The sequence below is a fragment of the Barbus barbus genome, assembly GCF_936440315.1.
Source record: "Barbus barbus genome assembly, chromosome: 40".
In the NCBI taxonomy this organism is placed as follows: Eukaryota; Metazoa; Chordata; class Actinopteri; order Cypriniformes; family Cyprinidae; genus Barbus; species Barbus barbus.
In genome coordinates this window covers 11,449,486-11,737,843 of record NC_136718.1, presented here as the reverse complement: position 1 = coordinate 11,737,843, position 288,358 = coordinate 11,449,486, and the positions used below count along the sequence as shown (strand labels likewise).

The 288,358-nt window shown below is 38.0% G+C and overlaps 16 protein-coding genes across 32 annotated transcripts in view; 12 read left to right on the top strand and 4 right to left on the bottom strand.

Moving 5' to 3' along the window:
* Positions 1 to 13,717, top strand: part of LOC306859749 (partitioning defective 6 homolog beta-like) — a 25,254-nt gene extending 11,537 nt beyond the window's left edge. Inside the window, exon 3 of the mRNA XM_079400989.1 lies at positions 8,838 to 13,717. Coding sequence (XP_079257115.1) covers positions 8,838 to 9,697 — 860 coding nt within the window. The 3' untranslated portion in view covers positions 9,698 to 13,717. The remainder of the gene's footprint in view (positions 1 to 8,837) is intronic.
* Positions 13,718 to 18,883: 5,166 nt separating this feature from the next.
* On the top strand, positions 18,884 to 60,320 carry LOC306859923 (brefeldin A-inhibited guanine nucleotide-exchange protein 2-like). The gene is made up of 39 exons (XM_079401336.1): positions 18,884 to 19,214; positions 21,823 to 21,853; positions 26,570 to 26,693; positions 27,263 to 27,409; positions 37,927 to 38,106; positions 38,481 to 38,796; positions 38,927 to 39,082; positions 39,166 to 39,284; positions 39,684 to 39,817; positions 40,084 to 40,318; positions 40,531 to 40,630; positions 40,749 to 40,888; positions 41,414 to 41,522; positions 41,599 to 41,779; positions 41,858 to 41,969; positions 42,045 to 42,250; positions 42,338 to 42,422; positions 42,645 to 42,816; positions 42,912 to 43,063; positions 43,308 to 43,436; positions 43,526 to 43,684; positions 45,386 to 45,533; positions 45,666 to 45,762; positions 45,857 to 45,897; positions 49,991 to 50,160; positions 50,298 to 50,449; positions 51,301 to 51,473; positions 51,571 to 51,731; positions 51,814 to 51,944; positions 52,023 to 52,152; positions 53,580 to 53,715; positions 53,954 to 54,092; positions 54,421 to 54,478; positions 54,684 to 54,798; positions 55,641 to 55,780; positions 55,940 to 56,111; positions 56,213 to 56,351; positions 56,728 to 56,845; positions 58,737 to 60,320. The coding sequence occupies exons 1-39, from the start codon at positions 19,049 to 19,051 to the stop codon at positions 58,902 to 58,904; spliced, it is 5,541 nt and encodes a 1,846-aa protein (XP_079257462.1). The 5' UTR covers positions 18,884 to 19,048; the 3' UTR covers positions 58,905 to 60,320.
* Positions 60,321 to 60,867: 547 nt separating this feature from the next.
* Positions 60,868 to 83,121, top strand: bcl2l1 (BCL2 like 1). Of its 2 annotated transcripts, none has more exons than XM_079400631.1 (3): positions 60,868 to 61,122; positions 63,444 to 64,148; positions 80,080 to 83,121. In XM_079400631.1, exons 2-3 carry the CDS (start codon positions 63,573 to 63,575, stop codon positions 80,221 to 80,223), a joined length of 720 nt encoding a protein of 239 aa, XP_079256757.1. In that variant the 5' UTR covers positions 60,868 to 61,122; positions 63,444 to 63,572; the 3' UTR covers positions 80,224 to 83,121. The 2 variants fall into 2 exon arrangements, with proteins under 2 accessions (XP_079256757.1, XP_079256758.1); XM_079400632.1 differs by lacking the exon at positions 60,868 to 61,122 and adding an exon at positions 61,561 to 62,018.
* On the bottom strand, positions 83,000 to 86,465 carry cox4i2 (cytochrome c oxidase subunit 4I2). Of its 2 annotated transcripts, none has more exons than XM_079400634.1 (5): positions 86,257 to 86,465; positions 84,634 to 84,733; positions 84,249 to 84,416; positions 83,634 to 83,765; positions 83,000 to 83,536 (listed from the first exon to the last, which is right to left on the bottom strand). In XM_079400634.1, the coding sequence occupies exons 2-5, from the start codon at positions 84,731 to 84,733 to the stop codon at positions 83,403 to 83,405; spliced, it is 534 nt and encodes a 177-aa protein (XP_079256760.1). In that variant the 5' UTR covers positions 86,257 to 86,465; the 3' UTR covers positions 83,000 to 83,402. The 2 variants fall into 2 exon arrangements, with proteins under 2 accessions (XP_079256760.1, XP_079256759.1); XM_079400633.1 differs by having other exon boundaries at positions 83,186 to 83,536; positions 86,333 to 86,390.
* A 15,540-nt stretch (positions 86,466 to 102,005) lies between these two features.
* Positions 102,006 to 121,515, top strand: LOC306859612 (protein FAM110A). Of its 2 annotated transcripts, XM_079400728.1 has the most exons (4): positions 102,006 to 102,156; positions 106,772 to 106,984; positions 107,080 to 107,183; positions 118,017 to 121,515. In XM_079400728.1, exon 4 carries the CDS (start codon positions 118,520 to 118,522, stop codon positions 119,873 to 119,875), a length of 1,356 nt encoding a protein of 451 aa, XP_079256854.1. In that variant the 5' UTR covers positions 102,006 to 102,156; positions 106,772 to 106,984; positions 107,080 to 107,183; positions 118,017 to 118,519; the 3' UTR covers positions 119,876 to 121,515. The 2 variants fall into 2 exon arrangements, with proteins under 2 accessions (XP_079256854.1, XP_079256853.1); XM_079400727.1 differs by lacking the exons at positions 102,006 to 102,156; positions 106,772 to 106,984; positions 107,080 to 107,183 and adding an exon at positions 109,797 to 109,910.
* Positions 121,516 to 146,852: 25,337 nt separating this feature from the next.
* On the top strand, positions 146,853 to 152,167 carry LOC306859856 (NSFL1 cofactor p47-like). Of its 6 annotated transcripts, none has more exons than XM_079401222.1 (10): positions 146,853 to 146,988; positions 147,501 to 147,598; positions 147,677 to 147,751; positions 149,081 to 149,249; positions 149,371 to 149,466; positions 149,545 to 149,654; positions 149,930 to 150,067; positions 150,989 to 151,156; positions 151,237 to 151,402; positions 151,511 to 152,167. In XM_079401222.1, exons 1-9 carry the CDS (start codon positions 146,887 to 146,889, stop codon positions 151,397 to 151,399), a joined length of 1,119 nt encoding a protein of 372 aa, XP_079257348.1. In that variant the 5' UTR covers positions 146,853 to 146,886; the 3' UTR covers positions 151,400 to 151,402; positions 151,511 to 152,167. The 6 variants fall into 6 exon arrangements, with proteins under 6 accessions (XP_079257348.1, XP_079257349.1, XP_079257346.1 ...); XM_079401223.1 differs by having other exon boundaries at positions 151,487 to 152,167; XM_079401220.1 differs by having other exon boundaries at positions 149,542 to 149,654.
* A 291-nt stretch (positions 152,168 to 152,458) lies between these two features.
* emp3b (epithelial membrane protein 3b (MAM blood group)) lies at positions 152,459 to 155,682 on the bottom strand. Of its 3 annotated transcripts, none has more exons than XM_079401211.1 (6): positions 155,497 to 155,682; positions 154,390 to 154,791; positions 153,566 to 153,658; positions 153,365 to 153,467; positions 153,109 to 153,249; positions 152,459 to 152,989 (listed from the first exon to the last, which is right to left on the bottom strand). In XM_079401211.1, exons 3-6 carry the CDS (start codon positions 153,641 to 153,643, stop codon positions 152,814 to 152,816), a joined length of 498 nt encoding a protein of 165 aa, XP_079257337.1. In that variant the 5' UTR covers positions 153,644 to 153,658; positions 154,390 to 154,791; positions 155,497 to 155,682; the 3' UTR covers positions 152,459 to 152,813. The 3 variants fall into 3 exon arrangements, with proteins under 3 accessions (XP_079257337.1, XP_079257338.1, XP_079257339.1); XM_079401212.1 differs by having other exon boundaries at positions 153,566 to 153,679; positions 155,497 to 155,669; XM_079401213.1 differs by lacking the exon at positions 155,497 to 155,682 and having other exon boundaries at positions 153,566 to 153,668; positions 154,390 to 154,653.
* Positions 155,683 to 159,218: 3,536 nt separating this feature from the next.
* Positions 159,219 to 167,410, top strand: LOC306859751 (short transient receptor potential channel 4-associated protein-like). Its single transcript, XM_079400991.1, has 19 exons — positions 159,219 to 159,538; positions 159,797 to 159,925; positions 160,028 to 160,144; positions 161,212 to 161,269; positions 161,399 to 161,454; positions 161,556 to 161,684; positions 162,205 to 162,406; positions 162,490 to 162,675; positions 162,761 to 162,903; positions 163,480 to 163,608; positions 163,707 to 163,765; positions 163,852 to 163,953; positions 164,057 to 164,140; positions 164,251 to 164,341; positions 165,301 to 165,441; positions 165,531 to 165,642; positions 165,729 to 165,841; positions 166,351 to 166,557; positions 166,648 to 167,410. Exons 1-19 carry the CDS (start codon positions 159,416 to 159,418, stop codon positions 166,783 to 166,785), a joined length of 2,319 nt encoding a protein of 772 aa, XP_079257117.1. The 5' UTR covers positions 159,219 to 159,415; the 3' UTR covers positions 166,786 to 167,410.
* A 1,304-nt stretch (positions 167,411 to 168,714) lies between these two features.
* On the bottom strand, positions 168,715 to 184,956 carry LOC306860005 (myosin-7-like). The gene is made up of 43 exons (XM_079401515.1): positions 184,822 to 184,956; positions 184,471 to 184,607; positions 183,980 to 184,083; positions 183,076 to 183,219; positions 182,754 to 182,910; positions 182,568 to 182,595; positions 182,256 to 182,352; positions 181,662 to 181,754; positions 181,511 to 181,574; positions 181,319 to 181,417; positions 181,080 to 181,183; positions 180,823 to 180,961; positions 180,620 to 180,738; positions 180,380 to 180,529; positions 179,473 to 179,643; positions 179,188 to 179,367; positions 178,802 to 178,934; positions 178,644 to 178,714; positions 178,273 to 178,360; positions 178,041 to 178,158; positions 177,821 to 177,944; positions 177,583 to 177,719; positions 175,854 to 176,109; positions 175,472 to 175,714; positions 175,204 to 175,380; positions 174,901 to 175,046; positions 174,701 to 174,791; positions 174,228 to 174,617; positions 173,982 to 174,108; positions 173,684 to 173,802; positions 172,878 to 173,074; positions 172,593 to 172,776; positions 172,343 to 172,508; positions 172,084 to 172,208; positions 171,875 to 171,990; positions 171,603 to 171,795; positions 170,811 to 171,014; positions 170,479 to 170,604; positions 170,184 to 170,354; positions 169,982 to 170,086; positions 169,809 to 169,904; positions 169,498 to 169,635; positions 168,715 to 169,215 (listed from the first exon to the last, which is right to left on the bottom strand). Exons 2-43 carry the CDS (start codon positions 184,568 to 184,570, stop codon positions 169,204 to 169,206), a joined length of 5,802 nt encoding a protein of 1,933 aa, XP_079257641.1. The 5' UTR covers positions 184,571 to 184,607; positions 184,822 to 184,956; the 3' UTR covers positions 168,715 to 169,203.
* Positions 184,957 to 190,412: 5,456 nt separating this feature from the next.
* On the top strand, positions 190,413 to 192,663 carry LOC306859595 (U8 snoRNA-decapping enzyme-like). Its single transcript, XM_079400705.1, has 4 exons — positions 190,413 to 190,669; positions 190,795 to 190,835; positions 190,942 to 191,167; positions 191,249 to 192,663. The coding sequence occupies exons 1-4, from the start codon at positions 190,541 to 190,543 to the stop codon at positions 191,453 to 191,455; spliced, it is 603 nt and encodes a 200-aa protein (XP_079256831.1). The 5' UTR covers positions 190,413 to 190,540; the 3' UTR covers positions 191,456 to 192,663.
* Positions 192,664 to 196,426: 3,763 nt separating this feature from the next.
* LOC306859837 (SLIT-ROBO Rho GTPase-activating protein 3-like) lies at positions 196,427 to 241,140 on the top strand. 6 transcript variants are annotated; one of them, XR_013783333.1, is made up of 25 exons: positions 196,427 to 196,712; positions 209,936 to 210,409; positions 213,505 to 213,676; positions 214,126 to 214,288; positions 214,419 to 214,481; positions 215,425 to 215,598; positions 215,733 to 215,861; positions 216,487 to 216,708; positions 217,580 to 217,681; positions 217,840 to 218,025; positions 218,619 to 218,703; positions 218,939 to 218,966; positions 219,342 to 219,438; positions 223,980 to 224,040; positions 224,180 to 224,257; positions 225,140 to 225,268; positions 226,075 to 226,180; positions 226,280 to 226,510; positions 227,495 to 227,550; positions 227,776 to 227,947; positions 229,171 to 229,266; positions 229,363 to 229,542; positions 229,816 to 229,897; positions 231,182 to 231,841; positions 241,112 to 241,140. XR_013783333.1 is itself a non-coding variant. In XM_079401170.1 (24 exons), the coding sequence occupies exons 2-24, from the start codon at positions 210,343 to 210,345 to the stop codon at positions 231,386 to 231,388; spliced, it is 2,841 nt and encodes a 946-aa protein (XP_079257296.1). In that variant the 5' UTR covers positions 196,427 to 196,712; positions 209,936 to 210,342; the 3' UTR covers positions 231,389 to 232,490. The 6 variants fall into 6 exon arrangements, 4 of the variants coding, with proteins under 4 accessions (XP_079257296.1, XP_079257298.1, XP_079257297.1 ...); XR_013783334.1 differs by having other exon boundaries at positions 196,437 to 196,712; positions 227,821 to 227,947; XM_079401170.1 differs by lacking the exon at positions 241,112 to 241,140 and having other exon boundaries at positions 227,821 to 227,947; positions 231,182 to 232,490.
* Positions 234,583 to 235,820, top strand: cav4b (caveolin 4b; the record flags this gene model as incomplete). The annotated part of the gene is made up of 3 exons (XM_079400768.1): positions 234,583 to 234,753; positions 235,397 to 235,584; positions 235,670 to 235,820. The coding sequence occupies 3 exons, from the start codon at positions 234,583 to 234,585 to the stop codon at positions 235,818 to 235,820; spliced, it is 510 nt and encodes a 169-aa protein (XP_079256894.1).
* ikbkg (inhibitor of nuclear factor kappa B kinase regulatory subunit gamma) lies at positions 236,872 to 246,529 on the top strand. Of its 2 annotated transcripts, none has more exons than XM_079401174.1 (14): positions 236,872 to 237,131; positions 238,401 to 238,588; positions 238,673 to 238,965; positions 239,052 to 239,123; positions 239,335 to 239,514; positions 240,099 to 240,160; positions 242,806 to 242,908; positions 243,027 to 243,142; positions 243,226 to 243,378; positions 243,483 to 243,573; positions 244,125 to 244,268; positions 244,380 to 244,516; positions 245,577 to 245,650; positions 245,828 to 246,504. In XM_079401174.1, exons 2-14 carry the CDS (start codon positions 238,405 to 238,407, stop codon positions 245,989 to 245,991), a joined length of 1,773 nt encoding a protein of 590 aa, XP_079257300.1. In that variant the 5' UTR covers positions 236,872 to 237,131; positions 238,401 to 238,404; the 3' UTR covers positions 245,992 to 246,504. The 2 variants fall into 2 exon arrangements, with proteins under 2 accessions (XP_079257300.1, XP_079257299.1); XM_079401173.1 differs by having other exon boundaries at positions 236,887 to 237,162; positions 245,828 to 246,529.
* Positions 246,530 to 247,500: 971 nt separating this feature from the next.
* ssr4 (signal sequence receptor, delta) lies at positions 247,501 to 249,682 on the top strand. The gene is made up of 6 exons (XM_079400966.1): positions 247,501 to 247,665; positions 247,883 to 248,001; positions 248,075 to 248,149; positions 248,525 to 248,614; positions 248,949 to 249,014; positions 249,208 to 249,682. Exons 1-6 carry the CDS (start codon positions 247,614 to 247,616, stop codon positions 249,310 to 249,312), a joined length of 507 nt encoding a protein of 168 aa, XP_079257092.1. The 5' UTR covers positions 247,501 to 247,613; the 3' UTR covers positions 249,313 to 249,682.
* An 856-nt stretch (positions 249,683 to 250,538) lies between these two features.
* sephs3 (selenophosphate synthetase 3) lies at positions 250,539 to 257,126 on the top strand. The gene is made up of 8 exons (XM_079400500.1): positions 250,539 to 250,942; positions 252,219 to 252,322; positions 252,401 to 252,508; positions 252,660 to 252,814; positions 252,980 to 253,070; positions 253,248 to 253,347; positions 254,039 to 254,251; positions 254,773 to 257,126. Exons 1-8 carry the CDS (start codon positions 250,660 to 250,662, stop codon positions 255,045 to 255,047), a joined length of 1,329 nt encoding a protein of 442 aa, XP_079256626.1. The 5' UTR covers positions 250,539 to 250,659; the 3' UTR covers positions 255,048 to 257,126.
* A 7,932-nt stretch (positions 257,127 to 265,058) lies between these two features.
* Positions 265,059 to 279,828, bottom strand: avpr2ab (arginine vasopressin receptor 2a, duplicate b). Its single transcript, XM_079400499.1, has 6 exons — positions 279,509 to 279,828; positions 271,170 to 271,556; positions 269,957 to 270,202; positions 269,728 to 269,874; positions 268,052 to 268,682; positions 265,059 to 266,533 (listed from the first exon to the last, which is right to left on the bottom strand). The coding sequence occupies exons 2-6, from the start codon at positions 271,551 to 271,553 to the stop codon at positions 266,331 to 266,333; spliced, it is 1,611 nt and encodes a 536-aa protein (XP_079256625.1). The 5' UTR covers positions 271,554 to 271,556; positions 279,509 to 279,828; the 3' UTR covers positions 265,059 to 266,330.
* Between the last annotated feature and the right edge of the window lie 8,530 nt (positions 279,829 to 288,358).

Genomic DNA, 288,358 nt, shown 5'->3' with positions numbered 1-288,358 from the left:
TTAGTCCTGTTTTGGATAAAAGGACAAGTCATTCACAAACACACTGTTTGTTGTTAATCTGTGTTGAGATGTTCTTGTGCTTCATAGAAATTTGTAGATGAGGTGCCAATATCATCATATATTAAGGTTTATCACAGTGTTGTATAGAAACATTAGATCCTTGTATCAATATACACTAGGGTTGTAACGGTATGAGATTTTCACGGTATGATGATTGTCTCAGAAAATATCACGGTTTCACAGTATATATTAAACAATAATTATTATCAGTAACAATGACTCTTAAAAGAATAAGAACAAGTTATTTGAGTGAACAAATCCTTTATTGCAACAAACATGAAATTATTTTAATGAAAGTAAGCCTCCCTTATGAGGAAAAAAAGAAAGACAAAATAAAGCCATAAGCCTTATATATAATCTATATCACTCTATATTTTAATGTTTTAAAATGTTATCAAATGAAAATGTAACTTTTATTTTTGGCAAAGTGCTGCACAACAGAGGTATTCTAAGTTAAAACATGGACAAACATGATATTCCTTAAAAATAATGTTTAAATTAATTATTATAAAGAATATTATTATTGTTGTCATAACTTTTAAGTATATTGTACAATGCTAATTTATTTCTGTCAGGACTTCAAGTTAAATTGAACTTTATTTTGACGGGTTGTAGCAGACCTTTGAGTTTAGTGTATTTGACAATGGTTTTTCTCAAATAAAACTGGTTTTCTCTCAGAGCAGATCTGCTGATGTTCATGTTTATATAGACGCCTAAAACACCATTAGTGTCATCCATGCATACTTCAGTATGTAGTGGATAAAACGGCGCCACTCATATCTACTTTTGATTTATCCATCCATCAGATTGCGCATTTTAAGTTAATCCGTCCGTCAGATTGCGCATTATTCTGTAAATCCCATGTTCACGACTGCACCGGGATTCCCACTGCATCACGGAATTTATACGGCCTTATAACTTGTTATAAATGCGACATACCTTTATCTGCACGGAGGGATGATGTCCGCGAATATGAGCGAACATGTTGTATGTATTGCCTGCTTTTGCAGCCACTTTGCGTCCACATATTTTGCAAATTGGATTCGTCCTCAAGGACAACCCCACGTACGCGTTTTTTTTTTTTTTTTTTTTTTTTTTTTAATATCCAAAGTATTCCTATACTGCAAATTTAAACTTTTTTTTGGCGGGGGATGGAGACTAGATACAATCTCTGTCTCTGTCATTTCAGCAGAGTGAATCAGCCAAAATAAATTGTATATGCGCGGGTGAGATTATTATATATATATATATTTTTTTTTTTCATTAATTTTTTTTAAAATCGTAGATATGCAAATGTTTACGGTTTGATAACTGTGTACGTTCAAACCGCGATAGACCGTCATACCGGTATATCGTTACAACCCTAATATACACTGTTCAAAAGTTTGGGGTCAGTACGATTTTTAAAATGTTTTTGAAGGAAGTCTTTCATGCATTTCAAAATACAGTAAACAATATTATTTTAAAATATTATTGCAATTAAAAAAAAATGATCACTCCACTCCTCAATGTCACAAGATCTTTTAGAAATCGTTCTAATATGTTGATTTGATTCTGAAGAAACATTTCTTATAATCAAACAATTGTGCTGCTTAATATTTTTGTGGAAACTGTGAAACTTTTATTTTTTTCAGGATTTTACATGCATTGTCTTTATTGTCACTTTTGATCAATTTAATGCATCCTTGCTGAATACAAATATTAATTTCATTTTTAAAAATCATACTGACCCCAAACTTCTGAACATTACTGTATGTTATGTGTTCGTTCATATAACTTTTTTAGTTCAATTATAAGTAGCAGGTTGTCTAAGCAACAACTCAGAAACCAGCTTTTTTGGAGTAGATAACTAGATAAAACACAACCAAATGCAGCGTTTTGAGACACTCATATTTTTTTTTATTTTACTGCCATACGTTTTAAATGCTGATGACTTTAGTGTTTTATGATTCCGCTGTGTATGATTAACCTCAGAGCAGTAAAACACCTTCCAAACTAAACTTTGGCCTTTACCAGTGCACTTTACATTCCTCACAGAGTCAAAGGCAGGAGAAGGTGCAGGTTATCAGGAAGGTCCTCACTGTGGAAACTGAGTGACAGCATGTCCCAACTAAAATTGAGTGCAGGAAGTCTCCACACCACCATTCCATCTAATATAACATGGAAAAAGAGTGTATGTGTTTGTAGACTGATCAGATTTTCTATCCATTTAAAAGTGAAACTACCAGTTATTTAACTGTTGAACCTGTGAAACCAGGGCTGGCCCAAACACAGGCCTATGGAAACAAGCCTAGCCCATCTGAAGTAACACAGCAGTCACAATCACTCCCTGAGAGACAGGGACTGTTAGAAAGAGAGAGAGAGAGAGAAGGATAAAGATGATGATACATTGAAGGAAGAGAGTGGGAGAGAGAAGAATGAGCAGTGTCAGCATGAATTAAGCTGAAGGCAGCAGTAGTTACACGACATGGAGTCGTTCTAATTTGTTCAAAATTTATCCTTAACCATATCCTTCTCAGAACTCTAGCATTATAAAGGGACAATATATATATATATATATGTATATGAAGCTGTCCTGTGCTATGCAACATTATAAATACTAAATTAAATACATTCTGCGGTAATCAACAATATTCCACAGGTGCTGTTAATTACTACAGATTTTTTTTTTTTCCAAATGTAAAATAAAAGACCAAATTTCACCAAGCTTTGGGTTATTCAGTCTCAAATGGTACAATAAGTGTAAAAATTGAAATAATAGGAAAATTAAAAATGGTCAAGCAACCTCCATTGAACCACTTGAAAAGAAATGATCCATACCATTACTTTTTCAGAGACGCACCGTAATTAGATTTTTGTGTTTTGCACTCACCAGTCAGTCTGTTTCTCATTTACCTGCCCCTCAACAACACACAAAAATTTATAAAATATACAAATATAAAAATGATTTGTTGTTGGTCACTTAACATATCAGTGACATAATCTCTTCCTGTTTAATTGGGTGGCTTCTGGCCAGAATAAGTTAAGTAAATTTGATATGTTGATTGTCATCAGTCAGGCTTTCTGCACATAACACTCAAAGGGGACATCTGATGCCCATTTTCCACCAGTTGGTATGAATCTGTAGGGTCTTATAAAGACTTTAACCAACTTAACATACTTTGTCTATAACATACTTTGGTTAAATTTCTCAATTGTAGTGTAAAACAACACACTTTTTACCTTGTCAAAAACAGCTCTGTTCACGGCGACCCATTTCGGTGCATGTCCCATTAAATGCTAATGAGCTTCTACTTATCTCGCCCCTTTCTTCTGTGGGGTGACGATCAGTTCTCTGATGCTAACTAGCACATTATTAGGAAAGGTGATTTGCAAAAGTTGACTAAAGCGTACTACTGTAGGTGAAGCTGGATCACGAATTATTTGCTCAAACATAGACGCATTTAGTTAAATCGAGGAGTGCATTCGCTTCGAAAACAAAAGTAATCCACTGCATCCTCAGTGGCTCAGATGTTGGGAGTAAATGATGACTGCTATGTTCATTATTACATGCAAAAATAAAACACCTCAATCGCTTAGGAGATGTTGTCTACACCTGCTATGGTGTCAAAACAATGGCAGACTGTTGACAGCTCACTCAGGGAGGGTCTGTGCTAAAAGGCCAGTGTTCATCATTAGTCGTGGGAGGGACCTTAGCCTGTGTGACATCACTCTGCCATGAATCTGTGAACAGCTTGATCTGAGACAGTGCTCATGATTTTTTTGACATTTAAAAAAAAAGGGGATTTTTATCTGATGTCCCCTTTAAGAGCTAAAGTTTGACACCAGGCCTCATCTGAAGTCACATACTTCCTAATATTTAGTAAGTGAAAAACAGTATCTGAAAAGAGTAGTATGTTCGAATCCACCGTATTCATAAAACAGTAAGTGATAAATACCCAGGTGACCTTGTACTTTCAGGAAGACTTGAAGTGCTCATCCAATGCATATTTTACTATGGATATTTTGTCCCACGAGTCCACATGAGAGGATTTGTCAATGGCATTAAATTGATGCAACTGGCGCTAGTTGGTCACATGACAGTGACAACATGGCGAATGTAGTACATCAAAATTAACTTTGTGCTACATGCATTCACCCTGTATAGAACATAATTTTTAAAAAACAAGTAGCCTGCCTATTTAGAGAGTATGTGTTTTCGGACAATCCAGGTCTACTGCTGTTTCACAGTTCACAGGAAATGTATGACGATGATGATGCGTTGGCAGCTCAAGGTTGTTTACACATAATAGCCAATTTGATTGACTTGTCATTTTTGCTTAAATTAGAAACTGCTGTAATGATTCCTATACACAGAGTGAGTTTCATACACCGTGCACCATTTTCCCATATTTTCTTTAAGTATCTTGTTCTTAAGGGCTTTCCCCATTTTTCGTGGCTCGCAGGCTTCGCATTTTTCTGCTGTTATCAGAAGTGGTCTCACTTTATCTTAGCTGTGTCACAGAAGTATGTACTCAGCGAGCCCAGAATAGCAGCACCTTATAAAGATTCTGTATTGAAAAGTTTTTTACACATCAAGCCTCTTTCATTCTCGTTCTCTCTCCCTAGCCTAATAAGTGCTCATTACAGCCCACTCTCCACTCTCTCTTCTCCCCTCTCCTCTATCATGCCGTGTCTGGAACGGGATGGCACACACTCCCAATGTGGGAGACGTCCGGACTTAACCTTAAAGAAGCAGAAATGTTTCCACAAATGCTGTCGTGCGGTCAGCGGCTGCTCGTCTGAATAATCTGCGTGCTAGATTCTTTGCAAGCAGCTTTGTGGAGCAAGACCGTAAACAGAAAGTAGCACAGTGGCCACATGCAAAAAAACCTGAATGAGACATTCACAAAAGTGAAACATGAGCCATCACGGCCTTCATAAGGCCTGCTGAATATTGGATGAGATGAGTCCATCACTCTCAGTTTGCGGTGAGCAGAGACACGGTGTGACATCTCTATTGTTTTCACACTCCTGCACCTCTGAACTGACCATGAATACTTAATTATAAATAATGTATAATCAAACTAGTTGTCATGTAGACAAATGCTCATGAGTTTCACATTTCAGTCTGGTTCTTGAACAATCTTATTTTCTTTATTTATTCTGTTGGAACATTTTTTTAAGTGACCCAAGGTGCACCAATTTATTTTTACACTTGGTTTTATATCTACAGACACAGTCCTGTAATATCAGTGGCCTAGAAAAAGCTATTGTATTCAATATAAAGGATGCATAATCATTATATTACAATTTTTTTTTTTTTCAGTTTTGGCAGATACTGGATATTTAATTGTTCATGCTCCTTTCCCCTAATTTTTACATTTAATAACTTAAATGTAACCTTTAGCAAATCTCTAAATTAATATCCATTTATCATGCTGTACGTTATAATGCCTCACTTGTAGCATTTAAAATGTCTGATATTTGTTTTCAGTGTTTATTTTTTATTTATTTAGACAAAATAGTATTTTTAATTTTAGTGTCAGCATTAATCAGTTACTTGAAAACACAGAAGAGTTAAGAATACACAAACAGTCATGCACCTGACCTTGGGCAGACTAGAAGACCCTGTGTAATACTGTCCCAGTCCCATACTGATCATCTAAGCAAAGGAGGGACAGCATTTCACTAAGCTCACACACACACATACATATACGACTCTCACCGGTGTGCTGATCACACAGACTGCATTCTGGAGTCCTTTGACAGGAAGTGAGGTGCTTCCACTGCCACGGTCAATGGTGACCACAGTATCAGATAAAGCCAGTGTCACATTTCTGCTGCCATATTAACACACAACAGAGAAATCCACACTACTTTACTGCCAAACCAAACTGAAATCATATATATATATATATATAGAGAGAGAGAGAGAGAGAGAGAGAGAGGAAGAGAGGGAGACAGAGTTTGGTGTCTAAGATTTTTTTGAAGATTTTTTTTTTTTTCAAATGTTTTTGAAAGAAGTCTCTAATGCTCACCACGCATTTAAATTTTTAATCAGAAATACAGAAAAACTGTAATATTGTGAAATATTATTACAATTTAAAATAATGATTTCTATTTGAATATATTTTTACATTTAATTTATTCCTATGATTACTCCAGTCTTCAGTGCCTCATGATCCTTCAGAAATCATTATAATATGCTGATTTACTGCACAAGAAACTTTTTTTATTGTCAGTGTTGAAAACTGATGTGCTGCTTAATATTTTGTGTGTGTGTGTGTTTGTGTGTGTGTGTATTTAAATGTATATTGTGTGTGTGTGTGTGTGTGTGTGTGTGTATTGAAATACATAATGTGTGTGTATTATTTGAAATAATAGAAATTATACTTTAATTATGAATGACATAAGTCATGTATCAATAAATGATAGACTAATCATCTATCTTTCATGATTTTTTTATGATTATATTGTATTGCTCCAGGCCATAATTCAGAAATAACTCCTCATATCCCCTGGTCTGCCTGGTATGATTGTAAGGAGCCCAATGCATGATAGGGGTGTAAAGAGGCCTGAATGCTTGTGTGTGGACCTTCTCCAGCATGTTTGTAATGAGCCATTACAACTGGACTGGTTTCTGTAGCGTCAGGTTTCACAAAGAGCCAGCTGTCCTGCATTCAGGAAGTGAGATGATGTAGGTTTGTGTGTCCGTTAACATGATGCGGTTTACCTATATCTTAAGCTGCTTTTTGCATCCTCTCACTTTTTCTCCTCTCGATCTCTGAGCCAACAGAAAATCTAGTTTGTGCCTGTTTGAGTGGCCCTCAGGGACTTCCCATGCTGCCCTTCAACACTGACTATGAAGCCATTGTTAGGCTTTAATATGGAAGAGTGGAGCAGATAAGGAAGGAAGAGAGGAGAAGAACGCTGGAGGAGATGAAGAGACCTCCATACATGCTCGACCTCTCCAGCCAACCTTGCATAGCTGAGACTTGCATGTGCATGCTGCGTGTTTGTGAATAAACCTCAGCTCTATTAGGTCATAAAGACATTTTTATGATGAAGGCAAGTTGCCAAATTATTGTTAAAATTTTAACACAGCCTGCATATTCATGTTGAAACTAAACACAAGGACAATCCAAGTAGTTTTCTGGTGGGAACTGGCTGTGGGGACCTTTGCTATCACCGAACAATCGATCTTGTGTGTGTGAGTGTGTTTTGACTATATTTGGGCTGATGTGAAATCTATTCGCATGCTAGATCACACAGACTCCTCCCTGCTAGCATGTTCCTGGTTAAACAAACACACTGGAGGGAGATACTTTTCGTTTTAGAGGTACAATTCAGGTTTATGGCATAAAAACATCACAACCCTTGATACAAAAGATCAGTAAATAACATAATTGAGATGTTAGTTATAATCTTATAACATGGTGGTTTTTGTTAATAATTACATCTCTCAGGTTAACCATTGTTCATTCGGGTTAATGGGAGTTCAGAAAAACACATGGTACCGCTTTGAACTCTCTCAGACATTTCCAGTCTTCATGCACATGCATTTATATCCTCTCTCCCTTTCTACTCTATTCTCCTTTTTGATCTTGAGTATGAATGTCTTGCAGGTGAAAGTCCAGGCTGTGATTAAGCCTCTGAGGAATTCATAAATGGCAGCTGAGAAAAAAAGAGAGAGAGGTTGAAAGGAGGCTTGGGTTTACAGTAGATTACACATTAGCTGAGGGGCGGAGGGAAACTAACAAGCAGGCATTCTCTGCCATGGTATCCCCTGCAGGTCTCTTCTTACAAAGCTGTGGGAATAGTCCAACAAGAGCAAAAAAAACATGCATAATTTCAACATGTGATTAAATAATAATGAACGTGCACAGATCATATGTTTACAAGCACAAAATTGCATTGACTGAGCCACTAAAAAGTGTCCAGACACTTTTAGTTATTGCCCTATATTACCCATTTTGTTTGTTTTGTTGCCCTATATTACCCATTTTGTTTTTTGTTTTGTTGCCCTATATTACACATTTAGTTTTTTGTTTTGTTGCCCTATATTACCCATTTTATTTACTTATTTATTAATTTTTTATATTTAAAGCTGCAGTCCGTAACTTTTGGCACTCTAGCGATTAATAAACAGAACTGCGTGCATCTTGCGGAAGAACATTGTAGCCGGAACTACTTCTCTCTGTTTATGTCTATGACGAATCAGGCAGGTACTGGGCTACTCCAAAGCGGTTCCACCAGTACCAGTCTGAATGTAAAAACTTATTATAGGTGTACCTTAGTGATTCAGAATAAACCAAAAACACGGTTTGGAAAATGGATTCATGATGTACTCGCTTATATTAATTTTGCACTTTTGCAGCTTTAAGGAAAAGCAAAACAAAAAAGTGGTTTACATTATTTTCATTTATTATTTAAATTAAACACGAGTTGATGAAAGTGGTTGTTCACATTAACAACAATATGCTGATATTGTACTGCATTTATTTATAAAACTACTGAAAAGTGTTAATGCCCACATTTTTAGTTGTTGTACTATATTACCCATTTAATTCCCATTTTTTCCCCCCTGTTTTTTGTTTGTTTTTCTTTGTTTATACTTTATTTTAAAAACAAGCAAAAATTGAATATAAAAATAGTTTGTTTAATTTGTGGTTGTTGTTTATGACTTGACCATCGTAACCCATCACTAAATAAACTAAACACAATATTCCTTTAAGTTGCAATGTCTAACACAAGCGTTACATATTTACATTCTCTTTCTTCTTCCTGTTGTGCAGAGGAGGCGGATTACTCTGCATTCGGCACGGATACTGTGACCCGTAAGAAGACCCCAGCGGCGCTCGCAGCAGTCCTCCTTCGACCGGACGCCAACAAGAAGAAGCCTCCTATCATCATCAGTCTGCCCAAAGATTTCCGGCCAGTGTCCTCCATCATCGACGTGGACATCCTCCCAGAGACGCACCGCCGAGTACGCCTCTACAAACACGGTCAGGAGAAACCACTGGGCTTCTACATCCGTGACGGTTCCAGCGTGCGCGTTACACCCCAAGGCCTGGAAAAGGTGCCGGGCATCTTCATCTCCCGCATGGTCCTCGGAGGCCTGGCAGAGAGCACAGGACTGCTGGCTGTCAATGACGAGGTGCTCGAAGTCAACGGCATCGAGGTGAGCGGAAAGTCTTTGGACCAAGTAACAGACATGATGATCGCTAACAGCCACAACCTCATTATAACCGTCAAACCGGCCAATCAGCGCAATAACGTGGTACGCAGCAGTGGAGGCGGCAGCTCAGGACGATCTTCTGACAGCAGCACCAGTTTTTATGGTTACTCAACACCGGGTTCAATGGCGATGACCCCATCGCATATTATCCAGAACTATGAACCCGACGAGGAGAGCGAGGAGGAGGAGGATCTGGTGATCGAGGCGGACAGAGGGGCTAAACTTATTTCGCAGGCAGGGGCACGGGCAACAGCCAGCACCAGCATGCCCGCCCTGCCCAGATACGAGCCCCACCTCGACCTCCGCCCCTCAAATGGTACCAGGGCAAGCAGCGCGAGTGTGGGGTCGCTGAATGCCTGTGACAGGGGCTTAGAAGGGCGAAATTTAGAGGAGGAGGGCACAGTCATTACACTGTAAAGACACACACATGCCAATACATTCTCTTGTGTGCCATAGGACTGAAAATGCATGTCCAGGACCAAAAGAGAAGGCCAGTCACCACGGCACCTTACAGCACTTCTCTATAACAACAGGACCAGGTAGTTCTCATCATCAAAGCAGCACAGCACCAAAAATAGCTGCTTCTTGAGTAATAATGAACTTCCTGAGTCAGTGCGATTGATTGAATGAATGCAGACGGCACCGTATGAGACATGACAATCTTTTTTTACTTTGACAACCACTCCCTTCAGAGCCACGAGGCTCTAGCGTTATCAGAGAACAAAGTACAGTGGGTTTTACCCAGCTTCTGCGTTACCATGGTAACTGAGTCTCAGCTACAGAACTTCGGAAGGAACTGAAATGTGCTCTTCATCCATTCCCGTCTGTAACACTAACACTCTCAGCTTACCGATTCTTTGTGGTATTCAAGGGAATCGTGAACCTTTGTGGGGCTTGAGTGAATATTTAGGAAATATTTTCATGTGAGTGGACAGTTGTAGACTGCTGCCTCGGTTAAGATACAGATGTCTTTTATTATCTCAGAAGTTTTTAATCATAGCCAAAAAGACAAATTATTAATGTCATTTTTCATACTGATATGTTTTATTGGTATCACTTATGTTGCTTTCTGACAAGGGCTATCATCCTGCTCTTTGCTACCCGTAGTTTATTTTACCCATTGATCTTTACTTGATAACCCTGTCTGGGGTTTTGGAATACATAATTATCAATAATGTTTCAGGGGAGCGCTCTGATGTGGACACTTGGTTGTTTCATTTATGAAGAGCGTCTCTACCGTGACACTTTTCACTAAGGTTCAGCTGGTTAACATTAGATAGATCAGCCAAAAATGACAATTCTGTCAACATTTACTCAGATCATGTCATTTTTATAACTTTCTTTCTTCTGTGGAGCATAAAAGCAGATATTTCCATATTTCCACATTTAAAGTTGTTTAAACAAACATTAGATAATGTATCATTAGTCATGAACAATAGTATATGTATGAATCAACATTAACCAGGATTAATAAAAGCTGTAAAAATGGTTCCTGACACACAACGCATTATATAATGTTAACAAATTGAACCTTATTTTAAAGTGTTACCTCTAACAATAAGTGTTGCAGTCGAATTATGGAGGAAACAACCCTTAATTTGTAGTGAATTACTATGAATATTGAATATATACCAACATATTCAGTATCTTTTCCTCTTTGTATGTAAAAGTTTTTAATTTCTTTCTTTTTTGTGCATGTCAGCAGAGTACCAGCCAAACCCTTTAGAAAGTATGTAACAGTTGGGTTTGTTTCATCATTTCTATAGGACAGAAATGATTTCTTCACCTGGATCAATAATTTTTTTTTTAATTCAACTGGTTGAAATCTGTTGTGAAGTCTTGTCAAAAATGCACAATTAATTGTATTGTCATCTAACTTCCATACCCTCACAAACCCTTCACTCTCTGTGTGGTAAAGTGAGGTCTTCCTACTTGAGTGATAATTATGATTTCTAAAAACGACCTCTTATACGAATGACTGGACAAATGAACAAATGTTATGCTCTTACTTTGAAATCATTCCTTTAAGTTCAAATGACTGTAGGTACATTTCTCCCCTTTTCGTCCTTATACATACATACATACATATCATAATGATATGCATGATGTCACAGCTGTAAGCTTCAATACGAACTTCTGAGATCTCAAAGTGCGTGTCAGTGGATACACTGGAAGAGACTGACAGGAGACAGATGTGCCTACGCTCTTAAAGTTAGGACCTGCTGTTGGAGATTTAGCCGAAGTAGCCTTTCATTAGCACCCATTTTTCTCGCTTTATAATTGCTGATGAGAATCGCTTTTCATAGCACTTACATTACCAAACCTGCTTGGAGTAGCACACGCACTATAGCTGTGATCATACACACCACTTCATCCTGATCATTCTTTTTTATGGTACAAATGACATATTGAATGGAGTCTTTAGCTGTGTTAATTTATTTTTATATTAATCACTACATACAATTTGGGATTGTAACCACAGGAGTTTTATTTATTTTAAAATAGACTATGTATTTTTACTTTCTTTGTTTTAGCTGACGTAAAAACCTCAGCATTTTGATTCTTTTTTTCATCTCTACAAAATGGTGTTCTAATTTTTTCCACTAGCATCTTTGGTGGAACTTAATGCTCAGACCATTAGGGGGTTAATAGAAATATGAAGAATAGCTTGCTATTTTCCAAACTGTGAATATCTTTGCATTTCTAAAGGAGACCATATATCTATGAGCACCTGCTTTGAGAGACATAGAAATGGGCTTTTAAGCATTATCATTCATGTGTCAATTTCTCTTTTTGATAATGAGCTTGCCAGATAAATCTTAAGGTATAGATTTGTACTGAAATTGTCAGTATTTTCTTATTAGTACTACATGTAAATTTGTTTCACATAATGAAACTTTTAAAAGGATAAATACTATATTAAGACATAGATGCACATGTATTATAGTCAAATCTTGGATGAAATAAACTAATATGTAGAAAATCACTGATTCTGTTCCTTGCTTGGTGTTTTGGTCATGAAGAATTATTTTTATCTGTGATAACCAATGTGTGTCAGTGTGAAATATATGCTGAAAGATCAGCATTACTACCTGCATTCCGGAAATGTTGGATTTTTTAAATTTGTGTAAAATTAAAACTTTCAAATCACATGAGCCAATATTTTATTTACAATGGAACATAGAGAAAATAAATATTTATACATTTTGAAAAGATTCAGCTGGGAGAACAACTAATTAAGCAACTAATTAAGTTAATTGACATCAGGTCTGTAACATGATTAGCTATAAAGGGATGTCTTAGAGAGGCAGAGTCTCTCAGAAGTAAAGATGGGCAGAGGCTGTCCAATCTTTGAAAGAGTGGATCATGGAATACTTTAAAAACAACGTTCCTCAACGTCAAATTGCAAAGGTTTTTCAAATCTCATCATCTACAGTGCATAAAATCATCAAAAGATTCCGAGAAACTGGAGAAATCTCTGTGCATAAGGAAGAACTTTGCTGGATGTTTGTGGTCTTCAGGCCCTCAGACGACACTGCATCACTCATCGGCATGATTCTGTCATTGACATTACTAAATGGGCCCAGGAATACTTCCAGAAACCACGTCAGTAAACACAATCCGCGTGCCATCTGCAGATTCCAACTAAAGCTCTATCATGCAAAAAGGAATCCATATGTGAACATGGTCCAGAAGCGCCGTCGTGTCCTGTGGGACAAGGCTCATTTAAAATGGACTGTTTCAAAGTGGAAAAGTGTTCTATGGTCAGACGAGTGCAAATTTTACATTCTTGTTGGAAATCACGGTCGTCGTATCCTCCGGGCTAAAGAGCAGGGAGACCTTCCAGTGTGTTATCAGCGTTCAGTTCAAAAGCCAGCATCTCTGATGGTATGGGGGTGCATAAGTGCATACGGTATGGGCATCTTGCATGTTGTGGAAGGCACTATGAATGCTGAAAGGTGTATATAAAGGTTTTAGAGCAACATATGCTCCCCTCCAGATGACATCTATTTCAGGCTTACTGCAGCAACAGCATGGCTTCGTAGTAGAAGAGTCTGGGTGCTGAATTGGCCTGCCTGCAATCCAGATCTTTCACCTATAGAGAACATTTGGCGCATCATTAAATGAAAAATACATCAAAGACGCCCACAAACTCTTCAGCAGCTGGAAACATATATCAGGCAAGAATGGGACCAAATTCCAACACCAAAACTCCAGAAACTCATAACCTCAATGCCCAGACGTCTTCAAACTGTTTTGAAAAGAAGAGGAGATGCTACACCGTGATAAACATGCCCCCCGTCCCAACTATTTGGAGACCTGTAGCAGGCATCAAATTTGAAATTAGCTCCTTTAGTGTATAAGTGTAAAATGTCTCAGTTTAAACATTTGTTATCTATGTTCTATTGTGAATAAAATATTGGCTCATGTGGTTTGAAATTCTATTGATTTTCATTTTATTCAAATTTAAAAAATGTCCCAACATTTCCGGAATTTGGGTTGTAATATGATCAGTCAAGTTTCTGTAAAGAGCTTTTTACGATACATACAAAGCCGCTTTGTTTTTAAGCCTAGTGAACTGCTTTAAAGAAAACATGCTTTAAAATAACAAGAGGAAATATAGCTGCGAGCAGCGATGACGGGCCCAAGCCGTCAGCATACGCCACCCCGGTGGCATCGATAAAACGGTGCCCAGCGAGCACAAGCATCACAGTAACCCTCTGGCAGTTTGGTTTTAAGGGATACGGCAATTAAAGGGTTAATCCAAACCATCAACTCTGTGAAACACACACACACAGAACATATAAAACTTTAAATTCTGTGAAAATATATTTTTCATTGGTAGTTGAAGTTAGTTAATGCATTTACTAATGCTAACAAATGAGAAATTATTATAGTTACCAAAGCTTTTAATGATTTATAAGCATTTTTTAATGATTTATTTTTCCATTAACTAACATGAATAATTTTTTCTAACACAAATTAATAAAGTAAAAAATATATTGTTAATATTTAATGTTATTTGTGAATTAACCAATGTTAAAAAACAACATTATTTAACTGTTGTTAATTTACATCATTAATAAATATATACCATTTAATGTTGATCAAAATCAATTCCAAAATGTGTTAATATATTATTAAATTTTAAAGTTTTATCTTTTGAACATGACTATTTTTCTAATATAAAAAATATTTTGTTCATTGTTAGTTCATTGTAAGTTCATACTATCAATGAAGAATTAACATACTGTAAAATATATATTTCATTGTTAGTTCATGTTAATTAATGCATTCCCTACTGTTAACAAATGAGACTTAATTATAAAGTGTTATCAAAACCTTTAATGCTTTATAAGCATTTTTTAAGGATTTTATTGAGAAGTTTAAACAGACCCTCTCTCTCTCTCCCTCTCTCTCTCCCCCTCCACACTCACTGAACTCACACAGTCAGTCACCCACCCAGTCACCTACCGCAAACATTAGAAGCACAGAGACAGGAGAACTCTGATAGTTTTTAAATTTTCTCCTCCGCATAGTGTATTGTAAATTCATGAAATTAATCACATATCCTCAGACTGTATTGTTCTGAGTATGTAATTTTTTATGAAGTGTTTGGAAGCTGCTCTTAAAAGAAAAAAAAGAAAAGAAAAGTTTTCTCTTTTTTACTGTAACTTTAATAAATTGCCATTAAATCATCGTTCAAGATATCCTAAATCCGTCCGCAATTTAGCATCTTCAGTATTTTGGCATCATAAGAAAAAATGTTTGGTGTGATTTACGTGTTTCTGTTTGGAGGAGTATGAATTTGTTTACAGCCTGTTTAAAAACAAAACCCACATTAAAATAAATATAGCCGACTTCCTGTTGGTCGTAGCTAATGACTGTAAATTAGAAAGTTGTCCGGATTAATAAGAACAATTTATGTACCGAGTTTGGTGTCTGTAGCTATCATTATATATATATAAACATTAATAATTATATACCATTTAATGTTGATCAATATTAATTCCAAAATGTGTTAATATATTATTACATTTTAAAGTTTATCTTTTGAACATGACTATTTTTCTAACATTAAAAAGATTAATAAATGCTTTAAAAAAATTGTTCTTTGTTAGTTCATACTATCATGGAAGAATTAACATGCTGTAAAAATATATTTTTCATTGTTAGTTCACGTTAATTAATGCATTTCCTAATGTTAAGAATTGAGACCTTATTATAAAGTGTTATCAAAATCTTTTAAAGATTTTAAAAAACAGACCCTCTCTCTCTTTCTCTCTCTCACCCACTGCCTCAATCCACACAGTCACTCACACAGTCACTCACACCCCACCCCACCCCACCCCCACCCCTCACTCAGCTGCAGACTGGCAGGGAGCTCTCACTCAGCAGTCTAAGAGCTCTCTGATAGTTTTTAAATTTTCTCCTAAGCATAGTGTATTGTAAATTCATGAAATTAATCACATATCCTCAGACTGTATTGTTCTGTGTATGTAATTTTTTATGAAGTGTTTGGAAGCTGCTCTTAAAAGATAAAAAAAAAAAAAAAATTATATTTTTTACTGTAACTTTAATAAATTGCCATTAAATCATCGTTCAAGATATCCTAAATCCGTCCGCAATTTAGCATCTTCAGTATTTTGGCATCATGATAAAAAATGTTTGGTGTGATTTCCGTGTTTCTGCTTGGAGGAGTATTAATTTGTTTACAGCCCGTTTTTAAAAAAAACCCACATTAAAATAAATATAGCCGACTTCCTGTTGGTCGTAGCTAATGACTGTAAATTAGAAAGTTGTCCGGATTAATTAGAACAATTTATGTACCGAGTTTGGTGTCTGTAGCTAAAACTAACCCCCTCATTTTTGACAAAAGGTGGCGCTATAGAGTGTCTCTTCCACGCCCGTTTATGAGCTTTTTCCAGTGTCTAACTATCATTAATACTGATATGTGTGTTGAGTTTCATGACATTCTAAACATGTTATCTGCCTCAAAATCACCAGAAACGAATTTTCAACTTTGACACGTTGCCATGGCAACATAATTTTAGATATCAATATTCCCTTCACAGTTTTACATCGGCCGTGTTTTGACATTATTCTGGTGAAGTTTGAAGCAAATCGAGGTAAAAGAAGATGCTGAATTCAAAGCATTTTGAAAACGACACACTTCCTGCAGCCAGTTGGTGGCGCTATAACTTTCAGTCATAATAGTCACATCTATCCGATCGGCATCATACAACGAACAAATCACTGAAGTTTGATCTACATCATACAATGTATGTGGACGTTATTAGGCATTTCCTGGGTCTCATTTTTCGCCATAACTTCATCGCCTCGCCACGGGCAAACCGTTCGACATATCAAAAATATCTTCGCAATTTAGCGTCCCCAATGTCTTGAGATCATGTTCACCTAGTTTGGTGGCAATCGTATGGAAATCCTCAGAGGAGTATATCAAATTCCAGAGCATGCGCTTTTTAAACAGCCCTGAATAGCCGACTTCCTGTTGGGCGGAGCCTAAGACATGCTGTGCGGAAGTTGTTCAGCTCAATGAGTTCTATATGTGTACCGAGTTTCATATGAATACGTGCAAGTATGTGTGAGCTATACATCAAGTTTTCTGACAATTTTCCAGGGGGCGCCGTAGAGCCCCTGTGCCACGCCCGGGTCCCAGCCTCAGCGGCGTCCTAATGGCCGCAGGTTCCAATGTGCGTGCCAATTTTCGAGAGTTTTCGGGCACGTTAAGGCCCCCAAAAGTGCCCGGATGATTGAAATAAAAAAAAAAAAAAAAAAAAAAAAAAAAAAATAATAATCCTTAGAAGAACAATAGGGCCCTGCGCCTTACTGGCTTGGGCCCTAATGAAGTAGGATGGGTTTAAACGTCTGATGCAACTTCTGCCTTTGCTAAATTATTGGAATTAGACATGCTGTATTCATGGGTATGTTTTTGATTAGATTTTTAGAGTAATTGAACAAGAACTTTTGTCCAAAAGAACAACTATTTAGCCTCATATTACAACATCATTATTGATAAAAAAAAAAAGCGATGACTTGACATTAAAGGCTGTTTCAGTGACACTTTAAAAACATTTAAACAACTGGAAACTTTTTATAACATGAATTTTATCCTTATAAATTGTACATTATATGTCAAGTTACCCCATAGTACTGAGAGGTGTAGGGCAGTAAAACTCTGATGTCAGGAGACCACCCTGTGGTTAAAGCATGTAACAACATCCAGGCTTCTGCTTTGAATTGATTGATTTGATTTTCTACCTTTCGACCTTTGCAGTATTGTGCTGTAAATACTGTACAGTTTGTATAAACTGTTTCAACACCTGAATTCAGTTTATGAAATAATATTCTACTTTACACCATTATTTAGAGATTCTTTATTTGGATTTGTCTGACATGGCACCTGTCTTTACAAAGCTGATTAAAGACGATTTTAATAAATAATGGTTTTGTACACTAACAAAATAAGCAAAAAAGCAATAACAAAATCAAATATACCACACCTATTTGAGCTATTCATATCTGTTATTGTAAATATACTCATAATAGCACAGATGATACAAGGAAGGCCACATGAGGATTTATTACTAATGCAGTTAACATAATATACAGTATATGTTTGTTTGAAGCTTTTGTAATGGTTGAGTGTGAGTCCCTCAGCTGTCATCAGTGTGACAAGATGGATCTCTCAGAATCATACAGTCACTGCTGGAAAGGGTTCAAATATGCAAAAGATGCTGGAAAACAGAACCAGTTTGTGGGAACTGAAGGATTTATCTGAAGGGTAGTTTAACTGTTCAGGAAAAACAAGGGACCCATGAACAGCCATCACCAAACAAGTCATGGATCAGCTCGGTAACAACACCGTATTAAGAATCAAGCGTATATCACATTTTGAACTGGGCCATTTTTATAAATTCAGCTATAATTTTGTCTTGTTGCCACATGTAAACATCTTTTATGTAAAATATCTTATTCAGGACAGTACTAAATATAAACTTGAAATTTGTATGATCCCTCATATTTTGATAAGATACTTAAGAATTTGCAGATTCTGCAAGGTGTATGTAAACTTTTGACCTTAATTCCCTCCAGCATCTGTGGCCCAATACGTTCAACTTGAAGACAGAGCGCACATAACACTAAAATAATGCAGTAAAATAATAAAAGTATATTCAGCCTATATATTGTTAGTTAATGTTCTGTAATCTTTTTTAAAATGTGTTATCTTTTTAAAATATACGTTTATGCTACATAATTAACAATTATCAATATGTTATGATTATTGGGCTACTGAGTTTGTAGCTATATGATTTCAAATGACTATTTATAGACACCTAGAACCAAGTATAATCACACTTTTTTATAATAATCAGTTATTGAAAAGTTTTTCACTATGACTTAAATAAATTATATATTGGTTATCACACTGTTTAAAATGTCTTAAAATTGCGTGCCAGCACATATTTTTTCTACCTGAGACCAAACTGTTCACTAAACATGCCCCATTCATTTGCACCGCAGCCAAACCGAGCTCGTGCTCTGAATGTACACATCAGTGTAAGCGCCCGCGGGTCACGTGATGTGACGTGCGGCCAACATGGCGACGCAGTGCTGAGATAGCAGCGTCCAACCAAACTAGCGACAACATCGGCCCGCTCCTGGCACCCTCACACCCCTGCCAAACCGCAGGGAACGGGCCAGGAATGACGGCCTGACGGACTACTTTAACACGTCGACTGAGAGATGAAAGAACAGAAACAGCTGGAAACCCATCGACGGCATACGCAGACAGAAAGCCTGAGCACTAAGAGCATGTTTCTGTCTCGGGCGCTGGAGAAAATCCTCGCGGATAAGGAGGTGAAGCGGAGCCAACACAGCCAGCTGCGCAAGGCCTGTCAAGTGGCGCTGGGTGAGTTTCTTTTATTCATTACCTGTCAGGCCTCAAACACACCCCTGAGATCCCCTCTGCCCCCTGATATCCTAAATTAACGTTAAAGTCTGGTTAGCGGGCTAATCCAGCACGCGTCTGTGTGTCAAGACACCATTGTTTCATTTTGCCTTAAGTTGACATTGTCATGCTTTCCATCGGCTATATAATGTTACATTATTATGAATGAGATGTTAGCAGCAGAGTAAATGGCATGTCTGGGAGTCCAGCACCTCTTGCTGTGGTGATCTCGAGCTGTTAGCATGTATTAGCTGGAATCAACTGCTATCCGACACGTTACAGATCTTGTTGCTGTTTTATCGACTTTGACAGATTGGTGATTTATTGGTCCCTTATTGATTTAAAGACCACTCACTGATTTACAGAATCGATCCGTATTGTGAGTAACATCTTAAAGGAACAGTTCACTCTAAAAATTAAGATGGTTTCTTTTACTCACGTTCAAAGATCAGTCACCATTGATTTTTATTACATCTTTCAATGACATTAAATGATGTCTTGAGGCTTTCTGTCTCTGGCTTCGGGCCTATTTTACTGCTGTTATTAAACTCTGATCCAGAAATTAAAATTCTCATAATTTTCTCACTTGACTTGTGTCATTCCAAACATGTCATTTTGTTCTGTTGTACAAAAAGATGAAGAATGTTGGTAGCCAAATTATTTTGGTCAGCACTGACTTCCATTGTATGGACATAAATTGGGGATAAGCAAATGATGACAGAGTTTCCAAGAACTATCCTTTTAATTTGATGATTTTTCTAGTGACATATGTGATTGGCATTAGCTGCTCACTCAGTGTTCCCATTTTTATTCAATAACTTCCTGCAATATCCATTCCTCTTTTTATGTGTAAGCTGGATATGCAGGTTAGACTCATTTGACTCGTACCGCCTGCGCTGCATTACTTATTTACAAAGTTAATGAGGATCTAGTTTCTTAGTGTGTTTTCCGATCTCTAACCTTTGTTCTGAAGTGTCAATCTAAAAATAGTTCAATCTGAACAAAAAATCTCCATGTATTTTAGTGTAAACTTCTGTTGTTTTGTCTTTTGGTATGTTTGAGGTTTGATCCTGAAAGTCTGTAGTGTTGTTCAGCCATTTGTCTGTTAATGTAATGCAACTTCCTAGTGGGTTTGTTTGAATGCTCTCAGAAGAACGTCATTCAAACAGACACTCCCTCGTTACCCTGTCATGTGAGGGAATGAGGCTGATTAACATACAGACCTATTTACACAGTCCACTGGTCACCCGGATACCCTGCTAGGCAATGGTTTAGTTTGCTGTGCTGCCTGGATACATAGTTCATAAAATGCACGTCTTATGAAATGTGTTGTTGCTTAACATCAGTTTCCTGTACCTTCTTGTGAAGAGATAGCTGTCTGATAATGAATAAGGATTCATTTGTAGATTGTTCTTGAATATCAGATATTTATTTTAAAGTAATAGTTCTCCCAGAAAGTGAGCTGAACTCGAGAACTAGATCTGTCTGATTCATGAATGAATCATTCAGACCTGTCTTGTGAACCATATCGACCGATTCATTGAAACGGCACAGCATAAAGAAAAATTTAATCACAAAATTGGATTTAGGATGGGCTGGGATTGTTTATCATCTATTTAACAATCAACTTGTTGAATTAGTGATGTTGACAAGGTGTATTTAAAGGATTCTTTATAGAGCCGATTCAAGACATTCACTGTCAGAATGTAAATTGCCTGCTGTGAACAGATGAAATGGGATATTTTCATTGTTATTCTCAATTTGCAGGTGCATTTGTACAGAGATTAAAGTATAGTATTTATCTGCAGTCTTAGGTGTCGGTCAGAATGCAGAAACTGTTTCAAGAATCATTGGCTTTTATACTCACAGGCACATATTCAGTATTTCTAACTTTTATGCAGTGCAAGTCAGATGGACACTTGGGATACTTTTATGGTTCTTTTGGGAGCTTGAAAGGTCCAGTTCCCATTAATTGTGATTGCATAAAAATAGAGCAATCAGCACATTTTTCCAAAATTGCTCCTTTTGTGTTTCACATAAATAAAAGCTTTACAGGTTGCATGAGATTGAGTAGATGACAGAATGTTCATTTCTGGGTGAATTATTGCTTTAATTTAAGTTTACTTTGAGCACTTCAGCTATAAATGTGCATACCACTCTATAGATAAACTTTTCCTACAAATAGTCTCATTAATACCTTTAATGGAAATTTCAGATAAGCACAACCAGGACTGGATCATTGCTGTATCTTGCTGAATAGTCACTATTTTTTATTAGGGGTAGTGTGTGCATTTTTTGCTTTGGCAGTATTAGGGTACATATCCCTGCTGCTGCACTGTATATGTAATTTCCTCCCCATCGTCCGGATCACTTTGTTGTCCTACTGAATTCATAATCAGAATACTTGAAAAACCTAGAGTCCAGACAGCCTAATACTCTAATGTAAATGTAAATACCAAGACACTGTTGTAGTAGTTTCCTGAATTAGCACTTACTGCGTTTTGTGACAAATAGACGTGTGTTGATGTGTTAATTTGTCTCTCTTTCTCTCTCTGTTTTCTTTTTTTAGATGAAATCAAGTATGAACTGGAAAAGCAGAAGTAAGTTTACATCTCCAACATGCACCATCCATGCAAATGTTTCCTGTGATCTACATTGATGTAGCATTATGGGGGACATCGGATGCCCATTTTTCCACACATTGATATAATTTTTTTATAGCCTTCATGAAATGTCAGCAAAATAGTTTGGTTAAAGGTGCAATGTTTAATATTTAGGATGATCAGCGTTATGACATAAAAGTACCGCAAGAGCGATTCGAAAGCTTGAGGAGCGTCTGTTATCTAGCTCTCGCGATGCTTTGGTGTCATACAGCGATCGCTCTGTGTGCGCCGTGCCGCTGCATTAGATGACGTCATATACGTTTAAAGCTGGCGCGAGAAAGCAAAACCATGACAGAGGCAGAGGATCAAACCTCTTCCAGAATTGTTTCTGCACCTTCTCGTTTTGAATCCCAACTGCCAGGAAAACATAACTAAAGATGACTAAAATGGTATGCATAAGTAAGTAACATAGCACTTTATTTTATTTCAGAAAGTATTTTCTTTCTGCTCATTTTGTTGAACATTTGACTATTATATTCATGTGTAAGTTCAGGGTTTTGGTACTTTAAAGTTTCATGGTTCAAGGTGCTTTAAATATACACTGTGTATGTGTATGCTCCTGAAATAAAAGCTTAGAGAGATGTGATGCATTGTTTTTGTTAATATGACTCATCATATACAGTGTCTTTTAAGGGTATAATCAACTATTTTCCATTGTCTAGTCTTTAATAAGCAAACAAAAATCACAATAAATTGTAATGTCGAATCGCGATAGTGACTGCTAAGATGTGTTTTTTTTTATTGTGACAGTCTGTATATTAAGTGTATCATTCAACTTTTTCCCATGGTCTAGAGTTAAAAACAAAAAACAAAAATCACAACGCATAGCAATACTGAATCGCAATACTTGTAGAATCAAAATTCTATAAAAAATCGCAATACATATCGTATCGGCACCCAATTATCATGATAGTATCGAATCGGGAGGTAGGTGTATCGTCCCATCCCTAATAACTACGTTTTCAGAGGAGTATAAAGACCTTTCATAATAAACCGTTATGTTTTATTACCTTAGAATGAGCAATTTCTATCTACATACACTGCAGGTCCCCTCACATGGAAGTCGCCATCTTGTTTCTACAGTACCCCTAAATGGACAAACTGCTCTACAGAGCGCGTTTCGTCACTGTTGTTCTTACAAAAAACATTGACATGATGAAGTAACGCTATCAGAATCCGAATCAGAATGAGCTTTATTGGCCAAGTATGTTTACACATAGAAGGAATTTGTTGTAGTGACAGGAGCTCCACAGTCCAACAAAGACAGCAACAGGACAGGACACAGATAATAAAAGAATAATATCCAAATAGGCAATGTACAAAGCAGCAAAAACACAATATATAATATAGACAACTATGTATGTACAGGTCAAGTATGTGCAAATTAGAAATGAGAAAATAAAATAAGTGAGTGTGGTGAATGGATAATGTATTATAGTAGTGTGTTCATGAGATGGATTGCCTGAGGGAAGAAACTGTTCCTGTGTCTGGTCGTTCTGGTGCTCAGAGCTCTGTAGCGTCAACCAGACGGTAACAGTTCAAAGAGGGAGTGTGCTGGATGTGAGGGGTCCAGAGTGATTTTACCAGCCCTTTTGCTCACTCTGGATAAGTACAGTTCTTGGAGAGTGGGGAGGGTTGTACCAATGATTCGCTCAGCAGGACTACCCTCCATAGTCTTCTGAGGTCAGATTTGGTAGCTGAGCTGAACCAGACAGTTATTGAGGTGCAGAGGATGGATTCAATGATGGCGGAGTAGAACTGTTTCAGGAGCTCCTGTGGCAAGTTGAACTTCCTCAGCTGGCGAAGAAAGTACAACCTCTGTTGGGCCTTTCTGACAATGGAGCCTATGTGAATATCCCACTTCAGGTCCTGAGAGATGGTTGTGCCCAGGAATCTGAATGACTCCACTGCAGTCACAGTGCTGTTCATGATGGTGAGTAGGGGGAGAGCAGGGTGGTTTCTCCTGAAGTCCACAATCATCTCCACAGTTTTGAGCGTGTTAAGCTCCAGGTTGTTGAGACTGCACCAGACAGCCAGCTCCTTAACCACAGACTCATCACCGTCCTGGATGAGGCCAATCAGTGTGGTGTCGTCTGCGAACTTCAGGAGCTTGACAGAGGGGTCTTTAGAGGTGCAGTCATTGGTGTAGAGGGAGAAGAGCAGTGGGGAGAGAACGCAGCCCTGAGAAGCTCCAGTGCTGATGGTACGAGTGCTGGATGTGAATTTACCAAACTTTACTAACTGCTGTCTGTCTGTCAGGAAGCTGATGATCCACTGACAGACAGAGGTGGTGACGGAGAGCTGGGTTAGTTTATTCTGAAGGGTTTCCGTGATGATGGTGTTAAAAGCGGAGCTGAATTCCACAAACAGATCCTCACATAAGTTCCTGGTCTGTCCAGATGCTTCAGGGTGAAGTGCAGTCCCATGTTGACTGCATCATCCACAGACCTGTTTGCTCTGTAGGCAAACTGCAGGGGGTCCAGTAAGGGACCAGTGATGTCCTTCAGATAAGCCAAAACCAGTCTTTCAAATGATTTCATGGCTACAAACGTTAGAGCCACAGGTCTGTAGTCATTAAGTCCAGTAATTTTGGGTTTCTTTGGGACGGGGATGATGGTGGAGCTTTTGAAGCATGAGGGAACTTCATACAGCTCCAGTGATCTGTTGAAGATCTGTGTGAAGATGGGGGCCAGCTGGTCAGCACAGATTTTTAGGCAGGCTGGTGACACACTGTCTGGGCCTAGTGCTTTCCCTCTTTTGTTCTTTCTGAAGACCTGGCACGCATATTCTTCGCTGATTTGAATTGTAGGTATGCGGTAGAGGAGGGTTGCTGGAGGTGTTAATGGTTGTGTGGAGAGGTGTTCAGGGCGGGTGTGGGGTGATTTTTCAAAAAGACAATAGAACTCATTCAAGTCGTCTGCCCGTTGTTGATTCTCCAGAGTGCTGGGGGATGGTGTCTTGTAACTTGATATCTTTCATACCTTTCCACACTGAAGCAGGATCACTGGAAGATAATTTTTTTCTTAGCTTGTCAGAATAATTCCTCTTTGCCACTCTGATCTCCTTTACCAGTGTGTATTTGGCCTGTTTGTACAAGACAGTAATATTCACAGTAACATTATTTTATTGAATAATTAAGTAAATCTAATTCCTTAATTTACCTTTGTAAAGAAACCTCGTTGCTCTCTGCTGTCTCAGAAGATGGCATCTTATGGTGCTTTTCCACTGCATGGTACGGCACGGTACAGTTAGGTACTTTTGGGGGGTTTTCCACTGGGTACAGTACCTGGTACTTTTTTCAGTACCACCTCAGTTGAGGTTCCAAGCGTACCGTACCGTTACCAAAACGTGACACGTAAACTCTGCTGATCACTGATTGGCTGGAGAAAATCATCACTGACTGCGTCACTGAACTTGCAGCACAAGGCACCACAGACCCGCTAGATTTAAATCAGCACAGCCAGCGAAGGGTCAAACGCAACTGTTTTGAATAAGCGCACCTTTTTTTTAACAACCAAAAAAATGTCTGTTTCGTTGTCAGTTGAAAAAGTACAGACGTTCCTCTTTGTTGATAGCAGAGGAGCGGATCCAGCGAGAGCTTGATGGAGCGATGCGGAATGAAAAAGTTTTTCAGCAATCACGGCAGTAGAGGCGGCACAACTATAATAACACGTGAATAATAGCGCCCACTCTAAAGCGATACTAAACTGCAGTGGAAACGCAAATGAACCGAGCCGTGCTGTGCCTTACTGAGCCGTGCCAAGTCATACAACGCAGTGGAAAAACGCCATTAGTCCTGTGTCGGCCACTGTAGCTTCTCTAAAGGGAGGGGTGAGTGATCGACTGAGCCGTTGGTTGTAATTCATAACCTCACCGCTAGATCTTGTTAAAATCTACACATTGCACCTTTAAAATTCCGCAATGGTTGTGTAAATAACACAATTTTGTTTCTTGTCAGAAACAGCTCTGTTCACAAGGTTCGATGTCCCTTTAATGCTAATGAGCTACTGCATTCGATGGCGCATTACCATCAAAAACAAAACTAATCCTCTGCATCCTCAGTGGCTCTAATGTTGGGAGAAAATGAAGATTTGTTCACTTTTACATACAACTACAAAACACCTGCATTGCTTGAGCATGGAGAATATGCCATACAACGTTGCATAAATATGCTAATATGGCACTGTTTTTAAGCGGTCGTGGGCAGGGCCTGAGCAGTATGATGTCGTAATGCTCAGAAAATCAAAACGGCTTGATAATTGAGACTTTAGGTTTTTTGGGGATAAAAAAAGGATTTTTATCATTGTAGGGGGGTTATGTCCACCCACTGCCAAGACACATTTAAATGCGAACACCATGAATTCTGCATTCGATGTCCCCTTTAAAAGAATTCTTATTGTGTTTTTATGAAACTTCTCTCTGGAGCTTAATCCACTTCATTCTGAACCATCATGGTTATGTAATAAGTTCAGATACTGGTCACATTCATGTCCATAAAAACCCATAATGCTTAAGGGCTACTGACATGATGATTTTAAATGTTCTAAATGTTTGTTTGTTGCTGTGTAATATTCAGTGAATGAAGTATGTTTCAGTGCTGCATGGTTATTCTTTTGGTTTACTGACCTGTGCTGTGAATCTTGTGTGTGCCAGGGATGGCACTGTTGTTCCTCCCAGAGCCAATTATATTGAGGCTGACAAGTACGTCCTGCCTTTCGAGCTGGCATGTCAGTCCAAGTGTCCACGTATTGTCAGTACGTCTCTCGATTGCTTACAGGTATGCAGAGTTCTCATTTACTTCAATCTACTGCAGTGCTTCATTATACTCAACATTAATGCATTTAAAACACCTGTTTTTTTTAGTTTAGTTTTTAATTATTGTAAAAAGGAGTTTTTTTACATGTGACTTAAATGTATTTGTTTATGGTTTGCACAGGAAAACTGATTGTGAAATCCCTAAGATTATTAAGCTTATACAAACCTGAGTTATGACTATTGAATGAATTCAAACACACTGTATGAATTAATTTGTTACACTGTAATACCTCCATTGTGTATGTTGTCTCACGCTGCTCTCAGTCATTGCAGAAGGGCATCTCTGGCAAACGTCCCATTATTACTATAGCAGATGATGTAGATATTTCAGCTATTGACTACACTGTATGAACAACTAGATCTGTTTCTGTTTGTTCAGACAGTGATCATGGATGCTGGATTTCATTACTTGAAACATTAGGTCTAGTTCATTCTACTTATGTAAATAGCAGTTCAATAGTTTTAATATTTCCATTAATTTAATCATTCCACTCATACATTTTCTCACTGACTTTCTTTTATTCATCAAAGAAACTCATTGCGTATGGGCATATCACGGGGAACGCCCCTGACAGCGGAGCTCCAGGAAAACGGCTGATTGACCGGCTGCTGGAGACCATCTGTAACTGCTTCCAGGGACCCCAGACTGATGAGGGGGTGCAGCTACAGATCATTAAGGTAAAACAACTCTCCATCATACCTTTTTGCATTTTTTGAGACAGGCACTTCTTGATATTGAAATTCATGTTTGATGGGCGATGTAATGCAAATATGTGTAATACAATATATTACATACACTACTGTTCAGAATTTTGGGGTAAGTTTATTTTTTTTTTATTTTTTTAATGAATATTTATGTTCAGCAAGGATATTAGCACATGATGCTTTAAATTGGTGACGCTATAAAGACATTTATTATGTTACATTACAACGTAACAAATGTTATGTTATATGCATTTATAATCAGTGTTGGGGAAAGTTACTTTTAAACGTAACGCATTACAATATTGTGTTACTCCCTAAAAAAGTAACTAATTACATTACTTCGTTGCTTTTTATGGAAAGTAATACATTACTTATTTGAAAAAGTAACTCAAATATTTCCTTCTAAATTAAAAATGTTACTTTACTACTGTAGTTACTTACAAAAAAGTAATCTATGTAGGATATCAGAGACTGAATCAGACCATTTTAAGATTTTAAGATCAGAACACTGAAACATGAGAAGCTGGAATGCAGAGAGGCCTTAAGGAACAGGACGTCATAAATCTAGTTTGGGGCAAGCAACTCCCAACTAGCAAGCCTTTTTCACCAAACAACTTACAACACTGAGAAAAAAAGAAACACTTATTGATAATTCCAATTCAAGAAGGAGACTGTCAAATTGGTTGCAAGTAATCAAGACTGATGTTCACACGTAAACCTGTGATAGAAAATCATTAGCTACAGACTCTTTCGGGCGTGTCTCCACACATAAAAGACCTTCCAAACCAACATTCCTTCTCTAAAGAACATGCCTCGTTCTCCATAGAACCACATAAAGACTTTCATTTTCAATTTTAATGAAACTAATAATTTCTATGCATAACTGCATATTGTGTATGTAACCCATTTGAATATCCTTGTTTTAATAACTCAATATGTCTTGCTTTTAATGAGTATTGAATGGCTCGAGCCTTAAAGAGACCTATTGCATGTTTAGTATCTATGAGTTTGAGAATTCATGCTTGAAATGTTTCTTCCAATCAATCCTTTGTCAAATGCATCATAGTCGTATTATGAAATCATGTTCAAAAGGTATATTTTGCCAAAGCCTCTAAAATTCGGACCATGTGACTGATAACAGGCTGATTTATGATGTGAAGAACACACCCTAGCTAAGCAAGGACAATACCTAATTGGTCAATACGTCCAGATGGGACGGTCCAGAAGCTGAGTTTAAAACCTCAGGACATCCTCCATTCTATCTCTTATCTCTTTTATCTCTTGCCTTTTTACTCTCTCCAACTCTCGTCCCTCTCACCGCGTGCGTGCTGCTCTTTGAGCATGCTCTGGCCCACGTGCCATAATGAGAAGGAAAACAACTTAGTCTCATTACATCATTTTATTCTTTTACTTTAGTTTATTTTCTTTCCGTGGAGTTTCGTGTTAATGTAAGTTGATACAAGTCCAGCGTCGACTGCACTTCTTCAAACGTCCAGCAAGCCAACGCCAAGAGACATCACTTCAAAGACTACTGAACTTCCAGCTAATCAGACACTTCGGGGAACCACCCCTGTCTGCAACGAGGACACAACCCCGTTACACAGGCAAAACCAGCAACACACCTCCAGATTCTAACAGGTTCTAATTGGTGTATTTAATATAAATTTTAGCCTCATTGAGAAACTCAAAGCGAGGGTTAAATAAGTGATTGATGGTTGTTCAGGTCTATGCAATAGAACATATTGCTGTAAACTTGGGATTTCACGTTTCCATTCTCTTAAACTCATCCTTTCCTCACTCTCTCTCTTTCTGCAACGTGTGAATGTGTGAATGCTTGTGTTCATGTGTTAGATTAGTTTATGTCTTAGGTTTATATAAATAAAATCTGATTTATATTTTAAAAGAGAAGTATCTTGTGTTTTCTGCTCACAAGTTAATGCCTTAATCTGTCGATTTCGTTACTGTGCTATTTAATAGTGTTTTCACTATAGTTTGGATTTTAATATCCAGTGCAGAGTTTGTCATACGGCTCGTTCAGTGAATCGCCGTAACACTGATTCTGTTCAAATCCCTATAAAATCATAAATGATTCCCTTTGAGCTAAATTAAACTATTTGTTTAAATTACGTATTAATATTATAATGTAATTAACCCTACATTTTATTGGTGGAGAATGCTTGGGCAGATTAATCTAAATTGTGAGCATAAACCGAAGTATTTAATATTTTTCCATTGCCGCGGATGAGAGACGAGACTTGTGTGTGTGCGCGTGCGCGTGAGTGACGTCAGCTGCGCGCGCCCCGCTTGAATGAATGAGAGACGCGTCTGAGCAGAGACTAGTGTGTGTGTGTGTGTGCGTCAGCTGCGCGCGCCCCTCTTGAACAACACAGAGAAGGCTGTAACTGAGCAAAAGAGAAATTGAGCGTGTTCCTCTCTTTCTGTAATGCCTTTTATTTATAGCTGAAGTGATGTCCTGCGGGTTCCAGGTCAGTCAGTAGCTATTCTCCTAAATCTCAGTCTGTTAGCAGAACGAGGCTAAACTGCAGTGATTCAAAGGGAAATAAATCGGTGGATAAAGAATAGTTTTGAGCGTGTTCCTCAATCCTATTTATCAGAGCCATTATTATTCATAGTTTGATTAGCAGTGCGTGTTCCATTGTTAAATCATCTATGACTCCCTCAGTTAAACATTAGACAATAACGCTCGTATGTTTGTGTAACTGTTCACTAAGTGAAGTTAATCTCGCTCAACACTGCGTGTGTCCGGGAGATTTTAATGGGAGTTTTTAAAAGCTTTATCAAGTAAAGTTTAACTTTGAATCAACAGCGAAGAAAACCTGTTGTGTTTGTGTCCAGATAAACTGGCACGGCTTCTGATACACCAGCACTGTTTCCCTGCAGCACCAAGCTGCTATTTTAATAAGTTTAACTCTGAACGAACTGAGAGTTTAAGCGCCACATCGCAGAACAACTAAAAGCGGTGTTGTTTATTTGTACAGTGTTGAAATGCGCTGACATTTCATGTAACATGCTTAACTGTACTGGAATGCAACAATTCATGTGCTAATCCACTAGAGTTTGTTTTGGTTTCCACAGTTACGATCGTGACATGGAAGTCTTAACCTACTTCCGGAGCAACTTTGTACTGCGCACGCGCAGCACATCGATGCTGATGTAAACAAACTCATGCTGTTGCGAAGCTAACGAAACGGTTGTTTACATTGAAGTCTATGCTAAAGATTAGCCTCAAAGGTTAGCAGTTAGCATTAACCTCCGGTGGTTTAATACAGTGTGTGTGTTTGGAAAGCTAAAGTGATTTAACCCTTTAAACACCTCTCAACTAATAGACTTGTTGGTCTTTCTATTTCTTATTTCTCTAAATTCTCACTTCTTACCACTTATTTGCATTTTACTAGAAAGGGAAATACTAGTTCACAATTATTAATTGTGCCAAATTAAAAAATTTAATTAAAACATTAAATTTATTTGGAATCATTCAAATTTCCCTCAGATCATTTCATATGATCAATACTTCTATTATTCTCTTCTGGGCCTAATCATTTTAGATACAAATAAGTCTTGAACTTGGAAAGTTTAAGTAAACTTATTCTATCTAATTGATTTATTACCCATATTAATAGATTCTATTCAGACTTATACTCCCTCATTACATTATTGCGTTTTATTCCCTCATTCTTCCTGTTTTGGTTATAGACTTAGCCACTATTTTGATTTACTGATTTCCTCCTTTAATTTAAATTTTTGTTTATTTTTGACATTTATTAATTTTCATTTCACTTTGTCTCACCTGAGCCTTAATAGGAGACAGGGTTATCCGTCACTACGAGTTCAAATAAATTTAAGAGACAAATCTCTTGCACCCAAAATTTTATTTTTGTTGATTAGTTGTGGAGCAACTGACAACAACTCGTAGTCGGCATAACTGCTTGCTAGTGGACCCAATCCACTCAATTTACTGTCTCTTTCTCTTCTCTCCTGTTCTCTCCTGCTTTCTTTCATCTTCACTTTTCACATTTGTGGGGACCTGTAAGAACCATCAATCAATTCTAAGTGAATGAGATACACAATCTTGTCAAAAGGACTAATCATCTTTACGAATTTGATTGTAACCGTTCTTCCTAACCTCCCTACATTAAAAACGCAATCAAAATTTTAACATCTCATGCAACGCTGAGATCAAAAATAGAGAAGTTTTGAGCAACCGTTGCCTTCGCAGCCTCCCTGGTGAGCGATCCAACTGTAAGGTGTACGTTGTCAATCCTGTCAGACTAAAAGAGATATCAGAATTATTATTATATTCATCTGTCGAGAACAGAGATTTAATAATATTGTTTGCCTCTTGATAACATTTAATTGAAAGAAAAAAAAATTAATAAATAATTTCTCATTTGAAAAAAAAAGGGAATTGTTTATTTTAATTGAATTTGCTTTTCACCTGTTTCTCTCTTTCCCCTCTTCCTCATTAGAGTGACGAAGTCTTCACATCTTTAGTCTACCACCTAGACACTCTGCGACCAACAAAGTCATCACCACACTACATTAGTGGTTCAAAATCACTGACACAACACTTAGTTGCCTCACCCACACCTAGGCTTTTACTCCACACAGATCTGTGTCAGTCTCTCTTCTCCCTTGCGTGCCAACATGCCGCAGACTGCAAACCCCTTTGCACAAGGGGAAGATGGGAACACTTGGCTGAGAGCCACGACAGACAGCCTCACCCCCAAGACCCTTGAACTGTTATTATTTTTAATAATAATCCTAATCCTGAGAAGATTCCTGACACAAGATTCAAGCCAGAACAACAACCACGAGGAGCTAGTCAAAATCTCCAGCTCTCTAAGCTATGCCTTCGCAACCCAGCTGAAACTGAGCGACAAGCACGTCACCCACCTTCAAGAGGAGCTGGCACGTGTTCAACGCCGCATAGACAAGCTGGAAGTGAAAGTTCAAGATCAACACAAAGCACCCAACGAAAGGGAGCAGGAATCAACGGAACAAGTTAAGGAGCTCCAAGCAGCCCTGACAGCAGCTCAGCTCGACCAACAACATGCAAAGGCTGCCCAGAAAGACCTGGTAAACAGACTCCAGTATGCTGAACAGCTCCTAGAGAAAGCCAAGCATGACATCAGCGACAAGAATGCTGAAATCGGTGCCTTGAAAGACCACCTTGAAAGGTACAGCTCTAAAATAGACACTCTGACCCAACAACTAGACGATACCAACGATCAGCTCTACATGGTCAGAAAAGAACTTAAACATGCTGATGAGCAGAAACAAGAGCCAAGGCGAGAGAAACAGCTCTCAGCCTCACCTCTGCTGAGCAGAGCAGAGTCCCACATCCAAGAACTGGTATACAGCGAAAGAAGCGAAGAGCCACAACCCAAAACCTCACCTGCCTTCGCCACAGAACTCTTTCCTGTCCACGAAAGAAAACCTCCCATCCAAGCAGACCTCGGAGCTGCACATGGGATGACCATCAAAGACCTCGACAAGCTGTCTAAAAACATCAGCAAGTTCAACCCGAACTCCACAGAGGGCCACACCATTCAGGCCCATCTTCAAGATATCGACTTCTATCTGGAAATGAGACCTCATGTGACTGACAGAGACAGGTTGTACCTCCTTAGAGCCACGTCCAGTACCGAGGTACGAAACTTTCTAGATCGACAGCCCAGTCGAACGAAGTCAGACTACCAGCTACTTCGTGAAGTCCTGATTAAAGAATTTACAGACTCTGAATCTGAACATGGACTGTTAACTGCCTTAGAAACCAAACAAGGTCGACAAGAGGCTCCACAAGCTTACTACACCCGACTCCGACAAGCCTACTTCGGTGCACACAACGAACCTGACCTTGAAGAGGATGTGAACTTCAAAAGCCTCTTCCTAAGAAATCTGCACCCTGGAGTCAGCCACCATCTAGGCGTCATGGCCTGTCCAGGCTCCATGACCATCCAACAGTTGCGTGACCTAACACAGAAGGCCCACAACAAGCAGAAGATGGCCTCAAAGAAAGGTAACACAACCTCCACACTCTTGAACTCTGTCAACAAAGACTCAAGCTTTGCACTGGACGACACCCAGTTGCATCACAACACCAGAGTCCTCTATCAAGAGCACAGAGAACGTGACCCCCATGTCCACGACAGCTATCAGCCCAACCGCTGGAAAAATCCATGGGACCAGCCACGCTTCTCAAGAAACCACAACAACTGGAAACCTAACCAGACATCCAAAGGTAATCGCCTGACTCATCCAAGAGCGACTCGTGTGGGTAAGCGACAACGAAACCCACCTCAGCACCACTCAGACATGCACAGTGCTGAGTATGCACGAGAACAAGACAGCTTACCATCAGAAGACATGGAACAAGTCATGAAACAACTGAAAGAGTTCCTTCAAGATAAGCTGAACACAGATGACTACAAAACTGAGTCATGCTCGCTGTGACCAGCGACAGAACGGAAGGCCGGTGATCACATGGTACAACACCATATCAGAGATGACAAGCACCTGTTCAACAACCACCCAGAATGAACAAGTCTCTCACGGCCAACCGTTGATGAAAACTGAGGTACCAGAGAACATCACCTCAGTCACCCATCACTCACTAGCAAACTGCTAAATGAACTAAAACTTCAAGAACCACATTCACGTCTGTGCAACAGCAACCACCAAAGCACAGAAGGTCAGAAAGTCTGCCACATCCAGAAGGCAGCACAAGAGGAATGCAACATAGGAGACGAAGTTTGCATCCCAGCTTCACACAGCCATGCCAAACTACCTCCGACTGTCTGCTAAAGAACTTCCTGCCTTGCTGGACTGACTCCCATTAGATCATGGACACGCCCTCATCCACGTCAAGGATGCAGAGAGCCAGTCTCCACTGACATACCCGAAAAGGGGGGAGACAACACAGACTGAAACAGATCTGACCACACCTACACTACACCACTAACACACATAACATTACCTATACCCAGAGGTAACCACATCTACTGATAACACATTCCACAAACATATTCTTCTCACAAGTAGAATATACAAATTGGAGCATAACAATGTTACATACACCACCGTGAAGAAACATGCAGCTATCCTCACAATAGGTAGAGCACCTGACACTAAGTTAAGGTACATGACTCCCTAGCTGCACATGACATCCTAGCTCAACAGAAGTTGCAAACCACGCTAGGAAAACCCACAGCAGCTTTGTTTTGTTTTGTTCTTCTTTCACCTATACTTTTCCTTCCCCTCTTTCTTTAGTAGGTGAAAAACCTAGACACCCTGCAAGGGTCAAAGGTCTGATATTAGGATTGACTCGTCACACCTAAATATCCGCAAGCCACTCTAAACTGAATGGAAGCCAAAGAGCTCCATGCACGATAGGTCAATTCATTTTACCACAAATGATGCCACCAGAAACTAAAGGTGAACATTCTTAAGTTAAGACAACTTAGAAGGAACAAACAAATTTAATCACAAAACTTGATCGAAGAATCAAAGTATTCAACCGAATTAGAACAACAATTTCCAAATTGAGTTGTTCAATTTACTAAACCATATTGACTAATTGAATATAACCGTCTGTACCTCAAATAACCTGAGGACCTGCACCAATACAGTAACTGTTATGGAGGTGTTGTCTTGTTGTTTGCTGTGTTCTTGTCTGCTTCTTCTGCCTTTGTGTTTTCAGCGCTCGACGACGTCTTCAACTAAACACCTCGCCGATCGAAAGGGGGAGATGTAGGATATCAGAGACTGAATCAGACCATTTTAAGATTTTAAGATCAGAACACTGAAACATGAGAAGCTGGAATGCAGAGAGGCCTTAAGGAACAGGACGTCATAAATCTAGTTTGGGGCAAGCAACTCCCAACTAGCAAGCCTTTTTCACCAAACAACTTACAACACTGAGAAAAAAAGAAACACTTATTGATAATTCCAATTCAAGAAGGAGACTGTCAAATTGGTTGCAAGTAATCAAGACTGATGTTCACACGTAAACCTGTGATAGAAAATCATTAGCTACAGACTCTTTCGGGCGTGTCTCCACACATAAAAGACCTTCCAAACCAACATTCCTTCTCTAAAGAACATGCCTCGTTCTCCATAGAACCACATAAAGACTTTCATTTTCAATTTTAATGAAACTAATAATTTCTATGCATAACTGCATATTGTGTATGTAACCCATTTGAATATCCTTGTTTTAATAACTCAATATGTCTTGCTTTTAATGAGTATTGAATGGCTCGAGCCTTAAAGAGACCTATTGCATGTTTAGTATCTATGAGTTTGAGAATTCATGCTTGAAATGTTTCTTCCAATCAATCCTTTGTCAAATGCATCATAGTCGTATTATGAAATCATGTTCAAAAAGGTATATTTTGCCAAAGCCTCTAAAATTCGGACCATGTGACTGATAACAGGCTGATTTATGATGTGAAGAACACACCCTAGCTAAGCAAGGACAATACCTAATTGGTCAATACGTCCAGATGGGACGGTCCAGAAGCTGAGTTTAAAACCTCAGGACATCCTCCATTCTATCTCTTATCTCTTTTATCTCTTGCCTTTTTACTCTCTCCAACTCTCGTCCCTCTCACCGCGTGCGTGCTGCTCTTTGAGCATGCTCTGGCCCACGTGCCATAATGAGAAGGAAAACAACTTAGTCTCATTACATCATTTTATTCTTTTACTTTAGTTTATTTTCTTTCCGTGGAGTTTCGTGTTAATGTAAGTTGATACAAGTCCAGCGTCGACTGCACTTCTTCAAACGTCCAGCAAGCCAACGCCAAGAGACATCACTTCAAAGACTACTGAACTTCCAGCTAATCAGACACTTCGGGGAACCACCCCTGTCTGCAACGAGGACACAACCCCGTTACACAGGCAAAACCAGCAACACACCTCCAGATTCTAACAGGTTCTAATTGGTGTATTTAATATAAATTTTAGCCTCATTGAGAAACTCAAAGCGAGGGTTAAATAAGTGATTGATGGTTGTTCAGGTCTATGCAATAGAACATATTGCTGTAAACTTGGGATTTCACGTTTCCATTCTCTTAAACTCATCCTTTCCTCACTCTCTCTCTTTCTGCAACGTGTGAATGTGTGAATGCTTGTGTTCATGTGTTAGATTAGTTTATGTCTTAGGTTTATATAAATAAAATCTGATTTATATTTTAAAAGAGAAGTATCTTGTGTTTTCTGCTCACAAGTTAATGCCTTAATCTGTCGATTTCGTTACTGTGCTATTTAATAGTGTTTTCACTATAGTTTGGATTTTAATATCCAGTGCAGAGTTTGTCATACGGCTCGTTCAGTGAATCGCCGTAACACTGATTCTGTTCAAATCCCTATAAAATCATAAATGATTCCCTTTGAGCTAAATTAAACTATTTGTTTAAATTACGTATTAATATTATAATGTAATTAACCCTACATCTAATTACGTAACTCGCGTAACTTGTAATGCATTACCCCCACCACACTGTTTATAATGTTACAAAAAAATCCTATTTTAAATAAATGCTGTTTTTTGTTCATCAAAAAAATCCACAAAAATATTAACAAAGTCCCTTTCAAGGAAAGTCTGTTCACTCGGCGATGAACAGAACATTAATAATAACTTTACATTTTTCTTGAGCAGTTCAACTTTGCCATTACAAGAATACATTGTAGAATATAATAAAAACAAAAACAATATTACTGTTTTTACTGTGTTTCAGATTAAATAAATGCAGCATTGGTGAGCATCAGAGAGTTCTTTCAAAAACAGTACAATATATTAAATTATTTTAACCAAGGTTTACTGTTTACTTAGAGAAACTTTTCATTGGTTTTAATTAATCAAAATATTTTGTGAAGAAAAGCTAAAATATAGTATCAATTCATAGTTTTATCATTCATAATACAAATCGGTTTGACCTTGCAGTAATTTCACCTGGGCAATGCGGTGAAGCTCATGCCAAAGTAATCAAAGCTTCTTCTGTATTCAGCCCCTACCTCAACAAACTTGAGTCATACAAGACACTGTGGGTGAAACTTAGTTAACAGACGATCATATAAGTTGAGAAAACCATGATTACCTTACAACATTTGCAACACAAGCTGAACATTAAAGTACAAAGTCTTTTTTTTGATCCAAGCCTAACTCTTATCAATTTAGATAAGCATGCAGTGTGAAAGATTTTCTTGTATTCTATTCTCTATAAATGGAGAGTAAGCAGTAGAGAGTAGCAGTTTCCACAAAGAGGTTGGGCAGTTTTACCACCAAGATGTGTACTTAAGATCACATGATTATCTGAGAGGGCCACCCATTAAAGATCTCGTTTTCTTCAGTGTCATTATTTACCTGCATAATGCTTCAAGCCATAAGCTTGTCATTGCATAAATTGGCTTAAATTTAAAGATTTATTGCATAAATCTGTGATTTCTTCATGCATTGTGTTACTCTATAGGCTCTGCTGACTGCTGTAACATCACCACACATAGAGATCCACGAGGGAACGATTCTCCTCACTGTCCGCACTTGCTACAACATCTACCTGGCCAGCCGCAACCTGATCAACCAGACCACGGCCAAGGCCACTCTCACACAGATGCTCAATGTCATCTTCACCCGTATGGAGAACCAGGCGGTTAGTAACAACTCTGTTTAGATGTGAGGTGTCACCCTAGTGGAACTATGGGCGCCATTATAGTTTGACTAAAACTGGGAAACTAGGTTTGAATTTCTAATGGCTCTCTTGTAATTGCCTCTGGCTTGCTCAGTTGGGGACACTTCATTTCTAGCGATTATCGTCAATTTGATTTCAAAGATACTATTTAAACTAAACTGAGCTAGACAATGACATCTCTGAATTCAATAATGAAATGCCTTTAACTGATTGAGCGTTTAATCTTATTATTATACATTACTGACACTCTATCCTCCAGTTTGATACTGTTAAGTGCTTTGACACAATCTGTATTGTTAAAAGCGTTATATAAATAAATTTGACTTGACTTGTAGGCTCTGGAAGCTCAGGAAGCAGAGAAGGAAAGACAACGTCTGCAGCTGCGCAATCCTTCTCCAGTATCCAGTAACCCTTCACCTGTGGCTCAGAACCCTTCCCCAACTCCTGGTCGGGGGTCTGGATCGCCATGGCTCGGACGAGCCCTCTCAGAACAGAACGGACCCCCATCCCCCTCTCTCAGCCCCCCTGGGGTCCCCTCCACTCCTTCCACCCCCCAGGACTCATCCTCCATCAATGGCCAGCCAGAAGAGTCAAAGTCAGAGGAGGAGTTTGCCACAGATAAACAGAGCACGAAGGAAATTGTACACCCAGGTACGGGGAATCACTGGTGTCGGGATATATGAGAAATGACTCCAAATTATAAGGCTCTGGCAATTTCCTGTTATCTTTCAGAAAGCAGTTTTGATGCATTTTATTTTATTTTATTTTACTGTTTTTAAAGATGAAGAGATTCAGGAGTCAGACCAGACGACTTCATCAGTGGCAGGAGGTGTTGAGGGACAGGAGCCCCATCCGCAGCCTGAGACAGAAGCAGGCACTGAGGTTCAGGAAGAGACTGAGCCAGACAGTGGACTGGGAGATAGCTCTGTGGAAGGAGGTATGTCGCACTGGAAATAGTTGACTGTAGCTTTATGTGAACATATGACATAGTAGTCACTCCTGCATCTGTTTCTACCACAGGCTTAGATCAACATTCTGACTCAGAAACCAAAGTGCCGCCCCCTGTTGTTCGAGTCGATACACAGCAGATGAATGGCATGGTGGACGACCGTGGCTCAGAGTCCTCCACAGATATTCTGGTGTGTTTCTTACTTTACAGTTTTCTAATGGAGGGCAAGTGAATACACTTTAATTTGTTTTTCATTTGTTTAATAAGACATACATGACCGTTCAAAAGTGGGGTCAGTAATTGTTTCTAAAGTAATACTCTTGGTCAGCTAATTAAAATGATTAAATTGAGCAAAAGTGACAGTTAAGACATTAAATGCTATTCTTTCAAACTTTCTGTCGATCAAACAAATACTGAAAAGAAAGTATCAAGATTTTCAGAAAATTATTAAGCAGTAAAAAAATATAAAAAATATACATACACGCATGTATAGAGAGAGAGAGAGCAGATATATAAATATAGATATATGCAACTAAACTATAACTTTTTACTTGTGCTCTAAGTGGTATTTTGTTTCTTTTCTGAACAGGATGCAGAAACCATTCAGGGCAGTCAGACAGCTGCTCGTTTTTCGCACATCCTACAGAAAGACGCCTTTCTCGTGTTCCGCTCCCTCTGCAAGCTTTCCATGAAGCCCCTGGCTGATGGACCACCTGACCCAAAGTAAGGACCTGGAGAGGAAATTTATTTGCAGTAGATGAAATATTAGATGACAAATCAGTCAAGCAAATATTTTTCAACTTATTTTATGTGAAAGACAAGTAAATGATGAATCATGTCAGTAGCGTGATCATAAAAACTGAGAGGTTGCTGGAGGAGATCTGAGTGCTCTGCTTCGACAATGGACACTCCCTATTGAAAGATTTGGAATTAATTTGCCATTATTTGGAAATGTTCAGTTTCATGCTGCTGTCATTTTTCACTTTCAGGTCCCATGAGTTGCGCTCTAAGGTGGTTTCCCTGCAGCTCTTGCTGTCAGTGCTGCAGGGAGCTGGACCTGTTTTCCGAACCCATGAGATGTTTGTGAACGCCATCAAACAGTACCTATGTGTGGCGCTCTCCAAAAACGGGGTCTCCTCTGTGCCTGAAGTATTTGAACTGTCTCTTGCCATCTTCCTTACCCTGCTCTCCCACTTCAAAGTGCACCTCAAGATGCAGATTGAGGTAAAAAAAAAAATCAGATGCTCAGATACACGGGCTGATACGTCAGGCTGTTTGTACACACTTGACTAAATTGTTTCTCATGATCTTCAAAACATGTGCTTGAATGTATTAAATTTGTTTTACAGACAAATATAGATTGTTCCTACATGATTTTTAAACTAAAATATTATTTCTTATTTCCATTTCTTCTTTTTTTGTCTCTTTTCTTTCAGGTATTCTTTAGGGAGATCTTTCTAACAATCCTGGAGACGTCATCCAGCTCCTTCGAACACAAGTGGATGGTCATTCAGACTCTAACTCGAATATGTGCAGGTTGGCGCACCTCAGTGTGCACTTGCACACAACATAAACACACACACACAAACTTCTCACACATTATAGGCTCAATTATCAAACTGAATGGTGAATGAGTCTGCTGCTTTTCTCACAGATGCACAATGTGTGGTGGACATTTATGTGAACTATGACTGTGATCTCAACGCTGCCAATATTTTTGAACGTCTGGTAAATGACCTGTCTAAAATCGCCCAGGGAAGGAGTGGACAGGAGCTCGGCATGACTCCACTACAGGTAGTAGTCATCATGTTTGAACCATAACATTAGCGTACTTTACATGACATAGTATTCATTTTAATTGTACATAATACAGCATATGCCATAAAATTTAGATCATTTAGCATATTCTTTGATCTGAAACAACCTAAATGAGGTAAAAATGTCAACACAAGTAATTAATCATGAAAAACAACATTAACAGTGGCAAAAAAAACATTTCAAAAGAGTACAAACATCTCTACTAAAAACAGGTGGCATGTTATTTGATATCACAGTATGTCATATAATGTAGATTTAAAGCAGATGCTTTAATCTAATTACTCAAAATGTGGTAAAAATATATATAAAAAGATGATGTGATTAATCATAAGTGGCATTGCCAACAATATTAGCAATGCCACAATACTGCATTTTAAAAAACAATTATAGAACAGTACAAAAAAACAAGTGCATGATTCACTGGAGTGAAAATCTTCCCCAACCACACTGTTAGTGTGTAATAATTAATTCAGAGTGGATCGGTCAATGATTCATTTGCAGGAGCTGAGTTTGAGAAAGAAAGGGCTGGAGTGTCTGGTGTCAATTTTGAAGTGCATGGTGGAATGGAGCAGAGACATGTATGTCAACCCCAACCTGCAGGCCAACCTTGGTAAGAACACTGAGATCTGTTTTAATCGTCTTTATATCATCAGAATTTTCTAAGTCTAAACTGTGTTGCGCTGCAGGTCAGGAACGTCCAGCAGAGGGAGACAGTGCGGATGGGAAGCTCCATGAGAATCTTTCCTCTCGTAGAGATAGTTTGAGCTCTCTGGACTCCACTGTGTCTTCTGGAGTTCAGCTGGATCACCCCGAGCAGTATGAGGTCATCAAGCAACAGAAAGAGATCATCGAGCATGGCATTGAGCTGTAAGGTGTCTTTTTTTTTAAGTGTCTTTTATTTTTTCTTTCCATATTTTTCTTTGACCATTTCTGTGTTTCTTAAAGGTTTAACAAGAAACCAAAAAGGGGATTGCAGTACCTGCAGGAGCAAGGCATGCTGGGCACCACTCCAGAGGACATCGCACAGTTCCTGCAACAGGAGGAGCGATTGGATACTGTAAGTTCTTGCTTGTTTTCAGACATGGATAAATTAGTGCACCAAGACTTAGGTTCTACTGTGTCATGTGATCAGACTCAGGTTGGCGAGTTCCTGGGAGAGAATGTGAAGTTTAATAAAGAAGTGATGTATTGCTATGTGGACCGGCTGGACTTTTGTGGCAAAGACTTTGTGTCAGCGCTCCGTGCCTTCCTGGAAGGCTTCAGGCTTCCAGGTGAAGCCCAGAAAATCGATAGGCTCATGGAGAAGTTTGCCGCCCGATACCTGGAGTGCAATCAGGGGTAAGTTCTGTAGTCTGAGGAAGAGTTGTATATTTGTAAGGCTTGCTGGGGTTTGTGTTTATGCTGACTCTGTCTGTTGTTCTGTAGGCAGACTCTGTTTGCCAGCGCAGACACAGCTTACGTTTTGGCCTACTCCATCATCATGTTAACCACCGACCTGCACAGTCCACAGGTAAGATTACTTTTTTTTTTTTTTTTCTCTCACTTATCTCCCTTCTCTCCTTTTGCTTTGCTTTGTATTTGCTAAGAGACCTTGGCAATTAATCAGAACCTTGGTAACAGCAAAACCACAGTCTTGCAACCATACAGCATTTAGGAACATTCTAAAAAAAGCTATGTTTTTATTTCCATGAAATGTAAAAATCTAGTTTTGTTTTTTTTCTCTTCTTTTCAGGTGAAGAACAAAATGACGAAGGAGCAGTACATAAAAATGAACCGTGGCATAAATGACAGTAAGGACCTGCCCGAGGAGTATCTCTCCTCCATCTACGACGAAATTGCAGGAAAGAAGATTGCTTTGAAGGAGAGCAAGGAACACTCCATCACTCCCAAATCCAGCAAACCGAGTAAGAGCCTCTCATCAAAATGCATGTAATTTCCTTTGATGGAATTGAATAAAACCCTGTTGAATGCCGACGTGAGCTGTTTGTCTTCCTGTTAGATGTAGCCAATGAGAAGCAGAGAAGGCTGCTGTATAACATGGAGATGGAGCAGATGGCCAAAACAGCTAAAGCTCTGATGGAGGCTGTAAGTCACGCTCAAGCTCCCTTCTTCAGTGCTACTCACCTAGAGCACGTCCGGCCCATGTTCAAGGTAATGGCACACGTCCAATAAACCACAGTTCAATGTCAGCTGAGTACTGTAACAGAAAGTCATTGTTAGGTCAAAAGGATCATGAGCAGGTCATGGAGGAGACATGATCTGATATTGTTCCAGGATGTTGTGATTTCACACATCAGTCTGTAAAGGTTGAAAGGAAGTTAAACTTTGAAAGTATGTTATCTGTGGGTTAATTTCTCAGTATGTATGTCTCTGTGTTTTGATGTATGTAAAACAGCTGGCCTGGACTCCTCTGTTGGCGGCGTTCAGCGTAGGACTCCAGGATTGTGACGATCAGGACGTGGCGTCTCTTTGTCTGGAGGGGATCCGATGTGCAATCAGGATCGCCTGCATCTTCAACATGCAGGTTTGTGTTTTTACACTTTTCATGTGACAAATCATACTCGAGCCTTTTTTTATTTAGGCTAGTTCTTACTTTTTTTTTCTGTTTCACAGTTGGAGAGAGATGCCTACATCCAGGCCTTGGCCCGGTTTACACTGCTCACCGCTAGCTCAAGTATCACAGAGATGAAGCAGAAGAACATTGACACCATAAAGACTCTCATCATGGTCGCCCACACCGATGGAAACTACTTGGGAAACTCCTGGCATGAGGTGGGCATCAGAGCGTGTGAATGGAGTTCAGCATAGTGTCAGCAATAGGGGCTTTCGTACCGCGTAGTTCTAGGAACTAAGTTCTGGAACTAGCCAGCAGGGTCGTTCCTAGAGAACCAGTTTCTCCCTCGGGCCGTTTTTCTGGTTGCATTCGCACCGGCAGCAGGAACTCTGAAGCAGCTGACAGCGATCTTTTTGCGTGGCATTAACAAACGTCAAAAACCTGTGAGTGGAGGATGCTGTGATCAGAGCTGTTTTTGTTGTGTGTTGTGGGTTTCATGATAACGGAGATGGAATGTCAACGCACAATATACGATTGCAAGAGCAAAAAGTTGGGCTAAGAGACCAAATTCTTTGACAACTTGCAGTGTTGCATATCAAAGCTGAGAAAAGAACACAACACTGCAGACAACAGGTAAATGCTGTTATTGTTGTTTTCCATGTTTGTGGAGTAAATATGTTTACATGGCTTTTTAAAAATGCCGGGTAGCCGGCCTTTCGCATGCGTTTGGCCAATCAGCGTACACTTACGTCACTGATAGTTCCTAGAACTGATTTAGACCCTACTCTGAAGTAGGAGCTAATTTAGTTCCTCCAAACGGAGCTCCTGGAACTAAAACCGTTCGTAGTTCCTGCAGTAGTTCCACAATTAGTTTGGGTACTATGAAAAGGTTCCCGCGGTGCGAAAGGCCTCAAAGTGTTCTGTAATTACCCCAAATCGATTCCTGGTTTTCCATTAAAGGTTTAGTTCACTCCTGAATGAAAATTTCCTGAAAATTTACTCACCCCATGTCATCCAAGATGTTCATGTTTTTCTTTCTTCAGTCAAAAAAGAAATGAAGGTTTTTGAGGGAAACGTTTCAGGATTTTTCTCTATATAGTGGACTTCAATGGGGATCAACAGCTTGAAGGTCCACATTGCAGTTTCAATGCAGCTTCAAAGGGCTCTACACGATCCCAGTCGAGAAGGGTCTTATATAGCGAAATTGTTAAAATTTATATACTTTTTAACCACAAATGCTCATCTTGCACTAGCTCTGCGATGCGTGTCCATGACTTCGCGCATTACGTAATCACGTTGAAAAAGTTCTAAGTTAGTTCTTAGTCTTTGTACTCTGGTTCAAAAAGTTAAGAAAAACTCAATTGAATTTTCTCCTCTAATTTGTTTTACCATTTTTTTTGTAAAGGGCGTTTGACTTTCTTTGCATGTTCCCTTTGTAAACACTAGGTCGGTACTTCCGACAACTTTCCAACGTTATTACGTAATGTGTGATGTCGTGCTAGTGCAAGATGAGCATTTGTGGTTAAAAAGTATATACATTTTATTTATTTTTAGAAAATGACCAATCGGTTCACTAGATAAGACCCTTATTCCTCCCCTGGGATTGTGTAGAGCTCTTTGAAGCTGCATTGAAACTGCAATTTGGACCTTCAACCCGTTGGTCCCATTGAAGTCCACTATACGGAGAAAAATGCTGGAATATTTTCCTTCAAAAAAAGAAGATCTAATCCTTTAAAAGAAATGTAGAATACATAATAGAAAACTGACCTAAAACACTTTCACACTCATCCCAGACCAGCAGGTCATCCAGGTCATTTTGTTGAGCCCGCTGCTGGGCATAAACCCCTGCTCTCCTCCAAAACTATTGATTTGCTATAGTTTCTTTTTAGCCTCTACACATCTGCCTGCTCTTTGTTTAGATTCTGAGGTGTATCAGTCAGCTGGAGTTGGCCCAGTTGATTGGGACAGGGGTGAAGACACGTTATATCTCCGGTGTGGTCCGGGACCAGGGAGGCAGCATAAAGGGCTTCCCATCAGGGGGAGAGGAATTCATGCCCCTCGGCTTAGGTAGGCCATTGTACGACTGCAGTTAATAGCTCATGGTTGCGGCTGAAGTGTTCAGTCTGTTTATTGTTTGTTTATTGGTGTGTGTGGACGATGTTCCTTATGAAGCAAAACAATATTATTGGTCTCCTGCAGGTACTCTGGTCGGAGGTCCAGACAAGCGTCAGATGGCTCATATCCAGGAGTCAGTGGGGGAGACCAGCTCTCAGAGTGTTGTGGTGGCTGTGGACAGGTGCATTGAAATCACAGGACAATACAAACATACAGTGTTGCTCTAACTGTTTATGCTTCCTTGTCTGACCTTGCGTCTCGCTTTTGTGTGCCAGAATCTTCACTGGATCCACCAGGCTTGATGGAAATGCAATTGGTAAGGTTTTTGTTTTAATGTAACAACATTAGCGGTCTTTTTTTTTTTTTTTAAGGGGGAAATATATTTTAAACACATACATTACCATTCAAAAGTATGTGGTTGGTGAGTAGTTGTTTTTTATATTGTGGAAAGAAATCTCTTATACTCACTTAAAGGAACACTCCACTTTTTTTGGAAATAGGCTCTTTTTACAACTCCCCAAGAGTTAAACAGTTGAGTTTTATAGTTTTTGAATCCATGCAGCCGATCTCTGGGTCTGGCGGTAGCACTTTTAGCTTAGCTTAGCATAGATCATTGAATCGGATTAGACCATTAACATCTCGCTCAAAAATGACTAAAGAGTTTCGATAATTTTCCTATTTAAAGCTTGACTCTTCTGTAATTACATCGTGTACTAAGAGTGACGGAAAATGAAAAGTTTTTATTATTATTTTTTTTTTATATCTTACAGACGCCAAACATCTGAACGATAGTGTAACTATGTGGTGATATAATTAATTACAGCACTATTTTTCAATGAGGGTCTGAATTAGCTACAGGATGTGACATCACAAACTTGAACAAATAAATTGACATTTATTTAAATGCTGTAATTTCATTCGAAAACATGGTGATGAATGTGCCCCTATGCTGCAGATGCTAGGGGTTTGATACATAGAGCGGTTCAGTTTGTAGATGTAAAACATGAAAAATAATTAGCATGGATTCCCCCAGGCATAATATGGTTTTTAATTAGCAGTTGTGAGTTTATGTGGAGAATAAGGTCAATATTTAACATTATATGAAAACTTCTTGTTCAACAGCATTAATTACATAGAGTAAAACTTTGAATATGAATTTTGAAGTAGTTGTGTTGCTAAATAAGGACTACTGCTACTACAAGGATGCGAGTTTGCACACGTCACACTACACTATTACTCACTGGAAAAAAAAAATAGCTTGTTACTGGAAAAGCAACACTATTTTAAAACAGTCAAGCTGCTGTTACGCTACTGAGAAGTGTAGGTTATTAATGTAGTAAGTTAATCCCCAACGTGCATATCTGTGTGGGTTGATTATGTGGAAAACGATACATTTAATTTTACTTGGGTAAACTTGAGTCAGTGGGTTGTGAGTTTTGGTTGTACTTACCAAGAAATTAACAGGAATGGCTGCATTCTTAAAATATCATTAGTTCCATGAGCAATGGAAAATCAGGTTTATGTTTTTAGTGTGTAATAAGTGGGCGTCCATGCTATTATCCTTTTCACCATAGCTTGGGTTTGTTCTAATGGTCTGAGATTCATTCATTAGGTCCATTACATCATAAGGAAGTGACATAAAAGGTGTGGGATTGTTCTGTCTGTATTGCTTCTGGATCTCTGTTAAACAGGGTTGCCAAGTCCACAGTGTTTTTTTTTTTTTTTGTGAAATGGTTGCATTTATTTTATATTCAACCAATAATAAAACTTTGCTAGATAATGGGTTTTTGAGGGAGGTCCTCTGGTTTAGCTCCTTTATGAAAACAGATGTGTGTTTGACTAGTGTATATAGTGATTTTTGAAGTAAAAATTGTGTATGATGTATAACAATGACTAAAGTATGCATTGTAGGTACGGGAGTGGCATATTTTAAGTTTTGATATGATTTTGATATATGTGATAGGGTCTAGTTCTGGGATTGGGATTGTTTTGATTGGCCATAGGGCTAGTTATACCACACTGATAGGAAAACTGAGATAAAATACAACCATCAATATATTTCAAAATTGTTACTTTATTGTAACATATCATAAAATGATTATAAAAGTATTACACCATCAATATTTTAACTTATTTGTAACATTTGAACTTTTAATTTAGTGTAGTATTTTGTGATTGCAACATTTTAGTTCAGTTTTCACTAGCAACTACAGCTGAATTTATATGTATACCTAAATTCACTGTTATCCCACCAGTCACAATTGTGACCATCAGCATGTTTACTGATTCTATGATAACTCAACAATTTAATAATTGTGAATTCATATATGCTCCCCTCCAAAAGTATTGAGACAGTGAGGCCAATTCCTTTATTTTCGCTGTAGACTGAAAACATTTGGGTTTGACATCAAAAAATGAATTTTGGCATCTTTTGTTTGAACCCACCCATTGCTCATGTGACCAAAAGTATTGGAACAGATTGACTTAAACTAGATTAAAGTGAATAAGACTTAATATTTAGTTGCAAATCCTTTGCTTGCAACAACTGACATCACCAAACTTTTGCATTCTTCTTTTGGGATGCTTTTGCTGGCTTTTACCACAGCCTCTTTCAGTTTGGGGGGGTTACTCCCTTCAGTCTCTTTAGCTGCTAAAAATGCATATTCTATAGGGTTTAAGTCTGGAGATTGACTTGGCCAGTCTCAAACCTTCCACTTCTTGCCCCTGATTAACTCCTTTGTTGCTTTGGCACTATGTTTTGGGTCATTATCTTGCTGCATGATGAAGGATCTCCCGATCAGTTTGGTTGCATCTTTCTGTAAACTGGCAGACAAAATGTTTCTGTAGACTTCTTAGTTAATTTTGCTGTTGCCGTCATGTTACATCATCAATTAAGATTAATGAGCCTGTCCCAGAAGCAGCGATGCAAGCCCAAGCCATGACATTACCTCCACTGTGTTTCACAGATGAGCTTGTATGTTTGGGATCATGAGCAGATCCTTTTTTCTCCAAACTTTATCCTTTCCATCACTTTGGTAAAGCTTAATCTTTGTCTCATTAGTCCATAAAACTTTGTCCTAGAATTTCTGAGGCTTGCTTCCTATTCTTGCTAATGAGTGGTTTGGATCTTCTGGTGTAGCCTCTGTACTTTTGTTCATGAAGTCTTCTGCGATACCTTCACTCCTGCCCTCTGGAGGTTGTTGCTCATGTCACTAACAGTTGTTTTAGGGTCTTTCTTTACAACTGTCATAATGTTTCTGTCGTCAACTGCTGATGTTTTACTTGGTCTACCGGTTCGAAGTCTGTTACTTAGTACACCATGTGGTTTCTTTCTTCTTCAGGACATTCCAAATGGTTGTACTGGCTATGGCCATTGTTTGTGCAATGGCTCTTTCCATCTTCTCTCAGCTTCACAATTGCTTGTTTTTCACCCAGCTCTCTGGTTTTCATGTTGGTTACACCTCTAACTATAAATGTAGTCTGCACAGGCAAAACCCAAATCTGAAATTTAGCGCAGACATTCAGTGCTATTTATTGTTTGAATAATCAATGTAATAGGACACACCAGGGCAACAAAACACACCTGTCAGTCACATGATCCAATACTTTTGGTCACATGAGCAATGGGTGGGTTCAAACAAAGTGCTAAGTTGTGTATCAGATCCAGATGAAAGCTGAAATGTTGATCTCTTGTCTCATATTTAACTTTTGATGTCACACCCAAATGTTTTCAGTCTACAGCAAAAATAAAGGAATTGGCCTCACTGTTCCAGGGAGTGTATATTTTATACTAGACACCTTAAAGATAATGTGGACCAAAACTCTTTGTCATATCTTTGTTAACATACTTTACTAGCCTTTTGTTTTGGAGCTTTGATGCAGTCATCATCTTCTCATGGTGCAAACCGGATGTAAACTGCTCTGGTCATGTGACAATTTGCATTAAACATGTGAAACTGCATGTTTAACTGAGACACTTTATTTTTTCCATATTTGCAGGAAATGCACTAAAACATCAGTTAGTAAGATTTTTAGAGCTTTATAAATGAAAACCTTCTTTACGGTCATTGTGACTGGTGGGATTAAATTGGTTAAAGACTTTTTTGTAATATTTCTATAATAACTGCTACATGTTTTGGTTGTAGGTGTATGAATTTTTCTGAAAATCTTTTTCAGACTGTATGGGTGGACGCAGTTTATTTGGTCATTTTATGTATTCTAACCATTAGACGAATGGCTCTCTGGACTGACTCATTCTTCCAACCCACGTTGATTTACTTTCACACAGATACTCCGTTCTGTTCAAAACAAATGTGTTTTGCCAGTAGACAGTGGATGTGTAGATAGTATATTTGGGGGCAAAATGTCTCAGAGATTTGTATTAATTGTTAACTCTGTTCCATCTCCAGTGGACTTTGTGCGTTGGCTCTGTGCGGTGTCCATGGACGAGCTGGCTTCTGCTCACCAGCCACGCATGTTCAGTCTGCAGAAGATTGTGGAGATCTCCTACTACAACATGAATCGCATCCGTTTGCAGTGGTCACGCATTTGGCAGGTCATCGGAGATCACTTCAACAAGGTCTGTAGCCTTGCCTAAAGGTGCAGTCAAATTTTGCTAACGTGACCGCACCTTCAAGCTGCCGGTGAAATGCTTTTTCTGGATTTAATAAATCAGTAAAACAGCTGTCTGAGTGTGTATGATTTCTCATTTGGCAGGTGGGTTGTAATCCTAATGAGGATGTGGCCATCTTTGCTGTGGACTCCCTGAGACAACTCTCTATGAAGTTTCTGGAGAAAGGAGAACTGGCCAATTTCCGCTTCCAGAAGGACTTTTTAAGGCCTTTTGAACACATCATGAAGAAGAACAGGTGAGGAGTTGGAGAATGGTTGGAGAGCTAAAGAAATGATGCAATCTGATGCATCATGATGAAACCTGTGAACTTTAAACACTTAAGGTGAAACGTGTAATATTCAGAGGTGAAATATTTTGTTATCCCTGCTTATTTGCAACAAGAACTATAAGTAGGCCATTTGCAGGTTGTTTTCCCAAAAAACACTCACTGGAGCTGCATGATTTGGGGGGAAAAATCTTATTGCTAACTGCGAATCTCAAAAATAAAAAATAAAAGTCGAGATTGTGATTTTAAAATGCAGTTTAAAAAAAAAGACCGTTTGCTGTTTGTAAATGAAAACATGAATATTTAAGAAATATAATTATTACAGTATTACATTAACATTAAAACTATTGTGAAATTACTATTATTTGATGTTCATTTTTAAAATGAATTTTATGAACTTAAAAAAAATGAATATTAAATATTCAAAAAATATTTAATATTCACTTTTTAAAATTCATTTTCAAATGTTAAACCATCAAACTTTTATTTAGATGGAAAACCGTAGACCGCCCTAACACAGTGCATATATTTATTTAAATAAATCACAGCCCTTGCCTTTCAAATAAAAGCGCCTTTTAAATAAATTTATGATTTCAGTTTTATTTTGATTAATCATGCAACCCTACCACTGGCTTTGTGGTGCCATCAAAACCAGCAACATTAGTTCATTTAACAGCAAGTTTGGGGCATAACTATCAGTTTGTCTGATGGGTGAAGGATTCAGGAAACCTATCGGAAGTTATTATTTTAGCGCATTTTTTATTTTTTATTTTAAGCCATGCATTTCAGTTACTTCTATAATAACTTTATCTATTTTAAAGGTCGCCCACTATCCGGGACATGGTGATACGATGTGTGGCCCAGATGGTGAACTCCCAGGCTGCTAATATTCGCTCCGGCTGGAAGAACATCTTCTCTGTGTTCCATCAAGCAGCATCAGATCATGAGGAGAATATTGTGGACCTCGCATTTCAAACCACAGGACACATTGTTAGTAAGTACCGTAAAATTCACGCTATTTTAAAACCTTCATCTTGAATATTTAAAAACAAAACATCATTCTCATGTCTATCCTTTCTGTTTCCTCACAGTGAATACATTTCAGCAGCATTTTGCCGCAGCCATCCACTCTTTCCAGGACGCAGTCAAGTGTTTGTCAGAGTTTGTGTGTAACGCTGCATTTCCTGACACCAGTATGGAAGCCATTCGGCTGATCCGCCACTGTGCTAAATACGTGTCTGACAGGCCGCAGGTGAGTGCTATCACCTCAACCTCTGTTACCCATGATGTCTGAGCTTCAAAAATGACATTTTAGTCACTCTTCCCCTTTCCAGGCACTGAGGGAATACACAAGTGATGACATGAATGTGGCCCCTGGTGACCGCGTTTGGGTGCGAGGCTGGTTCCCCATTTTGTTTGAGCTTTCCTGCATCATCAACCGCTGCAAACTAGACGTCAGGACCAGGTGGGTCCACATCTTCACTTCCATACAAAGACATTATGTGGATGTTTGGAACTTATTCTGAGGGTTTGTGTCATGCAGGGGTCTGACTGTCATGTTTGAGATCATGAAGAGTTACGGACACACCTTTGAAAAGCACTGGTGGCATGACCTCTTTCGGATCATCTTCCGAATATTCAACAACATGAAGCTGCCTGAGCAGCAAACTGAAGTGAGTATCAATCACAACTTTAATTCTACCAACTTTAGCAACACTCCTAACCTATCTACATTTTCAATAATGTGGTAGTAGCTCAACTGTAAAATACTTCAGCTTGTCCAATAACAGGCCATTTTTTCCCACTAGTAGCAGAACAAAGTGTTACAGCACTGATATTGTCACATTATTTTGGGAATGCAACCTTCAAACTGAGCGATCTGAAGTAATAAGCAAAATGCTTCACTAACATACCTACTAAAGTAGTAGCAAATGAAGTCTGATTCATTTCAAATCCAGTGTGTTCATTTTAATTAACAAAAATGGTTCATTCATTCAATTGAATAATTAATTTGGAACGCTTTCTTCCTAGTTATCTTATAAATTAGATCAGAACTATATCTAAATAAATACTGATATTTTCAACTGATTCATATAATCTGATCTAATTTATAAGATACTTGATCCTTATATAACTTGAATGTAGCTAGCTGATTTTTATTAGCTTTAAGTTGTATCAACCTTATTTTTAATGTAGGAGTAGGGATGTAACGATTTACTCAACTCACGATACTAATTTCACGATACGATTTTCTAAATTTTTTGAACAAAATGACATTTAAAACAAATTATGAAAGATATCCTTTAATTATTTCAAAATGCTGCACATTTCTTTGTGAAATTGAAATATGCCAAATTAAAATCTAAATTGAAATTTTAAAACAAATCCCAAATCAAATAAATACATAATACAACTGAAAGAAATCTCTCTGAAATCTTAAGCCAAGGCTTTGCCTGTGCTCTTTCTGTTTAAAATTAGAGGCAACCACTGTGTTTTAATCACAATCCAAACAAAGATGCTACATACATGCAACGTGAGCATTTTTCAGATTGGATCATTTCAAAATTTGAAGTAAAAACAGAATGGTCTGACTTTAGCTTTGTAAAATTGTTACATAAAACAGCAGACGGGTTGAACTAGGACGCAGATTAACTCTCTGACAGCAGGTGGCGCTTATGGAACAGCCGAGATGCAGTGTTTCCTTGGTTACTGCTTTAAACAAAACAGCACTGTTCTTATGAACACTACTTTAATATGCATTACACAGAGGCAAGATGAAAAGAAAACGCCATATAACCTTTCTGAAGACGGTCATTTCTTTTCAGAAACACATTCATATAAAACCTCACCCACAAATGTTTCGCGATTCATTTAACATCTCGACCAACTTAAATAATCTTACATTTTTAGTGATTTTCAACCGGCTCAGGGTACATCGTTACATCCCTATGTAAGAGTAGATGCAGTCACTTGTAGCTTCTAGCTTTATTCTTCTAGCTATAGAGGCTATTAAATCGGAAGGCTTGCACATTGATAGAAAATATCTTCCAAATTGTAAAATAAAATGGATGCATCGCATACATGCCTTTTCTTTTCATAGAAAACCGAGTGGATGACAACGACATGTAACCACGCCCTCTACGCTATCTGCGACGTGTTCACGCAATTCTACGAGCCTCTCAGCGAGGTGCTGCTGGCGGATATTTTTGCACAGCTGCAGTGGTGTGTGAAACAAGGTGGGGGATTTCGCTCATCTGTTGCGCTAATCATGAGGGAGAGTTTAGGAATTTTAAGACATTGCCCTGCTACTTGCTGTACTTCATTCCAGATGGACATTTCAAATGTGACGCCTACACATGTCACATTTGGAGAAACATATTGGCCCTGTGGGTGGTAGTGTTTTAAATCAGCAGGGTGTGGTAATACAGGGAAAGTGTTAGTATGTTACACTCACAACTCCGCCTCTGTTCTCAGATAATGAGCAGCTGGCACGGTCAGGCACAAACTGTCTGGAGAACCTGGTGATCCTGAACGGAGAGAAGTTCAGTCTGGAGGTGTGGGACGTCACCTGCGCCTGCATGCTGGATATCTTCCAGACCACCAGCCCTCATGCGTATGACAATCTTGCACATCACCATCTGTTTCAATGACACTTAACGGCCTTCCGTCTGAATGTGTTTTGATGAGTTGTCGATGGATCTCTAAAAATATCAAATAGACAAAAACAATCCAAAAATTTACAAGATATGCTAATTAATCTAAATAAATTCAAATCACACTTCAGAATTTTTTTTATTTTCTGGCTAAATCTAAAAAGTACTTTTTTATATGATATATTTCAAATGACCGCTGATATTGAAATCGGAGAGTGTTTGAACAGGCTGTTCAGGCTCTGCTTATGAAATGCTCTCTCAGTTTGGTTCTGACTTTGCCCTTAACAGCTTGCTGACATGGCGACCAGCTGGACAGGAAGAGGAGGTGGGAGAAGGGAAACACATGGTGAGATCACAATAACATACATAAATATTGCAAATACACACACGCATAATAAGCCACAATCAAGCACCTTTATTCTGTCATACATTGTGTCCTACTCTCTGCTAACTCTAAGACACACCCACCATGCTTTGCTTGCTATTTATAGTGGACTTTTGCATATTAGGCTTTGATTTTCATACGCATGTGTGTGTTTGTCTGTTTTTAGGACGTTGAGGTTGATTCTCAGTCGCAGAGCAGCTTTGAGAGGACTCTTTCAGAGAGAGGACACAGTCAGATGTCCACTGCAAGTGATGAAACATGGAAAGGAAAATCCCAAACCAGTACGTACAGCTGCAATGCAAAAGTGACAGTTAAGACTGTTACAAAAGACTTCTACTTCAAATAAATTATTTTTTATTGTTTAATTCCACAAATATTAAGCAGCACAACTGTTTTCAATATTAATGTTGAAATGTTTAGTTCTTTTAAAATGTTGTACATTTTTACAATGTTACTGCATTTACTGTTTAACCAAATAAATGCAGCCTTGGTGAGCATAAAATACTTACTAAAAAATATTCAAAAACATTGTAAAAAGGATTACCGACCCCAAACTTTTGAATGGTAGTGTTTAAAACAGTTCGATTTGACTAAAGAAAATGAAGTCTCCATTTCCCTGTTACCACAATGCAAAAAAATATATTACAGAACAAAAAAAATCCCTTTGAAGTTTCAATAGGATTTACTCTTGTACTGAGAGTTTCAAACCTAACCTCATGCCACACAGCTTGCTTGCTTTGTCCAAAATATAAAGAAGTTTTGTAAGCTGCTGAAGCCACATAAGTTTAGAGTTTCCGCCAACAGCCACATTCTCTTTGAACAATATGACCTCTTCCTCTTTTAAAGTCTGCATGAAACGGAAAACTCGACCAACTTTTGTTCCCTATTGTTGACATTTATCCATGTGAAACTACTCATTGAATAAGCACAAATTATATGGATTTGATTTTGTCCATTGAGAATGTACTGGAACAAAGAAATTGCAGATTGAATGGAAGCTGATCTGTAAGTGAAATAAAACAACACTGGACAACCTCGTTGCCCAATCCTCGTACCACTTTACACATCACCTTTCTGAGTTCTGCTGTGACTTTTAACATGTTACTCTCTTACCCTGATCTAGGGGTCTCAGACCACAGGCTGTTTGCAGGGCTGCTTATAAAGTGTGTCGTACAGCTGGAGTTGATTCAGACCATAGACAACATTGTATTCTACCCGACTACCAGCAAGAGGGAGGATGCTGAGAACATGGCCGCTGCTCAGGTGTGTTCACATAACCTCTGTTTGAAAGTAAACTCCATAAAACCTTATGAATTACAACTAATAACTGTGAGAATGCAGCCTGTGTGAACAGCCACTTATGGTGTTGATACCATGGCTTAGTTATAGCATGCTAAATTTAAGTGTATTGTTTCTCAATAGCGAGATGCACTTGAGCAAGCAGAAGAGGGAGAGACAGAGGCCGATCAGGGCATGTACAGACACCTGTCATCACAGCACCTCTTCAAACTGCTTGACTGCCTCCTTGAGTCCCACAGGTTTGCCAAGGACTTCAACTCCAACAATGAGCAGAGGACAGCACTCTGGAGAGCAGGTCCGCACTCTTTTATTTCCTCGTCTGGGTTGTGGTAATGCTGTAATTTATAGGAGACTCTTTTTTTTATGGTGTGTGTCTTTTATTAATCTTGCATGTAGGCTTTAAGGGGAAGTCAAAACCGAATCTCCTGAAGCAAGAGACCAGCAGTCTGGCCTGCAGTCTGAGGATCCTCTTTCGCATGTACTCCGACACGCAGCTGCAAGACTCCTGGCCAGACATCCAGACACGCCTGCTGCAGTGAGTGCCTCATTCATTAATCACGCTCGCTCACCAAGCTCAACACAAAGACAGCTACTTTGATACAATACAATCTGTACTACGTGTTCAGATGCACCTATTGTTGTAAGAAATTGCTCTCGAGTTGATTCATTATTGTTTTGTATTATTACTGACATTAGGAACTTGCTTTGAAAGCACTAAAATACAGGTGCTGCACTTATTACTGGATGTGTAATAATCAGATCAGTTGTATGACTCTTATTAAAAAAAAAAAAAAAGCAGTAGGAACTGTTTTATGTAAAACATTAAGGGATGAGTCACATAATCAAGTTCTGATTTACATATGCTGTACGGCAAGGTATTAGGACAGTAACAATATGTGTGTTTGATTTAGGGTGTGTAGTGAAGCCCTGGCTTACTTCATCAGTCTTACCTCAGAGAGCCACCGGGAAGCCTGGACAAGTCTCCTGCTGCTGCTCCTCACCCGGACACTCAGACTGCCTGATGACAAAGTAATAACATACATAAAAAAACACACCCTCTCACTGAACCAGAACATGAGATGCAGGGCCCATAATGAACTTTTTGTCTCAACAGCCAATAAATATTTCTTACCAGCCATGGTTTTATATTGTAAAATATTGACATGTTCCACATAAGAGCAAGAAAAACAGAAGGCAAAAATAGTGTCCTTAACCATACAGGTGAGTCTGATAATTAGCCAATGGGTGTTATTTCCTGTAGGAGAGACTTGTTTTGGATATCTCTGTTATCCTTCAGGGGTCTGAATTAAGGCTTTTATTACAGGAAGCACCCTGCTGAAACGCCAGCTTGTCAGTGTGATGACCTTTATATGTAAAAGAGACCTGCGCTATTACGCAGACAATCTACTGGCAGCCCTGAGGATTTTCCTTGTCCATAACTAAAATACAATTTTCCATTCATCACTGTTCTGATAATATCAGATTTTTCCAGAGGCATTCCACTCCAGATTGACACTCTGATAAAAGGTCTTTAAGGGAAGCCTCTAACTGAAAAGACAAAGGAATAATTCACCCAAAAATAAAAATTACCCTACGATTTGCTCACACTCAATCCATCCTAGGTGTATATGACTTTCTTCTTTTAGACAAACACAGTCAGAGTTATATTAAAAAATGTGCTGGCTCTTCCAAGCTTTATAATGACAGTGAATGGTGGTCAAAATTTTAGAGCCCAAAAAAGTGCTTTACACAGCTCCTGGGGGTTAATAATGGCCTCCTGAAGCTAATTGATGTGTTTTTATATCCATGTTTAAAACTTCATAAACCGTAATCTCTTGCTTTCGCTAACTGTCATACTTGTGTTCATGAGAGAGTGGTGTTACAGCGGATGACGTAGGATGTAGCAGAAGTGCAGAGAAGAGAGCAAAACAAAACACCGGTCGAGAATTCGAAATACAAAACGAAGATTTGCAAAGAAAAATGTGGGAGGATTTCAATATAAGCCAAGAGAAGACTGAATTTCCTTTGTGTAAACAAAACTTGCTTCTCGCGATCATATTCTCACCAGAGTTTACGCTATGCCTACGTCATCTGCTGGAACACCACTCTCTCGAGAACACCAAACGACAGTGAGCGGAAGCTAGACATTATGGTTTATAAAGGTTTAGTCTCAGCCTAGTTTTGTTCAGACCGTTGGCTGAACTTCTGATGCATATTGAGTTTCAAAGTCATCACCAGATTGGTTGAATTATACAGGATTTCCGGGAGACGTGTGTCTTTAACATTCTTGGAAACAAAGACGCCGTGGCACCAAACCCCCTCATAGAAGAAGAAAGCCGTCGTGTTTCCAACAGTGACGATGAGCACTTTTTAGGATCAACTACAAGCTGGATTTTCAAAAGTATGTGAAATATCTAAAGTTTGCGGCATAGAATGTTTAAAATATGCCCAAGAGTTTTACACACTGGTCTGTTACTGTGGGGACATTTCCATGCCCATAAACATGACGTGGCAAATAAATAAAAAACATTATTGGTTGCTTTAGCTGTCAGTCATATGACCTCTTGGGTGGGCCTTGGCCATTCAAAGCAGCCAAGGTTCCCAGACCTTCTGCCATCAGTCTGAAGGTCTGGCTACACGAGGTTTAAATATGGATATTTTTATTACACAAACGCATCGATTCACTTCAGAAGGCCTTGGTTAACCGTGCGTGCTTAACTCCAGCGTGTGGAGTATTTTATGATGGAAGGATGCACTTTTTTGGGCTTCAAAATCTCAACCACCATTCACTGCCATATAAAGCTTGGAAGAGCCAGGACATTTTTTAATGTAACTCTGATTGTATTTGTCTGAAAGAAGAAAGTCTCATAGGGGGTGGCTTGAGGGACATGAATGTCTAACATTGTCATCTTTCTTTCAGTTCAAGCCTCATGCCTCCTGCTACTACCACCATCTGTGTGAGATGATGCAGTTCGACCTCATTCCGGAGCTTCGCGCTGCTTTGCGGCGATTTTTCCTTCGCATCGGTTCCGTCTTCCACATCGCCGCTCCTGAACTGAGCAGAGTGCAGCCTTCACCATCATCATAACGCGGATCAGAACTGGGAACACAGCTCCGAGATGAACTGGGAAAAAAGCGGGGCTGTAAAGTGGATGGATGGTCTGCGTGTATAAGCCTCTGCTGTGATTTGAAGGACTGTACAGGAACGCAGAATGACTGTGTGTGACTGTCCCATACTTTCCCTGCCAGTCCTGACTCATCGCCGTCAGTCGCTCCCCTATGAGAGAACAGCACTGTGACCCAGCTGGGTGGCGCTTCTGCTGTGTCATTCGTCTGTGTTGTTGAGAGTCATGAGTCATATTTGTTTATTTTTATTTTGACTTTCTTCTGGATGGCTCCAAAAATAATTTATTACCAGTACTGCTGTATGTCTGGTTTCTGATCGTCTGTTGATTTCATTGTTTTGGCTTTTGTCATATCTGTAAATTGTTGTCTGTTTTAAAGGCTGAAGAAAGATAGACATACAGAAATGAGATCATCCCCTGTTATTAAGAGCTTGTAAAAGACACCCGATGTGCAGTGAGTTTGCACCAGTGAATAATGGTATATTTGTTAATGATTAAGGTCCAACAATGGCTCATTATCATCCTTTTATTGTTTCATCATACAATTAAACAATCATCTCTGAGTTAAATTCATTCAAGCAACCCACAGAAGTTTTTGCATTTAAATGCTTTTAGTTTGGGATAAAAGACTCATTTGGTTTAAATGTGTTCACACTAAACTCCAAATTGTCCTAAGAATGTAACGGTTGCTTTCAAAGCATTTGGTGTTTTATTTTGTCAAAATTTACGCTTGCTAATCCAGGCCGACACTACCATTTCTTACATGCCACACATGCTCATTTGGGTTTTTTCTTTTTATTTATATATATATATATATATATATCATTGAAATCTTAAGACTTCTAATGAATATACAATTTTTCTGCCCTAAAGTTTGCTTAATAGATTTTTTTTATATATACACATTTCATTTTTGCTAGTGCTGTTCGCTATTGATTTGGAGTTGGACTGAATCAACAAGTTTACGTGATGGATGCCAGTCACATTATCATAAAACAATTGAAGTGGGGGAAATACAGGAATACAAATGTACCGTATAATCCAGGCATATCTTCATTAAACCCCAGCAGCATATGACTTACTAGTGTATTACCAATGCAAATTCAACTCCCAATTCATTTCCATTATGTATTTCATTCTTGAAGTGCATTTTAAATATTTTCTGAAAAGCATTCCTTCCCTTGCAACTATGGATGTCTACTTTGCCTCCCTTGAGACTGGGAAATATAAATATATATAGTATATGAAGAAATACAATGTGTAAAGTTTTCATGTAAAATATACAGAATAATGTTCGACTCTATACATATTGTGATGTAATCTTACAAGCATTTGGTGAAGTAATCAATAAAGTTTGAATTCTGAACCATTGAATTTTCAATGTACGTTTCTTCCATATTAAGATTTTCAATGAGGGGAACTGAGTTTTCTTATATTTTTATGATATTTACCTTAGCGAATGTCTAACGACCTAATATGCATATTTAAAGTAGTAATGTTTGTTCTTTTATAATAGGGGTCTCTTGTTTGACAGAGTCTTGGATGAAAGCTCCCCGAGTCTGAGCCTGAAAACAACACCAGCATATGAAATTAAGCATTTAATTTTTAATTAATAAAGCGAAGATTTATACTCGATTGAATGCGCCACGGGGTGTCGCTGTCACAGACGCATCACGCGCGTTTTGGGGTAACAAAGGTTACCATAGTAATCCTGCCACTCTTTGTTTAGTGAGCTCAAACCGTTTACGGTTATTTAAAATGTACATTCATAACACCAGTTGAGCATACATATCCAAATATTTGTAGTTAGATAAAGAAAACTACTAATTTAAGGCCACATAATGAGTAAGATTTAGTCATCAGTATTAGTAGCGGTCACACTGAATGGCGCGTCTCAGCGTTTTAAAACATAATTGATTTAATGTTGTTTTTTAAATGATAATAGGCTTTAATTGACGACTTTGGAGTGAGTAAAGTAGTTACTCCATACACCAGCATACTCAGTCCACATCTGATGTATGTGCTGTAATATATGAATATGCCGTTAAGAGCAGCTCTGAAGGGGCGGAACTGAGCCAGCGCTGCTGACAGCGGCTCTACACCGACTGCGCTCTGGTCGAGGAGAAACACGCCGACATCGATCATGCGGGAGATCAGGAATTTGCCTTTCCAAATACCCAAGTAAGTACCAAAGGTCTGCGATGCGTTTTGAAATGGGAGCTTTATCTTTACACCCGCTTCCAAATGATAACGTTTCCCTGTAATGTTACAGCCAGTCCATCTTCCATGACGCTAGCTACACGGCTAACTTAACTAGCCGAAGGGGGAAAGATTGACGTAGCTGGCTTGGATTTGACAGGAAATGCATTCTTGGTTAGCAAGAACCATCAATTATATAGGGCTTGTTATTCATTTGCTCTCTTGCTTGCATATGGTGTTTCTCATCACGACTTAAATGCGTGCAGAAATGCATTAAGTGTATTGCATTCATTCGTAAAAAAATAAAACATAAAGGGGTGTTAGATTTTACTTGCATGCGTAAATCACCTATGCTAGTTGTACGAGGACCTATAAAAGATTAAGAAATGCTATAATAATCTACATCCAGTGTTTCTCCTCAGCATAGACAGGGCGACATTTGGAGAGCTCTCACCCTCTGCTTGTGCTCAGCGGAAATATATGGCTAATAATTATTAATTTGGTCCTTTTATGTTCGTTTTCTCGGACTGAAGTGATTCTGTGCGATCGCTTCTCTGAAAGTGATATGTCTTGCCCAGCAGAACTGACTGGTTGTTTCCGCAGTGGGCCTAGAACTCAGCCTTTATTACGTAATGGTTGGGTAGACAGCGTGAGCGTCATTTAGGTGATCATATCCTATCACAGAGAGGGGAGGTCTGCTTTAAAGAGAAATATCTAGCATTGGCTCGTTTTTTACCTCGCACACAGTATTACTTTTGATCTGCCGCAGTTTCTATTTGATACTGCCGCTTAATCTATAACTAACATTCACATAAACTCTCTGGAGCTGTTTGCTTGGTTGACCTAATCTGCGAGAGGAGTGAGCTGACTGTGTTATGGTAAGATGAATGCTCTTTAACTCTCCGTGTTGTCATTATCTTACGTTGTCAATAAGCACGATAACGTGAGATGAAGTAGAAAAATGTTGACGTTAGACTTTGTTTTAGGTCATTTCTAACACGTCGGTCGATAAAAGCTGTCAAATCTGTATTGTAGCCACTAGCAGCTACTGCATGTAGACTTTCCTTTAAGAAAAATGTTGTTTTTTGAGAAGACTAATATAAAACACTGAATAGCGTTGTCAGGGATCATGTAAGTTATTCATACACGCTCGCTGTGAGTTGACATTGTGTTTGTAAACACCGCGTGCCTCCTTACTAGAATCTTAAATAATTCACTCCTTGGAAGTGTCTGCTGATCAATCCAAGTGCGACCACATCATGTACTATATATTTAAATGTTATGTATATTGCATTCGGAATAACGGATGTGACTCGTATTTTAGATAATGACAATATGCGTCATATTCGGACAGAGAATTAGTAATTTCTTAAGTAACATAATTCATGCTTTTTTGGGGGTAATTTTTCCGCGACAAAAGAGCAGCCTCAGAAATGGCCATGTGTTGTGCTCGGAGCCTCGTTGTTGTCAGCACGTGTTTGGCTGATCCAGTGTTTCCTGAGAACTCTCGCGCTTTTCCCAGGAGCGATCAGATAATAACACCCCGCGCTCGTGATGTCGTCAAAAAGACGAAATCAGCAACAACGACAACAAAAAATCACTTAATCTATTTATTTAATAATACATTTATTTAAAAATCTCTTTACTAGTTCTATCTATCTATTGTATCCAGATTTATTTAGATTTATTCTCAGAATGATTGATTCTCTTGATCAGACGTTATAATTCCAAAACATTGTATAGATTTGATCTGTAATAAAATATATAAATGAATGCACAGATTAATAAATGTATTAATTTCAGTCTATTCTTTTTTAGCAAAGATTATCTAAATACATTAAGATTATACTTGAGTTGTCAAAACATTTTAAAACCGCCATGAAGCACTTGGATATCTTTTGTCTGCGACTCTTGACTGGATCTTCTGGCACCACAATTGAGTTCCGTTATAGATTTGTTGAAATGAGGGAATCATAATTCTAGCCACGCCAGCTGTTCTTGCCCCCTGCTGCTTAAAATTCACTCATGTCAAGGTCAGTGTACATTTAGCTATGTCTTGGACAGGGGGAGAGAGAGGACATTGTCCATGTTTTTCATAGGAGGCAGGTGATGAGAGGCTACCATCTGTTCCTTTGATCAAGCCTCTCCTTTAAGTAAGAAGGCTTTAGAGGGTGAAAAAAAACTGTTTATCTTCAGTGCCCCTTAACCTCTTCCAAAGTTTCACCCTGACCCCCTCCTCTCCCTGTTTGTGAAAATGATTGCGTATTTACGGATCAATTCATTGCACTGTTGTCTTACCACAGGGTATGAGCCATTGCACCATCCCTGAGCGTCGGCAGAAGCCTGAGAAGGACGCAAGGGTGTGCACTGTGTTATAAGAACGAGCAAGTGGATATCCAGACATCGGAGAACGACTAGCAACAACGTGAATTATGTCTTACTATAACCGAGAACTGGTGGTGTTTTTTATTAAATATAAACTCTCACAGAGGAACTACCCCTACAATCACATTGAATTTACAGAAGACACAAATCGGACTGATGCGGCGGAAGGGAACGATGGGGAGGAGGCAGCAGGAACGACGACCCTCGTTAATGGCTCCCTGAACGGAACAAGTACTGGTTCCACTGGGACCCCACCAAGGTCCCCCGCTTCAACGCCCCAGCGTCAAACGAACGGGACTGGGGGTCTGGACGCGGTAAAGGAGGCGCTTCGTGATTCTGCCAATGAGTTTGAGCTGCGTTATTCCCAAGCATTCAACGACCTGTCCTCGCAGCTCCACATCACGCCTGCCACGGCGTACCAGAGCTTCGAGAGCGTGATGGATGAGGTGTTCCGCGACGGCGTCAACTGGGGCCGCATCGTTGGACTCTTTGCATTCGGAGGGGCTCTGTGTGTTGAGTGCGTGGAGAAGGAGATGAGCCCACTGGTGGGAAGCATCGCGGATTGGATGACCGTCTACCTAGACAACAAAATTCAGCCCTGGATCCAGAGCCAAGGAGGATGGGTGAGTGGAAAGTTACTTGTATTTTTTTTTTTCTACCATGTTAGTTTTCTTCAGTTTGATTGCAAGCAGCCTCTATGTATGTAACCTGTTCAGGTGTATAGTTTTGAATTATTTCCATCTAAAATCGTCCTGTTGGATCAGAAGATATCTATTCATTGCATTTAAACCACCCTTGGCCAATCTTTAGAAAAACTCTCTTTAAAAGACTCAACAAAGAGATGAAAATTCTGTCATTGACTAACCATCATGTTGTTCCAAAATCTGTAAGACTTTGGTTAATCTTCAAAACACTAATGAGGATACATTTAATGAAATCTGAGTGGTTTCTGTGCCTCCATTCAAACTCCAGGTAACCAAAAGCTAGCTAGAGCATCCAAAAAGGTCATAAAGCTGTTATAAATCGAATCCACATGAATCCCAAAGATCAAGGATCTTCTAAATTTTAGTTGCCAGTACTTTCAGTGGAGGTACTGAAAACTCTCAGGTTTCATTAAAAATATCTTATTTTTAGTTTCGAAGATTAAGTCCTATGGGTTTGGAACAACATTTGGGTTAGTAAATGACAGAAATTTAAATTTTTGGGTTGTCTATCCTGTTAAGAATTCTGTTGCCATTTGAGATTCAAATACTTTATGAAGCTTTTAACAGACTGTAAAAGTCCAGGAAAAGTGGATGTTATTGATGAAAGAGCGTGTTTTGCATGGCCAAATCTGCTGGCTCCCTTGGGTCCAGACGGGGCTGTTTTTAGCGCCTGCCCTCTCTTGGGCCTGGGTGGGGATGCTGAAACTCTGTGGAGGGGAAAGGAATGGGAGATAAGATAGCAGAACCACAACTACTGGTCACCTGATTATTGATTTCTATCTTAATTCCCAATTGAAACTACAGAACGGAGTGAAGATAAGAGCGTGTGGGAGATGAACACACATGGTTGGGAATGGACAGTTCATTGTTTTCCCTTTCATCTTTTGTCTTTTTATTGTTTTCACTTTTTTTTTCTCTGTTATTTCCCCTCGGTCAGCTGTCCAGTGATGAAAGGCGTGCATGAGTAAAGTCATGTGAAAACCCTTTGTGCTGGTTCTCTTCTTTATGTAGGTTGGACGAGTGGCAGGTAATGGAGCGGTCCTGGCCAAGTCAGCTTTTTTTCTCTTTGTGATCAGGGCTGCAATCTGATTGGGTGAGGGTGAGATATGGAAGTGGATTGTAAAGGTCATTTTTAACAAGGCTGGTTTATTGAATGGTGCAGAGAACAGACTCTGATTGGCAGATTGGTTTTGTTAATGTTGTTTTTCGTAGTTTAGATGCTTATTTTAATTTGTCAATGTGTTATTTATAAAATCATGTTTTGTTTTTTGTTCTAGAGCTTGCTTTTTTTTTTTTTTTTCCTTGATGTTCCTGTTTTCTATCTTGTGATTGTCTTGATTGCACAAAGAATCTGGAACTGTGTAGAAAGTAAAAGTCAACATCTTTTTATCTATAAATTTGGATCTTGAATTTCTAATCATGTGACCTTAGGAATGAGAGTCACACAAGAGTCACAACAATTCTTAAATGTGTAATTTAAAAAAAAAAAAGTTTTCAAACAATCTCGCTGTCTTCATTGTTCGGATAAGCAGAAAGAACCTCCAGTTTTGTTTTAGTTTTTTTGAAAATTCGGTCAATATTTCATGTCATTTAATTTGATCGTTCATCTCATTTTTGTCTACAAAAATAACATTTAAATTAAAAGTGTGCAAATAAACCAAATATTTAAACTCACACACACACACACACACACACATATATATGTGTGGAAGTGTTGGGCGATTTATTATGCTGCGTTTGAAGAGTTGAATGGCACTACAATAGGCTAATGAATGAATTCTTGAGGCTTCACATCCTGAGGCACCCAGCTGCAGTTTTGGTTCATCTTGAGCACAAATTGTGGGAGTGTGCTCTTCATGTCACTTCCTCAGTGGGAAAGGAAAATGAGGTCTGCGTGTCTGACATACAAAAGACAGACGTGTATGTGTTACGTGAATGTAGGCCGCCTTTTTGCAGACTCCCACTCAACCCTCTTCATCTCCATCACATTCGGCATCAATTTCAGTCTGAACTTATGCAGCGGGATGCTCTGTCTCAATCAGGCCAGTGGTGTGGCGACGGGAGGCACGCATAATCACACATGCACGCTCAATTTCACGGTTGAACTCTCTCTAGTGAGCATTTTACACACATCAACCCATTTTGATGGTGGGGGTGGGGGGGGGGGGTTCTCGTGCTGTTTATTCATCTCAGTTTCTGCTTTGTAGTGAGATTTAAAAACAGCTGACGCAAAAACCGAAGGGTGCCAGCAGTTGTTGTTCTATGCACTGGGACATCCCCTTGCTGGGGGAGAAGCTGGGAATGCCCATTTCAAGTGTCACTCTCACTCACACTCTTCTCGTATATTCAAGATTATTTAGTGCGTGCTTGTTTTCCCCTCCCACACAGCCACAGTTTCAACTACCTTTTTGTATCACTACCTTTTACTTTGCCTACGCAGTTGCTGGCAGCTGTATGATGCAGGTGTATTGCAGTGCCTGCACGTCAGGCTGTGTTATTCTCTCTCCTGCTCTGGGGAGATCTGCAGTGATACAGTAATAATGCCCAGAGGTGCGGTCACATCAGGTCTTTTTCCTTGTGCATAATCATCATGATGGTTTGGGTTAAAAATCATGAATCATTTATTAACTGTTTGCATCTACAGAAGAATGCATGAGCATGTCATTCAGTTCTAGTGTTTTTAAAGAATTGTTGTTTCCTGTTCAATAGAGGGACTGGGAAAGGGAATGACTGACGTGAATGAGTCGCCACTACAGGAGTCCTGTGCCTGAGGGGGTGGGGATATTACCAATTAGGCTTGAATTATATGTGAATGTGCATAACTGCCTTTGTTCGGATGGGCTTGTACAGGATAAATTATTTGCAGTCAATGAGAGTTGGAGGGCAAAATATCAATACAGTGGGAGGGGGGATCCATACTTTTTCACTCTTATTACACCTGCTTTGTTCATTACTCCTATTTTAGTGTCTGTGTGTGTTGTGGTAGTCCCTCTGAAACCCTCATTAGCGTCCAGCGAGGTTCCTTCACTATCACTCTGCTCCTAACTAGAACAGTGACTTCCAAACACAACCAATCATTAATTACATGCCTCACACACACCTAGTAGTGATGCGCTCATGCATGCTGATAAACAAAAGCCCGCCTTTAGCACGTTTTAATCACTGTCACCACAACAGAAGACTTTGTGTGACGTATGGCTGTTACCGAGAGTTTCATCAAATGTATACGCTTGCGAAAACAAACACACACATACCGTATACACACACGCCCTCATCCCATTGTCTATCATGTTTGCACAAGGAACAACCACGGGACCACCCCCTACTCCCCATCCTCCATCACTTTTACTTTTACTCCCGCCTTCATCTCGTGTCCTTCCCTCCTTCCTTCCTTCCTTCCTTCCTTTCTTTCGATTCTGTTTCTTTCTTTCGGTCTATCTCCCCCGCCTTTCCCTCGCTCTCACGTGGGTGGACGTTGTTGCAGATCAGACATGCAACAACATGCCCGCGTCACCGCCGTTAGTGTCCCCGTTCACTCCTTCATTCTGTCTCGTTTGTTCTGCGTTTGTCCGTCCATCCATCATCCTTCCACCTTACTGGTCATCTCTATCGATTTGGCAGGCGCGATGGCTATGCATGTTTGCGGCCCACCCCGCAATCATTCGTCAAGCTCCGATACATCAGCGCCGCCCACTCTGCGCCTGTGTGTCGCATGACAGACTATACGTCTGCTTTTGTGCTCCTGGTCAATTGTGTCTGGGTTTGGATCGTGCGTGTCGCATTTTAAATGCAATATGTGCATTATTGTTCCATTTCATGCGTGTTTACACACACGAGCCTCTCATTTGCGCGATTATTTCAAGGTATAGCACACGCTGAGCATGTGATTACCTTAAACAAAGGAGCTGCGGGTGCACACACACATGCACGCCTGCAGTGTCCAGGTGAGGAGTTTGGCTGTAAACACACTGTGACAGGAGCGGAGATGCTGATCCAGATGTGATGTTGTCCTCCATAGACACTGGAACTGATCTCATTGCCATTTCATGCTTAAGCTTCAGCAAATGTTTATTTGTTGCTTTTGGAAGTGGTGCTGAACATTGCTATTCTCAAGGTCATAGTTCAGCCCTGACCTTTTGACTCATCAGGTTCATCGCCACATTTGAAATGTTCTCTTTTTATATTTAACAAGGTGACTTAATTTTTGAACTATATCGTGCACATGCCTTTATGTGTGTGCTTGGTTTGTGTGTGGCTGACTGAGTGAAAATGGCAGTAAACAGATGGTGTGATTCAGTCTGTTCCAGAAGCCTTGTCACCAGCGAGTGAGAGAGAAAGAGGGGGAAGAGAGATGGAGAAAACGACTAACGCTATGCTAGTGTACTCCTCTTATGTCACAGGCAGGGGGGAGACGGGGTTCTGGCCTCACCTTCAAGGAAGGTTGGACTGATCCATTCTTCCAGGGTCACGGGGGGGGGGGGAATGGAGCATCCCAAATACGGAAAGAATTGTTTTGGTGCATGTAGCTGGAATGGTAGAGGTTGGAAATGTAGATTTTTTTACAGATTTTGAAAAGGTTTTTCACCTAAAAAAAAAATTAAAGTTTGTCATTTACTTGTTACAAACCCATGTGACTCTCACCAATCGAGCAGCATCAACATTCTTCAAAATTTCTTCTCTTTTCCTCCATTGAGGAAAGTCAGAATTTAAAATAATATAAGGTTGTGTAAATTACAGGATTTTCTTTTTTTTTTTTTTTTTTGGGTGAAACATCCTTTAAAAGCATGCACATATCCACAACTAAAGCACATTTTTGTCTGTTAGCAGTGATGTCGCTAGTTTCTCTCACCTAAGTGTTTGTGAATACACCTAGTGTATTTTTAGCTAACTTTTTCCCACGTTTTTTCGTGTTGTTGCAGTGTTTTTGTACACATGCGTGATGTTCAACTCCAGTGGGTTTAGCTTCTTAGCTGAAGCTCCTCTTTGCTAATTAAAAATTTCCACACACGCACTTCTCTGTGTTGGTCAATGTTGTGGAAGTGTGACCTGCACCTTTAAGCCCAGCTCTCCTAATGCACTTTAGCCAAGATTATCCAGCATCATTGAACCGCACTGCAATTAGCCCCTAATAACACAAATAACGGCCCACTGAAAGGACCAGCTAACCTTTTAGCTGCTCTGTCACCGTTCCACAGAGCAGTGGATGACATTAAGCTCCTTGTCCATTTAACAGAATTACGACTTTAAAAAAACAAATGTGCTTTTGTTTTTTTCATAAAGGCTCATCTGCGCTACACTTTTGCTCCTAATGTGCTGTGTTGAACAGTCTCTAGCTATGCAGAGTGCAGGGGGATTTTTTTGGTGTATGTGTTTTATTATTGTACATCATTTTTCAGATGTAAATCAACTATTTAAGCGCTACTTATATAAGTGTGTTTGTACTTTTGAAATGAGGTCATAAAGAGATGGTGTCATTCAAAACCAGAGCTCAACACGGTTTTTCCAGAGCAGTACTTTCTCAGGTAGGACTAATAAAGTGGCCTGACTCAGAATGTAAGCTCAGTCTGAGTGTATGACGCCTGGCTAACACCAGATTAGAAACGGGGTAGAGATCAGATCTGCTTCTCGCCTGTGCCGCTCTGGACATAACATGACTGTTGCTCTGCTTCAACAGAACTGGCTTATGCTGGAAAATCAGGTCATGAGCAATTTCCCCCTCTCTCTCTTTCTCACTCATTATTCATCCTGTATGTTTTATATTCTGTTTGCCCTTTCAGTAAAGCCCCTCTTTTTCTATGTAGCTTTCCCTCATTCCCGTATAGCTTCTAGTTAAAATCAGATTATGGAGAAAAATCTGAGGCCCCATCTGTAGGATTAGAATCAGCCATGAATAAAAGGCTATGATGATGGAGTCGCAGTGATTGATAAAGTGTGTTGATATCATCTCTGAGTGTCATCAGTCATATTGTTATTAGTCTCTTTCTAGGTTCCACCTTGTTCTCCTCCTCAGAAATATATTTTCTCCTCCACTAACATCACCAAATGGAATTTCAAAAATAATGAAGGATTCTTGAACTCTTTCACCTGCAAGTGGTCGACAAATCAGATGAAAATTGGTTGTTTTGGGCAGGTTAGGTTGCTGCCAACACAGTTCATTATATTTTTGAGAAGATGTTGAGCATTTGTGATTTTAAAAAAACCTGACTATATCTTGGCATCACACGTACTTGCATGCATGCATGCATGCTCTGTTTCAGCAACATCCAATATGCATAAGTCTTACAGTTTGTTTCTTGACAAATATCCCCAGAGGCTGTGTCTGCCTGTAAGAGCAGGTTTAGGTCAGAGGCTGGTAAATCTGGCTGCATATCTGTGTCCAGATATCTGTATGTATATGGACGTATGTAGTCTGCTTGTGTCCTGGCTCGTTGGGATTTGGCTGACAGAATGGGAGCTGATGGTGATGTCTCCCCGGTGAGATGCGGAACAGATTGGAGTCTGAGCCCCACTCTCCTGACTCATTAATCTTCTCTTTAATTCATTTACGGAACTCACAAACATGTCCACATTGCCAGGCAAGCACAAAGGACACCTCCCACAAACAGATCCTCCAGATATACGACCTAAAATAAAACGGGGAGGTTTGCCGCTCGGATTACTTTGCATACTGTGCTCTGATTGGATGTTTGTGGTCTAAATTTCATTTGGGCTGTGGGTTTAGTGGAGTCTGTTTTGTTGCTCTAATTGTCAGCTAAATTTGAGGAGTGGGGCTTCAGACCAGTGTTATGTTTCAGGTGTCTTTACCTCTAAACAGTTACATAATGAAACACTAATGATGTTTCAGGGCAAAGACTGAAGTAATTGGGAAAATTAGATGTAGGTGAATAGTTAATAAACTGAGAACAGTTAGTGCGGTTACTGCGAATGAGGCAACAGAGTTGATGGAAAAATCATCTGTCCAGGGCAGTGTTGCTGTGGTTTCAAGGTGACTGTACTTTCTGTGCTTGGGAAACTGATGTTTGGTTTTCATCAAGGGCGCTGCTTCCTGTATTTGGATTACTGAAACGTTAAACATTTAGAGAACCTTTCCACTGGTGTCCGTTTTGCACAAACTATAAGTGTTTAGAAGTGGCTATTAGTGTTTTTATATTATTATAAATTTATTGGTCAATATTATATATTTTATTTTGCTTTGTCACGATTTTACATTTTACACCATTTTAATAACACTGTTAAATGTAATCTTCTTTAACTCTGCGTTATAATACGATGCCTAAATTCACATGTAACATTTTAAAACTTGAGATTTTAGATTATAGTGATTTCATTGTTGATTTATTCAGTTAAAAATAATATATAATTTTAATATCAGCCTTAACATAAAAATAATTATCTTATCATATCAGCTGAAATTTTAAAATGGGTAGATCCATATTTAGAACTTGATCTTTTGGGCTTAAAAAATGTAAGGTTTGGGTCATTTGAACTAAATAATTATGCAATTTATGATTGGTTGTCTGTCAATAAACTCACTCCACTATATTAGTAGCATTATTTCACATTGTACATCAGGCAACACAATTTAGAATTGGCACTTCAAAATCAAATTTGAAAGGGGTGATTTAACTTCAGAATTTCAAGTGTGGAAAAAAATATATATATCTCTTAACCCAGGGATAAATATATAATTTTAATGATATTTAAGGTGCATAGGAAGCTGGCAATATAATTGTGTCTGTACTATTAAGGAGGTGACTCAGAATGAGCTACTCTAACTGTGAACCACTAAAACCACAGACCATAAACCAGAAAGAGATTCTTGCTCTCTATAAAAATTGAGAGGCTCTCTATAATAAATGTTTGCCTGGCCTGTAGGTGTGTGCTGATGTCATTGACAGCTAAAATGGTAAATACCAGGCTGACATTAGGGCTGAACGATATGGACAAAATTTCATATCTCGATTTTCATGCCAGATATCTCTATCGATACGATACGATATGACTACGGGTTCGGTGAAAACCAAGCATTTCTCAGAAAACTAAAAACATCATAATACAAAAAAATTTGGAAAGTGTAGTTTTATTTTTAAGAACTCACTGGTGGACGTCGACTCGTACGGCGTAAAGGCCCTTTCACACAGGACGCGGCATGTGCTGCGCTGCGCTGCGCTATGAAACCCATTCATTTCAATGGCTTGCGCTGCGCGAGGGCGGTTAGTTGCTGCGCCGACCAAAGCGCACACGCAGCGGAGCGCACCAGGGGCGAGCTTGCGTGCGCGCCGCGGTCAAAGTTCAAAATAGTTCAACTTTTGCCGCTGCGCTCTGTGACGTTTCCCCGCGCGGCCAATAGAAACGGGGCATCCAAACAAGCGCCGAACTCAAAATGGATGAACAGCTGATTCTCTGTGTGTCTGAATTTCCAGAGCTATACCATACAAGTTTGCGGTCGAATAGGGACCTCAGCGGTGCATTCAAGGGCACTCGTAAAACTGATGTTCGTTGTGTGACTGCCAGAGTTGTATGCAGGGCGGGGCGAGCGCGGAGAGGGGAAATCTATATCGTCTATATCGTTGCTTTTTTCGATAGTAATATCTTGAAAGTTCATATCTCGATATAGATACGATAACGATATATCGTTCAGCCCTAGCTGACATCAGAAATCCCATTTGCTGTAAAACGCCTTCACAACATCACCCTCTTAGAGTAAATGAGATCACATTGTTGACCCGAACTGAAGAGATGATGACCATCAGTTTGATCAGAAATTAAGTAACTGTGGCAAACCCAGTCTTTGGCCCTGTTGTTTATTTTGACCCTAAAAATGTTGCAATGCAATTTCACCTTCTTTAAAACAAACTGACATCCTGTTTGTTTTGCAACATTCGTGTAATTCTCAAATGGCCGTGGCTGTCACATATCCCGCCTTGTGATGGTTTGGGTGGGATTGTTTTGCTTCAGTCCTCTTTTTACCTCTTTTTTTTTTTTTTTTTTTTTTTTTTTTTTTTTTTTTCTTTCTTACTCTCTCCACCATCTCTGCAGTTGTGGACTGGAAATTTGAAGTCTGAGTGACTCAGCAGAGATTGAGTGAGAAACAGCTAGGCCGGTTGTTGATGCCGCACAGTTGGAATTGAATTTTTTTCCTCCCTCGAAGCACGTTTCCTATCAGCTGATTTCCACACAGGAATGAGGGTGTCCAGCATTCCTCAGCGATTGTGAGGAAATCCTGCCCTTCCGGCCTCTCTATAATTGTTCTGCTCTGTGCAGGCTTCACAACAGAAAAGAATCCCACTGGTCTCACCACTCAGGCTCAACGCATTTTAAAGAGGCGTGGCGGTATCTCTGAGCAAGAGCCTATTTTGTTTTGCTAGGAAACCTCTTTAACATTCCAGGGTGTTGGAGATGGTCCTCACTGCAGAACACAAGATCCAGGGGGTGTGGTTGGATCTAGATCCAACTCCTCCCACCTTACATATACCTAAACCTAACCGTCTCCACCCCCTGATCCCTAAACCCACCCATCCCCACCCCTAAAACTACCATCTCCACCCCCTGGATCTTTGTTCTGCAGTGAGGGGCTACTGGGTTGTTGTCTCATCTGCTGGGAACTCGGCTGCTTTGTTTGGTTGGCAGCCTCGGGCTGTAGATATCCAGGATGAGCTCTTTGGTGCTACCTCTAGGAATCGTTATTACTATTGCTTAGGGTTAGAGATTTGAACAAACCCATAATCCTAAGGATTACTGTGTAACTCAACCTGCATTGTTTATGCTTTGGACATCAATGATACCTCAAATGTGGTTTGTTGAGGAGACTATTATTAATGCTACTATTTTTGTAAGTGGTCAGACGATTTACATTATTAAATTTGGGGGAAAAGTCCCTTAGAGTTTTACGCTGGCCAAGAGATGGGAGTCATATTGAGGAACCAGTATATCATAGGGAATTGGTTGTGGGGTCTTTTGACTTTGGAAGAGACCAGGGCTCCGTCTGAATTTGCTTACTTCCTACAATATAAAAAAAAAAACAGTATGTCTGAATTCACAGTATTCATAAAACAGATGCCAAAAAGTACCTGAATGACCTACTACTTCGGGAAAGATTCTGAAGTGTGCATGCAATGTACACTTTACAATCCCATGAGGCCATTGGAGAGGAGTTGTGAATGGCAGTGAAGCAACTTAACTGACGTCTGTAGGTCACATTACAATGATAACATCACAAACGTATTATGTCTGGATTACATTTATGCTATATGGAACAAAGTTCTTATTCAAAAGGAATACCTAGTCAGGGAGGTGCAGCCCAGGAGTGGGATATATAGAAGTTGTAACATGTATATCTATAACATGTGTCCATATTAACTGGACCAGGCTACAAAAGATTTTTAATGTGATTTGAGCTAAAGATGCATTTATGAGGCAAGTTAAAACACATAATTTAAATGTAGTTTTGAGTGACAGATATTTTGAGTAATGTTCTATTCAAATGTATTAAAAGTACAGCTTCTGTAATCCAAAATGATTATAGCTGTCTGGGAACTTTTCCAAAATGGCCAATAAACAACCATACAGAACCACCCTAGCATGGAGGCTTGCATGGATATTTTCTTGAGGATATGTACAGATGTAGTTTTTTCTCAGAGGATTCCCATTGGTCAACCAAGCGAGAAAAGGCTGAAACAGAAGTATTGATAAGAAAGGTGATGGAGGATGGTGTACCATCACACCCATTCCTCACTAGCTTCTGTACAGACACACCAGTGTTCTCTAATCAGTACAGAAGAGCGGCCACGCTGTGTTTCTGTGAACCGTGTTATGTTCTAAGTGTGTGCATCATCAATCATCTGACTGAAAACAGAACAAGCTGTTCTGGAAAGCAAGTGACTGGCTTCACAAACGCCATGGTAAGGGTTAAAGGGTCAGGATGGTGTAACAGAGGAGAAACCCAGTGCTCTTGACTCAACCAAACTGAACTCCCTGTATGATACTCTCATAATCTCCCAAACACACACACACACACACTCTTTTTCATGAACAAATGGCTCCTCTTCTAACAGGATGAGGCTGGGCTTGATGTAATACACTGATGTCAACAGAGTAGCTCAGTAGCTGTATTGTAACTGTAGCAATATAGTGGTGAGGATGACTTTGTGTTTCTGTGGTCTCATCTGTGCCAGTTTATATATCTCTCTAGTACCTCTCCTTCACCGTGTTCCTTTCAGAAACCGAATCGGCCCCTTTCTTGGCCTCTATTTGGATATTAGCCTATGCTAACTAACACAACGCAGGCACCTTGCACCTGGTTTCACTCTCTCCTGTAGGGCCTGGTTTGTATGTGCTCTTTGTTCAGATGGGGCTATGGAACACGCCTGGCAGTCACCACTGCCTAGCAGCCGGTATCTCTTGGGATAGTTCGCACAACCTCAGCGCTGTTTGGAGCCAGTAAAAATCAGGTTTTCTTGACAGATTGGGTTTGTGAACAAATACTTTCTAAGCCCTATTCGTACGGGATTAGTTTTACATGGAGAGGTGGGGTAAAGTGATTTTCCAGAGCTTCTCAGTTATTTTTGTCCCGTCCGAATGTACCATTTTAGTAATCATTACAGACAATGTCAGTAAAGATTACGGCGACTTTTACCTTCTGTAAAAAGTTCAGTTGAAAATACCTCAGGTAATACTAATCCCGTGCAAATAGACCAGCTGTAAAAATATACGTAAATATTCTGTCATTTTCCGCGGTTTTTCAAATATGGAGGCGCTTGAAGAAGCTTTCAGTTGCGTTCTAGGCAGAGGGATAAGTCAGTGGCAAACCTCAACTTTTCAACATAAAACGATGCAGGATTAGTAAAACAATACCAGCTACGCTTCCTCGCTCTCTGACAGTGAGTTCATATCACACACAGCAGTTCTACATAGTCACGCCTCCTGTCAATCACTCAGCGCATCACTCGTCTTGTCTAAACCACTTCAAGCATTTTTACTGTTACAGAACGATGAAGAGCACTTACATTCAGTAAGTAACATACGTGACGACAGGCAGGTGACGGCGGTGCGTAAATCGAGTTATCCCTCCCACTTCTTTTACTGAGATTTCTAATCCCGTGCGAATCGGCCATTAATATTACAGACGTCCTGTGGTAAAATTACATTACCCCATCTACCCCCTGTAAAACTAATCCCGTCCGAATAGGGTAGTGCATCATTAGGAGTTTGGGAGTGGATTTTTTTTTTAAGGTGTTGTTGCAAGATATACAAAGAGTCACTATGGTTAATGATCTCTTTAAAAAGCGAGTCACAAATGCTGTCATGATGGTCAGGCATATTACACTGTGTTGTTAGAGACATGTCAGGGCATGTGCTGTACCAGGCTTGGTGGGTTTGGGATTCTTAAACCCCTACATTTTGTTAAAGGGTTAGTTCACCCAAAAATGAAAGTTCTGTCATCACTGAATTTATAGTTGCTCGTTGTTTGCCGTTTAGCACAAAATGAAGAAGATGCATTGAACAGAAGAAATACATTTAATTGCTTGACACAGAAGTTTATTAGTGGTGTTTACTAAGGCAAGCGTTACTATTGCTTATTTTGGAGATTAAAACAAAGCCTTGTCATTTTTAAGCTGATGATTAGTTCATTAAAGCTTATTATGCATGACACACAGATATTTTGCTTACTCACTTCAGCATGAAAGATGTTAGCACAAAAGGTTAGGTAACACCTCCATATCTGCCCCTCCTGGATCCACCCATCACATGTCGATTGCACATATAACACAAAACGCTGTAGGATGTGTGTTGCACCATAATCTTAATGCCAACAAGCATGCCTTAACATGTCTTAGATTTATGACATTCTTGTCATACCTACATTGTTCTCACCTTGTTCTCACGGTTTTACGGACTGATACTCATTAATGCATGTGTGCATTAGGCTTGGTTCTGCTTTCAGGTCGTACTGTTAGCATTCCTGCAGGGGTTACTCATGTACCTGTTAAAGGGTGATGCAAATTCATGCTATCTGACTGCATTGACAGCAGCATGCCCTCTCTGTTCACCATTCATGATGAGGACCGCGTGAGTCATGTTGACAAAGGCGTACCTGTGGAAGTGCATGAGAGAAATTATATTTAGTCTTCACTGTGCATTGACACAGTAGTTCACTTTTATAGTAGATTGTTTGTAAACATTCTGTGGGATGCACAGAACAGTGTTGGGTTACTAGGAGTTTTGCTCAACTTGAGCATGACTGTCGTATTGCTGTTGAGTTTTTTTCCCACTGTTATAGATATGAATCAAACATCAAATTATGTGGTTTGTATGCAGTTATTTTTATAAGCAGTCATTTTTAAATCATTATTTTATTTTTATTTTTTTTTAGAATCACTTTTTACAGAATTGTCTAGTTTTTAGATATATAATTAATAATAAAGCAATATAACTATTGGAGAAATTGTTGTTGTTGTTGTTGTTGTTGTTATTATTATTATTATTATTATTATTATTATTATTATTATTAATGATGTTGTTGTTGTTTATCATTTGTGCGCATATGAGGTGTTTTTGGGATATCTGTGTCAACCTTAAGTGAAAGTGAGTTGAGGTCTCGGCTTGTGATGTCGTGCTGCGTCACTGTTTGTGATAACCCCTCTGCTCTGGAACTGCTGGTCTGTTATCAGCCTCCGCCACGCCCATCACCCCTCCCTCACACTTGCGAAATCAATTCCTATGAATTTCATCTTGTTCCTATGTAAATCACTCTGCTTTTTTACTTCATTGCACACTTCTTTGCAAAGAACATCTCCTTGACTACACCAGTCACACATTTCATACCCAAACACTCTCCACCTACTTGACTGTCTCTTACTTCCTTCTTCTCATCCAGCTCTTTGTCAGTTAAAACAAAGTACCTGTCAGTAAATTTGACAGCCCCACCCCAGATTATATAACCAAAGTTTATCAGTTGTATTTAGATTGTCCATTGTCCTTCCATCAGACACCCATATGACATCTCCTAGCTGCTCCTTTTTTTGTATTATTGCACATAATATTTTTAGTGCATTGATGTAAAGATATTTGTAATGATTAAGAATTCACAATCTATCTCAGATTCTATGAAACATGAGTTTAGTATAGTTGCTTGAATAGATTATGATGAGTATTAATATGCAGAAATATGGTGACAAAGCACTGGAGCTGTGGCCTAGTGGTTAGTTCATCCAAAAATGAAAATTCTATCATTAATTACTCACCCTCATGTCGTTCCAAACCCATAAGACTTTCGTTCATTTTCAGAACACAAATTAAGATATTTTTGATGAAATCCAAGAGCTCTCAGATCCTGCATAGACAGCAATGCAACTGAAATGGTCCCAGGCCCAGAAACGTAGTAAGGACCGGTAAAATAGACCATGTGACATGTGGTTCAACCGTAATTTTTAAGAAGCAGTGAGAATGCTTTTTGTGCGCAGAAAACAACATGAGGGTGAATAATTAATGACAGAATTTTCATATTGGGTGAACTAACCATTTAACACCTGAACTGCTATGCATATGAAACTATATGCAGAGTTTGAGTCAAGCCTGTGTCACAAGACTCGCAACTCAATCCCATTTCGTCTTCTCCCCCCATCATTTCTTTTCCATCTCCTGATTGTGCTTTTTTTAATGAGCGACAGCTGATAATTGGTTAATATATTTGGTCTGCTTAGCCATATACCAAAGTTTGTTCTGGGTGTTTTATATTAATTTTAACTTGTATAATAGTATCACATAGACTAACACAAATCAGTATTACACCAGCCATCAGCCACCTGCTTTTTATTCTGAAAAATCCTAATTAAATAAACGGTCAAATAAATTTCTTCCTGACACATGCTGTGACATCTCCTCCAGTTTTGTTTCATTGTAAAGAGAAATGCTGATAAATGACTGATAAGTGTTGCAACAGTGCATGTTTTGAATGCTTCGGATGGTTTCGTTTAAGTCCTCCACATTCTTCTTCCCATATTTTCAAGCTTGTGTAGATAACTAGGGCAAAGGGAAGGACTGGAGGATGACATCAGTCTTCTTGAGTGGAAACGGGTGGGCGTCTGAGGGCTGTGTGTGTGTGTGTGTTGTAATCAGCTACATGCACAGAATATTTTTGGCTTGATCACTGCATTGCTCTAATACCTTTGACAAAAATGCGATACCAGTGAAACAAATCGTATTGTCCCTGAATCTGAAGATCCAACTGAGAAAACGTTGAAGAAAAAAATGCTTCTGTCCTCAGAAATTGTCTGTTATATGAACGCATGTTTATGAGTCATATTAGCTTTTACTGCAGTGCTTCGGTTGTTATTTCAGCCTCCGTCTGGAGTTGGTGTGCTCTACTTCTGTGTATTTTCCCCGAAGAAACAGGCTACGTTATAAAGCCTGAAATCCACTTTCAGCTTTTCAGATAAAATTGGGCTTGCTACAGAATCCTGCTGAGAAATGAGGTCTTAGAAACAGGCATGGTAAATCTCGCCCCCTGGTGGTCATGGTATGAACACGGGATTATTGGAAGGCATGAGGGGGAGGGGCACTGAAGGAGTTCAGCGGTTGGCTGAAATGAGCTTGTGAGTTATTGGATGGTTGAGCATGGTAATATTTTCCTCCTATGAATAGCTTGTGACAATATTTGTTACAGTGCTTGAATGTTACCTTCATTGTACTACTGATGGGGCTGTGGTAATTGTTTATTTCACGTAATTATGATTTATGAAGTGTTCATTCATATTAATAACTCTTTTATATGTGTTTTCATAATTGACTGGTTTATGAGTCTGATCCTATAGAAATAAATCATTCTAAGCTGTTTTGTGTGTGTTTGCAGGAGCGCTTCGCAGAGATCTTTGGAAAAGATACAGCGGCAGAGAGCAGAAAATCACAAGAAAACTTCAAGAAGTGGCTGCTGGCGGGAATGACCTTGCTGACGGGTGTCGTGGTCGGGTCACTCATTGCACAGAAACGCCTGTGAGGATCAGGATAACTGAAGATCCAAATTCACCCTCTGCTTCATTTAGACCTGCTAACATGAAGGAACTTAAATACATTTGTTTCGGATTGATTTGTTTCCCTTTATTGCCAAGAAATTTAATGTTTACATCCCACATCCCACCGTGTGGAGCGCATCTGTGATGTAATGTCACATGATCCAGACAGCATGAGGGTGCTTTGCTTTTTAGCTGATTAGGATCAAGCTAACCCACGTCTCCTTAAACCCTGTTTAACAAAATGAGAAAAAAAAAAAGTCTAGGAAAAGTCACTAAAAAAGAAGAACGTTTGACCAAACCTTCATTCTTTGTGTCTGTAATTATTATTTTTTTGTTGTTATAAATAATTATTTTCAGCTTTATCATAAGTCTTTTTAAGTATCCTTATTATTCTCTCATTTTCAAAGAGACTGGCAAAACTGACAAGGATACAAACATTTTATCTTTTGAATCTAATTTAAGCTGATTTGTGATTCTTGAGTTTAATGACCCAATGAGAGAGAAGTTGAATCCAAACTGAATCAGAAGCATTCAGTAATTGTTGCTGTCTGGAGAGCCAGATATCAGCTCGAGAACAGAGAGGCACCTTTCGGGCCCGGCACTACATTTGAGGGCCTGCTTCCTCTGTGATCTCTCTATCATTAGAGAACATTGTGGAGAACAGATGAAACATGCCTCTGTGTGTGTGTGTGTGTGTGTGTGTTCTCCCAATTATTGTTCTGTTCTTTTTTCCCATGCAAATTTGTTGAGGGTTAAATGTGTGACTACCTGCATGGACAGGTTTGAAATCCTCTGGAGCATCTAAATTAAAGGACCAACAGTTATGATAACTTGTTTTGTTGTGAAAGAAAGTTCTGTATGTTCATTGCAGTTTGATGTTTGATTCATTAAACCTAACTTCGGCTTCAGATGAAACTCTTTATACCTTTGAGATTGTTGTAACTAGAGCTAGAGGAGACACAGATACACAATGAGTGAGCAGGTCACTCCTGATGTATGTGTGGCTACCTTTCACTGTGTACACAGAAAATTTAACAGAAAACGGCAGAAAGAAATTAGATTAAACCATATTGCCACAAGAGCGCTCGGTGTCTTGTATGGTCTTGGGAATGAGGATATAACTAGAATACTGGTCTAGCAGTTGTGACAAGCTTTTTGTTTCACTTTGGTATGAAATGGCATTTGCAGTTCTTTTGATGGTAAGCAGAAGATTAAGACTGGCAGCACACTTAACTTTACAGAGCCAAGCTAAAATGCTAATCTCAGTTTTAGTCCCTTAGCATTCACATTTCCAAGTGTAAATGTTACTTCAATGCAGATATTTGAGCATTCTTGGATTTGTTGAGTTGACCCTTACCGTGTAATGGTCCACAATGTTTTGAATCCTGGCTGACAGACATGTATTGGGTCAGATAACATCATGGTGCTGCCACGAAAAAAACTAATCCCTTCGTGTTTGACTGAACTTATTTTTTGTAACACTTAAATTTAGGATACATAGTTTTTTTTCCCCTTCAAATTCCAAGTCTTAATGTTTTTGAAAGCAAACCTTAGAATAGTTGGGATAAACCTCTCCATCTTCTCTGTCTCCTCACAGCTCCTGATTCCCGCCAAATCTCATTTTAAACACTTTGCTGTCAGAGCTGTTAAGCGCGTGTCAATCCGTGTGCGCACCTGCTGCTTTACGCTCGGCTCGTGTCAAACTCGTTAAAGCGCCCGGAGATGTGGAGAAATGATCTTTAGGCTTTAAACCATCAATTCAAATAGGACGTCAAGTTGAATATTCTTCGCCTTTTCTAAGTTGTAATGATTGACGTGTGGGTTAATTCAAACAGAAGCGATGAAAGCTATGGTGGTACAGGTGTGTTTCAAGCCTTGAACCCCGGTTGGAGATCTCGTGGGGAAGCTGAGATCTTTTGATGTGTCACTCAAAACATACCAATCATAAGCGTAGCGTCCTTTGAGACCTAACCCAGAAAAGTGTTCCGCGGATTAAGCAAGTCTGGAATAAAGATTTTTAGCTACTCCCTGATACATTCTCAAGCACTATTAAATGAAATTCCCAGAGCTCAAGTGTACATTCAATACATTTGAAAGTCGTTACAGAACGCGTTACTGTCACGATTCCAAGTTTCATTCAGAGGTAGGCCTACATCACATTAATATAGGTTGCAAATTTAGTTTCATGTTGACTTCAAGTTTGAAATGAAGAAATTGTACATTTTGACATTCCAGTCCAATAGCTCCCTTTTAAACTTTGAAGTTGCGAGTGAAGTGTTCAATAACAATGTACAAATTATAGTTGGTGAGTCTCAGCAGATTCAAATTGCCGACATTTACACTTTTTGCTGCTCTGTAGACACTGATTTCTCAGAATACATTCCGTGTTATGAAATTTGCTGCTTGCATGCTTAGTCCGTGTCTGTTTGTCATGTTGCAGAATGTGTGTGTGTGTGTGTGTGTGTTTGAGAGATGCTGTATGTTGCCGAGTTTGACGGTATGCTTAAGAGTGAAATGTACCAGCATTGGCACGACACTATGTAAACTAGTTAACTTAAATGACAATTAGACTAGCTCATCATAGCTTAGTGAAAATATTTAAGGCGTTTGATGATTTGAAAATATTATTTATATTTGGTGTAAACGCATATTTTTCCTTCCTATGGCCTTAAACTCTTGTGATTTTTGACATTTGTTTCTTATTGTGTTTATATTTAGCCAACTTAACCTAAACGAGGACAAAAAGAAAACTATTTTTTTAAGGTTTTGGGTTTATTTAAACAGCTTTACCCCTGAATAGTTGTTTTATGTCTTAGGACTTTTTTTTTTTTTTTTAAATGTCTGATATCATTTAAATTAAATAAAAACCCATCTGAATTCACAAGACATCTCTTGTAGTTATTATGCGTGTTGAATGAATACAATGATACACAATGTTATTTCTTTCAAGTTTTACTTCAGTCAGTCAAGAGGAAACGCTTGTGATTCCTTCGGTGTTGTGGACATTTTCTCACTTGTTCAAATTTTACATGGTTGCCGATTGGATAATACTCAAATGTTCACACAAAAAGGACAGCATAGTAATTAATGAAGACTGCCAAAGGAGAATGGCAGATAAGTAGCAAGGCTTTGACATGTTGCTTACAGCTGCATTTCCTTTCATCTATTTCCACTGGCCCTTCTCGTAGTCCCATTTGGCTGAAAAACCCTCCACAGGGTTCACCCGCATGTCCAGCATCCGCTTCACCTGCATAGCCTGCCATTCGTCATCAAGGGTACGAGGATGAGGGGGATACACTGACAGAGAGAGAGAGAGAGCACAAGAGTCACCTATTTTAAATTCAGATATAAATCATTGAAGGAAAAAAAAAAAAAGGGGGGGGGGGTCCCTTACCATAGTACCTTTGCCAGAGAACAATCAGGCCAGTCAACCCAATGAAGAAAAAGATGCCGCCCATCACGGTCTTCCACTCACCAGTTGGTTTCTTCATCTCAGCGTACGTCTCATTAAACATAATCCTGTACACTGCCATCAGAGTCACAGCAAATAAAGATTGCAACATACAGCATTTTAGTTTTTTCCCCCCATGATTTTGTCTGTGCTTCGCCGTGTCAGATATAAATCCTGTCCAATTGTTGACCATTCTTGAAGTTGGGGGTCGGACAAATCATAGGGATTGTCCTTTTTTTATTTAAATTAGCCAATAATAATTTACTTGTTATTGCTAGTCAGAGGTAGATGGTATGAAGGGGAGTATCTTCATTTAGATTGCATTTAACTGAATATTAATTTGGACAAACCTATTAATGCAATGAGACATTAATATTTTTATCCATTTTCTCATAAGAAAGGGTAGATTTTAAATGTCAATACCTGCTAAAAGTGAATGCCAACTTTTAGCACTAGAATATAAAAGCCACAGAACTCTTTAATTTGACTGTATTGTTCATATAAATATATTTGGACTCTCTACTGAATAAAAGAGACACAAGAGCATTAAGTACTAACAGGCAAGTTTCTCCTCTTTGGAAAGGCTGTTCCAGGGTCCTTTCTCCTTCTGCTTCAGGCTCTTGTCTGCAGCACTGAGTGTGTCTTTGTACGGTCTGTCAGGCAGAGGAGTGTCCAGACGGTCCCAGTACAGGGGTACAGACATGTCTGTCTGTTCTGTCACCCCACCTGTGAGAACAAGAGGAAATGATCAATTGACTAATGAGAGAAAAATACAAGCATGAAATAGAAAATGCAGGATCACAAAAAAAAAATATTCTAATAAATTTATAAAAACATATTGCTATAATACTGATTTAATGCTGCTCATTGGTCATCCAAGTTTACATAGTCAAAATATTTAATTTAATTTTATGCTGTTCTTTAAAATAACATTTAACATTACCATGCCCATGACTGGCCATCTTGACACCGCTGGAGCTGAAAGCAGCTACTCCCCGCCTGGAGAAAAGCCCCGCTATACGTCCAGCTGTCAAGTGCAGCATCTGATCCACAAAAGAAAGAGAAAGTAAAAAAAACACTTAAAACCTCTCAGAAAGAACACAATACCTGGCAGACTAAGGTGAAATACAGTCAAACCAAAATTCAACATTTCTCACATTATCACAGTTTATTCACTAGAAATTAGAAAACGGTAATAAAATATGACAAGAACTCAGAGTTAAACTGTGTCAGAAAAATTCCTCTTATGTCAGATAACTTTGATAGAAAGGTATGTAATGAATTAAATTGAATAGCTGTCAGCTGCCAGTTGTTCAATTTAAGTACACAATTAGATAATACCAATTTAGGTCAACCAATTACCAAGCAATATTTAATTCTGTTCAGTCTGTTGTGTTAGCATTTAAAGAAAAAACACTTAAGCAAAACATGGTCAGGTCAAAGTGTCTGAATAACTTTTGGTCCCAAATTTTTTATTTAGTCCGCTGAATGAAGAATTTGGGGGTATAATATGTCACAGTTTACTTTATTTTGCTGTCCTCCCTTACATAAATTAACTATAGTTCCCTGCACCCACTAGTAAAAAAATATCAAAAATTATATCTGGTGTCTGAATAATTTAAGTTTTTAACTATATGCAATCTACACTATGGAAACTGTTATGTTCCTAAAGCCAAGTTGAACGCCCTCCTCTTAATGTAAGTATCTTCATATGTTTGTGTATTATACATTCAGTTCTAGTGTAGTTTAATACTAAGTGATTACCAAGTAAAAAGGGAAAAACCTTGACTTGAGGATTTTTTGCAATTTTACTACGCATGTATACATGAAGGTACATAAACCTCCTGATGCTTTAGTTCCTTCTGTTTGGGTCAAATCCAAATCCCTGCTTGTTTAGTCTAGTCACATAATCATATTTTGCTGTTAATTACAGTAAGTCTCCACCATCCACAGGTTGTGTCTATGGTACAAAGACCTGGGAAATTTAGTGTTGTATTGAACAAAACCCCATTAAAATATTTAAGTATTTTTATTTTTTACAAAGCAAATGGACATTTGCTGTCATAAGACATTCTTTACTTATCTGTGCAAAGCACTTTCTGCACCCTCCATGTGCAGCAAGAGAGAGACAAAAATACTGTAATTAAAATGGACGAAACTGGCAAAAGCCCAAACCAAGAGTTCACAATGACCCCTGTACCCTCTCCAACTCTCCAACAAATTTACAAGTGATTTTTTTAATATGGCTAGCTACATTCTTATTCTACTGTAATGATCATGTAAGTAAAAGCAAAGAAGTCATTATGTAAATGTATTAAACTCATGCGTATGCTTATCAGTTTTGCGACACTGTTAAATGCTGACCAATTCCTCCATTTCCCTCTAGCATAAAGATTATGCTGGATCTCTTTCTCTGAAATGTTTAAACATTTCACATTCGGAACTATTTAAAGTATTTTATCAAATGTGCTTTTAAGTGCACAGATGCATTGTCTTTCAGTTTTTAGTCCATGCTTACTATCCTTCTCCCCCTGCTACTTCTAGAAAGTTCCCTCATCGTACTTACAGCTTTCCTGAGAGACAAGATGATAAGGATGACAAAATCAAAAATAACAAAAGAAAAGAAAAAAGTGCACACTTGCTTTGTTTTATGCGTATGTCCCTACTTGGGCTGTTGGCACTAACTGACCATGAAAACACAGGGGTGGGTGGAGAAAGGAAGGAGAGAGAGAGAGATAGTGGGAGGTATTGGCTTTAGAAGGGATTTTAAACTGTGAGAGACTGTGCAAGTAAACATCTGAGACAACCATGTGACTTCACTGTTCACTGGGACGTCTGTACTGAAGTTTAACTCTTCACATATCAAATGCTCAGTGCTGTTTTTGTTGTTTATTTTTATGGCAGTTTTTCCCCTTCTTTTTCATATTTAGTTTTGATCCCACAATGACTTGTTTTTGAATTCGCAGATCTTTTTATTTATTTTTACAGTTCTTGGAAGCAAACTTTCAGAGAACAGAGGAAATGGAAGCAATCATAAAGAAAACACCAGAAAAAAATGGGTAAAAGAGGAGGGGGAGAGAGGCGTGGAGTTTATCTGGATCATCTCCAGTCCTGATCTGGGTTTAGTCCAATGCAACCTGAACTAAAGTCTGCCTCAGAAGTCTGGCAGTGAGTCTGCATGTGGGAATATGTTTCACCGCTCAACCAGAAGTGAAAAACTGAGAACTATCGCGGAATACCCAGTGTCAAAGGTCAAATAAGGACAACCCTGCTGTGAAATATTCCAGCTGCTCCAGCATAACGTGTCAGATATACCTAAAGAAAGATCAGACAATCATACATTGTTAAATCATGTAATTTCTTCAAATTCTCAGTTCTCTCTGCTTTACTGTAACTAAGTGCTTTAGAAAAGTGAGAATTTCTCAACAATAACTGGTGTCATGCTCTTCTTTATCAACATTGCCACACATTTTAATTCATATCGCAGTGGTTTTCAATCCTGGTCCTGGGGACCCACTGCTCTGCACATTTTGTATGTCTCCCTTATCTGACACACTCAATTATGTTTATGGATCTCTCTCCTAACGAGCTGATGATTTGAATCAGGTGTGTTAAATCAGGGAGACATACAAAATGTGCAGAGCAGTGGATCCCGAAGACCAGGATGAAAACAAAAATTATAAAATTAAAATCCCTATTTAAAATATTAGTGACACTAAAATAACACTAAAAGAAATGACAGTCCACTTAAGAAATGAGAATATTACACTACAGTAAGTTGATTTAACCTAAAATGTTGCTTTAACAGGGCTTGGCTTATAGACATACAGGACTAGTCTACATTTCATGACCATTCTGTGTTAGATACAAGAACCTGAAGGGCAACTTTACACATTAACTCTAATGTACCCAGAATGACCTGCTCAGTGCTTATCTTTTCCCATAAGCATTTGTGTATACAACTGAATTTTATCTGTTTTCATCAGCCATTCAATCATGCTAAAACAGGACTACATGTGTAGATGACAACACCTTCAGTTGTCACTGTCACTTTTTTCCTCCAACTAAAAAAAAAAAAAAAAATGCAGGACAAGTTGGGACAGATTTCTTTGGATGCAACTCAAACTAAAGCTGTCACACCAGCTGTAAACAAGGCCTAAACTGGACTAAACGATCTAAACAAACTCTCACTGGTTGTGTATCAGTGAATAAATGAAAAAGAACAGGACATAAATGTCTTTTTGAAAAGCAGCAGCAAGAGCTGAGCTCATTAGTGTGAATATACAAACCTTCAGAAGCCTATAGATGGCAGCATTTAGCCTCACAAGGTGCCAAAAACAGGTCTTCAATCACTCTTACAGTTTATACAGGGGGCAGCAGTGAGTCTGACCAAGCTGCACATTTCACAAGCTCAACCAAAGATAGGCTTTTCTTGGTGATGTGCATATGAAGGCTTGCTCTGCTTTAAAACAGGAATAAAGGACAGCATCACAAATTGTACCTCTGAGCTGTTGATGTCAATCTATAGGCCAGACTGGAAGTCTAATTCATCAAATGTTCTCTGGAATTCACAATGGGTTTTTAGAATAGATATTTCTGAGGAAAATAAGGTGGTGAACTTCTTGAAGATACATTTTGTTCTACAACATAACACAATGTCAAATGTGAATTTTAAAACTGTTATAGTGGTGCTGTTTGTGTTAAGTTACTATAAAATGACTACACTGGTTGTCTGAGCATATATAGCCTATACTGACATCGATGTGGTAATTACTTAGCAACTTACTTTTTTTAATAATAGCAAAATTCACACTTGAGGTATAACTGCCTAATTTTTGTTACAGTTAAACTCTCTTCAAGTAATGATAACAACAGAGCTTATTTCACTCATAAATCAAAAGTGCTGTTCTAAAAACGCATAGGAAATTCTTGAGGAAAATGCTAACACTTCATGGTTTTATGACTGCAAACTGAACAGCTCTATACGATCTATATGATCCCACCATTTCATGGAAAGTGTGTGTGTGTGTGTAAAACTGCCACTTACTAAGTCCTAAACTCCTCTTTTGCTTCCCATTTAATTATAAAACACTGTTAAACATTTAACAACTTTTATAGTTTACTATTATATCTAACAGCACGAAAGCCTATTATCCTACAGCAAATGCTACATTTAGGTCATTATGTAGTGAAGTGAAAAACTCCAGATGATGCTTCTTTTCTCAGTTACTACATTGTAATCTCTGTTTGAATGAGTGCTGGAGAGAGCAGAAGGAAAATGGATCCTGTCTTACACAACTATTTGCTAGCAAAGTACATTTCTTGGGTAAAGGCTAGACGGGATACGTATGGCGCTACTGGGCATGCGCACATCAATACAGCGTAATTTTTGTCACACTGTACAACATTAGTTACTATTTTTTCATTCCTGTAAGGGGTAGGTTTAGGGTTGGGGTAGGTATTAATAAAACACAATCTAATAGGTATACAATTAATTTCATTGTTCATTTGTGGTCGGAGCTGTATCCCCTCTAGCCACAACCCATTTCTTGTGACCTGTCTTGTGAAGTTTATAATATAAATGTATTTGCATGCAAGATGAATAATCAGCACCACAAATCTTTGGCATCACTATCGCCATCTGTGTTTGAAATATAAAATTGCAAGTTACATGCACAGCAGTTTTGAATAACGGTTTCTTTTTGTTTGTACAATAGCTACCAAAAGTTTGGAATAATTAAGACTTTTTCATGTTTTTTAAAGTCTCTTATTCTCACCAAGGCTGCAAAAATACAGTAAAACAGTACAGTACAGTAACATTGTGAAATATTATCATTATTATTAATACAATAACTGTTTTCTACCGGAATATATTTTCAAATGTAATTTATTCTTCTAATGGCAAAGCTGAATTTTCTGCATCATTACTCCAGTCTTCAGTGTCAAATGATCCTTTAGGAATCAACAACCTAGCTCAATAATGGAGTTTCATTCTTTTTTTTTTTTCTTCAGCTATAATAAAACATTTATGTCTGATCTTTTTTCAGTTTAAAGCCTCACTATTTCAACATCGATCCACCCCTCCCTATCAGAGAACTGTGTTAGTGAGTATTAAGGTGGTGTCTGTCCCACTGATTGTCAAGTGTTGACCGTGACACCAACAGCTGGCAGAACAAAGCAAAGGGCCGGATCGGGCACCACTGGCTGTGCTCCCTCAATTCTATCCTTTCCCCTCCCACCAAGAGTGACACGTGTCCCTGCCCACCCCCAACTAAACACAGCTTAAACTGAGCGTACACAACCCCCTGCTTCTGTCGTTACACCCATTGTTATCTCCTAGACCCCTTCCTCCAGCTCAGTCCTATTATATGCTTACATTTTGCATTTTTGCTCTCTAGAGGAAACTCATATGCCATTTGTCTTCGCCCTCCCCGCCCCAGGCTTCTTGCTTTGTCTTGTCCCTTCACAAAGCCACAAAAATCCAGAGATGAAGACTGAAGTAGAAATGACCCTTCTGACCATTAACTTGAAGTCAGTCTGGTCCCCAATGCAATTCGTCTATGTCCACATTCAAACATACGCAACTCGATAATAGTTTATCTGCAAACCATGAGACGCCCACTTCACTTCAAGCACACATGCATGTCAGTTAATTCATAAATCTAATGAGTATTCAAGAAACTGACACACACATGCATGCATACTGGTTTCCATGTTTTATGGGGACATTCGTATATAGGCGTAATGGTTTTTACTGTTCAAAGTTTATCCTATCCTAAACCTACCTTACACATGAAACTTTCTGCTATTTTTGATTTTCAAATAAGATCATTATGTATAATTATAAGCTTGTTTCTTCGTGGGATATATATATATATATATATATATATATATTATTTTTATTTAATTTAAACTCAAATTCTTAAAATTAATTGAGGTTTGTGCAATGAGTCTGTTATAAAAATAATTTTGAGCAAGTGAATCTGACTGCAAAATAAGTTTATTAACAGAATATTTATATATTTAATATCTATATAAATTAGAATATTTAAAAATAGCTAAATAAATGCATGTAAAACAAATGAAACTGAGGTTTTAAATACAGTACTTGACATTAATTTCCACAGTTTACTGATAGTTTGTAGATTTCAAAACAATAATTTCTAGCAGATAAACTTAGCATATATACATACACACACACACATATCTATATATATATATATATATATATATACACATACACATACATACACCCACACCCACACCCACACACATATATATATATATATATATATATATATATATATATATGTGCAAACAAGTTTTCTGTAAGGGGATAGAAAATCGTGTGGTCAGTATAAATTAACAGAAGTCCATGGAAAGTCCCCACAGTTCACAGAAACAAACGTGTGTGTGTTGTTTGTATAGTAAGTTACATATAGTATGTTAAAGCCGAAAGTGTTACTCTCTCATCCCTTATTATAACTGCAAGATAACCACATACATCACCATGCTGAAAGATGCACCTGACATTGAGATATTTCTGTCACATAAGTAACATGTAAAGAGATGTTTCATTATCTGCCTGTGTGTGGTTCATTTATCCTTGTAGGGAAATACCTTCTCATGCCAAAATCTGCATTACTTTAGCACTACTTTAGTGATATTATATCATTCACTCTCTTTACTCTAATACTTGAAGGGCCATAAATATGAGGGTGAACATAAGACCTAAGAAGCCCTGACCTCAAAAATATGTCCAAGGGCGGATGTCATGCACACAGTGCCAGCTTTAACCTAAACTTTCTTCTGCCAGTGTCCTGGTTTATTTTGCCACCTCTGTCGCTCTCCCTTTCCTTCCTCCATTCACACCCAACCTACTTTGCATACTGGCACCATAAGACAGTCTTTTTCTTTCAGCCCCCCGGGGCATGCTGGGTAAATGGGTCACTCTCCCACTGCCTTTCGTTAGAAGTGTGGGTGCTCTTTTTGTTGCTCATTTCATGTGTGGTTACAGTGTTTTGTTGGATCTGGACCCTCTCCTCCTCTGTTGGCTCTTGTTCAATGAGGTTATGCTTGTGAGCAGTGAATGGGATGTCAGATGATGCACTCCATGAAGGCCCTGATGGATGATGGGACACTGACCTGCATTACACACCAATTAGAGCTTCTCGCTGTTTATTTTTCTCTATTCAAAGTGGCACTGCCAAACGTTTGGTAATAATAATAGCATTCAGTGTTATCTTCGTGACAGGATTATCAGGCTGAGCTACCTTGCTTAGAGTTTTCCATATTATCTGCAGTGCTGGCAGGATATGTAATGAGGCAAATGAGGGTAAGCATTTGGCTTCAGGGATGTAACATCCGTGCCCTTCCCCCCTAAACAACCACTGTGAACATAAGCATAAGTTCAACATTTTACCAAAGATTTAATTTATGCATATTTATTCAAATTATTTCCACATCATCTTAAAATCCTGATGTACTGCGTACTAAAACATTCCATCAAGACAAGATGAGATACATCTGAGATATATCGCTCATCTTTTATGCTTCATGCACCATTTGCTGGTCCAACAAGTTTCTCTGCCAAACATAAGTAAACACAGATTGTGTTACTTTTACTACCTTTACTTTTACTTCATTACATTCCAACGCATAATATCTGGCATTTTTTTCTCTACTACTTTACAGAAAAAACATGCCTCTTCTCGTTCAGCGATGTCAGATTCATGAGCAAATCATTTGAGTCGATTCTTTTTCGATGAACTGGTTGAGCCCGTTGGATCCTGGAACTATTTTACGTTTTGGCAAATTGTCGTCTAATTCGTAAAGTCTTGTTCGTACGTTTTCGATCTGTTGATGCTCCACTGACACTTACATGTTTAGGGGTTAGAGGTGAATTTTGATGCTTTCTGGTTTAACGATTCACATCTTACGAATTCTTACAAAAATAGTCACCTCGAAAAACAGAAACGTTTTTCCATGATATCTGTAAATTGGAGTGATCTATTCTGATCTGGGCTGCGTTTCCTAAAATGCATTGAAATCCTGAATTTGATTGTAGCTCCATTGGTAACAATTGGTTCTACGATCAATTTAGGCTTACAATGCTTTTTAGGAGCCCTGAACACATCAGTTACCAGCTCACTGATTCAATGATCCGGTCGCAGCAAGTCTCAAGTAAACAAATAACTGAATCGTCTTGCCAAGAATTGCATGTAATACGATTCTCAGAGGTCGAGTGTGCTAGTTCATAATTCATAATAATGTCATACAGCTCTAACCTAAGCTCCTGTGTGACTGGGACATTAGACCTTTCTCTCTTATGTTGTATTTATAGAGTGAGTTTGACTTAAGTAAAAGTAAGTACTTTTGTACATTTGCTCAAGTAGAAATTAAAAAGGAGTAGGCCTGCATAAAAGTTTACTAGAGTAAAATTTAATAAGAATATCTGTTGTACTTTAACACTCTTTACATGGTGCTGATGTAAGGAGTGTTAAATTGATGTTTTTCTCTCGTTTGTTGTAGTGCATGCATGAATCAAAGATGATCAGATATCACCGAAAACTGTTATTTACAGATTTCTCAGTGTGTGCTGACCCACCAGCCACCATGAATCATGGTCCAACATGCTCTATATCAGGGATACTCAAATCTGGCTCGCGAGATCCACTTTCCTACAGAGTTTAGCTCTAACCCTAATCAAACACACCTGAGCATGCTAATCACAATGTCTTCAAGATCATTAGAAAATCACTGGTAGGTGAGTTTGATCAGGGTTGGAGCTAAACTCTGCAGGAAAGTGGATCTCGCAAGTCAGATTTGAGTATCACTTCTCTAGATCATATTTCTGTCAGGACCACTATCGTCAAAAATGATTGACAGTTAGCATATAGTTTGGATTGGCGGAACGGTTCTGTTCTGGGCAAGAACTCCCTGCGCATCCATACAACCTAGCATGGATGAGAGCAGGGAGAGCAGCGATAACACCCCAGGGTAAACAGAACAGAACCAACAAAAGTATTGTAGATTTGTTAAAAAGTTCAGTAATTTTATGTACATATTTTTGAATTTGTCTGATTCAAAAGAGAATCAGAAGGTTAGATCCTGACAGACAGAGGAGGAGTTGGGGATGGAGGAGGGTAATTTGCTATTGAGCAATGTGAAAACTGCTGATAATACTGACGACCTTATATATGGATGCTTAGATAGGTGTCGTATTCCTATAGGTAGATGGGGATCAGCTGAGAGTCAGCTGATGCGAGCTTGACTAACGTGACCTGCCAGAACTAACGCTACGCTCAATTATTACACCATATCAGCAATATCAAAACATTTTGGAAAAATGAACAGGATTTAAAATCATGTTTTTCATTCTTTGTTAATGAACCTATGAATTTGGCAAAAGCAATGATTGATTTAGATGTTGCTATCACACTGTGCTACTATTTGAGTTGCTGGAAATAAGATAAATGGTAAGATATGATGTGTTATTTGTGCATATTGAATTAAATTTTGTTCTCTGAGTTCTAGGGAAGGAATAAACATTGTTTCTCTCGAGTCAGTATTTGGTTTTTTTTTAGTTTTATGAGGAGCTTCAGTGGAATGAATATCTGAAGCAAGTGGAGCAAATATTGCTTGTGCATGGGGTTGTTTTTGGGTGGAGAAGGAAATAATTTTCCTTTTCATCAGACGTGTATGTACATGTAAAGCTCTACACAAAAAGGGATTTGTAGTATGTTTGGAAACTATAGAACAGGCCTTACTGTCCCAAATTTGCATGTTTAACCCAAATCGGTGAAGCACTTGTGCAAGCGCTCACACTGCATACACACGTACACGGCTCAATAGGAACGGCTTTTCCAAATAGGATGTCAGAAAAACAAAAATGCTTATGTGCAGATACAAACAAAAACTTTAAATTGGGCCAAAGGCAGTTGGGGTGATGACTGTGGATTTCCACCAAACTGAGTATGAAAGAATAAAGTTTCCACAATTGTTCGTATTTAAAACTTGACTCTTCTGTAGTTACATCGTGTAACTAAGACCAACGGAAAATGAAAAGTTGCGATTTTCTAGGCCGATATGACTAGGAACTATATGCAGCGCCTGAAAGTAATCCCCAGCTAGGTAACTAGTTATGATATAGCTGGGGATTACTTTCAGGTGCTGTGTAATATCACTGCGCCTGCTGCACCCATGGTACGGCAGCAAAGTTCCTTGATTATTACGCCGGAATGAGAGTATAGTTCCTAGCCATATCAGCCTAGAAAATCCCAACTTTTCATTTTCTGTCAGTCTTAGTACACGATGTAACTACAGAAGAGTCGAGCTTTAAATAGGAAAACTGTGGAAACTCTTTGGTCAATTTTGAGCGAGAGGCTAATGGTCTAATCCGATTCAATGATCTATGCTAAGCTAAGCTAAACGTGCTACCGCCAGACCCAGAAATCGGCTGAATGGATTAAAAAACGGTAAAACTCAACTGTTCCAACTCTAGGGGAGTTGGAAAATGAGCCTATTTTTAAAAAAGTGGGGTGTTCCTCTAAGGGATTGTAAATTCAAGTAGTTTAAAAAAAGTATGATACACATATGTATTAGCTGTATTAAAAATTGATCTCATGATTTTGTAATTTTATGTAAAATATCGTTCTACCACATAGACAATGAACACAAAATATTGACAGCATCTAAATTATTTACATATGGACAACTGTACACATTTACAAATCCTTATTTATAAGTACTGAATTAATGTAATCAATCAACTTTGATACTCGCATAAAAAACATAAATTAGAAAACACAAAATATATGCTGCAGAACCACTGGAAATGATCTTAAAGATTATCTGAAAAAAAGAAACAAGCCAGCTTTAACAACAATGCAGTGTAGAATCAAAACCCTTGTCCTACATCTGCAAGTCTCTGAGTCTCATCCCTTTTTGCACAGCTTCAGGACAAAGACATTATCCTGCATTCATTATTCATTATGATATTCATATTCATAATTCAGCTGAGTGCTTCTGTGCACAGGGATGCAGTCACTGAACACGAACATGTGCCTCGTGTCATTTTGTCGCTTAATAGCAGCAGGATCAGTGGAATTTGGAAGGTGGAAAGAGTGAGAAGGGAGTGAGGGAAGGAAGTGTATCTGGGATGGCAGGGATAACACCTCCTTCTCAGGGGCTCTGAGGTCAGCTCCCATGGGCTTTGATCTTTGACACAGCAATGAGCGAGTAACGAGTCTGTGTGTGTGGTTGTGAAAGAAAGATAAAGAAAAGGCTGATTTTGTGTGTCTTCTTTGTGTAAAGTGCTGCTGCTTAATATGACCAACTGTGTGTCTGAAGGTTTATGGCCAATTTCACAGTCAATTTACCTTATTGTCATGTATCTGTTTCCATTTAGTTCCGTTTTGTCCTTATTTGGTATTTCCTGTCCTTGTTTAGTTAATTATCATCCAGTTCACCTGTCTTGTATTTATCATCTTGTTTCCTCATTAGTTTGTGTTCTTTATAAGCCTTGAGTTCAGTAATCTTCTTCGTCGTGTCTTAAAGTAATGTTAAGTGTAACCTTTGTTGGAAACGTTTTTTTCTCTGCTCTTCATCATTAAAATTACTATTCCTCAAATTCCCGACTCCTGTGTTCTCTTGGAGAGACATCACGTTACAGATATAGCATTGACATAAGAAAACAGTGAATTTTATCTTTATAGTAGTCTCATATATATATATATATATATATATATATATATATATATATATATAGGGGTAATAATAACTTACTCCTATATATATATATATGTTGTAGAATTAATAATTGTTACCAGTTTAAACATTCTGCTAAACACACTGACAAACCAGTCAACTAAACCTAGTCTCCTATTTTTTTTAATCTCTTTATGTTTATGTTTAAGCATAATTTAATACAAATATGTAATAGAATTTATTAATTTATCTTATATGTATACATAAGATATAGCACAATGCAATTTAATATTGCTAAACACATTAAACATTATGTGTCTGTTGTATAAAATATTGCAAAAATGTACTTTACAAACTGATGACCACCTATAAAATGACAGAATGACCCTTTTAAAGGTTTTTTTAGTGCAGTGTGCATATATATGATGATTAGTAGGTGTGTGCACTTATAGAGATCTGGCACATGCAGTATCGACCTTTGACCTGTAGCGTCTAGTCGCACTCATCCTCCATCTCTCCTGGGGCTGTCCATTCAGAGCGAGAAGGACAGCAGCTGCTTGTCTAGATGAAGAAAAGGAAAGAGGATTTGGATTTGGTGGGATGCGGTATTTGGAAAAAGATGAAAGGAAGGAAACATGAAAAAGCAAAAATGGCATGTGGACTGTATAACACAGTCCTGCTATAAATAGTTAACTAACCATTTATTTTAACAGGTTTAAGGGTTTAAGTTTTATTGTGTGTGAAGAACTTCTGTCATCATCATCATCCATGTTTTCTTCTTTGTTACCTTTGACCTTCCAAGCGCCATCAAAACCTGAACCTTTAACATGCCACTCTTCCTCTTTCTACTTCCACATGCACTTTTTGTGATACAGTTACCATGAATGATCCTGTCAACAGGCAGCGGGGTTTAATACACTCTCAAGTACTCACAAACTTAACTCCCTAAACAACAATACGCCTGGCACAATAGTGGTTTGGATTTGTATACACATGTGCAAGCTAGTGTATAAAAATAGACAAAAACACACTCAATACTAATGAGCATGAAGCAGCCTTGACTTTGAAAGAACCATTGTTTACATTGTGTCTATTTCCTGATAAAGACTGACAGAGAGTAGTTGGTGCATGTGTGTGCAAGAGAGGTTTTTTTTGTGCATGTTGGGGGGGGGGGGGGGTGCTTTATTGGTTGAACCTATTTAATTCAGTGTGTCTCTGCTGCCTGGCATCTGCTGATCCCTCTGTCATGGTCCTGCTGGGTGGACTCTCTCACTCATGCACTCACTCCACTGGGAACAGGAGAACACCAGAGAGCATGGAAAGGAGGTATATTGAGAGACAACATAAGTCCGATACAGTAGTTAAAGAGACAGTACACCCAAAAATGAAAATTCTGTCATCATTTACTCGCAACCTCAGGTCGTGTTTCTTCTCTGAAACATAAAAGAAGATATTTTGAGGAATGTTCACAATAAAAAAGAAAAAGAATAGAAAAGATAAACTCATGCACGGTATTACAAGTCTTCTAAAGCTGTGTAATAGCTTTGAGGGAGGAAAAAAAAAAAGGTTATTCACTGAAAATCTCACCTTAAAATGCACCTTGACACACACTGTAAAAATGTTTGTAATTGTTTCACAGAGAAAAAATATAAAAATGACAGTAAAAACATGTTGAATAGTATGTTACCTTACCATATAAAGTTAAAAACTGTGAATGGTTTAGCTTTATATTATATGTAATCAAATTTATGGAGCTTGCCTGTAAAAACTATAGCATATAATTAATGGTGAAAACAGTAAAAGGAGGGGTCTCAGTTTTATTTAAATCATTTAGTTTCTTATTTGTATTATTAATGTACAATAGGGAGCTATGTGATGCATTTTATGTCATTTAGTTCATGTTTATGGCTTTATTTTAGTGTTGTGTGTTAGCCTGATGGTGTTCTGTGTAGCTGATTTTTGAGTAGATACATTCACATTATGTTACTTGATTAAATATACAATTATATGTTGTAGAATATACATGCACCAATATACCAGTCTGCAATACCTTAAACATTGTCACCACATTTTTTTATGGTAATTTTCTGTTTTATTTTTGTTACTAAGAGTATTTTTACTGTGCATGCATGGTCACCATTCACATTCATTATAGAAAAGAATACCTGTTGTATTCTGTTTAACATCTTGCATGGAAGAAAGAAAGTCATATGAGTTTTGAAAGCTTAAGTGTAAAGAATGGCAGCATGTTCATTTTTGGGTGAACTATTGCTTAAAATACAGCGATAGCGAAGGGAGTGTTTGTGCACTGATAAGACAATGCACTGCTCTTTCTCTTGTAAGCGTTATGGAAAGTCAGTAGACTGTGACCTTATGCTTAGTCAAAACATTTTCAGAGGTTCGTATCTCAAAGCAACACATACTAGGCACTTTTCATTCTTTTAAAATCTCTGAAACTGTAATGGATTGTGTGTGGTGCGGTCCAGTATATGAAATGATTTATCACCTATGAAATATCTCACACGCTGACCACGGTTGTCATCTGGTGTTTTCTCATTGTCTGCCTGGTTTTCTGTTATCCAAAGCTGTTGGCCTTATCTTTCTTGTTTCATCTTACCACTCTCTTTCTGTTTTCACCAGTGGGATAATGAAAGGTAAGAGATAAGAGATCCTTCCCCATCGCCAGCAGCATGGATGCTTTCCCATGGGTCCATCATCCAATGGGAATGAGTCAGGGTGCTATAAATAGCTGACAGACAGGGCAAGGGAAAGACAGTATTTGTTTATAAGAGAATTAAAATGTGTGTGTGTGTGTGTGTGTGTGTGTGTGGGACAGAGAGAGAGAGACTGTCATTGGTGATTGAATAGCAACATCCTGGTTTGGCTTTCTGCCAGCCTTGGTCTCAATGCAAGGAAAGATGCGGTTGTTAGCTGGGGTTTGGGAATATGATAGAAGGAGATTAAAAATGTGTTTTCATATTTCAATATACAATACAAAACAGTTGCTTGTCTGTCTTTATTAAGATGCTGATATATTATTAAAATGACAGTTCATCCAAAAATGAAACTTCTGTCATCATTTACTCATGCTGTTCCAAACCTGCATTACTTTGTCTTCTGTGGAACATAAAATAAGTTATTTTTAGATGCGTTTACCTCATACAATGGAAGTCAACATGCACCAAAACTGTTTAGTCGTTCTCATTCTTCAAAATATCTGATTGTATGTTCTGCAGAAGAAGAAAAAGATGGAATTTAAGATGGAAGGAAACTTTGAATAAAGAGAGATGGCATATAAACAAATATGGTTTCAGTCTGACAAAAATGTAACCAACACATATACACAAGACAAGATCTGCATGAGAGAACGTTTAACACCTCACCAGTCCTCTGTGGGAAGAGGCTAAATAAAAACATCAGATAAAGCTTTAAGAGTGTGTGAAGGTGTGCTTTTTCTCTCCAGTAATTAGTGGATTTTGGACTTAGATTAAGCAGAACATGAAGTCCTGGCTCAGTTAACTGGAAGTCATTGAAAACAGACAATAGCTCTCCGCAAGCTTATATATTAAGCTCCAGAGCATCAGAAGCTTCTCAGGAACATTTATTCGGAAAGTGGACTTCCGCAGACTGCTGACATAATCGTCATTGTTTCATGTCCAAGGGTTATGAATAAAACAGAAACAATTTTCAGAGAGGGAGAACTCAAAATAGAAGTAACAGAGATAATCAGATGGTATTATTTGCTCATATTCTGTATTTAAATCAGGCAAACTGATTTTTCAGGGAGGAAAGTTTTCACTTCTCTTCACAGTCTTAGATAAGAATTAAATGATAAAGCAATAAGCTTACATAACACTTATGGTGGTACAATTGCTTTAGGCTCTTTAATTTTGGTTACATGTCAGCATACAAAAACCACACGCTTCTGTTGCAAGTGACAGAGTATGGAAGTGGAACTGATATACTTCACTTTTTAAACTGTTTATTTTCAGTAGAGAGACGGATTAGCAGTTGCTTGGTGTTTAATGAGACATGTTTGTAATGAGAGAGGATTGACGGTTGAGGTTCATGGCCCAGGGGACGGTGTCTTTGTGTCTCAGAGTTCTCCGTTTTCCTCTGTCATGGCTAACAGTTAAACCGAGCGCTGAACAATGGATGCAAACGCCATTTAGCCTCTCAGAGCCCGAGTGGGAGTGAGTAATGGGGGTTTAAAGATCAGGCTGCTGCTTTTTTTCCCAAAACGTCTTTCTTATTCTCTACGTCTCCTCGTTAATTACAACTAGTCTACACAGACCTCATCTTCGATTACCAGCAGTGTAGCGTGTAATATTTTTTGGTGCATTGTATTCCCATACAATGCCTGTAAATCATATAAAAAAATAAAATATGCACTTATATATATATATATATATAATTTAATCTGTAATTTTTAACTGAGATTGATGCAATATATTCCCCTAAAATACCTGTATTTTGTTTGTTTTTTACATTTATTTGATGATTTTACTGTCAGATCATTATCAAATTTAAAATATAAAACATAAATATGCCATATATATATATATATATATATATATATATATATATATATATATAAAAAATCTGTAAATATAACTGAGATTATTTAAATTAATTACATTATTGCATTCTTTGTCTTAACAATTGCTTCTCAATAGCACATAAAGAAGTCAAAAAGTGAAAGTCTACCTTAAGTTAATTAAATCACTTTGAATCCACCCAACTACTTTAACTAGTTGTGGCAACTACTTTAGTTTATCAGCAGCCGCATTGTATACACAGACGAGAACAAACACTGCTATAGTGAATCTGTGCCAGTTAATTAACCCCATCCCCCATTAACACCCCTGTCTGGAGTTGGCTGAGCTTCAACACATGATGTGGTCCATGTAGCACAACTGCTTTAATTAACAAACTCAACAACAACAAGATTTCTCCACTAAGTTAACTAATTAATATTGTTGTAGTTATGAACCATCATATAAAGTTTCTCTTGTCTTACTGGGCTGCAAAAAACAATTTAACCCAGAATTTAAATTAATATAAATTTCTGAAGTACCTCTTCTTACAATTTACCGTGTTTTTAGCATTGCTGATATATGACATCACCGTCAAATCACAAGGTTAAAATGTTGGATAAATGATTCAGGCCTTGACAGAATGGAAGAATTAACGTGAATGCTCCTAAGTATATGCCAGAATAAAACCCAATGTTTTTTTCCCCCAGATATATTTTATTAGTTACTTACCATGAGTTTTTAGGGAGGCAAAACAATTACGTAATACATAACACATTGAAGGGCGGTTACCTTGGAAACTTTCCTGCGTTTTCAAACTGGGAAAGCGACCAATGGCGGGATTCGGGTCATACTATTATTTGCAGTATTAGGGGTGTTCAAACGGTGTGCAGACATTCTCAACCGCTTTCTTGTCCCAACCAATATTTTAGTTTTATTATACGAACATTTTAATAAATAGTAGATATATATTTATGTGGTAAATTAAAGCATGTGTTACCGTCGACGTCCTATTTTTTTATAAGACAATAACACTGCACCCTCATATGTTATGGTCTGTTAGTGGTACATTCCCCGCAGAAATTCAATCGGCTATCAGGGTTCATGAAAATGTAGGGACTCTCACTTTTTCTCTCAAAGACATTTTAGCCCTAAACTCATACGGTACCACCTCGTTAGATTTTTCCTGTTTACTTTGGAAACGCTGCGGTGTCGCTGCTGAGGTGAGTGCTAAAAAATAAAGACAGTTTATGATAGTCCAGTGAACATCAGAGCATCTTGTTTAAATGCTGAAAAGACATTCTAAAGTTTTAATCTAGTTTAATGGATTTTTATATCGACTACGTATTAAAATTAGACGATGCTCGCAATGGTCGAAAATGTTAATGGCCCACAGTTTTTGTAAAATTATTTATGAGCACATTCAGTTAGATCAAATGTGATTTGGGCTGTATGTGACCATGGCTCACAAAACCAGTCATAAGGGTAATTTTTTGAAATTGAGATTTATACATCATCTGAAAGCTGAATTAATAAGCTTTCCATTGATGTATGGTTTGTTAGGGTGCAAAATATCAAAATATTGAGAAAAGCGCCTTTAAAGTTGTCCAAAAAGTTCTTAGCAATGCATATTACTAATCAAAAATTTTTATATATTTACAGTAGGAAATTTACAAAATATCTTCATGGAACATGATGTTTACTTAATATCCTAATGATTTTACGAAATGATTGAAAAATTTATCATTTTGACCCAAAATCATTTCACAAATGGTCTGAAATGATTCCAACTGTTGTAAATGATATATATGTATATATACACACATATTAGTTTAATGAAAACGCAGATGAGATATGTGTTCTTGAGAATTATGTTTTTATGAGTTGAAAGTATAATGTGATGTCAGGCACTGCGTGATGACGTAATTCCCTGAATCTTTCAATCTTTTCATTTGAATCTGTTCGAATGAACCGATTCGCAGCAGCGAGTCAGCCTTCCCATTCCTAATCAGTTTTGGGTGATGAGCACAATTACTGCAGAACGCCACTTTGAAAATGAATGTGCAGTCTTGTTAAAAGTGGAGCCCAAGGGCAAGTCCTGGAGTGAAGGTTTACCGCACACCGTAGATTCAAGATTCAAGAGTTTTATTCGTCACATACACAATTATACAGAGTATAACCAGCAGTGAAATGTAGGTCAGGTCCGCTCCAAGGACAGTGCAATTATAAAGTATACAAATATTAAGAGAAGAAAAGTAGAAAAAAAATAAAAAATAAAATAAAATAAAAAATAAATAAATAAAATAAAAAGAATAAAATAAAAAGATAGATAAAAAATATAAATATAAATGTGCAGGTCAGTATGTTGTTGACTTAAATAGTACTAAGAGGAATGTGCAAAATAATGTGCAAAAAAGTTGTACAGGGTATATAATAGCAGCAATATGAGGTAGAGAAAAATTATGAATAGCTTATTGATATGGTGATATTTACATGGAGTCATGTGATGTTATGACACAGAGTTAGAGTTTAGGAGCCTGATGGCCTGGGGGAAGAAGCTCCTCCTAAGTCTCTCAGTTTTTGCCATCAGGCTACGGAAGCGCTTACCAGATGGAAGCAAAGTGAATAGCTGGTTACCAGGGTGATTTGAGTCCTTGATTATTTTGACAGCTCTATTTTTTGCAGCGTTTGAGGTAGATGTCCTGCAGAGAGGGGAGAGCGGGGAGATGAATTGTCCTTGACTGTTACACTGCTCACTAAAGTAGCACAATAGCAGCACAGAAGTGTGAAGTGACAGCTGCTTCCTATCTATTTCATGGTACTGTGTCTTTTGGACTATTTTTATATTTAAGTGAATGGATAGAGCATATTTTGATAAGGAAACTGGCCCCGAAGGCCACAGGAACTTCCTTTATTGACGTTTTGTTTTGTTCCTTTAACTTTTCAGAGAGTTTCTCGTGTTATTGAATCCCAGCTGTTGGTGGGAGGATTATTTTTTTGCAATCCAGGAAAAGTAAACTAATAAGTGTGTGGTTATTATGTGATTGCTAAAGTACTAGATTGCATATGATGCTGAGATAAACCTGTGTTTGGATGTCTGCGCATATAGGGTATCTTTAGTCACCAATCCAAGTGAAACAGATCATATAACAGTTTTGTTTTTCTGTACACACACAGGCTACTACTCTTCATGTCGTTCTGACCTGATTCCACTGCAATGGAAACTGAAAAGGAATTAGAGTATGTTATTCCCTGTTAGTTGATAGCCTGAGCATTATCATTCAGTGTCTGTCTAAATGGGGAATTGCATCACGTTGACCTTTTTGGCCACGATAAGACCTAAAGTGTTCAACAATAACAGCTATAATATGTCATGTCTGTGTATTCTGGCACTTGTGGACCTTTTCTTTGTGTTATAATGACTAAAATGTTCATTTTAGATGTTGTTCTAAATTAGAAATATGAATTTAAAGAATCAAGTACATTTGATGAGACCTTTTATTTTTAGTGTATTTTAATGTATTTGATTCTCATTATTTTGTTGGTAGGATATTTAAAGGTGTATGTTTTTGTATGTTTTAGCTTGTTCAAAACTTGTTTGTTTTGGCTTGTGGATAGTTGTGATGTAATTTTCATCATCAGCATAGGCCATATTATTATTTTTTCCTAAATTGATTTTTTTTTTTTCCTCCACTTTTTTACATTTACAACAAATTACATTAAGTACAAAAATTACGTATGCCATCCATTTGATTTTTCTCCAAATTCTATGTTTTCCATTTTAATGGTTTAATTACATTTTATAATCAATTGAATTATTGAAACTTTAACATAATTTATAAAAACATTTTACAATAATTATGTAATGCTCCAATAATGCTATATTTATAGTTTCATTGTTTCAGAAATTCTGTGTCTGTTTTAATTTTTCTGGATTATGATTTAATACAAATTATCAAAATATAATCAAATGAAGGCATAAAACATAAAAAAAATTAATAATAATTCACAGTATAAATTAAAGATGTATGTATTTCCCTTTCTGCATTACGGAAATCTTAGGTCTGCTAGGTAGTGTGCATGCAGTGAATGCATATTCTTAGAAGAGTTTGTGTGCTCAGTTGTGTGCACTAGACGTGGAAAATGAAGACTAATCAGGCCTAATATGTATCCCACATGTGGCAAAAGATTGTGTACTCTTTGGTTGAGTGTTAGTGCTGATGTCAGATTTGTGGAAATCATCCTCCGCAGTGTTGTGAAATGTTGGATCAGTCTGAATGTCATAACACAGCCATGACTTCACTGGCCTCCTATGTCTCCTCTGCTTGTGCTTTGTGGATTTCCAGGATGTGCTGCAAGTCAAATTCCAATTTAGGACTGTCAGCGGTGAGTAGAGGTCTATCAGCAGAGATGGAGAATGGGGGGACTGTTACTGTTTAGTAAAGATTAATCTGTAGCTGCATGTGCTCTGTCTCCAGAGCAAAGTCTGTTTTCTCAAACCATACACACACACCCTCAACCACAGACTAGCCACTAGGTCTTAAGCCAGTTAGTTTGCAAACCATGTGAAGCGCCACAGTCTCTTTCTGTGATATTTGACAGCCTCAGGGCTCCAGCGGATAAAATGATCATATGCTCAGCAGAGTTGAGAAGATTAGAGAGAATCTGAGACATTTTGGGTTCTAAAAAAGTAGCTTATGGGTTGATAATGGGACACACACACACACACACACACACACACACAAGCTACTGCAGAATATGATGTTGACTGTGACTGTGTTCCCATATGACTCACATAATGGTTCATGCAGTTTCCTCAATCTGTGGCCTAATTGAAAATGCCTAGAATTGTCTTGACTTTTCCAATTACTTATAATGTTTTTATGTATAATACTACTGAAAGCTATAAAGTTTTTATTTTATTTTTTGACTTAAAAGCAGATATAGGCTTTCCATAGAACACAGAGCTCTTAAGCCAATGTCTTTAATCATTTTTTCCTCTCCAATGAGCAAAAAAAGTTTTACCACAAATATTTCTAACGGAGTTTGAAACTTTTATTATAGTGACATACCGTGTAACTCATTTCTCTGACAGAGTCGATTTAACCACAAGCCCTTTATTAAATTTATTATGGACTTCAGAAATGGTTGCTAATCAACAAATGTTTGTATTTAAGCTGAATTTCTACTGTACACTCTTAAAAATAAAGGTGCTTAAAAGGTTCTTCACAACGATGCCATAGAAGAACCATTTTTGGTTCCACAAAGAACCATTCAGTCAAAGGTTCTTTAAAGAGCCATCTCTTTCTTACCTTTGTATAATCTAAAGAACCTTCTATCACCACAAAGAACCTTTTGGGAAATAGAAAGGTTCTTCAGATGTTAAAGGTTCTTTGCGGAAACATTTAGACAAAAAGGTTCTTCTATGGCATCGTGAAGCTCCTTTATTTTTAAGAGTGTATACCTGATTACTGAATATTGTTGACTTTTATTATAAAGTTCTTGTGATGTTCCTCATTTGTAAATCAACCTGGATAAAAAGCATTTGCTAAATGAATAAAATTTATATTTTATTTTATTTAGAAAAAAAAAAAACACTTTTACGGTTACCACTGAAATTCCAGAAAAAAATGAAATTCTGGCACACTCAACTAATAAATCTAGTCTTATTTTTATCTCTGGATGATGCTTTTGGCCCGTAAGAAGTTTACCACATCAACCACCCACATGCGTTTACTAAATACAGCTTCCCCCCGTTTTGACTTCAAAACGTGACCGAGCTTTTCTCTTTTCCTCACACACTCTTCTAAATCTCCATATTTTTTTTTTTTTCCTGAGGAATGTGAGTTGGCTCTTTCAAGCCTCTCCCTAGAAACTGCCCTCCCAAGATAAACAGCACTAGTCCAGCCAGCCCTCCACCCTTCCCAGAGGGCTGTGTTTCCCTCCAGCACGTGAGAGAGTGGATCTGGCCTCCTCTCCTGTATGGCACTGCATGCGACTGAGTGCACTCACCCCTGATCTCCCTCTTTCTCCATGCATTGATTGGTTCAGGTGCGCTTGTTTTTGTGTAACGTCTCCAAATCTGTGGCGCTGACTTGCCAGGCTTCTTTAACAAACTGTGTGTGTGTGTGCACGTGTTAAAGCAGGCTCGACTTCAGATGATCCTTTCAGTGCCACCCACATGTAACCAGGCCTACATATAATCTCTGCATGGAATTCTGCTGAAAACTCTGTAGATTTCCGTGGAATGGTAAGTTCTATTGATGCCCGCCCCTTGCGTGGTTGTTCATCCAGCTAACGGGGAACATCCTCGGAACCTTTTTAAATGTTCTGGCAAGGTTCTCTAAAAGTTATGAACTAACATTCTTCCATTAATGTTAATAGAAAATACAATTTTCTAAAATGTTTTAGTTGGATGATTGTCTGATGTTTTTAGAAGGTTACTCGTTTCAGAGCAAAAGACCTTCCCATAAAGTTTGCAAAACGATTTTTTTAAAGCATTTAAAAAAACGTAATGTTTTGAAATTGTTATAATATAATAATTGGCTTAATGAGAATGTTAGCAAATTGTTGTTAGCTGGGTAGATCCATACTGCAAAATTTCATGCAAAAATGAATCAGTGGAGATTCTGTCCGGATGTGTTTATAACGCCACTTTTGAATTCAGAGGGATTGGCATTCGTCTCTCTTCTGTCCTCTGATAAGAAATGTAACCCACATGGAAATTTGAACTGTTTATTTAAATGCAACTGTTAAGTATGTAAACAGCTTGTTGTGATAGTTGACCTCATTGTGGCAAACAGTCGTTTTCATCAATGTTTGACTAATCAGTCGATCATGTTTATGTGTACATGTGCGTTCACAGAGGGGTGTGTGTATTTATGATGATTTAGTGGTGTGAAAGCCCGTTTGGACATGTCTGTGTAATACGAGTTGTAAAAGGAGATGTCGGTGTGTGAGTCTCACCCTCTGAGTGTGTCTCATTCAGAGCCTACAGCAGGGGTGTCAAACTCAGTTCCTGGAGGGCCGGGGCCCTGCAGAGTTTAGATGCAACCCTAATGAAACACACCTGACCAGCTAATCAAGTCCTTCAGGCTTATTTGAAAAACATGGTTTGTGTGTTGGAGCAGGGTTGGAACTAAACTCTGTAGGGCTGCAGCCCTCCAGGAACTGCGTTTGACACCCCTGGCCTACAGCGTGGTCTATGATCTTCAGAATGAAAGATGGGCAGCAGTAGTAATCTTGCACTGCTCCATAATCCTCTCTTTCAAAGACACTGCCATTCTTTAACAGATCAGTGCTGACAGCATTACCAATATGGCACTGCACACAGGGCAACCAGGCTCTTTAACATTAGCATTGATCCTGCAGCGTAAACATTTCAGGAACTTGGGCAGGGATGAAGTTGCGATGTTAAGGTGAAAGAGCAGAGGTCTTCATCGCTGCGCAGAGTTTGAAGAGATGGATCTAGAAATATCTATATACTATCTATACACACTATAACTATGTAATCATTGTTTATAGACAGTAAAATGTTGCAAAAGTTTTTAAATTTAGCCTGCTTTATTTTCACAATCCATGGGTGCGCATCTGTGTTGTAAATATTACATGCAACTCAATGTGCATTTTCATTTAGTTTAGATCCTTGTATAGACAGGTTTTTCACACTGCTAAGTTGATTAATCGTCAGTTTAATTTTCTAAATTAAATTATTCACAACAATTAATCGTCAATCTGTTGTTAACACCCCTATTTCAGACCTTTGGTAGTATTCGCCTGATTCACTTTCCTCAACTTAGAGCTTCAGCCATTCCCATAGAGATCTGTTACCATAGCCACAGGCAGACATTCTGCGGGTATTGTGATTACAGTGGGACTCGGGTATGCCCCTTGGCATGAGGGTGTGGGTTTCAAAGGCAGTCAGATGGAGAGGAATGGGCTAAGAATCCACACCTGCACTTGACTGAATGTATAGACCTAAAAAGGAGGAGCTGTTTGGGTCAGACTTGTTTATTTGTTGTGCATCTGGATGGCAGATGTTATCTGTTTTCAGCAGAATATTCACCTTCAAACAAAGGTGGTCTGTCAAACCAGAACCACTCCTTAAATAATCTAGTTAATCTTACTTAAAATGGAGAGGTGGAGTCTCCAAAGTGATATTGGTGTGTCATTGAAAAGAAAAAAAAAGTGTTTGTTTTGTAATTTTCATTTATTTCCTTCACTTTGAGCTGGATCTAGTCCACTCCCTGCTCTTACAGGACTTTACTTGTATTTTGAGGGCGACTCTCAATTCAGACTCCTATTCTGAGATCCGAGAAACCACAAATTCTTCTTAGCGGTCTGCTTCCCAGAACAGAAACGGTCATACGAGATGATTCTCTTCAGTCTGTCTCAGGTAATTCCTTGAAGATCTTCCTGAAATTGTCGGACCGAATGACTGGATTTCCTTATGGCTGCCACTGCAGCGCTCCTTTTACTTTGATGAAGCCGACAGACACTCTTATAACACTTCCTCCTGTAGTCTACAGTAGGTGGAACATGGGAAAAGATTACTGAGAGCTGTTTTGGGAAATGACCGCCACAAATATTCAGGAGGTGAACACCAATCGGAAGTGACGACTCCAGTTGGAAACCTCTCGAGACCAAGAATAGGCAAAGGATTTGTGGAGTAAATAAAACACAAACACATACCGTGGTGCATGAATGAATTAATTTGGTCATGTGTTCGTAGGGAAGAGTTGTGCTTCCTGCTTGTATTTCTCTAGTCCAGCTCTTCCTGAAAGAGTTGGCTGGGAGGAGCTATGTAGGAAAGGGGGAGGAGGAGGAGGAGTAGTATTTGAGTTGCTGTGTCAGTCGTGCACACACACACAGACTCTCACACACATTCACAGGAGCGCTGACTCTCTGTTGAGCTCTATTCTTCAAAAGGCTCGACAGCTCGATATCTTCATCCTGCTCTTGGAAAACACTTGTCCTGGTAAGTTAAGCAACCTGTAACAGAAATCCAGTAATCTATAGACTAGTGGATTAGTCTCATGCTTTCTGCAGTTAGTTTGTGTTGACTGTGTTGAACTCGGGCTTTGTTAGTGATTTTTTATTTTATTTTATTTTTTATCTATTTATCTCCCTAACTTTTCTTTTGTTATTTTATCTTCAACTGTAATAGCAGTAACAGTGAGGCTCATATATAACTAATGTCCTCTCATTTCATCCTTTATTTATGAAGGATGTGAGTGTCTAGTGAGTCTAATTTGAGCGTGCTGGGACCGGACTGATTACCTAGTAGGACATAATGGTTGTTTATATGGGATCAGCAAAAAATCGTGTGTGTGTGTAAGGTGATTGAGTTCAGTTTTTGGGCAATTAAATACAGAAACTCCATTAGGACTTTTGTTATATGCATTAAAGCAATGGACGTCTGTGAGTTTGCATTTTTCTGTTCTTTTGTTGGATTGTGTTAATGTCATTTTGTGCCATTGTTGTTAGGGATGCACCAATATTAAAATTTTGGCTGATATTTATTAAGCTGATGATTGGAAAATAATATTATTTTTAACAATCAAAGTATATTTGTCTATACTTAATGCTATTTTGTCGAAATAAAAATCTACAAGTGAATTTAGGCATCACAATATTAATATGAACAGTATAAAACTTCATTTTATGAATGATACATTTATTAGTTTTATTAGTGTTTTGAAGATTAACTTTAAATGAGTGTTAGATGACACCAAAGGTAATTTGAATGTAAACATAGGTGAAATGAGCATCAACAATTAAATATCCAATATCAAAAATGCTGATTAAAAAAATGATACATCGTACATCCCTAAAATGAATGTCAACAGTTTGTCAAAACAATAGTGATTGAGAAATGAGGAACTGAGTCAGTGTGTGTGTAATAACAACTGTGAGGCATTTTCTATGTCATATTGTCTGCAAATTCGTGCAGGAAATGATCTCTATCTCTTTATCTTTCCCTCTCTGAGATCCATTAACTCACTGACATTCCTGGCTTAGTTATTGGTCAAACTGGGTTAATAGGTGACCCCTGTCTCTTGTGTGTTTGGATGTTGTGTTTGTGTTGTGCTCTAGTTTTTTGTAAACATAGTTACTAGTTGTTTGTTGTTCTTTTGTTTTGTGTGTGACTGTGGGAAAGCGGAATTGGTATCTGCGGTGGAAGAAGGTAAAAACAACACTCTGGGCTGACGCTCGAACCATCTCGTCTCTGTGATTACACACTGTCCACACACATATGCTCGTGTGTGGCAGGCGTGAGTGTGCATGTGTCTTTAGTGTTGAGAATGTGTGAGTGACATTTCTCAGCTTTACTTTGTCAGGCCTGAGGCGGGCCACAGGGTCAGGGTCCATTTAGAGGACCCCAGGGTCATGGATTCCTGAGATGAGTCTGACAGAGACAAGGTTGCCATAGTTGTAATTAGGGGATGATCAGGCCATTTTGCTTGATCAATATGACAGCGAGCGCTGTGAGGATGTTGACAGGAAGGTTGAACAGTACTGGGTTGAGAGTTTAAAGTGACCTCTGCCACCAAAGTGTTCTTCCTCAATTGTGCAGCTGGTACTGCAGAGCTTTATCCAGTGGAAAACGTAAATCACTAATAGTCATGTAAGTGACAGATCACCCAGGTCCCGGGGGTCAGATACATTTATCTGAGCAGCGCTGTGCTGCGTGAGCGTCCTGATCTGCTGTGTTGTTCAACCCTCATCTGAAAACTCCAGGGATCTGATTTGATCTAATATGGTTTCTCTGATTTGAAGTTTTAAAGTGATGGATGGCGGGAAATGTGGGGAGTTTTTGATCACATTGTGGTTGGCCCATGAAGGACAAATGGACTTTTTGATCTCATCTGATTATCTTATTACAGACAACATGAGGGATGGAAGAACGGACCAATCCTGTTCTCGGCATGTGTCCTTTTTAACATGCTTTTGTGACACATTTAAGGAGATAAATGTAATTATCTTAAATTACTTTTGTACGTTTTTCTACTAATGATAAATTGATATTACAGGTAAGCCAATTAATCTTACCTTTTAGGCATAAAATGAATATCCCCAATGTGATAGAAAAGATATAAATATAAAACATACACAATGCGATTTAATAGATAAAATGATTCATAATAATAAATAAAATCATATAAAATGTATTATTCTAACAGCAACAATTAATTGATAAAATAATGTGCTTTTTTTTTCTTTATCATTTTAAATATGGCTATGTTTTAAAACTGCCTTTCTGCTTCAAATGTTTTTAATAAGTCTTATTTTAAAAACCTTTTTGCACATAAAATACACAAACTTTGGGTGATGACAATGAAATAACATGTTTTCTTTAAAATACAGAAAATATTTATTAATCTGACTAACCAAAGAATTTCTTGACAGATCAAAAAAATTATAATTTATTACCAAAATTGTTACCAAAATAATCAAGTACAGCCCCGTATGTTATTTATATTTATATATTTGTTATAAATAATAATAAAAAAAGGCTATTTATGGTTTGAGTTGGTCTGTAGTAATTATACATTTATTTAATATATTTCTATTACTTAAAATCAACAGAAGTCTGTTATGCCCTAATTTATTTGGGTAAACTTTGAGTGTGAGAAATGGCACTGAGGGCAACTATATTTACATCTTTAGGGATCCACATGTTGGCTGACATTATAAATGGGAGATGAATGATGATAATATCCTCAGGGTTCATTCAGACATTGTATGTTAGCTGTGTCCTGGTCTTACCATGGGCCGTTTATACCAGCTCTGTCTAATGATGTTGTGTTGAGTGGTCATCCAGGCCTGCTGTGGACGGAGGGGAAACAGCTGTGCTGTGCGTTGCCACACATTGAGAAGAAAAGGCTGTTTAAGTCCCTTTATAACCAGCTGTCCCTCACCGATGGAGCTTTGTGGTAGTTACGGATGGAGACAGTGTGAAAGGTTATCAGGCTAAAGGCTTGAATCCTCTGGGGCGTCTTTATTGTGGCTGCTGAGGTGAGTTGGGTGAGAGGTGTGACTCTGTCAATGCAGTAAAAGCCGTCAGGGAAAACCCATGGGAATGATTCTAGTTAGCTTGTACTTACACCTAACACCTACAGTGTAGTGCAAGAGGTCAAATCTTTAAGTGAAGTTCATCTGTAGGGTACAGTCACTCAGATTTGCTCTGAAACAAGCCGTTATCAATAAATCAATTGAGAACTGTCACATAAAAGCTCTGGGAATATATATCTACTTGTTGCTAAATAGTAGTTTATGGGGGCTCGTCTAGAATTCTTCTTATCTGGCTCTCCTTATCACATTCCTCTTTTGGTGGCATGCAAAATAAAAAAAAAACGACCCTGCAAAGGTAATATTTACCTTACCATGTGTCTTTACCTTACATAACATCCGCTTAGTCAGCAGGATACCTCATGTTTCCAGTTGGGATTCCCGAATTCCCTCGTTACTCATAATGACGTCAGATCTTCTACACTTAATCCTTGCCTAATACCTGAACAGATTCACACAAGCTTCCTGCAAAATTGGCACGTTAAAGGATGGAAAGTATGTAGCCTGGGGAACAGAAGCGCAACCATAACTTTGCACAGGTGACTCAGAGTGAATCCTTCCAGGCTGCTAGGAGCAGGAAATGTAGGTTTTGAACTATTTAGAGCTGTCAGTCTCCAGTCACAGTCGTACATGCCTCTACATAGACAATTTGACATCCAGGAGCTTCTCATCAGCGCTCTAAGCCTGACAACTAGGGCAAGCATCACCATTACTATTCTTCTCTCTCCCGAAGTGCAGTAATTATAGATGTTGTCAAAATTGATAGATTTTGAGTTATTACCGAAATACGGTTTCTTATGGTTAAGGTAATGTCACTCGTGTGGTATTAACATGAAATGATACCTCAAATTGTGTGGTTTGTTGAGGAAAGATGTGATGTGTCAAGCTAAATTGATCAACATGGACATTAAAGGCGAGCCCAAGCATGTCTAAGGACCAGAATCATAGAAACTGGGCTTTTTGATTTGAGTCAACAAGCCCCTAGCAATCCTGCTGAAGACATTTTAAACATTTTAGCAAGAGCTTGACATTGTGGTGATGTGATTTTGCTTTTGCAAACACTACTCTCATTTTCTTTTAGAAAACTAAAAATCTTGTTCCTCCTTCTACCATTTCAAATTGCTGTTTACTAAATTTCTGTCTGTGTCTGACTCTTTATCTGTGTTTTTCGGATATCTGACCCACTTCTCTCTCATTTTTTCTTCCTTGTTCTTTTTTATTTTCCCCGCTCACGTGCATCTCTCATGTTGGGTCTGTTGTCGCAGCAGTAATTGAAAGATATCCTTAAAACAGCAGATCTCTTCCACTCATGCTGAATTCCCCTCTAATTACAATGCCGAGTTTCTTTCAGCCAAAATTAGTGAGGTCATTTTTTTCTTTCTCCCTGCAGCTGTAGACTGCCATGCTCAGTCCACGGTCTCTCAATGCATTTGTCCATGGATTTTACTGCAAGCTTATTTGCATCACATTTTCCTTCATCTAGTGTACCTCAAATCATTAAACACAAATAAAATGAACATTACACATTCATTCAGGTTTAAAAACACCCACAAAACATCACTGTTAGATGCCATGCTCAAGCCGTTAGCAAACATTTTCCATTCACGTTTTTTCTGGCTCAACAGTCCAGTTCACCACTAAACATTGTGGGGAAAATGACATCAGCTCTCAGAAATCAAGACCAGATCTTTATTTTGTGCCCAGCAAGGTTTGCTTTGGAGATGCCTGTGTGTTTCTGTGGTTGTGGCAGTCTGACGTGGGTGTGTGTGTATTCCTGGCTCTCCCTACGTCCTCAGTGTTCTGGGTCCAGTTGGCTCACTGCTGAAATGCTTCTGTTATCTCAATCAGTTCACACCACGCTTGTGCCCATATCTGTGGGCTGTTCATGCCACCCTCGCCCCTGTGGCCCTCACATTCCACTGTGTGTTTGCTTCTGTTTGGGGATCTTATTTTACATGAGACCTAAACACTTTAATGGTTTTGGGATCGCTGTGTGCTGTAATATGAGTAAGATTTCGACTTCTGTTCGACTGAGTATATCATTGCTCTAAACAGCGGTTCCCAGCTGGTGGGTTGCAACCCAAAATTGAGAAATAAACCCTGCTTATTACAGTCTTCATGGAAGAACTTTATTTTTTTTCATTGCTCAAGCTCAGGTTAAGTTCTGTATGGATTAGATGGATTATGCATATCAATATTAGAGATCTATTTTAAACATTTGATTGTATCAGTCCATTTTGGATGCATATCTGCCAACTTTGGATATTTATTGCATGTTAATTTAAAAAGTTAAATGTAATCTTGAAAATGTTTTTCATGTTTAAAGCAATTTATTTCATGTCTCTTTTATTTTAACAAAATATTATATACTTTTAATAGCAGCCATAAAATGAAAATACTGGTAAAGTTAAAGGGATAGTTCACCCAAAATTAAATATGTCAATAATTACTCACCCTTGTGTCGTTTCAAACCTGTAAGATCTTCGTTCGGAACACACATTAAGATATTTTTGATGAAATCTGAGAGCTTTCTGATGCTGCGTAGATCGCAAGGGTACTACCACGTTCAAGGGCCATCGTCAAAATAGTCCATGTGCAAAGTCCACTTTTTGTGCACAAAATGTATTCTCGTGGCTTCATAAAGTTAAGGTTGAACTACTGATGTCACATGGACTATTTAAATGAACCTTTCTGGGCCTTTAATATGGAGTTGCTTTGCTGTCTATGTAGGGTCAGAAAGCTCTCAGATTTCATCAAATAATTTGTGTTCTGAAGATGAATGAAGGTCTTAACGGGTTTGGAGCAACATGAAGGTGAGTAATTAGTGACAATTTAAATTTTTGGGTGAACTATCCCTTTAATAATGTTCGAAAAAACATATCTTTTGGTATATAGTTTAAGTTGGAACCACATTTGGATGTTGCATAGGCTGTTTATCTGTGTGCTTATCTCACTGATGCCTGAGGTAGTTAAATAGTTTTGAGAATGCGCTCTGATGGCTTAACAAGCCTAGAATTTCTGCTAGCTGTCATTGTTATCCATATATGTACAAGCCTTCATGCTTGTGCTCTATGGTCCCTGTGGAAGCGCTTTCTTCTATATTGGTGTTTGGTAAGGCCGGTGTAGCACAGGGGAATACAGAGATGTGGCGGGGAAGGAATGATTGAACCAGGATAATCCATTTTGGCTTTTGGACACTAGAGCTGCCTCACCCCTAACAGCATAGCAGGGTCCTGAGCAACTGTGCCTTCTATTAAAAGCCTGGCCGTTGAAAGACAGCTGTAGGTGTGTATGTGTGTGTGTATCATCTAAATCCATCACAGAATTTGACCTGGATAAGCATTTATTGCAGTACTCTGTCCATAAGCCTCTTATAAGACACAATAACAGACAGAAACATGCCAAGCATGTTTAAATAATTCTATTTCCATAGTAATGGAAACATTACAACACATTTCTCCAGTGGTAACCTACCTGTCTCTCTTCTGTTTCAATCTCTTAGTCATGTGCGAGTCAGAGTCGCATATCTGAATGATTCATAAACCAGAATGGAAGTATTGGCAACAGTAAACCGCAAATAACCCTGAAAAATAAAGACATTTTAACATGAAATATTCCCATTTTACATATTTAAATAATAATCATCATAATGTTGAAGTTAAATTAAACAATCGAACCCTGAAACTTCAGAGGAAGAGCAAGCTACTAAAATTTAAGAATTGCAATAAAGCCAAACTATTTTAATATCTGGAAAAGCATGCACTGATAAAATGTTCACAATAATACAAGGAACATGTATTCGGAAAGTAAATGGGGTCGAATTTTAGTTCATTTAAGCAATGTAGGCTTTTTATAGTTCAGTCTTTCTGGCAAATGTCAGAAAGGTTATTAGCAGGTTTAAAGGCAGTTCAATCTGTTTTGCAATTAGAGTTTAAGACTATATTTATGATTTCAAATTAATTGTTGCTTGGTTGGAGGATTCTTTCTATTGTATCAAGTCTTTTCTATCTTATTAGTGATAGAAGGGGAGGGGGAGCATAACGGGGATGAGGGCCCAGACTAGAAGTCATGCTATAAAAAAGATTAATTAAAAAATGTGTATTTGAATATAATGATGATGTTGAACGGCAAGGAACAAGCCTCTCAGCTCTCTTGATGATGTAATCCAAACCTTTAATGCAGTAACAAAAAGGAGAATAAGGAAGGGAAAAGTCAAATTGCCTTCACTCCCTTGACAATGAGGATCAAGAGGAATATGGAAGCATCAGAAGTTGTGATGAGGAGAGAGAGAGAGTGAGGGAAAAATGTCTAAATTTGAGCAAGCACAGATTTGAGAACAGCGTTCTCTGTGTTTAAAATCTTAAGGTAAGAGGGTTTTACTATAAAATTAGCTTTTCTTAGACAAGCTGTTTCAGACGCATTTAAATGAGCCTTGGCTTAGATCTAGTCTGAGACCAGAATATAAAAGATGATAATCTGCCTATAATGTACTTTGTAAAGATACTACACAAAGCGCCTTTGTGTGCTCATGAACACTGAACAAGTGGAGGAGTACATTTAAATATTTTCATAAAACGCCACTATTTGATGCAATTGAATATAAAAGATTGCAGCTGTTCTTTAGCTCTGCCCTTTTCTTTTTTTGTTTCTTTTCAAAGAATCACATTTGAATGAAAATTCAGTAGGAGTGTTTGTTGTGAGTGGGGGGAAGGGTGCAATTGGTCAGTGTTCCAACCTTAGACCAATCACAGATTGGCTGCTGGCTAACTCCTTTCTCCTCCTCTTGTGCATGGAACTCTTTTCACTTCCCTGATTGGCTGCTCCTACATGCAGCATCTGGAGGCTTTAAGAGTGTAGTAGGAGGGGCCAGACAGTGCATTAAAACCAAACGTCTGCCCCCATTCGTCCTAGAGCGCTCCAGTTATATGTGTGGAGCAGAGGGAGCGAGAGGAGGTCCTCTCTTTACCTACCCATGTCTGACAGCATCTTTCTCTCTCTTTCCTTCCTCCAGGAAAAGAGTCCAGGACTACAAGAAAAAGAGGATCAGGTTTTAAGGAGTGTTTTACAAATCTGGAGTTTAAGAGGAAGGGACAGAGTCACCGTGTTTCACCAGAATCTTTCTGCTAACCTTTCAGCTGCAAGGAGCTCACTTTAGGATCAGCCCCGTCCTGGTGGGTCACTCAACCGGACTGATGTGGAATGTGACCCTTTATGACCCCATCCCACGGGCCTCTATTCAATAAGCCGGACTCGGGAGAGAACAGATAATAGATGCAAGAGGCCGGCACACAAAAAAGAGTGAAGTAACAGCAGCAGGAGTGTTCAGACTGGTAAGAAAGTTAAAGGGGCCCTTGAAGGTGGGGAAAAAATAACTTAAAATACAAAGGAAAAGGAATAAAGAGACCTGTGACTACAAAAGTCTTTCTTGGGACTGTAAGACATTCTTGAACGCAACAGAAACTTTGACCCTTAGCCTTCATTTCACCTCTTAAATTAATCCCGCTGCTAGCAGTCATGCCAGTGGAGACCCTTCGTCCCACAGATGGCCGTCTTACTGGGGGTCCCTTCACCTCTGCCATGCCTTTCCGAATCCTGAACAAAGGCCCGGACTACTTCCGCAGAGTGCCCGAGCCAGGAACGCGGAAGCTGAGTGCAGTTGAGCGGCTGGAAGCGGACAAGGCCAAGTACGTAAAGAGTCAGCAAGTAGCACTCAATAAACAAGAACCTGTGAAACCCCCAATCATCCGCAAACCGCTGTTATCACCAAGCATGATGATGCAGTGCAGAATAAATACTCCACCCGCGAGGAAGATTACCCGGCGTCTACTTGAGACGGAGAACGGAGGACCTGAACATGGCATGAGCAGAGGACCACAACTCAACCTTGAAGTGCTCAATAATCTAATCAACGTCTGCGAAGGACCGCTTGCATCCTCACCTACCCCATCATCTCCTTCTCCCTCAGCCTCCTCACCCTCTTCCGGAGGTCAGAGTGTTCGTAGTGGCCAATCTGCAGAACCTCGCCACTGCATTAACTTCAAAGCACACCTTGGCTCAACGCCCAACTCCTCTCACACCTCCTCTCCTCTTAACAATCAGTCCACACCTGCAGAGCCCAGCCGAAGGCCGCCTCCGGTCCCAGCCAGAGCTCCCAGACTAGTACCACAAGGTAGTTACGGGACCCCCAACTCTGTAACTGTGCGACGGGTGGATGTACGACCACTGGCAGAGATCAGGAAACCTCAGAGATTGCCTCTAAAACCCAAACCTAGACTAGCTCAAGTAGCTCAACCACAGGTAGCCCAGCCACAGGCACCTCCCACACAGCAGCAACCTTCGGGAACTCACCCTTCATCCCCCTGCATACCCTCCAGCCCGCTGCTTCTACGCACTGGCATTCTACCCCCTGCTTCCCCCGCTTTTACCCGTATTTCCTCTGCCAGTTCTCGAGGGTCACGTCCTGGTTCAACCCGGAAGCATCCCTCCCTCCATCGCTCCAAGTCAGACTTGAGCGACCGTTACTCTCGGGCCACAGCTGACCTGGAGCGCTTCTTCAACTACTGTGGACTGGACCCAGGTGAGGTTGAAGGAATGGGTGGCGTGGAGCGGTTTGCCCGGGCAAACTCGGACATTGTTTCAGTCTCCAAACTCCGGAGCGTCAGTACGCCTAGCTCAGAGTGCGGGGACGGTGGGGATGGACGACGAGGAGAGGAGGAGGAGGACGATGACGACAATGACGATGGGCCTATAAAGCCCAGTGAGCGTGTTCCTTACGGCATCTCGGTCATCGAGAGGAACGCACGCGTCATTAAGTGGCTCTACGGTATCCGACAAGCACGGGATGCCTCACAAAACATCTCCAATGTCTAGAAGCTTCTGTCAGATTTTCTACTCAGACAGAGACAATATAAATAAGACAGAGACTTGCTGTAGTATTCAGTTGATGTCTATCACACACCTAATATTTATTATTATCATTTGAAGATGTTTAAAGGCTCTGACAAATATTTGATTTGTTTGTATTTGCCTTACTATATGGATAATGTTCATGATGTTTGTTACATAGAATTTACATGGATATCCTGATGTTTTTCGAGTATCTGATTATCTGCAAGGATGACGTACCACTAGATGCGGAATACTGCAGACTCAGCACTGTGACTTGGATACATTTTGATTTTAAGCAATAAGATTAATGCTAAAGGCACTAAAAGAGTGGATGATGATGAGAATGATGAAAGCAGCAGTCGATCTGCTGTGTTGGTGCTGTTCAGGTACAAAGTCTGTATTAACAGCAGTGCTGTCGGACCTGTGGCCTAAGCTAATTCCTCTAGGAACCATTGTGTTCATAGTATTCAAATCAAGCAGGTACTTTCTAATTTTAGAAATCTTTGAAGAATTGAAGAATGAATTAACCTATTTAGGATGCTTGTGTTTATGAGGTCGTCATTTGGTGTCGGTGGTAGTAAGACCTCAGGGACGTGTTTAATAAGCCACACCTAGTACAGAGACACCGTCTGCAAAGTCCTAAAGTGCACGTATGTAGAAACGGAGACACATACAAACCCCTGCTCGTGCACACACTTTTGCTCCATAGGTGTCAAATTCACATGTGTGTCAGATGTTCAGCGTAGACTTTTTTTTTTTTTTTTTTGAAGGCGAGACTATGATACTGTGAAGAATTCAGAGCTTCCACAGAGGTGCTGCTCCTCTGCAAACATGGCTGGTAGACTGTTAATGTTGAATATAAGTTTAGAAGTTCAAAATATAAGCATGTGAGAGCCTCTTGTCTGCATGCACACGTGGATGTACAGCTGTATTATGTGGTAATGCACAGTTGCACGATGTGCACTTCTCAAACATGCATTCCAAAACATATGGACGTACATTCCATTCAGCTTAATGTTTATATATGATTTGTGTGGGTTTTGTTTGTTTGTGACTGTTCCTTCTGCCTGTTTTTGGGTTTCAGATAGGTTGTGTTTCAAACAGTTGTGTAAGACAGGTAAGGTTTGAGAGCTGACAGAACTCAATACTCTCAGGGGAATCAAAGCTGTTAAATCAGTTTACTGCAGAGTTTTCGCACTTGTAGTGAGCAAGGAAAGCCTTAAGAAGAGAAAAATGTTATTTTGATTGAAGTTGGTTGAATATGTGCACATAGACAAGTCATGAGGTCACACAAATGTTCAATTTTGGTTGAGAGATTTTGAAAGAAAGATTTGCTTTATTAAAAAAAGCACAATAATCAAAATCATTTTTTTCCTAGACTGTGCAATCTAAATATAGCCATAAATGCATGAAGAGGTAAACGCAAAACATTCATTGACTGAAATACATTTCTCTACCAGCACATTCAAAAAGGTACAAACCCTCAAACAGTTCAGTGCAGTAGTTATTGAAATAGGAGGGCAACATGGTGGTTCTGCTTGTTCTCTGAAGTTTACCATTGACTCGGAAAGAGTTGAATGCAAGATCGGTCCTTTGAAGATGTCAATAAAGATATGTTTTTGAAAACAAGTTGTGAGTTCTTTATTCCCTGTATGATTTGAGTAGTTTAAAACTTGACCTAGATTACTGGAAAAGACATTTAAATCCAGGGAGCAACATATTTGAAAGCCACTTTACACAAAGAGCCAGAACAGATGTCATTCTGAATATGATTACAAATGTTTGTCCCTTGAGACAGAGAGTATTGAATATAAAGGCAGTAGATAAAGCCTAACATGAGGCAAAATCCAAACCTGAACTGAACGGATGCTGTTATCCAAAGCTGCTCATATTTTGTGTTAACTTATCAGAAACTTTAAATTGAAACGATATGTTTTCATTAAAAATGAATGCTTTTGGCTATATAGTGAAAGTCCAAAACAATACTGGACTGCTTTTACTTTTATTGTATGGTCAAATAAACACAAATTTTTAGTTCCACAGAAGAAAAAATCAACATAGAACAACTTAACACATGACATACTCCTGCAGGATGTGACCTCTGCTTCCAAACATATTATACTTTGTAAAATATTGTTCTCTGAGGCTCTGTTACAGCAGCAGCCTGTTGCCCCAGTCACCAATGAATCGTGACCAACCTTGAGCAGACAAGTAGAGAATTACATCCAGGGAGAGAAGACGATGAAGAGGCCAGAGGTGTAATTAACAGCATCTTCTATAGGCCAATTAGTTTTTATTGAAGAACCTCCCATTTTAATCCAAGAAAATGAAACTGGTGTAAGGATGAGTAAGGTTTATGATAATGCTGATCCCAAGTGAGGTGGTTTGGGGTGAAGTGTGTTTTGCAGTGAGCTCATGTAGACGGATGATAGTGCGAGTGAACTAGAGACGCTGAGGGATATGTGCACTCATACAGTGTTTACTGTTGCACCAGCTGCTTTACTCAGGAACACACAAAGTACAGTAAACACTTCTGCACCTGTGAGCCTCTGGCGATGTATTTTAATTTTCACTTCTGGATAATGAGAAGAATTTGTTTAGTTACAGTTTCATAACTGACTGGATTATGTTCTAGTAATCAGATTCAAGTTCTCATTGCTCCCCTGTTTTCTCTAGATATTACAATGGGATCACATATTAAACACATCACAGTGTAGTGAGTTTTTGGGATTGCAACAGTGAGGCTATGAAAAAAGGAGTTGCATTTTATTCAGAGGCTTTTTAAACTGTAAATGAGAAATGTGAATTACTTTGAATCTATATAAAACATGTTAGACAAATGATAGTCTCCCAAATGTACTTTGAACAATGTTGCTGAATTTGCAGTGTGGATGTGCCTTGCATTCACTGTAGCATGAATAAATTATGCAGTTAGATTTATAAGCTTATTTTTTTGCTGTTTACTGGCTGTTTTTATGCGGATGATATTGTTTTTGTCATCTTTGCTAGATATTCTTGGTGATGTTAAGAATTTTACTTTTGAGGTTTGTTGATTTGTCACCATTATTGAAGTCTATTGTGAGCTGCCTCTCCACAAGATGTTTTTTATTATTATTATTTTAGAGTTTATTACATAATAAGAGTCATTTAAAAAGGTGAACAAATGAGAAACCTTCACAGCAGTTTATTGTGTGAATGAGATATTTTGTGAACAAACAAATTAAAATCTATTGAACTAAGCAGGAAAAATAAGAGTCTTAATCTATAATCTTTCCCTTTAATTTTATTTTTTACAGTGCAGGGCATGTGATGTGTTGATGTAAACCACAAAGCACAGCAGCCCCAATGTATGTCACTGCCTGACCCATGGGGTCCCTCACAGGCAGTCGGGTGGATATGTGGTCATAAGCTGATTAGATACACATACACAGTTCCATCTGCCCTGTGCATCTAACTGGATGTGCCTTGAGTATTGGTTAGTCTGCTCTCATCAGCCTCATTCTTCACTGAGCTAAAGCCACTTAACCCTCACTACTCATCTGCTTAGAGAGCAGACTGTCTGCAGCTCAAGTCAGGGGATAAGCTGTACAGATCTATGTCAGTTCAGAATCTATCTATGGTGGGAATGAACTTTGACCTATTAAGCAATCTATACTTTAGCAAAGTCTCTATCAAGAAAATTCAGTTCACTTAGCAGGCATTTACATCACATCCAGGCAGCGATTCCAACTATACATGACCAACTATTATCTACTTGAATGAGGAAATAGCAAAATCTCAATTAAATATTTTGGATGGATAACAAAATAAATGTAATTTTTATTCTCAAATGGGTTGGTCCAGCCAATGAGCCTGTGCAGTCTTAAGAGTGTGTCTCAAGACACCGATTGCTTCTGTGGTGGGAATCAGGGCTTTACCAAAAGGCAGGACTTATTTTGCCATATTGCGTGTTTCACATTTTTCTGTATTAAGATATATATATATATATATATATACATATATATATATATATATATATATATATATATGTATATGCAATCTTCAACCTAAGTCAGAGTGTATGCCAAAGTTCAAGTTTTAACAATTTTTTCCATTTATCAATCCCATTTGAACTGCACATGAAAAATATTTGGCATATTTGGCATTCTAATGTCAGTTTCCCATACTATTTTTTGAATTTAACATAGCTTGCAAGGAACTTTACAGTGTTGTCATTCTTTACTAAATCTTGTGTTTCTTCTTTGAAATACAAAAGATATTTCGAGAAATGTCTCAGTGTTTTTTTATTTCATACAATAGAAGCTAATGGGCTCCAATGTGTTTAGTTCCCAACTTTCTTCAAAATATCTTCTTTTGTGTTTTGTAAAAGCATGAATATCATACAGGTTTGGAACAACATGAAAGTGAATAAATTATTATTATTACTACTACTATTTACACACACATATATACACTAGTCAACATTTGAAGTTGATCAAATCCTTACATGAAAGTCGTCCTAAAACCGAAATGCATTCTTGTTTCAGGACAACTTTGATGAACTTTTTTGATCCACTTCAAATGTTGACTACTATATAGAGTATATACTGAGAGAGATTTGCCATCGTATAATTAAAGATAATGTTAGAATGGCTTTGAATTCTGAAAGGAACACTGCTCGTGTTAACAGAGAGGACACAGACACTGATGCCTGCTCAATATTTAATCACTCTCAGAGATCTGAGAGAGAAACACTAAGCAGGAGTGGGCTACTATTCAACAAGCTATAGGGATTTGATTTGTCTTTCTCAGTCAACAGACTATGAGAGCTGATTATAAAGACCAGTGGAAAGCTAAAATTGCAGCCCTTTTGGATGAGGGTAGCTTGACAGTCCTTCCCCAGGCTGTAAATTTAGCTTCTTTGGCTTTATTGTTTATGAGACATATATGGTGGAACAGAGACACGGCTGTTGGCTCGGGACGTTTTTCAGGAAATGTAGTGCATTCTAGTGTCTGCTTTGGGGTTAAACCCATGAGATAAAGGAGGGCTAGCCAATGAGATGCAGGCCATGTTTTTCTGGACTTTGACCTAATTGTTTTGCTCTTCTTGCTGTAAGTTGTAAAACGTGCCTTAAATATATAAAGACCTTGACTGTATGGTTATTTATTATTTCAGACTAGCAGTTGAGATTAGTGAGTTCCTGTCGTCCTTGTGAGATAAACCAACAGCCTTTGTACATATTTGTGCAACATCCTAATGGCTATTCTTTAAACAAGTCATGTTTTATGCTAGCACACAACAAGCAGAAAAATTGAAATCCAAGTCTGTAAATAATCATGAACATTTGGCAATGACAATTATAAAAATAAAAATTTGTTAGATGACTTCAAACCAGTCCAAACTGATCTTTCACAAAAAGTTAGATATGTGTCAGTCGGTCCTTCATCCTTCTCTACAGCAACCAGACTCAACAGATCAATGGCTCATGAACTATAAACCAGGTCATGTGATGTCACTTCCTCCCTCTCTGACACCCTCCAGTTCAGTTTCTCCATGTAGTGCATTCATTGTTACACTGTAAATAATGATTAAAAAATTATATGGTAAAAACCTGTATATTGGGCATTTCATCTAATATTACAGTATAATACTGTAAAATGTCTTGCTGTTGAAAAGGGCTGTTCTTTTGTAAATTACAACAGTTGCTCAAATTTACAGTAAAAGTTTGTAACAAAGGGAATACATTACAGAAAATATATTTATTTTACTGTCTCCAGCCTTTTTATCTCACTTTCCTGCTTCTTTGCCTTTAGCTCTTTATTTCATGCATGGCTCAATTCTTCTTGCCTCTTCCTCTCTGGATATTCATTACCAGGTGTCTGTATCTTATAAATTTTACTTTCCCATTCCCTCTCTCAAGAACAGATATACACAATTCGGCCCAACTCCTAGTCATCTTTGCATCATTCTGTGAAATGACACTAGGTCCCAACTGACGGCAGGTGTTTTGGTAGATAAGAGCAAGGCTGTTTGTCTGGTTCCTGTTTGAATCTCTGAGTCTGTTTATGTGTGCGCCCAAAATCCTTTCCTTTATCACTTTGGAAAGGAAAGTAGTTTTGCTTGTCTCTAGATGTTTGTTATTTTATGTTGTGGGCATAGATTATTAAAAGTAAACTGCTCCAGAAAGCTTGAACAAAGCACAAATTAAATGTTGTCTATTTATATTAGTCAGTCCTCACTTTGTCGTTTGGTTATGTGGCCAGGATTTAGTCTACTTGATATGATGCACAGTTGGGACACAGTATCCCAAGCTTGAAGTTAAGCTCAATCAATAGTATGTGTAGCATAATATGGATTGTCACACAATTATTTTAAAAAAGCAGGAATAGAGTTTACATATTGGTTAAATAATATGGGCCATTCTAACCCAGGAAATCCTGAGTTATCTTGCTTCATGTTTCGCACTGCTCATAATTTACCCAGGATTAACAAGTAATCCTGTGTATTCGTAGACTTACATTTAACACTATACATTCCTAAACCCTGGGTTAACGTTCTTATTTGAATATTTGTGGTGTCATTGACTGGACGAATACAGCACGCGACCTATCTATGTAACGGCTATAGTAGCATTGTGCTCCTATTAAATACTGCATCAAGTTTTTCCTGAATGGACTTTTCAGCCTATAAAGGAAAGAATTAAGCAGTCTTTTCTTTACTCCAATTGACACATTTTCAGGTACCATTTGACATTTTTCCCCTCAAACTGAAATGATTGTTTGTTTGCAGTGTTTCTATGACTGTTGAAAGAACATGAATATGAGACGCACAAGATTGGCTAAACTTTCTAACCCCGCTTTGTTTCACACTACACAAGTTTGGCACCAAAATGTGGGGTTAAGACAGTAAAAGTGCTGTTAACCCCAGCTAAAAAGTGGTGCTAACCCACTTCTAAATTACAAGTGTGAAACATACCATTATCTGGAATTAAAAGTTGGGTTTAGAATGATGATAACCCGGGGTTAAAAGCTGTGAAAAAAGTATTAAAGGTATAGTTCACCCAAAAATGAAAATTACCCTCTGATTCACTCACCCTCAAAGTCATCCTAGGTGTATATGACTTTCTTCTTTCAGATGAATACAATCAGGGTTATATTAAAAAATGTCCTGGCTCTTCCAAGCTTTGTAATGGCAGTGAATGGTGGTCAAGATTTTGAAGCAAAATAAAGTGCATCCATCCATCATAAAAAGTGTTCCATGTGGCTCCGGGGGTTAATAAAGCCTTCTAAAGTGAATCAATGCATTTGTGAGAGAATAAGATCCATATTTAAAACTGTATATACCGTAATCATCGGCCAGAGACAGTACAATGCAAGAGCTGTTTTCACAATTTATGGAGAAAAAAGTAATTGCAGTATATTCTGACCAGACCCCCCCCCCATTCCTGCTTTGAGGTCCTACCTTCAGGGCTGCGTATACCACTGGCTAGAAAGAAGAACATATGTTAAAGTTCATTTATTCCATTGGCGGTGCTTGTTTTAAACCAAATTCTTAACTGAGGTTTCATATATTCCATGGGTTAGTGTGTGTGTATAGGCATATACATATATAATTGTGTCCTGTATTTACATGATTTTTATGAGGATAATGTGTGTTCCATGTGTTTTATAGATATGTGAGTGTACACATACTGTTTATTGTATATTTTTTTGCCAGTGTAAAATATGAATTTCTCTGTACAGGAACTCTGTACAGAAAATAAAGTAAGTAAAGTAATCTCTAGCTTCTCACATTCATGAGAGAGTGGTGTCCAGCAGATGATGTAGGATGTAAGCATTCACTGACATTATAAAGTTTGGAAGAGCCAGGACATTTTTTAATGTAGCTCTGATTGTATTAGTCTGAAAGAAGAAAGTCATATACACCTGGCGTGAGGGTGAGTAAATCATGAGGTAATTTTCATTTTTGGGAGAACTATCCCTTTAATCAACATTATCCCACAAATGCTGTTCGATCTGAGTTTAACTTGTACTGATCCTGGAATATTCCTCAAATGGTTCTTGTTGTAATCGTCTCCTGCTACAGATGTGATTTCTAGACATTGACATCAACAGCTGTGTGATGCACTCTGTCCTTCCAGTTTATCTGCTGTGTGGGATCCTGCAGACAGAGCCAAAGACACAGACCTATTAGATCATGTACTGACTGTAAGATATGTCTGCAAAGCTCATAAAATCTAGAAAGCCATCTAGAGCCAGCTGGAAGAAACCAGAAATTACAAAGAAGAAAGATATACAGTATTGAGGGCACACAAACAACAGCATCATCAAAACCTCTTCTTTCTTTGGTCCTCTCACTTCCCTCTCCATTCACTCAGCAGAGGATTCTTACAGATAGTAAATCCCTTCTCTAATTAAAAATGCAAAATCTAGCCCACTTTTGGCTCGCACTAAAGAGAGCTGTGATGCGCCTGCAACTTTCAGATGCCGCTTCTCTCACTCCTTCTTTCTCAGTTTAGATCTCAGTAATGTAAATCTTTCTCTCCCTCGCACACTCCTGAGCCTGAGGTGTGGGTGAAAATTTTCAGACATAAAAAATACAAATGACTTTCAAGTTAGCAGGCAGTGATTCATACGTAGAGATTCATACACTGTCACAAACTGAGAAATGTCACCATTTGCTGTTGCAATCTTTTGGTTGGCATTTCATTAAACCTTACTTAACCTACATATCATATCCTTTCGCTATGGCTAAACATTTCAGTCTCTCTTTGATCTTACTGTTACATATTTTTCATGTGCACAAGATGGCTTGGTTCCTAAAACCAGAAGAGACAAGTGAAGAAAAGACTTCCACGGATCTTATTGTTCTCTCTGAGCAAACTGATGCTATTTTGTGGATTATGCACATTTTAAGCAAAATCACACTGACATAAGCATTCAACCAATTAAACTTTATTATTTCACCTTCTACTCCACTTTTTGTAGGGTTGCAGAAGGGCTGGAGCCTTTCTGCTATTTATTGATTAATTAATTTACAATTAATAATAATAACAATAACAGTAACAATTATTATTTTGGTAATGGTTTGATTTTCTTTTTATTTCTCTCCGCTCTCTCTCTCTAATGGGGATGTCATGCTGTGCAGCTCAAGCTGTCTTCAAAAAGAAACAGTAATGTCTCAAAGGCAATGTCTCCAAACTGGGTCGTTTGAGTAGGCATGAGATCTTGCATTCGGAGGAAATCTGTGGTCGAGGTTGAGAACAATGTGCACAGAGAAAGACTGTTTCATGTTCTTACAGTTTTCATTTGTCTTGAGAATTGCAGGTGGGCTCTCCTTACAATGCAGTCAAACAAGAGACTCTATTTCAGGTTTCAGCATTTCAGCATTGTTTTAATTTAAAGGCATCATAGGCAGCCAGGAAGAATAATGGAAGGAATATTCGCTAGTTTGTCATATAAGGATGTGCTGCATGAGTGTTTGTCTTTTGGCAGAATGGAAATGATCTATTTCTGTCTTGACATACGTTTAACATGTGTGTGAGTGTGTCTATGTGATATGTAATGTGTAAATATAGGATTTGTCTAAGTTTAATATAGCCTACTGTTTTAAAGGTTTTGACCTCACTCCAGTTCCCCTGATAATTCTCCTGTCTCTCTGTTTAGAGTCCTTCACATGCAGTACTCATGAAAAATGTACTAGTCCATAACATGGGCAAGATTTCATGCTATGAAGTGAGTTTGTGTATGCAGAAAATGTGAAGTAAAGTACTGAGCACAAAGATAGAGTTGCACACTGACACACACTTTTCCTAAGGGAAACACGTGAGCAAGCTAAGGTAAAAAAAAAAGAAGCACGGTAAAGCACTAACATACATGTGATTGGAAATTAAACAGGAAATACTTTTTGAATTAATTAACAGAGCATCTGCTTTTTAAGAGAGAATTTAGACTAGCTGAGTTTTCTTACCGCCTTCTAAAGTTTGGAATACACTACACAAAATATTTTAAAGGGGTCATGAACTGAGAAATCAAAATTACCTTGATCTTTTGATATATAAGCGGTCATTGTGCTATAGAAACATTCTGTAAGTTTCAGAACTCAAAACATTCTCGTTAGTGTAAAAACAGATTATATTGAAGCCAATCTGCCAAAACAACAGGTTGTGGAATGTGCCACTCTATGATGTAATAGTATGACTAATCATCACCTCCGCTGAAGAAGATCAACGCCTGCTTCTACATCACTGCCTGTTTAGCCCCTCCCCCACGATTCACGCATGTAGTAGGTAAGTGACAAGAGCGGCACATGCAGGTCTACGCAGAAACCAAAAGATAAACTTTATTTGATTAGCTTTATATATAATGAAGTTCCAGACCACGTCAGTAAGAAATTGGTCTTTTGTTCACTTCATTTTACTGCGTATTGGTTTACAAACAAAGCGCAATTCGACGCAAGATTTTCAGAAAGATTGAAATTAAAAGATGATGCTGTGATGCACCGCACAAGTGTAACTGTTTTCATTACGTGAACACTATTGTTTTGTCTTTTAAACAGATCATTTGATATAAGTATTTATGCATTTTTAACCTAAATCACAGCAGTGTGTCTGTCTGAAGGTTGTAGGCTGTCAAACATACACAACTATTAGCCAATCATAACAGTGGGCGTTTACTTTTGAGTCTACAATCCACAACACCTATTCAAACACAGCGTTCTGATGAGGGGAGTTAAAACAGAACAGAAAATTATGAAATTATGAATTTGTAAAAAACATCTAAATTATGATGTTTTTTGAAGTAAAAATCTTGATAACATTATAAGTGGACCTCAAAGAACAGCACAAAATAATAAAAAGGCAGTTCATGACCCCTTCAAAATCGGAACGGATTTTAAAACACTACTCATCATAAATGACTGAGGATCACACACTACCAGACTTTCAAGTTGTTCAAACACAGAAAATTCATGCAGAAACATTCAGTTTGTTCCTAGAAGACACATGAGATATTAAATTGTGTTCTAAAATCAGATCAAAATCTCTTTCAGACTTTGAAATGGGGTAAAAATCTATGAAACAGTTGAGTAGTTCCTTCTAGCCTTAAGGCAGCATCCTCACTTCATAACTGATTAATTTTGAACATTTAACATAAGCAATCAACTCCACATGCCACACAAATAGCACTCCTCTCAAGAGATTTCACTCATAACTGAATTTGCTATTAGCATGTTGCTAAGCTAATGGTGCAATGCTTTTCTGAGCCTAAACGTAGGACACATAAATACTTGATAAAATTGTAATTTTAATACCAATGAACTATTTTTATCTTCTTTTCAATATTAAATAAGATATATGTACCGGTTTATCTCTCCTCGTCCCTTATTTTTGCACTGAGCTCATCGCAATGCATTGTGGGATCCTTAGGCAACTCACAAGGTTGTGAAACTATCTGATTCTACAGAATGTTTATCAAATCTAAATTCAGACCTGAGATTAGAGTGAACCAGCTTCCCTACAGCTGCTTGTCCTGTCAAACGCTTGTACTGCGGTTCAAAGCCTCTTATTCTACCTGAACAAGACATAATCTACAACCCCCTGCCACAGAGCCCTGGGGAACCTCCTCTTGGTGCACTGAGATACAGCTCAGCACAGTCAGGGGTGGAGGAGGCTCACAAACACAGTGCTAGAAAAGTGTGGATGATACATACTTAAGAATTTACAAAAGCCTCTAATATGAGCTAAAGGGGTCACTGTGATTAATGCCAATGTGTAAATCTTATGTGCAACTTTTAGACTGCTTTTGGAATTAGTCTACTGGGTTGCTTTAAACATAAATAATGAAAGAATCTGTTAGCAGACAAGGTAGTAATCGTTAATAGTCCATGGTTCATCAGTGGTTATGAAGCTACGAGAATACTTTTTGTGTGCAAAGAAAACAAAATTAATGTTCTATGTCAGAACGCCGGCTCCTGCATCATCAGCATCACACGTATGCGTCATGGTACTCTCGTGAACGCACGTTGAAGAAATTGTTTTTTTTTTGTGCACAAAAAGTATTCTCGTAGGTTCATAACATTACAGTCGAACCACTGATGAACCATGGACTATTTTAACGATGTCCTTACTACCTTGAACTCGACTGCCTTGAACTTGGTAGTTGCTTTACTGTCTATGCAGGGTCAGAAAGCTCTCGGATTTCATCAAAATATCTTAATTTGTGTTCCGAAGATGATCAAAGGTCTTATGGGTTTGAAACGGCATGAAGGTGAGTAATTAATGACCGATTTTTCATTTTTGGGTGAACTATTTCTTTAAATGCAACAATGGATTCTGTGAGAAGAGTCTCTTAAGATGTTTTGCAAAACATCAGAAAACTTACTACCATGCAGGATACAAATTGATCTTTTTACCACAACAATGATGGGCGAGTTGTGAGACTAGACCAGCCATAATATTTGTTGAAATGTGCGAGTCATAACAGATGGTTTGATATGAATTGCGTAAATTCTTCACGCAGAGCACATTTTCACAGCAGCACTGTGCTAACTTTAAAATTGTTTTTCGTCACCACGTCTTGGTGAGTTTAAAAACATGAGATGCTGAGTAAAGCAGGGTCTCAAGGCACTTTTTAAAAGCTGAACCTTGATTTTTTACTTGTTTGTGAGAAGCTTAACTTATGGAGTTTGATGCAGCCTGCTGCAGACTATCATTTTAAATCATGTATTATGTTGCTGTTTCTAATAATGTTGAACAGTATTGCCAAAGACAATTGTTACTCAAATTTTGCCTAAAAGCATAATTTTGTAACCCTGACTGCATCCTTGCAGAACCACACAACCACACCCTCACTCCTCTGACTCTTGTAGGTATTTCATCATAATGGCGGAGATATGCGTCAGAGGTCATGTGGGCAGAGACAGGAAGGGTCTGAAATAACATGAGGCGTTTGTTGTGGTTCAGGCACTGTCTATCAGTTGTGCTAGTACCTAATTGTGTGTGGGGGGTTTAAGGTCTTCATTTATCTGTCGTCAACTTTACTCCCACTGCCTCGGCCACTGACGTATGATCACACAGCATGTTGAGTCTGCAGTTTGTGTCTTAAGGTCAGCTGTAGCTCCACAGAGATTTTTTCATGACTGTTTCAGTGGAGGAGGCTCACAGCACTCAGATGATCCTTTGTTTGGGTTGTTTCTTGTTTTTGTAATTTAGTTCTCGAGTACAGTCCGATCTCTGAGGTCTTGTAGATACTGTATCTGTTGAAAATGGCATTAAAGTTGCAAGGGGGTTCAAACTATTTAATGCCACAGACTACCAATGATGACCTTGTATTAGACACTTTCATAAAATATAAAAGGCAGTCATATATTTAACATATAAAGACCCATTTATATTATGAAATTATTAAAATTATAAATATATGTAAAATATAATGGAAATATTGCTATCTATTAATTCTATTTAATTTGTTTTATTATTTTTCTACTAACCATTAAGAGTGAAGAAAAATAAAATTGAGTATAATAACAATTATTTTATTTGAATTATTATTTGTCTTTAATATGTCTCACCCAATCAAAGCAAAAATGTCCTACTTATTGGGATATTTAAAATATAATGTTATCATTCAAAATAGACTGTCTCATGTTTACTCAGTAATGAAGTTATGTTAGAATTTGTGTAAGTGTTTTCGTAAGAGCTGTTGAACATGCAGGAAAAAAAGAGCGAGAGAGAGAGGAGCAGATATGAGCTGTGTAACTGGAGGCAGAAGCAGAGGAGAGGTGTGGAATTTCACCAGAGCGAACCACTTGTTGTTGTCTAATGCGTCCTTTCCTGTCGCTTTACTCATCTCGTGCGTGTTGCACAGGATAATACCACGCAGGTCCTTTTTATCTCTTGATTTTATGCTCTGTCATTTTTATTACCCGCCCCAGGCACCTGCGGCTCACCCTGCACACATTCTGCCCAGTCTTGTCCAAGATGACCTGACCTGTCCTCTGACTCACCCAAAGGCCTTCAGAGCCATGACGCATATTGCTCCGGTAAAGGTGATCTAATCTCCGGATCACCTTACATCAGACCTGACTCTGTTTGGAGCAGCATGCTGCGTCTGCCCTACTGAGAGTGCTGCGTTTCTGGGGCCCTGATAATGAGAGTTCCCCCTCTGACTCCTCACCTCTCCTCTCACACCCGTCCTCCCTGCGTCTTTCATGCTGTGAGTTTATCTGTGTCTCCCAGCACATGCAATAGCGGTGCAACTATAGTAATGCCACTGTGTTATTGTTTAGTCAGCTCCTGTTTTGTTCTGAATCATTGTGGTTCAGTACGAAACCGTGTTATATTGGTTTGCATATGGTTTATAATTTGTGCGTATGTCTGAAAACGTACAAGCATAAGCCAAAGTTTACCTCACGTACTGATTTTGTGTCAAAACATAAAGGATTAGCTACTAGCAGCAGACTATAGCAAATAATTTCTGTCTCCTGCTGGTTTCAGTTCAGTTGTTTGCGGCCGGTCACAGCTGCATATCTGTCATGATATACTGTCCCATTCAGACAGACATGTTTTGGAGAGGAGATTGTGGCTGTTCAGGGAATGTAAATTACATGTTGCAAGTTCCCTCACATAAAGTAGTGGAGCTTAGTATATAATACAGCCTCGTTTAGCGTGACTATGTGCGTCTATATGTTTGAAACTGAAAGAAGAAATACTATCTGCACACAAGTACACATAACCTCACAGACAAAGTATACAGGCACATTACGCCTTATAAAAAATTGAAGGTGCGTTCGGGTGAGCTAGTCTTTTGAATATTTCATTAAAAGTTGCTCCCGACGTCATTATCCTTTGGCATGGAACTGGGACAGGATGCCACTCACTACCACTTCCTGTCTGATAACAAAGACCAGCAGGGAGAGAGAGAGAGAGAGGAGAGCTGTTTTGTGGCAATTTTTGTATTTTAAAAGTGGGGAGAGAATGATATCTGGATAAAGACGTTGAATAGTTTTAGAATGTAATATTGAAAGTTAGTAACCAAAAGTATGTTGAATGGCATGAAAGAAACTCCTTTGTATTCTTTTGAGCTGTGATGTGCTTTGTTGGAACACAAAGGGAAGACAGTGAACAGTGAATATAAAGAAGCATTAAACAAAACCCTTCAAACAGCATAAAAACTAAACACAAAATCATTTGATCTGGTCGTATTAAGATTAAATACATGAGATACAATGAGAACCGTATAGGACTTTCTGTAATTGCAAAAAGTCTCTTTACTAGGGTCTGGAGTTCTCAAACTTTTTGTGAAATAAATTTGACAAATTTATTGTGAGCAAATTTAACATGTTCAAATACTTAAATGTTTATTGTGAAAAGTAATATGAATTTTATTTTAAGTTCTTTTTTCTTAATAATTTCTTAATTTTCTTAATTTTTGAAAGAACTAATTATAAGAGAATTAAAATAATTCTAAGATAATTTTAGAAAATGTTATTTTATATTAAGCGAGTTTCATTTCCTTAGAATTTTTTTTTATTAAATTTAAGAGAAATAAAAAAAGGCAATAGATTGATAGATTTTTTTTAAACATACACATAATGCAAATTATATATTTTCCACATATTTTATTTTGTATTATTTTATTTTATTTTATTTTGGAAACAAAAAGGTTGGGTTTATAATGTCATAGTTAATATTTTTCTCATACAGCATAAATGTCGTTTTATATACTGTTTAAAAGGTAAGTCGATAGGACAATTTAATGTTTTTGAAAGTCTCTTGCTCACAAAGGCTTCATTTATTTGATCAAAAGTAATGTAAAAACAGGAATTGTTGAACAGTAAAATCGTGAAATATTATTACAATTTAAAACAATTGTTTTTTTTATTTTAATATCTTTTCAAATGTAATTTTGTAATTTTTTTCTTTGACACTGTAAATGTCTGTATTGTTACTTTTACGTATTTTAGTGCATCATTTAATTTCTTGAAAAAATGTGTGTTGGGGTCCCTCAATCAGTCCATAGTTTTATATTTTATGAGAACAAATTTAGTAGGAATAATTTGTAGATATGTTTTTACCCATGCAACCCTTTCATATTTGAGAAAAATAACCTGTGGTTTCTCTCAGGGTGTTCAGCCTGGATGTATTGTGGTAATTTACACGTGGATCTGTGGTAAGCCGTCCTGACCATCAGTCCTGCCAGCTTCCAGATATATGAGGTGAAGCTGATTTGATTGTGCGCTGCAGGCCTGCATTTCCAACGGTCATTTGGACTGTGTGTGAGTTTCCCATTACAGCAGCTGCATATGAGTGCTTGTTACAGAGATGAATTTAGTCTCAAAATGTACACTATACTGCCTTTTTTCCATCTCTCTCCTTTTCGAAGAAATTCACAAGTCTACATTGTAGCTCTCACATTTCTTCCAGATCCTGTGCACCTGTTGTTCCTGCACTGTTCCCAAGTCATGGTAATAGTATGAGTGTTGATTACAGCTGTTGAAGTGCAGCTGTGTTCCCCTCCGTTATCTTCTCGTGTCTTACATGAAGACATAATGTTTCTTAAACACATACACTACTGTTCAAACGTTTGGGTTAGTAACGTCTTTTAAATGTCTTTGAAAGAAGTCTCTTGTACTGCATTTATTTGATGACAAAATACAGTAAAAACAGTAATGTTCTTAAATATAATTACAATGGAAAACAATTATTTTGTATTTAAATATATTTTCAAATGTAATTTATTCATGTGATGCACAGCTAAAATTTTCAGGATCATTACTCCAGTCTTCAGTATCACATGATCCTTCAGAAACAATACTAATATACTGATTTGCTGCTCAAGTAACATTTATTATTATTGAAAACAGTTATGCTGCTCAGTATACAGTATTTTGGTGAAGCCATGATACATCTTTTCAGGATTCTGTGATTAATTGAAAGTATAAAATGTCTTTACTCTCACTTTAAAGCATCTCTTGCAGTCCAAATGCACTGTAGTAATATCAGTAAAAAATATATTAAATATCTCATGTGTCTCATAAATGCTTAATTTGAATCCATCAATAGAAACACAATTCAGATTAATCCCATCAGTGCTATTAAATACATTCCCCCTAACACACATCATACACACATGGGTCAGAGAGCAGCCAAATGTTCACTGATATCCTGGGCATTTGTTACTGGCGCAACCCAGACGTCTATCCAGCCAGATGAGGTCCTCACTGGTTGCCATGGCGACTTCCCTCCTCTCAGTATATTAGCGAGCAGAGGCCATTGCCTGGGCGTCTGGAGGAGGAATGCTGAGCTGAAGACCCTGATGTATGGAGTCTTAGTGTCTGAGAGAAGCTCTGATGATTCTGTGATAGCAGGCTGTAAAGACCACTAGACCTGCACACACATTTTGGTATGGGTTTGTCAATGTCTGTCATTTTGTGTGATGAATACACACTTTCATTGTCTGACCTGAGAGGTTAATTGTGCTAATGGTGTCATAAAAACATTCACAGACTCTGACTAATTGTTGATTGCTTAAATAAATACAGGGTGAACTGTGGAAATGTCAGACCTATTTTAACAGGATGTGATGTCTGTTTCCCTTTCACCTTCTGTCTGTACCAACAGGATGGAAAAATCACGAATTCGATTTATTTAATGTCTCAGTTGTTCGTCTTAGACAGTGAGATTGAATGAAGAGCAAATGGAGACTTTTGCATGCCACCTGGCTGATTTTTAAATGAAAGAAAAATGGCAGTAAAAATATATCAACAGTTACTTAAATACATCAAAAATGATGTAAACTGTGTTCTGTTACGGGGCTGGCGAAACGTGAGACGTGCGGATCCATATGCAAAGCTTTATTAAAAAACATGGTCAGAAAACAGGCAGGGTCAGAGATCGGCAAACAGGTATGGTGGAGGCAAGACAGAGCAATCCGTGGAGCAAGCGTGGGTCAACGATCAGCGAACAATATCCAAAGGGGCAAGGCAGAGAGATAATCCAGAGACGAGAGCAATAATCCAAACAGGGAGCGAACAGAGTCCAAACGGCAGAGGCAAAGGGTAAATCCAGGAAACAAGAGCAGGGTCAAACACGGCAGGAAAACAAGGCAAGACTAAGACTATAAGAATGGCTCTGTAAAGTTGCTATCGCTATGTGAGTGATATTCGCTAACAATACTCGGCCCTGAGCAAGAGCAAGTCCCAGGCTTATATGGTGTGTGGTGGTGATTGAAATGATAATCAGGTGTGTGTGATGTGTGAATGGTGACAGCTGTGATCTGTGCAATGGATTGTGGGAACTGTAGTCCAGAGTGCTGTGTAGTGTAAGAGTCAATGTGGTGAGTGAGTGACATCTGGTGGCGAGTTAACGGAAGAGCATGGCCAGGATTCGTGACATAGCCCCCCCCCCAAGGAGCGGCTTCCAGACGCTCCTATATAGTCCAGGAGGGCGGTGGAGCGGAGGCGGAACAGGGGGAGGGACGGAGGGCCAGGTCCGCGAGGAAGCGGGAAGACCAGGGACTGAGGCAGAACCGGCAGAGCAGGACACCCCGGTGGAACCGGAGACCAGGACAGAGCAAGAGCCCACCAGGGCGGAGCAGACGGACCAGGAGCCCACCAGGGCGGAGTAGATGACCACCAGACCGGAGTAGAAGACCACCAAACCCGAGCAGAAGACCCCCACGGCGGAGCAGACGACCACCAGACCCGAGCAGAAGACCACCACGGCGGAGCAGACGACCACCAGACCCGAGCAGAAGACCACCACGGCGGGGCAGACGACCACCAGACCCAGGCAGAAGACCCCCATGACGGAGCAGATGACCACCAGACCCGAGCAGAAGACCACCACGGCGGAGCAGACAACCACCAGACCCGAGCAGAAGACCACCACGGCGGAGCAGAAGACCACCAGACCCGAGCAGAAGACCACCACGGCGGAGCAGACGACCACCAGACCCGAGCAGAAGACCACCATGGCGGGGCAGAGGACCACCAGACCTGAGCAGAAGACCCTCGCCAGGAAGCAGACTGGGCAGGAAACCATGGCAGAGTCTGAGATCTGGGGGAAACGGAGACAGACAACACAGGGAGAGCAGAGACAGACAATACAGGGAGAGCATTCATGATCTCAGGGGGCGCGGCAGGGCAGGACGAGGATTCATAGACGGCGTTTTTAGCCGTGACAGGACAGGGTGAGAGCTCACAGACGGCCTCTTTAGCCGTGACAGGACAGGGCGTGAGCTCACAGACGGCCTCTTTGGCCGTGACAGGACAGACAGTGAGTTCAGGGGCGGCCTTCATGACCGTGACAGGGCAGACAGTGAGTTCAGAAACTGTCTCCATGGCCGTGACAGGGCAGACAGTGAGTTCAGGAACGGCCTCCATGGCCGTGACAGGGCAGACCATGAGGTCAGGAACGGCCTCCGTGGCCGTGACAAGGCAGACCGTGAGTTCAGGAACAGCCTCCGTGGCCGTGACAGGGTAGACAGTGACGTCAGGAACGGCCTCCGTGGCCATGACAGGGCAGACAGTGAGTTCAGGAACGGCCTCCATGGCCGTGACGGGGCAGACAGGGAGTACAGGAACGGCCTCCGTGGCCGTGACAGGGCAAACAGCGAGTTCAGGGACGGCCTCCGTGGCCGGGACAGGGCAAACAGTGAGTTCATGAGTGGGCGCCACCACCTCGGGAGGTTCTGCAGCGGAAGCTGCCACCTCTGGTGGTTCTGCAGTGGACGCCGCCTCCTCTGGAAGTTCTGGGGCAGACTCGTGGACTGAAGAGGCCTCAGGAGCAGACTCGTGGACAGGAGAGGCCTCAGGAGCACAGTGTGCAGCCCACACACTCAAAATGGCAACCGCCATAACGGGAAGTACTGAGGTCAGGGGAACAGTCTCTGTAACAGACAGGGTTGAGGCCCTGGGAATGCCAGCTACTCGCACTGACATCAGTGGTGGGTCCATCACACTGGATATCAGACAGGGAACTTGAAGGACTGACCTTAAATCCTTGGGTGTGACAGACTCTGGCTGGAGCACTGTGATGTGGTGTGACTCTGGCTTGACAGCGGAGACGTGAGCAGACTCTGGCTTGACAGCGACGACGTGAGCAGACTCTGGCTTGACAGCGACGACGTGAGCAGACTCTGGCTTGACAGCGACGACGTGAGCAGACTCTGGCTTGACAGCGACGACGTGAGCAGACTCTGGCTTGACAGCGACGACGTGAGCAGACTCTGGCTTGACAGCGACGACGTGAGCAGACTCTGGCTTGACAGCGACGACGTGAGCAGACTCTGGCTTGACAGCGACGACGTGAGCAGACTCTGGCTTGACAGCGACGACGTGAGCAGACTCTGGCTTGACAGCGACGACGTGAGCAGACTCTGGCTTGACAGCGACGACGTGAGCAGACTCTGGCTTGACAGCGACGACGTGAGCAGACTCTGGCTTGACAGCGACGACGTGAGCAGACTCTGGCTTGACAGCGACGACGTGAGCAGACTCTGGCTTGACAGCGACGACGTGAGCAGACTCTGGCTTGACAGCGACGACGTGAGCAGACTCTGGCTTGACAGCGACGACGTGAGCAGACTCTGGCTTGACAGCGACGACGTGAGCAGACTCTGGCTTGGCAGGCACGACGTGAGCAGACTCTGGCTTGGCAGGCACGACGTGAGCAGACTCTGGCTTGGCAGGCACGACGTGAGCAGACTCTGGCTTGGCAGGCATGACGTGAAGGGGTGCTGTTGCTGCCGCCATTTTGTGAGTGAGTGCGGTGCCGCGTTCCTCCGCAACACCCACAGTGAATGGAGAGCCCACACACAGCAAAGCATAGTCCATAAATTTACTGAGAGATGAACGGGGACCCTCGCGGATTAACTGAGTCTTGAGCGGCTGATTAATGCCCTCACAGAAAAAATCTATAAGTGCATAGTCCGGCAGATCAGAAAAATAGGCAAGGTCCAAATACTCCTGAATATAATCCTCGAGCAGTCGCGAGCCCTGCTCGAGGGTTAATAACAGCCGTGCAATGTCCATACCTGGCCAATGTTCTCTGGAAAAGCCGCTGGATCCTTGTGTGGCCGAGTATTCTGTTACGGGGCTGGCGAAACGTGAGACGTGCGGATCCATATGCAAAGCTTTATTAAAAAACATGGTCAGAAAACAGGCAGGGTCAGAGATCGGCAAACAGGTATGGTGGAGGCAAGACAGAGCAATCCGTGGAGCAAGCGTGGGTCAACGATCAGCGAACAATATCCAAAGGGGCAAGGCAGAGAGATAATCCAGAGACGAGAGCAATAATCCAAACAGGGAGCGAACAGAGTCCAAACGGCAGAGGCAAAGGGTAAATCCAGGAAACAAGAGCAGGGTCAAACACGGCAGGAAAACAAGGCAAGACTAAGACTATAAGAATGGCTCTGTAAAGTTGCTATCGCTATGTGAGTGATATTCGCTAACAATACTCGGCCCTGAGCAAGAGCAAGTCCCAGGCTTATATGGTGTGTGGTGGTGATTGAAATGATAATCAGGTGTGTGTGATGTGTGAATGGTGACAGCTGTGATCTGTGCAATGGATTGTGGGAACTGTAGTCCAGAGTGCTGTGTAGTGTAAGAGTCAATGTGGTGAGTGAGTGACATCTGGTGGCGAGTTAACGGAAGAGCATGGCCAGGATTCGTGACAGTTCAGATTTTTCAAAAATGTAATAAATATATATATATATATATATATATATGTATGCATGTATGTATATATATATATATATATATATATGTGTGTGTGTGTGTGTGTATATGTATATGTATATGTATGTATGTATATATACACACACACACACAGTATATATATATAATACATTTCTTTATTATAAATTATTTTACAAATATCTTTATTATTACCAATAATAAATGAGCAGTTTCAGTATGAACTCAAATTGATCAAATACTTCCAAGAACATATGATCTATTATCAAGATTTATTTTATAACACTATACTCTAAATGTATGTGAACAGTTGTGTAATTTTTATTTTTACATATTTAATGATATGATTTAAAAAAAACTTTTAAGAGAAATTAAATAATTGTAATACAATTGTTTTATTAAATTTGATTTTATATGAAAAGAATTTCCGTTTCTAAGGAATCTTTAAAATAATGAATTTTAGATAGATAGATAGATAGATAGATAGATAGATAGATAGATAGATAGATAGATAGATAGATAGATAGATAGATAGATAGATAGATAGATAGAAAGCAAACTCATTGAGTTTACACAGTGGTTTGGAAAGGTTGATATAAGAAAGGGCTCTTGTTAGAGTGCACTAAAAATAGATAGAGTTACACTGCTGGTGTGCTCACACTAGATTTACTACTCTCACTCTGTCAAGAGGGCGATCAATCTGTCCTTTCTGCTTTATAACCTGTGTGCTTCTGTTCTCTGCTGCTTTTGAACACTGTGGGCTCTTGTAATAGTAGGTGGGTCACACACCATGAATCTTCTTTTCATTTTCTGTGAAGATATGATTTCACTCTGGGATGTTTCTTCAGTTTGATGTTCCTCCTGTGATCTCTGCTGTGATACAAGATTCAACATTCAGTACATATAGTAGAGTGAATCCGCTTTGAGTCCATCCGTGCATACACACAGTTTGATTGGCAGCCGACGCAGAGAGAGAGAGAGAGACAGATAGAAGCTGATTTATGTAAAATGGGAGGGACAAGAGTGAAACGGATGGACAGGAGGGAGGGGAGGAGGTCAGGATGAGTGCAGCTTGCAGTAGTGTAGTTGAACTCTGATTAAACTGTCAGAGTGAAAAATGAAAGGCCATAGAGAGGGGCGTTTGAGATGTTATACCACACACACATACTAAAAAGAGAGAGCATTATTAAAAATAAAGGTTCTTTAATGACATGCAGGGTTCCAAAATAGAATCTTAAAATCCATGGTTTCCATAAAATTGCAAATTCCATAAAACATTTTCAAATGTTTTTTAGAATGAAATTTTTATTTTATTTTTTGTCTTTAAAATGTTCTTCACAGCACACTCTTAAAAATAAGGGTTCCAAAACATATATTTTTTTTGTTTGTTTGTTTTTTTGCAAAAATGCCATAGAAGAACCATTTTTGGTTTCACAAAGAAACTTAAGTTCTTAGAAGGTCATTATTAGAACCCTTTTCGAATGCAAAGAAAATGTTGTGCAATGGAAAGGTTCCATGGATGTTAAAGGATCTTTATGGAACCATTCATGCCAAAAATAAATTATTTTTAAGAGTGAAGAGAAAGAGTGATAAGAGATATATATGATTATCGATTACAATGGCGAAAAGATGGAAAAGTATTGTAAAAGATGCCTGTAATGGAAAAGATGGCAAGAGATGGGAGCTACGAGCAGATCTCTTCCTGTTGATCCAAACTTTATTTCCACATCTAACCCTGTGAAGTGTGAAGAGTATCATTTGTTATCGTTGTAATTACGGACCATTTCCCTTGTATTTGGTGTCCAAATTTTACGTATTACTATCCTCCAAATATCAGTCATGATTTTGCCCATGCATCTGTAGTGCCCATGGGAATCGATTAGTAAAGACCATCATTGGAGAGGAAGTAAAGCGTGAGCTCTGTTTGGAAGCCATAAGCTCTGATAGGCTCGTGGGTCAAAGGTCAGGCATTCAGTTTCAGCGGGAGGGGTGGTGGTATGAATAAGAGGGATGGACCAAGAGACGCTATCTGCACAACACTGATGCAATTATTTCACAAATGACGGTTAGAAACTGGTAAATGAGCCTTAATTCACACGACCAGGTTGCCCATTAAGACCCCACCCAGAAGTGGTCTTATCAGCACAGAAACTGATGCACATAAGCCTTACTCTCTTATTACTGTAATCACCCCCATCCCGCTATATATACGGTATATATCATCTCACTGAATAGATCCACTTTCTTGTTTGGACATCAGAGAAAACTATAAAATGTTAAACCAGATTAAAGATTAAAAGACAGATGTTTCTTTGAAATGTGTGAGTATTTAAGCAGAGATCATTTCACTTGTCAACTGGGCTGCATGATTGTGACATAAAATCAGAACCGTCAATTACTCTCCTTGATACTGTTATTGAGATTATTCATGTTGATTGATAGAATTTACATTAAAATATTTTTTGTGTATGTGTACTGTGGGCAACTGCATGCCATATTTTTATTTAGACTACACATCATAATTCTGTCCAAATATGTTATCGTTTTGACATAAAAAGTCAAACGTATGAGATAAAAAGTCATTTTTACTTAGTAACTCATCATTTTGTTGTTGTGTTTCATTATTCTGACTCAGTATCTCATCATTTCTATTTCGTAATTTTTATTCTCATAATTATGATTTAGCATTTCATATTTAATTTTGATCTCATAATTATGAGTATTTCATTATTTTTTTTTACTTTTTATCACATAATTGACTTATCTTAATTTTTAATACGTTTTGTCATAATAATACCATAGTTTAATTTTCATGTGGCGGAAATGGTTCCAAGCTGAGCCATTTCTGAATTAATATATATATATTTTATTTTTTTAAATCTTATTTTTTGGCATCATTAAACAGCAAATAAATGGTCTACTTGCATAAAAACAACACTGTAAACATAAACTTCTGACGCAACTGAAATAGATGTTAATGAAATTCCCTCATTTGCAGCAGGCATTGACACTGGATTATTATTTCTTTAGTTATAATATTAATTCATACTTGTTTGTCCTCTAAAGTCTGTATATATGTGTACTTGTGTTATATATTAGTTTTTTAAAATCTCACAGGTGCAGCCTTTGACCCTAAATGTCCTGTTCCACACCACAGTCTTCCTCTCTGATGCACTTGGGAAAAGAGTCATTGGGAAAGAGTGTGTTCATCCAAGCTCAAACGCCATATTGATAGAAGTACTCACGCATATCTAGTCATGCTTGTGGTAGCCTACATAACATATAAGACCTCTCTCAAATTGATTAATATGAATAAACACTGTCTTAGATCAGTCATATATTGCTCATAGCCATCTTGTTCATTCACACTTGTATGTATTTTCTAGTATCACACTCAATGAGGAAATTGCTGTTATTTTGATACGTCCTTCCTCATTCTAGCCCTGGGATACTGTCTGTCTGTCTGTCTGCTCTTCCTACTGCAGCTGAGGGCCACAGGCCTCTGCTCTTTGTATTGTGTGACCGCAGGCCCACAGCCAGGCTGACGGTGTTAGTTTCCCCACGATAAGGCTGGTTCTTCCTCTTTCTCCTCTTTCTCTCTGGTTGAACACACCCATGTTTATCACGGTCAACAACTGTTTTAGACAGAGCTGTTGCTTACAATATTTTATTAGTGAAGACAGGACACATATTTTGACATACTTTAGGCTGTGCATAATATCATTCAACCCACTGAGAATGGAAATATAGTATGAGAGAATCAAGTTAATCTGATATATCAATACACCTTTAAAATCACATTGTTCTTGGATTCCTTTTTTATGAGGAACAAGGGATGTCTGTATAACTGATTGCAGAAAGAGGACACACTTTTCTCAATCAATAAGAACATGCAGCAATAATGCATTTAAAAATAGAATTGTTTTCCCTTAAGTGCAAGATGATTAAAAAAGGGCATATTGCTCTCTTGCAACAGCTGCAGTGAGTGTGATAGGAAAGGAAAGCTTGGGGGTGAATGATGACAGCAATGCTCTGGTGTTTAGTCATCTACCAGAACCTGATTATCTGTGAAGATCAAACGAGCCAGTGCACTTGAAAACAAACAACAAAGCATTGCCAAGTTTCTCTCCAGAAACAATATGTGCTAAATTAGGTGCTCCCAAACTAATTTAGCACGCATTTTGCCTCTGTTTGGGAACCTTGGAATCATGCACTTGCCAATGAATAGATATTACAGGAAAAAATCCAGAGAAATCCAGGTCACACAATAACTATGGTGTGTAAAAGCTCTGCGGTGTGAAATCACATTAGTTACTTGTTAACAACAGACCATTATTCTAAAGTGTTACCACAACAATCTTACAACCCAGTTTTTACTTTGGAAAAACTATTGAAACATTATTTCTAAATTATTGTAGGCCTACATGGACAACAGAGACATTTTACTGAAACTTTGATACCCTAAAACTATTATGCTTATATTGTAAAAATATTACTGTGCTATTATTATAAATATTATATTATCATGAAGTATAGGAATAAGAAGCATAGGATTAAATTGAGCTTGCATAACAGCGTCAACTTAAAGATCATTTTGATATTTTGTAGCTATCGTTTGATTTTTTGATGTCATAAAATGTTTCTGTAATCTTGTCTAACTGAAAGAAATTCTCTGGAGTGAGGAAAACCTAATGCATGTGGACTTAACCAACAGGGTGAACAGCACTGAAAGTGAATTTGAGGACACAAGAAAAAATTATTTTTGAATTGATGACCGATCAAAACAATAATTTATTTTGGTTTGAAAGATTTCAGTCAGAGAAAGGGATCAAATGAAGAAGCATATCATCCATGGAATATGACAAATAGTGCACCATCTGCCAGTTGTTTAATGAAAACTAACTTATATAATTTCCATCTTTATAAACTATAAATATATAAACATCAATTTTATCCGATATAACAAAACATGATGTGGATCTGAAATTATGCACTGCATAGCAGGAGTAACCAATATAGTGAGTAACAGAAGGTTCTGTGTTGCCATCTGCTGGCTAATATAAATAAATATAGGCCTATTTAAAAAAAGGGGAACACTGAATTTGTCTTTGAATTCTCAATTCTCCACATGGGCTAAGCCTGAAGTAGTAATATCTGCAAAATCAATGTTTTAAGCACATAATAAAATAATAATTATGCAACTTATAGCCTACTAAATAACTATATACAAAAAAATACACTGATCCCTGTGCTCCAAAACAGCGGAACTAAGTTTCCCCGTTTCCTGTCGGATCTTTGCTGAGCGTGACACGTAAAAATGGCGGAGCAGGAAGAAGCGGTGAGGGGATTCGTCGCTGTAACTGATGTTGATGAAGAAAGGGCCCGTTTCTTCCTCGAGTCAGCCGGCTGGGACCTACAGGTTAGTGGCACATTGATTATTTTATCACTGAAATATTATGCTGGGAAGCACAAGCATTGCAGCCGAGGTTTTAGCAGACTTTAAGCCTCTACTCGCAGCCAGTGAACTGTACAAGCGACTAACGAAATGTGCAAGTCACTCTTCATCAAAATCACCTGGAGTATCTTAAATGTCCTCATCTGGTTAATCATATGTGATGTGATTCGCACTTCAGGACTGGGCAGTCAGTATTACATTGAAGTGGAGATTTTTAAACTGTGCCGGTATATTTTACGTAGAAATGAAGTCTTAAGCTAGCAGCTTTAACGTTAGCCTGATCAAGTGATACCAATGTTTACATTCGTGGTTTGATGTTTTTTCGTCCTTAAATTGTGCTATTTTGGAGTCGTTGAGATAATCTGATTCATGTAGTTACAGAAGGCAGATAGTGTGTGTGTGGGTTGTTTTGTTTCTGTAATTAACGTGTCTGTCTATGAAATGAAGTGACAGCTCTCTTACATCTGTGTCCTCAGCTTGCTTTAGCTAATTTCTTTGAAGATGGAGGAGATGATGATATTGCCACCCTCCCTCAGCCAGAGTCTGGCTCTGTCAGTCGATCCACGGGGCCAAGGTAAAATAAGTCATGTATTTGGGCTTTTCAGTTATACAGTATCAGCTACATGGGTAATGTAATGTCTTTTTATTTTAGTGCACCCAGAGTGACATCCTTTAGAGATCTTATGCATGAAGATGATGATGACAGTGGTGAAGAGGAAGGCCAGAGGTATTGAATTATTGTACCGTTAATAACAGCTAATGATACCATGATATCAGGAAATGTCCTATTTTATTATAATATAATTTATCCTTGTAAATCAATATTGCAGCATTTATCAGAAATTGATTTACCCGTGAAAGTACAGTATAATTTCTATTGAACATTAAAGCGTTTATTAGAAATTTAGTGTTCATATAATGTTTTTTTAAATAGAATATTGCAGTGTTTATTTTAAGCATAAACTTCTAAAAACACATCTCTTCCATCTTTATTTGACCCTCTAACTCTAGACTAGCACTCTTTATTCTATGGAAGCCCATTTGACTGAATTTTAAAAAAGAAGGTTATTGCATTTGCGACTTTTTATCTCACAATTCTGCCTTTTTTCCCAGAATTGTGAGATATAAACTTGCAATTGCGAGTTATAAATTCAGAATTGCGAGAAAAAAGTCAGAATTGCGAGTTTATATCACGCAATTCTGAGAAAAAAAAGTCAGAATTGTGAGATATAATGTAGCAATTAACATTTTCATTTTTTATTCAGTGGCGGAAATGGGCTTCCATACTATTCTAAATCTATTCTTTAAAAAAAAACTTGCCCCTTTTAGACTTGCACTCGATTCATTAAAAAAAAAAAAAAAACACCACCACTAGCTTCTCTCTTCTTTGTGTATTCTAGCTATTTCTTTTTCTTTTTTATACAATTAGCAAAAGCAAAAAAAAGGCCTCTAACACTAGCTTGCTCTTTTTTTCTATTCTATCGGTTTTCTTTTTTTTTTTTATTATAGAATAAAAAAAAAAACCTTGCTACGTGTACAACGTTAAGCAAGCTAAGACTTAGCATTTGTGTATCATTGCTCTTTTGTTGATTTTGATTGCTTCCTTTGCCCTTATTTGTAAGTCGCGTTTGCATAAAAGCATCTGCTAAATGACTAAATGTAAATGAGCTGTTGTTTAAATGTATATGATTGCATAAGGAAATTGTAATTTTATATTCTGTGACTGCACACCATGTCTTATTGGTTTTTCTCCATTTTGTAGTCACCATTTATCTTTTTGCTTTTCAAATGGTCTTGCGTTGATTTGGAAAAGTAGAAATATTCAACTTAGTCTCTCAATTATTAAAAGATCATGGGGGAAAAGTGTGATGATTATAGCAGAATTAAAGATATTGTTTTTAAATTGTTTTAGATCAAATATAACGTCACCTTTCAAGACATTCTCAATACCTAGATAATGAAAAAAGTTCTCTCACTTTTTTTAATGCCAAGTTTACTCACAAATGGCATTTAATGCTTCATTTTATTGAGTAATGTCTGACTTTTCCTCTCATAGGTTCTTTGCCGGGGGCTCAGAACGCAGTGGGCAGCAGATTGTTGGTCCTCCCAAAAAGAAGAGCTCAAATGAGCTGGTTGAGGACTTGTTTAAAGGTGCTAAGGAGCACGGGGCGGTTCCTGTTGACAAACCAGGCAAGGGACCTGGAGAATCCAGCAAATCCAGCAAGGTAGATTCTCCACTGAATAAACTATACTGTAAATTAAAGATAATATGCCGGCTTATTGTGTACTCGTATCTCATCTGAATTTGGGTCACTCCGTTTTTCTTTCTGTCTGCTTATTCTAAAGGCGTTTGGGGGTGGTGGTTATCGATTGGGTGCTGCACCAGAGGAAGAGTCGACTTATGTGGTGGGAGAGAGGAGACAGTCCAGCAGGGCACAAGATGTGAGTCACTAGCCTGTGACTGCTGAAGTCTTTGAGACGTAGAGAGATCTGCTGCAGTGATTTATGCTGTGCTAGCAGGTGCATGTGGTGCTGAAGCTCTGGAAGACTGGCTTTAGTCTTGATGATGGAGAGCTGAGGAACTACAGTGATCCTGGGAACGCTCTCTTCCTGGAGTCGATCCGCAGAGGGTGAGCTCTGAATCCATTCACTGGTATTTGGTTGTTTTGGCAGTTTACAGAAGTTGATTTTAATTAATTAACTGAAGTTATAGTTCCCCTTCGAGTCGGTTCCAAAATCATCTGACATTTTTTGTTGTGTTTTTTGCACAAATGAAAACGTATTTAGTTTTGTGTTGGGCCCTCTAGATACTGACGTACCGGTGACTGCTATTAGATAGTCCTCTTCTAACTGATTGTCAAATTAGACTTAATAGAACCGCTTTCTTGTTTTCTGACTCTCTCAGGGAGATTCCTCTGGAATTGAGACAGCGTTCCCGGGGTGGACAGGTAAACTTAGACATGGAGGACCATCGGGATGAAGATTTTTCCAAAGCCAAACTTGTTTTCAAGGCCTTTGCTGGAGAAGGACAGAAACTTGGCAGGTTGGGAAACTCTTTCTTCATTCTTTTCATTTTCTTCTCCCTGCTGAGCTCAGGGCTGCTGAAGTACTTAATTACACTGTTTCTCTTGCTAAAACATGTGTCTGGCTAATGCCTCGTTGTTGGACAGGAAGACTTATTGAGTGAATGAACTAATCGATGGCTTTAGTTTTCTCAAGTTAAGAGGGTAATTTGTTTTATATTAACACTGATTAGACATTGTCTGTTTACTTTCAGTAGTGAAACTGTTCTATAATATTTTTGCATGCAGTTATTAACATTTTAAGCCTCGTTTTCTAGGTTCGGTGTATCTGTTTAACCAGAAGGGGGCGATAGTTTATTGCCTATAAGTCGCAGACTCTCTTAGTGTCTTCCTGTGTTTGGTGCTGTGTATTTGCTGTTAAGAGCAATAGGGAAATAGTAGGGTTCACGATTTGGGGGGAAATATTAGTTTGTTTTGCTTGTTTGTAGGGCTGCACAAGTTGGCCCAAAATTGTGTTATGTGTCAATATGACAATAATAATAATAATGTCACTTAAATATTAAATATTACTATTGTAACTTTATTGTAAAACAAAGTATAAGAAAAATGGTTTTATTTTACAGTATGGCTCGAATTTTATTTTAATAGAAAACCACAGGGTTTATAAGGACTACTCCTAACAAGTTTGAGTAGATGCATATGTTTATTTAATTAAATCACAGCCTCTGTGATTTGATAATTGCACTAATCCATATCACAATTTAATTTTCTTTTTTTAAATCATATGGCACTTAGGAAATAGTTGCTTGTTTAGATTCATGACTACTTTGAATATCCAACAATTAATTGTACACTGTGTGATCTTCATATTGCTTCATCATTATAAGTTATATCTTTGCATGTGGCTGAACTTGTCCTTATTTCACTCTTAACTTCCCCAGTGCCACTCCAGAGTTGGTGTCGCTCCAGAGAAGCCCGCAGGACCAGGCCACCAACGAAGCTGAGGCTAGTGCTTCAATCAATGTGGACAGCTCTCAGCCTGTCACTAGCATCCAGATCAGACTGGCCGACGGAGGCCGGCTGGTGCAGAAGTTCAACCACACCCACAGGTAAAAGCGCAGTGAAAATGCTTTGAAAATAACCCTATATCATGAAAATCTTCCTCTTATTCCATATTTCTCCATCTCAGGGTGTCTGATGTGCGTCAGTTTGTGGCCAGCGCTCGCCCAGCTTTAGCTGGCACCGAGTTCGTTCTCATGACTACTTTCCCCAACAAGGAGCTGACGGACGAGAGCCAGACGCTGAAGGAAGCCAACCTGCTGAACGCTGTCATTGTGCAGCGGCTAAAGTGACCGGTGACCTGGCTTTATTAAAGCACTCTTGAGTTGGAGATACCGGGACTGAAAGGACTTCTAATTAGTTAATTTTGTTTTCTTTAGTGACATGTTATTCCTCTGTGACAGTTTTGGGGTGGTGGGTGTTCCTGATAAAGAAAAATGGAGAAGAAGGGGAAGCAATCACACTGTGATACAGTTAAAGAGAGGAAGAGAGGAACCGAAGAGAAGAACTAACAAGTTTTACGGTTTTAGAATAAAGCTGAACATATTCAGATTTGAAATAAAGAGCTCTCTGAAGAGTTTTGACATCCTTTTACCTCAGTGTCTATCTTGCAGCTTTATGCTGCTTTGCTTTACCTCCTTCTCAGTTTTATTCCTCGTTCTGTGATTCATCTCTTTAACATTTCTCAGAACTGTCATTAAAACTAAAGTAGCCTTATATTCTAGCCCCATGACCAAGATCAACCTGAATTGTCAATGATCAAAAAAAAAAGTTTTTTTTTTACAAAACAATTTATCTTTTATGACATTTTGAGGCTTATTTTGTTATTTAGGTTGTCACACTATACTGATTTTTTTTATTATTATCATTATTATATGCCTAGCTATTAAAGAAGGAAATTATGAATTGGTTGAATAAGAGCCAACTTCAATTTTGGACACTGCTGCTGGTGAACATATCAGTGGCCTTCTTGTATTCTATGCAGAAGCTGACTATACTTCTGGAGATATTGTGTGATTGTGAGCTGTGGTGAACCTGATATTAAACCCCTTTGTCTGACATTGGAGAGCATTTTATTTTTTGGAGCGTTTGAGAGTGTCACCACCAGGTGCTGATATCCTAACGCCCTACCCCCCATAAAAGAGACGTTTGCATGTCAAGGAAGCGTTTTTTGTTTGTTTTTTAAAGCTTTGTTTGTCGTAAGATCATGCTAGACGGCGTGATGGAAACTATTAGTTCAGAAACTGGAGTCATGAGTTTGTCATGCACTCCCAAGGTCTGTGGAGTCCACCGTCTGGCACTGTATTTGTGAGGAATATTTTCACACAGTAATGAAATTGAAATCAGACATTAATGACTAAATTGAATTTATTTACAAAAATACATTTTAAACTTTAGCATAAAGATACCACTACAATGTTTCCAAGTATCCCTTCAGTATGAAAAAAGATTAAGTTGGCCCCTTTTATTATTAAATTAGATATAATTCAGCTAATCAGATAGATTAGTCTTGGTTGGCCTTTAAGAGTTACCTAAGATGGGCTGATCTTCGGCCATATTTCAGCTTTGTATATTTATATACGGCTAAATACAGTCTAAATAATCAAAAAATAAATGTCTTGCAAGCTATCATAAAGTATATAATCAATCAGTGAAGTATATCAACAACAAACATTCTTCGCATGGCTTGTCTTTTTTTAGGAGACTCTACTCCCTTTTGCGCAGATGGATGTACATGATTCCACTGCACAGGAGCAGAGGTACACAAACCCACGCCAAGTAAAAGCAGTAGCCGAAGTGTCCCGAGCTCAACTCCCGTGAGTCCTGAAGGATTTCTTTATTGTGCAGAGTGTAAATGAGCACGGCGGTGAAGGCGTTGAGGCCTGAGGACAGAACATTTCCGATTATTTTTCCTCGACTTCAGAGCAACTGAAATGAGTGTTTGGCTTGGGCTGAAGATGGTAACCTCGAGTAATAAAGAAAATTAGGTTGAAGCACTTACTGGCAAATGCCTGACAGACGCCGGTGAGGTAAAAGAGTCCTCCTTTAGACATGGTGAAGAGTTGTCCCAGGAATATCAGGAATGAAATGGCAGAGAAAACCACTGACAGGACCATCAGAACCTGGACAGCCTGAAGCCACTCTGGTGGAAACAAAACAGAGAGACTATTCTTACTCGACTCTAAACAGTGGTGCTATATGTTCGAGTAAATTGCCAGATTCTAAAACCATTTAAGTGCTCAAATGTGTTGTTTTACCCGTCTCTTCTGATGATGCACAGAACCATGCCTCTGTTTCATTGTCAAATCTGCAGTTATACCAGAGGTCCGAGTGTTCTGTGCCCTCCCAAACCCACCAGAACTGAATCATACAGAAGATTAAACATGCATTCATGATTTCAGACATATGCACACTATTCTAACGAATTATCAAATAGTTTTGGAACGTAATCTGCTTACCTTCTCCATGGTGGCGATGAAGAGAACCGCAAGTGTGATGAGATGAAGCAGTGTGACAAGCATCAGAAGGGACCCCATGCTGATAAACAGCACCTGTCAACATCTGAAACTGAACTTTCATGTTGTACATCAGGACACATATTTTACTTTGAAAAAAAATATGTAACATATTTTTTGTGTAATTTATTATAATTATTATATTCACAACATTTTTAAATATTATTGTTAATATATTTATTATATAAAAATAATGTTTTATATGTTATTTATTTTTTTATAGTACTTTCAATTATATGATAAAAACATTATTATTATCATTATTATATAAGAAAATAGTTGCTTGATGTTCATTGGAGGGTTTAAGATACAACTTCAGTTTTTTGTAAGCACAAGAGGTTTAACAAATCTGCTTTTGCTAAAATTTAAAGATGGAAAAGGCCAGGAAGTAAAAATACTAAGTAAACTGATTATGGCTGAAGTCCAGAGCTGAGAAATGAAGGCACTCATTCAGACTTTTCTAAGTCTTGAGACACACCATGCTTTTCCTCAGGGCAAAAGAAGAACAGCCTTGGGAAAAGTCATACTCTCATTACCAGTCTTGTGAGATATTTACTGTAACAAAAACTTTTCTAAAATGGTTATTTAGATTTTGATAAAATGATAAGATTCATTTTCATTCCCTTGTTAAAATCATGTTATATTCACAGGAGAGTTTGATGTGGTAAAGTGTTATGCTGTTGTATTTTATGGTTCAGATTTAGTTTTTCATAACTATTCAAATCATAAACAATAATAAAAGCGAACTAAATAAAATGTAAACTCACCAAATGTGATCCAAATCCAGCAGAGGCAAATATACTATGTATGGACTCTTGCCGTGTTTATTCAGGTCTGCTGCTCTCCACCCTTTTCGGCTCAAAAGTAAATTGGGGATTTTTTTGGGGTCAGCTTCAGCAAACGCCCATTTCCTTGTCGCTGAGTTAGTTCTGTTGTCCTGCACACAGTCCCATCAGATCTTCCTTGTGTGTTCAGGAAACGCATGAGCATGGGCACACGTCTCTCTTTCCTTACTAGTCGTTTATCATCTCAGAGGGTGTGCGCTGAGTTCCTATGGGCTTCTATCATAACTTCAATCTCCTTTGATGAAGTTGATTATGTGTGTGGGTTTCATTCATCATCGCCCAAGAGATGGAGTTATGGTCATTTAACAGGGAAGGGAAAGCCACCTAAATTGGGAACACAACAGGAACCTCAATGTTTATTTGTCATGCTGTGTCCAGTAAATGTAGGTGGACCAGAAAAAAAAAAAAAAAATGTTATTTTTAAGTTCATATAACAAGTTCATAACAATTGCAGTAAGTTAATGGTTTAACATATAAACAGTAAGCATATTTTGGTAACAATTTACAAGGTGTCATTTGTTAACATTAGTTAATGTATTAACTAACATGAATAAACAATGATCAATACATTTATTACACTATTCATCTTTGTTAACGTTAGTTAATAAAAATACAGTCGTTCATTGTTTATTCATGTTAGTTCACAGTACATTAACTAATGTTAACAAACACAACTTCAGATTTTAATAATGCATTAGTAAATGCTGAAATTAACATTAAGATTAATAAATGCTGTAGAAGTATTGTTCATTCTTAGTTCATGTTAACTAATGTTAACTAATGAACCTTATTATAAAGTCTTACCCATATTTTGCTTATAAAAAGTTACATGCATTACTGTTTATTACAACCCTAAATGCTTGCTGTTCACTAGTTGAAAAATATTCAAAATTATTATTATTGTTTTTGTCAATTATTAGTTATTATTATTAATTTAAGTTAAAAACAACTTTGATAGACAAGATGGCGGCGCGAACACATCGCGAGGCTCAGCGTCTTACCAGATTTTGGAAAATAGTGTTAATTTACCTGGTTATTTCACTCGTGTTCGCGCGATCCAGTTATGCGAACTACAGCTATAGTAAACAATCACTTTTGGACATCAACAAACAGTGTTCCAACATAGTTTTAGATCATCCTTTCGACTTCAGCGAACTCCCGCCGGAGCTACTGAGATCACCGCGGACAAGCGGATCACTCGTACCGACCGGAAGTGCTCGGCGTCGGCGTCGAGACCGTAAACAAAGACGGGGAAAGCGTGGAGGGCTGCGTGCTAAGCTAAGGCTAAACCCACATCGACCAGCTCTGCCCAGCATCTTCCTTGCCAATGTACGGTCTCTGATGAACAAGATGGACGAACTAAAGATCTGGACCCTCACACAGAAATGGCTTATGGACTGTAATGTTATGTTCTTCACTGAAACATGGCTCTGCAACGATGTCCCAAACAGCGTGGTGCATATGGATGGACGTGCTCTCTTCAGGGCTGACAGAGTAGCAGCAACCTCTGGTAAAAACAAGGGTGGTGGAGTATGCATTTATGTAAATAAATCATGGTGCAAAGACTCTGTCATTGTTGATACCTACTGCTCTGCTGAGCTGGAGTTCCTGATTATCAAGTGCAGGCCATTCTATCTACCACGTGAGTTTACTTGCATTGTTGCTGCTGCAGTTTATGTACCTCCGGACGCTAATGCTAACGTGGCTATGAAAGAACTCTGTGCTGCTATTAGCAAACTACAAACCCTGCACCCGGATGGAGCCTTTATTGTTGCTGGGGACTTCAATCACTGCACTCTTAGATCTGTTCTCCCTAAATTTAATCAAAATGTCTCCTGCACTACAAGAGGACATAAAACATTGGACCACGTTTATACTAATGTGAGTGATGCCTACAAAGTCACACCCCTCCCCCACCTGGGTCAGTCTGATCACCTCTCTTTGTTCCTGCTCCCCAAGTATACCCCGGTCATCAAACGTGTGAAACCTACAACAAGGACTGTTAAAATCTGGCTGGAAGGTGCTGACTCCACTCTTCAACATCAATTCCAGCTCACAGAATGGAGTGAGTTTGCTGCCCAGGCCACCACAAACTCTCAGATTAACATTGACACTTACACCAACTCTGTCATGGAGCACATCAACAGCTGTGTGAGCAGAGTGACTACACACAAAAAAATAAAAATCTTCCCCAATCAGAAGCCCTGGATGAACAGAGAGGTTCGCCTCCTGCTCAAAGCAAGAGATGCAGCCTTCAGGTCTGGAGACCAGGAGGCTTACAGCTCAGCCAGAGCCAACCTGAGGAAGGGTATCTGCCAGGCCAAACTCACACACAAACAGAAGATTGAAGAACACTTCAATTCTTCAGACCCCCGGCGTATGTGGCAAGGCATACAATCTATCACGGATTACAAACCACCTAACTCTGTGCCCCCCTCCAGCTCTGCCTCCCTCCCAAACGAGCTCAACCACTTTTATGCTCGTTTTGATCAAAATAATAAGGAGATCTCACTCAAAGCTGAGCATCAACCCAGTGAACTGCCTCTCACTCTCTCCACATCAGACGTTTACTCCACTTTGCGTAAGGTGAATGCACGGAAGGCAGCTGGCCCTGACGGAATACCTGGTCGTGTGCTTAAAGCCTGTGCGGAGCAGCTAGCTGAGGTCTTCACGGACATTTTCAATCTGTCCCTGGCCCAAACAACTGTCCCCACTATCTTCAAAACCTCCACCATCGTACCAGTACCGAAACATTCCACTGCCTCGGTCCCTAACGACTTCCGTCCTGTTGCACTCACCCCCATCATTGCCAAGTGTTTTGAGAAACTGGTTGCATCCCACCTAAAATCCTGTCTCCCTGCTACACTGGACCCATTCCAATTTGCCTATCGCCACAATAGGTCAACAGAGGACGCCATCTCAACAGCGCTTCACTCTGCCCTCACCCACCTGGACAGTCAAAACACACATGTGAGAATGCTGTTCATGGACTTCAGTTCTGCATTTAATACAGTAATCCCCTCCAAGCTGATCTCCAAACTCAGCCAGCTTGGAATCAGCACACCCATCTGTAATTGGATTCTAGATTTTCTGACTAACAGACCTCAGTCCGTCAAGTTAGATAACCTCTCCTCCTCCATCATCACCCTGAACACCGGCGTGCCACAGGGCTGCGTACTGAGCCCTCTCCTGTACTCCCTCTTCACCCATGACTGTGTTCCTGTTTATGGCTCCAACACCATAATCAAATTTGCAGATGACACCACGGTGGTAGGTCTGATCAAGGATGACGATGAATCAGCCTACAGGGATGAGGTGCAGCACCTGGCTGTGTGGTGTGCCACCAACAATCTACAGCTAAACACCCAGAAGACAAAGGAGATCATTGTGGACTTCAGGCGGACTAGGAGTCATGCACACACACCCATCTACATCAACGGAGCTGAAGTGGAGCGTGTGTCGAGTTTCAAGTTCCTTGGCATCCACATCTCTGATGACCTCACCTGGTCCCATAACACCTCTACTCTGGTCAAAAAGGCACAGCAGCGCCTTTACTTCTTAAGGAGCCTTAAGAAAGTTCACCTGAATCCCAGGATCCTTGTGGAATTCTACCGCTGTACCATTGAGAGCATACTCACGAACTGCATCTCAGTATGGTACAGCAATTGCTCCGCATCTGACCGCAAAGCACTCCAGCGGGTGGTGAAAACTGCTCAACGGATCACCGGCACCCAGTTAACTTCCATTGAGAACATTTATTATAAGCGCTGTCTGGGCAGGGCAAGAAACATCATCAAGGATGCCTCTCACCCTAACCATGGACTTTTCACCCTCCTTCCATCCGGCAGGCGTTACAGGTGCCTACGCTCTCGCACTAGTAGGCTCAGGAAGAGCTTCTTCCCCGAGGCTGTGACACTTCTGAACGCCACACCACCAATCTAACCTGCACCTGCTTATTAATGCACTGGTCACAGTACCTTAAACACATGCATTTGCACTACTCATATTTTGCACAGACTGCACATCGTTCAAGTCATTACACTATAATCTGTTTAAAGTTGTTACTGTACAAGCACAGTAAACTATTTCTATAAAATATTGCACTACTGCTATTTTGCATAGAATACATTGTTCTATCAATACTTTGCACACTCATCCAGCTGTATTTATTTATTACCACTGTTCTCACGTTTCTGCTGTTCATAATGTGTATATATAATCTGTAATCTATATAATCTACATTGCTCTGTTCATAATGTACATACAATCCCTACATTGCATTCCTATTTTATATTCTGTATATACTCTGCTCAATACTGTATATAGCAATTCCACTGTATATTCTGTAAATCATATCTTCACTTACTCTGCACTTATATGTATATAAAACACTATATTCTTGCACTTCTGGTTAGATGCTAACTGCATTTCATTAGCTCTGTACTTGTACTCTGCATAAATGACAATAAAGTTGAATCTAATCTAATCTAAAATTAAATAGTAAATGCTTCAGTCATGAAGCATGAATTATTGTTTGAATTATTATTTTTATTAGTAGTAGTATTTGTTATTGATGTGTCTGAGAGAGAGAGAGAGATTTAATTTATTTAAATGATATAATAGAAAATAATGACAGCGTTTTTAAAGTTCACATAACAAGTTCATAACAATTGCACTAATGTTTTAAAAGATATACGCATATTTTGAACGTCTGAATATAAAATCACACGTGTTTTGCCAATAAAGTCTCAGAAATCGGCACGCGCATCAAATGGACAGCGGTTTCGGGGGGTCGTGTATGAGTTGCACAGCTTTAATTCATTAGGGGTCAGTAGCATGTGCTCCACTGGTTGTGGTTTCCACGCCAGTCCAGTAGGGAGCAGTATTAACTGTCCTCCCCGCTGGGTTCGTGGAAACTTCTCAACGTCACAACGTCAGAGGAACAGCAATGGCGACGAGGAGCTCTGGGTTTTCACGGACCCAAACAAGCAGAGGAAATTCATGCAAAAACATTTTGAATAAAATCCGACAAGGCCAAATCACGGGTGTTGGGTTGATTAGAGGGTCTCAGGTGAGATCTTAAATTATATGAAGGACTAAACTGGCTTAAAAGCATTTTTTAGACACTGTTTACATACGAGGGCCTGAAGAGCCATGCATGTAAAATAAGTTTCAAACAAAACCATACAGCATTTAGACAATATCACTTGCTTAAGCTACTTAGTGCTAAAATAATCAATGATAATAAGAAGAGTAATAATATAGTGTCTGACCTGCTTGTCTTATTTGCAGTGCTTGACAAGTGTTGTGATTGTGTTGTCAAATGCAGTTTCCTGTGGCTCTGCTGGAAGAGAGAGATAAAAGAGCTCAATGGCAGGGGATACCAGTGTTATTGAGGAGACTTCAAGAGAGCAGCCATCCTAACAGCGACCTCTCGAAGATTCACAGCATGGTCATGGTATTCAAGACTTCCTTGTCTGTTCACACTAAATGCATTGCCTCAAATACATTTGTATAATTTGCTATCAGATGTTAAGTGAGTTGTTTTGTGTTTGTGCAGGAACTGTCATCATTGCTGTCTATGGAGGCTATGTCATTTATCACAGAGGAGCGCAAAACACCACAGGAGTCGATTTCTCCAAATACATATACGTTTGACTTGTTTGGAGGAGTTCATGTGAGTGTTTTGTAGTTAAATATTACTCCTTACTAATCTTGATCAAAGTCATTTTAATTGTATTCAGTTTGAAGGCATTAATGTAAATAATTATACTTATTCCTCTTGGATGTAGTTTTTAGCTTTGAGTTATGCTTGATCTGAGAGCCTGTAAAAATGTGCACTATTGTACAAACTTTTTGGAGTTAAATGAATACTTAGCAAGGAGAGCGAAAAGCAGCGGTCCTTGTACTGAGCCTTGTTGTACTCCATACTGTATTTGTAATCGATATGATACCTCGGCATTCACTGCTACGAATTGATGATGGTCAGATAAGTAAGATTTGAACCATGCCAATGCAATTCTACTAATGCCAACATAATTCTGTAGTCTACTCAAAAGAATGTTGTGGTCGGTAGTGTCAAACCCAGCATTAAATTAATCATTTGTCAAAATTGACAGTAAACACATTGAAAATAGTACAAAAGATTTTTATTTCAAATAAATGTTGTTTGAACTTTGTTGACCAAAGAATCCAGAAAAAAAATGTATCAGAATTTTCACAAAAATTTTAAACAGCTCAACATTTTTAAGATGGATAATAAGTTTCTTAAGCAACAAATCGGCATATTACAATGATTTTAAATGTATATTAATGCAGTTATTTTCTGATATTAAACAGATCAGTAGCTGTAGATTTAGAAATGAACACTTTTAAAAATGTCGTCAAAGCAGAGTTTGTGCTACAAACAATCGTTACTTTGATATACTGAGTTTTCCATCGTGAAATTTTCCATCATGCTCTGTTTTTATCCGTCAGTAAAATATTGTAACATGGTAATTTATTATGACATTGATACTCACAAGAATTTAAGTGGCAAGAGCTTCTCCTCAGGTGCTGTGTTACATGTTCTTAGCTTTGTCGTCTTATTCCGCTCTTCTAGTGTGGATAAAACAGCAGAAACTGAATTGTACCAACTTGGAATCATAATATTTTAATTAGAAATGAACCAGTTTGGCTGGTACCATAATTATCATAATTGCAGATTTGTTAGTTACTCACTATGCTTTTGTCATTCATCTACAGTTATTTGTAGAGATTCTGATGCGGCCAACACTCACAGTACAGGGAGACCTACCCACACGTAAGCTTATTTAAATAATAAATCCAAGCTTCTTTGTTTCCATAGTTTAATAATAGAAATAATGTTATTAACAGCATAAGATTCAGTAATGCTGTCCCAGCCATTAAAGGTTTGCCTCATTATTTTTAGTGAGTGACGATCTCATCAAGGATTGTCTAAGCGTTCTGTACAACTGCTGTATATGTGTAAGTATAAAACAATGTTTATGACTCCAGAAGGACACAGATAATTCTGAATTATATAGCTTGTTTCCTTATGAGTAACAGTCTCTGCATTTGTCTGACAGACAGAGGGCGTTACAAAAAGCCTTGCAGCGAGGGAGGATTTTGTCACGTTTCTGTTCACTCTCATGTCCAATAAAAAGGTTTTCCTACAAACTGCCACTCTTATTGAGGACATTCTGAGTGTTCGAAAGGTAAAAGCCAAAGCATATACACTGTTATTTAAATGTTTGGGTTCAGTTTAATTGTTTTGATCAAATAATGCTAATAATAATTTTTCAAAAAAGGATGCATTAAATAGATTAAAAGTTATAGTAAGAACTTTTATGTTACAATTGATTTTTATTTTAAATACTAATATCATATATAATTATTATTTTTTGTGGAAAAACTCATATTTAATGTTTAATATATTTATTATTTAAAAATATCATTTTTGTGGAAAGTGATACATATTATACTACACTATGTATCAGTTTCCACCAAAAAATAAAAACAGCACAAATTTTTTCAAAATTGATAAGAAATTGAGCATTAAATCTGCATATTAGAATTATTTCTGAAGGATTTCTGACATTGAAGACTGGGGTAATGATGTTTAAAATTCAGTGTGCCATTACAGAAATAATTTACATTTTAAAATGTATTAAAAGTGTTTTTTAGGAATGTTATCTGAACCTTAAATAAATCACTTTTTTGCCGTTTTAATCTTAGGAAATCATCCAGCTTGAAGAAATTCCCAACTTGGCCAGTCTGGTCCAGAGCTTCAACCAGCAGCAGCTGGCCAACTTCTGTCGTATCCTCTCAGTCACCATATCAGAGCCAGATGTGAGTGTAGATGACAAACACACTCTCCTGGCCCACAGTACCCAGCAAAAGACCAGCACATGCCCATCACGCGCCGAGAGCAACCAGGGTTAGAAAACACAGCTGCAGTTAATCCACACAAAATGTAAAATAGCACTATACATTTTACAGTGTCATGTGATCTTTCCTCAGTGACTCTGGTGAATATCCCAGGCTTTATTGAGCGTCTTTGTAAGCTTGCCACACGGAAAGTTACAGAGGCGGCGGAGACCTCTGCCCGACTGGAGCTGGAGGAATGGCACAGTTGGCTTGATAATGCATTGGTTCTGGATGCTCTCATGCAGTTAGCAATTGAGGAAGCAGAGCAGAGCAGTACAGGTGAGGTCCTCCTCTCTTTCCCGCTCTGGTATTTCTGTTAGCTGCATTATATGTTCTCACCAAGTCTTGATTTGCTGTCTTTCAGAGTCATCTGATGAGAGCTCCCTGTCCTCTAGTCAGCTCAGACACAGGCTGCCCCAGTCTATGAAGATCGTACACGAGATCATGTACAAAGTGGAGGTTCTCTATGTGCTGTGTGTGCTGCTTATGGGCCGACAAAGAAATCAGGTAATGTGATGGGACTGAAGTGACTGTGAATTTTAATACATATGACGTGGAATGAGTCAGGATGACCTACTAGTTAACTGACTAGTCACTTCATAATGTTGACTAAGGTTGACCAGTATGTTTATTTAGAGTTTGAATTTTGTGTGTATATGTATGTATGTATGTATGTATATATATATGTATATATAGCTTATTTATTCAGCTTTCAGGTGATATATAAAATAGTAATATCATGGAACAGTACAATTTAAAGTAACTGTTTTCTATTTAAATGTATTTATAAAAAGTATTTTATACCATTGGCATCAAAGCTGAATTTTCATTATTATGACATTGCATTGTACTGTCATCATTCTAATATGCTGATTTGCTCAGGAAACTTTATATTTATCAGTGTTGAAAACAGTTGTGCTAATTAATATTTTACTTGAAACCGTTATGCTTTTTGGTCAAGGATTCTTGGAAAGAACGAACAGCATCTTTAATGTCTCTCAAAATTAAAGCATATCATACTGACCCTTAACTTTTGAATGATATTTTGAAGCTTTTTCATAGATTTTTACTCTTGTGACACAGGTTCACAGAATGTTGGCAGAGTTCAAGTTAATTCCAGGTCTCAACAACCTGTTTGATAAACTGATCTGGAGAAGGCAGCCTTCTGGTCACGTCTTACATCGGCAGAACCAGAACTGTGACTGCAGTCCAGTAAGAAGCAGCCCTTTATTACTCTTAATTATTTAAAAGACTCTTACATATGCATGATTACGGTGGGAGAATACAGCTTTTTTTCCCCTCTACATCAGGAGATCTCTTTCAAGATCCAGTTCCTCAGGCTGCTGCAGAGCTTCAGTGACCACCATGAGTGAGTATCACAAAGAGATGCAAGGAAATGCTAAAATTGAGAAAATCCACTGGTGTGGTAGGAAACTTTTTCTTTATTGTTCACAGGAATAAATACCTTCTTCTAAGTGGACAGGAACTGAATGAACTGAGTGACATCTACCTGAATGCAAACATCTTTGAAATGGAGGCACTGAATAACACAGACAGGCATGGGAACGCTTTTCATATCGTATTACTTAAGTTCTTCCTTATTTTAAAGTTTTGAACTGCTCATTGATTGGCTTATATTAATTGGTCAATTGGTTTACAGGAGCCTTGTCTGTGATGGTAAAAAGGGTCTTCTTACACGGTTAATCTCAGTCATGAAGAAAGAGCCAATTGATTCTTCATTCAGGTGAGATCTTTAGTTACATTTTGTAATGTTTTCTTACACTTACTGACCTCTTCTTTTTGTAATAGTCATCTTGTGTCTTGAGTTTGACATTTCTCCATGTCTTGCTTCAGGTTCTGGCAGGCAAGAGCCGTGGAGAGTTTTCTGAGAGGAACGCCATCCTATGCGGATCAAGTGTTTCTTCTCAGAAGAGGCTTGTTAGAGGTGAGCAAAATATGTGTGTAATGCATTACATTGCCTGTGTGAAAATACACTGCCATTCAAAGGTTTGCATTAAGTATTTTTTTGTTGTTGTTGTTTTCTTGTAAGAAATAATACTTTAATTTACAAAGGATACATTAAATTGTTTAGAAGTGATATTGAAGATGTTACAAAATACTTATTTCTATTAAATGTTTTTTTTTTTGTTTTTTTCTATTCATCTAAGAACTTTTTTCTACACATTCTATTCACCAAGTACAACATGTTCCTGGATCAACATCCTTGTTGATCATGGAAAGTCGTTCCAATCAACCAATCAGAATTGAGGGATAACTTTTCAAGAAATATCTGTTTTAGGCTTATGATCAGGGTTAGTTGCTTCTACACCCTTGTTAATCAGCTATCATTTCACACTGATTTTAGGAATAAATTATGGGTAGGGTTAGGTTTAGGGGTAGGGATTGGGTTAAGTCTATATTTTTGGACCGTAATGTTGATTCAGGATCAACCAAAGATGTTGATCCAGGAACATGTCTTATTTGGCAAAATCATGGCGACCGTAAGAATCCTGAAAAAATTTATCCGTTTCCACAAAAATGTGAAGCAGCAAAGCTGTTTTCAACATTGATAATAATAAGAAATGTTTCTTGAGCAGCAAATCCGCATATTAGACTGATTTCTGAAGGATCGTATGACACTGAACACTGGAGTAACGGCTGCTGAAAATTAATTGCAGGAATAAATTATATTTTAAAATGTATTAAAATAGAAAACAGTTCAGTTTATTTCAAACTGGACTCGAATTTCAAATATTACTGTATTTTTAATCAAATAAATGCAGCCTTGGTGAGCATAAGATAATTCTTTCAGTAACTTTAAAAATCTTAACCAGCCCCAAACTTTTGAATTGGTAGTTTACAGTTATAGGATTATTAAATCATCTCATAATTCTCTTCTTTCAGCATATTCTATATTGCATCATCGACAGTGGCTGCAAGTCACATGACGTCCTTCAAAGCTACTTTGACCTACTTGGTGAGCTTATGAAGTTCAACATTGATGCCTTCAAAAGATTTAACAAATATCTCAACACAGAGGAGAAGGTGGGTTTACAGTCAGATCCTTTGTGATTTTTCACACCGAAATGATCCAGTAGATCTCAAATCTGTCTTTCTCCCTTTTGACACCTCAGTTTCAGATGTTCCTGACTCAGATCAACAGCTCTCTGGTAGACTCTAACATGCTGGTGCGATGTATCGTCCTGTCTTTGGACCGCTTTGAGAGCCAGATGAAAGATGTGAAAGGTTTGACTCAAATGACTGAACAGTTAATTGAGAGATGGATGTGTGTTAAAGAGTGTTAAAAATCTATTTCCTTTTCTCTTTCTCAGTGGTTGAAGTGTTTTCAGAGTGTCGCCTCTTGTCCTACATGGCTCAAGTGGAAAACAGGTTGTCCTTCCTTTTCAGACTGACCAGCATCATCAATGTCCAAACCCTCACTCAGGCAAGTTAAACGATTTTTTTTGTGTGTGTGTGTGTCAGGGGTCGGCAGCCTACAGCATGAGTGTCAGTATTGACAGAGAGGGGTAATCACTGGCACATGAGCAGTAGCAAGAGAGGTGTATGCATTTTATTCAGGTGTAGCTGAAGTCCTTCAAACCTGCACGATGATCTACATTTTGCAGTAATCGTTCCTGCGCGATTGAGCGGCTGACACTTTACAGAGGCCACATTGTAAATTTATATAAAATGCTTTGTGAATATTCTTTTTACAAATTAAATGCGTTTATTACGTTATGCTGTAATAACAGTTCATTAGATTTAAACTGAAATTTGTTAATTTTTCAAACTTAAATTTGTAACTTTTAAAAATGGTCAGTATAATAACACAAACTTCGAAAAATGTCTTCATAATAAAAAATTTGTATTAAAAAAAAAGTAAAATAATTTTACATTTTTTATTATATACCATTGACCCTTAAAACAGATTGGCATGATTTTGATCAATCACAGGAGAACGTGAGCTGTCTGAACACCAGTCTGGTGATTCTGATGCTGGCGCGGAGGCGGGGTAAGTTGCCTTTCTATCTGAGCGCTCTGCAAGAAAAGGAATATGCAGAGAAATACCCCGGGTGCCTGCTCAACAACTTCCACAACCTGCTGCGTTTCTGGCAGCACCACTACCTCAACAAGGACAAGGACAGCACCTGCCTGGAGAACGTGAGCTCTGTTCCATTGACCATACACAGATATCCTCTCACAATTGTGAGCTCTTAAGGCATGAACTTTTCTATCTCTTTCCAAAAACAGAGCTCTTGTATTCCCTTCACCTACTGGAAGGAGACAGTCTCAGTACTGCTGGGCTCTGGAAGAAGCTCACGCTGTGCTATTGCCTCCTACATTGATGAAGCCTACAGGGACCTGGACAGAGACTTCCTGGAGCTGTGACTGTAGAGCCTGAGAGGACTCTCTTTACATCAGAATTACATCATGCCTAAGTTTATAAGACCTAGTCCATTCAGATGCATTAAAGAATAGGTGTGTGTGTGTGTGTGTGTGTGTGTGTGGATGCAAGTGTATCTGGGTATTCATGGTGCTGAGGGTATTGATCTGCTCGTGTTCAATAGCATGAATGTATGTTGGCTCAAAGTATTAAATGTGAAATGAATGTGCTTGGGAATATGTAATGCCACTGTAGGTGTGTTTGCAGTGGCACTAGGGTCTGGATGTTTTTTAGTTGGTAGAGTTACAGCTGCCTTGTTCTCTAGTGTTGAATTCTCTCGCCTCCTGTTGGTTGGCTTGTCAGTTATGTGTTCAGACATGACAAACTCCTGGAAGTAGTCAGGAAGAGCCTCACTGCCCACTGTCCCTTACTGCAAAAAAAGAGACTATTTAATTCAGGGACATTCTAATGTTTAATACTGGTGATTGGCTTAGTTTACATACTGCCTGTATATTTATGTTCTTATGTATGTAGTTCTCACTTGACCTAACATTTTAAATTTTCAGCCCCAAACTTGCAGAATGACAACACAAAATCAACAGAAGAAAATAAAGATCTTGTTTTATCACAAGCATGTTTCTGTCTTTATGGCTACTAATTAATCTGTTAAAATCAGTTTGTTATGGAAGTGTAGGGATATAGAGTCAGGTTTAAGATTTTAACTTTGGGATTATTTTTGTAAAAGAACCTGATAAATTAAGATATTATTTTGCAGCAAGTTTCCAGCGTTACTTTATATAATCTACAATTTTAGTTTTCTACACTGATAAACGAAATTAAGTAATTGTTCTTTCTCCATAATTCAAAAACAACAGCCCCTTCTACTTGTTTTTTTTTTTTTTTTTTTTTGGTTTTGTTGTTCTCTGACCAGGTTGCTTGTTCAGTCACGTTGGCATTGCTTTTTCTTTTCTTTTTTTCTTTGAGGCAAGGTACTTTTTACTTGTTATGGTAAATTAATTACATTTGTTAGATTACAACGGGATTTTAAAACTGATACATTGAAAACAACAAAACTTAATCCTACTAAATATCAGGTTTAGTATGCAAGTTTAGTGTGTAACTAACTGGCTGATAGATTAATATTAAGTTAGTTATAAAAACATTGTTTTCTTATATAATCTCTATGCATCAAATTCATATTATTTACCTTTTAAAGGGGTAGTTCACCCAAAAATGAAAATTCTGTCATTAATTATTCACCCTCATGTCACCTGTAAGACCTTCAAGGCCCAGAAAGGCATCGTTTAAATAGTTGATGTGACATCAGTGGTTCAACCTTAATTTTATAAAGCTACAACAGGCATAGGCAACGTCGGTCCTGGAGTGCCGATGTCCTGCAGAGTTTAGTTCCAGCCCTGAAAGACCCCTCACCTGCCTGTAGCCCTAGTGATCCTGAAGACCTTGATTAGCTTGTTCAGGTGTGTTTAGGGGTTGGAGCTGAACTCTGCAGGATATCGGCACTCCAGGACCGACCTTGCCTATCCCCGAGCTACAACAATACTTTTAGTGTGCAAAGAAACCTAAAATAACTACTTTATTCAACAATTTATTTTCTTCCATGCGTGTGGTGCTGCTGACTCGAGAGCTGGCGCCTTGTTTACAAGCAGAGGAAGATGCGTAAACATGTCTAAAGATTTAGACAGAGAGGATGACTTGAATTTTTTCGCCCAGCCTTACTTTATTCAAACCAGAATATACAACAGACTATGAACTAAGAGAGATGGACGAACGCAGACTTCTGTGTCAGCAGCATCACACGCATGCGCTGTGGTACTCTTGTGAAAGCGCATTGACATTGCACTTTGTTTAAAACTAGAAGTGCGGGTTTGGTACATTATTTGGTGACAGGTTGTGCAGGACCAGAAAAACAGGAACACATTCTTAGCATTTTTATTCCAAATGAATTTCTGTGCAACTTGACATGATCAAGCAAACATTTCCATTTAGGCGCTGTTTATTTATCATGTCCAAATAGCTTTTCAAATACCCTGTGGATCCTTAAACTCAGTCCAGTTTCAAATCAGCTGTTGAAAGGTTTCCTCGTGCTGCTCTTCAGCTGTACTGTAATGACACTGATTTTCCAAAACATTGCAAATTATGAGCTCTGCAGTCTGAGACCTTTCCAAGAAGGACATATGAACAAACACTTAAAAAACTTTTCAAGACTACTGTTTGACATCTGAAAATCAGCATTTTATCTTTGAAGGCTTCGATCACAAGAAAAATCAGTTTGCGTTGACTTTAAGCATTAAACATTTCCAAAACCTTTGTGACTTACAGCATTTTACAAAGACCAAAAAGAAAGGAAAGGTACTTGTCACACGATACATGACTCTTAAAAGTCATCTGGCTTAAGTCAGTCTTCACTCCACGATCTGTGAACAAAAAGTATGTTTGTTATGACTCTATTTTTTTACACTTAAAGGGTGAGTTTCACCAAGAATGAAAACTCTGTAATTTTTATTTTCATTGTTCCAAACCTGTATGACTTTTTTCAGTGGAACAGAAAAGGTTCCAGTGTTGTTTTGGACTCCTTTAAAATTCATTGTATGGATGAAAAACAAAATATCATCTTTTTTGTTCCACAGAAGAAAGAGTAAATGATGACAGAAATCTCATTTCTTGATCGATCTGAGATCAGTTTTAGTGTGTGTTACCTTGACGACGTGAGTCTCTCGGGTGCGCACACGCAGCTTGTTGACCTGAGATTCGGCTATATCTGCCCTCTCCTCGGCTTCATCCAGCTCATGCTGGATCTTCTTGAACCGAGACATATTGCAGTTGGCCTGCTCCTCCTGCCATACAAAGGTAAAATACAGAGCTCTGAAATCTGCGCCTTAGAATGGACAACCCCATATTGTTTAACCGGTCAAATTATATATTTTTTTCAAACAGCATTTTGGCCCAATTATATACAAAAAGAATGAATTTACAAAGTTGATAACGTAAATGAACAGGAGATACGTACTGCATTCTCGGCTTGTCTCTTAAAACCCTTTAATTTTGCCTGTAGTTTTTCAATCAGGTCTTGCATCCTCAGGAGAGTTTTCCTGTCCTCCTCTGTCTACAGACAGAACAGTCTTTTAAACGTGCTGAAGATGACAGTTGTTCCTGTTTTTTCACGTGTCTTGTGAGTAATACCTGGTAAGTGAGCTCTTTAATCCTCCTCTCATATTTTCTTATTCCTTTTTGAAACTCTCCGCTCTTCTTCTGCTCACACTCCAGCACTCCCTCTAGCTCTCGCACCTGAGGATTGAAATATTCCCACAGATGTAGGTTAATCCATAAAGTATGTTATATACATGTCTCGACCAAAGCTAAAATAGATATTTTTTCTGCTTACCCGAATTTCCAGTTTCTGTATCTGTTTCTTTCCCCCCTTCAGCGCAGTCTGCTCAGCCTCATCCAGACGTATCTGCAGGTCTTTGATGTTCTGCTCCATGTTCCTCTTCATCCTCTCCAGGTGGCTGCTGGTGTCCTGCTCCTTCTTTAGTTCCTCTGCCATCATTGCTGCCTAATGAGGGATAAATTCAGTTAAAAGCTATAAAATCAAACAGTAAAAATACTTCTGGAACCAATGCAGCTGAAAAAGTGGGCAGGCAATAATGCACTTTATTGTTGCTCCAGTAGGAACTCACATCAGATATGGCCTTCTTCGCCTTCTCTTCAGCATTACGACACTCCTGCAGAGCATCATCCACCTCTCCGGACAGTGAGGACAGATCACTCTCTAACTTCTTCTTGTGGTTCAACACTACCGTATTCTGTAGAGATCAATGCATTGACAGGTGAGATTGTGATGCTTAATTATTGCTAAGTTGTTTCATTAATGATTAATGATAGTCATCACTGATTAGCTACTACTAAATATAATATAGAAACTTAAATTTTTTGTAAAGCTGCTTTGCAACATTTTGTATCGTGAAAAGCGCTATACAAATAAACGTGAATTGAATTGATTGAGTCTTACCTGAGCGTGCAGCAGATTCACTCTCTCAGTGGACTCCAGAAGCTCGTGCTCAGCGACTTTACGCATGCGGTCTGTTTGCTCTACAATTCCACGCAGCTCCTCCAACTCTGCAGTTAGCAGGGTGTTTCTTCTTTCTGTGACCGTCACCTGCTCCTTCAGGTCCTCACACTGATGTATAGACTTGTCTAACTCTAACTGCAGGTCCTGAGAAGACAAGCCAATTGCAACTGATAAAAGAGCACTAACATGCTAAATTGAAATGATTATTTCTATAACGATTTCATTGTGTGTAATGCAAATCAATAGGCATGCATTGAAATCAAAATACTGGTAGATACAGATAAGCTGGTACTTATTTTCATGTTAAGTCTAATGTTAAAATGTATATGATTTTGTCTAAATAATAGAAAAATAAAATCAATTACTTTAAATGCTACAAGTGAATTTAGGCATCACAACATTATTATGTACATTATGAAAATAGACATTCCTTTTGAGATATGATAAAGATTACATTTTAAGTGTTATTAAATTTCATGTTTTTTTAATGATGAACTTTAAATGAATATTAGATGACAGCAAAAGTATTGTAAAATTAGAGGAAATGAGCATGGACAATTAAATATTCAATATGAATGGATAACGATAATTTAAGAAACATTCTTTAATCACTATATTATGCACCCCTGAAGATTATATCCAGTTCCAGTTGTTTAAGATTATTCAGTTATTCCGTATAGTTGATTATCTTTTTGAACCTGCATATTGATTCACCCAGTCCTTCTGTCTCACCTTGATTTGAAGCTGTAGGTTGCGCACCATTTTCTGAGACTCCACAGCTTGTCTGTTTGCATGGTTCAGATGGATTTCCATCTCATTCATATCTCCCTCCATCTTTTTCTTAACCCTGACTGCCTCATTATGTGCCCTGATCTCTGCATCCAGCGTGGTCTGCATGCTGTCCAGAGTCCGCTGATGGTTTCGACTGCATTGATAAATAGTTTAATGTGATTTAATTATATGCTGGAATTTTAATAGTATGTTTTCTTGTCTTTCTCCCTTACCGGAGATTGTCAATCTCTTCATCTTTCTCTGTGAGTTTCTTTTCAACTTCAGTTCTGGTCTGGCTGAGCTCCAGCTGGATGCGTATGGTCTTACTCTCCTCATGCTCCAGAGTGCCCTGAGTCACACAGAGTTAGCACATTAGCTTTTTACCCAAGTATATAATTATTCATGTCTGCGGGTGAGCATTGTCTGGTATCTCAGGTATCACCTCAGCCTCCTCCAGTGCTGATTGAATGTCAGTCTTCTCACGGTCCAGCAACTTCTTCATCTGTTCAAGCTCACGGATGGTCTTGTTGCCATGACTAATCTGATCAGTCAAGTCAGTAATTTCCTCTGTAAATTAAACAAATTGGTTGGGCTCATTTTGAAAATGATTCTGAACCAAAATCAAATCTCCCTTCCTTATTATAAATGTATGCTATGTCACAGATACGCCCTGTCATGAAGTCTATGTACAATCTATGTACCCTGCAGGTTCTTGTTCTCCCTTTTGATTGTCTCCAGCTGGTCTAGGGCTTCTTCATAGGAGTTTTTGAGCTTGAAGAGCTCTGTGCTGAGACTACGGGACTCTTTCTGAGCGCTTTCCAGCTCAGCCTGTGTCTCCTCAAACTTCTGCCTCCATTCACACAGGACCTGGACATAGTAATAAGAATATGTGTTAGTAGAAAATAAAAATGAACATGGTTAAATCACATATTTAAATACTTTCATCCTGACCTTATCAAAATTGCGTTGTTTTTTATCCAATGCAACAGCCACAGCATTAGAACGTTCCAAATTAACCATCAAGTCCTCAATCTCAGTCTGCAGACGGTGCTTGGTCTTCTCCAGCGAGGCACATTTGGCATTGGAGGCTTCCGCTGCCTCTTCAGAACTTTGGAGCTGAGCAACCAGCTTCTTCCTGAAGAAAATAAATCAGTTTTATTAAATAAAACAGCAATTCTGTTTGATCTGTGAACAAGACATGATGTTACACCGACTGACAACAGAGTGATCTCTTACTTGGCATCCTCTAGTTCATCAGTCCTCTGAATGGCATCAGTCTCATACTTAGCCCTCCACTGTGCGATCTCGGCGTTGGCTTTAGACAGAGCACGCTGCAACTCGGATTTGGCCTCCTGCTCCTCCTCAAACTGCTCTCTCAAAAGCTCACAATCATGCCTGGATGACTGTACCGCATGAGCTAAACTGTTCTTTGCCTGGTACGTAAACACAAACCCAGTATTATATTAAATCTGATACACTTGAGATGAATATACTGAATATATAAACACTATTGTTCAAAAGTTTGGGGTCAATAAGATTTTTAATATTCCTGAAGTAAGGCTCACTAAAGCTGCATTTATTTGATCAAAGAAAAGGTAAAACAGTAGTATTTTGAAATAGTATTACAATTTAAAACAGTTTTCTATGTAAATATATTTTAAAATTTAATTTATTCCTGTAATTTTCAGCATCCATAATTGCCGTCACGATGCTTCAGAAATCATTCTCTTTATGCTGATTTTGGTTATCAAGAAACACTGTTAAAATCTTTAGTGTCACTTTTAATCAGTTTAATCTGTTCTTTTAGAATCAAAGTATTAATTTCTTACCCCCCATCTTGCAGATCCCAAACATTTAATTAGAAGTGTACAAAAAATACATCAACGTCTAAAGGCTTTTTCCCCAATGCTTTTCTTGTCTCCCACAATATTGTTTCATGTCTTTCTTCAGCAAACATTGAATAATTGAGGTTATAAATTTTAATTGATTGATCCTAAGAGATATGGCACAAGTGCATCCAATGTAGTAAAATTCTGGCTCACTTTGCATTCCTCTTCTAGCTGTTTCTTCAGCTCTTCCATGCTCTGGCTGAGAGCACTCTTTGTCCGCTGCAGTTGCATAACCAGAACCTCTCTCTCTTCCAGTCTGCGACTGACCTCGGCTGTTAACGATAAGACCGAAAAGAGAAAGCAAAGCCTTTACCAAGTGCCAGTGGCCTTTTTCTTACATTATTTTAGCTCTGTTTTGCCACTTGTTTCTAAAACAAATGTAAATCTGAATTTCTATTGGAGACTTCCTAGCTCCTGATCTTTATTCTGTTTTAAAGCGCAGGACACTGACCGCTCTCTGTCTGGGCCCGTGCTTTTTGAGAGGTGACATCCATTAGCTGCCTCTGGAGTTCCTCCACCTTGGTTTTAGACTCATTCAGCTGGTCTTCATACATCCTGCACATTTTCTCTGTTGTGGCCTGCAAACAACGGTCTTTCTGTTAACTCTCTCATTTGGCATATAACTAAGCTCCATGGATGATAAAACAATGGCATTATGAGTTTTAGAAACCATGTAAAGCACATTGAGATGTCTTACTTTGGCTCTGGAGAGATGTTCAAGGTTAGATGCCAGATCTTCAGACTCAATTCTGATTTCTGCCTTTTCCTTCTCCAGCTTCTGTTTGACCCTCTGCAGGTTGTCCAGTTGCTCCCCCAACTCAGCCACAGTGTCTGCATGCTTTCTCCTCAACATGGCAATAGTAGTTTCATGATGCAGTGAGGCTTCTTCCAGATCTCTCCGCATTTTTAAGAAGTCAGCCTCCCGCTTCTTGTTCATCTCAATCTGGGCAGCGGTAGCACCTCCTGCTTCCTCCAGACGTTCACTTAACTCTTCCAGTTCCCTTGATACATCAGCACGCTGCTTGTCCGACTTCGATCGAGCTGTTCTTTCAGCCTCAAGTTCCTCCTCAAGCTCTTCAATACGTGTCTGTAAAGAGTGTACCATAATACTGTTATAGTAATAACTCATTATGCAAATGCAGAATTTTCGGTCATTAGCCAAATAATTACCAGTAATTCTTTTATTTTTTTCTGCAGTTGCATAACCAAGGCTTGTTCCTCTTCAATCTTTGCACCTATGTGAACCATTTCAAGGTCTTTCCTTCAGAAAAGACCATATACAGACTTCATTAGTGTTCAGTTGATCATACAGCATAGCGCAATGCTTCCATTTGCAACATTAAGACTGCTTAATGTCTGTAAAATCTCACTTCTTCAGTCTTTCCTCTAGCTGCTGTTTGTTGTTCTCCAAATCCATGGATGACTCAATGGAAATCTTTAGATCTCCCTCAAGCTTCCGCTTCACTCGCTCCAGATCCATACGCACTTTCTTCTCTTGCTCCAATGATCCCTCTAACTGTTGCAGTTAGGAAATAATAATAAACATTGAGTTGTGTAGGCTAATAAGTATTTTATTTCCAGTTGTAAATCTGCCCTGTGATTAAGGAGTTACAGATTGTTACGGACTCTTAAGTTTGTCTCGTAGGGTTTAACTGAGTCCACTTCATACTCACATCATCCACCTGCTGCTCAAGTTTGATCTTGGCCTTGGACAGCATGTTCACTTTGTTTTCCTCATTCTGCAGGTCTTCCAGAGCTTGCTGATGAGCATCCTGCAGGGCTTTCTTCTCTTTTGTCAGCCTGAGGATGGATTCATCCGATGCAGCCATTTCCTCCAACAAGTTTTTCACCTGAGATAAGTAAAAAGAAGGTTGTTGCTAATCAGTTTATTAGAGCATCAAATGCAGACTACATTTTCCCATTATTGAACATGTCTGTTACCTTGTTCTCAGTGGCATGTTTTTCCTTCTCCACCTTGGCCAAAGTAATCTCTAGGTCATCCAGGTCTTTCTTTAGTTCAATACACTCATCCTCAAGTTTGCGTTTCTTGGCCAAGATGGTGGCATTAACCTCTTCTTCGTCTTCAAGCCTCTCCATCAGCTCCTTCATTTTCCCCTCCATCTGGATCTTAGCCTTGATTAGCAGGTTACAGCGGTCCTCAGCATCGGCCAGGTTATCCTGCTCCTGGGGTTAGAATGTATCTGACTCAATGTATGATGCATCAAGATATGATCACGAAGCCATCAACAAATCATGATGTTAGAAACTATGTGATTCTGATTTGTAACTTTTTTCAATGGTGTGAATCAACTCTGACACTAACCGCTTGAAGCTGTAAAGAGAGGTCATTTTTCTCTTGCACCAAAGAGACCTGTTTCTCCTCAAACTCCTTCCTCTTCACCTCAGACCTCTCGAGAGCCTCTTTTAGCTTCTGGAACTCCTCCTTCAGTGTAGCCAGCTCCTTCTCTGTAGCTGCGCTCCTCAGAAGAGGTTTGATCTTGAAGAACAGACACATCCACGGCCAGTTCTTGACGGCGTAAAAAGCACGGATGTTCCACTGAATGACCATTAGAGCTTCCCTGAGTGAAGATAATGAAATGGTGGATTAATTACATAATGTTTCAAAACCAACCAAGAAAATTTTAAATGACTCTTAAAAATGTCTTATGGTGTAACCACCTCATAATATAATAACATTTTCCTTACATCTAAGTGCATGCGAGTGTATCTTAATCATTGTTTTCCAAAAAAAAGTTAAAAAAATATTTTTAAAGGTACATTTTGTTTAAATAAAATTCATAATTTTTTCATTAATTAATTCACTTTTAACCTTTTTTCTCTGTGCATGTTGATTGCACTACAAACCTTTCTTCAAAAAGAATCTCATCATTTTAAAATGAGGTTTTTTTTTATTCATTTTGTTTTTCCTTTTGATATCAGGGCAATTGTAACACTGATATTTCTACTTATCATCAAATATCAAAATTAATTTCATTTCTTCAAATGTGCATCATAGAAGCAGTGTATTCAAGTCACTGTGTGAATTTCAAACGTAGTTTTAAATTAATAGATCTAGAACAAAATGTGAATCATGCCATTGACCCCGGTGCTGGTATTAATAGAGATGTCTAGGTAGTATTACATAAAACATCAGATGAATACATTGCAAAGTTTCAACAAAAGATATCATTGTAAGCCTAATTGAGGAGTATCAAGATGAAGCCTTTTACATCTTCTCAAAACTCTTTCAAACTTTGCTCTTTTGTCCAAGAATAAAAGAAGCCACATCCATTTTGTAGCCTGCACCTCACACTCCCTTCCCTTGTTGTTCTAAATTAGCTCAGTATGTCTAGCACCAAATAGGGCCAGGCTGCCACACGCCATTGTTTCGTGAGTTCTATATCAGTAATCCCACTGTGATACTGAACATGCCTAAAGAGTAAATCAATTCTGCATTGCTGAAGCGGCGACACAATCAGGGACAGTCAAAGGTCAGGCAGAGGTTGTTGATTATCTAAAGCTGAACCCATTTGAAGAAACAAGAGGACTTAATCCCCTGTCACCTGGGATGGCATTTCAGCAATTTTCAGCCTGCTCCCAGCCATATCCATTCTGGACAAAAGAGGGTTATTTATAATAAAGACAGGAGGGGGGACTCTGGTAAGGAACCGTCAACAACTGGTATGCGCGCTGTTTGCGGGATATATGACCCACCTCCACACCTGCTTTTGTAAATGCCATTTTGGGTGGAGGGGGTTTAACCGGCTTTTTCTGTAGCGACCGCACACACACGTACAAAACATACAAACACACGCCGGACACACGCCACAGCATAGTCCGCATGCACTTTGGACATTCTTCCCATAGATTTGCAGGCTCACAGGCCTGTGCACACGCTCAACAGTTTATCACAGTGTTCACAACGGGCTCAAGTAAGCGAGATCTGCAATCTGACACTTTCTTTAGTTAGTGAGTAATAGCAACTATTTGCATTCGGTTATTTAGACACTTTTTAACTATTGTCATGATTTGGACATCGAAACGGCACATACTTCTCTTTCATCATCCTCCTGCGCTCCATCTGCATGAGTTTGCCCCTGCAGAAGGCCTGCAGCAGGGTGAGGATCTCAGACAGACGTTCATCCCTCATGTCCTCCAGCTGGCCAAGAAGTCCTGCCTTAAAGAAAACCTGAAGGAGCACAGATTCACAGGTCAGTGTAGCCTAGGATGAGTTTCGAGGGACTGAAAATAGTGAGTAGGAAGAGAGTGAGAGAGGATAAATTCATCAACCTTGCTGTGGCCAAACTTGTACTGCGTGTGGTCGATATCCAGAGACCCAAGCAACTTTTCTACAGCTTTCCTGCTGTCCACATATGTGTCCTCTGGGATGGCCAAAGGGTTCAGGATACGGTAGCTGGTAAATCATGAAGGTTTAGTGTCAACTTAATTCATCTTCATATTAGGGTTATGTGCCATTCAGAATGAAAAAAAAAAACGAAGAAAAACTAACCGCTGTTTGAACTCTGCATAGAGAATGCGGTTGGGAAATCCCTTCCTGCAAATGCGGATCCCTTCCAGGACTCCATTGCAGCGAAGCTGGTGCAGAACCAGAAATGGCTCCATCATCCCTATCAGATACAAGAACAAAAACTGAAGACTGCTGATATGTTTACGATAGGTTTATGGAGATATTGTTTGTACAACAACTGGTTTTATCCTCTGCACTGTGAATTTTTTTGTACCTGGGTTCTTTGTCTCATTGGGGATAATGCATCTTACAAAATGAGGCTGAGTGCTTCTCAAATTAGCCATCAACTTGTTTAGATTCTCCTAGAGTGATAGAGAAGGAAAGATCATTCAACACGCAGTCCATAATACAACATGCTCAGTTTACTGTTTCTACGCTAGTGATGTTAACTACTGGGTCAGATCTTACCTGCATCTTTCAATCTGTGGCTGGTGAAAGCTGAGCCAGCACAGACTTAAAGTGATGTTCATGGCTCAGATTACCTAAACATCACTGCAAGTCTTAACTGGCTCACTCTCCAAGACATTTCCAATATCTATATAATTTTAACTGATATTCAAAGCATTTAGACATCATTTGACCCACCTTATGCAGCTGGGACACTGTTTGAAATGATGCTCCTTTCTTCCTCTTTTCCTTGCTCCCTGGCTTTGCTTCTGTACTTGTAAGTATACATGTTAAACACCTCAGTACAATCAGGTCCATTGGAATTAACTCTTGAATATCGTTGTAATAATATGCACCTGAATCTAAGCTGATGAAGTTCTCGAAGAGGCTTGCCATTAACTTGTTTGACGACCTTTGGAAGATTCCCACCACTGTTTCATTCAGAGGATCTCTGTTTTTGTCAATCCATCCATTGATGTTATATGGCACCTGACAACAAACATTTGTATGTGAATTGATATTATATTTTAAGTGACTTATAGTGATCAAGGCTTGAGTTATGTCGTTGTGTCATTGAGCAAGACACTTAACCTCAGCATGATCCAGACTATCCCTTTTACTTAAATGGTGTAATTTACAAATTCCACTGGCTCCAGTTAAGTGGCTTATAAAGACTCTATTGTATGCTACGGTAAAAATAGCCTTTAAATATGCATGGAAATATGAAGTTATTTCCACTCACCACTCCGGCGTAGTGCACCAGCTCAAAGTGAGTCTCATATTTGCGTTTTTTGTCTGGCCTTGGTTTCAGGAAGTTGGGAGACTTGCCAAAGTGATTATCGTAGAGTTTAGCTTTGAAACTGCTCTCTGTGGCTTTAGGGAACATGCACTCCTCCTCCAGAATAGAGAGTATACCCAACGGCTGCAAACAGTGCAAGAGGGATGTAACAGCTAGAGTAGCTTAGTGTACTTATCTTACACAGACATACACATGCTTTCACAGAATTATATATAATTCTATATTAACCCTCTCAATGAGATCAATGCAGGCCTGCAGGTCTAATCCGAAGTCTATGAAAGTCCACTCTATGCCCTCTGTCTTGTACTCCTCCTGCTCTAGGATGAACATGTGATGGTTGAAAAACTGTTGCAGTTTCTCATTTGTGAAGTTGATGCACATTTGCTCAAAGTTGTTGAACTGTTCAGGAAAAAAGAGAATGAGTTTGAATGGTACAATGAGGACTAAATAATGTATAGGGTTGGGTATCAATACACATTTCCTGAAGTTTGATCTGACATTGATTCATTTTTATTTCAATTAATTTAGGTATGTATGAGTTGCAATGTCTATTTTGCTTATATAAGAGACATTTTCTTGTAGCTATTACATGTAAATTATACAGGAAATAGTATAACTTGGTACATTGCAAAAATATTTTGGTAAATTAATAACAGGGCACAAACTATGTACTTCAGTTGCAATATCTTCTTGTTGATTCAGTAACCACAAATTCAAAGAACACATTTAGTAAATGACTTGTCAGAGTGAGTTCATGAGTGGTTTTAAATGATTCATTAAAAGTTCATGAGTGTTTTTAAATGATTCATTACAAGGTCTGACTCAAACAAGTCACTTGTTTGTTAATTGGACTACATTGTTTGAAATGCATATTTTTGGTTCACTAGCAAGAACCAGTTTATAAAAGTCATTTTCTTTTAGTGAATCACTGAAAGGTCGTGCCGAAGACATTGTCAAATGGTAAAAAAAATCCATCTTGAGATTTTAAGAATCAAAATCGTGACAATCAAATTAGGTTTTGGGAATGAAGATTAATGGGAAAATCTAGTTTTCTATCTTTAAGATTCACGTTATGTGCAGAGAGTGGTGAGGAATGATGCAAAGCAATTTGATTGCCAGTAATCAACTGACTTACTTCAAAGATCTCAAAGCCTGCTATGTCCAGCACTCCAATGAAGAACTGACGAGAGATGGCCGTGTATAGAGTTTTATTGATTCTGCTCACCAGCCATTTAAACATGCGGTCATATGTAGCTTTGGCTAAAGCACCAACAGCATAGGTCACCTGTTACAACACAAAAGCCCAAATGCTCTCACTGCAAGATGAAATTATAAAGCAACGAAGCCAATTCATCATTACTCTGACCAAACTGACCTGTTCAACTGTCTGTCCTCTGACAATGTACTCATTGCCCACTTTCACTCTGGGGTGAAGCAGTCCCTTTATGAGGTCAGCTGAGCTGATCCCCATGAGATAGGAGGCTTTGTCCGCACCTGGGTAACAAAATTACAGCGCTTAGAAAAACCAAGACACTAAACCGAAAACATTAACATTGCTTACAACTGAATCTCTCTTACTTTCAGTGCCGTCCGCCTCGGCTTGCTCCTCTCTCTGCCGCACTTTGAACTTCATGTTACCAAAGTGCATGATAGCACCGACAATCTTGTAACAGCCATACTTCTCCTCAGGGGTGAAGCCAAGGGTGTCCATTGCATGCTAGAGAGGACGGTAAGCAAGTTTCCTTATAGTTGAGTGGTTATTCAGTGTTTAGTGTGGAATAATTAGTATCTAAGATTCTCTTTACAGGGATTTCCTTCATATAAGCAGTACTTACATCAGTCGCAAGCAACTCGTCTCCATCATCCAGGTGGTCCACAGTTGTAACACCCTGCGAGCAGAAGTGGTAGTCATAGGGATTTGAAGACACCAGCAGCATGTCTGTGATGGAAGAGGTTTGATTTTTAAGTCACACAGCACACTGTGGAATGTAATATTGCAGGCATGTAGATTTCTATACTTGGTATAAACTTCAGTTTAAATAGTAGTCATGCTGTAGGGGATTCCTCTGAATACCTTGGAGTTCTGGTTTCTTGTGCGAGAGGATCTGGTAGTAGATGTGGTAGCTTCTCTCTCCAGCTTGCTGAAAAATCACTCTGGATTTTTCCAGAAGATCTAAACAAAAGAGAATGTGAAATGGAACAGGGTGTGAAGGAAAAACAATAAATTTAATCTATTAAGACAGTAATATTTTTTAGATCAGCTTACAGATGTCAATGTCAGCAGATGCTAGTTTCCCTGTTGGACCAAAATGGATTCGTATGAATTTGCCCTGTGTTAAAGAGAGGGAAGAAGGTGAAACGGAGAACAATTTTGAAAGAAAATGAGATGTTGTGCTCCTCTTATGATATTCACTCACAAAGCGGGATGAGTTGTCATTCCTCAGGGTTTTTGCGTTTCCGAACGCTTCCATAGCTGGGTTGGCCTCAATGATCTGATCCTCTAATGTACCCTATTTATGTTGAAAACAGAAAGAGTTTTTAATCCAAAACCAAAATTATATCTATGAGTAGGACAGAACAAACTAATGGAAATGAAAATGAAATATTATCCGTCATGATTGAGGGGAAAATAGATGAAGTCAGGGGGGTTTTTTTGTTTTTTTTTCAAAAAGACCAAGAATGGAAAAGGAGTTTATAATGTTAAAAACAAGAGACAATAATGAGAGACATTGCAAAAAGGGAAAAGGGCAATGTAAAGAGTGGTATAAAAAAGGGTTTATAAAAACATACTGGAACGGGAATACAAAACTAGGGTATCAAAACTCTGAGGGTCACTCCTTATCGGTTAAAAGGATGTCTGTGAATCCAAAAGGAATAGATAAACATTCAGACATTATTAAAAATCCCCAAAAACAAGATGTAGAGAAAAAAAATAAGACTTGTAGGGAAACAAAAACAAAGGATAAGGATGGGTGATGATAAAAAGACAGAAGTGAAGTTTCTGCCCTTACTCCTTTTTTGCCCCCTGCATCGCCAAGAGCAGCTATAATGGCAAAATACTGAATTACACGTTTCGTGTTGACAGTTTTGCCAGCACCGGATTCTCCGCTAGGCATGGACAAAATTTATGTGAAATATGCATGAAACAATTTTAAATTCAAGAAGTAAAGATTAAAGAAGAAAAAAGGAAAACTTTTCAAAATGGTAAAAACCCATTTTTTTATACCGCTTCATGATAAAATAATGAGCAAAAAGGATTTCGGAAAATTTTGACCTAATAGTTGTAGAATAGAGATGTAACAGGGTAATGGAGGGTCACTTACGTGATAAGCATTGACTGGTTTTCACGATCTACAGGGGAAAAACAACTCAGATCACTTTAAAAGTATGTGTTAAAAAATAAAGACCATTAAATTTATCAGTTATGTTTTCAGTTATGTAAGTGTATTCTGAATCAAAATAAATGCAACATACAAGAGATCAAAAGTGAAATGTGTTTCATAACATACTTTTTAGCATGTCATTGTAGGTATTGTCTGCTATGGCATAGATGTGAGGTGGAACATCTGTGCGACGCTTTCCCTTATATGCTGCAACCACTTCAGGAGAATAGACGGGAAGCCATTTATACGGGTTAACTGTCACACAAAACAGCCCTGAATATGTCTGCGGACAGACAAATGCACACGCATTAAGACTGAGACAGCCCTAAAATTATCCAAAAGTCATAAAGAGCGTTACAGAAACAGATAACTTGACTCTCAAGTTATTCTTTAACGTCTTTTGATTACAGACAGCTGTTTAGCAGTGAAGGATAATGTGGTGTCTCACGTAGATCATCCAGAAACTGTAGCGACGGCTGAGGTTGAAAAGAACAGAGGCCTCGTTGAGGTGCGTAAGCATGGCCATGTCTTCAATCATGTCAAACTTCGGGGGATTCATCTGCTGAATGTCTTCCTCTTTCACCGTTAACATCTGTCAGTATTAGATTAAAGAATTTAATCACCACCTTGTGATACGTTTTCAGTTTCCATTTTAGATCAAGCGTAGTTATTTCACTGAAAATATGATTTTTTTCATCACTTGAGTCTGCTGAACTTATCTTTGAGTTGCTTAATACAATATAATACACAGCATTGTTTTTGATGTACACTGCAATAAAATATCATTTCTTTCATCTATATTTTTCCTATAGTAAAAATACGTACATTTGTTTTGTTTGTTACATGAACAAATATATTATTAGATTTTTGGCTTAAAACAAATAAATATTTGCTATGATTCCAGATTCAAGATTTTTCTCTTTAAAGCAAGTCTTAGGCTATACAATTTCTTCTTCTCAAGTAAATGTATCTTGTTATAACCATACCTGTCAACATTTGGGTACCAAAATGTTGGGGGGGGTACACATAAGTACATACATATGTAATTATTAATACAAATAAAAAGAATAATAACGTGACTTACTCGTGTTTCTTTTTTATTATTATTATTATAACTGTTACGTATATTTTTTAAAGAAATTAAACAGAAAACACTGTGGAACAAATTACATTACATTTCATTGTACATAATATTAACATTGTGTGTTTATAGCCTGTGTGTTGCCTTCTCTGCCTCGCTGCACGAATGTGCCACTGTGATTTAATATGCTGAGATATGTCGTTTTTCCCACTGTGTCCGATTTATAAGCATTGTTACAGAAAAGAAAAAGGGCAATTGAAGCTGCACTGACCATTCCATCTTTGGTCTCCACCATGACTTTATCTCCATCTGTATCTTTGATCTCCACCTCAATGTAGGCTTCTTTCTCATCTGGAATCCAAACACGTTTCTTCCCTGCACACAGAAATATGTGTTACTTCTGAAATTAACTGTCAGGTAACTAATATCATTACATAAGATGGTAAATTTCCTCTTATGTTTGCTAAATAAATTAAAAATACTACTATTACGCTATGTAAGATATAACATAAATGTATTTTGAATTGCTTTGCATGTAAAAAAGAAAAGAAAAGCTGGTGTTATGTCAAAATATCTAGGAATTGTCAATATTCTAATGTTTATATGCATAATACATGCCCATTTCAATGCGTAACCCATTCATTCAGAATCGGATATTATTTCAAATCAATTAGGCTAGGCTATTTCAATATTTTGATAGGCTTGTGCACCAATAAAATATCTGGTTTTCACACAGGACACAAACAGGACGTATGACAGTACCATCAAACGCATGGGACTGCGCAGCGAGTTGTTCCAGGTTGGTTTTACGCAGAAATGTGGCCGCTTCTCCGAAATCCCTCAATTCCATAAAGCGGGACATGTTTAACTCTTCTGGTCCCGGGCCTGCGCTCAAACACCTGTAACGTCGTAGAAGCTTTGTTAGAGGAACGTTTTCTCCACTTTGTTGTGTTTGTCATAGGTATGTGCTGGAAAAAAAAAAATCTAATCCACAATCTTGGTAAGTATTTGTGAAAAAAAAATAAAAAATTCTTCAAATTACACGATTCGTCACATGCAAGGCACGGCGCCCTATCCAAACAGCGCTGTGGAAACATGCATATGAATACTAACCTCAGTAATGTCTAAACGGGTTGGCCTCGAGAGAAGTGGCCCGGTCCTCTTTTATTGTTTCCCTCAAGGTCAGTGTTGGGGAGATATGTCAGATATCCCCATGTGTCCGTGTGTGTTCAGTTGCTCATTGGCTGTGTGGTCCTGGGGTCCGGCCCTGCGCCTTCACAAAAGGCAAACAGGTTTGAGGAACTGTACTGTAAGGGGTTATTTTTAAAACGACATTGTTGTTGGTTGTGATTTATACACTGCTGTCCAGAGGTTAAATATGTGACCTCTCTATTTCTTTAAAGACTTAAGTGATGTGTTGTAATTGGCAAAAAGGTGATTACAAATTCAAATCTGGATGCGAAATGTGCTGGGCTTTGGAGGGGTCTGGCCCTAATTAAGACTTGAACCCCTGTAAGATAGTAAAGGATTGGGCGGGGAACAGGGTTATTTTGTGCAGCGACGTTAACAGTATCGAACTAAACACGTAGGCTATTTATATTATGTATGTAGTAGGCTATGTAGTATATTTAAATATATATAAATATATAAATGCATATTTAATTATATATATATATATATATATATATTATAAATAGGGCCTATTTATATTTAAAATATGATTACTTGCTAAATGTATACATTACCTGCATACCATAGGCTATATCATAGGCTAATTAGCTCAGGCAATTCAAAGAACTATCAAGGGATCTTTAAGAGTTGGCTTAAACTTTATGACAGGATGAAATATGGTATTTGAAAGAGATGAAATCAGTCTGTGCTTATAACTGAAGGCTTCCTTTAACTCATTTCTGAGATAAGGATTTAACTTCTTATCTTGGTGCAGTCCATTTCTGTGTGTGTATTAGAAGGGTGTCTGTCTTTGCCTTATTTGACAGACAAGTTGAAAGACATAGTGGTATGTTCAATATAACACACAAGATATGCATGATGCTCATACTCGGTTACTGATACAATCAGATCCTCCTCAGCAAATAGGCGCCTCAGAAGCTGTCGACCTTGAGGGGTAAAGCTGAGATAAGTGTCCTCTAGCAGAATCCAGAGCCCACTATGTAGTCCGAAAATAGAAGAGAATACAACTCCTGTTCGCAATAGCCAGCATTCCGTGCAGAGATAGCCGTGCTGTCTGCATGGGTTTGTGGTTAAAGAGGCGGTGCTCTGTTTTGTTTCCCTTAGAAATTACTGAGAGTGATCTGCCAGTGATCAAACACTAAAAGAGCCTCACACTATGTCAACCCTATAAAATACTGTCAGAGGTACACAGATGTCACCATTTAGGTTTGGTACATGTTTATACTGAAAATATTAAACTCTCTGTACCACAAGTGATTTTTGATAAGTGCTTTTTTTTTTTTTTTTAAATGCAATTTATTTAAAAAAAAATATTTTGTGTGCGTGTTTGTATTGATGTCATGCATGATGTCATTAATTAGTTGAGGAAACTTTTTTTGAAAACATAATTAGTTATAACTATACCGAAGTTACTTAAGGGTAAAATATGTTTTTGGAGAAAAATAAAACTATTCAGTGATGTAATTTATAATTTAATAAAAGCTTACAGCAAAACAATGAGGGCTTCTGAACAGTCAGATTGGCAGTATTATATTAAACAGACTGATTTATATGTATCCTACTACAAATGTATCTATTTACATAAATAGAAAATAGTACATGATGCAAGGAATTCAACCTGTGAATCATTTTGTAATCTGTTTTGTTTGGAAGAACCAATTTATTAGAAGGAATCTGACTTTTCAATGCTACACAGGACAGACAGAACTGTTAAAGATAAACTGATTCATTAGAAAGACTCAAAATTTCCAATGCTACATAGGACAGAGAAGACCATTTAAGATGAACCATTTCACTAGAAAAAATCTGACTTTCCAACACTGCATAAGAAATAGAACCGTTTAAGATGAACTGATTCATTAGAATGAGACAGACTTTCCAAAGCTAAACATCAGAGAAAGAGGATCGTTTAGGTGAACATGTTTGATTTTTCTTCAGTTCAGTGTTTAAAAACAGTGATGTATCTTATAGATAGTTTCTCTTCAACAAAATACAATTTATTACAATGTCATTTGCCATAAAAGAGTGGCTGACATGGCACACCTAAACAAAGCTTCCAGGAACCAGGGTTTGAAGTTCTACACATGGTGAGCAGTTGTTACAGATTATCAGTTCACATCCAGTGGCACAAAGCTCTAACACAAAGACTAAAAGGTCAGAGGTAGAGGAAGGTGGTCGCATTCTGTATACCCACACACAATGGGGGCAAGAAAATTACACATTAACTGCCTCTTAATAAATGTTTTCCTCTTGCCAATCAAAACATACAGTATCTCCTGGTCTTCTAAATATGTGTGATCTATCCACCAGGCGCAGACATGTGAACCAGATCCCAGGTGAGCAGCGTTCGTCTCCCCACAATTCAGGATTCTACATAAATTTTTCCCACTGATTTGCCTCTGACAGTGGCGTAAGACCCTGGCATACAGCAACCCCCCTGCACCTGTGTGTGTGATTGAGAGTGAGAATGAAGAGAAGGAGAGTTTGAGAAATGTCCTAATCTCAGGATAACCAGCCAGCCGTCCCCACAAATTGGTAATAATGTAAGCTAATCAGTCTTTTAGCAAGTGACTACTGGATGGAGACAAGCAGTGCCATTCTCCCCCATCTGGCTCCAACACTCAGCCTGTCTGCTTTGTGTTAGTTCTTCTCCATTGCTACACCATCAGTCTCACACACACTCAAACACATAACCTAGATATGAGCACCCACAGCTGTCTGCTTATTTTAGTCTGGATTTTGACAGCACTATATCTCTCCCCCTAAGATCCCCTATAACAATCCCTGACGCCTTCACCAGAACAATAGCCAGCAGCTCACATAAACCTTTTAAACTTAGAAAGCGCTGAGGATCAAGAATAGCGCAGCCATTCGGGCGCAATCCCGTGCCACACGGTAAGCCCAGAGAGGACAGACAGAGTTAACAAGGCCTTGAGTCAACACTAACTTCAACAATACTAGATGTCTGATTCAAGTCTACGGGCACGGATGCTCAAAGTTTCAGTTATGTTTTATAAAACAGATAGATTCAGCTCTGAAATTTGATTGGAAGAACCGTGTTTAAGGCCATTGTAAAGCATGCATACACACACACACACACAACTGTATATAGAATTCAAATCAGTTGAATTCTATATTAAAGCACAAAGTTGCTTGACCAACAGCCTACAGTGAGGCTAATGAATTATTAACTGATGGAACACTTCAATCTTCTAACAATAATTAATATTAATTTAATTATAATTCAATTCTTGAATTTAAAATAATTTTATTTATTTGACATTTTCATTAATCTACAGGTCTGTAATTCATAATATAATAATTTACTAATAATAATGAGAATAATTCCACAATTTAATTTAATTTATACCCCAAAAAAATCATGGTAAATCACTGTAATGATTTCCAGCTTACCACATCCAAATGTTTAATTGCTATACATTAACAGTGATTGAAATGAGTCAAACAAGAGCTGTGATGAATGTGACCATGTGCTCAGCCTCATAACCTCGCTTTATCTCTCCATCTGTCTCACTGTCTCTTAACATTCCCAGTATAGTCTTACACTAACATAATTTCTATTTAAATAGTACATATAACCTGCAATTAAAATGCTCAGCCCCACTTATACACCTGCACATCTCTACATTCATTTACTCTCTCCTATCATGGGACAATGGGAACCTTGACAGATTGGAATGGGAAGTGAATATGGGTTAATTCGGTCAGTCTCCCATAGATATTGCTATGTGAAATGTCTCTTAATTCAAAGGCCCAGGGATTGATGAAACATCCACACGGCTGACTCAGAAAACCCACATTAGCCGTATCCAACACTGCAACAACTGTTGAAGAACACACACACACACAAACACACACACACACACATACACACACACACACACACACAAAAGCACCATATTTACCCACAGTTCTCATGCTTTGCCTTGCAGTTAGTGAATCTGTAGCTGTGTTTGCTGTAGTTTATTTACCATTACTACAGGAGTGCTCACTAATGCTGAATAAATGCAGCTATTTTCAGATATTTTAGTTGTTTAAAAATGTTTACATGTATGGATTTGATTATATTGTCCTATATTATTTGGTAGGGCATCATGCTTGCATGTTCTGTGTCCAACTGGCACAAGAGTTGAGAAGACAAATGATATTTGTTGGAAAAGATGGGAGTGGTTGTGAAACAGAATATTTCCTCCAGTCATCACCTTGCAATGCACAAGGTCAGAGAGATGGGAGGAGCATCATGGTTTAACTTGTAAAGCTCCTATAAGGCTGCTGAAGAATCCTGTCAAGTGTTGTGTGGGATGGAAGCAGTGTAGTCTTACACTCTTGAGATGTCTAACGCACATTCCCTCAGGGCTGCTACAACACTCAGATATTTAATAGTTTGTATATGAAATAAATTACTGAAGGTTTCTTGCGGTTAGAACTTTTAAACTTGTATGGATACACTAATACCATTTTATGAACAGGAACCAAACACCATTATCCTACAGTAATCATTTTCTGTTTAACCCCCAAAATTTACAATATAGGATATGTACAAACATTTCAATGTAAAAACAATAAGAATAACATTTAGATTAGTTTTGTTGTTGTGGTTGTCACAGTAATTTTGAAATGACGTGTTTGATACTTGCAATGTTATGTGAGGGCCATAGAGCAGTTCACTGGCTCTTTGCAAACTAATTGGGCAATATGAAACTAGAGTCAGTGCATGCATGAGGAATTAACAGTTATGACCGTGGAATCGGCTTTGCTTTTGAAGCCACACTGCATTTAGATATAAGGTTATTTCTAGTGTTATGCACAGGTGGCATAGATTTGGAGTGACAAAGTGAAGGGGAAGCACTGTATCTATATCCACTTTGTCGCTCTCCACTGGCTTCTTCTTTCAACAGGGACACTTTTTTGGTTTCTTTCTTTCTTTCTCTATAGACTAGAGTGAATATTAACATCTTAAGGTGCCCAATTTAGTTGCTACTGCCATCTATAGGACAACAGACGTACGTAGTCTGAAAAGTTAATAAAAACTGCGTAGTGAATTCTTAATGTGCATAACTTTTAAATAGCCTATATGCAATATTGTTATAAACTATAGGACTATACATATTACCAATAAGCATTTGTTTAAGCCTATCGTTCTCATTAGTTATACAGTGCTATATAAAATAAATTATTGCGTCCTACCTTACAATATAATTGCCATGGTAGTCTTGGCTAAAACACTATGGTTAAAACAATTATTGTTACCAATTCTAAAAAAGAATTATGAATTAATTTGGGACCCCGAACATTTTAAATAGGTTTCAGGATTTGTATTTATTTTAATTTTAATAGTTTTATTTGATAGATGTGGTAAATACAAAGTTTGCACAGTTTTGTTGTGTTCACTGTAAAGTTTATATGGTGTATTGTAGTAGCTATGGTTTAAAAAAGAAAGTTAAGGGAAAAAAAGTTAGAGCTGCGTTCTCAATGGACTATTATTTTGAAATAGTGAACGTCAGGTGATTATAGTGGCACGCGCACATAGTGTCTGGTGTTACTCCTTACTTACCAATACGCGTTATTAAATATACAACTAACTGACTGATTGATTTGCTTGTTTATCGCTCGTCCTGTAATGGCGGAAGAGATCACGAGAGAAGATGCTTTGACACGGGAGGGCTACAGACATGCGTGTCACATTATGCTGTACGGAGACTCTAGCGCCAAACTCTTCGGGAAAATCCCAATCAAACATATAGTACTGGTAAGGAGGAGTTCTGTGACCTGCACGTCTTTTACCTTTATGTGAAGAGTGTCACTACGACAGGTGCACTATACTAAAGCAGGAAATTAAAAATATGTAAATGAACGCCCTGAACTGTCATTCAGATGCAGATGCGTTTTGATGGCTTGCTGGGTTTCTCAGGGGGGTGAGTTCCTCTTTATGCAATAAATAAATAAACTTTGAATGAGTTTTAAGTTGTTTACAAATGAACTGGCATTATTCATGAAGGCTGTGTTTTGTTTTATAATCAGATTGGTGAACCCGTCTGAGGAGACGCTGGAGGCGGGGCTTAGCAGAGAGCTCCACGAGGAGGTGGGCGTGGCTGTGCCTGTGGGCGTGGACAATCACGTGTCCTCCTGTCTTTCTCCATCCTTCCCTCGGCTCATCATGCATTTCTACATCAAGAAGATGACAGAGTCAGAGCTGAAAGAGATAGAGAAAGCAGCTGTAGCTACAGCCACAGACCATGGTTTAGAGGTTAAAACTCTGTCTATTAATGCACGTGTGTGTAAATGTACTTACAAAATCTTATTATGCAACTTTCTTATCTGTCTCCAGGTATTAGGTATGGTCAGAGTGCCCCTCTACTTCCTCAAGAATGGAGGTGGTCTCCCCTATTTCCTGTCCCACTCATTCATCAGCAACTCTCGGGCCCAGCTGCTCTCTGCCCTGCAGCGCTGCAAGCTGCTGTCCCAGGGGGAGCTGGAGAAGGCTGTGAGACAGGCTGAGCAGATGAGACGCACATGCAGTGGTGATCCACACTGACATCAGTTTACACAGCGGTGCCTTTTCACCCCTGGGCCACAGCTACATCACAGTAGCCCAACCCCCTCATTGCCAGTAGAAACTCCCTCTTGTCCTCACCCTACCCTCCGTTCCTGATTCAACCGTATACAGCATGTACTCTCTGTAGATATCCTGTGTCTCATAGGATCAGGCCTGTTTAATAGGACATTGACTGTTAATCAAACATTTACTAACAACTTGTGACCCTAGATTCACTTAATGGGATTGTTATTGTATGGTAGACTATTTATGTCCAAATTTGGACATACTCTGATATGTTGCAATAATTATACCTCATAACAATTTAATTTTTTGTTAGTATGAACCCATATAATTTGCAAATGCATGATATATTATGAAGAGGTGCATAAGAGACTTATACGCTATACTGTTTGTTGATTTTATCAGATCTGTTTATGAGAGTTAGATGTTTGCAAGAGAAATTGTGCGTGCTGATTTGACTAATAAACTGCAGATAAGGCATATTTTTCAGAATTTTTTAGCAAATTTGTGTCAAAGCTAAGGTTTTAGTCACATCACACTTGCGGTACTTAGAATGGCCACAGAGTTGCGCTACCAGACTTCCCCCTTTTACAAGCAAGCCTATATATCTGGCTGTAGTTTAAAGCTGCAGTGTGTAATTTCAGTGCTACTTGTATTGTAAAAATATTGGACAGAATTGTAAAAGTACTGATTCTTTTTTTCTAATCTGCCTTTGGTTAGCAAGTAGACAGTCCCGTCCCAAACTCAAGCCATTGGTTGCAACAGTGTTGCAGACTACAAACAGTTACACTACAGCTTCAGTGTTTACACACTTAAGAGAAATTTACAAATGGCTTACTTATTGTCTTGCATAACCTTTAGTGTTACATGACGTTATAATTTAGAAAACTTTGCATAACACCCATCAGTAATGAAATGAGAATACAGTTCGTTTTAACTCTCATTTCAGCTTCCCCTTTCTTGTAGGAAACAGTTCCACAGAATTCATGACTTTCAGAAACTCCATTACACAGATGTCTTAACATGTCCAGCTCCTACGATTGATGCATTTTCAGCAATTCACTGTTCTATTAAATGATTATGTTAAGATGTAGCATAATACTTTAATGCCCATTTTGTTTAAAGTAGGAATTCACCGCTGGCAAGATGGGTCTTTAATAAAAAATGGTCTGACTGTACAGTAGAAATGCAATTTAAAAATTATCTGTTTTCACAAAAGCCCTGGAGGTGTCAAAAGGATTACGGATTGTCATTTACAGACAAAAAATGGGGATATCTTGGTGTAAGTAACACATAAAAAAGTTTGTTCATATACATATTACTGACACTGTAACAGTACAAGGCTAGTTGAAAATTGGCACTTACCCTTTAAGCATTTTTATTCATAGTATTTACTACACTATATATTCTGGAAAGCATATATATATGTGACCCTGGACCACAAAACCAGTCTTTAGTCGCTGGGGTATATTTGTAGCAATAGCCAAAAATACATTGTATATGTCAAAATGATCTATTTTCTTTTATGCCAAAAATCATTAGGATGTAAAGTAAAGATCATGTTCCATGTAAATTTCCTACCATGAATATATTAAAAATTAATTTTTGATTAGTAATATGCATTGCTAATAACTTAATTTGGACAACTTTAAAGGTGATTTTCTCAATATTTAGATTTTTTTGCACCCTCAGATTCCAGATTTTCAAATAGTTGTGTCTCAGCCAAATATTGTCCGATCCTAACAAACCATACATCAATGGACAGCTTATTTATTCAGCTTTCAGATTTTGTATAAATCTCAATTTCGAAATATTGACCCTTATGACTGGTTTTGTGGTCCATGGTCACATATAAAAGTAAAGGGTCTAAATGTGTGAGATCAGTCTGTTAGTGAAAATGTTTCTAGTTTCCATTGTTCCCATTTAATTTTTACTTTTTATTACAAACTATATTAATAATTATTGTAGTGAACTAAAAAATAATCCTAGTGTTTGCTTGGTTCCCCTTTTGCTTTAATGGCAGCAGCACTGAAATTTCATGAACTCTACAGGTATGTGTGAAACCTGATCATCATGTTCTCTAGTATGATTTGAAAATAATCCAAAGAGCATTTTGAGCTTCAGTGGAAGAAAAAACATCTGTTCAAAGAGTCACATGTTGCAATGCCACCCATTTACTTAAATATTAACTAAAATATTTCCAATTTGTTACATTTTCTGGTTTAATCTTAAATTTCCTCTTTATGATTGATTTTGAATCTCAGCATTGAATGTGGTTTCAGAGTTTTGAACCCCACTCTATGATCAATGCACACGTGTCTATGTGGTCTGTTTATGTCACTGCTACATTCTGCAGTCCATCTGCATCTTTGAAGAGCAGCTTTGCTGATGTACTCATCAGACCACAGCAGGTGAAATCAGCTTTGTAATCACCACTCAGCATTCATTTGCATCGCTGCATGTGCAGTTTGAGTGTGCGAGCCTATGAGTACGCATATGAAACCAGAGACATGAAATAGGTCAAAGCTGGGAGGACTGACTGACCAAGTGGAAACTGAACTGTCCCTAGGGAGGACGGGCCGGGGTAGTAAGGGTTGATGCGGGAAGAGGAGCAAGTGTAGAACCAATAGTATCAGAGGCAGCACTGACAAACTGCTTATATGTTTGTTACCTGCTGGGCCCTATAAATCGTTTCTCGTGTTGCACAAATCTGACCACCTGCTATAATGTTCACGTCACATTGATGTCCAAGTCACATCATGGCTTCCCCCCAGCCACCCTCACAGTGGAGTCGCCTTTCCAAGCACTCATGGGTGGGGTGATGCTTCCCGTAGACCGTTCGTTTGCCACAAGGGAACTGGAGCATGTGCAACAATCCTTGTCACAGCTATTATATCCATGATTTTGTAAGTCCTTGCTGACCAACTACACACATATATATTGTTTATGCTTAGACACATATACGGTTTCATTATATGTGCACTCTGTTTAATAGTGCTGCTGCTGCACTGGATTTCTCTTTAGGGATCAATAATCATCAATCTTTTTATATCTGGTGAGATTGGGCGGCACTGCAGCTGTAGATGTTTTGCTCAGCTGCGTGTGCAGCTGTGTGTTCTGTCTGGTTTCATGTGTAAATATATATATTGTGTGTGTGTTTGTTTCACATTATAGGATTTAAGGGGCTTAATTTATCTTTATTTGTCACATCCTGAGGATTTTATAGTGAGAGAAAGAGAGCGAACACAGGCTTAACATGAGAGAGGAAGGAAACAAGCACAGGAAAGATGGGGGAGGTGAAGGGGTTGAACTTCTCTTTGCACCTTACAAAACTCAAGATAGGAATTTTACTGTAGCCTACAGTTGGCCAGAAATATCGAATTATTCATTAGATATTAAACCACAAAATGTAAACGATTACATTGCTACATTTATGTTTCATTACATGAGAATTACATTGACTTTTCTATGTGATAGATAGTGTGTTCTGAGCGGTTTTTAAGCATTGCTATGTGTGAGTGTTTTTCGGAAAGAAAAAAAAGCCAAACCCTAAGCTTTATTGTACATTACTACAAATATGGATTTGGAAATATTATTAAAATTGAGTTTAGAATAACAAATAATCTCATTCTAGATATTAAAGGGATAGTTCATTAAAAAATGTGTAATTCTGTCATCATTTTTCATTCTCATGTTATTCCGAAACCTTGACTTTCTTTCTTTCTTTCTTTCTTTCTTTCTTTCTTTCTTTCTTTCTTTTTCTAATCTGTTGAACACAAAAGAAGATATTTTGAGAAATGCCTGTGTTGTCCATAAAATGGAAGTCAGTCTGAACTGTTTAGTTCTTCAAAACCTTATTTTGTGTTTTCAGAAGAAAGCAAGCCATAGGTTACTGGTTTGCAACAACACCACCAGGGTGATAAAATGATGACAACTTTTTCATTTTTGGATATACTATCCCAAGGTCTTCTCATTTACTAAACTAAATTTGTTCTCATGCATATGCAAATTACGCCTGTATTTTTACAGAACGGTGAAAAATATAACTGCCTCTTCTAAATTCATTAGCCAAGCATATTTATGTTTCAACAACCAATTTAATAATTCTGGCACATTCACAAGTCACGACCCTCACACAAGGTATCCTTTTAGCATCTGAAGCTGTTGCTGTCATCATGTGACCGAGTAAATTGGCGGTTTTGTGGGCACCATTTCCTGTGAGGTGCGAACTTGTCTGAAAACTTGTTATGCCCTGCTCTTATTGTATGCATAACAATAATGGATCTAATGAGCTACACAAATATTTGCACATGCATTGCATACTAGATGTGACAGATAAGTCATTAGCACATGACAGCGCGCGCTCGCGTGGTGTAACAACAGTCCGTTCACATAGAACGTGTTGCGTTTGAAAGCGCGGCGCAATGCAATTGAAAGGACATTTATAAAAAGTTGAACTTTTAAGTGGCGAAACGTTCAAGGGTCCACAGAGAAACAAAGCAGTGGAACGAAAAAAATGCGTTCTGTGTGAACCGGCCATTACAGTGCCAGCAGGTGTGTGTTTGTACGGATGCGCCGGCCATTGTTTGTTTGTCACCTAGCTATTACCCATTCAGTTCCTTTTGGATTGGCATTAGTATCAGTTTTATAGCTCATCTGCAAGAACATTAAATGGATTCACGAGTGTACATTAATCGTGTGTATGTGTGTGTGTGTGCAGAGAAAGGGGGGCTGTTAGTCCGCGAGCACAATGCAAGGTCATAAGAAAAGCATTTCATGGCCACAGAGAGGGAGAGAGAAGGAATATTAGGAATGAGAGATGGAGCGAAACGGGAGGGGGGTCTAAGAGAACAAGACAGCGTATTCATATCCATCCCTGTATTTATAGTAAGCCTGTGGGGAGGGGAGGGGGCGTGGCTTCGGTTATGACATTCTCTCTGATTGCCTGAGAGCGGAGGAGACAGAGAGAGAGAGAGAGGCTGTGTTTCAGCACGCGCGTGTGGTGTGTGTGTGCATGTGTGTTTGAACCAAAGAAGGGGAGCTGTTTTCTAGCATTCATGCTTGTGTGTTTCCTCCTTATTTTGAATGCACTCCCTGAGAGAGAGAGAGTCATGTGTGTAGAATGTGTCAGAGGGGGTGAAATCAAACTGGCTGCATAAAATCTGTGTGACTCAAACACAGTGTTCTCTGTGTCCAGCGAGAGGGAAAGAGAGACAGAACCTAGGAGAATGAGGTAAGACTTGGTTTTCTTTATTATTTATGACTGTAAATTCACTGTGCAGTCCTCTCAGCATGACCGGTTGTATGTTTTTGTGTTCTCACTCCACCTCCTCACACACGCAGTGGAGGCTCACTGACATGTTTGTGTATGACAGTGGGATATTTCTTATATGCATGCATGCGTTATTATCCTTTCAAGAGGATGAGTGTGTGTGCGCGCGTGTTTTTGGCAGATGCGTCCATCACGTCCACGCACAGGCTGCGTGCTTTTGCATACATGACTGGTTGTGCGCATGAATGCCACACAGCGAGAGAAAGCCGCTAACTGACGGGCTGCTTCCTCTTTCGGTGTGTCTCAGCATTGATTGTTATCAGGCCGTCCGTCCCACCTCTTTGCTTTATTCTTCCACCTCATCACCTCCCCTCACACCTCCTCTACCTCTGTGGTGTTGTCATTTGGCGGAGGGTTTCCCTGTGTCGCGCTTTCTTATCTCCTGCTATGGCAAGCCATTATAGCATTTAATCTATAAGCCGTACTAGTATCTATTTTCATGCTAGTACTTATTTTTTAGATACTAGTATCTTTTCCATTAAGCACTAGTACTTATTCATTAGATACTAGTTCTTATTTATTAGATAGTAGTACTTATTCCAGTAGTGACTAGTATTTAATTATACTTTTCTTGTTAAGAAAAAATAGAACTAGTTATTTATTTTTTTTAGTTACTAGTAACTTTTTAGACCAGAGATATCCTGAACTTAATAGATACTAGTATTTTTTTAATTTGCATTTCTGCCCAGTATGCTAATCGTATGTTGAATATTAATGAACCAGCAACATATAGGAGAGAGATTAGACAAGAAACGGATGTACCTTTTTTGAGGAAACCACATAGAAAAGAAACAATCATTTGTACACAAGCACATATAAAACCTATTTTGTCAGTTTTGTGAACACTGTAATTTCGTAAACCTGTTTGTTGGTCACTGGTGCTACAGACATTGAATGTTCATTAATGTTCTGTACAAGGCACACAAAATCCGAACCTTATGGTTTTCAGACAAACATTTCTTTATTTGGAAAAAAGGCCAAAATTTATTAATAATAAAAAAACAAACAAACAAACCAAAAAAAAGAGAGAAAAAACAGGTATACTGTACTTGTAGGGCTGCAGGATTTGGTCAAAAATGTTTATATATATATATATATATATATATATATATATATATATATATATATATATATATATATATATATATATATATATATACACTAATAATGATTATGGTTATTTTTTATAAATAAGAACATTAAACAAAATAAGGAATATTACTTTTGTAATAACACTATTTCACTATAATATACAAAACTGAGTATTTAAGAATAAACATAGCTGCAAGAAAAAGAACACTTCTCTACACTGAAGGAAAATGTAAGGATTTGCAAATGTTTACCTCAAAGTTCTTAATTATTTTTGCTATTTTTACTCGTTATTTTGTGAGCAATAACGAGTAATTTCTTTTCATTCATACTCTTCGCCAGAGGGCGCCCACGCACCGAAACGCCACTAGTGAGACTCACTTCCAGGAAATCCCTTATATGGACAAAGACATTCAGCTTTCGGTGTTTATGTAGCCTAGCAGCTTCATAACATGCAGATAGACATTTTACTGATGAAACATGAAGAAAATAAACAATGATTGCGACAATATATGGTTTTATCTGTGTTCTTCAATCCATCTTGGGTATTTTTATAAGAATGAAGTATGTTTAAAATGCAATGTTAATCGACAGCCTTTATCACTGGATAGAATAATATAAAGTGGCATGATTTCTGCCTCATTCTGTTTAATGAAACCGTCAAATCACAAAAGGAACTTATTTCAAACGCTCGACTGATGTTATGATGTGAATTTGGAGTAAAAACGTGTCAATATACTTTTGTTGGACAACGGGTTTGTAATCTTTTCTTTACCAGTAACGTTAAATTAGATACTAGTGCGGCTTATAGATTAAATGTTAAAACTGCTTGCCATACTTCTGCCTTTCATTTTCACACTTCTAATCACCCTTAAAGGAATAGTACATTTTGAAATTATATTTTTGTCACTATTTATGCTTCCTCATTTAGTTTTAAACCTGTACGAGTTCTATCTAACATAAAAAAAGATGTTTAGTAGAGTGTTCATGCTGCTCTTTTCCATACAATGGAAGTGAATGGTTGTCAGGCATAAAGTATGAGAAAAAGTATCATAAAAGTAGCCTATTTGCACAGTATTGCTAGTCATCTGAAGTCATACTATAACTATGTGAGGAATAAACTTTTATTGTTTATTTTATGTTTAGTTTTATAACTTTTTATTTTACATTTATTTTGATCTTTGAAAAGAATCTTCCCTTCTATGTCTAAGATTTCTATATTTGGATTTATATATTCAAATATGAAATCTTTATTCAGATAATAAATGTTCAAGTAATACATATTGAGTTTTACGTATTCAAATTTATTGTCACAAGTAGTTATGAACACTAGATTCAAATACATTTTGCGTCACTGACAACAAACCTACATGAACATGAATGAGATTTAATAGCAGAAATACACCCAAAAATGACAATTCTGTCATTATTTATTCACCATCATGTCATTCCGGACACAAACACAAAACACAAAAGAAGTTATTTTGGTCATTGTCAATTGTCAATGCAATGAAAGACAACGGGGTCCAAATGAAAACTGGACCCTATTGACTATAATTGTGTGGGCAAAATGAGCACTGAGACATTTAAAAAAAAAAAATGTTATTTTGTGTTCCACAGAAGACAGTAAGTCATACAGGTTTGGAACGACATGATTGTGTGTAAATAACAGAAGTTTATTTATTTTTTCTTTTTAAGAGCTAAATTACATTTCAGTCTGCTGCTCACAAAAAGGGAACGTGTGGCTTATTGAAATGATAGTAATATGTGCCACTTGTGGTGTCAGCTTTGCAGCTTGACAGTCTCTGGTCATCATTCACTTTCATTTTATGGAAAAGAGAAGTATCATCATTTTGATTATCATCAACTTCTCCATACAGGTTCAGAACAACATGTTTATGAGTAACAAAGACGGGTGAACTAACCCTTGAAAAGGCAGATATTTCGCAGCTGGGATAGATGCTCCCTTGAAAGAGGTATTGAAAGGTAGATGTATGAGTCTTCAGAGGCAAAACTTGGCAGATAAGCAGAAGAAGAGAGATGTGTTCCCTGTACCCACAGAGCATATCACAATGTCAGACTTCAGGGGAAGTACAGGAAAGACTACAGTGACTCAAGCTGCTTAATATGGGATTAGTGTGTGTGTGTGTGTGTGTGTGTTTTCATGTACACATGCTGAAAAGGAGCGACAGTGCAGGAAATGGAATCGTGATTGTCAAATAAGCAGTCTCATCTCAGCATGACCTCTACTCAGCTCCTATTTACTGCTCTGAGCTGTCCCTCGAAGCTCTTGCTATCTCTTAAAAATGTTATAGCTCAGGAGTTGCTCTTTCATAGCTTATGTGAGGTAAAATCTCAGTAATGATTTCAGACATATTAGACTGATTTCCGAAGCATCATGTGACACTAAAGACTGGAGTAATGGCTGCTGAAAATTTAGCTTTGCTATTATAGAAAAAAATATATTTAAATAGAAATCAGCTATTTAAATTGTAATAATATTACACAATATTACTGTTTTTACTGTTTGTTTCATCAAATACATTTTTGATTACTTTACCCATTCCTCAAGAGAAAAATCTGAGCTGCAGGAGACTCTATCACATTGCCGACTTGGAAAACCCATTGAGAAGCTTCAAAGATCTCATTTGTGATATTTCATTCCTATTGGCAGCCACCAGAGCAAGGCATATCTTAATTAACTTATTAGTCTCAGGCAATATTTGCTAATTGCTTTTGCAGAAATGCCTTTTTTCCATAGTCCATAACATGCATGTTCAGAATTATGCTCAATTTAATGGCTCTTGGTGCAATTGTGATGTCATTTCATTATTTATCGTAGGTAATGAACAATAGCAACAAGATTTGTGGACAGACACACATCTGAAGCTTTCTCTAAACAATGATATGTGAGGAGTAACTGTGTCACGGATGTGGTATGCATTATCAATGGACACATCACTTGAGTTTCTGTACTGTTGTGTAGGTAGTGATGTTGTGGTTTACTGTTGTGTAATTAGATGAGTTGGTGTGTTTCCATTTTGAATGGCATTTAACGTTATGGTATGTTGCACTTCAAAGTGTGACTTTAGTGTTGTACTGGCATATTGTCAGGATAGAGTGTGTGGGTGCTGATGGGAACATACATTGTGTGTTTTAGCTGTGATTTGCATCTCCTGTACCGTTTAAAAAAAGTTGTAATACTTTTATTCAGCAAGGATACATTAAATTGATCAAAAGTGACAGTAAAGACTTTTACAGTTGTTATTTAAAGAGAGTTCTCCCCAAAAATTAACATTTTAGAGCTGCACAATTCTGGATAAATTGAAAATCATAATTTTTTTTTTCTCAAATAGTGTTCACAATTCTACCATGATTCCGAACTAAACTAAATAATGTGACAAAATATTAATTGCTGGAGTCTATTTAAAAGTATTTAGTTATTTTGAATGAATTATTAAATATTTTAATATATAATAGCCTATATATATTTAAAATTCTTAAAATGATTTAATGAGCCAGATTTTAATATTAAAATTATGAAAAAGTGGTTTGAATGAATGACTCAATGGCTACGTTTACATGCAACCAAATAATCTGTTTGTAATCGGATTGACGGCTCAATCGGAATGAAAAGCCTTCATGTAAACACCTTAATCGATCCGACTGAGCTCGATCGGAATGAAATTTCGATCTGATTGAAGGGGGTGGTTTATTCCTTTTCTAATACGATTGAGAGTGCATGTAAACACTCGATCGGAAACTGAAAAGGACCACACATGTGCAGTGACGCAGAAATAGTAATGACGTACGACGTGCGGAACGAGTGGTTCTTCCTTTTGATTATGGTGTTGTATAAATGCGTGTCCTGTCATTATAAAACTCTTACTTTCACTCGGCAGTGAACTCGTCCCACCAGTTCTTGTTTCGGATTCTCATCCACAGACAACCCCTGCATGATAAATATGAGCAGCACGGCAGAGTGGTTTATATGTAGGCTATATTTATCCAGAAATGGATAAATATTAATTCTTCTGTTAAAAACAAATAAAGAAACAGTGTAGGAGAGTGATTTATTCAGTGAGAAATTCTATATTTGTGCAGTGTGCGCATGTAAAAAAAAATCAATTCCGATTTGAAGCGTGTGACACATAAGCGCTCACATCAACCTGGTCACTTTATTTAGCGTTCATGTAAACACTACATTCGGATTCATCAATCGGAATGAATTCAGTCCGATTGAACCAAAAATTGTGCATGTAAACGTAGCCACTGACTCACTCATTAATACTTCTCTTGTTTCATTGTTGGATGAGTTCATGTATTTGAACAAATCTCTTGAATGAATGATTCAATGACAAATACATTTTTAACTGTCACTTGTCGCCACCTAGTGGTAAAACAATATAATCAACATAAAGTGAAGTGACATACTGCCTAGTATGGTGACCCATACTCGGAATTCGTGCTCTGCATTTAACCCATCCAACGTGCACACACACAGCAGTGAACACACACACACACTGTGAACACACACCCGGAGCAGTGGGCAGCCATTTATGCTGCGACACCCGGGGAGCAGTTGGGGGTTCGGTGCCTTGCTCAAGGGCACCTCAGTCGTGGTATTGAGGGTGGAGAGAGCGCTGGACATTCACTCCCCCCACCTACAATCCCTGCCGGCCTGAGACTCGAATCCGCAACCTTTGGATTACGAGTCCAACTCTCTAACCATTAGGCCACGACTTCCCTAGCGGAAGTCGTTATTTGAACGTTATTTGAAACACTAGTTACTTTCAAAAGGTGATTTGCTCTATTTTGATTTCTACTATAGACATCAATGTTTATATCTGAACTATAAACTTTTATCCCTGTATTTCTGTGATCATATGATTAACTGCAAAACAGAAATAATACGGTGAAGTTGGAAAGACTGTTTGAAGCTGTTTTTTACTTAAACAATGGTAACCGTCTTCTCTCTGTGTAAACGGCAGTGTGAACGCAGATTTGAATGTTATGGGTAAGATTTGACACCGGTGAATCGTTGTCATTTAGAAATTAGATAGCGTGGGTGTCTGAATCCAGATTGCAATCTTTTAACGATTTATCGTACAGCTCTAAATTTGTTGGCATTCTGTCTCACCATCACCAACATGTTGTTTCAAACTCATATGACTTTCTTTTTTCCTTGGAATATAAAAAGAGGTATTAGAACGTTCAAGCTGCAGTTTTCCATGCATTCAAAAGTAGATGTCAAGCTCCATAAAGACAAAAAAAGCACCAGCTCTCAACCAATTTTATGAGGAAAGTCTTTTGATGCCATACCATACAGTAGCTTTGTGTGAGGATCAGACTGAGATTTAAGTGATTATTAACTGAAAATGGTGTCTTGAAAATCATATTTGACAACCATTGTAACAGCTTATTATCGCCTGTTGTGTTCCACTGAAGAAAGGTCATACTGGTTTGAAATGGCATGAGGGTGAGTAAATGAACTTGAACTTTAATACTGGGGTTAGCTATACTCTTAAAAAACATTTTGTGATGCAGTAATATTTGTGCCTTTGTCTGTGTGGCGGGAGCATTGGCAATGAGAGAACACAGCAGAGGTCTCAGCGGTGGTGGCTATAAGTGTGTGTGTGTGTGTGTGTGAAGGTCCCTGTGGTCTTCTGCTCTTAGAGATAAGACCAGAGCTCAGCTTCTTCCCAGCCTCCACTGGGAGCGTAAAACAGGATTGATCCCATGGATCTCCAATTCCCCTCAGTTTCTTTAGCTCAATACAGTAGACAGATCAAGTTTAAACAGGCACATTCACTCAGTCAGGACACCGGAGTGGTTTCATGCAGGCATTTCAATGTTGGATCAATATATGTACTTTGCTTGCTTATGTGTAGCCGACAGTATATGTATACATATATTTAAAAATAGAATTCACCACCACTATTATGCTGATTTGTGAATTGCTAAATAGATTATGCAATTAGATGAGCAGACACCATGTGGGATTTTATTTATAGAAACGCAGGCTTGGATTTTTTTTCATCTGATGTAGATTACAGTTAAAATGCTTCAATCCTTTCTATAAAATACAGAAACTACTGCCAAGAGTATATATCAAAAACGCACTGACATGCAGCAGTGCCGGCATACACTAATGCAATAGAATTCAACCCCATTGTGCACAAATCCGATTCAGCTCTTCTGAATCAATAATAGCATTATCATAATGAAGTCTTTGCTGAGTTCTGATTGGCTGGCTGAGGCTTTTGACCTCTAAACAGTGAGATGGAGGAAGTGAAAGCAAACTGTCACGACCACTCAATGACTGAGAGTATATGATCTGCCTTTTGCATGGAGTCAGTTGACAAGCAAATGTGTTGCTTAAAAATTGTCTATACTATTAGTATTATGGATAATGTGCAATAATTATGCCATTTTGATATTGATATTGATACCATTGTTAAATTAAAAGCTTTGTGTTCATGTAACGCTTGAAAAAAATGTGGTTAAAGATTTACTTAAAAACCACAATTAAAATAGTTGCTAGTAAATTTCACACGTAATTACAAAGAAACGGCAAGTAACACATTAAATTAAATACATTTTGAAGTAGAAAGACTGAAATTGTGTTTAGTTGTCTAATGTATCACAATAATAATTATTAGGTTAGGGTAACAGTCTGTGTGTGTGTGTGTGTGTGTGTGTGTGTGTATGCATACGTACAGTTAGGTCCATACATATTTGGACACAGGCACAATTTTTATTATTTTAGCTCTTGACCAAAACATATTGAAGTTGCAGTTTTATAATGTTTTATAATATAATATGGGCTTAAAGTGCACACTCTGAGCTTTAATTTGAGGGTATTCTCGTCATGATTGGGGGAAAGGTTAAAGAATTACAGCTCTTTAATATGTAACTCCCCCCTTTAAAGGACCATAAGTAATTGGACCGTTGTGGGCTATTCCTTCATTATTTCTGCATCAGTTAAGCAGGTAAACGGTCTGGAGTTGATTCTTAGTGTGCCATTTGGATTTGGAAGCTGTTGCTGTGAACCCACTTCATGCGGTCAAAGGAGCTCTTCATGCAAGTGAAACAGACAATTGTTAGGCTTCAAAAACAAAACAAATCCATTAGACAGATAGCAGGAACATTTGGATTGGCCAAATCAACAGTTTGGTACTTTCTGCGAAAAAAGAATGCACTGATGAGCTCAACAACATAAAAAGGCATGGACGTCCATGGAGGACAACAGTGGTGGATGACCTGAGGATCATCTCCATGGTAAAGAAAAAAAAAAGTGAAGAACACTCTCCAGGAAGAAGGTGTGACACTGTCAAAGTCTACAATCAAGAGAAGACTTCACCAGAGCAAATACAGAGGGTTCACCACAAATTGCAAACAAGGCCAGATTAGATTTAGCCAAAAAACATCTAAAAAAGCCAGACCACTTCTAGAAAAGCATTCTTTGGACAGCTGAAATTAAGATTAGAATGACAGGGAAAAAAAGTATGAAGAAGGCTTGGAACAGCTCATGATCCAAAGCATACAACATCATCTGTGAAACATGGTGTAGCAGTCTGATGGCATGATGAGCATGCATGGCTTCCAGTGGCACTGGGTTAATAGTGTGTAGTGATGATGAGACAGAAGACAGAAGCAGCCGGATGAATTCTGAAGTGTATAGGGATATACTGTCTGCCCAGATTCAGCCAAATGCAGCAAAGTTGATTGGGTGGCACTTCATAGTACAAACGGATGATGACTCAAAACATACAGCAAAAGCAACCCAGGAGTTTTTGAAAATAAAAAAGTTTAATATTTTGTAATGGCCTAGTCAATCTCCTGATCTCAACCCGATCGAGCATGCATTTCATTTGCTGAAGACAAAACTAAAGGTAGAAAGACCCACAAACAACAACTGAAGTCAGCTGCAGTGAAGGTCTGGCAAAGCATCACAAAGGAGGAAACCCAGTCTATGGTGAGGTCCATGATTTCCAGACTTAAGGCAGTCATTGTCTGCAAAGGATTCTATACATTCTAAACAAAATATTAAAAATTATCATTTTATTTATGATTACATTTATTTGTCCAATTACATTTTAGCCCCTGAAAATGGGGGCTGTGTAAAAAAATGGATGTAATTCCGAAGCATTTTGTATTATATTTTTGTTCAACCCCTTGAATTAAAGCTTAAAGTCTGCACTTCAATCACATCTTCATTCAAATCCATTGTAGTGGTGTATAAAGGCAAAAACACAAAAACTCAGTCAGTGTCCGAATACTTCCAGACCTGACTGTATATACAACCCAATTCCGGAAATGATGGGATGTTTTTTAAATCTAAATAAAATGAAAACTAAAAGACTTTCAAATCACATGAGCCAATATTTGTTTCACAATAGAACATAGATAACATAATTTTATACACAAAATTAGCTCATTTCAAATTTGATGCCTGCTACAGGTCTCAAATAGTTGGAACGGGGGGGATGTTTATCATGGTGTAGCGTCTCCTCTTCTTTTCAAAACAGTTTGAAGATGTGTGGGCATCGAGGTTATGAGGTTCTGGAGTTTTGGTGTTGGAATTTGGTCCCATTCTTGCCAGATAGGTTTTCAGCTGCTGAAGTGTTCGTGGTCATCTTTGACGTATTTTTGTTTAATGATGCGCCAAATGTTCTCTATAGGTGAAAGATCTGGACTGCAGGCAGGACAATACAACACCCAGAGTCTTCTACTACGATAATAGCTAATTGTAATAGCTGCAGTATGTGGTTTTGCATTGTCCTGCTGAAATAGACGTTGTCTGGAGGGCAGCATATGTTGCTCTAAAAGCTTTATATACCTTTCAGCATTCATAGTGTCTTTGAAAACATGCAAGCTGCCCATACCGTATGCACTTATGCACCCCCATAGAGATCCAGAGATCCTGTCAGCGATCCTGGCTTTTGAACTGAACGCTGATGACACGCTGGTAGGTCTCCCTCCTCTTTAGCCCGGGGGAAACAGCGTCCGAGATTTCCAACAAAAATTTGGGCTCGTCTTACCATAGAATCATCTTCCACTTTGAAACAGCCCAATTAAATGAGCCTTGTCCCACAGGACATGACGGCGCTTCTAGACCATGTTCACATATGGCTTCCTTTTTGCATGATAGAGCTTTAGTTGGCATCTGCAGATGGCACAGCGGATTGTGTTTACAGACAGTGGTTTCTGAAAGTATTCCTGGGCCCATTTACAAATGTCAATGACAGAAACATGCCGATGAGTGATTTAGTGTCGTCTGAGGGCTGGAAGACCACGGGCATCCAACAAAGGTCTTCGGCTTTGTCCCTTATGCACAGAGATTTCTCCAGTTTCTCTGAATCTTTTGATGATGTTATGCACTATAGATGATGAGATTTGCAAAGCCTTTGCGATTTGAAGTTGAGGAACGTTGTTTTTTAAAGTATTCCATTTTCTTTTTACGCACTCTTTCACAGATTGGAGAGCCTCTGCCCATATTTACTTCTGAGAGACACTGCCTCTAAGGCTACGTCCACACGAAGACGGGCTTCTCCGTATCTGATCTTTTTTTTTTGCCTCAAATTCCGTAAACACTGAGTCGTCTCAGGAAATATCTGCGTCCACACGGAATCACTGAAACCGACTGAAAACGATGTAGTACACATGCCAGACCAATATGTGGCACTGTAATTCTGCCACAGAGATATATAAATATCTCTGATATCTGAATATAAACTATATATAAATATCTGAATATAAACTAACACACAAAGCAGAAGATTTTGCTTTAATAAAACTAATGAGCTCAGTAGGTTCTGCAGCACGAACACAGGCACGTAGTCTGACATTGTTGTTGTTGTTGTCGCTGTTATGTGACGCAGCGGTGTCTGATTAGGGTGAGACGTGGGCTGATGACGTCATCGTTTCAGAAAATATACGGATTCGCCGTCCACACGAAAACATGAAACCGGCGTTTTCAAATTTATCCACCCTGGGACCCGGTTTCAAAAATGATCGGTTTCACCCTTCGAAAACGCCGGTTTCGTGTGGACGAAACGCCTATACGGTAAAAAATGTATGCGTATACAGAGAAACCCGTCTTCGTGTGGACGGGGCCTAAGACAACCCTTTTATGGCTAATCATGTTACAGACCTGATGTCAATTAACTTAATTAGTTGATAGATGTTCTCACAGCTGAATATTTTCAAAATGTCTTGCTTTTTCAGCCCTTTGCTTGGTTGCCCCCATGCCAAATTTTTGAGACCTGTAGCAGGCACCAAATTTGAAATGAGCTTTTTGATGGATTTATCCGTTTAAGCATTTATTATGTTATCTATGTTCTATTGTGAATAACATATTGGCTCATGTGATTTTGAAAGTCTTTTAGTTTTCATTTTATTCAAATTTAAAAAGCCTCCCAACATTTCTGGAATTTGGGTTGCATATACATGGATAGGTTTCATTGTATTTGTGTGTGTGTGTGTGTGTGTGTATATATTAGGCCTATATATATTAGTATTTTATTTGTTTACATACATGTTTTGAGCATTAACCAACGTCAGAGAAACATGAATGTGCAATGCTATAAAATTGATGAAATATGGCAAGGCAAGTTTATTTATATGGCACATTTGGTACACAATGGTAATTCAAAGTGCTTTACATAAACGGAAGTAAAATAATCATAAAAAATTACAACAATAAAACAAGGAATATAAAAACTTTTAAAATGATTTAAAAATAGATTTTAAATTAAAAGAGTTTAAAAATAGAAAATTATTATATATAAAATACAGTACAATCAGTTTGGAAGATCTGGAAAATCATTAACTTAAAACATCATATCTCAATTCTGAAAATCTCAAATCTCTGAAGTGGTTTGGCTCACAAAAGTTTATGAATCCCTGACCTAAAATGTATATGCACACCAGCATGTTTAAATGCATGCATGAGACAAATTACTATGATGAGAAACCTTTTTAACTCATTCATGTAAATGTATGTCCATTAATTCACAATGTGCAGAACATTTCTGTGTGCGTTTCTCAGGTTACTCACCATATATGTGTGGTACCTAAATTCTTAATGCACAGACAGTGCTTGAGCAGCACTCTCTGGTCTGACTATGAGTGTGTGTGTTTGTTCTGAGAGCCATGATGACTCAGGTCCCTCCACCCTCTCATAAGACCAGCGGCCATCACTAGCGCAACTCACAGGAACTCTAGCACACTTCACCCTGCCGCCCTACAACAAACAATCAGTCACGTAGACCGAGTCAGAGCTTCTAAAAATTCCTCCTTTCCCTGTCTAATGTGTTTAAGGCCTTTAATTTGAGTTATTAGCTCATGCTTTAGAGCAGTTGTTCTCAGCAGTGGGTTGCTACCAAAAATTGGATCACAGATTTGTCTGATTGGTTTGTAGGCAGCATTGACCATGCTAATTGTGAATAATAAAATGTTAGGATAGCAAAATAAACAGACTTCATAAGAAGGAAAATGCTCCTATATCGTTCGTGGTTGATGTCAAAGACGGTGTCCAATTAGACTCTATTTTTGATGCAAATTCATCTGTCACTTGGTGGAAGCAGCCAAACTAGGCAGATGCCAACATGGATAGGTTGCATTGTGCAAAAATAAATACAATTATGGTACTTTGTTGGGTTGCCACTTGACATTCATTTAAAGTAAACCCTGTTGAGAACTTAAGAGGTTTGTTTTTAGAAGCAGTTAAATGTGTGGATAGTTAATTTAGGATTGACAGGATGTCTTGATGTGAGAATCTTTCTGAATCGCACACACCATAGAAGACAAACAGGATGTGGGCAGGTGTGCTCTGTTCGCTTAACCGTTTTTATCTTCTGGAAGTGCCAGAGACACGTCATACTGAACTAACATCTCTCTTCCTCTCCTGTATCTCTTAACTTGTATTCACTTCCATATTCCATTTATGGTTTGTTTCTATCTTGTACTCTGTCTTCGTCACACCTCTTACCATAATTCTCTTCCTGTGTCTCTCTCTCTGTCTTTTCCAGGCAAGGAAAATCACATTTAACCACAGTCTCAGGAAAGAGTAGTGAAAATCAGGCCCCTGCAACGTTCTCTGCTCTGAAAACGAACCTTTAAATGCACAGACTCAGTGCTGAGAGAGAATTGCTTAGATTGGAACTCCCTCCGTGTTCACAAACTCACACACACAAACATACACGTGCACAGAGACTTCCCTGTTTCATTTCTGCTGAGGGCTCCAGACCGAATGTGGCATGCCTTTCTGCACTATAATGGAAATATAACTCGTTTCGCAAAACAAAACCCACCAATACATTGATACTGGAATTAGAATAGTTTCTTTGTGAAGAAGAACAAAACCTTTTCGTGATCATCTCAGACTGTGAGTCACTGTGAACAAGTCAACAGGAGCGCTACACCAGCGAAGGAGAACATGACATCACATGGAAAACTTCGAAAGGAAAAGGGGAGTCTGGCAGAGTATGAGACTCAAATCAAAGGTAAAAACTTGCTCTAACACTCTCTCTCTCTTTCACTTGACTAGTTATTACAGACTCTACATGTAATGTTTGTTCTATGTGTGAGATGTAGGCCTGCACTGTGATGTACAGTTGGGCAAAAAAGTATTTAGTCAGCCACCAATTGTGCAAGTTCTCCCACTTAAAAAGATGAGAGAGGCCTGTAATTTTCATCATAGGTACACTTCAACTATGAGAGACAGAATGGGGGGAAAGAATCCAGGAAATCACATTGTAGGATTTTTAATGAATTAATTGGTAAATTCCTCAGTAAAATAAGTATTTGGTCACCAACAAGCAAGCAAGATTTCTGGCTCTCACAGACCTGTAACTTCTTCTTTAAGAGGCTCCTCTGTCCTCCACTCGTTACCTGTATTAATGGCACCTGTTTGAACTTGTTATCAGTATAAAAGACACCTGTCCACAACCTCAAACAGTCACACTCCAAACTCCACTATGGCCAACACCAAAGAGCTGTCGAAGGACACCAGAAACAAAATTGTAGACCTGCACCAGGCTGGGAAGACTGAATCTGCAATAGGCAAGCAGCTTGGTGTGAAGAAATCAACTGTGGGAGCAATTATTAGAAAATGGAAGACATACAAGACCACTGATAATCTCCTCAATCTGGGGCTCCACGCAAGATCTCACCCTGTGGGGTCAAAATGATCACAAGAACGGTGAGCAAAAATCCCAGAACCACACGGTAGGGATGGCTCGATACCATAATTTTGGCTTCGGTACGATACCAGAATGTAGTACCTCGGTATCGATACTAAATCGATACCATAGGTGACAAATAACCAGCCTCAAAAGATAAGTGAATTAAAACAAAATTATTATTAATAATAATAATAAAAACAGATTCATATGTTAATACCTTTGTATCAAACTGTAACAAAAAACCTAAAGGGAACATAGGTTACATTTTGATGTTGGAGAAAAAAATAAATGGTAATAAGTAATAACTGAAGTAATAAGATGAAAATATATTCAAATCTTATCTTTTCAGTGCAAACACATAGTGCAAACTAAACCTACCGGAAACATAGGTTTCATTTTGAAGAAGTTTGAAGAAAAAAAAATAGCACTGAAGTTGCGCAATTGATGCAACAAATGTTGCTTTATTGTAAAGTGTTATTCTAACAGTCAAAGTAATATTCAAGATCATGTTATTATTTCACTCTCTCAGATTGTTTTCAGATTTCAGACTCAACCAAAGAAAAAGCATTAAATATAAATCTCACTCTCTCACTTGCTTCATATTAGCGATCAGCAGCGCGTCAGAAACATTCCCTTCTTATCATTGATACTAAAATGAATATAGCAAAACTCTTGCTCAATTCATATCCAATTAAAATTTGATTGTATGAAATGCAAGTGCATGCATTACGTGACCAAAACTTCATTGATTCTAGCGTGTCTCACATGCACATTTGCGCTTACTGTATTACATCTGAATGTGCGTTGATCAGATGTAAATAAAAGGTCAAATCAAATCTGAACTTATGAATGATGCACTCACCTTTCTATCTCTTAATTCTTTGAAAAGATCAGGATGAGCAAGCGACAAATGCTTAAAAAGATTTGATGTGTTCCTGTGCCAACATGATTTAGGCCTATAGCAACGCTTGCATACAGGTGCAGTAAGGTCAGTTCCTTCACCTTTGTCATTTGTTTTTTATCCAAAGTAATGCCATATTTCACTTCTACTGTTCTCTTTATTTATTAATTTTGGGTGCGCTGAGTTTCATCTGTTTGATCCATCGCATTGTTCTGTTGTCACATTTACCAGTTGCGCAGCAATTTGGGAAGCACTGCCACCTACAGGTGCATTTTGCAACAGCAGCGTATGAAATACCGAATTGAGCATACTGTTTGAAATATAATATATACCGGTATTTTTACAGTATCGGTGTACCGCGCATCCCTACCACACGGGGGGACCTAGTGAATGACCTGCAGAGAGCTGGACCAAAGTAACAAAGGCTACCATCAGTAACACTACGCCGCCAGGGACTCAAATCCTGCAGTGCCAGACGTGTCCCCCTGCTTAAGCCAGTACATGTCCGGGCCCATCTGAAGTTTGCTAGAGAGCATTTGGATGATCCAGAAGAGGATTGGGAGAATGTCATATGGTCAGATGAAACCAAAATAGAACTTTTTGGTGAAAACTCAACTCGTCGTGTTTGGAGGAGAAAGAATGCTGAGTTGCATCCAAAGAACACCATACCTACTGTGAAGCATGGGGTGGAAACATCATGCTTTGGGGCTGTTTTTCTGCAAAGGGACCAGGACGACTGATCCGTGTAAAGGAAAGAATGAATGGGGCCATGTATCGTGAGATTTTGAGTGAAAACCTCCTTCCATCAGCAAGGGCATTGAAGATGAAACGTGGCTGGGTCTTTCAGCATGACGATGATCCCAGACACACCGCCCGGGCAACGAAGGAGTGGCTTCGTAAGAAGCATTTCAAGGTCCTGGAGTGGCCTAGCCAGTCTCCAGATCTCAACCCCATAGAAAATCTTTGGAGGGAGTTGAAAGTCCGTGTTACCCAGCGACAGCCCCAAAACATCACTGCTCTAGAGGAGATCTGCATGGAGGAATGTGCCAAAATACCAGCAACAGTGTGTGAAAACCTTGTGAAGACTTACAGAAAATGCTTGACCTCTGTCATTGCCAACAAAGGGTATATAACAAAGTATTGAGAGGAACTTTTGTTATTGACCAAATACTTATTTTCCACCATAATTTGCAAATAAAGTCTTTAAAAAGCAGACTAAGTTATTTCCTGGATTCTTTCCCCCCATTCTGTCTCTCATAGTTGAAGTGTACCTATGATGAAAATTACAGGCCTCTCTCATCTTTTTAAGTGGGAGAACTTGCACAATTGGTGGCTGACTAAATACTTTTTTGCCCAACTGTATTTATAGGCAGTAGTAGGGATGCTGTCTTCCCTCATCCAATCAGCTCTCAGCCCCAGGCCAGGGACACTAGTGCAGGGGGATACAAAGTCACGCCACTTTTTGTGAAAACCATCCATATGTGATCTCTTTCCCTTCTGTCTCTTTGCTCAGAGGTGCGGGGTCAGCTCTCAGAGCAGCTAAAAATCCTAGACGCGCAGCTGGAGGTCAAGACACAGCAGCTGCAGGATCTAAGCGAGTACCTGCGCAGACGGGGGGAGATTGAGGCAGAGTATGCCCGCTCTCTGGAGAAACTCAGCGAGAGGTTCACTGTGAAGACCAAGAGGTACTCATCCTGCTTTTAGCACTGATGAAGTCGAACTGAGATGTGGCCTAGTGTTGTATAGCTACATATCAATAGATAGATAGTTTGTGTGTATGAGTGAGTCAATGAATCATTCATGTAACCGAATCATTCAAACACATTGGTTCATTCAGTAACCAAATGTAACGGTCTCTGTGAGTGATAGAGCTGCACGAGTTCTCTCTGGTGATGTATACCAGACTTTAACCACTTAGTCCACTTAAACCACACGTAAAAAAAAAATAATAATTATTTGCAAGCTCACATTCAGATCTGCCTCCATCCAATCAACAGCTGATACATAGAATCAAGTCAACATATTTTCTTTGTCGATAATCAGTTTCACTCGGATTTGTCACAATACAGAAAAAATCTGTCACCATTTCTGTTACATTGCAACTTTAACCTTCTCTTTCATTCTCTCTCTTTAGGAAGGAGCAGTTGGACCTGTCGGTGGCTCAGTGCTGGTCTGTTCTGCTGACCCAGACCAGGCAGGAGAGCCGAGATCACAGTTCACTGAGTGAGCTTTGCTGCAACACACTCACGCAGCGGCTTTCACACTGCATGGAGGACACACACCGCCTGGCAAAACGGGTACAGAAATCTCTCTCAGATCTGACATCTGAATCCCTCTCCTTCTCTTCCCCTCTTATTTACTGAAATAACACAAAACACAACCAAACCATCTTCCTTATTTCACACTGACTCTTATTTTCTCTTTCAGAGCAAGGAGGTGGGACTCCAAATGCAGGATGAGCTCTTGAAAGTCACCATAGAGCTGCAGACGGTAGGTTTGGAGGCTGTTTTGCTGTGAACATGCTAAATTTACACGGAGGAACTCACTCTAGTGAACTGAAATAGTCCAAATGGCATCAGCTTTGAATTACATCATCTCACTGCGGCCAGAAACTGCGTGATTTAAACTTGACTAAATAACACATGATGCACATATTTGCTCATGCATTCATGATTGAATGTGTCTGCTTGTCTTTCTATAAACCCTTAAGTTACAGTGCATTTTGGTCCATCCTGTAGCACAAAAAGCCCACATGCCCCCCCTGTTTTCCTGAGCTCATTTCTAGCTGTGCTCGGTTCAGAGCTGCAAGATCAAGCCCACTGACCCTGGCTGACAGCAGCTGTGTGCTCTCTACCCTCCAGTAGACAAACAGCTTGCCTACCACAAGTGTCTTGGCTCAAGGCTCAGTGATTTTATGTTTGTGTGTATGTTCTTTTTGCAGTCTTACAAGGTATTTAATGTCACTAAAAATAAATCTAACAATAAGCTTAAAATATCTGGTGTATTATGTTAAAAACAATTAAAAAGATATGAAAAAGATATAAAAAACTAAATGATAATACTTATATAAAATCATTATATTTAAAAATAATTCTAACACATCAAATAATTATATTAATAAAATATAAATAACAATAATAATTATTATTATTTATTAATTTTTTAAAATCCTATTTTATTGACAATTCTAACAATAAGCAAAACATTATCTGTCTAATGTTACTATAAATTAAAAAACAAAAATTGCCCATGGAGTAAAGTCTACCGTGTTTGAAGGATGTTTAGATATTATTAGGCTATACAATACAATGAAGTGAAGTGACATACTGCCAAGTATGGTGACCCATATTATTGTAAAATGATTAATGCATATGAATTAAGAAAATAACTTTTTTTGCTGTGCACGTTGTGAAAGTGTTTTCATTTCTTACAGGCTTTGAAAACTTACCATCAGTACCACATTGACTGTCTAGCTGCTGAAGGTAAGCTCAAAGAGGCCACACGATTGGAGGAGAAACAGACGGGCAAGTCAGCCGATCTGGGGCTCAGCCAATCAGGAGGGCAGAGGCGCAGCTCTGTGAAAAAAATGGAGAGACTGATGGAGAAGGTAAAATCAGTGGTTTGTAAGAATGAAAGACCGTGACATCCGAAGCTTTGCTCTGTGAAGATGACACAGGAAGAGCAATATCTCACTTTATCTCTAACCCCCCAGTTTCCACTGTATGTGTGTTTTCTTTACAGAGACAAGGCAAAGTACAGGAAACTCAGCTGAAGTGCACTAAAGCTCGTAACGACTACTTGCTCAACTTGGCAGCAGCTAATACCTCCATGAATAAGTACTATCTGCAGGACATTTGCACTCTGATTGATGTGAGTCTGAAACACTGCTGTCCCATTACCATCTGTCTAGACACTCTTTAGGATGACATTAGGATTTAGTTCCCTTTTCATTTTGAATTGACCGCTGACCAAAACAGCACAGAGCATTTTATCTAATGTGTTTACGATATATAGAATGTGTCCATTGAGAGAGCTCTAGAGTACCAGTGTCTACAGTACCAGTGAACACACTCAACTGATTTATGTTTCTCATGGTCTTAAACAACTTTTCATGCAGGAAAAGAGCTGACACATGTCTAGCATACATCTAAACCTCCTTAGTATTTAAAATAATCCCAGGATGCACCTCAGTCACTAGACCATTTCCATACTTGTGTCAATTCACAGTTTCAATGACTTCACTATTGTTCTACTTCTTGACTGGTACTGTACATCTTTTGTGGCATTAATATCTTCAGTTCTCAAGTCAGATCTCAAAAGTGTCTGATGGTTTGTTATTCCCTCTGCCAGAGGCACATTGTAGAACATGTCAAGTCAAGAACATCACAGTAGTTTAGTCAGTGAGTGTGAATCAGAACAGTCATGTTTGTTCAAACAATGACTGTATTTTTCTCTTTTTGTCTTTGTCTCGCCATCTGGCTGATGTTGAATGCAGTGCACAGATCTGGGGTACCACCTGTCTGTGTCTCGGGTTATACGTGGTTACCTCGCCAACAGAAACCGAACCGTCCAGAATATGAAAAATGGCCTTCAGCAGCTAGACACAGCGGTGACTGGACTCAACCAGGGCCAGGATAGAGATGCTCTGCTTCAGGCCCACAACACAGCATTCTGTCTGCCCTTCCGCTTTCAGCACCAGCCCCACGAAGGAGACCAGGTAATGCATCTGCATTTAGTAGGGTTTTCAATGGCTCTTGAATGAATGGAATCCTTGAAATAGTTTGGTGTCATAGTGTGTAAAATCATAATATAATGTATTAATAAATAAAATTTTATGTTTTAATGCAACACAGGTTTGATTTTATATACACTACCATTCAAAAGTTTAATGCAAGTAAATCCTTTTTTAAAAAAAAATGCTGTTCTTTCAAAATTTCTATTCATGAAAAATCCTCCATTGATCCTAATAATAAATGTGTCTTGAGCAGCAAATCAGCATATTAGAATGATTTCTGAAGAATCTTGTGACACAGAAGACTAGAGTCATGATGTTGAAAATTTAGCTTTGCCATCACATGAATAAATTACACTTTAAAAATATATTAAAACTGTAAACATTTATTTTAAATTGTCAAAACATTTCACAATACTACTGTTTTTATAGTTTATTTGTGGCCAAATAAATGCAGCCTTCGTGAGGATAAGAGAGCTTTTTTTCAAAAACATTTAAAAAATCTTTCCAAGCTTCCAAACTCTTGGGTGGTGGTGTATTATAAATGAATATATTCTGAAATAAAAATCTATTAAATCTATTGTTTATGTACAATATAAATTTGATTAATATAAATCAACCTAACTTAATGGCACAAGTAAGTATTTTTTTGTTTATGTTTTCACTGGTCTAGGACTTTATGCTGACCACCAATTGTTGTTGCCTATGATATTTTTTTGCCAACTTAAAAGGTCTGATTATAAGGGGGCTACAAAGAAAAAATAAGTGGCATTCAGCTGGTCATGTGATCTTAACACAGTGGCCATCATGAGAGGACATCATTATGTATAATAAAAACATCTGGTGTATGTGACAGGTGTGTGAGGTGAGCGCAGACGGTCAGGTGAGGTATGAGCTCGAGACCAGATTTCAGCAGCTTCAGTCCAGACTGGCATCTGTTACCTTGGAAACTGAGGAGGTAAAATCTGTTCCACACTCTTTATTTTTGTGCACTCCTTCAGAGATGCTCATAGCAGTACTGTGCATCTCTCTGATGCTCAGTATTTCAAGTGGATTTGTGATCAACCCCTTTTTGATACTCATATACTGTATCTCAAACCTGTGAAATTCCTTCAGATCAGTAAGACACTTAAGACAACACTCTCAAACCTTCTGGAGAGCGTCTGTGATGATGACTGCAACCCCACCCCTGATGCCCCGGCCACCCCATCAGTGGAGAGCACAGGTGACAGCACAGGAACCAAACCCAGCCTCGCCAAACGCAGAGCCAATCAACAGGACACAGAGACCTTCTACTTCACGGTAAGATCTCCTCCTCTTCTTCTGATTTGCTGTGCTTAATGACCAAAAATATGTAGGCACCCCCTACTATTCATTAAAGACGTGACCGTAAGAACAGTAAAGATTTCTATTTCAAATAAATTGTTCTTTTGAACTTTCTATTCGTCAAATCTATCATGGTTTCCACAGAAATATTCAGCAGCATAACTGTTTTCAACATTAATAATAAGAAATGTTTCTTAAGCATCAAATCAGCACATTAGAATGATTTCTGAAGGATCATGTGACACTGAAGACTATAGTAACGATGCTAAAAATTCAGCTTTGCATCACCAGGAATAAATGATTATTTAAAATATGTTCAAATAAACATCAAGTACTTTAAATTGTAATAATATTTCACTATTTTTACTGTATTTTTTAATAAAATAAATGCAGTGAGCATAGAATGCTTTTTTCAAAAACATAAAAAAAATCTTACCAACCTCAAACCTTTAAATGGTAGTTATACTTTTGTTCACATAATGTTCATGCGAATCTTACAGCAGAAAAGTTAATACCTTGATGGCAAACAATAACATAGTCATGCATGTATTCAATGCTTTTTTTTTCAGAAAGTGAAGGAGCATGTAAGTGGCAGCTCTCTGATCTCGAAACTCCAAGTCAAGCATGACCTAGTTAAAGAGGCCATACAGAAAGGTAACTAACCAACTCTTCAACCAAGAATGAAAAAAAAGCATGTGTGAAAGAAGTTTGTCACTGTGTAATAAAATATAGGGTATGATTGTGTAAGATGCCTGATCACAATAAAAGTTGCAACAGTTTTAATGAAGCAACAGTGACTTTAGTAACTATAGTACTTTGGTGGAAACTATGTGATGGAGTAACTGTCTATTTAACCGTTATCCTTATTTTCCCTCTGTCTCTTTTGCAGCTGAGGCCATTGATAGCGATCCCTCCAGGTACGTCTCCCATCCCATCTGTCTCTCTGTGACTATATGCTGTTCACACAGTCATGTGCTGAAAACATTGGCCGCAATCCAGCAAACATCTGCTCTTGTTTGCTGGCCGACGGTCTTTGCGTGTTCAGCAGAAATGAACACGGCTAAACGATCAGTTTAAATGACTTGAATGTTCGAAAGAATCATAATGTGGCTAAAACATCTCATTGTGGGATAAATAGAGTGTGTATTGACCCAAAACTGTGTGCATGCTCTAGAGTACGTTTCTGTTGTGTTGTTGTCTGTTCTGTGTGAATTACTGTTATGTTAGCATGTTTGCATGAGTACACCTATGCCATAGTGTCACAGTGGAGTGCCGGTGTATATATTTCCTAGAATGCAGCCTGGTAGGGCAGTGCGTGTGCGGAAAGCCAGGCCCTGCTCCCAGTACAACCACAAACTCTTCTCAGGAGACATGCTCTCCTTCATTCAGGTATAGCCCTGCGGCTGACAGCCCTCTGATCTGTTACAGACAGATTTCTGTAATTTTCTTGCTGTGTTCCTCTAACTTCATTCCCTCCATGGCTTCCTTATCACATTGTGCTTCTGGTCATGTGTGTTGCATTTGTACACTTCTGGTATGGCTTAAAGCATGGCTTCCCCTTTGTCTGATTATGGCTTGTGACACAATAACGCATCTGGTTTATTAATGTGGCCTCTTAATGATTATTTGTGAATCAAGTTTTGGTTTGACCCGTCGGGTTGCAAATCTGGAAGGTGAATGTTAGATATTAATAACATATTTGGAGATAATGTGATCACTTTATGCTCCGCTAGTAAGATTAGAGGCATTGGCACGGTTTGCATGATTGTGTTACCGAATCTTATTTGAAATGACATGCTACATTATTTCCATAAAGTGACATGGCTGCTTATTAAATCGGGTGAGACAGACGCGCTCACAGTTTCCTCTCCAGGCATCTGTGCAGCCTGGTAATCCATGTGCTAGCCAACAAAAATGTGTGTTCACCTGTGTGTGTCTGTGTGTGAGTGGAGGCATGCATATTTTTGTGCATGTTTGTGCTCATAAAATCCACCGCAGTCATGGTTTGAATCCTTATCCAAGCCTCTTCCTCAGTGAAATGCTTTGTGATGCTAGTATTTATTGCATATCTTGTTTCTCATTGAAACTACAGCCAAAAGAGCCCAACAGTGACAGTTTTTCAGTAGATCTGGAATTTTCATTGGTTCTGGAATTTTTCCCTTGTTTTCTCCATTGGGATTAAAATGTGTAAATGTTAATATAAATAAATTACTGACTAATTAAATAAAATAATTAAATATGTGTGTATATGTTTATATACATGCATATGTCAATTGTATAGAATTATAATGTAATATAAAATACACGTACGCATATTAATTTGATATAATTTAGTCTATTAAATATTTTAATATGAATATTATACCGTAAGTAGTTTAGTGAGAGTGTAAGTGCATTACATCTTATATAATCATGATGGGAGTGGGTTGTTGCTCTTGTGCTCTTTTGTCACTTTTTCTATTTCTGTGTGATTGGTGGAGCTCCCTGTATTTGTTTTTAAAATTACACATGTGGCTTATAGAGAAGCATATGGGATTTTATTAGCCACATATGATGCCTCCTTTGATTAACTCTCATTTGCTCTGCTGATAAAGTGTTTTACAAACTAAGAATAAGGCTCAGAGCACTTTCAAGCTGTGGCTCTCTGATAGCGATGGGGAACTCCAGACTTCACACTTTCGATTTTTTTTGAGCGCATACCCTAGCTGTTAAAGCATAGAGGTCATAACAGCTTGTGTATAATACCCACTAAATTCTGCACCATCTAAGAGGTTTCACGCTTGCTGTCTAGCTTATCTGCACTTGATGTCCTTGGCTCATTAGCAGTGTCCTTTGAAGACCACCAACAATCCACCCTGCTAAAAAGACCAGCTTGGACCAGCATGCACTTGGGTGGTTGACAAATAATGTGCACAAGAAACTTTTAAATAAAGTTAAATATAAATGTCTAAGGAACAAATTACACTACCAGTTAAGTTTTAACTTAAGGCTGCATTTATTTGGTCAAAAATACAGTAAAAACAGTAATATTGTCTCAAAATATCTGTTTTGCTGTTTTCATATGTTTTTTTAATGTGATGGCAAATTTAATTTTTAGCACCATTACTCCAGTCTCCATTGTGACATGAACCTTCACAAATCATTCTAAAATGCTTATTTGTTGCTCAGTTATTATTCATAATATTTTTTGTAATGTTGAAAACAGTTTTTGCTGCTTAATAATTTATTTTTTCATCATTCTTTGATTTAATAGAAAGTTCAAAAGAACTGCATTCATTTGAAATAACAGATTGTAACATTAAAAATGTTTTTACTGTCACTGTTTATCAATGTAATGCATCCTTGCTGAATAATAATAATAATATTAATTATAATAAATAACTCAATCACAGGAATAAATTGCATTCTAAAATATATTAAAAGAGAAAATAGTTATTGTAATTTGTAATAATATTTCACAATACCATTGTTTTTGATCAAATAAATGCAGCTTTGGTGAGCATAAGATACCTCTTTTTAAAATATTTAAATCCCAATTATTAAACATTTTACCAATAAACATTTTAAACATTTTTATGTCATTTTAAATCAACATTTAATTTTTTTTGCAGTTCACTTAAGTAGTCTTGCGGTGTGACAAGTGAATTTAAAAAGCAATAAAAAACATTCAAAATCAATGTCACACTCAAGTCACTGTTTTCTCTGCTTGAACTTTCATGTCAGCTTTCCATTTCAATGCTAGTCAAGGGTGATTAATGTTGGATCTGAATATAGCAACCATTGAAGGTCAAATAGGTCAACCAGCATGGTCTTTCTGGGTGAAGCTGGTCTGGTTAAGCTATTTAAGAAGCCTACTGGGGATGCCAGCATCCACCAGACAGCATATGCTGATGAGCAGTCATGCTAGTGGTTTCAGCAGGGTGCTCTCTGTTCTCTGAGATTCCCACCGTGTCTCTCTCTGTCCCTCTCTATTCCTGGGAGCTCAGGCCTGTAGAGCACTGCTCTGCCATCTGGCTCTCTGCGCCTTGAGAAACGACTTCCTTCTCCTCTCGTCCACTCACTTCCATTCTCTCACTTTTATTCTATTGTGGTGGAGTGTCTAACAGTGTCTTCTGCATCCTGCATTAGCAATGGCTGGTGTATCTCTTCATCTTAAGTGGACAGTAAATCTATGAGATGTGCACTCTCGTTACACCGCTAATAATTGGATAATGCAGTCAGGGCCACAGAACTGCTTTGCCAACAACACCTTTTTTTTTTTTGTCTCGATTGGTTGATCAATGGGTGCAGCCCAGTAAAATGGACATTTTTCTGGCTAAGTGGATTGAAATCTGATTTAGAATCATGGCTGGCATTGAGTTAACACGCTAACATGTTGTTTCTGACACTAAAAGATCCTAAATTTTGTAACGAGCATAGTTTTGTGTCCTATAGTTTGGGTGAGATATGTTCAAGAAAGTGTTCCTTTAAAAAAAACAAATAAATAAAAAGTGACGTGCTTTTTGGGGAGGGACTTTCTTATTCTAGAGAGAATTGATTGGACGAAAATCTGTGTAGTGCAATATGAGTCATCAAGTCTGCTTCCTGTAAGAAAAAGGTTAAAAATTTAAATGTACGCAACTGTCAAAAGTCTGGGGTTGGTAAGGTTTTTTTTTTGAAGGAAGTCTCTTATGCTCACCAAGGATGCCTTAATTTGACCAAAATAATGAAATATTATAACAATACTATTACTCCAGTCTTCAGTGAAAGTGAAAGTGAAGTGACATACGGCCAAGTATGGTGACCCATACTCGGAATTTGTGCTCTGCATTTAACCCATCCAAAGTGCACACACACAGCAGTGAACACACACACACACACACACTGTGAACACACACCCGGAGCAGTGGGCAGCCATTTATGCTGCGGCGCCCGGGGAGCAGTTGGGGGTTCAGTGCCTTGCTCAAGGGCACCTCAGTCGTGGTATTGAGGGTGGAGAGAGCGCTGGACATTCACTCCCCCCCCACCTACAATCCCTGCCGGCCCGAGGCTCGAACCCGCAACCTTTGGATTACGAGACTTCCCATTAGGCCACGACTTTCCCAGTGTTACAGGACCCTTCAGATATTATTCTAATATGCTGATCTGTTCACAAACATTTTTAATTATTCTCAATGTTGAAAACAGTTGTTCTGTTTTATTTATTTATTGTAAATGAGATGAACAGCATTAGAAATAATACAATTTGTTACAAAGCATTCACTTTTGATCAATATATATGCATCAATGCTTAATAAAGCTATCAATTTCTTTTAAAAAAAAAAAGAACTTTGACCCCAAACTTTTGAACAGTAGTTTATTTATCTGCTAAAATTGTATTTTGTCAGTGTCCTAGAGTACACTAGCATATAAATAAGAATGCATGGACTAATCTCATTTTGATTTAATGCAGTCTTTAAGCATATTATTCCCATCTAGCCAGATCTAAATTAAAACCGTATCCCTGACATGTTGCTTTTCATCTAAACTCCTTGTTCTCTGCTTTTGTCTTTCTCCCTCACCCTGGTTTTTCTCTTCTTTTTTCTGACTGCTTTTGTTTGCTATTCTCTCCCCATTTTTCATGTTACACTCCTTCTGGTCATGCCACACAATATACTTTATACGTCCCTCCTGTCTCTCTCTTTCCTTGCTTGGCTGCCTGTGACTGTAGAAGGAGGAGACGAATGTCGAGGACACAGGTACAGCTGTTTCCCCTGTCATGCATGCATCTGTGTGCATCTGTTTGTGTGGGCAAATTTATTTCTGCGCCTTCTGCACTCTTTGTCTCTATCTTTGTTCACTGTATTTCATATGTATATTTGTTTTATTTCTTTCATGATCTCTATACAACTCTAGTCCTTTTCAGATGTGCATAATAATGTTTTCCAATTTCCCTTGATTCTTTCTGTCAGAGCTCTGGGCAACAGATCCCCCTGGTGGTGGAGAGCTGCATTCGCTTCATCAACCTGCACGGTAAAACTGTTAATTGCAAGACAATGCCTTATTATAGCATTCCACATTAAAAAGGTTTTAAACATAATGAAACATAATACATAAGGACTGAGTGTTTTTGTGCGTGTGTGAATATAAATGCGATGCTTTTTTAAAACAGGTTTGCATCATGAAGGCATTTTTAGAGTTCCTGGATCACAGACTGAAGTTAATCATATCAGGGATGCCTTTGAAAGAGGTACAGTCATGCTCAAATCGATGAATACAGGTGTATTAACATAAATTTGTACCAAGAAGTATACATTTGAAAATCAGCATATGTGACCCTGGACCACAAAACCAGTCTTAAGTGTCAATTTTTCTAAATTGAGATTTATACATCATCTGAATGTATTTCCATTGATGTATAGTTTGTTAGGATCGGACAATATTTGGCTGAGATACAACTATTTGAAAATCTGGAATCTGAGGGTGCAAAAAATCTAAATATTGAGAAAATCGCCTTTAAAGTTGTCCAAATGAAGTTCTTAGCTATGCATATTACTAATCAAAAATTAAGTTTTGATATATTTACAGTATTTATAAAATATCTTCATGGAACATGATCTTTACTTAACATCCTAATGATTTTTGGCATAAAAGAAAATTGATTATTTTTACCCATACAATGTATTTTTGGCTATTGCAGCAAATATACCCCAGCGACTTAAGACTGGTTTTGTGCTCCAGGGTCACATATGAGAATGATTTCTGAACAATCATGTGACACAGAAGACTGGAGTAAAGGCTGCTGAAAATTCAACATTGCTTTCACAGAAATTTATTAAATTATTTATATAAATATGTTTTAAATTGTAATAATACTTCAATATTACTGGTTTACTGCATTTGTTAGAAATGCAAATAAATGCAGCCTTGGTGAGCATAAGGGACTTCTTCCAAAAAAGCTTAAAATCTTACCAACTCCAACATTTTGAATAGTAGTATATATTATCATACAATATTTAAAAATATATAAATATTAATTGTATTTATAAACCAATATGCCATTTTTTCTGTCTCTCTGACTGTTCTTCTGTTGTTGTTGTTTTTTTGTTGTTGATGTTTTTTGGTTTTGCAGCAGAGGACCCGCTCACTGACAGCGAGAGTGACATTGATTCGGTGGCAGGGGTTCTGAAGCTCTATTTCAGAGGTCTAGAGAAACCTCTATTCCCTGAGGAGAGCTTTAGCCAGCTCATGGAGTGTGTCCGTAAGATCCCTTTCATGTGTTCTCTCTGCTTCTGTGTGATTGTGTGCACTTTCAGTCACCCAAAACAGTATTTGGACATTTAATTTGCATTAGGTAACAACATATCAAACCATAGTGACATCTAGTTCAACATCTGCAAGCAAATAATGCTTGGGCATTTCTCAGAATGTTACTTTTCAGTGGCATTGATTTGCAGTGAATGTTAGTCAAATAGTCATAAGGTAATACTGTTCAAAAGTATGGAGTCGAGAATATTTTAAAAATAAATTTGATTACTTTTATTCCGTATGGACCCATTACATTGATCAAAAGTAACTAAATTGAAATATAAAAAAATTATATTTCAAATAAATGCAGATCTCTTTATATCCATTTCAAAAATCCTGAAAAAATATTAAGCAGCACAGCTGTTTTCAACATTGATGATGATAATAATAATAATACTAGTTTCTTGAGCAATAAATCAGCATATTATAATTATTTACTGAAGGATCATGTGACACTGAAGACTTTTAGCTTTACCATCACAAAGAATAAATTACATTTTGAATTATATAAAAATGTAAAACAGTTATTTTAAATTGTAATTAAAATACAGTATTGCTGTTGTTACTGTATTTTATGATCAAATACATTCAGACATGGTAAACATAAAATACCTCTTTCAAAAACATTAAAAAACTTACTAACCTCAAACTTTTGAATGGCAGTGTATATCCGATCTAGTTAATTTAATTAGTTACTGTTTTTTAAAGTCTTAAATCCAGTGTGTTGACTAATTTCTGTCAACTCTGTGTCTTTCTCAGAGATGGAAAACATGACAGAAAAAGTAGCGCAGATAAAGACAGTAGTGTCGTCCTTCCCTAGACCCGTCATCATAGTGATGCGATATCTCTTCGCCTTCCTTCATCAGTGAGTCCTGCTCTCTTTTTTAAAGGCCTTTGTAATCATTCTAAACCTGATTAAGGTGGTCAGTGATACAGTTCGTAACCTGTTTTGTTGTCTTTTCAGTGTCTCTCAGTACAGTGATGAGAACATGATGCTGCCGTATAACCTGGCCGTGTGCTTCGGGCCCAGTCTGCTCAGAGGGGTGGATATGGGTACTGATGAAGTGACACTGGCACCTCAGATCAATGACCTTGTTAAGACCATGATCATCCATCATGAGAGCATTTTCCCTGGGCCGTCCGAACTCCCGGGCCCCGTCTATGAGAAATGCATGACTCTAGAGCAGGAGTACTGGTGAGTCTTAACGCACAGTTTCACCCAATCTCATGTTCATCTCGAGTACCTATAGAGTAGTATTGCATCCTTCATATCTCCAAAGAGTCTTTAGTTTGACCATATTTATAAAAGAAAGATACAGCTTTACGATTCTCTCTGAAAACAGCCAAGCTCTAAAATCTTAATTTTCGAAGATTAGTTCACCCCAAAATGAAAATTTGCTAAAAATGTACTCCCCTTTCAAGTCATCAAAGAAGAGTGTTCGTTTCTTCATCAGAACAGATTTGGAGAAATTTAGAATTACACTAAAATTAGAATTATTCTAAAATTAGAATTACACTACACTAGAATTCACTTGCTCACTGGTCAGTCATCTGGAGTGAATGTCCAAACAGCTGATAAAAACATTACAAATAATCCACACAACTCCAATCCATATGAATTAACATCTTTTGAAGTTTTGAAGTTGACTTTAAACCATCTTTTCTGGCCAAACCACAAGTCCATAATCCATAATAACACTTCATCCAGTGAAGAAGTCCATCCCCCTTTGTCCTCTCACATCAAAATCCACCAATATATTTGTTTCGATTAGAACTGTTTTGGATGACTGGAGAAAGCAATGTTATGGATAGAGGACTAGTATTTTAGCTGGAAGCAACAGTTTGAAGTTAAAAACTCTTAATGATGGATTTGTTTATTACAAAAATCTTTTCACTTCACAAGATGTTATTTGATGAACTGCAGTCATGCGGATTACTTGTGGATTATTGTGAAGTTTTGATGAACTGTTTGGACTCTCATTCTGACGGCACCCTTTAACTGCAGAGGATCCATTAGTGAGCAAGTGATGTAATGCTAAATTTATCCAAATCTGTTCTGATGAAGAAACAAACTCATCTACATCTTGGATTCAGCATTTTCTTTTCCAGCTAAATATTTCTTTGGGCAGTTTTTTCTAGAATTTTTATCCTTTCATGTAACTCCAACCTCTTTTTCCAGTGAGCCCATCACAGAGGAGGGCGAGGGAGACGCTGAACATCTTCCTAGTGAGGATGGTAGGAAAACACAACACATACATAATGCCAATATATTTTTTTAAACCTTTCAAGTTTTAATTAATTGCTTATCTAAATATGCCTATGTGTATTCCATGTTGGGTTTTTGTGTCCTGTTGTTGCATTGTGGCTATTGTGTTGGATTTTGGCATATGTGGTGTTTTTGTTGCTATGCTTTGTGTTGTGTTTGTATTTTGTTTTTGTGTGTGTGCATTGTATGGGCAGAGTGTGAGGCTGTGGCCATGTTTGATTATGTTGCACGCTCTGCAGCCGAGCTGTCATTCAAGCAGGGTGACCACCTCCTACTACACAGCAAGGCCTCTGCTGATTGGTGGAGAGGGGAAGCAGGAGGAATGAAAGGCCTGATCCCCCATAAGTACATCAGTGTGGTAGAGGGGTGAGACATAAACTTCACTATAAACTTGATGAGGTTCCTTCAAACATTTCATTGATGTTACAATTACAGTAGCTCTGTTTCAAAACCTAGTCAAGGTTTCAAAAAACATCCTGACTTAGAGGGATAGTTCACCTAAAAAATGAAACCTCATGTCATTCCAAACCCGTGAGACCTTCGTTCATCTTCACAACACAAATTAAGATAGTTTAATGAAATCCGAGAGCTTTCTGACCCTGCAATGCACCAATGCAACTGACACATTCAAGGCCCAGAAAGGTGGTAAGGACATTGTTAAAATAGTCCATGTGACATCAGTGGTATATCATTAATGTTATGAAGCTACAAGAATACTTGAGGTGTGCAAACCAAAAATACAAAATGACTTTATTCGACAATTTCTTCTCTTCTGTGTCAGTCCTCTCTGCACATTCACAAGAGTGCTAAGCCTTTAAAAAAGACTTCTTCTTTTTTTAAACAAAATCTTACCAAGCCGAAACTTTTGAACAATAGTGTAGGTATAGAAATACATAGATTATTTCACCCAGTGTTTGTGTGTGCTATTACACTCAATTATTTTTATCTATATTCTCAGTAATGAATCTTGCCTCTATGGACAACTCATTAGGTTTTGCAACAGAGCTAATGAGTATAATTTGCAAACCAAAACAGCTGTGATGATTAATTATTTGTGCACTAATTCTGCTTTTATATAACCATGTGAAACCCTAACTGATTAGAAGCTCAATAAATCATTTAGTTCTGTCATGAATAGAGTTTTATTCAGAATAGATGCCATATTTAAACTGACACAGACACAAGCAAGACTGTCAGGGACAGAAGTACAGTCCATGGGCCTCATTCATAAAACGCAAGAAGAACCACGATTTTTAAATCCATTCTTACGTAAATTGTCACATTCAATTCACTGCAACCATTTACGTAAGAATGGATTTATGACTGATTTACACAGAAATTCTGCTTGTGTTTTATTTATGAGAGCCATTGAACGAACTGTAATTCTGTTCCTCACTGCTCTGTTTTTTTGTTTGCATCAAATTAGATGCATTGGTTTTCTAGATTAAGTCTAGCAAACCATTGCAGAGACATGTGACTAAGGAAACTCGTAATAGATAAACATTGATTTACTTCTTAAACAGTATATTGATAGTCATAACCTGACCACTAGCATTGGTGACCTCATCTTGTTGTCTTCTCATCCTCAGGGCAGAGCGTAAAGAACGAGGGAAGAAGGAGGACAGCAGAGGGGGCAGCACAGGAAACCTATCAGACGAACAGCAGCTGTCTGAACACAGCACTCGGTATATTCACTCAGACCGCTGATAGTAATGAAACTTGAATGTTCGTCACAGGCCCAGTGAGATCTTTACTGTAACGTGTTTGCTGTCCTTCCCCAGTATGAGAGTGAACAGTGATAGCGCGTCTTTGCCCGGACGGCAGAGGACAGGCAGCGGAGGCAGCAGTGTGGGTGGAGGCAACAGTGGGAGTGGAAGCCCCATCCGGAAGATCCTGCAGGTGCCTGAGGGACGACTCCTCTTTCCTCCTCAGACAACTGCAGTTGCACGCCAATTCTCAGGGTAGGAGAACAGAAAGTGTCGTTTTGATGGCACCAGCTGCTGAAGATCTTGTGTATGAGAAGTTGTCTGAGTGTATGACCACCTCAGTGAGTTTACAGAATTATTCTGGAGATGACAAAAACAGTGTTTATGCTAAATCAAAATTTCTACAATTTTTTTAAGCAAATAAATACTTTTATTTAGCAAGGATGCACTATATTGATCAAAAGTGTCAGTAAAATTAAAAGATGTCCGTTCATTCCCTTCTTTGTCTATGTCTTTCTTTCTCTTCAGTCATCAGGAGCGCAGACACACTTTAGACGGTCTGAGGCCAGTTGGAGGACCAGCAGACAGACAGACAGTTCATATTGACAAGGTCTGATTCTTCTACTGATAAGTTCTGTTTTCATTTACTAAGAATGAGGAGTCTTGAAGAACTCCTTCATGTACAGTGAAAGCATACAAGTAAACAAGGTCTGTAGTGCTTGACAGATAACAAAAATAACCATAGAATAACCTTAAAGCCTCAGAAAAATAGGCCCTATGACTCATGGTCTATATTCATGTTAATTTGCCATATGATAACTTTGATATGAACAGAATTTAAATCATTATTCACTGACAGTCTTGCCCTCTTATTGTAGCTCTCAAATTTCATGTGTATATGTAAAATTGAGCACATCAGTCAAATACAAGACACATAATAAATGGCATTTGGCATAACTGGCATCAAACCTGACCTGTCCATGCTGTATTTGAATACATATCAGGGTTTATTAGGAAATTGCTAAATAATTTTTTCCTGACTTGGGAGAGTCATGGAAATGTCATTAAAATCTTAACAGTCATGGCAATTTATAAAATGAATCTAAATTGTTCTACATGAACACACTTAGAAATCTGAATTATCTACTGAACCGTATTCAAATCTCTTATTGTCCCTTCGGCCACATTTCTACACTTGTAAGTACAATCATTTAAATGAGTCGAGTCACAATCAGGAGACTGGGACCCACTGTTGGGGGCCTCAAAGGAGATGGATTAAAAAGATAAAATATACATTAAAAGCTAAAAATCTAGATATGAACTAACATCATATTCTTTTGTTTTATTTTGTATATCTCAACAACTGTAATTTTTATTTAAGAAGCATGGTTCCCACAGTCTTCGCAAAACCTGGGTAAAAATGTGATTTCTAGATCTGGGAAAATCATGGAAATAAATAAAATATTAAGAAGTCATGGAAATTTCTATGATGAATATACATAGTTCTAGTTATGGCTCTAGAATATTTTATTTTATAACTCTGTGGCCTCTTTTATAAATATTTTATCTGGTAGAAATTGCTGAAAAATTATTTGTCAGGAAAAAAATCTAATAAAAAAAATGTAAAAATACTCCATGACCTACAGTAAAATTCAGTTTTTAAAATGTCTGGAATTACTGAATTTAATAATACGTTTTTATTTAATTATTTTAATATATTGCCACTTTTGAAACAAAAACAAGCAGCTTTGTCATTACAGGAGAAGTACCAAAAATATCTTCCCTACATGGGGGGAATATTATTTTGTTTCAATCCATGAATTTGAAGAGCTAGCACTTGTAAACCCAAACTGATGTCCTTATGTATTAATGAATGTTTCTCTCTTTTTCATAGGAGGTCAGTCGCCAGATGAACTCAGTGTTCAAGGAGCTATTGTCCCGTCAGCCGCCTCTGGAAGCCTCGGGTTCGAACCCTCCTCCCTCCTCTCCTCCTGCATCTGTCCCTTCAGTACCCTCCGCTGCTGCTCGACCTCCAGTGAAGAAGGGAGGCTTCGGCCTGCTCAGCAGAGGTCTCTTCAAACCCCAAGACCAACAGGACTGAGGGAGAGGAAGGGATGATAGACGAGGGAATCTGAGTATGAGGGTTGTGGGGGAACAGCAAACTCATCACAGATATGAATCTATTTTTCCAGAACGTACTCTTTACGCCTTATTAACTAAAGTGTATTCAAAAGATTTCAGTTGACAGTGAATATGGTTTTGTTTCACATGAGACCAAGTCATTGATCCTATTATTGGTTGTATGTATTTGTGTTTTAGCTTTGACAACAGTTAATCTGATCCTAATTCAAGAATCTCCCTCTTCCTAACTAATCATTCATCGCAGTGATGTCCAATGTGTCTGACGTTTTTGACTGTAGTGTAGACTGTGTTCATTTGGAGAAACATAAGTATCTGCTGATGACGTATGTGTTGAGATTCAGATGGACAAGTGAATTGTGGGAATGACGTCCATGACAGACAGAGTCCACATTGTTATTTTAGATATAGACATGTCACCCTGAATGTAGCAAGAGATTTTTGAAGGCCAACGTTACCCTCAGATGTTTCTACTTTTCAGTTTTAAATGCTTTTTGTTGCTTTTTGATATGCATAGCTCAAATAGTTCATGGTACGACATGATGAATATTAAAATGCTCCAGTTTTTCTTTTCATTTGCTATTTAATTAATTGCATTACTATTTTATAATTATTTGCAGTACAATGGATTATTCTTTAGAAAGCATTCTATCATAAAGGAACCAGCACACATGCATGCAAACGCACTGATGTGGATGGTCTCGCATGGGAACAGGTGGAGCGGCCAAAATAAGCACAGCTCTGTAGCCGTTTTTACCCCTACGGCTCCATTTTCTCTCTGTCACATACAAAAACTGGAAAGACAACTGCCACTCAGAACAGCTCAGGAACTGTCCAACAGAGAAGCCAGAGAGAAAAGATCAAACTGTGAAATAGCTCATGTAAGTCGCAGGAAGTACAATGGCACTCACTTCCTTTTTCCTGCACATTAGCACTGATCTCCCTCAACGTCCAGCCCATCACCCATGCATTCCCTTTAGCAGTGTGTGTCTCTGGTAGATGATGTCATCGTTGATGTGTGGATTACAATAGTATCAAAATAAATTATATAGATTCTAAAATACTGTCGGCTTGCCGCGTGTTTCTTCATGCATAATAATTACTCTTGAAATGCTAGTTGGGTTGTATAACCAGTGTTACTTATTATTAATTATATAATAATTAAATAATATTATTAATTAATAATTTAAATTAGAATCTATATGTATTCTTAGTTTTCATTATTAGTTTGTTATATCATTTGTTTTTGTCATTTTAAATGTAAATCGTTTTATTTCAGATTTAGTGATTTTTTTTTTCAACTTCAATTTTCATTATTTTTTCATTAATGCTATCTAATAGCATTTTATTTTATTTCAGCTTTATTTCTGTGTCTTTCAGTTTATTATGTGCATTGTTTTAATAACATGTTTTGTTATAACAAATTGATTTATGAAATGTTTGATTCCATACAGTGACGGGGTCTTCTCACCACTCAGATGAGCAAGTAGCTTTACAGTATGATTAAAGTAAAATTAATATTACCTAACAATAACAACACTGTGTGTAATACAATGACAGACATTTTAAAGCGAATATTTTTGAATCCCACTGTATGCTTTCTTAAAAAAACTATAAATTATTAATTGTTTTAAATATGAGATTATATGTGAGGAAACTGGCTGCATGTGAGGAGGGTTAGCCTGTCCCGTAACCTGATCAGTGGTGCCCTCTCCATTCCTCTCCCCAAAATAACTCTACGCTCAGCCTGCTAATTCTTTACTGGGTACAGACTCTTCTCCACATTAGACTATAGCAAAGAACACAAGGCAGAAAGAGTGAGGTCACACCTCCACACCGAAAGACGGTCCCCTCCTGTTTCCCAGTAATAGTCTGATATAGGCCACATTCATCTGTTAGATGTGGACAACAAGACAACTTATGGAGATTAATCGTGTCTGTCAGATAGATCAAAACTGTTGCTTTTTCTAAATTTGCTTTATTGACCTGGACATAATTACAGTTTATTTTTGGACCAGGACTATTGAATAGGGTAAGTGATAAATATTCATAATGGCTTAAATGATGTTGCATAGCATTCATGAGCAATTCTTAATTTAATAATATATACTTTAATAATAATAATAATATATTTAATTGCTATTAAAAATTTAATTCAGCCTTTCAGTTTTTTTATTGCAAATTACAAAATACTTTTTAGTTAATTTTCTAAACAAATTGATCAATTAAATGTTAGATGTTGACATTTGCATTTACATCCATACTGTTGAGTTAGTTTCATCACTTCTCAGTAGACATGTAGCATTACAATATGATGTAATACTATAATGAGTAAATGATAGTAAGCAGGAGTTGCCAGGGTGTGTCTTGTCTGATTTGAGTTTATATTTGTCACATGTGCTTTGTTCAGTGGGGCTGGGACCCACTAGGAGGCTTCAGCACACTTCTAAAGTGGATGGATAATGGCTCAAAATAATTGAAAATAAGACTAAACAAAATTAAAAATCAGCTAAATAGCAAGACATATACTGAAATCATTTATCTTATTAAGAACGCCCATTTTTTTACTTAAAAACCAGGTTCTCACTACCTCATACAACCTGGAGAGATTGAGAGTTTTGATTTATAGACCTGGAAAGTAAAATAATTAATAAATTCTAAATAAAGTCATTTCATTTTTTTATAATGAATCTATATCAAGCTCAATCATATCAAATTTTATTGCAAGGTTAACTATTGCTATTTATAATAACAATGTATTTACAAAAAGTCATGTAAATTGGTAATTAAAAAAAAGTGTAAACCATGAACAATACTCAGTTATTGGGAATATAAGATTTAATTATTTTTTTATTATTTTATTCAATTTTATTTATATTGCCACTCTAAGTTTCTGTAAATAAAAGGTTTGAAAATGAGCATATGAAGTATCAGAAATATTTTGGGGGTATCTTGCAAATATCTTGCAGTCACAAATGTTGAGAACCACTGCTGTAGTTTGTCTACTGGAACTAAACCATTTAACCCACAGTTATGCTAAAAACCTAACCTATTCAATTAAAAAAAACCACTCGGTACTGTATTGTTTGGCTCTGCACTGATGCATGTGAGAAATTGCACACAGACACAAAGAGTGTGATCTGCTTTGCAGTCAATATGATGTCAGACGAGTATTTGGTGGAGTGTAATATTGATGATGATGATGATGAAGATGATGATGTGAAGAAGATCCACCCATCTCCGCCTCCTCCCCCACAGTTCTCCTCCACCTGGTCCCTCACTCAGGGTGAGATCAGGGATCCCTGTGGCCTCAACAAACACTTGAAGGTGAGCACAACCATGACTGCTCTAATATATGAGACATCAGTTTTTAAGGAGTTTAGGACACAGATTAGGCCACATGTTTATAACTGTTTTATTTCCTATTTGGGTTTTATATACTTTTTTTATAGTGTTTTTTTTTTTCTCAAGCCATTATAGATGGCAGTGTTTCCTGTTATAGCTATGCACAATTTTTATTTCAAAAACAGTACCATAAACTATTTCTTGTTATGGTTTTAAATCAGTATTTAACCTCAGAATGACCTCAAAGTAAGTCTGATTTTTTGGTGGCTGTGCTTTAAAATGAAATCATTATAATCTTAATTAAAGGATTGCGAAAGTGATAGTAATCAATATTGAATACTACTGTAAGGTAAACCCTGCCTAGTTTACATGTTTGAAAATTATTAACTGTTGAAAACATTAGAAATTTGGAAAAGTAATTAAAAAGTAATCAAATGTAATCAGTTATTACTTTAATAAAGTAGCCTAATTGAAATAGTTACACTACTTAGGCCTAGGCTTACATTTTAGATAGGGTAACTTGCAATCTGTAACTTATTACATTTCCAAAGTAACCTTCCCAACACCGGAAATAAACATGACCGTCAATAAAGTGCCACCAACTTTCTCTTTATTGTGACACCAGATAGAGTTCAGTGATGTTTTGGCAGAGCCCGCGTCTACACAGAGCTATGACCGCGTGTGGGTGTACAGCAGCATCAGCTTCGAGTCCGCACGGCTCTGGGGTTACCGCTGCCTCACAGCGCTGTGTGCGCTTCCGCTCTCATGTCTCTGTGGGTGTCTCTTTGCCCTACTGGCCTGTATGCACATCTGGTACGCTCATTTTGGTGATTATTTATGAAATCTGTTACATAAATGGAATAAAACTTTTAATCAAAAGTACTGTCTCTTGCCATAGGTGTGTGATGCCCTGTATTCAGGTGTTTCATAGCTGCCTGCCCTGTGTGAGGTCACTGTGGATGAGTGTGGTCAATATCTTCATCGCTCCGTTCTGCACATCTGTGGCTCGCTGTTGCAGTGGCATATATGTGGTGTTCTCCAAAGAGTGACGAAACTCAAGGAGGAATCTGAAGAAGCTTATCAAACTGCTTTTCTCTCAATTACAAAACATGAATCCTTGGAATACCTGAATGGATTGTTTGCTATTTAAAGCTTTGCTGAAATAACTTTTACATGTTATTAAATAGATATCTAATCTTTTTTTTTTGTTTTTACAAATTCTGCATGTGTTTGTCATACATATGAAATTACAATATATAGCCTAGCCTTTCTCATACAATCTGTTTATAGGCCTATTTTCTCTCTTTCTCTCTCTGATGTTTGATAATGAACAACTGTCATGAATGTCTGTTTTGATGGTTGCCATGCCATACATGTATTTATAACCACTTAGCCTGCATTTACTCCAGTCTTCAGTGTCACATGATCTTTCAGAAATCACTCTAACATGCTGATTTGGTGCTCAAGAAACATTTCTTAAATATTATTAATGGTGCTGCTTAATATTTTTGTGGAATCTGTGAGTTTTTTATGTAAAAGTCTCTACTGTCAGTTTTGATTAATGTAATGTATTCTTGCTGAATAAAAGTATTTATTAAAAAAATGTAACAAATCTTTATGGAACAGTCAATTTTCATAGCCATTGCAATAAATGCATTCCTTTCAAAACGATGCACAGTGTGAAGAAAACTCAATGTTAAGAGGTTATCAGTTTGATCAACATACCTAATCAGATGTTCATGTTATATCAGGACTACAAATAAATAGCCCCATTTAGTGGATCTCTAAAGCAGTGTTTATAGGCTAGGCAAAGTAAACCTAATAATAATCTAATCTAGAAGTCTAATAATAATAATATTAGTGTTAATAATAATATTGATAATATTCGTAATGCTTATAGGCCCCTTATTTCGTCATTGTTATGGTCTATAGGCTAGTTATTATTGTGTCAAAACAGAAATAATCAGCAGTAGTACTGGTTGTAAAAAGGAAAAAATATATATTGGTGGATTCTGTAATGTATTCTTAATAAAAAATATGCCAAAAATGACCTGAGGACATTAAAACACCGAAGTTCCTCGTGAATTTTTACTCTAATTTGTCTTCCCATAATTCCCCCAACCGGAAACGACGCACAGTGTGATGAAGAGCGGAAGTATCGAGGGGTATTTCCTCGACAGTCTGTACCTGTGCGAGCTTTTCTGGACATTTTAATTTAATTCACTTGATCAAACTCGTTTCTGACTTTCCAGCTCGGTGAGGCTGAAGATGTTTGCCGGCCTCAGCGTCTATGGTTGACTGTAAACCGGGCCGTGTTTCCTTGGCGGAAGACCGACAGACAGTGGATCTGTGTTAGCGCAGTTAGTTAAACACCGTGAACGGCTTAAAAAGGTAGTAATTCCCTTCCTATTACATCCTCCTATATATTTATCACATAACTAATATATGTCTAATGAATATGACTCGTGTTAGCGTGCGGTTTTGAATGTTTTAGGGTTTTAAATACGCTGATGCTAGTCGTGTCGTTAGCTCAGTAACTTACGTTGGTCAGAAACCTGTAAACAAAACATTGAATCTTGTTTTTCAGAAGATGTAAGAAGTTGTTTAAAATAAACGTGTCCATAAGAACTAAATATCAGCATTATATTATATTTAACGGTGTTTTTGAAGTGTGTGTTTGTCTTTTGAATCAACACCGCATTGAGAAACTATTTTTTGAAGGGAAAAGGATCAAAAAACGGAATGAAAAACTGTGTTTTGTGATTGGAGAGATTATTTAATTTTAGCTGAAGCGTTGTTAAGGGCAGAAATGTCAGTGAATCGCCCCATTTAGCCCTTGTTGTAAAGTGAAACCTTAATTAAAACCCTCAATTCATCCATTAGACTTTTAAACGTCATATGAGATTTTAAAATAACATAACTAATAATAAAATATAATCCAGCACTGAAAAAGACATAGAAATTAATAATATTGTTTAAAAAAATAAAATAAATAAGTTCATAATCGTTACTAGTAATGCTGTAAAATTTGTTAAAAGTAGTTAACTAACTGAAGAATATTTAATACTTTAGAATTTATTCATCCTACTTAGTTAAATTCAGCATTTACTTAAAAATATCAAAATCAACAGTTGTGCATGTTAATATTATTTAAAATGGACCTGAGCTGACATTGAAGTAACGCATAACAGTTGTATTCTTATTTCTTAATTACTCAGCTTTACAGCCTTTCATTCTCAAGTGAACTGTGTATAGACCAAAACAGATGACCATAAATTTGCCGTTTTTGATTGCACAAAGACTGTGCATAAACGTAATGGCACAAATGCAAATTCCTATCATAATATATTAAATGTATTTTCAACTTTTACTAATATGTTATTAAAATCAAACGTATCTGTTAATATCATTTAATGGACGTGAGCTAACATGAACTAGCAATGAATAGTTGTATTTTTATTAACTAACAAAGATTAATAATGTAAATGCACTTAATAAAGACTCATAGTTTGCCTGCACCAATCGCTATAAACCTATTCAATATGCTTATCCAGCAATCACTAACAACTATAAAATTCACTGAGTTTCTGAGCTCCAGATGTTGACTATTAGCTGGACTTCTCTCTCAGGATCATGGTCCAGCCGCAGCCGTCAGGTGGTTGTACTCTGCAGTGGGAGCTGACTGGAGAGGAGACTGTGGGTGCCAGGGGTCAAGGGTCACTGATGGCCAGTTCACAGGGGTCTATGGGGGTCCCTCCTGAATTAGCAGGAAATGAAGTGGTTCATAGACTCATAACAGATAATCATCAGCTACGAGGTGAGACTTGAGAGATTGTCTATGCCAGATTCATTGCCCATTGATAACATAAAAAATGCATAAACAACTCTAAACATTCCACAGAGGCTCTAAAGCGAAGCAATGATGCCCTCAAAGAAAGATGTGAAGAGATGGAGGGGTGGCAGAGGAAGTCGAGAGAGGAGCGTGAGTTCCTGAGCTGTAGATTTCAAGAGGCAAGAGATTTAGTGCAGCGACTGGCACAGGAAAACCAGAGCCTGCTGGGACAGCTCAACCACAGCATCAGTCAAACAGGGAGTCCAAGTGTTGGAATCTCTAAAGAGACTGGAAATCAAGGCCAGGACCAAGAGCTGAAGTGCACTAATGTAGAGAAGAATGTCCTCTTGGACTCACCAGAAGTAGGTTATTTTGTAAAGCATTTGGAACTTGCATAAAGTTGTCAGTTCGTTGAATTAAAGCTTCCCTTTATTGTTTCAATACGCAGGTATTAAATGAAGCAGCACTGACAGACCGAACTGAAGGAGACGCTGACAGACGCACAATGCCTCAAAGTTTGGTAATTTACCACAGATGTCAATATGTGAAATGTCTGTACAATAGAGCTTTATTAGCACTGAGTGCTAATCTGCTTTGACTTCTTTTGGGTGTGGTGTGTTTTATCCTCCTGGTTCACTGTGTTCAAGTACAATCCAAACATGGCTAAAGATTAAGTTGTTTCTTTTTGAAGTATTTGTGACTTCATCATTACAAATCTTTTTTCACTTCAGCCTGCTGAGGGCTCTAATGAATTTCTGAAGCTGCTGAAAAGCCACAAAGAGAAGCTGGAGGAAGGGATGAGGGCACTGAGGAGGAGGAATGAGGAGCTGGAGAAGGAGAGGGCAGACAATGAGAAAGAGAGAGAAAATCTCCTCGCCACTGTAGAGCAGTTACGCTCCAAACTCAGTCAGGTAGAGCATTTATGTTCCATTTGTTTATTGATACAATTAGATATATTATATGGGTAGTTCACAAATAAAATGTCCAACACCTTTTCACTTTTTCAATATTTTTACAATTCATCTTCAAGGTTTTTTTTTTTTTTTTTTTTTTTAAATAATTCTACAGTGTAATAGACTTCCAAGTAGTTGCTTAATTAATACAAGGTCATAATAAATGCATTTATAAAATTATACAAATCATTATTAAGATCAATTCTAAATTATATACACTGCTGTTTGGGCTCAGTAAGATTTATTTAATGTTTTGAAAGACGTCTCTTATGGTCACCAAGGCTTTTTTTATTTAATCAAGTATACAGTAATATTATTACAATTTTAAATAACCATTACTCGAGTATACAGTGTCACATGATTCTTCAGAAATAATTTTATTATGCTGATTTGGTGTTCAAGAAATATTACTTAATATTATCAGTAGTTGTGCAGTTTAATATTTTGAGACATTTGTTTCAGGATTCTTTAAATAGAAATGTGAAAACGGTATTTATATATCTATCTAACTTCTGCTAATTGATTAATCCTCTCTTTATTAGAATGGTGGTGTTACTGAAGAGTCAGTCCAGCAGGCATGTGCGCTCACCGTTCCTGCAGAAAGGTACTCTCAGATGTTCAGTTTATACTGCTTTCTCTCCCTGCAGGCTGTAAAAGCTGACAGCGATCCTCCCTCAGCTCTGCATGCTTGGATTGTATTGTAATAAATCTCAAAGTTCTTCGCTTGCTTTCTTTTAATGTGAATGGTTTGGAATCTCTCTTTTCTGTCTTCTGTTTTGATCCATGTGTTTGCTTAGCTCTCATTTGGCTAAACTAACTGAGCAGCTTCAGGCTACACAAGGCAGGTGAGGGGAACTATATCTCACTGTGTGTGTGCGCTCACGTGTCCTTCCTCTCATTGGTGTTGAAAGGACACTGTGTCTGTGACTGGAATGAGATGAATGCACCAGCATCATTGACATTTGACATTTCTCATTTAGACTACTGTTCAGAAGTTTGAACTACTCTTCAGAAGTCAGAAGTTTAAATAAAGAAATTAATGCTTTTATTCAGCAAGGACCCATTCAATTGTTTAAAAGTGGCAGTAAAGACATTTAGAATATTACAGAAGATTGTATGGACTTTCTATAAATTAACTTAAAATTTAAGAGAAAAGTTTTCAACTTTTTTCCCCACAAAAATATTAAGCAGCACAACTGTTTCTTGTGCACCAAATTAAGAATCACACTTAAGACTGGAGCGATGGCTGCTGAAAATTCAGGTTTGCCATCACAAATAAAATATCTTCAAATAGAAAAGAGTTATTTTAAATGGTAATATTTCACTATATCTCAGTTTTTACTTTGTTTTTGATCAAATAAATGCAGCCATGTTGAGCATAAGAGAGAGACACCTTTAAACACATTAGTGGTGTCAAATGATTAATTGCATCCAAAATAAAAGATTTTGTTTACATAATATGTGTGTATATGTAAGTGTGTGTGTGTATACGTGTGTGTATATGTGTGTGTGTGTGTATGTGTGTATGTATGTGTGTATATGTGTATAATATTAGTACTGTCAATCGATTAAAAAAATTAATCTTGTTGTGATTAATTTTTAATAATGATTAAATTAATAATAATGTGATTAATCACGATTAATCGCAAATTTAAAATACTAGGACTTAATGTGTTGAAATAAAGGAATGCATGACATAGGAATGATGTATGAATTTAATATTAACATAGGAATGAGACATAATCCTTATTAGCCATTATCAGCCTTTATACTGGCAATAAAACATTTACCAAGCCACATCGCTTCAATCCCAGTACACATTTACCCAACTATTATCAAAAGCATTTCTAAATAAATACAACAAAACATTTCTTGCCACTGTGCATGAAGTATTATGACAAAATGCATTATGAAGAAGAATTGGACCTGTTCTGCAGGTGCATTAGAGCTAACATTAGCATCATGCTACATAAGACAGTTTATGAGATTAATAGTACACTTTTACTCAGAACTCACTTTAACCCACCATCGAGTGTTTGTCATAACTTCCTTTTGTGATCACGTGTGTATATATAGGCTACACTTTGGGCGGCTGCGGTACATAAGTAGCCCAAAAACCGCAACCCACGGTTCAACCCAATGCGACTGTATTTTCAAAATAGCCCAATTGTGCGGGGAAACCGCAACCTTGGCAACACTGGTTCGTTGTACCCTTATCAAATATGAGTATATATATCTCTCTCTCTCTCGCGGATACTCGCCTTCTCTCTCCGCATTCGCTTCACTTTTGTCTAGCCTGGCGCCTTATAATCACACAATCCCTGCATCCCAATGTGCATAATATACACCTTATCTGCCCTAAATAGTATTGAAAATGACTACTATCACATAGAATTTAGGATGGATAGTGTGCACATTGGTACGCAGGCAATGATTACCTTCAGCGCTGCGATGACGGCAAAAAGTTGGGGTCAAACCTTATCAAACGATTAATTTGCATCAAAAAAAATATTAACGCGTTAATTTTTAGATTAATCACATGCGTTAACGCATTAACGTTGATAGCCCTAATATATATATACACACACATGCATGTATACATTTCAGAAAAATGTCGTTTATATATTAAATCAATTTATTTATAATATGAATTATATGAATATAAATATGGACATGTAAATACATGTATTTTCAAAATATATATTGTATGTGTGTATTTATATATGCATAATAAATATACACAGAACATACACATTTAATATGCAACCAAAAACCTTTATTTTGTATGCAATTAATTGCGATTAATCGTTTGACAGCGCTAAAACACATTAACTTTTTACTGAACACAAACTTTTGAACAGTAGTTTGTATATTTATTATTTTATTCATAGATTTTAGAAATAAAAATGTAATATAAAAGTATTTATTGCCATATGTTTTTTTAATGGAGTTAGTGTTAATGGACCGAAGTTCCTAGCATACACAATCTTCTTGTTGGCCAAAATTTGCATCTAGGCAAATTATAGGCAAGTATATTCAAGAAGCTAAAATATAAGGTAGTTTTGATTTAACATCTTGGTTGTTACGTATTCCCCACACTTCAATTTTTGTCTCTTTTTTTTCTTTTTAATTTGATGATTTGATAAAATGTAGAAACTGTACTGATAATAAGGAAGGAATTGGTGTGTTTGGTGGTGAACTGCAGTAAGATGGACGGTTAATCCTGTCTGTGTCTTTGCTGTGATGTAGGTACAGGGAGCTCCAGGAGAAGCTGGACTGTCTTCAGAAGAGCTCTGTTCAGAGAGACCGAAATGAGGCTCTACTCAAACAGAAGGAGAAGGACTTTGTTCAGGTACATAAATGCAGACATAACCTGTGATTCAGTATGCAAATGCCATTTCTTTCTATGCCGAGCTGTGGCAGCATTTGCAGTTGTGTTTTATGAGTGATCATCATCTTTGTGTTTGTAGCTGACAAAGGATAGTGAAGCTCTGAGAGCTCAGGTCACGTCCCTTCTTGGTGAGTTGAATGAACGACAAAATTGGCTGGAGAAAAGTGAAGCAGATCGACGAATTTCCGAGGATAAGTGAGTGAATCTCTTCGTCCTTGTGCATGGGTCTGTGTATGAGATTCGGCAGCTGTGTGTACATGACCTGCTTGATCTCCCAGGTTGGGCAAGAAGACCGAACGCCTGCAGACTTTAGAGAGAGACATGGACCAGCAGAAGAAGCAGCACAGTGTGACTGTGGACAATCTTTTACTGCAGACACAGAACCTAGAAACTGCACTGAAGAACGAGAGGCTCGTAATAGTGGAGGAGAGGTGAGTTTAGCTGGATGAAGAACCCCGTATCAAACGCAGCTTCCTTTTTTCATTGTTATGGTTGTAACAGTAGCTCACAATTCCTGTTGCTCTTCCTCATCTAGGAGGAAGCTGGCCCAGCTCCAGCATGCGTACACATGTTTGTTTCAGGATTATGACAAAAAACTAAAAAGTGAAAAGCAAGCCAATCAACGGGTAGGTAGCTGCTGTTTGTGATTTTTGTTTTTGGTTATTAAAACAATTTTCAACTTTGCTATTATAGTTTTTATTTGATTTTTTTGGGTATGTTTTTAATATTTTGCTTCATTTCTATTTCAGTTTTAGTTGTATTAATTGTAGTACTTGAACTTAATTTCAGTTAGATGACAGGGCAACATTTTGAATTTTTCATGCAAGTTTTATTTCCGATTTTTCAATTATCGAAAGCGATTTGTAATAGTTTTAGTTAACACTAACGCTGATATCGTGCAACCAACATACAAAAAAAAACATAATAGTAAATTTATATCAATATTAGATGTAAAATATTTTGAACTTGATTTAAACTACATTTTAAAATATTTTTTCTGTTCGTTATAGTCGACATGCTTATTAGTCATTGATCCAAGTCTTAATTTAAAGGCTACAAAACTAGTAAACTGTGACTGTTTGATGTTTGTGGTAGGCACTTTTGAAAATAGGTCAGTGCATGGTTTGCACTTTAAATTTGTTAACGGGAAGCATACATGTGGTAATTTCCATTTCAGAGTGGAGAGGCAGATACTTTAGCTAACAGGTTAGGAGAGGCTGAGAAAGCTCTGGCCCTGAAACAGGATCTCATCGATAAACTCAAGGAGGAAACGGAGCAGCTGAGAGCTGCTTTAGAGACCATACCAGTGCTGAACGCTCAGGTGAATGTAACACCTGCACACTCGTGTTACAGTGCTCTGCCCATAAATACATGTTCAGCATGCATGCTGCATATAATAACACAAACACAATCGCACATTTTATTTTTGCAGGCAGAAATCTATAAGATGGACTTCCTGGCTGAGAGGGAAGCCAGAGAGAAACTAAATCAAAAGAAGGAAGAGTTGCAGGAGGAGCTGAGTAAGGCACTAGTTGAGATAGACAGACTCAAGCAAGAAGGAACCTCAAGGTAGGAAAAGAGATGGACACAGTGACTACTATATGTGTTACTGAACGTTATTGGAGTTTTTTTTTTTTCCTTTTATTGATATCGGTCATATTGGATGTTCAGTTGCTAATTTCCTTTTATATTTACATTTAGATGACCTATTCTATCATATAATGTTATATATTAAATCAGAGTTGATCCGTAATCTGTATGGACCAGGTCAGTGGTTTGGCATGTGGCTTGCAGATTAATAGCAAAGTTTAACAACCATATGGTGAAAGTATATAATTTGCAAGGGTTTTTAAGTCTTTCCAAAATCAAACATTCAAGGGAAACCATTCAAGTGCAAGAAGATGCAAAAGAGAGTATTAAATCACCAAATTCTCTTTCACATCTTCATTGCTTGAACGGTCACACATACAAAATTCTCAAAATACCGTCTTGAGTATCCTCGTGAACACATATGGTTGTGATGTAATTAAGCGTAAACAGTTGAGAAGGAAATCATATGTGTATCATTATATTAGTTCATAAAGCCACAGCAGCCTAATTTATATGCTGCTGTCTGTGTTGTTAATGGTAATACAAAAAAATAAATAAAGAGAAAATCACTCCCTGCTCTTGACCGAATCAGTTTAGTAGCTTTAACAAAGATGAATCTGTATTTAATTTATACTATGCAGTGTTTTTATATTTTAATCTGAATACCGCTCTTAGACAGCTAAACTTTTTTGCTGATCTGAAAAATGATACGATACATCACTCAAAAACTGTAATATTATCACCCCATTAACTAACACTAACTTTAATCTTCAGCAGATCTCAAAATGAATATTCATTTTTTTATACTGTACACTATTAATGGTTTTTAATTTTGTTTTGTTTTTTAAACCAAAAAGTAGCTAAATTGTGTTATTATAATATTTATATTAGTAATGTCAATTGAACATTTAAATTGAATCAGATGGTATGCCAGTGAATTGATTAAATTAAATTGAAATGAATTGTGTTGAATGAATATATATGAATATTTGCTTATAAAAGCCTCCAAGAGTTACATGTGAATGTTGTTTCCTCACAGAGCTCGCATTGAAGAGATGCAACAGAGACATTTGGAGGATTACAGGCCTCGCCCACACCCACCTCCTCCAGCCGGTAAAACTCCTCATTCAGAGTCTGCATCAACATGCACTTTCTTTCCTTTGTTTTTAATATAATTGTTGTTAGTTTCATTGACTATATGGCAAATGCAAACAGTTATGTCTTATAGCATATTATATTGATCTTTACTGAACATGTTTGGGGTCTCAATTTGAATTTCTGCTTTTGAAGCACCTTTCGCAGGAGCAGCCATGTTCAATCCAGCCCAACCTCCATCTGCACGCAGAAGAGACGAAGATCAAGACGGGCTGCCTGATTACTGCTGTCCCAAATGCATGTACAAGGCTCCAGACATGGACACCCTGCAGATTCACGTCATGGACTGTATACAGTGAGAGGAAGAGATGTTCAGGTGATCTCTTGACACCTGAGTGAACTATAACAACAACAAAAATACAAGAAGTGAAAATCAAAAACATGCTTGAAACAAGAACACGAGACCCATCTAAGGACTTTGAACATTTAATCCTGCTGCAGATTGACTTGAAGTAGACAGATAGCAGATGTTTTTATCATGTGGCTATAGAGCAGCCACCATGTTTTCTGTACACTTGGTGTGTGTATCTCTTTACAAAAAAGCTTATCTGTACTGCCTTTCTGTGACAGCATAATGTAATGTATTGCACGTTTGAATGTTTGCGTCTGCTTTACGTCTGCACACATCTGACAGTGACGATGTTTCCTGTATACCTGTGGTATTTGTTTCTCTGGATGTACCCACTCTTGAGGATTCATGCCCGCCTGTGTTAATATTGTGTATTATCAGTCAGTGAATATGAAAAAACCACAAGAACTTTGTACAGACTATTGTTATGGAGAGATTTAAAGAAATAAAAGTATGAATAAGAATACTTTTTCTTTTGTCAAGCACATACTGTGTGTGCAGCAGAAGACTTTGTGTACTTACAAATCACATTTATGAAAAACCTCAAAAGTAGCTGAATAAGGCATTAGTCAAGGTTTTATGAAAATAATAATCTTATTTTAACCAAAATATATTTTTTTTTTTTGGTTTTGGTCAATTTTGGATATTTAACTCTCCACAAGATAATCTTTAAAAATAAGTTAAAAACTATGAACTATAATTTTTTGCAAATCTCAAAATATAAATTTTTATTTCATTAATTATTTTATATTATTATAATAATATTAAGTGTCAATTAAAAATTTCAGTTGAATTATATGCTGATTAACTGATGAAATTAAATCCTATTTAATCACATATATACTAATATTTGCAAATAAAACTAATCGTTGCAATAGATATAAATGGCAAACCAAATGAAATTTACTTTTTTGCATTTTATGAATTTGCACAAGCAAAACATTTAAGTTTTAATATCTATATTGATTGAATTTTAAATATTTATTACATTGCAATAATGCTACAATGCATAATACATTTACTAAAAAAATCTCCTTGACCAGTTGGTTAAAAGTATTAATGATGGGATGTGGAAAATCATAATGCAGATGTGGCAATCATTACCAATTAGAAAATGTATCTTAAAATTTCTGCAACCTTCCCGGAGATTACAGCTACTTTGGGAGTGTCTTCCCAACTTTTTAAATAGTTTCTACAGCAGTGGTTCTCATGCTTTTTTACTTCAAGACCCCTCATTTTCCAACTCTTGTTATTTGGTTTAATAGGGAGAAAGAATATTCATAGGAAAAACTATTTGATGTATTTTTTTTTTAGCATTTTAAGTGTGATTATTTAGATGTATTATTAATAATATTAAATAATCGCTTGACATCTCTTGGAAGGTCTCCTGCAGGTTGTGAGCCTCTGCTCTGCAGCACCGGCGGCTTTCAGCAGAGGCGCTCGCGCTCTCATACACGCCGCTCTTCCGTTGAGGTGACGTGTCTGTCTGCACTTCATTGGGTGAGCGCGAGCGCTGCTCTTTTCCCTCAGGTTTGACTGAGCGAAGGTGGATTCGGCTGCCCAGGGATCAACATGATACGAGTTATAACAGCGATTTTGGCTCTTTGTCTGAGCCTTTGTGCAGGTAGTTTTCAATTAATGTTTCATATACAACATAATTCATTCACGGCTTTCAATCTTTTCGCTAATCGCCAGACAGGCTAACATCGAGATGTCTCAAGCTAACGTTGAATTAGTTCCGTTTTATCACAGTCATCTATTACAAACCTTAATAATGTAATTAATTCAGGGACCAAACTTTTATTGGTGATTGTAGTGTGACCGGTGTTTTCTCTCCTCAGCTGAGACTTGCACGGACCCAGTCATTACTCCGTCTTCATACACGACGACAGACGCGCTCATCTCCTCCGAGACCGTGTTCATCGTTGAGTTGAGCCTGGCCTGTGCAAACGGAGCTCAGGTGAGTGGACTAACGTATTCACGCTTTATTGGTACAGAAGTGTGGACTGACCAGAGACTTGTTTTGTTTTTAGAGTGTCGCTCTGTATGCAGACGTCAATGGCAAGCAGTTTCCTGTGACCAGAGGCCAAGATGTTGGCAAATACCAGGTAAAGTTACACAGGATTTAAAGGCATAGTTACACACTTTTTTTTTTGTCAGAATTTGTTCCCCTTCCACTTGTTCCAAACCTGTATGAGCTGCTTTGGTCTGCTGAACACAAAATAATACATTTTGAAGAATGTTGGTAACCAAACTGTTGACTTCAATAGTATTTTTTTCGATAACAGTCACCCTCAGCTGTATGGGTACCGACATTCTGCAAAATAACTTTTGAAATTGATACAGATTTGGAACAACTTTAGGGTGAGTTAAATGACAGTTTTTTTTCATTTTTATGTGAACTCTCCCTTTATGGTGTTCTAACAAAGCCATACGTGTAAGATACTTCAACATATGTGACAAACTGATTTATTTTTGTCCAGGTCTCATGGAGTGTGCCTCATAAGCAGGCCAGCTCAGGCACATATCAGGTCAAATTCTTTGACGAGGAGTCTTACAGCACTCTAAGAAAGGTTGGTAAATTTAAGGAATGATTGGGGTAATTCCCTCATAAATTAAAGTTCTGTCATCATTTGCTCACCCACGTGTCATTCCAAACCTACATGACTTGCTTCTGTGAAGCATAAAAGAAGATATTATGAAGAATGCCTTAAATTAATAAGCACCAATACAGTTTGGTTACCAGTATTCTTAAAAATAGTTTTTTGGGTTCTGCGTAAGAAAGAAATGAGTACATGTTTGGGTGAGTAAATAATCATAGTTTTAATTTTTGGGTGAAATATTCATTTAACATACATGATGGGACTGTATATTCAGCGGTGCTCATAAAAATGTTAATGCTTTCAGGCTCAGAGAAACAATGAAGATGTTGATGCCATCAAGCCATTGTTCTCTGTCAATGTGGATCACAGGGTAAATATGCATATTAATATTCATTGTCAACAATCGCCTTATCTGTGTAATGATTAGGGCTAAGAAAAACCTGTAAACCTATATTAACAAAAATATACATCCATATTGGATTGTGTTGCTACTACTTGTTTACTTTCTATGATTTTGTATTTGTCTCTGTATGTTTATTAATCAGTGTATTTATGAATTGCAGGGTGCATGGAATGGTCCTTGGGTGTCCACGGAGGTCTTGGCTGCTCTGATTTGCATTGTGCTCTACTATCTTGCCTACAGCACCAAAAGTGCAATCCAGGCTTGAGATGAGAAGAAAAGTCCATTTTCCACCACACTGTTCAAACTGGTCTTGAGGCATTCCCTATTCTGACATTTAATATGCAGATTTTAGTACCATGGACACCTTGGCTAAAACACGAGACTGGTTTGTTGTAGAGCTTGGGATAAAATATCAATATGGACATTATAACAGCAAAAGTTGGCGTTGTTCATTTTTTTTAAACTCAAATTAAAGAGAAATTTTTAATTTGTGCTATTAATATTAAAGCTCAGAAAGACCAAGACTGAGGTGATTTATCTGTGACTTATCATCATAGTCCAGTTCTCAATTGTGAAGTGTTCCAAATATCAATGAAATTCATTGACTATGGGAATAAACAATTTTCTCAAAAGTTTTCCTGACTCATTTTTTTTATAAAAGAGCTTGTATAATTAACCACTCTACCCCGTTAACATTGTGATAAAACATTTATATACACACACATATATAGATATGTGTGTGTGTGTATACACATACAATTTTTAGTGCTGTCAAATGATTAATTGTGATTAATTGCATCCAAAATAAGTTTTTGTTTTCATATATATTTTTAAGAAAAAGATGTTATGTTTATATCTTAAATATATTTATATACTATATAATTTATATGAATATAAATATATACACGCAAGTACGTGTACAAATTTTCTAAATATATGCTGTATGTGTGTATCTTTATATATACATAAATATACACAGTACACGCATGTAAGTACACACAACTTTTATGGATGCGATTAATCGTTTGACAGCACTAAGTTTTATACGTATAATATATTGTTCGCAAAAACATACATTTAAGTAATTATTTGCAGTAATTCATATATATATATATATGTGTTTTTTGTTTGGAGGAAGCAGATGTATCTGGGATTGTCAGTATATTTGCATGAATATACAATCGTCTGATGCACCTTTTCAGAACCACAATAGGCGGAGCTCACGAGAGCAGACTATACGATGCTTATTTTTGAGGGGGATACATTGTGACCAGTCAAATGCAAAACATCCTAGACATAGTTAAATTTGGTGCCAGTTCAATTTTCCTACACTTTCTCTACCGGTTTGAGTATTCTGGCAGTAATCTGTCTGACTGTCAGCGATGAATTGTCTAACTAGTGTCATGAGGTGACTCTACACTCTCCTCTTCAGGGTGAGATGGTTCAGTCCGCTAGCGAGCCGCGTCCACATTCGTTTCTGTGACCAAGCGTGCAGATAAAACACGCTCTCTTGATTCTGCCAGCCATTTATCCCGTCAAACGACTCACCCTTCCCTTTCATTTCCCCGTGTTTCACTATCTGAATGAGGAGTAAATTACATTCACTGTAGCCATGTCAGTTTCTGAGCCAGCGTCAGTGGACTCTGGCGGAGCGGGAGGGTACGGAGCCTTTTACCCGGCTGGATACCAGGCGTTAAACCCGGAGGAGCACGGCCTAGACCGCGGCTTCCGACTCACGGCCTTCTCCGATCTGAAGGGATGAGGGTGTAAAGTCCCGCAGGAGACTCTGCTCAAACTCCTGCAGGGACTAGAGCCGGACGGCGGCTCGGGGACGGATGTTGGAGACGAGACCGCTGAATTCGGACTTGTTTCAGTTGCTCAGGGTCCTCGACTAGGTAAAGTATGACTGACCTGTCCCGCTCACACCATCGCTGCTGTCAAACAACGAGCGCTGCTCCGTGAACCTCTCGTTCTTTTGAATCGGATCTTTTTCACGAATCTGTTGAACAGTTTAGAAAATCCAGCAAACAATGGGTTTGCTTTTACTGATAGTAAGTGCATTTAGAGTGAACCAAGAATTTGAGTGATACGGCGAAAATTAGCCAAAAGCAACATTTGTATGAATAAAACATACTGGAAATATATTTTGGACTTGATTATAGGATATAATTTCCCAATAAAAGGTAAAATTAATAATAAAATAGTTACAACAAACACACTGGTTCATAGGAAAAAAAAAACATTAGTAAGCAGTAATATGTTCATTACTTATGGTTTTATTGTGATCTTTAAAAAATCACTGAGTCGGTATTGTGAACCGGTTCATGGAAACGAACTGTTCAAAAGAATCGAGTCGCGGAAATGAGTCAGACTTTCCATCATCACCAATAGCGAAAGCGCTCATGTTATCTGACAGCAGGTTACCAACCGGGGGCCTGTTTCATAAAACAAGTTTACCAAATAAGCCAGGTTTATTTCAGTTATTCTGACTTTGTCAGTTGATTTGGTTCAAAATAAGTCAGACTAATTGAAATAAGCCTGGTTTATATGGTTGTTTTATGAAACTTTTTTTATAAAAAAAATTATGAACTTGTTTTATGAAACAGGCCCAAGTTTTGCAAATAAATCTTTGCTTATTACAACGTTTTTGTTGTAAAGTTGGCAAAATAGAAACAAACCGTTTTGTTTCCTGCATCGGTCCTTTAAAATACCCTGATTAACCTGACTATATAATGAATATATTAATATATACATTTTTTACTATAGACGTTATTCAGCATGCAATATGTTCTCATATATTTATGTATAACAAAGTACCGTTGTTTTCATGTTATTCATAAGTCTCAGTCGGGAAAGATCACAGAACATCTGTGTTGGTAGAACTCTTTGTTTAACCTTTGGCTTATCCTGTTAATTAAAAACTTCTAGGAAGTATAATGCAATCATTTGAAAGAGATGTGAACTATGGACCCAGGCTATAAATGAATGCTTTCCACTGCAAAATGGATCATAAGTAAACCTACAAAAATGCTTAATACTGTTGCCATCTGAATGGTTTTATAAGGATTTAAGTACCTATATTATATGATTAGTCAAAGCTTCTTTAAATATGCATGCACACTTTGCATGAAATTAGAGGGTGAAAAATAATATCTCTGTTTGTTCCTGCAGGTATTGGAATGGACTCGTGTGTGATCCCTCTGAGGCATGGAGGTCTTTCCCTGGTCCAAACCACAGATTTCTTCTATCCTTTAGTGGAGGATCCTTACATGATGGTGAGTGATCTCTTAATATTTTAGAAATTTTAGCATGGAACTTACAAATAAGCGGGACTCCCATCCATTCTTTTACAGGGACGAATTGCTTGTGCAAATGTTCTGAGTGATCTGTATGCCATGGGCATCACAGAGTGTGACAACATGCTCATGCTTCTCAGCATCAGTCAGAAGATGAATGAGAAGGTGAGCTGGGATCTCTGCGTTCATTTTCTATAATTTTTGTTTTCAATTTTTTTACGTTTCGTTAATGTTTTCTAAGTATTGGTTTTTGCAAATTCAGGATGCTGAGTGTGAAATGGTTAATTTTCTTTGTACTGTGCTATTGTTCTCTCAGGAGAGAGATCAGGTGATTCCTTTAATGATGAAGGGCTTCCGTGATGCGGCAGAGGAGGCTGGGACTTCGGTAACCGGGGGACAAACAGTCATCAATCCCTGGATCATCATCGGGGGTGTTGCTTCTGTGGTGTGCCAACCCAATGATTTCATCATGTGAGAGTCTCTGTCTGCTCTCTCGTGAATCAAAGGACTGTGTGTCTACACTTGCTTCAGATGTTTCTTAATGGATATTTCCATAATTATCAAAGTGAATATCCATTGTGTGACACTTCACAGTTTTAGTATTGTAAATGCTCACATGTATGTTTATGTTTGCAGGCCTGACAGTGCTGTACCTGGAGATGTGTTAGTTCTGACTAAACCTCTGGGAACTCAAGTAGCCGTGAATGCCCATCAGTGGCTGGAAATAGTGAGTACCGCTGTGTATTAGCCTTAAATATGACGTACATCTTTGGAATGATTGCTTATCTGTTTTTTCCCCTGTTTTGGAGACGTTATGAAGAGATAAATCCACATGTACCACATCTCTGTATTCTCATTTCATTTCTATCTGTATCTCTTTTACCTTTATGCTTCATTTATTTAGCCTGAGAAGTGGAACAAGATAAAGTTGGTGATTTCCAGGGAGGAGGTGGAGCAAGCTTATCAGGAGGCTATGCTCAATATGGCCACCCTCAATCGCACTGGTATGTCATTGCATAAGCATTCTTAGCGTGGATTAATTTTAACAGTATGTCCAATATTCGGTACACACACAACCTAGTTTCGCAACTTTATAGTATTTCAAATGGCCTATATGTTTACTTTTCAAATGGTGAGGGGAAAAAAAGGGAAATCAATTATAGGTAATTCTTTATTTTAAGGACCAATTCGCACTATTAACTTGTTGCTTATTAGCATGCATATTATTAGCATATTGGCTATTTATTAGTATTAATAAAGCACATACTAATGCCTTTTCCCGCATGACCATATTTTGTATCCTTTAATCCACCCCATAATCTTAACAACTACCTTATTAACTATTTATAAGCAGCAAATTAGAAGTTTGTTCCTTGAAAACGCTTAATAGTGAATATGTGTTCCCTATTCTAAATTGTTACCATTTTTTTTTAAAAGACCCCTTTAGGTATATACACTATCTTTCAAAGGTTTGGATAATAATAATAATTTCATTACCGTTTTTACTGTATTTTTGAACAATAAGTGCAGCACTGGTGAGCATAAGCATTTTCAAAAATGCAGTGTTCAAAGTTTTAGTTTTAGTTTAGTTTTAACTTTTAGTTTTAGTTTTTTTTTTTTTTTTTTTTTTTTTTTAGCCAAAAACCAGTTTTATATTGTTTTCCAAATATTTTTTTGTTTTCTTTCTCTCTCCAGCTGCTGCCTTAATGCACAAATTTAATGCACACGCTGCCACAGACATCACAGGCTTTGGGATCATAGGTCACGCACGGAATCTTGCCCAGCAGCAGAAAAATGATGTTGCCTTTGTCATTCACAACCTTCCTATTATCTCCAAAATGGCCGCAATCAGCAAGGCTGGTGGCAACCTGTTTGGGCTTTTGCAGGGCACCTCTTCTGAAACATCGGGTGAGAGTCACAGCTCAATGCACAAACACAATTGTGAACCAATAATGATTGTTATAACTTTGAAATTACACTGAAACCTGAAGTGCCTTAACATAATCAGTTTTGGATTTTTTCATAAATGAAGATTGTCACTTCAAATATTTTAACAAAAAGCCCTACTCATTCGTCAGTCTCCCTGCATCATCCCAACTGACAATCTGAAAAGTTAACTATTAATAGTAATAAATGAACCATAAATTAAAGGAAATACATTTACACTGAACAGCCTAAATATATTAATATACAGTGGACTAACAATATCAATTCTCGCATTTGTTTTATACATTTTTTTTTAATAAAAATAAAAATAAATATACACATTATATTCAAGATCCTCCACAGGTTTTGTGGTATTAACATTAATCAATTCATGAAATTAATCAATTAATCAAATTTTTAATTCCTGAATATGGTCACTCCAGGTCTGTAGAGATTTCTCCAAGCTCTTGGGTAGATAAAAGTCTTTTTCCTGCCTCTCTCAGGTGGTCTGTTGATCTGCTTGCCGCGGGAACAGGCAGCCCGCTTTTGTGCCGAGATGAAATCCAGTCGTGTGGGTTTATCGGGAGCTGTGGGGCAGGACGGAGGGGCGGGCGATGGGCAACAGGCTTGGATCATTGGCATCGTGGAGAAGGGCAATCGTTGTGCCCGCATCATTGACAAACCTCGGATCATAGAGGTCCCGTACCGTGGCTCTGTGGTCAGCGCACAGGAGGGGAGCAACAATAATGCCAGTCCTCCTGAGGTGCAGCTGACCTAACAACTCCACAGCGCCACGAGGCTCTCTCACTGATCATGTCCTGAGTGAGCTTGATAGATTTGTGTTTGTGTGGTCATAACAGACATGGAGTTTGTGTGAAGGACAGAGTATGTGTGGTTACTCCTGCTGTCCATTTCCTCCCCCTGTTCAACCAAAGGGTTGAGAGCAACAGACCAAAAATGTTTTGATTTACCTGGTGGGAGATGGAATGGACAACAAGCAAACATTTTCGTCTCTCATTCTCCAACTCATTCTTTCAAACACACACACACCTCCACTTTGTTTCCCTTTTTTGCCAATTGAGCAGTTTTTCAATGTTTTCAGCTGTTATTTAAAAGAATAGTTCACCCAAACAACACCCAAGCTGAGTGATTTACCCTCATGTTGCTGAAAACCTGTATGCTGCTACATATTACTTTTAAAAAATTTTGTGGATCACCGGCTGCAGTTTTCTATACAACTGATTTGTATAGAACCAAACTTTTTTTTTTCTTGTTTTAAATTTAAACTTTTTTTCCAGAAAACAGACAGAAATCTTATCTTTATGCTTTTGAAGTAAATGTTAAATGATATTTTTACTGGAATGGAAAAAAATACTGAGGAAGAAAGTCACGTTTTGCTCTCAGCAGACAAAATTAGTTAAAATTTGTGATCTGTCAACTTGAGCAGCAGATCCCTGAATAAGTGAATAATTATGGTTACAAGGAAAAGTGCTCAATTTTCATTTCATGTTCCTCTGAAAAAATAACAACACATGAGGTTAGAATAATAAGTTGAGTGAAGTTGAGTAAATAATAAAATGTAAATTTTTGGGTGAACTATCCTTTTCTCTAGAAAATGTTTGACCAAAAACATTTTAGGGGACTTTTTTTTTTCCGTTAATAGGTTTAAACTTTATCCAGAGCTTAATTCTTTCTGCTTTATGAGGTGGTGGCTTTGGGACCTCACACTAAAATGAAGCCAGGCTTACTAAGAAAACATTCCAATGAGTTCCTGATCAATCAAACGCTTTGAATAGCAATGAACCTAAAATGACAATCAAAAGTATTTTCTTTTAAGCCATCTGATAGATGTCGTCGCTGGGGACACTGTCACACCAATGTGTCCTGAATAATCATAATCGTTTGTTTAATTGATATTTATTGGTACAATCAATATTGAATTTGTGTCAAAGATTTAAATGCAATTATCCAAATTCCAAGTGTTTTTTTTAGTCTATGCTGATCTTGTACAGTCCACAGGTTTAAATGTTCCACCTGTTTTAATAGGACATCCTTGTAACATTGACATATGCCTGGTAAAATTAGCTTAATGTTCTTTCTTGTGGTTTGTTTTCCTGAATAGAGTGACCTTACACTGGTTAGATTAGGTTAGACTAGTTCTTCATTCATTAGAATACATACAACATGTGTCATGGTTTTAGGGGCAGCAGTTAATTCTGAATGATTGTGTTGAGACATATGGATGATGTGCATCGTAAACTCTTTTTCTTCTCTCTCATTCAGTCTGAGTAGCAGAAGATAAGGTAGTCTGGTTCTCTCCCTTGTATTTGAGAAAGGGTTGAGCAGCTTTCTCTGGTCCAGCGGGTGAACCCAGAATGCCTGTTGTGCCAACTGAATGGCTGGGACAGAACAGCAGTGTCCACAGTCCTCTTTATGACACCTCTCTCTCTAACCCCAGCTTATGGGACGGGTGAGGTTGATGTTAGATAGGAAGGGATAGGCTGATCTGCCATGTTCATTCACTTGCCGCTGGTTTTGTCATTGCAGTTTTCATCCAAAATAAACCTGTAATTTCTCTAAACTGGCTCTATTGTTCATTGAAGCTTTGTTGAAGATTGTTTGATGGTCTCTGTTGTTGAGAGTCTAGCTGTGTTGCACATGGTTCGCCACAGTGTGTCAGCAGAGTGCAACATTGTAAGAAGGAAGCAGTTCTGTTCTCTTTATGCATTGGCTGCATAACATCATGCTGCTTTAGTTTACCTCTTTTGAACCTCAGATGCAGTAATTGACAGCTAAATTGAGTGCATGATAAACATAGCATTTTTTGAGCATATGACAATTGGTTTTTGAGAAAAGGGAAAGCTGAAAAAGAATGAATGAACAGTGGTCATAAATGTGCCTGATCAGAAACAGATTTTTTCATCTTCTGCCAATGGACAGATGTAGGCTGAAGCATTTATAATTTTTTGTAAAATTCAAGATAAGAAGGAAGGTTTGTCATATCACTTTTCAACTTGTATATTAAATGTTTAGTACTGGAGAATTTGTTTTTGTCACCTCATGCACTCTAGCTCAGAAAACCTTTTAGAGCTACATGTCTCCAAATATCTAGCCAGCTTTATGTATCCATAAAGAGTAGAAAAAAGTCTTGATTTTAATTTTGTCATCTCTCCCTCAGAATAATAAGAGTCTGTTCCATTGCCCCAGCGTATGAGCGCAATATGAGAATATATAGGAATTTGTGCAGGCGGAATTGTTCCATCTCTACGCCGTCCTTGTTTTCACCTTTAGGTTTTGTTCTTTTCTTCTTGTTCTCCTTTTAGATTCTCCTTGCCTGAATCTGCTATTAGACCATTATAGACCATCATCTGTCTTTTTATTGACCTAAAACATTTTGTTTACCAGTTCCTCTCCCCTCCATCATCTGGTTTGTTTTTGATTAGCCGAGGAAGAGATTCATAACTGCGCATTGTGTGCATATTTAGTTGTTCTCTCTCACACTCCGAAACCCCCTTTTTCTCTTTCATAATGTCCTTTTTGGTGCAGAGTCTGATCTCAGTGAGGAAATAGTTTAACAGCTTGTAATTCCACTCATTTTCTGTTCACGGAGCCTGACACCATGCCCAGTCTAAACCTGTTCAGCAGAACCCTTGGTGGACCAGTTGTGCATTAATGCTCCCTGTACAGATTATTGTGTGTTTGTGTTTAATACCACATAAGGGTCATTGCCATCACTGATTATTACATTTCTATGTGTTGATTAGGGCTGGTATATTGATTTTGAAAGCTCCCCTGCTGTTGAATCCATGCCATCGCTGCTAAATCTTTAAAGCCACACATCAAAACAAATATTATTTTACCAGAGTTGAGTTAGCACAGTGCACTACAAAATAATGGCAAGAAACATCTTACAGTTGGACGTGAAAACAAACAAGTGTATTTGGATTAACACGACTCTTTATAAGCTTGATCATTTTACAAAATTTAAAACATACATGATTCATGAATAGTCATTTAAAAACATGTTTCAAAATTGACACAAAAAGCCAAAATGGAGATAGTCAACATTTTTATCATGATTATAAATGTATATCTCTTAATTCTGATTTTTTAATCTCATAATTCTGACTTTTTATCTCCTAATTATTATTTACTAAAGCATTCTAATGAGCTGGTTCTCATAAATAGTTCATACTTTCAAGTAACCAGTTCAGTGCTGAGCTTTATCATTTAAATCATTAGCAGAAAGATTGGGTCTTACGTCAGCAAAGTGTACTTTACATCTACTATACAAATGAATCAAACTCAAATCAAAATGTGTACCCAGTCATGGATATAGAGATCAGTATTTTTGTTTGCAGTTAAAATTTGATTTAAGTGTGTGAGCTGGCAATCTGTTGTACAAGCAATAACAATATGTCATATGAGCTGGAGTAAAGTGGGATAACAGATATTGGTTTGTGAGTTCAGTATGGAGAGCATGAGCCCCAAAGTGTCTGCATAAGATACTGCCTCTGATGTTAAGTGCGTTTTTGCAGCCAAACTCCAAGAATACCCTTTGCAGCTGTTCTCAGATCTCCGATTCTAGACATGAAGAGTGGTGTAAAAGATTCATCTTTTTTTGTCTTGTTGAGAAGGGAAAGCGAGATATATAGCAGGCTGCTATATGTATTAATTGAAGACATCAACTGTGTTCAGCATAGATGCATTAAATTGGTGAAAAGTGACAGTTAAAGACGTTTATGTTACAGAAGATTATTATATTTCACATAAATGGATCAAAACTCCATATTTTTAGTGTTTTCCACAAAACAATTCCACAAAAATATTATGTAGCCTAACTGTTTTCAGCTTTGATAATAATAAGAAATATTTCTTGGCATATTAGAATTATTTCCGAAGGATCTTGTGATCCTGAAGAGTGGAGTAATGAAGCTGAAAAGTCATCTTTGCATCACAGGAATCAATTACTTTTGAAAATATATAATAGAAACAGTTATTTTAAATTGTAATGATATGCCACAATATTAATGTTTTACTGTATTTTGATCAAATAAATGCAGCTTTTATTATGTGCATAAAAGACTTATTTAAAAAAAAAAACTTTTTGAATCTTACTGACCCCAAACTTTTTCTTTTTTTTGTGGTTATATATAACTATCATATTGTGTGCAGCACTACACAGTATTCAGTAAGCAGTAAGCTAGTATTCCATTCCAGACATATCCACTTTCACTCTGTTCACTCATAGTATCCCTTGTGGCCCTTTAAGAGTTGACCCCACAGGCTTGAATAACCAGTTAACAGGGTTTAACACACATGTAAGAATGAGGTGTGCATTACAGTTAATCTTTTCTTTCTAAGTGTCCTCTGATGGTGATGATCAGATGTCAGATGGAATTTAACTGGTAATTTTTTTTCTAAAAACACAGAAGCATCTCCTTATACAGTCAAGCTGCAGTGTGGTTTGCTCTTTTGACATGCAGTGATGCCTGTCATGTTTTTGGTTTGATTTAAAGATGATGGGAGGCTTCTTTGCATAAAGGAAAGAGACGGGTACATGCGGCCACCTCTTTTGACCCCAGACATGGCACCCGTCTTCCTGTCATCTCCTGTGAGGTAAAGCCATGCCAGCCGGCAGAGGCAGAGGCAGAGTAAACCGAAAGCAAATCCACAAGCAGTCAGTTTCTTCTGTCCTCTCTGCACTGGAAATCCATATCTAATGCATTCAGTTTTTGAGCTCTATTGTTTCACAAGCCCTTCCAACAACATCGAGCCATCCGCATGTCACAAAGTATCCAGGATGAGGAACACTAGTATTAATATCTATAGTCAATTCTCATAAAATTACAATTCAACTGTACAACTATGTCACATAATGTCATACTATGTCATATAACATGTTTGCAACATGTTTGTAATGCATGTATGTAAACATACATTCGCTCAGTATTATTTCTAGCTAGATGGTTTTAAGCATAAAAGTACCTTTAGAATTGGTCAAGACTCAAAACTTTATTTCCTCTCCATGTAGACAAAGCTTCTTTTTACTATCTGGTGAGATATCAGTTGATGTGAGTGATGTAAACCCATTGGCTGAGACTCGACTTCAACTTTTTCAAGTGAGTTGCGCACATACTGCCTTACAGCTGTAGCTATTCATTAAAAAAATTGTGTTCTTGAGGTGCAAAACATTTTCTGCAGTTGTCACACAAAGTTTATGTATGCCCTATGTTTACCTTATCAAGAAAATAAGAAGGACCAAAATAAAGAACAACAAAGTGTAAATTGATATAAAAAATAATTTATTACAATGGTGATCGTATTTTAGGTACTGCACATCTTGTCAATTAAATATGTGCTAAATAATTGTATGATTATCCATCAATATGCATTGAGTATAACAAAAAGTTCACTAGCAGTTAGTTTTCTCAATGTTTCCAATATCTGATCTTATCTATTCTTACTAATACCTAATGGTTAGTAGTTTACAGTTAATCACAGTCATTGATATACTGTTGGACAATAATATATTGAAAAACAGTATATTTGTCCCAATCAACGCTGATTGTTCATGGAAATTATGTGATTTTTGCTTTTTTGTTAAATGGGGAAAATAATAATGCATTTCCAATCAGCAAGAATTTCAATTATTTTGTCTTCAAGCATGAAATGTTATAAGTCAATGTATTTCAAAACTACAAAAATGTTACTAAATTGGTAGTTCATTTCTTATCAAGCTAAGAGTAAGCGAGTTTTGGACTTCCAGAATGAATTTATGATTGAAATATGTGTATATATTAATAATTTTGAGAAGTGTAGCCTCCTAAAACTACCACAGACACTACTGAATTCCTAATCGCACTGACTGAGCACCTCAAGAATCTGTGTTAGAAACATACATGTACATACTGTGTATATATATATAATACTTTTTTTATAAAGCACTTAAGTTGCAATGTACTATTTTTTTTCTTAAACCTTCAACACTTCATTATATTTATAATATTATCTGTACAAATAAATTACTCTGAAGCATGTGAATGGTCCCCTGATTCCAGATGAGAAAAAAATTTAACACAAAAATCAAGCAAATACCAGAGGTAGAGCATGAGTGATTAGTGTGTACATATATACATAATAGAGATTTCAATTGTGACAGTTGAAATTTTGCTATACTATTTAGATTGAAAATTGACCTGTGTATTGCTGTTCATACCATTACCGTTTCTTCTGTAAAAAAAGTAATTTCTCACCCAAAGAATTTCCACTGATTTTTACAAAGATTTCCCAGGACTGTGAGGATATGTATAGTGCCTATAGAAAAATCCACAAAAACTGGATTTATCACAACTTTGCAAATTTGTTAAAAAGGAAACACTGAAAAAAAATGGCATTACACAAGTATCCGTACCCTTTGCTATGACACTTGAAATGTAGATCAGGAGCATTTCAGTTTCACTGGATCGTCTTTGAGATGCTTCTATACTCCGACTGGAGTTAACCTGTGGCAAAGTCAGTTGATTGGACATGATTTGGAAAGGCACACACACCTGCCTATATGAAGTTTAACACCTGAAATGGATGTCAGAGCAAAAATTAAGCAATGAGGTCAAAGGAATGGCCTGCACAGCTGAGAGACAGGATTGGGTTGAGACAATCTGTGTTGAAAGTTCACAGGAGCATTTGGCCTCCATAATCCTTTATGGATGAAGTTTGAAACAATCAGGACTCTTCCTAGATCTAGCCTCCTGGCCAAACTGAGCAATCGAAGGAGGAAGGTCTTGGTTTTAGAGGTGATCAAGACATTAATGGTCACTCTGGTTGAGCTCCACGATCTTATATGGAGATGGGAGAAACTTGCAGAAGGACAAACATCACTGCGGCACTCCACTAATCTGGGCTTGATGGCAAATTGAGCAAACTCAAGCTTCTCCTCAGTAAATATACATGAAACCCTGATTGGAATTTACAAAAATACACCCAAATAACTCTCAGACTATGAAAATAAAAGATTCTCTGGTCTGATGAACCTTAATCCCTTATTCTTGTCTGAGGGAAACCAAACACTGCTCATCACCTGCATAATACCATCCCAACGGTGAAGCATGGTGGTGGCAGCATCATGCAGTGGGGGTGTTTTTCAGCGGCAGGGACTGGGGAAGTGATCAGAGAAGACGGAAAGCTAAATGCAGCTAAATACAGAGATATCCTTAATGAAAATCTGGTTCAGAGCGCTCAGAATTACAGACTGGGTTGAAAGTTCACCTTCCAACATGACAATCACCCGCCGCACAAAGCAAAGACAATGGAGGAGTGGCTTAGGGACGACTCTATGAACGTCCTCGAGTGGCCCAGCCAGAGTTGAAACCTATAAAGGGCTGTCCACCGATGGTCCCCAGCCAACCTGACAGAGCTTGAGATGATCTAAAGAGAAGAATGGCAAAAAAAAACAAATGCAGGTGTGCAAATCTTGTTGCATCATACCCAAAAAGACCTGAGGCTGTAACTGTTGCCAAAGTGCTTTAACTAAGTTTTGAGTTAAGGGTATGAAGACTTGTGCAATGTCATTTTTTCGGTGTTTCCTTTTTAATAAAAAAAAATTTCTTTGTCATTATGGTGAGTGGGGTGTAGATTTATGTGGAAAAAAGTAATTTAAAGCAGTTGAACATAATGCAACATAACTAAATGTGAAAAAATTACGGGTATGAAGACTTTCTATAGGCACTGAACATTGTATTACAACCCGAATTCCGGAAATGTTGGGAAGGCGTTTTTTAAATTTGAATAAAATGAAAACTAAAAGACTTTCACAAATCACATGAGCCAATATTTTATTCGAAACAGAACATAGAGAACATAACAAATGTTTAAACAGAGAAATCTGACACTTTTATCCACTAAATGAGCTCATTTCAAATTTGATATCTGCTACAGGTCTCAAACAAGTTGGCACGGGGGCAACAAAGAAATTGCAAGGCTGAAAAAGCAAGAAATTTTGAAAAGATTCAGCTGGGAGAATATCTAGCAACTAATTAAATTAATTGACATTATGTCTGTAACATGATTAGCTATAAAAGGGATGTCTTAGAGAGCCAGAGTCTCTCAGAAGTAAAGATGGGCAGAGGCTCTCCAATCTGTGAAAGAGTGCGTAAAAAGATTGTGAAAAACTTTAAAAACAACGTTACTCAACGTCAAATTGCAAAGGCTTTGCAAATTGAATCATCTACAGTGCATAATATTATCAAAAGATTCAGAGAAACTGGAGAAATCTCTGAGCATAAGGGACAAGGCAGAGGACCTTTGTTGGATGCCCGTGGTCTTTGGGCACTCAGACGACACTAAATCACTCGTCGGCATGATTCTGTCATTGACATTACTAAATGGGCCCAGGAATGCTTCCAGAAACCACTGTTGGTAAACACAATCTGCCTGCCATCTGCAGATGCCAACATCAGAAGCCAGCATCTCTGATGTTATGGGGGGTATGACGTCTATTTCAGGGAAGGCCTTGTGTATTTCAGCAGGACAATGCAAACCCACATACTGTAGCTATAACAACAGCATGGCTTTGTAGTAGAAGGCTCCGGGTGTTGTTTTGTCCTGCCTGCAGTCTAGATCTTTCACCTATAGAGAACATTTGGCGCATCATTAAACGAAAAATACGTCAAAGATGACCACGAACACTTCAACAGCTGGAAACCTATATCAGGCGAGAATGGGACCAAATTCCAACACCAAAACTCCAGAACCTCATAACCTCAATGTCCAGACGTCTTCAAACTGTTTTGAAAAGAAGAGGAGATGTTACACCATGATAAACATGCCCCCTGTCCCAACTATTTTGAGACCTGTAGCAGGCATCAAATTTGAAATGAGCTCATTTTGTGCATAAAATTGTACAATTTCTCAGTTTAAACATTTGTTATGTTATCTATGTTCTATTGTGAAGAAAATGTTGGCTCATGTGATTTGAAAGTCTTTTATTTAAACGTCCCAACATTTTTGGAATTCGGGTTGTAGTTGTACTGAAATGCATTACACACTCACCAGCTTCTAAACAATGTGTTATGTCTTTGCTTTGGTACATTAACCCACAAAAATGACCAACACAAAAAATGAGATTTCCTTCTGCGGTAGTCAAGTGTAGATTTCTGTCCACTGCCAGGGCTTCTAGTCATTTAAGAGCTAATACTGTAGACCAATTCAATTCACAGTGTCTTCTGAATGCTTTACATTTGCAGTCTTTCGGATGAGATGTTAAACCGAGGTCCTGACTCTCTGTGGTCATTAAAAATCCCAGGATGTCCTTCGAAAAAGAGTAGGGGTGTAACCCCGGCATCCTGGCCAAATTTGCCCATTGGCCTCTGACCATCATGCCTCCTAATCATCCCCATACATTGATTGGCTGCATCACACTGGCTGTGTCCAAATTCAGGGTCTGCATCCTCCTTAGGATCCTTCCTACCCGGTTGAAGGAGGAGGGATCTTCCGACGTCCGCAAAACCCGGAAGTCGGTGTTTGTGAATTTGGACAGCCTACCCTTCTTTCAGTTCCCTCCCTTACCCGTTGCTCATATCCTGTCGCCTAGCAACCGTGACAGCGCCAAGCAAGAAGCGGGAAAATGGACAAACAAAGAGTTATTCTCCTCATTTTAATTCTTTTGGAAGAAATAAAGCAATTAAATAAATTAAATACTTTCTTTGCTCGTTGTCGGAGAGTTTTTTATATCAGACTACAAGACAGTCACATCCAGGTAAGCCATTATAGCCTATTTTTATTTGTTTTTAAGTATTCTACTAATTTCTCCTACAAATTCATTGAGCCGAAGCATAAACTTTAGCTTGTTTTGTCAGAGAAACTCCTCTCCCACTCCGCTACCGCTCGCTTCGTCCGCCATTACGCTCTGCCGAAAAGAATTATGGGATAGGTAGGACGGGAAAGGATCCACCACACCCATCCTTCCAATTCGGGGAAAAGGAGGACGTATTTGTGGGCCGCATTTGAAGAATCCTACGAATTTGGACAGCCTTCGTCGCGGCGCTGTGACGTAACATCCTTCAAATGAGTACTCCGAAGGATGCAGACCCTGAATTTGGACACAGCCTCTGTCTCCTGTCCACCAATAAGCTAGTGTGTGGTGGGAGTTCTGGCGCAATATGGCTGCCGTCGCATCATCCAGGTGGATGCTACACATTGGTGGTGGATGAGGAGATCCCCCAGAGTACATACATTGAGTACCCAGAAAAGCGCTATATAAATGTAACAGATTATTATTATTATTATTTGATATATAGATTAAATATGATTCGGAAAGTCACTGTGTCACTAAACTGCCACGGTGTTTGATTCCCACAATCAGGCTGATATTTTCATAACATTCTTGCTGGTGGTGGATATGTTCCCATGAGTCTCTCATTTGCAGCATCTTGCTGCAAGATGTCCGGAGTACAGCCAGATAACATTTTGTCCATTCTGTATACATTGTTCACATCCTTTTTTCTCTTCCTACTCTCGCATTTTCCACACTTACTTTGTACTGTAAATTCTGATATAATCCTGCAACCCTAATCTATGAAAACCATCCATGAAAGAAAGATGGAGAAGAATGGAGGACCTCCGATCCTTTGCTTCCTAACCTTCCTCTTGATTCATCACTCCAGTCTGCTCTCATGTAACTGAATGGACAGCTGTGTGTAAAATGCACTGGGCATGGCAACACAATTTTGTCTTTGTAATTGATGTAACACTGTCGATGACTGATCAGTATCTGCTTTTCAGATTGTGTAACCGCCATGTACCTGAATCTAAAGTAGCCAGCCAGGACATTACCCCAGTCCCGTACAAAACGGTACACTTTTTGCACATTTGTGCCATTGGCACTTGTCCATGAAGACTGTAGGGCATCCCATTTCTCATTTTAAATTCTAAAAAGGTGTTTAAGAGCCCAGCTGCACTATTATGTCATCAACACGTGGGCAAAGAGTGGTATTTGGGACAGGATCTAGCCCGTCTCATCTGTGGTGTGTGTGTGCCGTGTGCAGTAGAGTCAGGCCAGAGGTCAGTATATGGAGTCCTTGGTGTTGGTTGATGTGTGAGTTGTGGTTGAGTCGTCCGGCAGCGAACCTCTGCGTGGGGATCCAGTGTGGCAGCGCAGCAGTGCGAGCAGGTCACGGGACACACTGTTGGAGAAGGCTGTGTAGATCCATGGGTTAGTGCAGGAGTTTAGACTGGCTAGAAGCATCAGGATAGTGAAAGCAGCTCCTGCATGAGCGAGAAAGGCAAGGAAATAACACTTTGCATTTATTACTGCATTGACAGCTCTACAATATTGCAATATCTTTGTGTGAATAATATGTGCAGGTCTATGAGATTTTTCCCTGTTTTATCATCTATCAGTTGAAAGTCTTAAGATTGCTTAGAACAGTATTAGTATTAAAGCTTGGAACACAATCAGTGCAAATAATAGTAGTGACAGGAAAATTCAGAGCAAAAAGAAAATTCTTGCACTGTCTGAAGAAGGTTCTATTATGATTTAAAGTACAATAACTTCTGTTTAAAATAGAAACCTTTTGTATCATTATAAATGTTTTACTGACATTTTTGATCAATTTAATGCTTCCTTGCTGAATAAATTTCTTTCAAGCCCAAACTTATGTATAATAATGTATAATAAAAAACAAGGCAGTTAAATACGAAATATAATAATATAAGCCATATGGAACCCAATTTAAGGCTAATTTTGAAAAAAATAAAATAAATAAAAGCCTAGTCCTCTAATCTAGACAAAACCAATATTTTTTTTTTTTTACTAAAAGACTAAAACACGTCTATAGGAGTAAGTTTTCATAGTGATTTTGTTGCCAGATGGCTGGTCAAACTGTGCAGAAAGTCCAGTCTAATACTAAGGTGTAAATACCAATGAGATTACCCAACACTCAGGTGAGTCAGCAGGTGTTTGTTTGTCTACGTGTTAAGGGGAAAGCAAGCAGGGCACAGTTAAATAAAGAAGAGGACAGTAAAAAAACGGGACACGCTGAAAACATGATTGATTATTTCTGCTCCTGGAGATCTCCCCTCCCACAGACTTCAGTTGCAGCCAAGCTCTAGCACACCTGCCAGCAATTTCCAAGCAACCTTGAAGACTCTGTTGAACTGATTCATGTGTTTTTGATTGTACTTGGAACAAAACTCTGCTGGAAGGTAGATTTCTAAGAACGGGCATCTCTGTTTTTGAGATATTCCTGGAGAATGTGCTGCTTGTTTGGTTACGAACACCACCCTGCTGATGGCAAAGCTGACTTTTCAGCATCATTACTCCAGTCTTCAGTGACACGTGATCTTTTAGAAATCATTCTAACATGCTAACATTTATTATTATTATCAATGTTGAAAACAGTTGCTGCTTAATAGTTTTCTGAAAAATGTGATTTTTCAGGATTTTTGATGATTATAAAGAACATTCATTTGAAATACAAATCTTTATAAATGTCTTTACTGTCACTTTTGAGAAAATTAATGCATCCTAGCTGAATAAAAGTATTATTTTTTTAAATATTTTTTTATATATGTATTTTTCAAATCATCACTAAATTTTACTCACCCTGAAAAAAAATCTCTGGCTAAGATAATGCACATGCACAACAAAGTCCGTAGTCTGTATCAAAAAATGGATTGCCTATTTCCTATAATGATATGAACCTGTTTAAAAATACATCATACTGTTTTAGCATCTACAAAGCCTGTATGGGACATATATATTCTGTTTGCTTCAAGTCTGACCTTGGTTTGGTGGGTTGGGGTCCCAGGCTGCCCATAGCTGAACAATAAAGAAAGGAGACCAGCAGATGGTGTAGACCAACACAATGACAAGAGTCATCCTCACTGTCTTAGACATGGCCTTAGTCACACCTGGGAGAGGCGGTGGGTGCGAATAGTCGGTCGGAAGTGGAAAAGCATCTGGAAGCACACCTGGCCACAGTTCAGAAGCTCCAGAGCTATTTGGGTGTCCAGTCAATGCACACACGCTATTGGCTGATAATGACTGAGAATGGGAGGGATCTGAGAGAGGGCTGGGGGTGTTTTGCAGATGAGTTTGGCCAGAAGGGGAGGAGCTTTCTGAAGAGGGGCGTGGCCCAAAGCAAGGCTCGCAGACAGAGCTCCTACAGGGTAGCGTATGAGAGTAGCTATCATAAGGGCTTGAGGAGGACGCTGCATGATGTGAGGGGCTGCAGTGAGCTTGACTGAGTGACTGGTGACTGTGTCTGCTCTGTCTTTTTCTCTCTCTGCTCCTTCCCCTGCCCCCCTCCCATGAAGCAAAGTGGAAGAAGACAGACTTCCTCTTAAATTCTGCCGTCACCACCCGCTCAGACTTCAGGTAGATATTGTCATGGATTTCTCTGAAGATGCGAACCTGAAAAAGAGGTACATCGATGTAAACATAATCGTTCTATATGGGTCCAGAGTTGTGTGTCATTTAGAACTGAACTAAGAATGCCTTTTAAATTCCATTTAAGAGAACTCACAGAACTGTACATTTAAATGTAAGCAAATACAATTAAATGGAATAAAATTACACTTAGCAGTTATATGTTTTTGCAAAGTGTAGTAATGTGTGGTGGACATTTTATGGTGCTGTATAGGAATATTTAAACATTTTGTCTGTTTTGGCAGTTTTGAACATAATTCTGATAACCGTGCTTAATCTGTTGAGGAAATCATGTTGTTAAGAATGTGTACAGGGTCACATGTGACACTAAAATTATGTAGTAAACATTAACTAAATAACAAAATGCATAAAAAAACACCCTAGTAACCCTAGCAAGCTCAAAACAAGAAAAAAGAAGAAACAAACGAATGTACATGAATTACAATCATATGGGATGTGTTACAGGACTTTTGGGAATGTCCTTGTACTGTTTTCACAGTAAATTACATTTTAATTCATAGTTTTTTTCCCATCTCCAAAAACCATATATTTGACAATATTTTGCCAATATTCTACAGTAAATACACATATAATGTGATGTTAAACCATTTACAGTTTTTTCTTAACCATACACATTAACAACTTAGTTAACCAATTAACCTTTTTTTTCTGTTGCATTTTAGCACTTGTTTCGGGCTATGGAAATTCCTCTGTGTTGTTACAGTGATTGTTTTTAAATTGCAATTAAGTAAATTCCTCTTCCTGTCATTCAAATTCAACATCCAACTCATAAATTGAAAAGGAGCCAATTATTAAATTCTGAATTTCACCCAGCACTAACACAGCCATCAAGCTGTACCCCGCAGTGCATCTAATTCCCATTGAACATGCCAAGTCTTTGACATTTGTGTAGTATACGTCATGTTCTTATGCTATGATGCATTGTTAGACAAGAGATGTCACAGCCATACACTTAATTAAGAAAACTGTGTAGATAGTGAGAGATTGAGAAGAAAAAAGCTGGACATACCTGACAGACAGTGATGATAAAGGCTGGCAATACAAATACAGCCACAGTCATCCAGGTGACGTATGCTTTAAGACCCCACGGCTCAGCAAAGTGGCCCCAGCATTCAAACACCCCAGGGGACACCTCTGACCGCGAGAAGATAAACACCTGCGTGCAAACGAGGAGACAAAATAGTTGTGAGCCAATCAAAAAAAACAGTCAGGAATGATCTAAGACCATTTACTCCTACCTGTGGCAAACTGAGCACAAGGGCCAGGCCCCACGCAACCATAATGGGGGTGTTCCAGCGGGAGGGGGCACCTCCACGATACGCTTGCAGGGGGCAGCAGATGGCATAGTGCCGATCCACAGTCATGGCAACAATCATGTAGGAGGATGCAAACATCCCGACGGTCTGCAAATACTTGACGGAGCGACACAGAGCGTCAGGGCCCTGGAAGTGCTCTGTGATATCCCACACCAGCTGTGGCAGCACCTGGGGACAAAATAAATACATATCAAGTCAAGCGCTTTATACAATACTGATTGTGTCAAAGCAGCTTTACAGTATTAAATAGAAAATAGTGTGTCGATATTGCAAGAAGACAATAGTAAACACTCAATTTTCCAGTTAAATTCGGTTCATCATTGATTCAGTGATGTCATCGTCCAGCTCAGTTCAAATAGTATCTGTGCAATCAAGTCGACTGTATTGCCAGAAATTAAGTGTCCCCAACTAAGCAAGCCAAAGGCGACAGTGGTAAGGAACCAAAACTTCATCTGTGACAGATCTACATATATCTACTTCAGTCATGAAACTCCAGATGGTGCAGCCTGATAGGACCTTTTACACGCAGTCACGTCATGGCACAAGCTGATTGGCCTTTGCTGATTCTGCAGCCAATGAGATCGCAAACCTCCACCTCCCTCAGTGCCACTTATCTAGCAAAATTGCAATTGCGATTGAATTTTTTTTAAGTTCCAGGTTTGCTGTGCTAGTTTGTAGTGCTGCACAATTTGGCCAAAATATTTGTGATTATATATTGATGTTATTATTATCATTAAATAAAAAATATTAAACAAAATAAGAGATATTACTACTACGACTACTAATACATTTATTTCACCATAAAATTACAATACTAATATTTATCTTTCAAATGTTAAATCATGCAAACGAAAACACTTCACTCCTAAACATGCTTTTTTAATTTAGTTATATTGCAGTAGTTGAGATCTGATAATCTCACAAAGCCATATCACGATTTTTTTTTTTTTTTCAATTAATCATGCAGCCCTTATAATATCTTCTCTGCTGACAACATTACTCCCACGCCTGATATTTCAACTGCATTTTAATAAATGTAGTCTCACTATATGTTTCCATTCAGGTCAATGATTACTTAACCGTTAAGCTCATTTCACTGCACTCATCATTTTTAATAGTCTCAAGAGGCTGTTACCTGAAAGAAGGCCACTACCAGGTCAGCCACACACAGATTGACCATGAAAAGGTGCATGGGAGCGTGATGTTTCTTCCTACGCAGCAAAACCCACAGCACAAATCCATTACCCAGAGCAGTGAGCGCAAGCACCAACCCCAGCACCCCGATCTCCGCCTGGGCCAAGGCTTGGTCCCGTACCCGTGGAGGGGCAACTGGCTGGATTGTGGGCCTCGTGGTGGTCCATGTGATGTTCTCTGATGGAAACAGCCAGAGGAAAGCCCCCGTGCCCCCATAACTGCTGCTGAGATTGAAGAGGGAGCTGGACAGGTCTGGTGGCCCCTCCATCTCCAGCATAGTGCGATTGGGCTGACCCAAATTATCGTCCCAAGAGGCCATCCTCATGACCTACAATGAGAAGCACAGACATGAGAGGCAAATCCAAAACATCCTAGCACTGATCCCTCGCTGGCCTAAATTGTTAAACAAACAGTTATAAATCATTTTAATAAAATAAGGCCAAATTAATTTCATTTTGTTGGCTATTTCTGTAGCTCTTCAGCAAGAGTAAAGGAATGATGGCGTCTAAATCAAATGAAGGCATTACGATGTCTCCTATATCATCTCAAATTAATTTCTCCATCTCAGCTTCTGTTTTTAGAGACAACGCTTAAAACATCATGTTAAATCATTGTGTTTTTAGCCAAAACAATAAGAAATAAACTACACATGTACTCAACAGACTTTTGAGGTTAGTTATGATGTTTGAAAAAAAGAATGCAAATGAAAAACAAATAATAAAATTGTTTATGAATTTATTAAAGAAAATCATTGTCTTTCTGGAACCTCCACATAAAACATTCAGAAACCCCTCCTGTTTCTTTATGTCTGCCTCATTAAGATGCTGCGTGGATTATTATGACCAGCTGCTAAAGCAAATTTATTTAGAGAATATCTGAAAGGAAAATCTGAGATTCTCTTGGGATCTACTCATCCTTTATCTCCAGACACAGGGAAACATATTTGCGGTGAGACTGAGAAAAAATAGGAAAGAAATATGGAAACAATTATGGTTTAAATCTCTCTTTTGGATACACAGTGTATGACTGAGGCATGGAGGAGGGAGGTGGGCAGGAGGACAGGCTTTTAAGGACTAAATGGAGAAGAATGCAGATTTTAAAGGTGTCTGTAATTATTATGTGCTGACATACAATATATAACTGAAATGGAAAGCCCAAGAGTAAGTTTTGCTTTTACTTGCATTAAACTTCATTTTTTGGCTAATTTACTGAATACGTTTATAAATTGCACACTTTTAAAGTGCATGCAATTTATCGTTCATGCATACTGGTATTAAGGAAATATTAAATCAAATATGAGTGAAAGTGCGAAAGCATTTAAGAAAACAATATTGGCTAATAAAGGTAGAACAGAGTGGGTTATTGGAAAGAGCGCTGCCACTATGAGGAGAAAATGTGTGGCTGTATTAAGTCTCACACAGACAGATTTGAAGGACTAGTCTTATTAATTATTTTAATACATTAAAATAAACAAAACAGAGTACAGACATTTATAATGTTACAAAACATTTCTATTTCAAATAAATGCTGTTCTTATTAACGTTCTATCAAATCCTGAAAAATAAATAAAGGTTTCTTTCAAAAATGAAAAAAAAAAGAAATAAAAAAAAAGCAGCACAATTGTTTTCAACATTGATAATAATAAGAAACGTTTCAAATCAGCATGCCTTGGTGAGCATAAGAGACTTCTTTTAAAAACATTTAAAAAAAAAATCTTACCAAACTGAAACTTTTGAATGTGTAAATCATTTCAATATTTAAAAATATGTTGTAGTCACTGGAAAACAAGGCATTGATTTTGTGTGGTTTTCTCTGATATTTTCTTTGATTCTTCTGGTGTTTGTTAGCTCATACATGCTGCTTAGCCTTCCATGTGTGTATTCCTGTCAATGTGTTTATGATTTATGTGAGGACTAGCAAGAATGGAACCAGAAAGCTTTCGAATGCGGTTTGTTTTCAAATTAGCTCTTGATTCAAGTCCAAGTCTCTGAGACCTGCAATATTTCATTCACTTCATTCATCCTCACTCACTCACTCTTGCTCTCACTCACTCCTTCCATCTGGAGTGGTGGTTTTCATCTTGCATTTGCATAATCAATTCACAACAGAAATATCCACTTCAGAGCTGTGCTGGTTACAGAGTCCTAATGAAGTCCTTCCAATTGTAACACAAAGCCTGGCAAGGTCTCCCTTTGACGTTGCCTGCGGAAAGCCCGTCAGTTGCTCTTGCTGTCCAGTTTGTCGTCTGTTCGCACTCTTTGCAAGTCCCAACTACTTTCCATTACCTACTTTGATACCTCCTGGGAAATTACAGAAAGAGCCTCCTTGCACGCTCTGGGTCTTTTAAATGTGTCTGATGCACTTGTGCTGGGACTGGCTATTCATCAGACTGAAAGTGGCTCTGTGATGTGCCCCTGCTTGGCATGTGTGCATGAAGCGCTCAGCCGGGTCTACCCACAAGATAAAGCGTAAAAATGAGATCTCTTTCATTTCTCATGTTGAAATTACATGGAGAGCAAATGGAATCTCAGAAAATCTCCAGAAATATCACATGTGTCTTATCCATGGTTTTAAAAGAGATTGCAATAATTTCACACAATGTGGTCAGATTTGTCAAGAAAGAGTCTGCGATCAAATGATCAGAGATTTTATTAACTCATAAAACACTGACTACACTAAAAAATAATGTAGGTTTTCTTTAAAAATATATATATATTTTACAAACACTTCCAAAGAAACAGCAAGTAACATTAAATCAAAAATGAAATTTTGGAGTAGAAAAACTGAGATAATAATTTCTTGTAAAATATACTCCAATAATATTTGTTTTATTCAGAATTTAAAAAAAAATTATATTTTTTTGCAGTGTGGTAATTTGTGTAAAAATTTATTAAAAAGGTAATATGTGAAAATTATGCTCTAAATCAGAATTACATACATTTTTAACAATCCCATATTTTTTACCTGAAATATATTTGTACATTTTTCCTTAATGTAATATTAATATTTACTGTATTTATACTACATGCTCTATTTTTACTTGGTTTTCACAACTATGCATTGTAATATTTCCATTTTAGCATTGAACATTAAAATAAATAATCGTTGAAGACTAAATTCATGTGGCCTTTGAATTTTATAACTCTAAACTCTTACTGTATATCAAAGATCTCATTGTTTTTATTAATCCTAAAGATTTTAGAAGAAACATCTTTTTAACACTATTGAAAATAAAGGTTGTTTGTTGGCATCTATGGTTCTATAAACATCCATGGAACCTTTCCATTGTACAAAAGGTTCTCAATACTAAAAAAAGGTTCTTCAGATTTTGAAAATGTTCTTCACACAGAAAATAATGGCTCTTCACCAAAAGGTTCTTTGGGGAACCAAAAAAGCATTGGTGTGAAAACTTACATTTTGGAACCTTTATTTTTTTTTTTAAGAGTGTCTCCTGACCTACGAAAGAGCAACCTCTGTGCAATCAAAGAATCCGATCAAAACCACACCAAAGCTAACAGAGATGTGTTCTCTGTCTCTCAAACCTCCATCTGCTGGTTATCAGATGGACACTAAAAATATTTCACGTTTCCCGTGGTGCTCTGCTTAGAGGTCAAGGGGGCCGTGGAAAAAGAGGAGATGAGAGTCGAGGATGTGAAAGCCAACTGTGGAGAGCAGCAGTACGCTCGTCCGTCGCTCTTGCTCCTTTGCTCCTTTCTCAGTTTGTATTCCTCCCTCTGTTCTCTACTGCTGTCCATAGTATCTGACTTTCACGTAAATATTATCCTTTTACCAGATCAGCCTGTCCTTGATATCTCCTGATCTATTCCAGCAACAGAACAGTAACAGTTTTAGCAAAACTCAACCTGGTTCTTCACTTCGCAGCTGAGCTCTTAATGTTGATGGTCAGATGTAACTACTGCCTTTCAGATCTCATCTGCTGAATGACTCTCACAGGTTTTAAAAATGATGCTTCCCAAACCTGTGCCCTTCACAAAATGCTCGGTGCCACCCCAGGGTCATATGACAAGAGGAAAGGACGGGCAAGGCACAGCAATGGGGTGCACTGGGACTTGAGCCTGTGACCCTTAAGCAGCACATTCTAAAGATGCCTTTTGCCATCAGATAAATAAATATGGTGAAAAATGAGAGAATAAATATGGTGAAAAATGAGAGAGGAAAGAGGTGGACAAGAAAAAGAGAGGGCATACAGAAATGCACAATGAAAATTGAGTGAATTTAAAAATCAGAGAGAAAAATTATATAAAACCTCAGGTGTTTACTATATAATATTATATCACTGGTTAAATTACTGGAATAATGATAAGTAAAAATTAAATTGTACTTGGCAATTATATATGGTAAGAAATACATTTTAAATATATTAAAAAAAAAAAATACACAAAATGGGCAAAAATGGCCAATATAGATTTAAAAAATATATTTACATAAAAATATTTTTTTTGTAACTTTTTTGTGTATGTATATACAAACTTTTTTTTTTTTTTTTTTTGGAAAAACACTGTTTACAGCATACATGTGAAAGGCACTTTGCCAATAATCTTTGTGTGTGTGTGTGTGTGTTTTTCAGAAATGTATTATATTTCAAATCAGAAAACTATGATATGATAATGGTGAACTGAAATTGGTCAACGCTTGTGTTTTGGTTAGGTTGGGGTCAGCCTTATAGTGGGTTGTGTTGCTGTTTCTAATGTTAACTTGTGGTTCATTATTTCAATGCAAAACATTTTTATGTTTTCTGTATTTTAGTAGAATTTCTGTAAATTGCATTTAAAAGCGATAAAACAAATCCTCGAAGACTTACATAAGAACAGAGCAAAAGCTTGACTGAGAACATAGCAGATGACAACAGTTGTACAAATAGTCACTAATGTCTTTAATATCTGGCTTAGCAAAGTGTCAATTGGTCTGTGAGCTTTTAAGACAGAACACTACTTTCACAATAACAATTAAACAGTGAAAGAGCAATAATTTAAATTACGACCCACTGGACTCTGGGAACCAAAGTCTTACCTCCAGCGCCACAGACATCACTATGACCTAATAAATTCAATCTACAATTTAAATGTGTTATATAAATTTACAAGTTAATTGTGCAGCAAAGACTACATTGCATAATATTCATATTGAAAATAGAAAATTGGCTTAGAGATGGTCGACCAGGATGGTTTCTTTAATCCTTCTGCCGCTGAGTATGAGTGGCCCGATCTCACACTGAGCGGTGATGAAGTGCTGATAAGGAATTTATCAATGTACGTCAGCACATCAGAGGAGAGCATTATGTGGCTACACTGGAATCCGTGTGCGTGCGTGTCTGGTGGACTAGGTGAAAAAGACGTGTATGGAAAGTAATCCCTAATTTATGAACGTCTCCCAGAAATGCCTCACAGCAGGAGAAGCTACTGTGTAGTGCAGCATCCCCATCTTTAAACGGATGATAGAGAAGAATAGAGAGATTGAAAAGAAGGTGTCAAATGACGGCAGCAGATCACTTGTGTGTCTCCTTTCTAATATAAGTAGCTGTCTGCCAGTCACATAAGTCTGAGACCACTTTAAAATCTGTATTTTTCCCATTGAAGCCTGAAAGTAATTTGAATGTTGAGGTTTTTAAAAATGAAAAACAAGAAAAGTTATGATGTAGCTACAATTAATAAGAAATATTTCAGATTCTGCACCTTATTTTTTGGGCCAGTAATCAATAATGCAAAATAGAACCATTTCCACTAGTTGTCTAAAACTTTTGGTTTCAACTGCACACATATCTAACTTTAACTAAATCATTCTACATAGTCTTGGCTTTTATTAAATATTTATAAAAAAAAACAAAAAAAACAACACTTGCAAGTACATCTAGCTCCTTTATTTTACGTCTTTGTCAATCACAGGAAAACAGCCACACCACAGGAAGGATGACTGAGTGATCCACCTATTTTCATCTGTTAGCGCTTTTGTTTATCTAACCCATTCCCACTGTCTGTTTGTCCTTTCATGTTTCAGCTCTGTTCTGCGCTTGGGTCAGAACCCCAGAGTCCCTCCCAAAAACACACCTGCATTCCTCCAACCCTGACAGACATTTTAGTACAGTATAGTTTAGTGAGGTATAGAGCAACAAACTATTTTTTCTTTGCAGATATTTAATATAGAGTTTTTTCAGGTAGGTACAAATTGTATACATGATGCATGAATGTGTGTGTGTGAGAATGAAGACATGGAGATCTTGGAAATTTGTTCATGCACTCATGACTTCAGTGAATGACTCCAAATTTACTCTAACTCATCACATATATGCCTGTTTAAGCAGATCACAGTCTTTAAATGCAGACTGAAACCTTGAAAAAAATTAAAATAACACAACCGAAACTACAAAAACAATATGAGCAAACAGTCCATACCCTATTATCCTGCTTTACTCTGCATAGTCTGGGCCATACTCAACAGGGGAAGCATAAGCGAAAACATCATGAGGCATCAATGGACTTTGAAACCTCTCAGGTTCACAGAGAGAAGCTGTGTGTTTGTTTACTTGTAACAGGATTCTGTCCATGATTTCAAAGTTCTTTGGGAGGCACATTAACCCAACTCTGGTAAACACACTGAAATGTGGAACAGCTGTGGGCAACTAACTTTACCTAGTCATTTTTTCTCAGTCCACAGATTCATGAAGCTTTGTAAGGTTTCAACAAAAGCAGGTCACCCATGTTTATTCAAGATGACTGTGATTCCAGTTTAGCAGCGTTAACAGGTTGGCATAGCTACTTTTGTTTTCTAAATCCTTAACAATAAAGCATGCAATTTTAATGAGTCACTGCATTAAGTTTTTCTTCTCTGGATTAATGCATGTAATCTATTTGTAAGCCTACATATATTAATTTAAGCCTAAATTCCTGTTCACAAAATTCTTTATAAGACAATCAATCATACATGTGACTGCCCCACATAATCACAATGACCAAATGTCCAGTGACTCAGCGGCCGTTCATGGGTAAAGCTTTTCATGAAAGACTGTAAAGCATTTTCGAGTCTTACATAGGCTCCTATGTGTGTACATGAGGATGATGGATGTACTGTGACCTTTACAGCTGACCTCAGCCATCAAAATCCACTGGACCGAATGGGCGTTTACCTCAAAATGCGATGAAGCGCAATCATTTAATGAAATGGTTTATACTGCATTGTGTTCTGAAGTTAATTATTTCAACATAACTCTTTAACCTTCAATCTAGTGGGCTCCATGCATATTCTGCCCATATTCTTCACTCTAAAAAAATCATGTTTAGATGTATTATCAAAACCTGGCAGCTATAGCCTTGCCAGAAATTCAGAAAAAGTGTTCCAGGCATTTCAAGATGGCTGTATAAAACTATATACCAACCTACTTTAACTATTCAAACATGACACAATGAAACAAACCTCATTACGTTTTCCATGAGCGTTCAGAATGTGCACAATATTATCCACATGAACACAAAACACTTTTAGGGTAACACACATTTGACATTCGATGCACTAAATAACTAAGCAATATCAATGTTACCTACACCTATTTAAATAAAATAGCCTATGATTAAATATGAGGCATCACACAGGGAAGTCTGGGAATGTTATTTAACTGTTTATCAGGCGAATGATTTTATATAGCTACAAAAACACATTTTAACATATGTACATGGGTTGCTTTAACAATAAATATGTTGTCAAGTTATGTAGATTATAAGGTAGTATAACTCATATTTCATTACATATTTACAGTAATCTAAGGTAAGTTAGTTAAGCAATTAAGTTTTTTTAAACTAGTATTTTACATAATCTTCCTTTTCAAAATATTTTAAAAGTCATAAATTCAGAAATCATTAAGTGCTCGATCGACACATTAATAAATGTTATTTTATCTTTACTTCTTAACTCATGTCTCTAAAGTAAGAAAATGCTTACGGTAATAGACACATTTTGGGGGGGGTTAACAAATTAAAAATACATTTGCGATTCACCTGGTTGGTCTTCAGGTCATTTGAAAAAGGTAGGTTACAATATTTAGTTAATACAAGCTTATATCATTTTAGTTTGTGTTATTTTTAAACACTGGGAAAACCAGGATCGTTATTTCGATGCTTGAAGACTCAATACATAATACTAACCAAATATTTGAAGGTATTCAATAAAATTAAAAGTCGTTTGACATTGTAGCACCTGAAAGGAGCACGTGAGTGACAGACATAGTTGAGTGGTGCGCGTGAACAGAAAGAGCTATATGTGAGCACTTACCGTCAGGCAGCTCCGTTTCTTCACTGTAAGTATAGCACTTTGCGATATAATCCACAGTTTTCTTCGCGTACTAAGCCATATAATGCTCTGTCCATGCCACGTCCACGCCTTCTATATTGACACTCAATCTGTTTTAGATATCCGCCGTCTACCATTGTAACTTTGTTTGGGAATTATGTCAAAATATGCCAAAATATTCTGTTCTGCCAGTCAAAGCTTATTTTACCTACAGCGCTCCTATCATTTCAGCTTTCAGATAGAATAGCAAAGTGCGTCTATATCTCATTATATATGTCTTTCTCATGCTCTCTGTCTGTTATGTCTCAGCAGGCTATATTCTCTGATTCTGTTCCTCCTACTGTCTCCCTCCCTCTCAAAGAACTCCTCCCTAGCCCTCATTAACTTTCATCCACACTCCAAAACCTTCCTTCATCCAGTTTCTCTAAACAGATTCTTTCAAAAATGAATCACTGCAGACAGATAGATAGAGAAAGAGAGAGAGAGAGAGAGAGAGATAAAGGGAAACAAAAATATTTAGTTACACTTCTAAATAGTATTTACATATTTAACCAGCATGTAATTGTAGTACATTCCTACATTAATTAGGCTAATCAGATACATTAATTTTTGTTTATCTGCATCATGTCTAAAAACTGATAATTTTTACTAGAGGAACACACTCACCCCGACGTCTCAAAACAACAGTTTTCTAAATTCAACAACAAAAGTGTACAAAAACCTGCAATTGGTCAAACATACAACCATGTGAATTGTTGGTCAACCATCAAACAGAATAATTATATCATTAACAACAACAACAAGAAAAATGAATAGTTTTTTCCCCAGACATTTTTAAATGTCATTAACCCAAACTGTAAATGCATTTAAACATAATTATAGTGTTCACTTCATGAAGTCTACAGAAGCACAGAATATTTTACAGTGTTTCAGCTTCTTTATGGAGTCCAAAATAAAAATTCTGCTAATATTCTTATATGGATTAGAAGAATTATTATTACAGAAGAATTAAAGAAGATGTTTATTACGCAATAATACAGTGTTTTATACAAATATAGATCTTTGCAAAACTTGTAATATTGCAGCTGATTTAAAAAGTCTAAGAGCAAACATTTAGTCCTGAGGGCAGATCTGTGGCACATAATTGCAGGGTTTGTTTGTGTAGCCAAACACTGGTAGATTCTGTCTATAACCAGTTTGGAGTTATGTCACTGAAGTAATCACACTTATGCACATTTATGCACATTGACCTCTTTGTAGTCACAAGTTCTATGTGTATATTCTGTTTCTTGGATTTGCCCAGATTTACAGGAGTGAATGATGGCTTCGAAACTCAACACTCTTCATCCATCTTCATAATATATGTGTGTGCAAACAGCACTGAACAAGAAATCCCATGTTTTTATTTTCCCTGAAGTTGGACGAAATTAGATCTGACAGGCTCATTATACAATGAAATTAATCACATTAAAGGACTGATTAAAACATGGAAGAGATGACACACTTACACTGAATACATAAACATGACAGTGTTCAGCCTCCAAGTGTTTCAAACACCTGCTCCTCTGAAAGGGATTAAATGGACGTTTGAGCAAATGACGGTCTCTCTTTTCTCTGCAATTCAAATGAGCGCAGAACTCCATCCTCAGCAGTCCCAGTGCTTGAGTCAGCCAAAAAATAAAAAATGACATAAATCCCCCCCCCCCCTTCAAGCTCTCCCTCAGTTCTGCCTAATCATTTTTTCCTGATGACAGAGTAATGGATAGATAGATTAAATAGATGGATGGATAGAGGAGAAGAAAGAGGGGGACTGATTTGACTGTTTAAAAGTAATTAATTGCGTTAATGAAATAGATCTACAGGGCTGATGCATGGTTCGGTTAGCAATGACCCTCCATGCGATTGTTTTGCTCTCACAGAGAAACAAAGGCGTTGTGAAAGAGTCTGTTCATTCTTACTGCAGAGGCAGCGTGAGTGTTTGCGCACACACTAGAGGCACTGAAAGAAGGAGAACGCCACATGCCCATTAAAGTGTGTATCTGAGCGAGAGAATACAATTTTGTGAAACTTCCATCCACAGACCAGATCAGTTATAGTGCAAATTGTCTCAACCAAGCAGGTCTATAATACCTGGAGAAAGCTATGTTGTGTTAGTGTCCCCATTCATAGCAATGGTAGTGGCTTGGCTGGCACAGGAACCCCCAACAGTGATTTGATTTCCGCCCTGTTTGCTCATGTCGGTTCATTGAGCCTTAAATGACATGTAATTTTGGAGCTGCAGGAAAATGGCTTCATAAAAATGCTGGTTGATTTAAATTTGGATTGCTGAGATGTAGAAGACAGCAGAACGAAAAAATAATAATAATAATTTCATGCTTTTAAGAGTTTAAAAATATCTGTCTGGTACCAATATATCTAATGTAATGAATACTTGTTATTTTTAAGTTGCTTGGAAAAAAATAAGTTAATAAATAAATTGTGTTTACTGTGACAAGAAACTTTGTCTTTGGAAGCTTCATTTTAACTACATTTACATGCAACGTAATAATCAGTTTGTAATTTGGATTGATGACTAAATTATACTAGAAAAAAGCCTTCACGCACCCACCTTAATTAATCAGAGGAGGAGTTGTGTAGCACTTAAATAAATAAAATACTAATTTTTAGGCATATAAATGCTTAAATTTGAATACTTTCTTAATTTGATAAAACAATAACTTGTGCACATGCAGTGATTTGTTGGATATGTTTTTTTATACGCTGAATAAACCGATACATGAAGGAGATTGAATATTTGCTACATATATACTGAAAAAAACATTTTTTAGTCATCAAGGCGAAAAACAGCATTTGCAATAACTCTGGTGACATTTTTACAGTGGCTTTCTGCATTTACGAACGTGCCGATTTTGTTCAGAATACACCTAATGCACATAAACAAATATGTGAATCGGAGAAAGTCAAGAGTTCATATGCACAAAACTTTTACCCCCGGTTGCACAGACAAGGCTTAAGCCTAGTCCCAGACTAAAATGTAAGTCTGAGCTGTTTCAACTGAAATAAACTTGCACTGACGGATCTTAAAATAAATCAGTGCCTTTGTTTTGTCTCAAGATGCACACCAGTAAAGTTTTTTTCTAAGCATGTATATAAAAATGACTTAAATGTCCTAATTGAACTATGGCCTAATCCTGGTTTAGTCTAAGCCCTGTCTGTGAAACCGAGCCTTAGAATCTGAAATCACACACAAGACATCTCGCTTATTTCTTCTAGATAGCAAGGAGATCAAATTGAAAGCAAATGGAGTCTCAGCAGATTCTCCTGACAAAAATACCTCATGTGTCTCCTCAAGGGTTTTGGAAGAAATCCTAACTGTGTATCTTAACAATGTATTTATTTAAATTAATCAGTATATTATAAATTTAACTGTTCATGCCTAGTTTTACATTTGGACTAAATTTGCTGTCATCAAACCAGGGTTATTATCATTAACTTTAACCTTTAAAACATTTTCATTGCTTGGGGATAAAATTAACTGAAATAACATACTGTATAAAAAACTTCATTTCATTTTGTTCAGAGTACTCGTAATGGATATGTGAATCGGATAAAGTCAAGGGTTCATGTGCACAAAACTGTCAGATGACTATTTATTGTTATCTTTATATTTATCATTGAACGGACCTTTATACAGAGTATCCTGTAGTCCAATTTTTGCTAGTGAAGTATTTATTTACACTCTCTGACCATTTTGTTTCATATTGGCTTGCGGACTGATGTCCAGCTTCTCACTGCAGTCTCACCATGTGAACAGAATCATAAGCGAGTTGTCAGAGGTGAGACTGAGGTATAACGGCTCCTTTCACGACTTGGCTCATAAAATGCTGTTCTCTGCAAAGAATAAGGCAGCACATATTATGACACTTTGAGTGGTGTGTTCACTATTAGGGAGCATTTGGTGCACATATGGACAAAGAATTACAGTTGATTCTCTAAAGGCGACATATCCTTTAGGAGGGGAACTTGTCTGTCTTCATAATGGACTTGGATCAAAACTTCCTCTCGTTCTAGGATTTAGCCCAAACTCCCTTGTGTCCTTGTAGACGCTATACTGGAGACCAATTCTGGCACTCTCCTGAAGTTTCATCTTCCCATTTTGGTGTCCAAAGATGTGCTAATAATTTATATAAGAGACAGTTGTCTAGTGGGACTGCTATAAAATGTGTTTTACAATAAATTCATCTTCTGGGTGTTGTGGTCGAGGGCTTGGTTGTTGTGTGAAAACCTATGGTGTTCGACAAGGACTAGATTTGTGTTTTTATGGTCTTGAGAACCCATGGAGCTAGAAGAAAGCCAACCAAGCACACATGAGCTGAAGTGAGAGAAAGGAGTGGATAACCAGAAAATCTCTTTTTGGATTTCTTATCTTATACTTCTGCTTTCTATTTCCCTGACATTCTCTCTTTGCCCCTTTGTATTTTCCATAAAACAATGCCTTTCAGCAGTTATATTTTGACATCCATTTTTCATCACACCGGTCTTACATTTTTCACCACTGGCCAAAAAAAGAAAAGAAAAAAGAAACAACAAAATATAAGGACTGTTAAGCTCGCCAATAAAATCAGCATTAACAGTTCTTTTAGAATTTTCCACTAACTGAAATTGTCCCAAGAAAATAACAAATAGTTATCTCACTTGAAGCATGTAAAAATGTTATTTTTAGTATTTAATTGTATTTAATTTAGACTAAATTTTGCAGTATTTCAGATTTCAGATCGGGCACTTATTGCTTATTAGCCATGACATGAAAATAATCTGTTTATCTGACATGATTTTAATATTGGTGCATCAATGATAATTTATCTGCAAAACTTAACAGGCAATTCCTTTGTGTCTATTTTTCTCTTATTAGAAACATATTCCATGCTCATACAAAGCCAGGAATAGAAGTCCATCAAGTCCTCTGAGCCATGGAAGAGAAACTGTTGAGCAATAGCAGATTCCTCTGGGGTGAGTACAGATCCAAAAGCCTCACTTATATGTATAACCCATTGCTGGGCTGTAGTGATTGTGTGTGTGTGTTTTATCATACAATACTTTACATGACAGAGGGCCATTTCATAATTATCAATTACTGAAACTGACCAAAGAAATCCTTGCACACAATATGCTATCATTATGCCTAATAGTTTATGACTATGGGTCCCACTGCTCTGCTATCTTAATCACAAGGGGCCCTTAAACACACATGAACATCTATGTAATCATGAGAACAATGGTGGTTGTCAGCAGTGTTCCTGTAATATATACAGAGTACATAGGTTAGGGTGAAAGGTTCAGTTCATGGGGTTGTATACATCGTTTGATGCAAATTCAGGGTTTAAGGTTATTGTATAAGTCAAGGTCACACGTGTAACTACATAAACAAGAAGGTCTGATTGACAGAGAGGAGGGATGACTGCATCTGGATCTGGATTACAGCAAGTGCATCTGATTAAGGTCTGAATCCTTTGAGGAAGGCGCGAGGGGGGAAAAACAATTGGATCGGGATTCTAGAGTTGGGTGCCAAGTTAGACATCTCACAAATCCAGCTGCAGGCTACAGTTATCCAGCCTTTTACTGGACATTTCATTTAAAACAAACTTTGTATATTACACACATTAATGCACATCAGCAAAAGCTCCGAACTGCTGTTCTAAAATAGAATTCAATGTTCAGGTTAGAAGGTGTATCAAATTATACAGTATACATTAATGACTCCTATAGTGATCTGTGAAGAAAGATCAGGGCATTGTATTAATTCCGTTTTGTGTAGAGAACAGCATAAACAACTATATTAATACTTTTATATTGCTAGGATGCATTAAAATAATCAAAAATGACAATAAAGACATTTATAATGTTACAAAATATTTAAAATAAATGCTGTTCGCTTTCTATGAAGTCCTGAAAAACATATATAATGGTTTCCACAAAAATATTAAGCTGTACAACTGTTTTCAACATTGATAATAATAATAAATGTTTCTTGAGCAGCAAATCAGCATATTAGAATATATGCCAAAATATATTTGTAATAATTTCATAATATTAGTCTTTTATCCAATAAGTGCAGCCTTCGTTTAAAAAAATTTTTTTTTTCAACCCTAAGTTTTTGACGTGTTGATGATGTGACTAATGCTCTTGTTTGGATCTCCCAATTTATTTAAATTAGAGGTGAATACATTTCTAGAAATTTTAAATTATTAATTAATTGTTAATTTATTCATATGTGTGCGACTTGAACACACTTCTTTTATAAGCATGTTTTCCCCAAAAATCTTTATAAATTAATACAAAATTTTAAATAGTGTAAATATTTTTCAAAACTAGCTTTGGTTACACTTTATTTTAAGCTGTCCTTGTTACAATGTAATTATACATTTAAGTACTGAGTAATATTAATTAACTACATGTACTTACTGTATGGTTAGGTTAGGATTAGGGTTTGGCTTAGGGTAATTTGCATGTAATTATGCATAATTTATTGTTGTTATAATACAAAGTACATGTAATGTGTAACAAGGACACCTTAAAATAAATTGTTACCCTAGGTTTTTAAAACAAAATGAATACAAATAGTAAATTTCTAAGAATTTAGAATGTAAAATGTGCTTTAAGCTAGATTTTTAAAAGATGTTTCTTTCCTTCATGGTGGACTCTCTTTTTTGTCATTAACCCTTCTATCTTTTGCTCAGTTATATCAGTCATTTTTCCTGCGGTAACAAAATCCACAGGAAACAGCCCAGTCTTTAGCACATGAACTGATGTCCTTTATGTCCTCTGCAGCTTTCCTCCTATCCTCTCAAAGCTGCTCTACCACTCTACACATATATTTCACACCCACCACTTTCCTGTTCTTTAATGAAAGACGGATGTAAGTATCCCAGAACAGCTCTCAGTGAGGTGCATTAGTCATGCTTTGATTAATCGTTATTATATGGCTTAATTAAAAGGAGCTGAGTGTAAGTGAGCAATTACATCAGACCGTTCCTCCTCCTATTCTCTCACCACCTCACAATAGGCTCATTACGATGGTTCCACGTTTGGCCATTTTTCTTCTCTCCACAGATAACTATATTCTGTTTTCCTCGGTCAGTGCTGTGGGAATTGCAGAAGCAGCTTTTACCCAGGCCAGTCTGAGAGTATATGACAGCGCGCTGTAGGGTCAAAGATGAAGAAGGGCCAGGACATTCACCCAGTCACCCATGCAATGAGAGAGGGGTTTCTAGCAACTGGGGCTTCTTCTAATTCTTGCCAACTGGTCTGCTGTATAGCTTTGTGTTTTGTGCAGATAGGAAGTAATATACAAATAAAATGGAGAACAACTAAACTTCATCAGTAAAATATATTTACTGAAATATTTACTGTATTTACACTACCATTGAAACGTTTTTCATTCAGAATGTTACAAAATGTTTCTATTTCAAATAAATGCTGTAGTTTTGAAATTTGTTCATATAAGAATTAACAACACTGATAATGATTTTTCCTGAGTATCAGATCAGCATATTAGAATGATTTCTGAAGGATCTGGACTGGAGTAATGATGCTGAAAATTCAGCTTAGCATCACAGGAATAAATTACATATTAAAATATATTAAATACAAAACAGTTATTTTAAATTGTAATAATATTTCACAATATATTGTATTTACTGTATTTTATTAAAAAAAAATGCAGCCTTGGTGAGCATAAGAGACTTTCAGAAACATAAAAAAAACTATTTTGTCAGAGTACATGCCTATTTTTAAATAGCCATCATTAGACGGCTGTCTTCCAGCAGGGGCTAACAGGGCTATGCTAAATAGCCCAACCTTGACCTCTTGGATCTACCCGCTGATGGTCATTAGCATATGTTGCCTTTTGGATACTGCTCTGATGCTGTTCCCATCAGGCTTTTTGAGGAGAACGTTTTCTGTCATCATTTGCACCCTTATGTCGTTCCAAACCTGTATGACTTTTGTCTTCTGTGGAACACAAAAATAGATATTTTGAAGAACACTGGGCTCTAAACAACACTTTACACCATTCATTATATGGAAAAGAAAAATGTCATCTTTTGTGTTTCATGCTTTTAAGTTCTGAAGTTGCCAACAGCTAGACCAGCACTAACTAGCCTGTACTAACAAGGAAATTAATTAAACAGAGTGTGTGCATCAGAGTGGACATTCATGACAGGTGTTTCATTACAGCAGAAGAGTACAGTATGGGTTCTGGCATACGTTGTCATGTTGCATTAGCAGAAGCCATTAGCTGTTAAAGGGATAGTTCACCCAAAAATGAAAATTCTGTCATTAATTACTCACTCTCATGTCGTTCCAAACCAAAGACCTTCATTCATCTTCGGAACACAAATTAAGCTTTCTGATCCTGCATAGACAGCAATGCAACTACAACATTCAAGGCCCAGAAAGGTAGTAAGGACATCATTAAAATAGTAAAATGGGACATCAGTGGTTCAACTGTAATTTTATGAAGCTACGAGAATACTTTTTGTTTGCAAAGAAAACAAAAATAACTACTTCATTCAAAAGTTTCTTCTCTTCAGTGTCAGTCTTCTCTGTGTGTTTCTTTGCGCACAAAAAAGTATTCTCGTAGCTTTGTAAAATTAAGGTTAAACCACTGATGTCAGATGGACTATTTTAACAATGTCCTTACTAGCTTTCTGGGCCTTGAACATGTCATGGTCAGGGTCATGTTCAGCAGGGTCAGAAAGCTCTTGGATTTAAACAAAAACATCTTAATTTGTGTTCTGATGATGAATGAAAGTCTTACGGGTTTGGAACGAC

Coding starts and splice junctions, on each gene's coding strand:
- LOC306859923 (XM_079401336.1), top strand. CDS start 19,049: ATGAAAGAACAGAAACAGCTGGAAACCCATCGACGGCATACGCAGACA. Junction 26,694..27,262: donor CGTCTCTCGATTGCTTACAG/GTATGCAGAGTT, acceptor TATTCATCAAAG/AAACTCATTGCGTATGGGCA. Junction 52,153..53,579: donor TGCCTGAGCAGCAAACTGAA/GTGAGTATCAAT, acceptor TTCTTTTCATAG/AAAACCGAGTGGATGACAAC.
- bcl2l1 (XM_079400631.1), top strand. CDS start 63,573: ATGTCTTACTATAACCGAGAACTGGTGGTGTTTTTTATTAAATATAAA. Junction 64,149..80,079: donor TCCAGAGCCAAGGAGGATGG/GTGAGTGGAAAG, acceptor GTGTGTTTGCAG/GAGCGCTTCGCAGAGATCTT.
- cox4i2 (XM_079400634.1), bottom strand. CDS start 84,733: ATGCTGCACTTGACAGCTGGACGTATAGCGGGGCTTTTCTCCAGGCGG. Junction 84,417..84,633: donor GATGGCCAGTCATGGGCATG/GTAATGTTAAAT, acceptor TTGTTCTCACAG/GTGGGGTGACAGAACAGACA. Junction 83,766..84,248: donor CAAAGAGGAGAAACTTGCCT/GTTAGTACTTAA, acceptor CTCTGATGGCAG/TGTACAGGATTATGTTTAAT.
- LOC306859612 (XM_079400728.1), top strand. CDS start 118,520: ATGCCAGTGGAGACCCTTCGTCCCACAGATGGCCGTCTTACTGGGGGT.
- LOC306859856 (XM_079401220.1), top strand. CDS start 146,887: ATGGCGGAGCAGGAAGAAGCGGTGAGGGGATTCGTCGCTGTAACTGAT. Junction 149,467..149,541: donor AGTCCAGCAGGGCACAAGAT/GTGAGTCACTAG, acceptor ATGCTGTGCTAG/CAGGTGCATGTGGTGCTGAA. Junction 149,655..149,929: donor CTGGAGTCGATCCGCAGAGG/GTGAGCTCTGAA, acceptor TGACTCTCTCAG/GGAGATTCCTCTGGAATTGA.
- emp3b (XM_079401211.1), bottom strand. CDS start 153,643: ATGGGGTCCCTTCTGATGCTTGTCACACTGCTTCATCTCATCACACTT. Junction 153,250..153,364: donor TGCATCATCAGAAGAGACGG/GTAAAACAACAC, acceptor TGTTTCCACCAG/AGTGGCTTCAGGCTGTCCAG. Junction 152,990..153,108: donor CGTCTGTCAGGCATTTGCCA/GTAAGTGCTTCA, acceptor TTCTGTCCTCAG/GCCTCAACGCCTTCACCGCC.
- LOC306859751 (XM_079400991.1), top strand. CDS start 159,416: ATGGCGACGAGGAGCTCTGGGTTTTCACGGACCCAAACAAGCAGAGGA. Junction 163,609..163,706: donor AGAACTGTGACTGCAGTCCA/GTAAGAAGCAGC, acceptor CCTCTACATCAG/GAGATCTCTTTCAAGATCCA. Junction 163,766..163,851: donor AGCTTCAGTGACCACCATGA/GTGAGTATCACA, acceptor TATTGTTCACAG/GAATAAATACCTTCTTCTAA.
- LOC306860005 (XM_079401515.1), bottom strand. CDS start 184,570: ATGTCCCGCTTTATGGAATTGAGGGATTTCGGAGAAGCGGCCACATTT. Junction 182,353..182,567: donor AACCAGTCAATGCTTATCAC/GTAAGTGACCCT, acceptor GTCCATGCCTAG/CGGAGAATCCGGTGCTGGCA. Junction 174,618..174,700: donor AAAAAATAAAAGAATTACTG/GTAATTATTTGG, acceptor CACTCTTTACAG/ACACGTATTGAAGAGCTTGA.
- LOC306859595 (XM_079400705.1), top strand. CDS start 190,541: ATGGCGGAAGAGATCACGAGAGAAGATGCTTTGACACGGGAGGGCTAC. Junction 190,670..190,794: donor CAATCAAACATATAGTACTG/GTAAGGAGGAGT, acceptor ACTGTCATTCAG/ATGCAGATGCGTTTTGATGG. Junction 190,836..190,941: donor TTGCTGGGTTTCTCAGGGGG/GTGAGTTCCTCT, acceptor TTTTATAATCAG/ATTGGTGAACCCGTCTGAGG.
- LOC306859837 (XM_079401169.1), top strand. CDS start 210,343: ATGACATCACATGGAAAACTTCGAAAGGAAAAGGGGAGTCTGGCAGAG. Junction 215,599..215,732: donor TGGAGAGACTGATGGAGAAG/GTAAAATCAGTG, acceptor TTTTCTTTACAG/AGACAAGGCAAAGTACAGGA. Junction 226,181..226,279: donor CTCTTCGCCTTCCTTCATCA/GTGAGTCCTGCT, acceptor TTGTCTTTTCAG/TGTCTCTCAGTACAGTGATG.
- ikbkg (XM_079401173.1), top strand. CDS start 238,405: ATGGTCCAGCCGCAGCCGTCAGGTGGTTGTACTCTGCAGTGGGAGCTG. Junction 240,161..242,805: donor CTCACCGTTCCTGCAGAAAG/GTACTCTCAGAT, acceptor GCTGTGATGTAG/GTACAGGGAGCTCCAGGAGA. Junction 244,269..244,379: donor TACCAGTGCTGAACGCTCAG/GTGAATGTAACA, acceptor TTATTTTTGCAG/GCAGAAATCTATAAGATGGA.
- ssr4 (XM_079400966.1), top strand. CDS start 247,614: ATGATACGAGTTATAACAGCGATTTTGGCTCTTTGTCTGAGCCTTTGT. Junction 248,615..248,948: donor CTTACAGCACTCTAAGAAAG/GTTGGTAAATTT, acceptor TAATGCTTTCAG/GCTCAGAGAAACAATGAAGA. Junction 249,015..249,207: donor CTGTCAATGTGGATCACAGG/GTAAATATGCAT, acceptor TATGAATTGCAG/GGTGCATGGAATGGTCCTTG.
- avpr2ab (XM_079400499.1), bottom strand. CDS start 271,553: ATGAGGATGGCCTCTTGGGACGATAATTTGGGTCAGCCCAATCGCACT. Junction 269,875..269,956: donor TTGTGCTCAGTTTGCCACAG/GTAGGAGTAAAT, acceptor GTTTGCACGCAG/GTGTTTATCTTCTCGCGGTC. Junction 268,683..269,727: donor TTATCATCACTGTCTGTCAG/GTATGTCCAGCT, acceptor CCTCTTTTTCAG/GTTCGCATCTTCAGAGAAAT.